General features: G+C 47.7%; 8 protein-coding genes across 22 annotated transcripts in view; 5 read left to right on the top strand and 3 right to left on the bottom strand.

Moving 5' to 3' along the window:
* The window catches only part of Sik3 (SIK family kinase 3), a 223,569-nt gene extending 206,810 nt beyond the window's left edge, over positions 1–16,759 (bottom strand). Inside the window, 1 exon segment of the mRNA XM_052759044.1 lies at positions 16,472–16,759. Coding sequence (XP_052615004.1) covers positions 16,472–16,744 — 273 coding nt within the window. The 5' untranslated portion in view covers positions 16,745–16,759.
* A 32,548-nt stretch (positions 16,760–49,307) lies between these two features.
* Pafah1b2 (platelet activating factor acetylhydrolase 1b catalytic subunit 2) lies at positions 49,308–76,442 on the top strand. 2 transcript variants are annotated; one of them, XM_052759128.1, is made up of 6 exons: positions 49,308–49,427; positions 60,832–60,919; positions 64,620–64,709; positions 66,167–66,283; positions 67,736–67,858; positions 72,707–76,442. In XM_052759128.1, the coding sequence occupies exons 1-6, from the start codon at positions 49,396–49,398 to the stop codon at positions 72,983–72,985; spliced, it is 729 nt and encodes a 242-aa protein (XP_052615088.1). In that variant the 5' UTR covers positions 49,308–49,395; the 3' UTR covers positions 72,986–76,442. The 2 variants fall into 2 exon arrangements, with proteins under 2 accessions (XP_052615088.1, XP_052615097.1); XM_052759137.1 differs by lacking the exon at positions 49,308–49,427 and adding an exon at positions 49,721–50,070.
* Positions 76,443–86,763: 10,321 nt separating this feature from the next.
* Sidt2 (SID1 transmembrane family member 2) lies at positions 86,764–104,198 on the top strand. Of its 5 annotated transcripts, XM_052759057.1 has the most exons (28): positions 86,766–87,198; positions 88,625–88,746; positions 88,983–89,147; positions 89,236–89,281; positions 89,824–89,925; positions 90,019–90,102; positions 91,825–91,924; positions 92,100–92,165; positions 93,671–93,764; positions 94,072–94,124; positions 94,440–94,451; positions 94,974–95,045; positions 95,212–95,283; positions 95,464–95,526; positions 96,280–96,398; positions 96,731–96,804; positions 96,894–96,960; positions 97,492–97,565; positions 97,714–97,837; positions 98,607–98,724; positions 99,311–99,447; positions 99,675–99,783; positions 99,981–100,057; positions 100,228–100,274; positions 100,688–100,793; positions 101,207–101,317; positions 102,594–102,707; positions 102,798–104,198. In XM_052759057.1, exons 1-28 carry the CDS (start codon positions 87,016–87,018, stop codon positions 102,858–102,860), a joined length of 2,574 nt encoding a protein of 857 aa, XP_052615017.1. In that variant the 5' UTR covers positions 86,766–87,015; the 3' UTR covers positions 102,861–104,198. The 5 variants fall into 5 exon arrangements, 4 of the variants coding, with proteins under 4 accessions (XP_052615017.1, XP_052615027.1, XP_052615035.1 ...); XM_052759067.1 differs by lacking the exon at positions 94,440–94,451; XM_052759075.1 differs by lacking the exon at positions 95,464–95,526 and having other exon boundaries at positions 86,767–87,198.
* Positions 104,199–106,286: 2,088 nt separating this feature from the next.
* Positions 106,287–111,974, top strand: Tagln (transgelin). Its single transcript, XM_052759033.1, has 5 exons — positions 106,287–106,492; positions 110,125–110,316; positions 110,422–110,599; positions 110,975–111,077; positions 111,413–111,974. The coding sequence occupies exons 2-5, from the start codon at positions 110,137–110,139 to the stop codon at positions 111,555–111,557; spliced, it is 606 nt and encodes a 201-aa protein (XP_052614993.1). The 5' UTR covers positions 106,287–106,492; positions 110,125–110,136; the 3' UTR covers positions 111,558–111,974.
* Positions 111,975–112,275: 301 nt separating this feature from the next.
* Positions 112,276–138,214, bottom strand: Pcsk7 (proprotein convertase subtilisin/kexin type 7). Of its 2 annotated transcripts, none has more exons than XM_052758945.1 (17): positions 137,801–138,214; positions 136,072–136,193; positions 135,029–135,508; positions 134,266–134,400; positions 133,524–133,689; positions 131,632–131,722; positions 130,251–130,305; positions 129,471–129,609; positions 128,595–128,695; positions 126,011–126,178; positions 125,485–125,592; positions 124,956–125,058; positions 115,800–115,956; positions 115,014–115,108; positions 114,132–114,225; positions 113,755–113,872; positions 112,276–113,467 (listed from the first exon to the last, which is right to left on the bottom strand). In XM_052758945.1, exons 3-17 carry the CDS (start codon positions 135,494–135,496, stop codon positions 113,102–113,104), a joined length of 2,364 nt encoding a protein of 787 aa, XP_052614905.1. In that variant the 5' UTR covers positions 135,497–135,508; positions 136,072–136,193; positions 137,801–138,214; the 3' UTR covers positions 112,276–113,101. The 2 variants fall into 2 exon arrangements, with proteins under 2 accessions (XP_052614905.1, XP_052614913.1); XM_052758953.1 differs by having other exon boundaries at positions 126,071–126,178.
* A 149-nt stretch (positions 138,215–138,363) lies between these two features.
* On the top strand, positions 138,364–174,158 carry Rnf214 (ring finger protein 214). 6 transcript variants are annotated; one of them, XM_052758991.1, is made up of 15 exons: positions 138,364–138,471; positions 139,961–140,074; positions 145,036–145,081; positions 146,335–146,394; positions 151,771–151,911; positions 156,962–157,101; positions 165,696–165,792; positions 166,015–166,103; positions 168,370–168,460; positions 168,657–168,755; positions 169,800–170,176; positions 170,284–170,416; positions 170,858–170,962; positions 171,246–171,341; positions 172,269–174,158. In XM_052758991.1, exons 2-15 carry the CDS (start codon positions 139,968–139,970, stop codon positions 172,332–172,334), a joined length of 1,647 nt encoding a protein of 548 aa, XP_052614951.1. In that variant the 5' UTR covers positions 138,364–138,471; positions 139,961–139,967; the 3' UTR covers positions 172,335–174,158. The 6 variants fall into 6 exon arrangements, with proteins under 6 accessions (XP_052614951.1, XP_052614925.1, XP_052614959.1 ...); XM_052758965.1 differs by having other exon boundaries at positions 145,036–145,546; XM_052758975.1 differs by lacking the exon at positions 138,364–138,471 and adding an exon at positions 138,693–139,114 and having other exon boundaries at positions 145,036–145,546.
* Positions 174,159–174,716: 558 nt separating this feature from the next.
* Bace1 (beta-secretase 1) lies at positions 174,717–201,457 on the bottom strand. The gene is made up of 9 exons (XM_052759021.1): positions 200,723–201,457; positions 184,349–184,437; positions 182,190–182,406; positions 180,874–181,011; positions 179,997–180,131; positions 178,729–178,830; positions 178,136–178,285; positions 177,728–177,899; positions 174,717–177,124 (listed from the first exon to the last, which is right to left on the bottom strand). Exons 1-9 carry the CDS (start codon positions 200,981–200,983, stop codon positions 176,883–176,885), a joined length of 1,506 nt encoding a protein of 501 aa, XP_052614981.1. The 5' UTR covers positions 200,984–201,457; the 3' UTR covers positions 174,717–176,882.
* Positions 201,458–213,058: 11,601 nt separating this feature from the next.
* Cep164 (centrosomal protein 164) lies at positions 213,059–281,814 on the top strand. 4 transcript variants are annotated; one of them, XM_052758911.1, is made up of 33 exons: positions 213,059–213,200; positions 219,998–220,112; positions 226,416–226,527; positions 234,526–234,730; positions 236,869–238,533; positions 241,853–242,008; positions 242,363–242,497; positions 244,034–244,111; positions 252,768–253,118; positions 254,447–254,527; positions 256,389–256,472; positions 260,178–260,263; positions 261,842–261,985; positions 262,859–263,005; positions 266,171–266,356; positions 268,953–269,096; positions 269,179–269,407; positions 270,140–270,217; positions 270,428–270,559; positions 270,819–270,941; positions 272,065–272,208; positions 272,633–272,716; positions 272,831–272,899; positions 273,212–273,387; positions 273,630–273,753; positions 274,026–274,093; positions 274,489–274,696; positions 275,734–275,841; positions 276,489–276,600; positions 276,995–277,354; positions 278,222–278,288; positions 279,118–279,240; positions 279,414–281,814. In XM_052758911.1, the coding sequence occupies exons 2-33, from the start codon at positions 220,031–220,033 to the stop codon at positions 279,508–279,510; spliced, it is 5,958 nt and encodes a 1,985-aa protein (XP_052614871.1). In that variant the 5' UTR covers positions 213,059–213,200; positions 219,998–220,030; the 3' UTR covers positions 279,511–281,814. The 4 variants fall into 4 exon arrangements, with proteins under 4 accessions (XP_052614871.1, XP_052614875.1, XP_052614884.1 ...); XM_052758924.1 differs by lacking the exon at positions 236,869–238,533 and having other exon boundaries at positions 213,062–213,200; XM_052758915.1 differs by lacking the exons at positions 254,447–254,527; positions 256,389–256,472.
* Positions 281,815–282,095: the final 281 nt, after the last annotated feature.

Genomic DNA, 282,095 nt, shown 5'->3' with positions numbered 1-282,095 from the left:
ACAAGCTTCCAACAAGTTATTTTCTTCCTCAGCATTGTAATATTCTTTAAAGAGATCCGAAAATACCATCGCAACATTTAATTGCCTCCCAGAATTACTACATCCACAGAAGCTATTTAGGTACAACATGTAAAAGCCCTAATTCTGCAGCTGACTGGGACACAAAGATCACGGCCAGATACAACTACCCCATTGGGCTAGCATAACTGCCGCTATTGAGTCAGAAGTGGAAAGCAAGCCAAGAACACACAATCACTAAAAACATTATTTCACAGGGTTAAAAAAAATGCGCCACTGAAAAGCTCCTGTATCATCAGAACATTGCTTATGCAACATGGGAACATTTTGACAGAAGGAAGGGGACAACCGGAGGCAGGAAGAGAGACAGAAGTAAGGGATCCTGCAGGTGCCCAAGCAATCCCGAGAAACACAAGCTCTGCTCCTGCCTTCCACAATCAAAACAATTCTGTTTCTCATGGCATCCGAGGAAGACTGCCTGCCAGACACAGAAAACAAGTCACTACATGAAAATGTCAACTTGTTCCATGGAACACCACACTGGCAGTGAGCGGATGTAAACCTTTTCATCTAGAGACTTGGGCTGTTTCCTTCCCAGTTTTTTAACATCGTGGCCCATTATCAAATTCAGTTCAATTCATGCACAGCCTAACATACGTGGACAAAAATACCACCTAAAAGTATATAGGAGAGTAAAAGAGTCTATAAAATATTTTGTCCTCAAACTCTTAGCAGCTTTAGCTTATTTATACTTTTAAATTAATTCAAGTACAAGCATATTATGTATGAAAATGTTATAATGAAACCCATTATTTTGCATGCTGAGTTGACTTTTTAAGTTCAATAATTATTTCATAGAAGACACAATCATCTTTTTCTTTTCTTTTCTTTTTTGTTTTTTTTGAGACAGGGTTTCTCTGTGTAGTTTTCGTACCTGTCCTGGATCTCACTCTGTAGAACAGGCTGGCCTCGAACTCACAGAGATCGGCCTGGCTCTGCCCCCCAAGTGCTGGGATTAAAGGTGTGCACCACCACCACCTGGCTACAATCATCTTATATTTATTGCAATTTGGGGTAATGAAGGTGCTCACTAGTTAAAGAAAAAAAAATTAACTAACTCAGATGCTCGCATGACAAATTAAATGATTCTTCCCTTTCTGTACAACAACTGAGGCCTACAACATGCACTGTCCCCAACCATCAGCTACAACCTTCTACATCTGTCACTTCTGCTGACATTGATGCCTGCGGGCTTAACAGTAATTATTTTTCCCCGTGCTGGGCTGGAACCCATGGCCTCACACATGACAGACACACACTCTATCACTGAGTCACACACCTGCCCCCTGGTTTTCTGTTGTCATTACCTATTCATACTAATTGTTCTTGGTATTACAGTGATGTGATTTCATTAAATATCAGGTAATCTGGTGAAAGCTAGGGAGAAAAGACGGGCGTGCTTCTGTGAAAACTAAGCAATCAACTTGAAAAAATTTAATAAAGTCAAATTAGATATGGATGAGACATGGGCAAGAGACTGGAGAGAAACCATAAAAATCAAGGACTTAACTCATACCACTTTAACAATGCCCTAAGTTCCTAGGTGGTGGTAGTGCATGCCTTTAATACTGGCACTCAGGAGGCAGAGGCAGGCGAATCTCTGTGAGTTCGAGGCCAGCCTGGTCTATAGAGTTCTCTGTGTACACAGAAACCCTGTCTTGAAAAACTAAAAAATAAAATTTATTAAAAAAAAAAAACCCACAATGCCATAGTTTTGCTTCAAAAACAAAGCAAAGTTGGAAATCATAATGAATTATAGGTGTGCTTAATGGAAAGATGAAGGAATGCCAACCAGGGCAAAAAAAGAAAAATCCCTTGGCCCTACAGCCGAATATTAGTCAACGTGCTTTTTAAGCCTACTGCAAGGAAAACAGGAGGCAAGGAAAGCTACAGTGATTTAAACAAAAAAAGTACGTGGGCTGGAGAGATGTCTCGGTGGTTAAGAATGCTTCCTGCTCCATTAGAGGACCAGAGTTTAGATCCCAGCACCTAGACTGGCTCCCTCTACAGACCTCCCAAGAGGTCTGACTCCCTCTCCTTACCTCTATGGGCACCTGAACACATATACAAATAAAATAAGTATGTTTAAGCACTTTTTTTTTTTAAACTTAGGTGACACCAGTGGCTGAGAGTGTATGTAGCTCAGTGGGAGAGCACTTCCTTGAACTTGCAAGGCTCTGGATTTGGTACCCAACACTACACATACATGGAGTAGGGCCAGGGGGGGGTCACATCATTGACAATATATGGATGGATTCTGTTCATACCTAATTCAAAACAAGTGAGTAATAAAAACTAACAGTAATACATAAGCCAAAGCTGGATACAGTGGCCCATCCCTACAGGCTAAGGCAGGAGAGTTGGGATTTGAGGTCAGCTTAGCTACATAATGAGAACATGTCTCAAAAGTAAATAAATAACAAAGAAGAACAAAAAGGTTCAGGTGATCAACAAATAGCCTGCCCTGTGAATGTCTCTTTCTCCTTCAACAGTTTCTTCGGTGCCATTTAAGTCCCTCTGTGAGTGGCAGAGGCAGAAGGATGATTCACACACAGGCGGCGAGGGAAAGGTTAGGTATACATGGCTGGCTCAGAGAAGGGCAGCTTAGAAGCTGAAGAGGCAGCTGATCACCCCTCGCCTGAACTGTAGCACATCTGAGGCACTGGGTCCGCAGGTGCAGGAGACCCTCATGCCAACAGGGGCAGAGGGGCCAGGGGAGGCAGCCAGCCAGAGCTGCCGGTGGGCAGAGGCCCTTCTCACCACTGCTGGAGAGCAATGTGGCAATATAAGTATCCGGTGTCTCACAAACATGTGTGCCCTCTGGCCCAGTAATTTCACTTTTAACAATCTACCTAAAGCAAAAGATCTAAAATACTCCGAAGAGCCAGATGCCAAAGCAGTTGCCACAGATTTATGAAATGAAAACACTTAAATTGTGAAAAAGGCTTGGGAAAAGAAAGAAAGGAAGGAAGGAAGGAAGGAAGGAAGGAAGGAAGGAAGGAAGGAAGGAAGGAAGGAAGGAAGGAAGGAAGGAAGAAAGGAAGGAAGGAAGAAAACAATGCCACAGAAACCATAGTCACATCACCAAAACTCTATGAAAACTGATGCTTCCGACTAGCTCAGGCTGACAGTACCAGGTGGCACAGAGGCAGAAGCATGGGAGTACAAATAGGACCCTAACCAGTTTTCAATACACAGGCTGCCAAGAGTACTTTACAGTATCAATAACTACCGCCTCTGGGCGGCAGGATTATGGATGACATTTTCCCGTCTGCTTCTTCATAATTTCCTGAATTTTCCCAAAGTTGTTCCATGAGCACAATGTTATTTTTATGAACAGGAAAAAAAAGGGAAAGGTGGTAGGAGAGAAGTGGTAAAAATAGACAGTGTGGTTGAGGTAAAGGAATTTATCGTGCCTAATCTGGCTTCTCTTCCTTCCTCCATTAGATTCAACTACACATATTCCAATGCTCCTTTAACTTAACCCCTGTCTACCCTAATAAGAATACAATCTAACTTCTTGTACCAATAGCTACTACTTTTTCCCATATAGATAACACAAGGAATACCAGTTGAATTAATCCATGGAAGGTTAGGCCCAATTAAAATAACTCCTGAAGACCGCTGGCCAGTGATGGAAAATTGAGGGTTTCTTTCTTCCTTTTTTTTTTTTTTTTTTTAAATTGGATCACATAGTTATAAAGCAAAGAACAAGAAGTCTGAAGTTCTTTCAGGAAGGGCCTACGGCCTGACAGTGTGGGATCTTCAAAGGAAGAGAAGCGTCTCAAAGCAGAAAGGGAAAGCTGGATGCACTGGCGGACCATACTGACCATATCTAGGGTGTAAACTAAGGGAAGTAAGCCCCATGAGGCTTGGATTTGAAAGAGCTTTCCACTGAAAACAAGGGGTTCGGGCTAGAGAGATGGCTCAGTGGTTAAGAGTACTGTCTGTTCTTCCAGAGGACCCAAGTTCAATTCCCAGCACCCACATGGCAGCTCACAACTGTCTGTAACCCTAGTTCTAGGGAACTCAACACCCTCATATAGACATACATACAAGCAAAACACCAATGCACATAAAAATAAATTAAAAAAGAAAAAGAAAAGAAGGAGTTCGTAGGACTGGAGATGCTGCTCAGTGGTAGTGTTTTTGCCAAGCATTCTCAAAGCCTTGGGTTTGATCCTGAGCATCACAAATAGCATCATTTAATAGAAGGAATTTTGCCTGGAGTGGTGACATATGCCTATAGTGCCAGTCTTCAGGAAGCTGGATGGAGGGGGGTCATAGGAGCCTCTAAGTTCAAGAACACTTTGGGGAACATAGCGATACACCATCTTCAAAAATAGTCCAAGCTGGGCGGTGGTGGCGCACGCCTTTAATCCCAGCACTCGGGAGGCAGAGCCAGGCGGATCTCTGTGAGTTCGAGGCCAGCCTGGGCTACCAAGTGAGTTCCAGGAAAGGTGCAAAGCTACACAGAGAAACCCTGTCTCGAAAAACCAAAAAAAAAAAAATAAATAAAAAATAGTCCAAGAGTTACTAAGACTCCATCCGGGCCAGACACATGGCTGAAAAGTAAGGGTACTTGCCACCAGGCCTGCCAACCTGCATCCCATCCCCGGATCACACGGTAGAAGGGGATTTCAACATGAACACACACGCACACACATGCACACACCATAAATGTAATCTATAACTTTAAAAAATTAAAATAGCTGGGGGGGGGGAGGCACATGCCTGTAATCACAGCACTCGGGAGGCAGAGGCAGAAGGATCTCTGTGAGTTCAAGGGCAGCCTGGTCTACAAAGAGTTTCAGGATAGCCAGGGCTGTTACACAGAGAAACCTTGTCTTGGAAAAACAAAACAAGAAAAGTAAAAACAAAAACAAAAACCCCAAGTCTTATTTTTCCATATATTTTTAAGATTCATTTTTTATTATTTTTATTTATGTGTATGGGGTGGGGAACATATGTGCACATGAGTGCAGGTGCCCACAGAGACCGGAGACATCAGATCCCCCTGGAGCTAGAGTTAAAGAGTTACAGATGGCTGTAAGATGTCGGATATGGGTGTTGAGAACTGAAATCTGGTCCTCTGTAAGGGCAGTATAAGCTCTTCACCATGGAGCCATCGCTGAAGTCCTTCCAAATATTTAATCACTCAATGAATACCTAAACTATACTGAGCACTTGTTGTGGAATAAACTTTTTGTACACTGTGAAGACACGTCACTCTGATTGGTTTAATAAAGAGCACAACAGCCAATGGCGAGACAGGATTTTGAGGCACAGAGGATGCTGGGAAGAGGAAAGGTGGAGTCGCCAGTGAGACAGAGAGGAGGCAGCATGGGCAGTACAGAGTAAAGGTAACTGAGCCACGGAAAAGAACGTAGACTAAAAGATATGGGTTAATTTAAGTTATAAGCGCTCGTTAGAAACAAGCCTAAGTTTATTGGCCAAGCTTTCATGTCACTATTGGGAAGCCAACAGTCACGAAGAAAAAGTTCAACTATAAGCACTAAGTATATAATCATATTAAACCATTAAACTGTACCACCCTATCAAACAATAGAAGTTAGACATTTGCCTTTTTTAATTTTGCAAACAATGATTTTCAGAATATTGAGTATGTTGAAGCACTACCAGGAAATAAACAGCAGCCAGCACTCACTGATCCCAGAGACCCTTATAAATGTTCATGAAACACGCCGGGCTTGATCCTAGCACTCAGGAGGCAGAGGCAGGAGGAGCTCTGTGAGGTCAAGGCCAGCCTGGGCTACAGAGTGAGTTACAAGAAAGGCTCCAAAGCTACATAGAGAAGTCCTGTCTCAAAAAACAAAAACAAACAAACAAAAAAAGTTTATGAAACACAATTAAGAAATCGCAGAGGGCCAACAAGAAAGCTCATCAGGTACTGGTACCTGATGACCCAAGTTCCAGCCCCAGAACCCACAAGTTGTCCTCTAACTTACACACACAAATAGTAAATAAAATACAATCCTTTTTTTTAGGGTGGGGTTTGAGACAGAATTTCTCTGTGTAACAGCCCTGCCTGTCCTGAAACTCAATTTGTGCGCAACCACCACCCAGCATACAATCTTTTTTTAAAGAAAGCAACTGGAGATGTGAGCAGAAAACTCACCTCACTAGATGTGCTTAGATCATTCAGTTCTACGAGTGCAGGTGCACACATATGTGTATGGGGGGAGGAATAGGCATGTGTGTATAGGTGAGTGTACCCATGCATGCATGTAGGGAGGTCAGAAGTCAACACTAGGTGTCTTCTACCACTCTCCACTTCATTTTTAATTTTTGCAATATTTTATTTTTATTATTTGTATTTATACATGTGTCTGTGTGAACATACACAAGTGTGTTGGTACCTGTGAAAGCCAGAACATTATCAACTCCCTGGGAGCCGGAGTTACAGATGGTTGGGAGCCACCTGACACGGGTGCTGGGGTCCAAACTCAGGTCCTCTGAAAGAGCAGGATGCACTCTTGACCACTGAGCCATTTCTCCAGCCCCCACCTTATGTTCTGAGACAGAGTTTCTCACAGAACTTGGAGCTCAGCAATTGGGCTAGGCTGGCTGGTTATTGAGCCGTCTCTGCTCCAGGAATTAGAGAGCTAAACTCAGATCCTCACACTCGCACGGCAAGGACTTTACCCACTGAGCCACCTCAACAATCCCCTACTTCTACTTTTCCAAAGTTTACTAGACTGGTCATGGTGTCGAACTTTAGACCCCACACTCAGAAAGCAGAGGCAGGTGGATCTCTATGATCTACATAGTACGTTCCAGGACAGCCAGGGCTATATAGACAGATCTTGGGGTGAGGGTGGGGTTTACTAGATGGATGGGTGAGTAGGTGGATGAATAGAATGAATAAATGAACCACTGTATCAATGGCCAATGACTACCCTCTTGAGATTTGCAAAAAAGTGAGTGGTGGGTGACCCACCTGTAATTCCTGCACTAGGGTGCCTGAGGACTGTCAAAAATTGAAGGCCAGCCTAAGCTACCTAGCAGACCCCGTCTCAAACAAACAAACAGAAAAGGGGCAGGTGATATAGGCCAGTGTAGAATAATTCTCTAGCATGTGTGAAGCCTTGGGTTTGGTCCCCAGCACCCATAAACCGGATATAGTAGTCATACCTATAATCCCAGTACTCGGGAGGTAGAGGCAAGAAGATCACTACAAGTTCAGGGCAGCCTGGCCTACACAGTGAATGTGTATGCAGGGCTATTATCTGATGGGTGAGGACAGGGTAGAAATTCAAGCCAAATTCAGAGGAACGCTAGATAAATGTTTCTGTTAGCCCTCACCTGATCATCAGGGTATGTGTCTGACTGACCAGTTCTTTAATGACTTGGGGCTATATAGTCAGAACCTGTCTCAAAGGAAGGGAGGGGGAGGAAGGAGGGGAAAGAGAAAGGCAAGGAGAAGCATGGGAACCTACACATTCACATTTGTGGAGAGCTGTGAGAAAGGACACAAGGCTTGCAAGCAGGTGCTAGAGCTGAAACTGGGCAGAACTTCTCAATCAAAACCTAACTTGAACTTGAACTAACTAGCCAAAATTCCCCATCTAAGTAAGCCCTGCCCACACAGACAAATCTAAAGAGGCAACAGGGTCTCTCCTCCCTCCTATTGATTCTCTGGGAAATGTGGTAAAGTACTCACAATCTAATTCCTACTTCCCCCGCCTCTTTAGACATGGTCTCATGGAGTCTGGACTAGCCTGTACTCCACTAGGGGAGGCTGACCTCAAACTGCTAATCTCCCCACCTCCAACTCCAAAGCGCTAGGATTACAGGTGTGTAGCACCACACCCAGCTGATCCCTACCTCTTTGAAAAGCTTAATTTTGAGAGGCGGAGTCCTTGTCTACCATGGGTCACACACTTGCTAAACTGTAATATGTTACTAAAATAACTTCACAATGGCTCATCCAACAGTTCTGTGCTAGCTGATAGGATTCTACTCTGAACAGATCTAAACACAGGCCTTTCCAGCTCATTCATCACAGACTGCTGAGGCTTCACAGTGACGTTGCCTTGGCTATTTATTTAGCAATGATTTATTATGCAAGGACAAAAGCCCAGGAGACTATATATAATTTTCAGCCTCTGGATGCTATCATAAGTCATCCACAGGACACTCCAACTCTGCCAGTACACCAGTAAGGGAGTCACTCTGCATTAGGAGAGGCCAGGGAACCAGCTGATGGGTGAGGAACAGTCACACAGAGATAGGTACAGCTCAGGCAGAAATCAGAACCAAATTAAAAACTTAGATAAATAGTTCTCTTTCCCTGGCCTCTATCACCAGGATACATATGTATCTAGTTGTAAGATGGTGCATGGTAACTGGTAGCGGGCTGGCCAGTGAAGAAAGATCACCTGGGAGAGCCTCCTTCACAGGAGGATCAAGCCAGTCTGAGAGTATAGCTAGCTGTGTTCCTAGGAGTGCCCTCCATACAGTGACACAAGAAAACTATGTTTGTGGTCATCCCTTTTGGACTTCCTTTGCATCTGTCATGAAGACGGGGCACTGAGCTGGGCAGTTGTGGCACACCCCTTTAGTCAGCACTTGGGAGGCAGAAGCAGGCTGATCTCTGAGTTTGAGGCCAGCCTGGTCTACAGAGCAAGTTCCAGGATAGCCAGGGCTATATAGAGTAACCCTGTCTTGGGAAATAAATAAATAAATAAACAAACAAACAAACAAAAAAGAGGGGGCACTGAGGACTGAGTGAGACTTAAAGGCAACTGGTGGAGGACTGCAGGGCTGAAGCAAGGATGCAAAGCCTAGTGACAAGACTGGTGTGGACAGTGTCGTATAGTTCATCTTCCGACACGGAAATGTTTCATGCTCTCTCACTTTGGAGGCTTGTTTTAATAAAGCAAACATCTTCAACTTTGGTTGGTAGGTATGTGTTGTTGCTTTGCTAATCAAAAGAGCAAAGGTTCAGAGTGTGAAGGCACTGTCTTCTATGAGTTGAGAAGTCTGGGACATGCAGATTCTAATTCCAGCATCCTTCTTTTGTTTGTTTGGTTGGTTGTTTGGTTGGTTGGTTGGTTTGGTTTGGGGTTTTTTGTTTGTTTGTTTGTTTTTATAATTAATTTAATTTTACATATCAGCCATAGATTGCCCTGTCCTCCCTCCTCCCGCCCCCCTCCAGCATCCTTCTAACTGGCTATAGCACTCTCGGAAAATGGGAAAGGGAAAAAGTTATGGAAGACAACCATGAATCTAATGAATAGTGTTCTAAATGATCTTAATGCTCCATTGAAACCTGAGACTCAGGGCCAGAGAGTCTGAGGACCTGAGTTCAATTCCTGGAGCTCAAAAAGGTGGAGAGAACCAACTCCTGCAAGTTGTCCTCTGTCCTCTACACAAGCATGATGTGTATGTATGACCCACCCCCAATACATACTGAGTAGATTTTTTTTTAACTGAGACTGTAAATTCTGTTATGTCTTTCTGAACTCTGGAAATGAATTTGAATAGAACATCTAGAAGACCTTTCTGTGCCCATTAAATTCAACAAGGCTTTGTTGGTTGGTTATGTTTAGTGTACAAAATGTATGGCATTCTCTAACAGAGGGAAAGAATCTATGCTGTTAAATTGGACTACCTCTCCTGCCTCAAAAACTAAATACGCATGGATGGCTTTTTTTTTCTCTTAGCCATAAAGTAATCAGCATGAGATTTTGAAAATATACCAGCCAGAGATGATCTGTGCTCAGTTATGCTGCAGTCTGATGTTATCTCCTGGTCATGACCAATTTCATAATGCAGAGGAGACCTGTAGAATCTGCCTGTCTCCCCGTCTGAACTCGTCCCTACTGCTGTCTACTAAAGCCCTAGACACATGGCCTTGGGTCTGATCTTTGGGTGGTCCTTTCTGGTTCCAAGGTCTTCGCATTTGCCATTGCTTTTGTTTAGAATGCTGTCTTCTTCATCTTTCTTTCTTTTTTCTTTTTTTCAGAGCTGAGGACTGAACCCAGGGCCTTGGGCTTGCCACTGAGCTAAACCCCAACCCCTTCTCCGTCTTTCAAAGCTGGATCTTCCCCATCATCAGCTAAAGTTCCATCTGCTTCCTATAGCCTTTCTGAAGCTGCAGCCTTCTCCATAGTCTCCAGCCCATTCATTTTCTCCTCGGTATTGAGGGGTTTTGTTTGCTGTTTTGCAGGTCTCTTATCTATCTCCATCTATTTGAAAGCAAATTCTAGCTAAATGTGGTTGACCATGCCTTTAATCCCAGCACTGGGGGCAAACTGATCTCTGAGTTCAAGGCTAACCTAGTCTACATACCAAGACCTTGTTTCAAAATAAAGAAATGAAAGTAAGTTCCGGTTACAGGTGGGGTTTTGTCTGTTTGTTTGTTGTGTGTGTGTCTCTTTTTCAGTAGTGTATTCCAAAGCTAGAATCCATCGAACAACCTGCATGAATGAGTGAATGGGTATGGGGAAGATTCCACTCTTAGCAGAAATGTCTTAGGTACCTTTTATAATTTCAGAGCCTCTTGTGAATGAAGACCATTTCTTCTTGTTTTCAAAGCATTGGCTTTGTCCTCTTTTATGCCATGCACCAAAACACACCAGCCAGGCTGATGCTTGGAAAACGAACCAGCAAGCACTTCTGGCCCAGAGACAACTGGTCTGGGCGCCTCTGGCTTGAGCCAGATCTATGACTTTCTAGGGAGTTGGCACCAAAGTCAGAATGTTAAAATAAACATCTTTGATGCTGAAAGTGGAATATTGGTGCTCTGACTCTGCAAAGGCCAGTTCTAATTGGCCTTAGCACCTCACAAAAGGCTCAAGCAAAGGAGTAACCCCAACACAAGGAGACCAAAATGAACTTAGTCACCCTTCAGCAGTCACCTCTAGATTGTGTAGGGATGGGACTGTCATCCCTAATGAATGGCACCCAAAAGCTGGTTTCAATCTCTTCTCTTTCTTATATTTACTAGTGACTCTGTTCCCACTTTCTAAAGGGCACACGCATGAGCTCATCTGCTTCATTAAACTCTTCTTTAAAGGCAAAAGTCAGGCTCTGAGTCCTTGTGAAGAGTCTGCAGTAAAACACACCCTTCACAAACGCATGTGCTGACAGTCTTAGGAATGAGGACTTAGGGCAAAATGTTTTCTCTTTGACACATTTCAATTGTAAAGTCCTAAACTGAGGATACATCCTCAATGGTAGGATACTTGCCTAGTATACATGATGTCCTGGGCTGGAGGCATGCAAATAAGCTATCCCTTCTACGTAGTACACTGAGTAATGCCAAGTGCAAATCCTTTTGTTTTGGGTGGTAGATAAGAGTTTGGAGGGTGGGGTTCTGATTTTGTTTGTTTCTCTGTTTGCGACAAGGTCTATGAAACTCAAACTGGCCTTGAATTTGATTCAAACCCATGATCCTCTCTCTGCCTTAGCCTCCCAAGAGCTGGGATTATAAGCATGTGTCACTATACACAGCTACAAATGTGTAGGAACATTTTTCATATTTTCCATAGAATTTAAGTGAACCTCCGAAGAAAAGATTACATGGGGGGGAGGACCTAAAACAACAACAAAAACCTGTTCCATCATCAGTATAACAAAAATTAGTTACAAAAAACAATGAAAATTTAGGCCAGGTGAGGGGCTCCATATAATCCCAGCATGCCAGAGAAGACAGGAAGACAGTGAATTGGAGACCAAAGGGGACTACATAGGACCCTGCCTCAAAAAAATAAAAATAATAATATGGGGTTGGAGAGACAGCTCAGTGGTTAAGAGCACAGGATGCTTTTCCAGGGAACCAGGGTTTGATTCCCAACACCTATAAGGCTGCTGCCTCACAACAGTTCCAGGGGAACTGATGTCTTCTTCTAGCCTCCAGGGGCATCAGCCGCGGGTGGTGCAGAGGCAACCATGCCAACAAAGCACCCATACACATTAATTAGTGAATTTGAAAATAATGTGAAAAGTAGAAAGGAAAAGGCCATGTGTGGTAGCACACACCTATAATCCAACACATGAGAAACTGAAGCAGGAAAGATACCAAATTTAAGGCCCCTGTGGGCAGCTACACACTGAGTTCCTGGCCAGCCTGAGCTACAGAGAGAATCTGGGGGAAACAAAACGAAACAAAAGGATTGAGGACATACTCAGTGGTGCAAATACTGGGGTAACAATTGTGTTCAATCCCCAGTACTCAGTAAATGAACATTTTGAGACAGCCCAAAGCAAAGGCCAATGTTTTTTTATAAGTCTCTTGTTTAAAAAAAAATTAAAAATAAGTAAAATAAAATGAATTGTAATGAAAATCTATCCTGAATGACTTTCATTGCCCAATGAGGTGGTTCATGCCTAAAATCCCAGCACCCGGGGGTCTGAGGCAAGAGGGTCACCAAGAGTTGCAGACCAGCTTGGACTACAGAGTATTACACCGAGGAACTTTAAGGCACTTGAAATAGTAGCAAACTGGTATTTTCTTGCACGAAAGCATAACACACAGCTTGTGTCTGCCCATCCAGAACCAATGGCACTTTCGGTCAAGAGCTCTTCCCAGGGTGTAAAATGCACAAAAGGGGGACTAGCCAGTCTTACTCATCTTACTGACTCTAGCACCGGATGAGAATGATGACGACACTTCTTACCTATTTCTTAAGTGCCAAACACTGCAGGGGCAGCATTACACATAGCAGTTAATCTTCGCAACACTCCAAACTGGTGAGGTGAGTGCTACTGTCATCCCATTGTATGAGGAAATCCAAGCACAAAGAGGTTTAGCCAGTCAGGATCCCAGCACTGCCCCACTACTAAACAGCAGAGGGCTCAAACCAGGCAGAGCTGAAGCCCTTACCAAGAACCAGTGGCCGGCGACTGAACACGCTGAAATAACAATTTACAAATATTTTGGCCAAAAGCGATCCTAGTCATGTGTAGCTTTTAAATACACACAGAATGTAGCTAGCTAGTCTTTGTTCCAGCCATCCAACTAGCTTGAAGGTACCATTAGGCACAGGAAACAGACTATAAGTAATGGGAGAAAGGGGGAAAGTCTATTTAAAACAAACAAACAAAAAAATCCTAATACTTTAGAGTGTTCTACCAAAAGAACAGAGAACCTTGGGCTATGTGTCTCAAAAAAAAGGGGGGGGGGGCGGGGAAAGAAAGAACGAAAAAGAAAAAATCAAAGCAGGTAGGACAAAGACAGACAAGGTGAGCTGCTGACCAAAGCCTGTCGCTCCGCTCGAGAGCTCTTCTGCAGTGACGCTCCCGCACTCGCTCGCTCGCTTGCTCGCTGGCTCGAAGCACTGCAGTGTTGCCGGCCGGCGGGCGTCAAGTCTCAGCCCCTGGAAGCCATGCTGCGAAAGGACCCAGCAAGCACACAGGAAGAGAGCTCCTGTTCTCTCCACTATTCTGCTCGCCCCTGGGTCCTGCTCTGGGAAGTTGGAGTTAACAGAGGGTCTGGAGAGGAGCCAGCTTCACTTACTGTTGGACAGAGTGCAGTAGCTTAGTCCATAAATGAAGTTTACTTTAGCTTCTTAGTCCTTGGAATGGGTCACTGTAGGAAGAGGGGGGGTCATAAATAGTTCTCTGATACACAGAAAATGCCTATGGCCTAACCTCTTCCTACCAACCCAGGTATTGTCGGAATTATCTGGGTCTGATTTTTGTACACCATTAGAAGAAACACTCAGACTATTCAGTGACATAAAGGAGGAAAGGAAACAGAAAGAAAAAAAAACATACACCTTTAAAAGAGCAGGGGGAATGACCGACTGTAGAAGGAGACGAGGAGGAAAACCATTGTTTGCCTCCATTTGACCTGACTGCAGAAGATTTACACCGCGGGACACACGGAGAAAAGTCCATCTCCCTGAATAACAGACGCAGCAGCTCCCGCAACTTCTAGTACCTAGGCACCTTCCCTGCCATTATATAACCAAACCGAGGCCTTAATAGGCCATCCTACTGCATGTCAGCAGCTGCTGGGCACATCTCAGCTGTCAGTGTTGAAGGACCCCTTCCAAAATGAATTCAGATAAGCAGGGAGCAGGCCAAAATATGCCCGTGGTTCACCCTGAGCACGTGACAGCTCCTTGTGAACTGAGCTTCACTCATGTCGTCGGAGTCATTTAAGTAGCAAAAAGATAGGGAGGGCGCTTGGGACTGGAGCTAGGAAACTGCACACTGCTACAGAAGCACCAACAAGTGCTGGTGTGGTCTCTTCCACACATGCAACTCATTGTCCCAGCCTTTTCAGCCTCACTCAAGTCTGAATATTTCCATACATAGGAATTGCATAACTGCACGCCACAAACGATCAAAGATAAAAACCAATATAAACAGTGACACCCATCTATAAACAAGCCAATGCTGTAAAGGCTGCAGTCCTAAAGGATAGCAAGGTCTCAGAGAAAAACTACACAGACACACACACACACACACACACACACACACACACACACACACACACACACACACACAAGCAGCCAGACCAACCATAATTAGGCACTGGCTTTGCTGACTACTGAAGACAGAAATGTCCCTTTTATATATAAAGCCAAGAATCAACTGTTTGCAATTACATTTACAAGACACTCAACCCAGCCTGTCATAGATTTTTTTAAAATCAATATTTTGGTATATCTAAGAGCTGGAAGATTCAAAATTGTTTAAATCATAGAAAACAGAGCCAGACAACCAATTATGTTTGCAGAGTCCATTTCCCAGAGGTCAGAGCAAAATAATCACAGAAGCAGAGGGGGAAGGAGGGGAACAAGGACCAGGCCTGTTGTTTGTAAACACAAGTTTGGCTTGGTCAACAGTAAACAGGGCTCCACACCCTGCAGGGGGTAAGGAGATGCAGCCTTGGAAACTACAGCTGCGGGTCTGAGGGTTTGCAACAGGAGAGACACACTTGAGTCTGTCACTTGGCTCTGAAGACTTGAGGCCCTCTGGTAAAAACTGACAAAAAAGGCTTGAAGGGGTCCCACCAGAGGAAGTGAAACTGACCAATCACTCCTCCACAGCCACCCACCCAGCCACCCTAGGAAGAAGGGCCCCTTGTAGTCTTTGACAGAGAGAGACGGGAGGGAAGGAACTTCAGGTTGCAAACAAGCAGGAGACAAGGCCCAGATAGGGAGTGACTGCCATAAAGGCCAAAACAAGGTAGGCAAAGATAACCAGAGGCTAGGGTGAGGAGGTGCTAGGGTGAGGAGGTGAGGGGAACTGGTGTGTCTTGGGTAGGAAGCTGCAGAAGCTGTAAAGGTTTTTCATTAGCCAGGCTGAAGAAAAACTCAAGCTACTGTTCTAAATATAATGAATGACTACATTAAAAGTATCCATTCAAGTGAGGTATTGAGCAAAAGAATAATTGGGAATTCAAACGGGCTTTGTGGATTCCATCAAAACTAAAAGATTCGATACTCTCAATGAAGAAGGCTATGTAAAAATGCTACCTCCATTTCCTTAAAAAATATATCTTACGTATATACATACACGGCTTCCTAATTGACCTTGGCCAATTTCACTACTACGGCTCCTCAAATCCCTTGGGAACCAAAGGGCCCAAATGAGTGTAATTCTTTAGTGTGAATCCCACGGTTCCTTTCCCTACTGAAAAGCCCACCCTGGGCTCTACAAAGCCCACAATTCCAGACCCTCTGACAACTAAAAATAACCAGCAAACCATCTATCCTAAACTGTTTAACCCTTGGTTAGCTAGTGCCACCAGAAGCCCGGCGACCCTTGGGACATCTGTTCTTGGGTCCCTTCCATTTTTCCCCTTATTTCCCCCCGTTTTCTTCGCTGCCTCCTCCAGTAATTAAGTGTGCTCCTCAGGCTTCCAACTGACACCATCTATCAGTCTTAAAAAAAAAAAAAAATCAAACGTGAATTCCTATCTCTGCCATAGGTGCCAGGTCCTTCTTATCCTGCACCCACCGCACACCCTCAGTCCGTGCCCCAGCCGTCCCGCAGTCCCTGGGAAGCCCGAGGTGGCCAGTTTGAGAGTCTTCCCCCATCCTACGGTCCACATTTCATATGCCCCTGCCCTCATTCTCAGATGGTTTCCTAATTGCTGGTTCCGGAGTCTTCCTGGCGTGCAGTCCGCGGGCCCCCTGAGAGTTCCAACGCCTCTTTTCAGTCACCCCCACCTAGCACCCGGCGCACAGCCCTGAGGACCCCTTAGGTGCCCAGCTGCTCAGTGCCCCCGGCCCCCTCCGCTGTGAGGTCCCTGCCTTCTCCTGCCGCCACCGCTGCTGACCCTGACCCGAGCCCCCGGGATTCGCGTACTCCCTTGGTCCGGCCGCCCTGCAACGCCCCCCCCCCCCCCCCGCCAGCCCGCCCGCCCGGGTAGCGCAGCCCGCAGCCGCGCGGTCCCCGGAGCCACTACCTTGGCCTTGGTGACGAGGTGCGTGGCCCGCTTGACCACAGCGAAGTTGCCCTTGCCGATGGTGCGGTCGATCTCGTAGTAGCCGATGCGAGCTGGCATCGGCCCGCGGGAGGCCGGGGCTTCGGGACTCGGCTGGCCGGCGGCCGGGGGCACAGCGGCGGGGGCTGCAGGGGGCCCCGCGGCGGGCGGAGGCAGCAGGCGGCCGGCCGGCCCGGCTCCCCCTGCTCCGGCCACGGCAACCCCGCCAGCTCCGCTCGCCGCCGCCGCCGCCATCTTGTTGTGCAGTGAAACCTCCGGGGCCGCGGGGAGCCGGCCGGGGGGGAGGGGGCGCGGGGGGGCCGAAAGAGGGGGGTTGCCGACAGACGTCACTCCGGGAGGCGGGGCTCCCGCGCCGCCGGGCGCCCGGCGCCATGGCAACCGCGCGTCACGTGCGGACGCGCGTCACTGCCCGGAGCCATGGCAACCGTGACCTCACCGGGCGAACTCGACCTTCCCGCGTGGGTCCCTGTTCCTGAGGCGCCGGCTCCCGAGTGCCCCCCTCTGGGGAGCAGGCAGTGAAAACGTCTAGGGTCTGCAGCAACTTCTAAGCTTCCGCCGCGCCTAGTGAGGTAGGGATACGCGATGAGACACCCCAGAACCAGACCCCCCCCCCCCCGCCCAGCGGCCCCTGGTTCGCTGATGGGATCCCTGCTCTGACCCGTGTCCCAGTTCAGCCACCACCAAACCTCCCTTAAAAGGATTTCCTCATCACCAAAAATACCAGCCTTGTCCCACTTTAGCCCTGGAGGCCACGGAGGCAGGAATAGCTACAGTATTTAAGTAACTGTAACCAAGTTGGTAGCAAGGCAAGGGAATTGTTCAGCAAAACTCTTACAAAACCCAGCTCACCTTGGACAATCAATCTAATAGTCTTCGAACACGGAAGAATGGGGAAGTTAGAGTTTGCATATTCAAGTGCGATAAACCTAGCCCAAACGCGCATTCCAGTCATTAGGTGGGTGAGGGCCAGAAAAGGTACGTCATTTTCTTTCCTGCACCTCCCTCCCCACCCCCCACCACCTCCCACCCCGTCCCGGAACAGTTCTATAGCCAGTGTTTGTCAGAATTTCTGACTCCTTTTCTGTCGTTGGGTTAGTACTGGTGAAGTGCTGATGCGCGTTGCCTCAAGAGCCATGTCGTGTTTAAAGATGAGCAATCTGTTAAGCAAAATAAGTAAATAATATAAATTCCATCCCTACTAATGAGTTTCCAAGGACATTAAAGGTGATCAAATTAATAACCCCAGCAATAAAACTCATATCCCTCTTTCTTCCCTCCAGTTATCTGACATTCCACATCCTGGGCTGTTCCCAAGCCTCCCGCTCCTCCGTCCTTATTAAGTAGATTGATGTAGCTGCCCCTGGTGGGGATAGGAAATTGGGCTGTAAAGGAAAGATAGCCTTTGGCCTGTTAGGAAAGGAAAAGAGAAGGCTGTGAACATTCCTGTTAAAGCGTATCCCGAACATCCAGTGCTGATCTACCCACGCCTACCCACACTCCCTCCATGGCACAGAAGTGTTACCAGGTCACTGCCTGTGCAGTATTAAAAACTGGCATCCAGGTCACCCGGTATGTGAGAAGGGAAATTCGGACTTACTCTCTCCGACCAGAGGACATTTCCTAATGCTCTGATTCCCCCATCTGACATGAGTAATGGCTGGGACTAGGATGGGACAGAGGGGTCATCCCACAATTGCCTTGGATCAGTTCCCTGGTGGCTGTTTCAAATTGCCAACACAATTAACACTAATTGGCTCCTTTACCAGCAAATAAGGACAGGGATTTAGTAGACCTTGCTTCTTAGCCCCTGAAACCTATTCATCAAGTGAGATCACGCAATCCCAGATGAATGGTGGGGTGTGGCCAGCCACCCTTGCCACTTCATGGCCCTTACCTGCCTCTAGTGAAGCAAATAACTGGAGCTGGCGCTAGAATGAGTTTACCATCTCCTTGGGGGTGGGGGCAGCTCTGCTGGTGAAGCAAAGATAAACAGTCTTTCTCTCTTGAAGCCTTAGAATTAGTACTGAAACCATTCTTGTCCATGGCTATGCACTGGATGTGTAGACCAGGCTGGCCTCAAACTCATAGAAATCACCTGCCTCTTCCTCCCGAGTGCTGGAATTAAAGGCCTTTGGCCACCGTGCCCAGCTGAGCACGGTCTCAGTCTGAAGCAAACTTCAGACTCCCTGTGTAACCAAGGACAGTCTTGAATGTGTGATCCTCCTGCTTCCACCTCCCAAGTGTTGGGATTACAGCTGTGTAGCTATTTGACTGTTCTGTGTGGTGCTGGGGATCGAACTCAGGGCTTTGTGCATGCTTTACCATGCAGTCTTACGAACTGAGCTGCATCCCCAGCCTATTCATATTCTAATTCTTTTACTCTTCCCACCCTCCCACCCCTGCCACCCCATCTCACCTCCACTCCCCCCACCCCTGCCCCCACCAAGAAAGCACTGAGGAGGACCTAGAAAAATGGGGCATTGCTTTAGTTTCCAAAGAGACCTACCTTGCTGGTTCCCTAGCAGGGAGGGTAGGATAGCCAGACACTGTGTCATGGATGTTTCCTTGCCTTTATGGAATGGGGCCAGAAAGTGGGTGAGAAGAAAACAGAAATACTGAAGTCGTCAGCAAATTCACAAAAGGTGACCAAAGAAAAAGAAAAATTGTTCAGATGAAGACTATTGAGTAGCAAAGACTGAGTTAACATTGGGAAGTAAATCACATTAACACCAACAATTGGGAGACTAGGGGTATTGTGTGGTAGAATACATGCTTGGCATGCTCCGAGACCTGCGTTCAGCCCCTAGCACCACAAAAGAGTAATATTAATAGCAACAATTTGCCAGGCACTATATTGCACAGTATACACATCTGAAATCACTTAAGACTCCCAAGTGGGGTGGTGGCAGTACGTGCCTTTGATCCCGTCACTCAGGAGACAGAAGCAGGTGGATCTCTGAGTTCTAGGCTAGCCTGAGTGAGTTCCAGGACAGCCAGGACTACACAGAGAAACCCTGCCTCAAGAAAGAAAGAAAAAAAAAAAGACAACAACCTCTAGAGAGACATTATATTATTATCTGAATTCTGCAGATAAGGAAAATGAGAAATGGAGGGATTGGAGGAATCAGTGAATTGTGAAAGATCACAGAGCAAGTAAGAAAGTGATAGAAGTGGAAGTCTGGAGCCTCTTTCCCCAGTTGTTACAATCCTTAGGAAGGAAGAAGCCAGAAGGAAAAGTGTCTTTCTTAAGTCAGGGGACTGACCTAGCATTCAACCTAGTAGTTTCCATTTGGAATGCACCCCAAAAGCTCATATGCTAAAGGCTTGGTCCCCAGCTTGACATTATTGGGAAGTTGTAGAAACTTTATTAAGTGATGGGACCTGGCAAGAGGACTTTAGATGACTGCGGAGCGTGTCTTTAGAAGGAATTGTGGGATTAGGAAATTGGCCTCCCTCTCTCTGTTTTGCTTCCTAGCCTGAAGTGAACAGTGTTGCTCTGCCGTGTGCTCCCATGAGCCGTGATGCAGGCCCCGTAGAAACAGGGCCAAAGGAAACCTTTTCTCTCCAGAAGTTGAGTGTTCTGTGTATTTGTTATAGTAATTGAACATTGATAAAAACAGCAGCTGAGAAGGGAAGGTTGAGGGTTCTTAGAAGCAAGACAGGGCCATCTGAAGTATCTGAGCAGCGGACAACACAGCTCAATGAAGGGCCTGTGATAGTTTTGCTTATAAAACACCTCCCAGGAGACTTGCTCTTCATTAGGAAAGAACATCACTGCCCTCATGAATTGTCCCAGTAAGGGTATCCCTGCTCTTTGCGGAGGACTGACTTGGGTTGCTGACATCTCAGAGACATGGATGGCATTTAGTAGTAGGGCAAAGAGATGGCCACAATCGGTCACTATATCCAACTACTTATTCTCTGAAAACTCAAAGGTGCATTCAAGGACCAAAATGAACCTTGCTCCAGTGTGATATCATTCTGTCTGGTTGCCAAAACCTGAAAAGCCCAAACCAAGGCATTCTTGATGGAGATGATAGAACAGAAACGTGAGATGGCTCATCGGCTCACCAGGTGAAGAGTTCATGGCATGATAACCTCGTGACCTGAGGTTAGCGACCCATATACATGAGCCAGATGAGGTGTCTTGAGCCTGCAATCCAGCCCTCCTATAGTGAACTAATAGAGGCAGGAGAACCATCTGGAAGCTCAAGAGACAGTGAACTTGGAGGACAGACTATGACAGGAGCAAGCCTCAGCAGGGTGAAAGGCAGGGTGAAACTGCCTCCTCTAAGTTGTCCTCTGACCTCTACCCTGTGCCGTGGTATGTTTATATATACATATGCTGCTGAGCATGCAGGAATGCACATGCGCAAGTATATACACATACATAATAATGATAATAAAATCATAAAAGGGGGACCATGGCGATGGCTCGGGGTAAAGGTGCTTACTGCCAAGCTTGGTGATCTCCATCTGATCCCTGGGATCCTTATGGTGGAAGGAGAGAGCCAATTCTTCCTACAAGTTGTAGTGACCTCCACATGTACCATGGCATGCACAGGGGAGACACACACACACACACACACACACACACACACACACACACACACACACACACACACACAAATAAATTAACAAATGTAATTGAAAAAATTGGGGGCTGGGAATATAACTCTGTAGTCGAGTGCTTGTCTAGCATATATGAGACCCTAAGTTCAAGTCATAGCATCTTGAAAAGAAAAGAAAAGACATTCATGTTTCTGTAAGTGGTACAAAATCTTAGGACCTGTGCCAGGTGTAGTCCATAATCTGAGCACCTGGGGAGCTGAGACAGGAAGGTTGCCACATGTTCAGGGCCAGCCTATATTAAATAGTAAGACCCTGAAGAAATGAAAAAAATACAATTTTAAAAATTTTATGCATATGAGTATCTTGCCTGCAAGTATGTGTATATATCCCACGTGCCTGCACTAGCAAAGGGCATTGGGTCCCCCGGAACCAGGGTTACAGATGGTCATGCGTCACCACCATGTGAGCACTAGGAGCCAAACTCAGACCCTCTGCAAGAGCTGAGCCAACTGTTGGCTTGTTTGTTGTTGACAAGGTCTCACAATGTAGCCCAGATTGGCCTGGAATTCAGTATAAACCAGACTGGCCCCACACTCACAGTTTGACTGCTTCTGCCTCTGAGCACTGGGCTTAAAGGCTAATCACCGCACTTAGCATGCTTGGCCATTGTGAAAGGTCCACTTAGCCTCTATGCAAGGCATTTTACCAGAAACTGGAAAGAAAACTGTATCCTCGCCATATTACCTCATGGATTTTCACAGCTCCTAGACCTTAGGGAGGGTCCAGTCGCTGAACATCTCTGGAAGTAGCTGACATAAGGACAGGTAGTTGACATGTATACTTTATTCAGAAAATCCATATATCAAACACATTTTGTTGTATGTTTAGGAACTTACTACCCTGGCTAAAAAAAAAGTTTTATAGCATAAATATTTGAGAGTTGATTGAATGAGGAAACCTCAGCATAAGGTACATACATGTTTGTGGGAAAAAGTGGTCCTAGGTGATTTTTTTTTCTCTACCAAATACTCCATAATATTCTGTGTAACCAAACTTGGGAGCTAGAGAGTGTACCTCGGTGAAGATACTGCTTTTTCATGTGTAAGGACCTAAATCTGTAGACCCACAGCACTACAAGAACAACCACTAACAAGGAATCCCCCAAAGGTTGCTTTATTTATTTATTAGAGGAAGAGACTGAGCCTGGATACTGATACAGTCGCATGTGAACTTAGAAAACCAGTAGGGCACAGTGTCCCAGCCCTGTGAGCACACCAGTTCTGAGAGTTGAAGCAGGACTGCTTGAACCTTGGGTAGGACATGAAGAACAGGCAGACCTTGGTGGCGGCGGCGCACACCTTTAATCCCAGCACTCAGGAGGCAGAGGCAGGTGGATCACTGAGTTTGAGGCCAGCCTGGTCTACAGAGCAAGTTCTAGGACAACCAGGGCTACACAGAGAAACCCTGTCTCAAAAAAACAAACAAACAAACAACCTTTTTATCCTTTGTGTTTCTCCTCTTTTGCCCAAATGAAAAGTGTACTACTTAACAATACTTAATGTTTTTTATTTTGTTTTGGACTTTGTGTGTGTGTGTGTGTGTGTGTGTGTGTGTGTGTGTGTGTGTGTGTGTGTGTGTGTGTGTTTTCAAATAAGGTCTCACTATGTAGCCCTGGCTGACCTGGAACTGGCTTTGTAGACCAGGCTGACCTTTAACTTACAAAGATCCTTCTACCTCTGCTTCCAGAGTGCTAGGGTTAAAAGCATGCACTTTTAACCCAGAGCTTGTTTTTGGCTTTTTAAGATAGGGTAGGGTGTCTTGGTATATACCTGAGGCTAGCCTCAAAATTACTATCCTCCTGATATCAGGAGTACAAGCTTGTACCACCAATCCTGGCAAGATTTTGACATTTTGGTTTCACTTTATTCATTTATTTGTTTGTTTGTTTGTTTATTGTGTGTGTACATTTATGCGTGGAGGCCAAGGGGCATTGTTAGGTATCTTCCTGAATCTCTCCCTCTGCTTTATTGTGTGAGACAGGGTTTCTTGCCGAACCTGGAGCTTGCTGATTGAGCTAGACTGGCTGACCCACAAGCTATGGGCATCCTCCTTGTCTCTACTGCCCCAGAATTAGGATTACACTATGCACTGCCAAATGGGCTCTATAGGATCTATAGGATCTATAAGCTCTATAGGATCACACTCAGGCCTGGTTGGTATCCTTGCATATCAAGTACTTTGCTGAACGAGCCATGTTCCCAGTCCTTTTGGAAGGTTTGGTTGGTTGGCTATGTAACCAAGATGACTTTAACCTTCTAATCCTCTTGCCTCTACCTTCCAAGTGCTGGGAATATAGGTGTGTGCCGCCATGCCCAGCTAGAATCTTTCCCGTATTTAGATCCTCTCCCTTAAATATAAAAGCATACCTAAGATTCTAGGAAATCAGAACATTTTACAGAAAATAAAGGCATACTTGGAAGTTTTCCTTTGTTTCTTTGGGTCTGCACCTAGTTCTCTTCACCTCTCTTCTAGCCAGAGCGTCTCCAGTGTGCAGTACCTGTCTTGGGAATTGCCTCTGGGTCCTAAGTGTTCCTGTTCAAACCTTCGCCTGTTTCCCCAACTAAGACTGACGCTCGGCTTCTTGCACTGAGCAGCTGTTACCCAGGTTTTCTACCAGCATTTCCAGCTGATGATCAAGCACATTTTCTGCTGCTGGGACCTGCTTCCATAGGAGCTGAACTATGTCTCTTTGCTTCATTTCAGGGCCCCAATAAAACTTGAAAACCAAAAGAACCCTCTCCCTTGTCTGCAGAGACACCTGCTGGTGGAAGCCTAAAGTACATGTCACCCTTTTCTGTTTTACTAGAACCCTCTAGTTCTTTTTGTTTAAACTTAGGCAATTGAAAACCACAAGCCCCCATCAGGAGCCAGAAAGTTGGAATCCAACTGAAGGTGGCTGCAGGAAGCAGAATTTCTTTATGGTCAAAAAGAAAGTGCAGTGGAGATTAGGGAGATGGATAATGGGTTGAGTGCTTAGCACACAAGCATAAGAACTTGAATTCAGGGAGCATAGGGTTCACCCCTTTAATCCCAGCACTCAGGAGGGGGAGGCAGCCAAATTGTGAGTTTGAGCCTGTGGAGGCCAGAAGAGGGCATCAGATTTCCTGGAGCTGGAAATTACAAGCAGTTGTTACAAGCAGTTGTGATATGGATGATGGGAACAGACTTGGCTCTCTGAAAGAGCAGTGTGCACTCTTCACCGAGGAAACGTCTCTCCAGCACTTCCTGTTTCTTTTAGCTCCTTATTCCTACTCACTCTGTAGCTTGGGCTGTCTGATCCTTCCTCTACCTCTCTAGTGCTGGGTTACAAGTGTGAGCCATCTCCCCCAACCCCCCCCCCCCACCCCTGCTTCTTTTTATTCCTTAGTAAGTTTCTATTATTGAGGGTGTTTTTGTTTTTTGTTTGGTTGGTTGGTTTTTGGTTTTTCGACATGGGGTTTCCCTATGTAACTTTGTGCCTTTCCTGGAACTCACTCTGCAGCCCAGGCTGGCCTCGAACTCAGAGAGATCTGCCTGGCTCTGCCTCCCGAGTGCTGAGATTAAAGGCGTGCACCACTACCACCTGACTATTTTTGAGTTTTGTTGTTGTTTTGTCTTATTAGGCCTGGAGCCCTGGGTTTTATAGGTGTTAGGCAATAGTTCTGCCACAGAGCTACATTTTCAGTCCAATTGAATTCAATTTTAAGTTAAACTAAAGGTGCAAGCTGGTGAGATTGCTTAGGATGAAGGCTTCAACCGCCAAGTCAGAGGACCTAAGGAATTTCCCCTGGGATCTGTGTGGTAGAAGGAGAGAACCTACTCTGAAAGTTGTCCCCTGACTTCCACATATGCAAACAGTAGATGCAAGAATGCATCAAAAAAGGAAAAAAACTGTATGGGACTTGGTGGCAAGTGCCTTTAATCCCAGCGCTCAGAGGCAGAGGCAAGTGGATCTCTGTGAGTTCAAGACCAGCCTGATCAACATAATGAGTTCCAGGTCAGTCAGAGCTACATAGTGAGATGCTGTCTCAAATAAACAAAACAAAGGCTGAAGAGATGGCTCAGTGGTTAAGAGCACTGGTTGTTCTCCAAGAGAACCAGGATTCAATTCCAGCACCCACGTGACAGCTCACAACTGCCTGTAAGTCCATTTTTAGGGCATCTGAGACAAGACACACATGCAGGCAGAACATCAATGCACATAAAAACAAGTAAACCATTAAAGAAAAAAGTACTCCTTAAAAAAAAAAAGAATACTGCAAGGCAGAGTGGTGGTAGTACACACCTTTAATCCCAGCACTCGGGAGATAGAGGCAGGTGGATCTCTGTGAGTTTGAGGCTAGCCTGGTCTATAGAGTGAGTTCCAGGACAGCCAAGTCTACACAAAGAAACCCTGTCTCGAAAAATCAAAAAAAAAAAATATTGTAAGGGTAGGTTATGCTGAGATTCATAATTGAGCCCCATGCTGAGGGTGCTCTAGAATCCTATAGGCCTCCCCTAGCTTGACATCCCTGAAAGGGTAGAGCCATATTGCAAAGCACTTAGATCATAGAAACCCCAGGTAGGTATCAAATACACAGTCCTCAGGTTTATTATTCCTATTATTATTACTAATTATTATTATCATTTTATTATTGGAGACAGGGTTTCTCTGTGTAGCCCTGGCTGTCCTGGAACTCACTCTGTAGCCCAGGCTGGCCTTCAACTCACAGAGATCCACCTGCCTCTGCCTCCTGAGTGCTGGGATTGAAGGTATGCACCACCACCACCACCCTATTGCCCTCAGATTTGAAACCAACCTTAAAAACTGAGATTTTCTCTACTGACTTCCAAACACCAAGTATTCGTGAACTCCTTGTCTGGTGTCGTCCACAGTGTCCGCGCATCTCACTGTCCTTCCTCTGCAGCTAGGCCCCAGCCTTCTTCCTCGGCTTTCAGCTCCCATCTGCCTGCTGCCTTCCTCCTTCCCAGCCAGCTGCAGGCTCCCTAGCAAAGCGGGTTTTCATGTCTTACTCCTGAACTTGCACTGTTTGCCTCTCTTCAAGGTATAATCATTCACTGGTTTTCCTTTCTCATTAGCCTAAGCATTTTGTTACTTCAGAACCAGATTAACTAGGTTCAAATCCTGGCTCCACAATTCATTAGCTGTGTGAGCTTGAGAAAATTAGCTAACTTCCCTGGGCCTCAGGCTTAACTATAAAATAGAAACCTTAACAGCAATCTTTCCATAGGATTGTTGGGAAGATTAAATAAATTACCGTTACCGTTGCCAAAAGTCAAAATTATGAAATAAATACTTTATCTTTTGCATGTATGTGCCCGCATGTGGAGGCCATAGGCTGTCACTGGGCTTCCTCCTCAGCTGCTCTCTACCCTGCATTTTAACATATGGAGACAAGGACCCAGTTCATATAGCCATCTTGGGCAGGAGATTCGCAGGCTCAGCATCCCGAGCACTGGGATCAAAGGCAGGTACCATGTCCACCCCACATTTACAGGGGTCTGGTGATTCCAACTCTAGTTCTCACACTTGCCTGACAAGTACTTTACCAACTCAGCCACCTCCTCAGCCCCAACAAATATCTTTTAAAAATTAAAACATTGCCAGGCGGTGGTGGCGCACGCCTTTAATCCCAGCACTCGGGAGGCAGAGGCAGGCGGATCTCTGTGAGTTCGAGGCCAGCCTGGTCTACAGCGCGAGATCCAGGAAAGGCGCAAAGCTACACAGAGAAACCCTGTCTCGAAAAACCAAAAAAAAAAAAAAAAAGAAAAAAAAAAGAAATTAAAACATTGTTTTAAAATCTTAAACACTTGGGGCTGGAGAGATGGCTCAGCGGTTAAGAGCACTGACTGTTCTTCCAGAGGTCCTGAGTTCAATCCCAGCAACCACATGGTGGCTCACAACCATCTGTAATGAGATCTGGCGCCCTCTTCTGACCTGCAGGCAGACATGTAGACAGAATACTGTATACATAATAAATAAATAAATTTTAAAAAAATTCTTAAACACTTTTATTTTATTTATTTATTTTGGTTTTCCAAGACAGGGTTTTTCTGTGTGATTTTGGTGCCTGTCCTAAATCTTGCCCTGTAGACCAGGCTGACCTCGAACTCACAGCGATCCATCCGCCTGGCTCTGCCTCCCGAGTGCTGGGATCAAAGGCGTGTGCCACCATCACCCTGCAACACTTATTTTCAGTGTGTGTGTGTGTGTGTGTGTGTGTGTGTGTGTGTGTGTGTGTGTATGCTTGTCTGGCTCTCTGGCTGTCAGTCAGTCTGTAGGTCAGAGGACAACTTTGTGTTCTCTCCTTCCACCTTTTGGTGGGTTACAGGGATCTAACTCAGGTTGTTAGACTTGCCTGGCAAGCTCCTTTACCCACTGGTCCTTGATGACTTTCCCTTTTCATTTTCTAAGAGGATGCCACCTCATAAAACGGAACAAGTGTTCCTTCCCATAAGCCTAGCAGAGGAGGTTAGTTACATAGAGAAGAGGCCAAAGAAAGCAAAAATAAAACAGGCAGATTCATCGTATATTTGCCTTGTAAAGCGTAACAAGGAGACTGAACAGTAGAAATATAGCTGATGGCTGACATCAGGTTACCTTTTTCAAAAGAATTAAGGCAAATAGAAGTTTGATATCAAGCTTACAACTGGCCTGTTAGGGAAATTTCATGCCTAACCTTCTGATTTCTCAGAAGGTCAGATAGCAACTTAGTTTCAACTTGATAAACTGGAACATTAGTATGAATGGCCCATTTTTATTTGTATAAAATTGATACATAATATCTGGGGTACTACATGATAATTGATCTATGTATGCAACATCTCTCTGGGCCTACTGTAGGAGCTTTGCCCAAAACAGTGGCTTCATATAGTTTTCTTTTTTGAAAGGAGGTCTCACATGTAACCCTGGCTGACCTGGAATTGGCTATGTAGATTAAGCTGGCCTCAAACTCACTTTCTGAGTGCTGGGATTAAAGCATGTGCCATCACACTCAGCTTTCACTTTTCTTTTCTTTCTTTCTTTTTTACGTTTTGAGACAGAGTTTCATATAGCCCAGGTAACTTTACACTTGAGCTCTCATGCCTCAGTCACCTGTACTAGGATTATACCAGGCTTCATAATATTATTATTAATAATAATAATAACAATTTTATGCCAAAAATGATACCATCAAGAAAGTGAAAAGAGAGCCTGGAAGTGGTGGCACACGCCTTTAATCGCAGCACTTGGGAGGCAGAGGCAGACAGATCTCTGATTTCTAGGCCAGCCTGGTCTATAGAGCAAGTTGCAGGACATGCGGGACTACACAGAGAAACCCTGTCTCCAAAAACAAAAACAAAATAACAAAGATATTATTTTATTATATGTGTTCAGTTGAAACCTCCAGCTGCCCAGGCATGGTCGGGGAAGCCTCATTCCTTTCTCTCTCTCCAAACCTCACCTACTCAGAGAGACTCCAAGCAAAGGGGAGGCACCAACAAACCCAGTTCTGCATTGTTGGAGGCTATGGCAGCTCCTCTCCTGAAGTTGCCAGCTGCCCAAGTCCCCACCTAAGCACTCAGTTTTTGACCATACTTGAGCACAAACCCAACTTGTGGCAGATACATCATCACCCCTTGCCTACAATCTATAAAACTTACCTGCCTTAGCTCGGGCATGCAACTTCTCTGGCCTTGATCTCTGAGACCAGTGAACCCGCCCAAGAGTTGCTTTGCCCTCAATATACCTGTTGTTATACTTTTTCAATTCAGCTTGATCTGGCTTACTGCTTTAGCCAAGAAACCTTTTTTATGGGGACAGGGGCAAAAAAAAAATATTAATATGTATGGGTATTTTGCCTGCATGCATGACTGTATACCGTGTGTGTGTGTCTAGTGCCTACAGAGGCCAGAAGAGTGCATCAGATCCTGGAACTGTAGTTACAGATGGCTGTAAGCCTCCATATTGGTGCTGGGAATTGAACCTGGGTCCTCTGGAAGATCAGTCAGTGCTCAAAACCCTGAGATCCACCTGCCTCTGCCTCTCAAGTGCTGGGACTAAACTTTTATGCCACCATTGCCTGTCACAGTTTTTTAATGAATAAATTTTGGGGGAAAAAAAAAGAAAAAGAAATACCCTATCTCAATTTTAAAAGGGGAGTGGGGTATCTGGGCCTGAGTTCAGTTCCCAGTACCTACCTATATCAGGCATCTCCAGCCATCAAACTCCAGTGGGCCCAATGCCCTTTTCAGGCCTCTTTTAATATGAAAAAGAGCATCTGAAAATGAGGGAACACGTTTTAGGCTGGGTGGAGAGTACCTGTAATCTCAGCACTGAGAGGTGAAGGCAGGAGCATTGGAAACTCACAGTCATCTTCAGCTGCACGTAGACTCTACAGCCAGTCTGGGCTGCAGGAAGCCCTGACTGTGAACAGACAAACAAAAAGTACAAATCAAAAGTGTTGTGAAATAAGGCTTCTCGTTAAGATGAAAAAATGCAGATAATAAATAACAAGTGTGGACAAAGATAGGGAGATTTTCAGACCCTCATGCACTTCATTTGGGAATGTAAAATGGTGCAGCCACTTTGGAACAACACTTTGGTGTTAGATATGGAGGGACCGCAAGGTGGCTCAGCAGGTAAGGGTGTTTGTCTTGTCCCTGTGTGTACCAACCGACTTCATTTCCCAGGATCCACATTGTGAGGAGAGAACTGACTTCCACATGTTGTCCTGTGACCTCCACGTGCAGAATGTCCCCCAGACCCCCACACATCCACACTGCCCCTTAACTCTTCCTAAGTCTACCCTCACCTCTCTGCCATGCCCAACTCCATGTCATTATCTCCTTCTTCTTTTACATTTATTTATTTTTGATTTTTTTTGAGACAGTGTTTCTCCCTGTAGACCAGGCTGGCCTCAAACTCAGAGGTTCGCCTGCCTCTGCCTCCCCAGTGCTGGGATTAAAGGTGCGCACCTCCACCACCTGACTTTTTTCTTTTAATAACTCATTGAGCCAGGTGGTGGTGGTGGTGTGAGTCTTTAATCCCAGCACTGGGGAGGCAGAGGCAGGCGGATCTCTGTGAGTTCAAAGCCAGCCTGGTCTACAAAGAGAGTTCCAAGACAGCCAGGACTGTTACACAGAGAAACCCTGTCTCGATAAACAAACAAACAAACCTTATTGAGTCCAATTTGGACTTTCCATATACTCCTGAGTGTGGGACTATTCACTGAAGCATGGTTGACCTGCCAGGGACTTCACCCTTAAAGGAAACTGACTCCCCCTCCTCCAGAACCCACCAAATCTCAATAGCTTCTCTGTTGGGGTGGAGGCTCATGAACACTGCCTTGATTTCTTGATTTCATGCAGGCAGCCACAATTGCTATGAGTTCGTGAGTACAGCAGTCCTGCCGTGTCCAGAAGACACTGTTTTCCTGAGGTTCTCTTTAACTTCTGACTCTTCACATTTTTTATTCCTTCTACCATGATGGTTCCTGAGCTCCGTGTGTGTGTGTGTGTGTGTGTGTGTGTGTGTGTGTAGCTTATAAAATAATAGAATTCGCCGGGCAGTGGTGGCACACGCCTTTAATCCCAGCACTCGGGAGGCAGAGCCAGGCGGATCTCTGTGAGTTCGAGGCCAGCCTGGGCTACCAAGTGAGTCCCAGGAAAGGCGCAAAGCTACACAGAGAAACCCTGTCTCGAAAAAAACAAAAATAAATAAATAAATAAAAATAATAATAATAATAATAGAATTCTGTATTAAACATCTCAGGGTTAGTTGTTCCTCCTCTGCCCCACCCTCCCATCTTTCTCCTCTTTTTCCATTATTTTTTTCCTTCTGTTTTGTCGAGCTGGGGTTTCTCTGTGTAGCCTTGGCCATCCTGGAACTCACTCTGTAAACCAGACTGGCCTTGAACTCACAGAGATTCTCCCTGCCTCTACCTCTTGATTGCTGGGATTAAAGGCATGGGCCACCACTGCCCGCTTCTTTTTCCATTATTATTCAGCAATTTTCCTGAACAAGAGTTCTCACAGGTACAACCCAGTGCTCCATCTGCAGTGGCTCAATGGGCCACACACTGCCACTGTTCCTGGTGAAGGGCTCTAGCAGCCCTGAGCAGGGCAAACATGGCACCAACCGGTTTTTGCCTTTTACCCTTCTCCCAAATTCCCTCTACTTTGCTAAACTGTTTGATTACATTCCTAAAGCTAGCCACCAAGGTCCATTCCCTCATTTGTCCACTTCTCTGCCTGAGGCTGACTACTGAGGTCCAGCTATCAAAGAACTGAAGTCCAGCAACCAACATCTCCCTTTTGGCTACTCTGATGCACATGCCCAATCATAATCAACCCATCTTAACACAAGGTTTCCCTTTTCCCCTTTACAAACTGCATTTGCCTATGGGCCACATCTGTCTCCTCTCTATCCAGAGGCAAGTCCTTTTGTCCCTCCAGGGCAAATACCCCTTCCCCCACTCCCTTGTTCCCTTCCCTTTCTCCCTCATCCTCTGTTTCCTGTCTTTGTCCCTTATCCCTGCCCTTTGTCCCTCTGGGGCAAATACATCTCCTTTGTGCTGAGAGCTTGGACTTGAGATGTCTTGTGCTAACACAGTCCTTTCACCTGGGAAATGAGCACTCCCACCCTGGAGTCTGGGAAGAGCCCCTCATGGTTTAAAAGCAGCTCAGCTACTTCACTAGCCATGGCCGCGTCTTCTCTTTCTTGTCTATCCCTTACTGATAGACCTCAGGGGCTGCCACCTATCTTCCTGATTTGGAGGCAGTCTCAAGGAACTATTTTCCAAGGCCGTGTTTTCCTAGTGTCTGGTTAACATGGAGGGAAGAGTGGAATGTCTTTGCTCTTAAGGCTGGTGTCTCACAGCTACACATGCCAGCTGTTTAGAGGCACCTGTCAGACCTCTTCCTGAGTGGGTTGGAAGTATGAATTGGGGGAAAGAACTAGAATGAGCTAGTGTGGCTTACCTCGTTAGCCCTGGAGGAAGGAGACAGCCTAGAAAAATAGTGGAATAAAGCTAAGGGGGTTTCCACAAAGACAGGGCACCATGGTATGCACAGTGCATCAAAAATAGTGGAAAAGGGGAATCTTAAAACAAAACAAAGTGGGCGTGGTGGAACACACACACCTTTAATCCCAGCACTTGGGAGACAGGCAGGCAGATCTCTGAGTTCAAGGCCAGCGTGGTCTACAGAGCGAGTTCCAGGACAACCAGGGCTACACAGAAGAAACTCTTTCTCAAAAAAGCTAAACAAAATAACAACAACAACAAAAACAAACAAACAAAAAACCAAGCAGCGTGTGGTGGCACACCATCTGTAGTCCCAGCACTTGAGAGGTAGAGGCAGGACTATCAGAAGTTCAAGACTGGGCTGGGAAGACGGCTCAGTCTGTAAGGTACATGAGAACCTGAGTTCAGATCGCTAGCACCGATGTAAAAGCAGAACCTGGTGGGAGCATCTGCCATCCCAGCCCAGAGCTGTGGAGGAGCACCTGCCGTCCCAGCGCTGTGGAGGCAAGACAGGAGGACCCCTGGAACTCATGGCTCAGAGGAGTAAAGGAGATTTTCTATCCTGCTACAGACTTCCATACCCAGAAGGCTCTTGATGGAGCAGAGGGAGAGCCCCAGAGCTCCCAAGAAAAGGAGCATTGTTGTAGTAGTGCCAGCCTGCAGAGGTACCAAATAACCAGCAGGGACCACAGCACAATAACCGAGTGTGCATTGTTCTCAGCAGAGTGCTGACAGCCCCCAGCAGGAACCACTCTGCCAGATAGCGCGCGGGAGGAAGCAGTGTGAACAGTGTCTCAGGGCAGCAGCAACTCCTGACTATCTGCTGTGGATGTTTGGGGAAGGAAGCACGCTGCACAGCCCATAGAACGGCTAGAACCATTGAGGGAGAAAAGAGTAAAGGTCCCTATTGTACAATGTCATTTCAAATCACAAAAAGGTTAGTCCGGTGGAATTGCTGACATCACAGAGAATGTAGTAACTCAATCTTTAAATTAACCACTTCTTGGCCTCTTTCTAAAAATTGATTAATTAATTAGGAGGCACCCACATGCCATGGTACCCATGTGTAGGTCAGAGGATGACTTCAGAAATCAACTCTTCCCTTCTACTATGTTTTTTTTTTTTTTTTTTTTTTTTTGGTTTTTCGAGACAGGGTTTCTCTGTGTAGCTTTGCGCCTTTCCTGGAACTCACTTGGTAGTCCAGGCTGGCCTCGAACTCACAGAGATCCGCCTGGCTCTGCCTCCCGAGTGCTGGGATTAAAGGCGTGCGCCACCACCGCCCGGCCCCTTCTACTATGTTTTAAGGCAGAGTTTTTCTTATCTCTGCTACCATGCTGTGTACTCCAGGCAGCTACCAGCTACTTCCCTGGTCTCCACCTCTCATTTCACTATAAGAATTTTTTTTTTTTTCAAGACAGGGTTTCTCTGTGTAGCCTTGGCTGTCCTGGAACTCACTCTGTAGACCAGGCTGGCCTTGAACTCACAGAGATCCTCCTGCCTCTGCCTCCCAAATGTTGGGATTAAAGGCGTGCTCCACCGCCGCCCAGTGGCATTTCACTGTAGGAGTGCTGGAACTACAGATGCGTGCCACTGCACCCCGCTGTTCCTTGGGTCCCGGTGCACTGAACTCCCGTCATTAGGCTTGCACAGAAAGCGTTTGTACCTGCTGAGCCAGCTTGCTGGGCTCTGATGGCTTATCTTATTATGTCAACTTGAGCACACTGGGAATTCCCAGACAGCCAGTGAAACATTGTTTCAAAATGTGTGCCTAAAAGGGTGTTTCCAGATGAGAGCTGCTTTATTTCCTTCCACCGGTAAACCCTGGAGGTCGAAATCAGGTCGTCAGGCTTGGTAGCAGACACCTTTACTCACTGATCAGCTATCTTGCTGATCCAGGTGTTTCCGAATGGATTAGCATTTAAGTCAACTGACCGAGAAAGATTTGCCTTGTCATGTTGTGTGGACTTCTTGTGATCAGTTAAGAGAGCGGAAAGGCAGAGGAAGGTGTATTTGCCCCGTCTGCTTGAGCGGTGCTATCCTTTCCACCTGCCCTCAGACACTGGCGTTCCTGGTTCCCAGACTTCCATGCGTGACCTGGAACTACACCTCCTGCTCCCCCAGGCGTCTAGTTTGCAGATAATACCTGGTGCATGACCTCCATAAGCTCATGAGCCAATCATTCATAAATCTGTGTGCATATTTCCCACCTGGTTCTGCCTCCCCCCACCATGTATATGTAGATATGTGAGTGCTACCATGTAGTGTGTGGGCATGTGTGTGTAAATACACACATGCTCGGAGGCCAGAGAGGACATTGGGTGTCCTCCTCTCTCATTCTCCACCTTATTACCTTGAAACAGGTTCTCTCATTGAGCCTAGAATTAGGTTGGTGGCCAGCAAGCCCCAACAATCCTCCTGTCTCAGCCTCACACAGTACTGGAGTTATAGGCATTGTGTAGCCCCACTCAGCTTTTCAGTGCTGAGATCCCTGCTCAGGTCCTCATGCTTCCTCTTATTCATTAAGCCACATCTCTCCAAGCTTCATCCCCCTTGAAACAGGGCTTCATGTAACCCAGCCTTGTAGGGGCCGTTGTCTGTATCCTGAAGTACCGCCCCTAGCAGGCAGCAGGTAACTGCTAGGTACCTGCCCCCGCCAGGGTGTGTGGTCGAGACGGGGACCCCTAAATGCTAGGATTACAGGCCTGCACCACCGTGTCCAGCTTGGTTCTTTTCCCTGGAGAACCCCGATTCATACAGTCACCATGCCTGTCTACAGTTGGAGGGTGCTTTCTTTTTCTTTTCTTTTTTTTTTTTTTTTTGTCTTTCAAGACAGGGTTTCCCTGTCTAACAGCTTAGCTGTCCTGGAACTCAACTTGTAGACCAGGCTAGCCTCGAACTCACAGAGATCTGCCTGCCTTTGCTTCCCAAGTGCTGGGATTAAAAGCGTGCACCACCACTGCCTGGTGGAGGGTGCTTCTTATATCATTGGTTTTTGTTGTTTTAGAGACAGGGTTTCTCTGTGTAGCCCTGGAACTCACTCTGTAGACCAGGCTGGCCTCAAACTCAGAGATCCACCTGCCTCTGCCTCCCAAGTGCTGGAATTAAAGGCATTTGTCACCACTGCCTGGCACATCATGGGTCTTAGACTAGTAAACACCAACTGTTAATTCCTTAAGGAACTTTGGTACTACAGTGCCAACTTGTGAGCAGGGCATTGAGTTCCCTTGTCAGGGAGTTCTGACAGTCACTACTTGCAGAAGAGTTCCTACTTCTGTTTAAAATAAATAAATGAGTGAATGAATAAGCTTTCTTTGTGCTTTGCCTTGTTCTAGGGGTTCAATGGAAACAGATTACTCAACTCACTCCCTGGTTAATGGGTTGTTCAGAGTCCCATATTCCACCCAAGAGAAGTCAGAAAAAGGTCAATGAGACAGCTTATCAGGAAAAGGTGCTTGCCGCCAAGCCTGAGGACCTGAGTTCAATCCCTTCTACTCATATAGCGGCAGGAGGGAACTGACTCCTAAAAGTTGTCCTCTCGCCGGGCGGTGGTGGCGCACGCCTTTAATCCCAGCACTCGGGAGGCAGAGGCAGGCGGATCTCTGTGAGTTCGAGGCCAGCCTGGGCTACCAAGTGAGTTCCAGGAAAAGGCGCAAAGCTACACAGAGAAACCCTGTCTCGAAAAACCAAAAAAAAAAAAAAAAAAAAAAAAAAAAAAAAAAAAAAGTTGTCCTCTGACCTCCACATACATGCACATTCATACACATACACATACACACACTCACACATAAAAACACGTAAATAAATGCCATTTTAAAGACTTTTTTAAAGGAAAGTCAGAAACAGGTGGTGGCTGGAGAGGGAAAAGGTCCAGTTTCTCCATGACCTTTTCCCACAGAGATCCTGCAAAGGTGGTTACCAGGGTCTCTCGGGGAACCTGCAGCAGTAAGTCTCAAGTGGTCTGGTGGTTGCCCTAAGCAACACTCTGTCTTCTGTGAAAGCAAGAGACAGCTACTCTCTTTGTATCTTGGATGTATTGGGGATGGAGGGAAAGGGTAGGGAGAAGACTGACCCGTCCGTCCTAGGTTTGAAATCATTTTAAAGATGACTAGATGAACTGGAAGGCAAGTGTCCTTATAGTTTTCCTTAGGTGGAGGATTGGACTCTTATGGGAGAGACATCACTAGGAAGCTAGCTACAAAGCAAATAAATCAATACAATTAATAAAGATGAAAGTTTCCCGGAGGCATGCATGGCGGTTCAAGGCTGTGATCCCATCCTCAAGAGGAAAGATGCTTGCCATGAGTTCAGGATCAGCTCGGCCTACAGTAGTGAGTTTCAGGCCAGTCTGGGCTAGAGAGCAAGACATTGTCAAAAACACACAAAGAAAAATCCAAAACCAAAGCTTTCCAGATTTGTAAGTTTGCTGTTTGAATGTCAACAAAGAGAACCAGTCACGGAGCTCAGGGGTTCTTAGTCTCCGGTGTCTGTAACAAGCGCCTGGGGGATTTACCCCAGCAATTTTCTTTTACTTCTCCCATACTAAGATTGAACATGCTAGCAGGCCAGGGCTTTGCCACTGAGCTACAACCCAGGCCTTCTAATTTTAAGACAGGGTCCTGAGTTAGGTCGGCCTGGGCAACTTGAACTTGCATCCCTTGTGCATCGGCCTCCAAAGTAGCTGGGATCAGAGGGGCGTGTCACACCTAGTTTAGTAATTCTAACCCTATAACTGAATAAAAGCCAACAAACAAACCCCCCAAAACTGAGTATAGACAAAACAAAAAAGCCAGCCTTACTCCCCATTCTTCCTTCATCTGTCAAGATGCAGCAAGCAACTTATTTAGCTCCAGCTTTGGAGCCTCCACCTGACTTGCTAAAATGATTGCGTCAAAACTAGGAATTTCACCGGGCAGTGGTGGCACTTGCCTTTAATCCCAGCACTCGGGAGGCAGAGGCAAGCGGACCTTTGTGATTTCGAGGCCAGCCTGGGCTACAGAGCAAACTCCAGGAAAGGCGCAAAGCTACATAGAGAAACCCTGTCCATCAACACTCACCTGGTCTGAAATTAGGACAATGGTTCTCAACCCAGGGGTCATGACCCCCCTGAAGGTTGCATATTGGATATGTACATTACAGGAGCAAAATTACAGTTATGAAATAGCAATGAAAAAAATTTTATGGCTGGGCTCACCACATGAGGAACTCTATTAAAGGTTCCCAGCATTAGGAAGGTTGAGAACCACTAGGTTAGGAGGATGTTTTGAATTAGCAAGAAGGGCCAGGCAGCTGCTGGCAGGGTTATACTAGCATGCTCTTCCTGTTGCTGTGGACTAGCTACATGCTGGGCTAGAGACCCTAGACATGGTAAAGTGGAGAAAATCAGAGCCTCAACTTGTCTTCAGGGACCCATCCCCAGAACCCACATGAAAGCAGAGGGGGAGGTGGAGAATCCAGACCCTGCAGTATTGTCTTCTGATTCCCACCAGTGTACCAAGGCATGGGTATACAGAGAGAGAGAGAGACAGAGACAGAGACAGAGACAGACAGAGACAGAGAGACAGAGACAGAGAGTAATGACAAATACAGATTTTAAAAATACTCCATTGTCTGAGCCCCATCTTTAACCCTATCATCAAGACTCGAACACTTTCTTCTTTGGCTTCCTTAAAAGCACAGGAAATCATACACAAGCTCCTAGAGGATTTGTTTTAGGTGGTTGGTTGGGTGGGTGGGTGGTTGGTTGTAGGGATAACGCCCTACAAGGCATGGGTCTACAGAGAGAGAGAGAGACAGAGACAGAGACAGAGACAGACAGAGACAGAGAGACAGAGACAGAGAGTAATGACAAATACAGATTTAAAAAATACTCCATTGTCTGAGCCCCATCTTTAACCCTATCATCAAGACTCGAACACTTTCTTCTTTGGCTTCCTTAAAAGCACAGGAAATCATACACAAGCTCCTAGAGGATTTGTTTTAGGTGGTTGGTTGATTGGATAGTTGGTTGGTTGGGTAGTTGGTTGGTTGGTTAGCTGGGTGGGTGGGTGGTTGGTTGGTTGGATGGTTGGTTGGTTGGTTGGTTGGGTGGGTGGGTGGGTGGTTGATTGGTTGGTTGGTTAGACAGCCTTTTGTTATGGAACTCAGACTCACTTTGTCACCTATCCTGTCACAGGGATTATGGGCATATGTCACTTCACCTGGCTGTTGTTCCATTTCTTTTAATAGACTGTTTATTATTTATTTTAAGCCTCCTTAGGCTTATAGAAAAACAACATAAAATACAACATTCCTATGTATCCCTGGCCCTCACTTCACCACCATAATTTCATTATTAAAATCTTCCTACTATTAATGCTGTACATTTATTACAATTGTTGAGACAATACTGACATTTCATGTTTATGATAACTGTCACATTTTTGTGTCCCACTATTTTTCCCAGGCTGGCCTCTATTCCTAGAATCAAGCAATGCTCCTGTCTCAGCCTCCTAAGTAGCTGAGCCCACAGGCATCTAATTGAACCCATTTTTTCTTTTATTTATTTATTTTTCTATTATCAGCTTGATACAGTATAAATTCTTTTTTTTTAAAGATTTATTTATTTATTATGTATACAGCATGTCTGCCTGCAGGCCAGAAGAGGGCACCAGATCTCATTACAGATGGTTGTGAGCCACCATGTGGTTGCTGCAAATTGAACTCAGGACCTCTGGAAGAGCATTCGGTGCTCTTAACCTCTGAGCCATCTCTCCAGCCCCCACAGTATAAATTCTTATCCTAATAGTGAAATGTTTCATTGAGGCTTGCCCAGTAATTGAGTAAGCCCAAAACTTATTATAAGCCACAGTCATCCTAGGATCCCCCCTGCTATGTAGCCTCCCTAGTTCTGTGGGTTGCAGTCTGATTGTTCTTTGCTTTATATCTAGAATCCACTTATGAGTGAGTGCATACCATGTTTGTCCTTCTGGGTTTGGGTTACTTCACTCAGGATGATATTTTCTAGTTCCATCCATTTACCTGCAAATTTCATGCTGTCATTGTTTTTCTCTGCTGAGTAGTACTCCATTGTGTATATGTACCACATTTTCTTAATCCATTCTTCAGTTGATGGGCATCTAGGTTGTTTCCAGGTTCTGGCTATTACAAATAGTGCTGCTATGAACATAGTTGAGCATGTATCTTTGTGGTATGATTGAGCATTCCTTGGGTATATGCCCAAGAGTGGTATGGCTGGGTCTTGAGGTAGATCAATTCCCAATTTTCTGAGAAACCGCCATACTGATTTCCACAGTGGTTGTACAAGCTTGCATTCCCACCAACAGTGGAGGAGTGTTCCCTTTGCTCCACATCCTCTCCAACATTGACTGTCATTAGTGTTTTTTATCATAGCCATTCTGACAGGTGTAAGATGGTATCTCAGAGTCATTTTGATTTGCATTTCTCTGATGATTAAGGATGTTGAGCATTTCTTTAAATGTTTTCAGCCATTTGTGATTCTTCTTTTGTGAATTCTCTGTTTAGCTCTTTAGCCCATTTTTTAATTGGATTGTTCAGTATTTTTGATGTCTAGTTTCTTGAGTTCTTTATATATTTTGGAGATCAGTCCTCTGTCAGATGTGGGGTTGGTGAAGGTCTTTTCCCATTCTGTAGGCTGTCTTTTTGTCTTATTGACCATGTCTTTTGCCCTACAAAAGCTTCTCAGTTTCAAGAGGTCCCATTTATTAATTGTTGTGCTCAGTGTCTGTGCTGCTGGTGTTATATTTAGGAAGTGATCTCCTGTGCCAATGCGTTGAACCCATCTTGATACTTAACTAGTAGTAGTTTTATAAGGTTTTTTTTTTTTAGTTTTGTTTGTTTGGTTTGCAAAAAATTCACACAGCACTTTATTTAAAATTTTATCTAGGGGCTGGAGAGATGGCTCAGAGGTTAAGAACATTGGCTGTTCTTCCAGAGGTCCTGAGTTCAATTCCCAGCACCCATATGGTGGCTCACAACCATCTGTAATGAGATCTGGCTCCCTCTTCTGGCCTGCAGGGATACATGCAAACAGAACACTGTATACATGATAAACAAATAAATCTTAAAAAAAAAATTTTTATCTAAAAATGTAAAAAGGGTTAAAAATGTGTTATTTAGCCGGGTGGTGGTGGCACACACCTTTCATCTCAGCACTCGGGAGGCAGATTTTTTTCTCAGAAAATTGGGAATTGATCTACCTTGTGAGTTCAAGGCCATCCTGGTCTACAGAGCGAGATCCAGGAAAGGCGCAAAACTACACAGAGAAACTCTGTTTCGAGGGAAAAAAAAATGTGTTATTCTCAGCTTCGGATGCTCCCCCCACCCCACCCCCAGTACTGAGGACTGAACCCAGGGATTCATGAACTTTTAATCCAGGCAGGTGGAGAGAGAAGGTCAGAAGAGAAGGACTGAGTTCTTCCCCCACTGTAGAAAGGGAAGCCTCAGGTAGGATGTAAGACCACACCACCAGCACCCAAAAAGAAAGCCCCACCATGCCCGCATCCATCCACAGTCCAAGTCCTCTTCCCAAACTCTCATCTTTAGGAAGAAAAATATTTGCAGGTCTTGAACGTTGTCCAGGAACTTTCAGTACATGTGTCTCTATGGCAGGCAGCCATCCAGGAGAGCTAAGCCTGCCCCCAGGCTTTTTGACAAGCAGATGGGACACAGCTTCCTACTCTTCACTCTTCTCTTCCTCATTCTCCTTTTCTTTAGAAAGATCGTGCTTAGAATAACAACCTGATGCTGGCCAGTGATGTGCACAGGACCAGAACTGGGCTTCAGGTGGCTGGAGCCAGAGTTCATCCAGCCTGAGCATGGATTGGCAAGACAACTTGAGGCCATGGGAACTGCTATTTTCTGGTTGTCATGATTCTGGGCTATAACTTATTTTTGCTTTGTTTTTGAGACAGGGTTTCTCTGTGTAGCTCTAGCTGTTCTGGAACTCGCTGTGTAGACCAGGCTGGCCTCAAGCTCAAGGGATCTGCCTGCCTCTGCCTCCCAAGTGCTGGGATTAAAGGTGTGCGCCACTACTGCCTGGTTTGTTGGGAATATCCTATAGGTCTTGAAAATTTATAATGTCATGGCCAGGAAGAGGTGGCGCACGCCTTTAATCCCAGCACTTGGGAGGCAAAGGCAGGCAGATCTCTGTGAGCTCAAGGCCAGCCTGGGCTACAGAGTGAGTTTCAGGAAAGGCACAAAGCAACACAGAGAAACCCTGTCTTGAAAAACCAAGAAAGAAAGAAAGAAAGAAAGAAAGAAAGAAAGAAAGAAAGAAAGAAAGAAAGAGAGAGAGAGAGAGAGAGAGAGAGAGAGAGAGAGAGAGAAAGAAAGAAAGAAAGAAAGAAAGAAAGAAAGAAAGAAAGAAAGAAAGAAAGAAGAAAGAAAGAAAATGTATAATGTCAACGTTGTTTTTCTGTTATTACAGTATCATATGAGATAATTTCCATGTCCTAAAAATTCCCTGTACTTAGCCAGGTGTAGTAGTGCATACCTGTAGCCTGGAACTTGGGAAGCAGAGGCAAGAGGATCAAAGATCTAGGTTGTCTTTGACTACATAGTTAGTTCAAGACCAGCCTGGGCTATAGGACACTCTGTCTCAAAAAAAAGAAAGTAAAAAAGAAAACAGAAAAAAGAAAAAGAAAAAAGAAAGAAATCATCATGCTCCATTCATTCATCTTGTTAAAAGATGCCTCACAATTCTGATTTCCTTTGTGTTTGTGTGTACATGTCCGTATGAGTGTGTATGTGTGTGCCTGTGGAGGCCTCAATTGCTTTTTTTTTTTTTTTTTTTAAGATTTATTTATTATGTCTACAGTGTTCTGTCTGCACATATCCCTGCAAGCCAGAAGAGGGCACCAGATTTCATTACAGATGGTTGTGAGCCACCATGTGGTTGCTGGGAATTGAACTCAGGACCTTTGGAAGCACAAGCAGTGCTCTTAACCTCTGAGCCCTCTCTCCAGCCCCTCAATTGCTCTTTTTGAGACAGGATTGTTCATTGCTGGAGCTCACCTATTTGGCCCCTGAGGTCCTCCTGCTTCTGTTTCCCCAGTACTGGGACTACAGGCCTGTGCTTCTGGGCCAAGCTCCGGCTCTCCCGCTCTGATGGTAAGCATTTCACCAACTTAGTCGTCTCCCCAACCTGATACTTGGCTCTTGACAGCTGTGCTGGCTGTCCTGGAACCCGATTTGTAGACCAGGCTGACCTAGAACTCACAGATCTGCCTTTCTCTGCCTCCCGAGCGTTGTGATTAAATGTGTATGCCACCACACTCTGGCTTAAGTAGAAGTTTATTTAGCAAATCAATATATATTTATTTGTATAATTCAGCTATTATTTGGCTTAAAGGGGCTTATTGGGAAATGTTATTTTTACTTTTTTTTTTTTTTTTTTTTTTTTTTTTTTTGGTTTTTCAAGACAAGGTTTCTCTGTGTAGCTTTGTGCCTTTCTGGAACTTACTCTGTAGACCAGGCTGGCCTCGAACTCACAGAGATCTGCCTGGCTCTGCCTCCCGAGTGCTGGGATTAAAGGCACATTTTTACTATTTTCTACAGAGAAAATATTTTCCAGTTTCAAATAATTCTAGACTTTTGAATTATAACCTGCTGTTATGTTCAAGCTACCTATGTATTATTTCTCCTGTAGTTGTACATAAAATGGTTTTACATTCAAAAAAAGGACAAATACTATAGAATTGTATTACATAAAATATATAGAATATACAAATTCATAGAAACAGAAAGATTAGACATTATCTCCAACTGGAGAAGAAAAGAATATAGAACAATGATTTCCTAAGTACAGAGTTTCTGTTTTGTGTGATGGAAAAGCCCCACAAACAGACAGTAGTATCAGGACATAATATCATGAATGTAATAAATCAATACAATTAATGTAATTAATGAATATCATAAATATAGTTATTGAATAAATACTGCAAATGTAATCAATTAATACCACAAATGTAATTAATATCATGAGTGTAATTAATGAATATTATGAGTGTAGTTAATATCTTGAATGTAATTCATGCCACTGAATTGTGAACTTAAAAATGGTTACAATTGCAAATATTATGTTCATTTAAAAAAATAAGATAGAATGTAATCACCATACATTATATGTGTGTATGAAACTGAAGACAGTGATGTTCTAAAATACAAAGGGTGATGGTGTCATGGGCCTATGAGGATGCTGGACTAAAGTCTATCAAATTGTGCAAACAGGCAAATTGTATACTATGTGAATTATTTGTCAATAAAGATTTTATAAAATATAAACAACAACAAAAACAAATCAATACATACATCCCAGAGAGAGGTGGAAACGGATTGTACCAAGGCAGGAGAATAGCAGCACAGTGGCTTCCATGTTTGGGATTTTAAAGGAGTTTTTATGAATATTTATGAAGTGGGTATCTTATCCATGGCTGGTGTAAGATGAACCTTTTCCCTCCCAAAACAGGGTAGATGGGATCTGTCTTGTATAGTATTTCTTCCCTTGATCCTCTAGAAAAACTCACTAGAGGAGAATGCAGACCTTTGTTAGTACATGTCTGTGGTTATGGCAGAGTGCCCCGGTCAGTGCCTTAGTTTCTGATAGAGTGATAACAACCTATCTGCAGCTTCAAGGACACTTAGCCACAAAGGGGTGGGCCTTCTGGCCAGCAGCCTCCAAGATGCAGCAGTAGTTTTCCCAATTACCTCAGATCTGTCTCCTTTTTGAGATGCTCTAAGGTCCTGGAGTGAGCTCATGGTTGTCAATCAGTTAAGAAGATTGAGGCTTTCTTGAGGAAGCTGGGACCAGAGATTCACAGTATATAGGCTAGCTGTCCAAACAGCAGGCAGGACTAGGCTGTCTGAAGGACGGCCTCCCAGTCCCACCACTCCTGTCTCTCTTCTATCCAAAGTCTCCCCTGTCCTCCCCAATCTAAACACTAGTTTTATTTTTCCCTGTTAATAGCTTTACTCTTGCAGTATAGTTAGAATCATACAGCACACAACTTTTTTAGACTGGCTTCTTTCCACTGATAGCCATTAAGTTTTCTCTCTCTGCCTTTGTCAGATTTTCTTTTAGAACAGTCTCATTGTGTGGCCCTGGCTGGGCTGTTACTATGTAGATCAGGCTGGCCTGGAATTTAAATAGATCTGCCTGCCTCTGCCTTCCAAGTGCTGGGGTTAAAGCTGAGTGGCACCATGTCCAGTCCACCACCATGTCCAGTCCACCACCATGTCCAGTCCACCACCATGTCTTTTTGTGCTTAATATAGCACATTTCCCTTTAGCACTCAATATTCTACTGTATAGATGTACCACAGTTTGTCCATTCTCCTATGGAATAACATTTTGGGGGTCTAAAGAGATGGCTTGGCAGGTAAGAGCTTATGCTAAGCAAACATGAGGACTGACCTGAGGGTTTTTTGTTGTTGTTATTGTTTTGGTTTGTTTTTTGTTTTGGTTTTCGTTTTTCGAGACAGGGTTTCTCTGTGTAGTCTCAGCTGTCGTGGAACTTGCTTTGTATGCCAGGCTGGCCTTGAACTCACAGAGATCTACCTGCTCTGCCTTCCGAGTGCTGGGATTAAAGGTGTGCGCTGCCACTGCTCCGTTGAGACCTGAATTTTATCCCAGCACACCTATAGAAAGCCAGAAGGGAGCACATGTGCCTGCAAACCCAGTGCTATGGTAGAGCAGAGACAAGAGGATCTCTGGCACCTGCTGGACTAGCTCCAGAGTCAGTAAGAGACCCTGTCTCAAAAGGAGTAAGGTGGAGAGCAATAGATCAGGACACCAGCATCCTCTTCTGGCCTCCATACCTGTCTGCATATCTGCTCACATATGCATATGTATATACTACACACACACACACACACACACACAGACATACACACTCACACCACACCTATCCACACCATCACCCACACCCACACACCCACGCCCACACCCAATGAATACATTTTCAAAAAAGAACATCTTGATTACTTCCTAGTTTTGGCAGTTATGAATAAAGCTGTTATAAACATCCATGTGCATGTTTTTGTGTGTACATAAATTTAAAACTCATTTGCATAATTACAGAGGCAAGTGACTGTGTTTCACACAGTGACACTTCATTTTGTTTCTTGAAAAGTGACTAAATTGGTTTGCATTTTCACCAGTGAAGAATGGGAGTTCCGGCTGTTCCACGTCCTTCCCAGTCTTTCCAGTTTGGGGTTTTGACCAAATAATTGTGCAGTGATATCTCATTGTTGTGTCTATTCGTTCATTGATTTATTTATTTTAGTACTGAGAATTGAATCTAGGACCTAGTACATGCTGGGCAAGTGCTCCATCACTGAGTTATATCCCCATGATTTTCCTTCCTTCCTTCCTCCCTCTTGTTAGTCTTTCTTTCTTTGGATACAGGGTCTCATAGAGTCCAGGCTCCTATCAAACTTGCTATATTCGAAGATGACCTTGAAGTCCTGCTCTTCCTGCCCATCTCCCGAGTGTGGGGATTATAGGCATGTGTCATCATGCCTACTTATATGGTGTTAGGGTTTGAACTCAGGGCTTTACCCGTGCTAGGCAAGCACTCTACCAGCCGAGCCACATTCCAGCCCTTGACCTTTTGATGTTCCTGCCTCTGCCTCCAGAGTAGCTGGGTTTGCCTGTTTATGCATTTATTTATTTTACATGAGTGCTGGAAATTGAACTCAGGTCATCTGGAAAAGCAATACATGCTCTTAACTGCTGAGCCATCTTTCCAGCCCCTGTGAATGGCTATTCTTGCTTGGAACTACCATTCACAGATCTCAGTTCTATCCGCACACACTGGAACTTCTATTTCCATAGATAGGAAACTTCACTTGGGCCAGCCCTGGATTCAGCCTGATTTTTTTTTTTAAAGATTTATTTATTTATTATGTATACAGTGTTCTGTCTGCATATACACCTGCAGGCCAGAAGAGGGCACCAGATCTCATTATAGATGGTTGTGAGCCACCTTGTGGTTGCTGGGAATTGAACTCAGGACCTCTTAACCTCTGAGCCATCTCTCCAGCCCTGGATTCAGCCAGAATTTGAAACCCAGCCCTTCATATTTATGTGCCTCCTGATTTCCCTTCATGATCATGTGCCACCTGCTGCTCTCCCTGTATCAGAGGTTCTTCACTGTCCCCTACATAACCATACAGTAATACCACCCATAGAGGTGAAAGAATTTCATATCACCTAGACAGAGGCCAAAGGATTCCTGCAGGTTCAAGGCCAAATTGTTCTACATACAGGTTGTGAGCCAGCTTTGGTTATGTAGTAAGACCCTGTGTCAAGAAGCAAACACCAGATGACCAAAAGAATATTTATTTATTTATTTATTTATTATATAGGGAGCAGGACATGGCACAAAGTAAATAATAATTGTCACCTTTTATTGTTACAAGATAGACATTTTATGGTTTTTTTGTTTTTTTTTGTTTTTTTTTTTTTTTTAGGGGAAGCAGTATCCCTGTAACTAATGCTGGCCAGGAAATCACTTTACAGTCCAGGCTGGCCTTGAACTGAGATTAGCATTCCTGCTTTGGCCTCCCCAGTGTTGGAATGACAGGTATGAGACACCACAGAGGCTTTCTCAAATAGATTCTTAGCGCTAGACTTGTTTGAAGGGTAGGTACATTAGAAAATATATTTTAAAACAAATAATCTTGCTATATTATCCAGATTTGTCTTAAACTAATGGGCTAAAGTGACCCTTTGGGGGCTGGAGAGGTGGCTCAGTGGTTAAGAGCATTGGTTGGTCTTCCAGAGGACCCATGTTCTGTTCCCAGTCAGAGTTCATATAGCAGGCGGTGCACAACTGTGCTTCCATCTTCTGGCCTCTACAGGCCGTGCATGCACATTGTGTACAGACAACAGGCAGAACACCCACACACATAAAAAAATAAAGGTTAAAAAAAAAAAATCAGTCAGGCAGTGGTGGCACACACCTTTAGTCCCAACACTCAGGAGGCAGAGGCAGGCGGATCTCTGTGAGTTTCAGGACAGCCGGGACTGTTACACAGAGAAAACTTGTCTTGGAAAAAAAACTAAATAAATAAAAATAATAATAAAAATCAATAAATAAGGTGACCTTTATGCCTTGGTCTCCCCAGTGGCTGTGACTACAGGCATATAACCACCAGACCACCAGACCTAGGCTTCATTGAAATTATATTCAAGATTGCTGGGCACCAGAGGCAAAGCACAAAGCCCAGATGCCTACTACCTGAGGATTCTGGCCTGTCATTGGACTCGTTACTCCTCAAGCACACTGCTGCACTCATTACACATCTGGAATGATGACTTAAAATTCTACTTTAGCCTAGCAAGAACAAGGCCCTGGGTTCGGTCCTCAGCTCTGAAAAAGAAAAAAAAAAAAAAAAGAAAAAAGAAAAAAAATTCTACTCTATTGGAAAAGTATATGCTATGAGCTTTTTTTTTATTATATTGGGATTTTCTTTGCAAAATATTTATTTTATTATTATTATTGTTATTATTATTTTGGTTTTTTTGAGACAGGGACTCTCTGTGTAATAGCTCTGTCCATCCTGGAACACTTTCTGTAGACCAGGCTGGCCTCAAACTCGAGATCTGCCTTCCTCTGCCTTCCTAGTGCTGTAATCAAAGGCATGAGCCACCACTGCCTGGCATTTAAAAATTTTTAAATCATGTGTGTCTATGTATGTGAATGCAGTTGCCCATGGAGGCCAGAAGAGGGTACTGGATCCCCTGGAGTTGGAGTTACAGGGAGTTGTAAACGGTGGAATATGGGTGCTGGGAACCCAACTTAGGTCCTCTGCAAGAGTAGTAGATACTCTTAACCACTGAGCCATCTTTCTAGCCCCAGGATTTTCAAATATAGGATGTCTCCCTACCAAAATAAAAAAAAAAAAATAATAATAATAATAATGAGCTTAAAGGGCTTGAAGAACATTTTCTTAGGGCTGGGAATATAGCTCAGTTGGTAGTTTTTGTGTAAGATACATAAAGCCGTGGACTTGATTCTAAGCACTGTGTGAGATCAAGCAGAGTGGCACTGAAGAAGTGAGTGAGCAAGGAGGTCGTAAGTTCATAGCTACATAGTGAATCGGAGGCTATTCTGGGCTACACTCTCCGACTAAAAAAGAGCAAACAAGCAACCTAGCTTTTTCATGAATGCAAGATCACATCAAAATGTGTGTGTGGGGGGGGAGTTCAGGATCTTAGGGTTTCTCATGAATGCAAGATCATGTCCAAATGTGTGTGTGTGTGGGGGAGTTCAGGATCTTAGGGTTTCTCATGAATGCAAGATCACGTCCAAATGTGTGTGTGTGTGGGGGGGGGAGGATTCAGGATCTTAGGGTTTCTCTTGTGATAAAACACTGGGACTAAAAGGAAAAGAAAGGGTTTACTTCCCCTTCGAATTCCCAGATAACAGCCTGTCATGGAGGGAAGTCGGGGCAGGCACTGGAGGCAGGAACTGAAGATACATAGAATGCTGCTTACTGACTTGCTCTGCCTGCTCTCTTACAATTCTGGACCACCTGCTCAGGAGTGGCACCACCCACAGTGAGCTGAGCCTCTCCCCATCAATTTAATCAAGAAAATATCCCCCCACACAGACTGCCTACATGCCAATCTGATGGAGGCATTTTTTTTTTTTAATTGAAGTTCTTCCCAAATGATGCTGGCTTGTGTCAAGTTGACAGAAACAACCAGGACGTAGGGCTTTATCACTGGAGACTAATTCAAGCTGTTTCTCTTATCAATGTATTTCTAGATTGTTTAAGCAATCATTTGAGTTCCCAGACACTAATTCTTTTGAACAAAACACTTTAAACAGCACTTACTGAGCTCTTGCTAGTGTACCATATGTGACTGGAATATCTACAGGAGAGTTATGAGGTAAATTAACAGTGGCAAAAATCATTCGGTATCATGAAAAAAACACGAGTAGCACAAAACACTGGTGATTTGAAAATTTAGTATCTTGATAGTTTAGGCTCACGGGTTTCAACAACATTCTCAGAGGTTTTTCCTAGCACAATCTGAAACTATCGATCAATTTCTGTCTTGGAATGCTCTGCTTTTCACCATCATAGGTTTGAAAGACTCCTACCCATCATTAAAGAGCCAGCCCTGGCACTGCTCCAAGTTTCCCTGCTAAAGATGACACAATCTCCTGCCCCTCCTCTTGGCGCTGACCGGTCCCGCACTCATCCAGCGGTTAGCCTCTCATCTCAATATTGACTCTGTATGCACTCCTCTAAACTGGATGGATCCTTAAGGTAAAGACTTGGGGGCTCTGTCATCCTGAGGGATATCACCTTAGAGGCGGTGACCCACAATTTCAAATTTCATCACAGAAATAGAAATTCTGTTCGTAAATGTAAGGGACTGCTTCTTTTCCCTTCGGGCCTTTTTCTCCCCATTTTCTGCAATCTGGTCTGTCCCGTGGGTGGAGGAAACCAGATTGGATGGCTGAGAAGGGAATGGCGTCAGCGTGAGGTAATGCTACCCAGTCCCTAAGGCCATCTCGGGATGATTTCCATCATCCTATCACGACAGGAAGCCAGTTACAGGAACGACAGAGCCTCCAGTCGCGCTCAAGTCGCGGGGAGGAAAAGAGAACCAAGTCGGTAAATTGGCACGGACGGTCGGTCGGGCACCTGCGCGCGAAGCGGAGAGCGCCGACTGAGAGGGAAAGCGAGCCGCGTCAGCTCGGCCGTGGTCCCCGTAGTACGGGGCGGGACTTCCGGAAGCCATTTGCCTGAGTGGCAGGGGGACCGGAAGTGGAGGCGCTGCTGCTTGGTGCTGGGGCCCGAGGAGGGGACGCGCGCCGGAACGGGGCCGCCGGGACCAAGGGAGCGACAGACGCGCAACCCGCCGACGCCGCAGCCGCTGGGGGGCCCGTACGGACCCTCTGCCTCTGTGAGTGCATCGTGGGGACCGCGGAGCTGGGGCTTCGGCGTCGCGGGTGGGACGCGCGAGCGAGATGGTATTGTGAGGCCCGGCGCCCCTCCCCCAGCCGCCCCTCCCCGTCCGCGCCCCGCGCCGTCGGCCCGCAGGCCCTCGGGGGCCCGGCGCGGTCTCTCCTGCCCTCCGGCGCCCGGGTCCCGCCCTGGCTGGCGGGTGAGCGGCCCGCGGGTCCCCTGGGCCGGCCTCCTGCCTCCTGCCTCCTGCCTCCTGCCTCCTGCCTCCTGCCTCAGCTGTTGCCTTTTCCCTCCATCTCCGGGGTGGGACCTCTAGGCCCAAGCCTGTGACTCGGTTGTGTGCTTTTTTTTTTTTTTTTTTTTTTTAACGGATCACGCTCTTTTCCCTTTTCGTCGGAAACTGTCTCCCCCATTAGAAACTTCTCTGTTGCCTCGCTAAAACATCCCAAAGACCCGTGTCAGGACTCTGAAAGGATTGTTAGAAGGCTATCCTTAAGAGTCACCCCCATTCCCTTCGAAGAGCCGAGAGGCCGGTGATGTGCCTGATGGCCTACCAGCTAAGCAAATCTGGTCAGTGGAGAGGTTTCTTGGTGGTGTCCCCACCCCACCCCCGGGGTCCGTGTCCATTTAGCGGGTCAGAGCCGCTGGGCTACAGGTTTGAGGGACTCGAGGCAGAGTGACTCATTATTCTGCTTTCCATAGCTCCCAGGCCGATGTTGCCTTTCACCGTTTGTATACGGACTTGAGGAGAACCCAAAGCTTTAAAGCTTTGGCGTCTTTGACGAGCGTGGCTATGGACAAAGGAAAGAGCACCTGGACGCTAGGAGCCGGTCCTAGAGCGGCATTTTCTACAGCTTTAAGTTGAGTGGAGAGAGTGGGCCAGGGAAAAAAAGATGTGGAGAAAGAGGAAAGAGAAAATGCAGGCTTAGCTTTGCCTTGGATGGGTCTTTAGGCTCCTTCCCTGGGCACATTGTTCAGACTTAAAGGTTGCCTCCTTGTGGGATAGTAGGGGAGGGAATCATTGTGCATTAATTTGTTGGCATGGGCACTTGATGATAAATTATGGATGTGCTGGATCCTGGGGGCCCGCCCACCAGAGACTGAGGAAGGGTATTCTGATGAGGCTTGCCTTCCTCTTCAGAATAACCCTGCCAACTCTCTGAAGCAAATGAAATCCTCAGGCCTTAATGGAAGCACTCTAAATCTTTTCATTCTCATTTCAAAGGTCTCTGTTAGCGTCACGGTTCCCACACACCAGATCCAGTTGAGCTTGAGAATTGGTCATTGTTTTGTTGGGACTGGCCTCCACACCTTGCATGCCTGGTGCTGTGTTGTTGTGGTCTAAGTTAAGTTCAGAAGACAGAAAGTTTAGGATTAGGATTGCTTCCTCTTCCCAGAGAATTTTGAAGGACCACTAAAGTTCCTCTGCAAATTAGTTTTTCATGGAAATTTACAAAACTGCCCACCTTCTACTTCCCTCATGCTGGTTTTTCCATAAGCCTGCTGTTTGTTGGGTAAAGAGACTTAGGAATCAGTAAGGTGAGATAGGAGGTGTTGGTTTTTGGTTTTTGTGCTACTAGGAATTGAACACTGCCACTGGGAAATGGAGTTACAGACAGAGCTGCCCTGTGGTTGCTGGGAATCAAACCTGGGACCCCTGGAAGAGCAGTAAGTGCTCTTAACTACTGAGCCATCTCTCTAGTCCCTTCCCCCTCTCTCTTTTGTTTGTTTTTTGAAACAGGGTTTCTCGGTGTAACTCTGCCTGTCCTGGATCTCGCTCTGTAGCCCAGGCTGGCCTCCAGCTCCCAGAGATCCGCCTGCCTCCGCCTCCCGAGCACTGGGTGTGCACCACTCTTCTGAGGGCGGCTGTGATGGGCAATTACCTTCTACCTGGCTCAGGAATCCCTGCAATTGAGATTTTTTTCAGCTTCCATAAGTTGCTCTTTGGATGACTCCTGATTCATTCTTCATTCATTTTAAAATTTTCTGTATTTTTTAAATCTTTATTTCATGTGTATGAATATGTTGCCTGTGTGTATGTATGTACTGCATCATATGTATGCAGTGCCAACAGAGGCCAGAAGAAGGTGCCAGATCCCTTGAAACTAGAGTCACAGATGGTTGTGAATCACCATGTGGGTGCTGAGAGTTGAACCCTAGTCCTCTGCAAGAGCAGGCGATGCTCTTAACCACTGAGTCATCTCCTGTCCCCCCAGCTTTTTCATGTTTAAAAATTGTGTGTATGTGTGTGTAGGTCAGAGAACAGCTTGAAGTCAGGTCTCTTCTTGCACCACGGGGGTCCTGGAGTCAAACTCGTTGTTGGCCTTGAATCTGGCACTCAGCCCATTTATTCTTGAACAAAGTATGTTGTTTTATACAAATATAGGTTGCATGATAAATTTTACTTCACCAAGCTGTTTATTTTTTTCTTTTATCACTCAAAACCCTGAACAAAGCACTTCCATCTGAACCCCAAATCTTACATTCTGTTTGAGGGTCTCCTTGTGCAGCCCCAGCAGTACCTGTGTCTGCCTTCCAGATCATAGGTGTGCAATATGATATACCCAGTCATAAGTTCCGTTTGTTTTTTTTCCCCAAGGCAAAATGAAGGGGCATGGGAGAAGAAAGTGAGGAACAAAATTTGCTTGCCTAAACTTAAAAGGCTATTAAAACTGGGAGAGGATTGAAAACCATTCCAAACTAGATAATCCCTTAAACATGAATACAAAGGCAAAGCACCTGAGTGCAATTACTTTGTGCTTCCAAAGACACTTGGATCCTGTATTCTTTTGCCAAATCAAACATCTTACAATACAAAGTAACTTCCCACTATTTCACAGAAGTCTGCAGTTTGGTAACATTTTTTAAAACCCAGAAATGGAAAACTGAGCCATAAACTCCTGCCATCTCCTCTTCATAGGTCAGACCAGATAAAACAATCAAGAGGTCTAGCCAAGCCAGGCATGGTGGCAAATGCTTTTAATTTCAGCAGAAGCAGGTGGATCTCTGAGTTTGAGGCCAGCCTGGTCTACAGAGCAGTCCCAGGACAGCCAGGGTCAAACAGAGAAAACCTGTCTCAAAAACCCAAAGTTTAGGCATTTGGAAGTCAGATAGTGTAAACTGTTGTGTTTGTTAAAACAAAAAAAGTACAGAATGAGGCTGGCAAGATGGCGTGTACACACACACACACACACACACACACACACACCCCACACACCAATTAAATGTGATTTTTTTTTTCTTTTTAAATTTGAAAAGGAGTGATGGGCCTTAGTTTGTTCAACAGGAATAGATAAGGGCTGGAACTAAAGCTCAGTAGCAGAGTGCTCACCCAATGTGAGGTTCTGGGTTCAATCCCCAGTGCCGCAAAATAGAACAAGCCCACCATCCCACAGACAGCAGTAATAAGCTGAACAACATTCCTAATCCAGAAATCTGGAGTGCTCCAAGTCTGGGTTTTATTTTTATTTTATTTTTTGAGAAAATCCCTGGTAGCACAAGTGGTAAATCCCATATCTGACTTCATGTGATGGATCACAGTGAAACATTAGGCACACTAGCGGTATTGTATGAAGTTATCTTCACGCTGTCTGTAAGGTGTACCTGAAATATAAGTGAACTTGGAACCTGATGTTTAGATATGGATCCCATTCTCAAGGTATCTCATGTATATGCAAATATGTCCCCACCCCCCAAATGCAATTCTGAATATCTCAGAGATCTACAACTCTACAACCTGTATATGATTTCTGTTTCAAGTCCTACCTTTCCTACTTAACAGTTTTGCAATAGAACAGATTCCTTAAATATTTCTTTCTGACCTTTTAATTTTTTTTTGAGACATGGTCTCTCCAGGTAGCCCTGGCTATCCTGGAACTTGCTATGTAGACCAAGGTGTGATCCTTGAACTCACAGACCCACCTGCCTCTATTTCTCAAGTGCTGGGATTAAAGACTATATACTCATAGCACAGGGTTGTGTAGCTAGTAAGTTCTTTTTTTTTTTTTTTTTTTTTTTTTTTCTCGAGACAGGGTTTCTCTGTGTAGCTTTGCTCCTATCCTGGAATTTACTCTATAGCCGGGGCAGGCCTCAAACTCACAGAGATCCTCTTGGCTCTGCCTCCCGAGTGCTGGGACCAAAGGCGTGCGCCGCTGCCGCTGCCGCCACCACCGCCGCCCCCACCGCCGCCCCCACCTAACTGCTAGTAAGTTCTTAATAAGTGTTAATTTTAAATTGTTTTAGATAGTAGTTTACCTATTGAGTGAGTTCAGAAAACCTATTTCTAAATTAAACTGTAGACTCAAGAAGGTGTTAAAGTTTATACGGGCTTGTGGTGTCGAGAGTAGGTTGTGACCTGATCCATTAGATGAGTCTTTGGAACTTTAAAAAAAAAAAAAAAACCAGAATTTATTTCTTAAGCCAAAAAAAAGGAGAAAAAAAATAGCTTGCTATAGTGATGCACACCTACAGTCTCCACACTTGGGAAGATTAGGCAGTGAGACAGGATAGTGAGTTTGAGGCTAACCTGGATTACATGGCAAGACCTTGTCTCAAAACCCATAAAACTTGATTAATTAATGTACATGTCAACAGTAATTCACATATTTAATTCATACACAGATGTGTGTTTGGCTGCTTCTTAAAATATCCTGATGTGTTCCAGTGTATTTGAACTTTACCAGTCTTTATTAATGTGTTTTAATTAGTTTTTTCCTGTTGCATATCTTTATATCTCCATTAAGAGAAGTGTACTTTGTGGGACAGAACATCTCAGTTTGTTCTCATATTTCATTAGGTCTCTTTGAAAAGCATAGTTAGTGAATGAAAAATATATGTTGTTACATGTATTTCTGTTTTGAGATGGGAGTCTGTGTAGCCCAGGCTGCTCTCAAACTTGCATCATGCTTCTTGCCCCCTGCCTTCTTGAGTGCTTGGGATTATAGGTATGAGCCACCACACCCCTAGGATGGTGCTTCTTATTTATATTTTATGTGTGCATTTGTGTTTATGTGTGATGTGAATGTACTGTTTGTCTGTGGCAACGTAGGCGTGTACATGCCACAGTTCCTGTGGAGGTCTGAGGACAACCTTTCAAAGCTAATCATAGCCTTTTTACTTTGAGGCAGCATCTCTTTCGTGCTGCATAAACCCTGGAGATTTTCCTGTTTCTACCTCCATCTCCCCATAAAGATATGCTGGGATTACCAACACTTTCGTTGATCTCAGATTGTTAGGCTTTCATGGCAGGTACTTTTACCCACTGACCCATCCCCAGCCCAAACTGATACCTTTTTTTCTTTTTTTAAAGACATTAATCCTTTTGACAATTTTATACGTATATAATACATTCTAGTTATACTCATTCCCCTAGAAGTCTACTTTTTAATTATCTCCTCCCCCTACACACACACACACACACACACACACACACACACACACACACACACACACAGAGTTTCTCTGTGTAGTCCAGGCTCTCCTGGAGCTAGCTCTTATAGACCAGGCTGGCTTCAGACACAGAGATCTGCCTGCTTCTGCCTCAAGTGCTGAGATTAAAGGCATTTGGGGTTAACTAAAAATTTTTTTAACTAAAATTTTTATTATGCATCATAGCAACTTTACCTGAATAACTGAACTTTATTTTAATATGTGATTGTTTTCAATTGTCTTCTTACTGTTGATAACTTATAAATTATTATTTTAATCAAAATTATAATAATAATCTATTATTTCATCAAAAGAGTTGGCAAAGAGCATCATTACCAATCACATATATACAGTAGTCCAGTTCTGTGTGTTTCTGAATGGGTGTTTAAAGACAATTCTGAACTATGATTTAGTCTTAGATAAAGAATTAAAAAGTGGGGTTGGGCTGGTGGTGGTGGTGGTGGTGGTGGTGGTGGTGGTGGTGGTGGTGGTGGTGGTGCACGCCTTTGATCCTAGCACTCAGGAGGCAGAGCCAGGCGGATCTCTGTAAGTTCGAGACCATCCTGGGCTACAGAACGAGATCCAGGAAAGGTACAAAGCGATACAGAGAAACCCTGTCTTGAAAAACAAAAAAAGAAAAAAACAAACAAAGTGGGGCTGGAGGGACAGCTCAGCAGTTAAGAGGACTGCCTGCTCTTCCAGAGGTCACACACATGGTGGCTTACAACCATTTATAGTGGGATCTGATGCCCTCTTCTGACATAAAGACGATAGAGTACTCATATGCATAAAATAAATAAACTTTAAAAAATAATTAAAAAGTAAGCCGGGCGGTGGTGGCGCACGCCTTTAATCCCAGCACTCGGGAGGCAGAGCCAGGCGGATCTCTGTGAGTTCGAGGCCAGCCTGGGCTACCAAGTGAGTTCCAGGACAGGCGCAAAGCTACACAGAGAAACCCTGTCTCGAAAAAAAAAAAAAAAAAACAACAACAACAAAAAAAAAGCCGGGCGGTGGTGGTGCACGCCTTTAATCCCAGCACTCGGGAGGCAGAGCCAGGCGGATCTCTGTGAGTTCGAGGCCAGCCTGGTCTCCAAAGCGAGTTCCAGGACAGGCGCAAAGCTACACAGAGAAACCCTGTCTCGAAAAAAAAAACAAAAAACAAACAAACAAAAAAAAAAAACAAAAAAAATAAATAAATAATTAAAAAGTAATATTCACTAGCTGGTGGCACACACCTTTCTTTAATCCCAGCACTGGAGAGGCAGAGGAAGGTGGATCTCTGAGTTTGAGGCCAGCCTACTCTACGTAGTTCCAGGACAGCAAGAGCTATATAGTAAGACACTATCTCCAAAAATACAAAAAAAAAAAAAAAAAAAAAACCAAACCTAACATTAGTTCTAACTTGCTGATGTATCTGCCATGCTGGATTTTGTTTGTTTGTTTGTTTGATTTATTTATTTATTATGTATACAGTGTTCTGTTTGCATGTATCCCTACAGGCCAGAAGATGGAGTCAGATCTCATTACAGATGGTTGTGAGCCACCATGTGGTCGCTGGGAATTGAACTCAGAACCTCTGGAAGAACAGCCACTGCTCTTAACCTCTGAGCCATCTCTCCAGGCCTGTTTTTTGTTTTTTTGATTCAGGGTTTCTCTGTGTAACTTTGGTGCCTATCCTGGATCTCGCTCTGTAGACTAAGCTGGCCTCAAACTCACAGAGATCCGCCTAGCTCTGCCTCCCGAGTGCTGGGATCAAAGGCGTGTGTGACCACCGCCCAGCCATGCTGGTTTTTAAGAGCATCTGAACTTATAGATCAACTATAAAATGTAAGATTTATTAAATACCCTTTATTTGATAAACATAACATAAACCCCACTAAAGCTGGACGGTGGTGACTCAGTGCCTTTAATCCCAGCACTTGGGAGGCAGAAGAAGATGGATCTCTGTGAGTTAAAGGACAGCCTGGTCTACAAAGTGAGTTCCAGGACAAGCCAGGGTTACACAGAGAAACCCTGTCTAGGAAAAAAAAAAAATACCTGCCACACAGAACAACAACAAAAAACAACTGGCAGTGGTACACCTCTTTAATCCCAGCACTTGGACGGCAGAAGCAGGCAGATCTCTGTGAGTTCAAGGCCAGCCTGGTCTCCAAAGGGAGATCCAGGACAGCCAAGGCTGTTACACAGAGAAAAACAAAACAAAACCCCAATACTAAAATGCCTTTCAGTAGTAAAAGGCAACATCCTTTGACATAGGGAATTCAATAAATTGACATAAAAATAGCATAGACAGTTGCATCCTTGTGTGTAACCATTGCCTTTAACAGGCCAGTGAAGACAAATTGAAACACAGGTAAAACTTCCACTTGGTTCTGAGACAGTTTCCCCAGTGACTGCTAATCTTTGGTGGGGGTTTTTTGTGTGTTTGTTTTTTTGAGACAGGATCTCACTTGGTAGCCTGGAACTCACTATATAGTCCAGGTGGCCTCAGACTCGAAGAGATTCCTTCCCTCTACCTCCCAAATGCTGGAAGCTACTATGTTAGGCTTAACCTTTGTTTTTGAGAAAGGATCTCTTGTATCCCAGGCTAACCTTGAATTCATATGTAGCTACAGTTGACCTTAAATTTCTGGTCTTCCTGCGACTTCCTGAGTGCTAGATTTATGGGCATGCACCTGTTTGATAAGATTTAGTATGATGCTAGGAATTGAACTCAGGGCTTTAGGCATGGGTAGGCAAGCATACTACTTAACCAGGTGTTCCTCAGTTAATATTCACCACTGACACCCCCTTTTGAGACAGGGTCTCAGTATGTAACCCTGGCTAGCCTGGAGCTTAAGTATAGACCAAGCTGTCCTCAAACTCACAGAGTACACCGCCTCTGTCTCCTGAATTCTGGGATTAAAGGAATGAGTCACTACACCTTGAGTGTTGTTACTTGGTTATTGTTCATGATTTCTAGGAGACAATATATGGTCTCTTGCCAACCTGCAGTTCCAAATTAGGCTAAACTAGCCATTATACTGGCCATGAGCCCCAGTACCTGCCTGTCTCCACCTCCCCAGAGCTAGGATTATTAGCATACACTGTCACACCTGGATTTCTTTTTTTAACAAGAATGCTGGGGGTTGAATGTGAGCACCCATATCCTCCCTGGTTTTGTCTTATTAGTACTTTAATTACTGTATAGTAACTGTGATGCTTTAGTAGCTAGTGGATTCTAATTACTGCTGTAGTCTTGTTTAGTTAAAATATTTTATGTGTATGGGTATTTTGCCTGCATATATATCTGTGTATCATGTTCATTCTTGGTACCCAAGAAGGCCAGAAATGAGTGTTGGATACCCAGGAACTAGAGTTACAGAAAGCTGCTGTGTAGGTGCTGGGAATTGAAACAGGGTCTTCAGCCAGTGCTCTTAACCTCTGAGTCATCTCTCTAGCCTATGTAATTTTAAATTATTTTATTTGCCTATTTATTTATTTATTGAGACAAGATCTCTCTACATCTCTACATAGCAGTGGCTGCCTGGAACTTGCTATGTAGACTTGGTTAGCCTTGAACCCGCCTTGATCTGCCTGCCTCTACCTCTAGAGTGCTGAGATTAAAGGCTTGTGCCACAATACCTGACTCTAATTTTCTTAAGCATTCATATATATGATATATGTGTGAATGCCAGTGCCACTGTGTGTGTGTAAGCACACGTGCACGCGTACGCGAAAGCAAGAGTGTGTGTTAGTAGGCAGGCAGGCAGATTGGAACACGGTTTTACAAAGTTGGTTCTCCCTTTCCACCACGTGAATTCTAGAGATTCCAGGTTACCAGGCTTTTGCTCTCTGAGCCATTTGACTGGCTCCTGTAGTCAATCTTTTTGTCTGCTTCTGTTTGTTTACCATGTGGGTGCCTGTGGAGGCTAGCAGAGATTGTCATAACCCTTGGAGTTACACATAGTTATGAGCCACTCCACATGGGTGTTAGAATCCAAATTGAAGTCCTCTGCAAGAACAGCAATTGTTCTTTACCACTGAGCCAACTCTCAGTCTCCCATAGTCATTCTTTAGTGTGTAATTCTAGCAGCCTAAAAGGCCATAATGTAGATTTCATTGTTCTATAAGTGTCTAATTTTTAAGCAATATGGTGCTTGCTACAACCTGTTATCATGAAAACTAACATAGGATGGGTGTGTCAGGTAAAGTGTATATTTGGAACAGAGTTTGTACCTTTTTGTCAGGGTGGGGTTTGAGACAAGGTTTCTCCATGTAGCTCTGGCTGGCTGTCCTGGAACTCACTCTATAGACTAGGTTGGCCTTGAACTCACAGAGATCTGTTTACCTCTGCCTCCAGAGTGCTAGGATTAAAGGCATGGGCCACCACTGCCCTTCCAGTTTGTTCATTTAATCTTAGTTACAGAGGAGTGATGGGGTTAATGTTTTAGATGTGGTGCTCCCTTCATAAGTGATATGAAATTATCTTAAGTCAGTGATAATATTTTGTAGACTTAAGCAGTCATGTCCTCGAACTCATCTCTGCTGAAAATCAACCCTAATTTAGTTCCTAAGCTAAACCCGTAATAAAATAAATATTATTTTAACCTGAGAGTAGGGGCTGGAAAGATGGCTCAGTGCTAAGAACACTGGCTGCTTTTCCAGAGGACCCAATTAAATAGCCATCACCCACATGGCACTTAACAATCTTCTGTAACTCCAATTTCAGGGGATCTGAACCCCCTCTTCCGGCTTTAGTGGGTACTACACACATGTGATGCACAAACATACATACATCTATACATAAACAAAAATAAATCTTTTTGGTTTTTCGAGACAGGGTTTCTCTGTGTAGCTTTGCACCTTTCCTGGAACTCACTTGGTAGTCCAGGCTGGCCTCGAACTCACAGAGATCTGCCTGGCTCTGCCTCCCGAGTGCTGGGATTAAAGGCGTGCGCCACCACCGCCCAGCTAAATCTTTTTAAAAATAAAGCAGGATGGTGGTGCAACATGTCTTTAATCCTATCACTTGGGAGGCAGAGGCAGGCAGATCTCTGCGATTTTGAGGCCAGCCTGGTCTATTCTACAGAGTGAGTTCCAGGACATCCAGGGCTACCCAAAGAAACCTTGTCTTGAAAAACCAAAATAAATAAGTAGTAACTGGGCTAGTAGTGCACACCTTTAATTCCAGTATTCAGGAGGCAGAGGCAGCCAGATCACTGTGAGTTCAAGGCCAGTCTGGTCTACATAGTTCTAGGACAGCCTAGAGACCCTGTCTCAAAAAACCTGACAGTATTTAGTATTTAATGTTCTTGTTAATAAATAAAACATGACAGACATTTCTCTTCAGGTGTAGAATGAGCCAAGGAGATTCCAACCCAGCAGCTATTCCACATGCAGCGGAAGATATTCAAGGAGATGACAGGTGGATGTCTCAGGTAAAGGGTGGTGCATATGCATTACTTGCGTGGATAGATCACTTTGTTTTGTGTGTATGCAAGTATATGTGTGTGCGTGCACAAGCTAGCATGTGTTTGCACGCATGTGATGGCCAGAGATCTGGTGTTTTCCTCAATTGATTGTTCTCTACCTTACTTTTGAAACAGTGTCTCTCACTGAACCTGGAGCTCACTAATTTGGCATGACTGGCTGGTCAGCATACTTCAGGGATCCTCCCGTCCCTTCCCTTGTTTCCCCACTGCTAGGGGGCCAGGGTTTAGTTGGTTGGTTGGTTGGTTGGTTTTAGATTTCTTTTTTTTTTTTGGTTTTTTGAGACAAGGTTTCTCTGTGTAGCTTTGCACCTTTCCTGGAACTCACTTTGTAGACCAGGCTAGCCTCGAACTCAAAGAGATCCACCTGCCTCTGCCTCCCAAGTGCTGGGATTAAAGATGTGTACCACCACTGCCCGGCTAGATTTCATTTTTTTCCTTTATATGTACATATCTGGGTGTGGGTGCCCGAACGTGCCAGGACTACCAAGAGTTTTTTTGTTTTGTTTTCAAGACAAGGTTTTTCTGTTTAGCACTGGCTGTCCTGGAACTTGCTCTTTAAACCAGGATGGCTTTCAACTCAGAGAGATCCTCCTTCTTCTGCCTCCTGAATGCTGGGGTGAAAGATGTGTGCCACAGGGTTGGAGAAATGGCTCAGTGGTTAAGAGTACTGGCTGCTCTTCCAGAGGACCCAAGTTCCAATTCCCAGCACCCACATGACAGCTCAACTCATAACTGCCTTTATCTTCAGTTTCTGGGGATCTGACACTTTCACACAGACATATATATAGGCAAAACACGAATGCACATGAAATAAATTATTTTTGAAAAAGATGTGTGCCACCACCACCATTTCTTTCTTTTTTCTTTTTTAATTTTGTTTTTGAGACAGGTCTTTTAATAATCCTGCTTCCGCCTCCCACATGCTGAGATTACAGTCATAAAATGCTCACTAGGTAAATACTCTACCAACTGAGATCCCCATCCCTGATTCTAGGGTTTAGGGAAAAGGAATAATCTGTAGACCTGTCCCTGAAACTAGATTAGAAACTGTTGCCTAGCCAGATGGTGGTGAGTTCAAGACCAGCCTTCTCTATGTAGTGAGTTCCAGGACAACCAGAGCTACATAGTGTAAGACCCTGTCTCAAACAACATCAGAAGTTTCTTTTTTTCTTCTTCTTCTTCTTCTTTTTTTTTAATGGTTTTTCAAGACAGAGTTTCACTGTGTAGCCCTGGCTGTCCTGGAACTCCATTTGTAGACCAGGCTAGCCTCGAACTCACAGAAATCCACCTGCCTCTGTCTCCCGAGTGCTGGGACTAAAGATGTGCCCCAACACAGCCCGGCAAAAAAAGTTTCTTAACCAGATATGCTAGGTAGCACATGCCTAGCATCTAAACTCAGGAGTTAAAGCCCAACCTGGGCTACATATTTAGACCCTGACTTTAAACAAACAAAACAAAAGCCAATGAGCAGGGCTGGGTGTGTGGTTCAGTGACAGACTTAGCTGGGACTTAGCTGGGCCCTGTGGTGCACACCTCTAGTTCTGGTTATTTAGTAGACTGAGGCAGAAAGATCACTTGAGACCCAGAGTTTGAAGTCAGCTTAGGCAACTTAATTGAAAGGAGGGGAAGGGAGAGTGAGTCAGGCATGCTACTACTGGGTTACTACTGCTTTTAAACTTGGATTAGACTGAAAAGGATTGAGTGCTGATCTACTGACAGTTTAACATTTGGATGTTATAGCTGTGTTCAAAATGTATATTCTATCTAAAAGCTAGGCATCTACTTCAAGAGGAAGCTGAGAAGAAAAAAAAAGACTTGGGTTTTAATTAGATCTTGGTTCAAAAATAAATGTAATACTTTTAAAAAAGAGTCTGTAAAGCCTGAACATGGATTGGATGTTAGATGTTAATGGGCTGTTTTTTATTTTCTTAGTATGGTTTCATAAAAGAACATTCTAGGGGCTGGAGAGATGGCTCAGCAGTTAAGAACACTAGCTGCTCTTCCAAAGGTCCTGAGTTCAATTCCCAGCAACCACATGGTGGCTCACAACCATCTGTAACGAGATCTGGTGCCCTCTTCCGGCCTGCAGGCATACATGCAGACAGAACACTGTATACACAATAAATAAAATTTTTAAAAAAAAAGTAACATTCTAACTTGTGTTTGCTGAAGTACTTGAGTCATGGGTAGTAGAGAGATGGTTCAGCAGTTAAGAACATTTGCTACATAATTATGAAGAGCAGAGTTCAGATCCAGCACCCACATTGGGTGGTTCACGGAACACTTGAATCTCCAGCTTCAATGGATAGGATGCCTTCTTGTGGCTTTCTCAGTCACCCTCATACACTCACATGCATATGCAGGCCTACGTAAAGTAAAAGTTTAAAAGAAAAAAATTAAAAGAATGGTTTAGTTCACACCTATTTTCCCAGCACACTTGGGAGGTAGAGGCAGAAGGATACATGAGTTCAAGGCTAGCCTAGGGTGTTTGAGACAGTTTAAAAAAAAACAAAAAACAAAAAACGAAAAAAAAAGCTAGAGGTGGCACACACATTAACTACCAACACTCAGGTAGAGGCAGGTGGATCTCTTGAGTTTGAGACCATTTTGGTCTGTATATCAAGTTATAGGCCAGCCAGGACTGTATAGTGAGATTTCGTCTCAAAAACACAACAAAACTCAAATAGTTTTTTTGTTTGTTTGTTTTTGTTTTTGTTTTTGTTTTTCGAGGCAGGGTTTCTCTGTGTAGCTTTGCACCTTTCCTGGAACTCACTTGGTAGTCCAGGCTGGCCTCGAACTCACAGAGATCCTCCTGGCTCTGCCTCCCGAGTGCTGGGATTAAAGGCGTGCGCCACCACCGCCCGGCAAAACTCAAATAGTTTAACAATTCGTAGCTGTACAAAGAGATAAAGCAAATCTAGAAACTGTTGTAATAGGTTTGCGTTGGTGTGGTTGCACAGGTCTATAAGGCAGCACAGAGACACAGGGAGGAGGAGGAGGATTGCTGCACAGTTTGAGGTTAGCCTGGTCTATGTAACAAGTTTCCGGTGAGACCCTGTCCTGAAAGGTTTCTCTTTGTTTTAAATTTTGTGTGTGTGTGTGTGTGTGATCGTGTCTGTCTGTCTGTGTGTGTCTCTGGGTCAGAGGGCAACTTACAAGAGTTGGTTCTCTCCTGCCATTTGAGTTCCAGGGTTCAAACAGGTTTGCCTGTAAGGGCCTTTACCTACTACTGAGTCATCTTGATGGCCCCAAAAATGCCTTTTTATTTTTTTTCCTAATTTAAGGGAAAGGTAGAGGTTTTTTGTTTGTTTAATTATATGAAGCATTTTGATATTCTGGATTTGGTAGAATTGTGATTTTCTTGAATCTAAACCAATAAATAGAATGATCAGTCTGGTAAGGGTAGAAATTAATTTCCAATTAACTATAGAAAAAAAGAATAAGCTTTAGGATAGACTAAAAAGGATGAATAGCTTGGTTGGTTTGCTTGCTTGCTTACCTATTTTATAGTATTGGGGGTGGATCTCTGGGTCTTGCTCATAAAGAATGTTTTACAGTACCTGGTTAGACAACAATTTGTTTTGGCCAACAAATTGCGAAAGGAAAGAAATACCAATTTCTTATTTTTCTTTCTTCTACAAACCAGCATAATAGGTTTGTTCTGGACTGTAAAGACAAAGAGCCGGACGTGCTGTTTGTGGGAGATTCCATGGTACAGTTGATGCAGCAGTATGAGGTAAATCAGAGGGTATTCTTGGCTCCTAATGTATGTCCACTGATAACTTACAAACTTTCTTTCTAAACTGACCTCATAGGCTTAGGATTCAGCGATGCTCTAGCGCCGTCTACAAGGGAAGGCAGATGTACCTAGTGGGATTCTTGGTATAGTGTTATTTGTAACTAAACTCCCTTTTTGCTCTTGACTTCCAAGAAGCTTGACGTTTGCTGTATTTGCCTGGTGGTGATGTCTGATTCTTACTTCTGTTTGCTTTGTCCTGCTCATAATTCTCACTTATTTGTGTTCTACCACTTTCTGATGTTTTTTGTGTGTGTGTGTTGGGGGTGGGGGGCAGGGAGTAGAGATCAAGTTTCTCTGTATAGCCCTGGCTGTCCTGGAACTCACTCTGTAGACCAGGTTAGCTTCAAACTTCAAGATCTGCTTGTCTATGCCTCCTGAGTGCTAAGATTAAAGGAGTGTACTACCACTGCCCTGCAACTTACTGTATAATTTTGTAATGGGCTTTTCCGAATCTTTTTAGGCTTGGGCATTCTTCCAAAGGAAACTTAAAAGAAAATATAGCTTTGTTTCTTTTTGGTTCCAATACTCTTAAGTTTCTTCAACTTGTATTTCTTCTTCTTTTTTTTTTTTTTTTTTTTGAGACAAGGTTTCTTTATAGAACAGTTATATAACAGTCTTGCCTGTCCTGGAACTCTCTGTAGTCCAGGCTGGCCTCAAACTCATAGAAATCGGAGTGCTGGGATTAAAGGCGTGTGCCACTACCTCCTGGCTTCACTTCATTTTTTTTTTTTTTTTGGTTTTTCGAGACAGGGTTTCTCTGTAGTTTTGCGCCTTTCCTGGAACTCACTTTGTAGACCAGGCTGGCCTCGAACTCACAGAGATCCGCCTGCCTCTGCCTCCCGAGTGCTGGGATTAAAGGCGTGCGCCACCACCGCCCGGCTTTCACTTCATTTTTTAAAAAATAGTTGAATTCATGAAAAAGTGTTTATTGAGTTGACAGCTTGATTTAGGGTGTTGCTTTCTCAATGGGCATACAATGTGCTGTGCAGGTTCTTGAGCTGAGACTCAGTGCTTCATTAAGAACTGAGTCACTGCACGCTAGCATCTCAAAGCCCTTTAAGTGAGTGGCATATTGTTTTCAGTGCTAACATTTGAATAAGGAACATGGAAGGTTAGCATGTCGAAGATTAGTGGCGGTGGTAGTACACACCTTGAATCCCAGCACTAGGGAGGCAGAGACAGACAGATCTCTGAGTTTGAGGCTAACCTGGTCTAGAGTGAGTCCTAGGACAGCCAGGGCTGCACAGAGAAACCCTGTCCCAAAAAGTAACAACAAAAGTGTGGAAGGTTTATTAGTTTTAGATGTATTAAATCACGTTGCAATTGAAGAACTTTTATTTCCAGTGATTTTTTTTTTTTTTTTAGTTTAACTATATCAAGTTTTTTGTCTTTAGATATGGAGAGAGCTGTTTTCCCCACTTCATGCACTTAATTTTGGAATTGGGGGAGATACAACACGACATGTTTTATGGAGACTAAAGAATGGAGAACTGGAGAACATTAAACCTAAGGTGAGGAAACATACTTTTCAAAGAGTATGATTAATCTTGAGTCTTTCAAATATGGTTGTTTGAAGTTGTGAAAAATTTTTTCTTGAAAGGCCTGTTTTATGCATGCTCTTTGCTTCATGCTTGTTTATGGGAAACATCATTGCTTAGGAAACATACTGAGGCACTGACTTAAAAAGGACTCAGTCTGTTGTTTGGCTGAGTTGTATTGTGATTGTTATAACTCTTCAATTGTAGGAATCAAATTGATGCTCAGTAGAATGTGGAATGTGTGGGCCTGGGCAATACGGTGGGAAGCAGAGCCATGACTCACTTCAGGAAATTCTTAGCATATAAACAGATATATAGCCAAGTTCTCTGAGTGCTTCTGAAAATGTTTAGGACAAATGTGAACAAATGAATCTGTAATGCCTTGTCACATTATAAACATCTGCACTTGGTGCACTGCATATAATTTTTTCAACCCCTAAAGAGAAAGAAAAGAGGAAACAAAGGAGGAAACCAACTAATGAAAGTTGGTTTCACTGGGCATAGTGGTGCATGCCTTTTAAATACAAGTGGAGAAACCATGTTTAAAACACAGCCTCCATGCCAGTGACTTCTTTCTTGAGTGCACCTGTGTATTTATAGACTTTGCACTCCTGGGTGCTCCTGCTACTGCATAGTGTATTTCTAACCAGGGAAAATCTTACTGTGTGTGAAGCAGTTCCTTAAATCCCACTTTAGTACATCTGTCTGCCAGGAATGTTTCATTTTTATTCAGTTGAGTTCATTGTTCTTTTCTGTGTAGCTAATGAATTGTGAGAGTAATTCTTTCTTGTTTCTTCCTGGTATAATTTTGGCACTTAAATATTAAATTCTCGTTAATTTATCTTAAAACATAATATTAGGCATAAGTCACTGTTTGGGGGGGAGGAATTTGATTACATTTATTTCATGTGTATGCATTATGTGCTGCAGTGCATGTGTAAAAGTCGGAGGGCACCTTGTAGAAATGGATTTTCTATATCTACCACATGGGCTTGGAACTTGAACTCAGATTGAAGGTTTGGCAACCATGAAGCCATTTCACTTTCAGTTTCAGCTTCCCAAACTGAAGTGACCCAACATCATCTGAGAAGCTCATTCTTCTTTTGATTTTTTTAAAGTTTTTATTACAGTTTTTATTTATTTTGCTTGTGTCTTCACGTGCACACATGTGAGTGAGCATACTGTGGCACCGTGGAGGTCAGAGGACATTTGTGGGAGTCAGTTCCTTCTTTGCAACTTGTGGGTCCAAGGGATCGAACTTAGGTCATTAGGCTTCTTGGCAAATCCCTTTACCTGTTGAGCCTTCTCACCTGTTCCCGATTCTCTTGATTTTTTTTTTTTAAGTAAGCTTTTCATTTAAATGTTTTATGTTCTTTTATTTCTTGGTCTTTATCGTCTCCCTTCTTTTTTCTTCCCTCATTATAGGTCATTGTTGTCTGGGTAGGAACAAACAACCATGAAAACACAGCAGAAGAAGTAGCAGGTGGAATTGAGGCTATTGTACAACTTATAAATACAAGGCAGCCACAGGCCAAAGTCATTGTGCTGGTAAGTAGTCTTTCTGGGTGGAGATTTTTATATCTTTAGATCCACTGAGAATCTTTTCAAACATGGTATCTCATCAATACAGAGTCTGTAAGTGGGAGCAGTTTCTGATGGTTGTTGTAAGGACAGGATGGTTAGGAGGAAAGGTCATGGAGGGAGGTATTTGCTATTACTAGTAGTTCGGGTTTTATCTTGTAGGTGCTGAAAAGTCAGATCTTTTTTGACTGGTGTGTGTCTGAAGCCAACCTATAAGAATTAGTTTTCACCTGGCAGTGGTGGCACACGCCGTTAATCCCAGCACTCGGGAAGCAGAGCCAGGCGGATCTTTGTGAGTTCGAGGCCAGCCTGGACTACAGAGTGAGTTCCAGGAGAGGCACAAAGCTACACAAAGAAACCCTGTCTCGAAAAACCAAAAAAAAAAAGAATTAGTTTTCACCGAGTGGGTGATGGTGGCAAACACCTTTAATCCCAGCACTCGGAAGTCAGGAGCAAACAGATCTCTGTGAGTTTGAGGCCAGCCTGGTCTATAGAGCGAGTTCTAGGACATCCAGGCCACATAGAGAAATCCTATCTTAAAAAAAACACCACCAACAACAAAAGAAATAGTTCTCTTCTACTACTATGTAGGTGCCAGGGATCAAACTCAGGTCATTAGGTTTTGTGACAGCTTTTACCTGGTGAGTTACCTTGCCAGCTCCGGATCTTAGTTTTTATTTCATGGCATTTAATTGTTGGTATAGCTGTTGCACTCTATGCCTTATTCCATACTGGTATGTTGTGACTGAGCTCTGAAAAAGCTTCATGGGGATGTTAATGTATGAACAGTTCAGGGTGAATTCTCCATAAATATTCTTTGTTTTAAAGTAGATATTAAGGAGCTGAGGACATATAACTCAATGGTAGAGCAATTGCATAGTATGTGTGTGACCCTGGATTTGATCCCTAGCATCAAATTTATATATAAAAAATAAACCAAATTTGATAAAGGTATTGATTATGGTCTTATCAATAATACTGAAACATTAGATGTAACCTAAATGATGAATCTGATAGGGGAGTGATCCCAGAGTTTTTTAATACATTAGCACAGATCATATTACAACTGTGAGTGGGTGTGAAAAAGACCATGATGTTTTGAAGTGGAAAAACCTATGGTTACTTAAACATACACACACATATTTGGATACACACACACACACACACACACACACACACACACACACACACTACTATTTGGAAAGTCTAAAAGAAACAGAATTAGAACAGTTTTTAGAAGTTTAAAGGGATTAAATTATCTCTGTGTATGCATACATGTATGTGTCTACATGTGTGAATGCCATGAAGCACATGTTGCAAAACAACTTCAGATGTTGGTCTTTGCCTTCTACCTAGTTTGAAACAACATCTCTTGTTCCACAATGTATATTCCAGGGTAGCTGGCCCACAAACTTCCAGGAATCCTCCTGTCCCTACCTCCTGCCTCAGAACAGCAGTTCAGGGATTGGGATAACTGCTGTGCCTTGCTTTCCTTGGATTCTGGGGAACTTAGGTTCTTGTGCATGGGCAGCAAGAACTTTACCCATTGAGCCATCTTTGTGGCTAGGAGTTTAATGTCTTATTTTAGCAATGATTTCAAATCAAAGGGGAAAAAATGAACCAGAATACCTTGGTACTTTGATTAAGGAAAATGTTATGCAAATACATAAACTTTTTCTCACTTTTTTTTTTATAATTATTTTGTGTGTGTCGTACAAATTTGTGCCATGGTATGTATATGAAGGTCAAAAGACAACTTAAGAGAGTTGATTTTTCTTATACCACCTGGTTTCTGAGGATTGAGGTTAGATCCACAGGTTTATTGGCAATGACTTTTCTCATCGAGCCATCTCAGTAGCTATTTTTTCCTCATTCTTGTTTGTAAATCCTAGTAGATATGTTGCCCCGATCGTGAGAAATAGTCATGCTGCTGTTTTTTATGACTTGAGAGTTAGAACAAGTGTTTATTGGTCCCTGGTCATCTTTCCTGGTTATTCCTTCTATCTCAACCAGACTTTGTTAGCATTGTTAACATGTGAAATATTAGGTACAGAGTCTTCAACTTTTTTTAGACAGAGTATTCTGTAGCCAAGGCTGGCATCAGACTGAATGTGTAGCTGAAGATATTTAACTTCTACTCTTTAGCCCCCAACTGTGAGGATTACAGGCATGTGCCAGCCATCTCTCCTAGTCCCTGAGTTTGCACTTAACAGTAATAAGCTCAGCCTTAGGACTGACTTCATCATTTGAAGTGTTTTAGCATAGCGAGTATAGAGGGAGATGAACCAGTGTAACAATCTGAGAATTCTCTGTGGCTTTGGGGGAGCTATAAAATCATAAGTAAATTGGCAACCAAAGCCCCAACACATTACTGAAAGAACTAGAGTAAATATGTACAAGTGTATGCTTTGAATATATGTTTATTTTTTGTAAAATAAAACTCACTGTAAGGCTGAGCAGTAGTGGTGCACAACTTTAATCCCAGCACTAGGGAGGCAAAGGCAGCTGGATCTTTGAGTTTGAGGCCAGCCTGGTCTACAGAGCTGGACAGTTCAGGACAGCCAGGGATACCCAGAGAAACCCTGTTCCGAAAAAAGCCAAAACCAACCAAACAAACCAATAAAAAACTCACAGTAAGGGCTGGCACTGTAATTCATGGTGGAGCTCTTGCTTTACATTCATGAGGCCCTTGGATTAATCCCCAGTACTACCAGTAATAACAAGTAAGTAAAGTAAAGGACACACAATAAATCTGTTCTTGAAATACAACATCTTACATACTCTGTAGGAGAAATTGGGAACAAAATATTTACCTGAATAGCAGTTACGTTTCCTTGTGTGCCATTACTAGGCATTGGCCAGCTACAAGGATGGCAGTGTCTGGCAGTATTTCTGTAATGGAACCAGCTGATTATTTGTTGAACACGACTGCTAGTTTGCATTGATAAAATCTTGCTCTTGCTGGGCGGTGGTGGCACACGCCTTTAATCTCAGCACTTGGGAGGCAGAGGCAGGTGGATTTCTGTGAGTTCAAGGCCAGCCTGGACTACAAAGTGAGTTCCAGGAAAGACGCAAAAGCTACACAGAGAAACCCTGTCTTGAAAAACCAAAAAGAAAAAAAAAAAATCTTGCTGTTGACATGTAATATTTCTCTTTACCATAGTAGGAAGACAGCATTGATTTATCTGAAAATTGTATTAGATCATTGATATACAAGTTAAAATTAATTTAGGATATATTTATCTTACTAGGTATGTAATTTATGTGTTTCATTAAGACAGCTTTGATTCCAGTTCTCTTTCTTTTTCTTTTTTTTTTTTTTTAGATTTATTTATTATGTATAGTGTTCTGCCTGCATGTGTCCCTGCAGGCCAGAAGAGGGTACCAAGTCTCATTACAGATGGTTGTGAGCCACCATGTGGTTGCTGGGAATTGAACTCAGGACCTCTGGAAGAGCAGGCGGTGCTCTTAACCACTGAGCCATCTCTCCAGCCCCCCAATTCTCTTTCTTATAATATGTTATAGTGTAGCTTTCTTTGGCATTGATAGGTTTGTCTAAGCTACATTCTCCTGACAAGGTATATGGAGAAAGAATTGAAGGGAGGACATACTGGCTTTGGGAGAACCAGTGGGAGATGTTTTAGTAATTGGGATGAATAGCATTAAGTTCCTAAGCAAAAGTAATGTATATTATTGTGGTGAAGAAAAAGAAGATGGAGACTGCGGATGTGACTCGGTTGATACAGTGCTTGCTGGGCATGCAGTGAAGCCCTGGGTTCCATTCCTGGTACCACATAAACCAGATGTACTGGTATATACCTGTAATCCTTAGCCATGTGGTAGTTTCAGGCCAGCCTGGGATTCATGAGATCCTGTCTCAGAAAACAAAGATTGATTAGAAAAATATATAGAATGTAAGCATTTAATGATTCCATGATAAATAAGGAATATGAGGTGAGAGACTTGGGATGTTGGAATGACAGTTGATACAATGGACAAGGAGCACAGTTTAAAGAGAAGGTGATATACTGCTGTTGGACATGCTATGGGGACTTCAGGAACATTTCGTCTGTAGGTGGAAGTTCAGTGGAATTCTGAAGCTCTAAAAAAGATCTTGGCTAAGGTGTTCAGAGTGGCAGGCTGGAGAGATGGCTTAGTGGTTAAGAGCACTTGCTGTTCTTCAGAGGACCTTGGTTTAACTCCCAGTACCCACATGATGACTCATAACCATCTGTAACTTCAGTTCCAGGGCATCTGATACGCTTTTCTGTCCTCTTTGGGTACCAGGTACAGATATGGTACATAGACATATATGGAGGCGAAACACTCATACACATAAAATAATTTTAAAATGTTCAGAACGAAGAATAGTGGGGTCCTAAAGATATCAGCAGTCAGCAACAGGATGAGGAAGACACTCAAGAACAAACAGGTCAGCTTTAGATAAAACTACCATAGTCAGGGCTAGAGAGATGGCTTCCATGAATGACTAAGAACACTGACTGCTCTTCCAGAGGACCTAGGTTCAATACCCAGCACACACATGGCAGCTCACACCTGTCTGTAATTCCAGTTCCAGGGCTTCTGACATCTTCACACAGACATACATACAGGCAAAACACCAATGAACATAAAATAAAAATAAATTATATTTAAAAAGATAAAAAAAACAAAAAACCAAACTCCCATAGTCTGGTATTTTAGAAGCCAGAGTGTGCCAGATGGAACAGATATTCCAGGAATACTGGAAGTCATAAGTAAGTAAAGAAAAACAAATAGCTCTCTCTGTTAATGCTCTTCTGTGCTCTGCCCCAGGGTCTGTTACCTCGAGGTGAGAAGCCCAACCCTTTAAGACAAAAGAATGCCAAGGTGAACCAGCTTCTCAAGGTTTCCCTGCCGAAGCTTGCCAATGTGCAGCTCCTGGATACAGATGGGGGCTTCGTGCACTCGGACGGTGCCATCTCCTGCCACGACATGTTCGATTTTCTTCATCTCACGGGAGGGGGCTATGCAAAGATCTGCAAACCCCTCCATGAACTGATCATGCAGTTGCTGGAGGAGACACCGGAGGAGAAGCAAACCACCATTGCTTGACTGGCCATCAGTGTTAGCAGCATCCCAGCTTCCTCAGATCAGTTACACCACTGGCACTACAGAATCCTTTCTTAAGGCACTTTGCATTGTACAATGTTCCTGGATGCTTGTATCTAATGTTTGAAGGGGAGGAGGAGGGATTGAAACTGGTCCTGTATATAAAAGTTGGTTTGGCACAGGAGAAAACTTAGTCCAGGAAAATTCATTTGAAACCAGAGGGGACTTTTTAGTTGTATATGACACCTTTGTCGAATCATCACTGTTTCTCCTAGGACAACATGAAGCACGAGTACAACATGAAGATTCTTTTCTTGGCCTTTTTTCTATGGATTATGTCTTCTGTGATAATTATCACATCTACTTGGCTTTAAACTTATTTTTGGTCCAGTTGTAAGGTTCATGAGTTAGTGTGTTGTGTTGTTTTGTTTGATTCATGTATCCTCAGTATTTTTATATAACATATAGCATCAGATTAAACATGCTTGTCACTCAAATACGGAAGATGCTATAGTTACAAGTGAGTCTGTTCCTCTCAATCTAGCAGTGAAAACAAGTTCTGGGGACTGTGGGGTATTATTTGTATGCTGCTGAATATCATGTCTATAATAGACCCATGCATGCAGCCTTTCCTCTGCTTCCTTTTCATCTCTTTGCAGATGGGTTATTTCCATTGCAAGCTTTTAACTCATTTTTGATCTAGGAGTTGCATTGCTGTCAGGATGATCTTACTGATGTATAACTCATTCTGTGTGGTGTTCTGTGATGTAGGGTCTGTGTGGTGTTACTCACCCAGAGTTCTGGTTGTCACCCCCTCCTCCCCAACCTGTTATGGTTTGCTTTGTTTTGAGCATTTGTGGTAGGGGTCAGAATTGTTTCCCATTCCATAATGCCTGATGTTATTTTAAGTTTTATATTATCTTAAGGTGTATATGTTTGTTTTCATTTTATATATATATAAAGATATATATATATATATATATATATATATATATATTTTACAGTACTGGAATCAAACCCAGGGCCTAGCACAAACTAAGCAAGTGCTCTGCCACTGAAGTAATCCCTAGTCTTGTTTGTTTTTTTTAATTGGTTTAATTCTTAATTCTATCAGTTAAAAAAATTTGGCTGTTTAAATGGGAAACAAGCTGCTCTTCATAATAGATGTGCTGTCTTTTTTGGTTTTTTTTTGAAGGCAGAGTTTCTCTGTATAGTCCTGGCTGTCCTGGAACTCTCTGTTTACCAGGCTGTCCTCAAACTCAGAGATCAGCCTGCCTCTGCTTCCCCAATGCTAGGATCAAAGGCATGCCCCACCATGTCCCACTTTGGATGTGCTAGCTTTATTCCACCATTTTAGTAAAGATGAACTAGGTTCATTTTTTAATTTTTGAGACAAGGTCTCACTGTGTAGTTCTGGGTAGCCTGGAACTTGCTATGTAGACCAGACTGACCTTGAACTCCTGAGATCTGCCTGCCCCTGCCTCCTGAGGACTGAGATTAAAGGCATACACCACCATGCAGGTGGCTCATTTAACTTTCAAGGTTCCTTATGTAATGTGTGTTCATCGAGATTTCAAGAGAGCTCTTTACAGTCCTACTGGTTTGCTCTCGAGCTACACAAACTGCCACTTGAGAGAACAGTAGATTTTTGGTTGTCCAGTATGCCTATGGACCCTGTACAAACTGGATCTACAAACATTTTAAACTGGACCAGACTGGGGATTGAAGTAACCCATTAAATGTGCTCTGCCATGATTCTACTTAATGGTTACATTCAGTAGCTACAATCTAGGCTTTATGTTCTGCTTTCAACGCAGATATCAGGGCTGGTTTGTGCTGAGACCTGCACCTGACTGAGAAGGATTAGAAGTTGGGATGGCGTTTTTTCCTGGTGAGCCTCTTTGTAGGAGTTTATTTTAATGCATAGTCTTGTGAATATATCATGTCTTCATTAGCAACAGGAAAATACACATGGTGTTTACTAAAATTGTTTACTACATTCAAATTCCCTTTTATTTTTTTAGTAGCCCAAGCTCTTGAGTTTTTCAAGACATTGTTTTCTGAACTGAGGTATAATTTTAGGAAGGAGATCTAATTAAGCCAGAATTTTGTGTGTAAAAAGAACATTTTCTATCCTGATGTTTCTGTGTTCCTCGGGGAGAGTAGGAGTATGGTCCAAATGAATCCATTAGGTCACTCCTGCAGCATGCGCTTGTAGTTTCTTTCTTGACCAAGGATGAACTAGTCCTATGAGCTGGCCTTCAGCTCCTGCATATGTGTATAAACCTCAGATGTTACTACATTTTATATCTACCAGAGCTATTCAAGCAATAGTATTTGAACCACTAGCCTTTTAAATAAAACTCTGCCCTATTGCTAACGTGCAGCTACCGAGTCCACTGTCATTTCTTGCCAGGTTTATTTGTGCTGTTTTAGGGCAACAGTGTTTATTGCTTTTTCTTTGGTTTACATCCCAGATTGCTTAGTCTTTGTAATTTTTTTTTTTTTTAAAGATGTGAACTGAATGCAGTGTCCACATGAAATGTCCTAGTTTGTCATTGTGATTAAGGGACCAGGTAGCTACCAAGGTAGCACAGATAATACTTTGTTCTCTCTTTTTGGTAGGTGGGCTGGTGGTTTTCTTAGGCAGAGTCTACATGTACCCTGGCTGCCCTAGAATGTATGGTGATCCTCCTGTCTCTCTGTCTCTCCAGCCCTGGATTACAGGCCTCTTCCATCATTCCTGGCTTGTTCTCTTCCTTTCCCAACATTTTTCTTCCCTTTGAGACAGCCTGGCTTTCAACTTACCACGTAGCTGTGGATGCCCTTGAACTCAGTCTTTCTGCAAGCTCTACCGTCCAGGTGCTAGGGGTCGTGTCTCTAATGTGGTGGGTTGGAGATGCCCTGCCACAGGCATCATCTATTGCAAGTGGCTTGGCTGCCCTTGTGTTGTAGATTACGTTGGCAGTGCTCTGGCCACAATGTCAGGGCTGGTAGGATTGTTGAGGACCTTTGTCTAATCCTGAGTCTTCTGTCAAAATTCTTCACCCAGCAAAGTAAGTTTTGAGTAGCTCATGCCCTATCCTTGAGAATTGTAACTCTCATTGTTAAAAAAGTCCCAAATTTCTGTTTGCGTTTTTCAACCTAACCACTTACAGTTGTATGCTAATGCCTGAAACCTGTTTGTGCTGAGGTGTGTGACCAGTGCCAGTTTTAAATTTATTACAGTGGTGAGGAAAGTAGACACAGAAGGGAGCATGGCAGCTCCTGACCCTTGAGTGGTGTGGGTGGGAGCAGAGTTGGGGCTTGCCTGTAATCTTCCTCTCCAGGACCACTGCAGCAGGCTGACTGAACCTCCCCAGGGAAGCTTGTGACTGTGTTTTGGTAAAGGCTTCTTGACTAGAATCCATTCTGTTCAGTGCTTATTTCATATAAAAGTCAACATTTCACTGCGAACTTACTGATGTCTTCCTGTCTCTTTTATCGTAGTTTAGATTCCAATGGAAAAAGCAGGGATGGGTTTTCCTACCTTATAAACAAAGTGGATTCTTGGCTCATCTTATGTCCCATGAATCTGAATGTACCAAATTGACTCCACCTTCCACAGGGTAGGACAGTAGGATGGGTGAGTAATCACACGTGACCCTGAGTAGATAAGTGAGAGGGTGTTGCAGATTGGTCACAATCTCCTTAGGTAGCCTTGCCTAGGAACTCAGAAATCTGCCTGCCACACCTCTCATGTGCTCAGATTAAAGGTGTGCCCTGCCATGCCTGGCCTTACAGATAACTAATAAACCATAAACTGACCTTTGACCCTGTTTTGTAAATTCAGTGTTTAGAATTTATTCACAGAATGTCCCAGGTGGCATTGTTTCTCCATTCTTCATACCAACAGTCACCATGATTTGAATGCTTGGACTAGTGTCTCCTGTTACCTGCAGTTTACACTCAGATGGCCTGCTCTTCTGGATTCCTGTAACTTCTAGGGAGAAATGCTTCAGGATATCTTCCATCCCAGGTGTTTTGTGTGGATGTAGCCCCATATAGCTATTGATTAAGAGGCCAGGGTTACACAGAGAAACCTTGTCTTGGAAAACAAAAAGAAGAGGCTTAGAAATTGAGTGTCACACCCGAGCTAAGGTAGCCTAGCTTAAATAGTTAAGCCCAGCCGGGCGGTGGTGGCCCACACCTTTAATCCCAGCACTGGGAGGCAGAGCCAGGCGGATCTCTGTTAGTTCGAGGCCAGCCTGGGCTACCAAGTGAGTCCCAGGAAAGGCGCAAAGCTACACAGAGAAACCCTGTCTCGAAAAACCAAAAAAAAAGTTGAGCCCAGCTTTGAGGCAGCCTTCCCTCCTTGCCCTGGTGTTGCCCGTTGCTCTAGGTTCTGATGAGATGAAGTCATCGTGGATCTAGTTGCCCTCAGGTGGATGTCCTAGGATTGCTGTGTCTTCTCTCCTGGGTGAGGCAGCAGCTGCTTTAGTCTACATGCTGCTGGTGTCTCCCCTTCAGTTCTACATTTTGTGTGGTCACAACATTCAATAGACTTACTTAAAGTGCACTGTCTGGCCGTCTGACTTCCCACCTTCAACCAGCACTGAAATGAAATCATTGTGGAACAACAATTTGTACTGATGTACCTATGGGGTTGCAGAGGCAACAGCACTCAGTGTTAGCTTGTCAGTAAAGTCAAATTTACAGGATACTTGTCAGTAAAGTCAAATTTAGAGGATACTTAGATGAATGAATTTAAAATGTAAAGAGAATGTGGAGTCAAAATGCAACTCCCTGCATAGTTAATCCTTCCAATATCCAGAAAGATTTGTTTGTCCTGTAGCTCAGGCTGGCCTGGAACTCATTGTGTAGCTGAGGATGATCTTGAACTCTTCATCCTGCTTCTGTTTTCTAAGTGCTGAGGTTACAGTGTTCACCAGAACGATAGCTTCAGTGTAGACAGTTGGCCTGCTTCCAGTGCCATGAAGGAGGAGACCAAATTGCAGTTGAAAACCTCAGACAAAGTCTTACTCAGACCTCCAGAAAACATGACTGCTTCCCTTGACGTCCATCTTATAGATAAGGCTAGAATAGTTTTTCAGATAGATAGATGAGTGAGTGTCATCGGTCCCAGTATGACACATCATGATGCCAATACAGGACATGAACCTTGAACATAGCCTCATTTACCGCCCATGCCTCCCAAGCTGAAATTGTGTTCCAAGCATTCTGTGAAGCTATGAGACCAGTACAAGGTAACCTATCCTAATGACACAGCACACCAGCAGTAGTTACACTGGAGCATATGGCTAAACATTTCTATGGCATACTCACTATCACACTGCCACAGTGATGCTGCTGCATTGAAAGGCAGGCTACAGATGATAAAAGGCAGAAATGTGAAATCGGTGCTTTTCTTCCAATGCAGCTAATACAACAAAGTTCTTCTCCACCCAAGCTCTTAGAGATCTTGTCTTTGTCAAAGACTACCTTAGATTGTTTTTAAATAAGGTCTCCCTATGTTGTGCAGGCTGGCCTTGAACTGGTTGTCCTCTGCCTCAGCCTGCCAAGTAGGTAGAATTACAGACCTGGATTGCTGGGCCCAGCGTGCTCACATTTGTACGTAGCTGTTCTAAATCAAGGATCTTCAGAGTTTCTCTGATGCCAGTGTGATCTCATGTAGGCCTCTTGCCTTTACTTAGTTTCTGGCTCATTTAAACTTAATTCATTTATAAGCACATTTTGTTTGTTTGTTTGTTTGTTGTTTTTAGACAGGTTCTCCCTATCTAGCCCTGACTAGGTTCAGACTGACCACTTTGCCTCAGCCTCCTAGGTGCTAAGATTACAGACATGCACCACTGCTTGGCTTCCACGAACAAATTTTACACACTGAGCAAGCTTTGTCAGCACACTAGTGAAGAAGTCAAATACAACAGCATGCCTTGGACAGCTACTGGCTTACAAGGTCAAGTTCAAGACTCTCCCGTTCTTGTTTAATCCTTTGAGCTTTCATGCTGGTACCATGACTTAAGTGTACGACTGCTCCACGGTGACACTGCTGTCTGGAATATGTTCCTGTTCTCCTTGCTGGCTAGTTCCTCAAGTTTCACCCAACAGGGACACCTGGAGAGTTTGCTGTTTTGTCCTGTTTCTAGCTCCAGTGAGGGCTTAAGTCTATGGTCACGTGATATCCTCTGTAAACTTTAAAAAGGGTGGCTGTTTTTGTTGTTCTTTGTTTTTCAAGTTACATATATTTTGAAGTGTGTGCAAATTGCCACAGTGACCTGGGGAGGTTGGAGGGCAGCCTGTGGGAGTTGGTTCTCTCCTTAACCATGTGGGTTTTGGTTATGAGACTTAGGTCTTAAGTCTGGGCAAGTTGTCTTTATCTGCTGAGCCATCTCCCAAGCCTACATAAATACAGAAGGTGCTTTAAGCTTCTCTCTGTTCCCAGCACAGCTTAGTGACAAGTACAGGCCAGGCACTGAATGAATGAATGAATGAATGGGAAGTCTTTCTTTGTCATCTGGCTAGAAACTCAGAACTCAGACAGGAGCACAGATCTTTACTTCTGTGCCCACTTCTTTTAGTGACACCGTACAACTTCTGTGAAACAATAGAGATTATTTTTGCTAGTGATAAATGAAGGTGAAATAGAAATAAAATTTACTTGGGTAAGGGCATTTGCTGCCAAGCCTGACCTCCTGATTCCATTCCCAGGACCCACATGGGAAGAAGAGACCTGACTTCTGCAGGTTATCCTTTGGCACGCTGTCTCACACATGAGCTCCCCCTCTTCAACACACCAACAAGCATGGTTTTTAAAAGCAGGTGTCTCATAACTATCTGTAACTCCAGTTCTAGAGCACCAAAACATCAATGCACATAAAATTAAAAAAAAAAAAAAGAATTAAAAGCAGACGCTGGGCATGGTGGCACAAGCCTATAATTTCAACACTTAAAAACCTGTAGCAGGCAGGCTTGGTGGTGAATCCCAGCACTTGGGAGGCAGAGGTAGGTGAATTTCGGTGAGTTTGAAGCCAGTGTGGTCTACATATCAAGCTCCAGGACAGCCAGGGCTACATAAAGAGACTCTTCCTCGACCAAGCGGTGGTGGTGCACACCTTTAATCCCAGTACTCGGGAGGCACAGGTAGGTGCATCTCTGTGACTTTGAAGCCAGCCTGGTCTACAGAGCGAGTTCCAGGACAGCTGGGGCTGTTACACAGAGAAACCTTGTCTTGAAAAAAGAAAAAAAAAAAAGAGAGAAAGAGAGGCCCTTCCTCAAAAACAAACAAAATCTGCAGCAGGATTGCCAGTGAGTTCTGTGCCAGCCTGGGCTGCAGAATAGACCTTGCCTCACTAAAAGAAAAAGGGGGAGGCACTCATGGTGCTGCAAATTTATAATCCCCAGCATTCAGGGAAGTAGAGGCAGGAGTTCAAGACCAATTTAGGCTACTTGAGACCATATTTAAAACAACACCACAAACCACACAAAAGTAGAAAGATGTGCCGGGTGCTGGTGGCGCACGCCTTCAATCCCAGCACTCAGGAGGCAGAGGCAGGAGGATCTCTGAATTTGAGACCAGCCTGGGCTACAGAGCGAGTTCCAGGAAAGGCTCCAAAGCTACACAGAGAAACCTTGTCTCAAAAACAAAACAAAACAAACAAACAAAAAAAGCAGAAAGATGCAACACATGCATAATACCAAAAAAATTCTGAAACTTTTAAATTGTGTGATTAGAATGGAATGGAATATTTTAAGTGATGAAGCTGGGTGTGGTGGTGCATAGCTTTAATCCCAGCACTTGGAAGTCAGAGGCAGGCGGAACTCTGCATTTGAGGCCAACCTGGTGTATATAAGGAGTACCTCTCTATTAGAGTCTCTATATTAGAGTCCAGGCCAGCCAAACTTCGTAGTGACACCCTGTCTTTAAAAAAAAGATTTAGAAGAGGCTAGACTGGTTTGGAGTTATTAGGAATTAGGAAGTCATCTTGGAAGACTTCAGACCAGTAAAAGATGTGAGAGGTGTGTAAAGCGACGGGCTCTTGGGTCATTCAGAACAGTGGGGCTAGGGCTGCAGAGTTCCCTGTGATCTGTAGATGTATAGGAGTTGGGCACAACTCCTTAGCAGCACCCCGACTTACTGGCTTCAGGCTCAGGCTTTTCTGTAGGTGGAAGAGAGCCACTGGTCTCTTGTCAGTGATCCTTGGAGGCACAGATTTGAATTGATCTATTATTTATCTGATTGTGTCCTGCAACCTGATGCCCAGTCAGCCTTTCCTGGAAAGCTCTTAGGGTTCTGTCATATAGCCAGAGGGAACCAGATACAGGGCCGGGTGACTCAGTGTGAGTGGTGAAAGCTGTAGGGAATGGAAAGTGATAGCTCTTGCTCTGGCAGAAAGCCCTGCCCATTTGCTTAAAGCTATTTGATCTCATTTCCCGTGCCAATTTTTAAAATTCCTCCCCTCACCCACACACCCACCCAGTACAGCAGATTGAATCCAGGCTCCTCACTTACCGGGCAAGTGCTCTACCACCAAGCTACATACATCTTAAGCCCTTTTTATGTTTTGACACAGGGCTTGCTAACTTATTTAAGCAGGCCTTGAACCTGTGGATCTCCTGACTCAGCCTCTTGACTAGCTGGGATTACAGATCTGTGTCATCAAGCCAAGCTGCTCTTCCTGGTCTTTAGGCAATAGTTTAAAATACTCATGCAGAGCTGGATGTGGTGGTGCACACCTTTAGTCCCAGCACTTGGGAAGCAGAGGCAGGCAGATCCCTGAGTTTAAGGCCAGCCTGGTCTACAGAGTGAGTTCCAGGACAGCCAGGGCCACACAGAAAAACCCTGTCTTGAAAAAAAGGGGGAGAAGGGGAAAAAAAAAAGATGTGCACACAGGCATTCAATACCACCTGCAGTATTCAGAACAATGGGGATGAGACTTGGCTCTTGAACATTTGGAGTTTATTTGCCCAAGGCATACAGTGCAAGGTTTTAACTAGAACTTTCTGACATCAAAGTCTTCCTTTGGGCTTTGAGGCAGTGCCTATATAGCTCACACTTGTCTTAAATTCATACCCTTCCAGCCTGACTTTAGAACGCTAGAATTAGAGGACAGTGTCCTAACACCCGGCAGCCTCGTTTCTTTTAGTGACTCAAAAGATAAAACCTAGAGCCCCACATGTGCTGGGCAGGTTCTTGACTTGCAATTCCTTGCTTTTCTAGGGGCTCGGAAGATAAGAAAGTGCTTGTCCTTCTAGGAGGAGAACATGAGTTTGTTCTCCAGAATCTATGTAAAAGCATGGTGGTAAGCACTCATAATCTTATGACTGGAGGGGCCTGGGTAGGAAGATTACCGGGGCACACTGGCCAGTCAGCCTAGCCTGCTTGGTGAATTTCAAACCAGCAAGTGACCCTTTCTCAAGTGAATGGTATAAGGAACCTGAAGAATGATATCCAAGGTTGACCACTAGTTTTTTTATATGCACACACTTGTGCACACACATATATCCTTTTCCTGAGAAGCTATGTGAGAAGTTTGAGACTTCTCAGAATGGCAGAATAAGTCTTGTTTAACTGAGTCCTGGCCTGATGTAAAGCCATTTCCATAGCCCTTGAAGGAAAGAGAACCAGACACAAGGGTGGTCCTGGGAAGGAAGAGAACTTGAGTGACAGAAGACAGTGCTCAAACACAGCCCCTCTCATAGTCACACGAGAACAGGGAACTTCAAGTGTGCTTCCTTCACAGGTCTGATTGGATTTGGTTGATCCATCTGCCAGGGCCATGCCAGGTTGGAAACCTTGCCAGCTGCCTGGTGAATGGTCCCTTTTCTTTGGCCCATTGAGCTTCAGAGCTCAGGAAAGATGGCCCACAGGAAGATAGATGTTTTCTGGGTCTGGGGATCTAACTGTCCCTTTAGGACCAAGATTAGCCTGAGCTTTTGTTAGTTTGGTTTTGGTTTTAGAGACTGGGTCCCTTGTTGCTGAGGCTAGCCTTGAACTCCCTGCTTTTACCTTTCAAAGCTGTGATTAGAGGTATGTGTCACCATGCCTGGCTGGGCTGAGCTTTTCATATAATGCCAGGGACTGTAGTAGCTGGCCTTGCACAGAAGGCCAGAGCTCTTTCCTGAGACCTCCACAGTTTCCCTGTGCACCCACAAGCCTGGCTTTGAGACCCAGCCCTGCCTTCAACAAGCCAGGTCTTCTCCCCTCTCCTACAGGTTTCAGAAAGGACCTATTCATAACAGGTCCCTCCCTAGAGGGAAGGGCAGGAGCAGAGGAAAGTTCTGGGCTTGCTGCCCTTGTCCAGAGTGTGGGTAACCAGAGTCTTGCCCATTCAGAGGTTAAGCCCTTGAGACCTTGACCAAGGGAAGGATCCCTTCTGAAAGAGCCAAGTGTGGTCTCAGAACTTTGAAAGGTTGAGGCAGGAGGACTACTATGTGTTTGACGACAGTCTAGCCTGCACAATGGGTGCTGAGCCAGCTCAGGTTACATAGAGAGACCCTGTCTCAACATGGCTCCCAACTCCAGCCCCCACAACCCTCACCTGAGGGAGGGGGGAGGTTACTAGAAGAAATAACCAAACAGGAATGTGGATAGGTCACAGTTGTGCACCCCAGAGGCATTCTCCAACTTTGTTGCAAAAGCTCTTGAGTGCGTTAATATGCCGACTTCTGGTCTCAGCCCCAGCTGTGCGTTTATTATTAGTGATTTTTAACAGGGTCTTACTGTGTAAACCAGGATACCCTTGAATTCATGGTCCTACTGCTTCTGCCTCATAGTGGCTGAGAGTATCGTCATGGACCGCCATGCCTGGCACTCATCCAAGGGTCACGTTTAGAATGCTGCTTCCTTGCCATCCACCCACAGCCCCAGTTAGTACAGTTAAAGCACTAACCAGTCTGTGGCAGAGACTGATCTTGAAGCTTATGTTCCTCTCAGCCCCCAGGGAAGGTCCTGTCCTATAGTAGACCATTTAAATGCCATCAGGCTGGAGGGAGCCCTGAGGTCAGTGTCACAGTGTTTCTTGGAGTTTCTGAGTATTTACCGGTAAGACAGCAGGGTCAAGATGACAGAGGAAGTGAAACCCAACTGGGACATGGAAATCCCATCTGATTCTCCGAGTGTGATGGCCAGTTGCTTGAAGAGCTTGCCGTGAAGTAGCGTGCTAGTCTGAGGGTCCACAGACCTAGGCCTGTTGAGATATGCTGGCACAAAACCTCAGCACAGCGGCTAGGGGCTCAGCCGAGGGGCAGAACACAGGATTAGCATCCATGAATCAATCCCTGGATTTAATGCCTACCCTTTCTCCCTCCCCCACCAAAGGATGAGCATAGTGAGCTACTAATGAACTTTCTGGACTTTACTTAACCATGTGTACAATGGCAAACTGTCCTGTTGTTGATTCAAGGCCTTGCTATATTACCCAGGCTAACCTGTACTTGGAACTGCCATGCCTCAGCTTCCCAAGAGCTTCCCCTGCTGTGGTCTACTTCTTCAAGCATGCTGTGCTTGAACAGGCCAGCTATAATTCTGCTTATTTACCCATGAATTTAGAAGACTACTTGGGACATAGTATGTGCTTATTAAATATTTGTGGGAATGAATAACTATTTGTAGCTGGTCATGGGAAGAATGCTCCTGTAGGAAGACAGTACCAGACGTCGTCCAGACCGGTATAACCTTGCCAGTGGATAGTGCTCTGAGGCAGTAGCATTGGCCTGCATGCTTTCAGCCAGGACGTCTGACAACTTCAGGGTTAGCCGTATTTCTTTTTCTTTAAACATGTAATTTGTCTAAAGATACAATACAGCCAGGCGGTGGTGGCGCACGCCTTTAATCTCAGCACTGGGGAGGCAGAGGCAGGTGGATCTCTGTGAGTTTTAGGGCAGCCTGGTCTACAAAGCAAGTTCCAGGACTACACAGAGAAACCTTGTCTGGAAAAACAAACACCACCACCACCAATACAATACATATCATTGTAGGAAGTTAGTTATTTACTTATGACACTGGGGGCTGAACCCATTGCCTTTTGTGTTTCTTTTTAAGTATCTTTATTGTGTGCATGTGTTTGTGTCGGGTACATATGCTATGGCACGCATGTGGAGATCTGATGACAACTTACAGAGTCAGGTTTCTCCCTTCTCCTTCACCGAATGAGTCCCAGGGATGGAGCTTGGGTCACCAAGCATCGTGGCAGGCACCTGCACTCTCTGAACTACCTCATCCACCCCTTTTCACATTAAAAAATGTTGTAAATTTCGTTTATTGTTGTTTGTGTGCTTGTGTGTGGTGTGTGTGAGCACATGTGCCAGATGTGTGGAGGTCAAGGGACAAATTTTTATGTGGGTTCCTGGTGTAGAACTCAGGCCAGGCTTTTACATGGCAAGTGCTTTTACCCACTAAGCCATCTCAGCTCAGGTTTTTTGTTTTTTTTTTGGTTTTTTTTCGAGACAGGGTTTCTCTGTGTAGCTTTGCACCTTTCCTGGAACTCGCTTTGGAGACCAGGCTGGCCTCGAACTCACAGAGATCCGCCTGGCTCTGCCTCCCGAGTGCTGGGATTAAAGGCGTGCGCCACCACCGCCCGGCCTCAGCTCAGTTTTTATGTATGTTTTTCTGTTTATGTCTGAAATTTGGAATATACACCACTTACATAGTATCATTCCTAAATTCCTACTTTTATGTCCCTTAAGTGTTATTAAGAATCCATTTTTAATGGCTTCATAATGGTGCATCTAACTACTCCCTCACTGTGAACAGTTTCTTTTGAGCTTTCTCAAGATTACGGGGATGCAAATTGCTGCCTGCATATCTTATTTATTCCCAGGACACAGTCCCAGGAGTGGAATGACTGGATTAAAGTGTATAAAGCTCTTTTAAACCTCTAGAAACAGAGCCAAAATATTTCCTCGAAAAGTTTTTGCCAATTGACACTAAAGGTCAGAATCTTTCCTTGGGCTTTGTCAAAACAAACAAACCGGCCTGGCAGTGGTGGTGCACACTTTTAATCCCAGCACTCAGGAGACAGAGGCAGGTGGATCTCTGTGAGTTTGAGACCAGCCTGGTCTACAGAGTGAGTTCCATCCAGGACAGCCAGGACTACACAGAGAAACCCTGTCTCCAAAAACCAAAAAAGCAAACAAAAACAGCCTCTGCAGAGAAGCTGGCAGGTTGGAAGACATCCTAGTCCTGGCCACGGTGTGGCCCCTACAGTGGGAGGGGAGCGGCAACTCAGCCTCCATTCAGTGGGCAGGTGGTTCTTCGGTTTTTATGAACCAGTGAGGGGGGAAAAATGAAGCTGGGGTTAATGCCTTGGGGGGGATTCCCTGCTTGAGCAAAGAGAACAGCTGTCAACAAAACCCAGCACTTCCCTGGGCGCTGTGAATCTCGCCTGTAATGCCAATACTAGGCGATAGAGGCGGGAAGAGGATCAGAAGTTCAAGGCCCTCAAGTTTACACAATAGGTTCCAGGCCGGCCTAGGCTATGTGAGACCCTGACTCAAAAAAAACAAAAATCGCGGGCCACAAAAACAAGAATCCAACACCCAGTGATCCTTCAATAAAAAATCCCTCCAGACCCTGGCAGGTCGGCGAAGGAGGCGGCGACGGCAGCGTGGGAAGCAGTTAGGGGCGGCCTGGCCCTTTAAACCCGCGTCGGTTTCTCCTGACGTCAGCGGGCGGGCGCAGCCCTGCTGTTTACCGCGGCGCGGCGCCTGGTGGCCCAGAGTTCTGCGCCGCGTCCGCCGCCCTTAAAGGGCCCGCGTCCGGGAAGCCTCCGGGCCAGGGCCGCCGCCGCCGCCGCTCTCCGGGCGCGAGCGGACGCCGGGTCTCCGGCCGGGCCGGGCCGGGCCGGGCTTGCGGGTCGCGGTGCCGCCCACGCGAGCTGGGGTCCGCGTGAGGCCCAGGAGCGGCTCCAGGGAGGGGACGAGTCCTATCTCAGGCCGGGGTTAAAGTTCTGGTCCCGGTGAGATGCTGGAAGCTGCTGCGGCAGCCGCAACGCGCCCGGTCGCCGTCCTGTCGCCAGTCCCCGTCGCCCCGGGCCATGTTCGCCCGGCGTCTGCCCTTGTGCGTGCTCCTGGTGGTCGCCGTCGAGAGCCACCTGGGGGCTCTGGGGCCCAAGAACGTCTCGCAGAAAGACGCGGAGTTTGAGCGCACCTACGCGGACGACGTCAACAGCGAGCTGCTCAACATCTACACCTTCAACCACACCGTGACCCGCAACCGGGTGAGCGCGGGGGCCCCACTGCCGCAGGGCGACCGACAAGGTGGACGCCCAGTCCGGCCTCGATGCCACCCCTGCCCTCTCCGCCAGCCTCCGAACCGCCCTCCCCTTGCCCAGGCCTCGTCTCCACCAGCTTTCCCTGCAGCTCCAGTTGGGCAGCTTCCCTACCACCAGCTGTGATCCGGGCAGGTCTACCCTGGCTCTCCCCCTGGAAGCTGTGTGAGGTCGGGGTGAGGGAGAAACTGGCTTCTACCGGGCTTGCTCAGACAGCTCCAAATGGGGCCAACTTAGAACCAAGCTCTGTTCCAGCAAGTTGCTGCCACACTTCATAGGGAGGTGAAGGAGGCAGACCTCCTTGCCTCCGAAAGCCAGCTGGCCTTGTAAGTTGACGATGACCGAGATAAGGGCCTCCGCAAGCCAGCCAAGTGGCGAGAGAAAAGGGAGTTTGTTTCAAGCTCAGAACTGTGTCTGACTTACTCATTTCTCCCCAGTAGTGAAAGTCGAAGGCGGGCGTAGCTGGGCCCAGGCAGAGTGCAGCCTGGAGAATACTTGCTGCCTGGCTCTCTTGCTCTCTCTCCAAGGCCAGATCTGGACTGACTGGGAAGCTGTGGAGTTGAGAATGAGGCATCTGGGGTTTTCTCGGGGATGGAGAGGGGTTTGGTTTCTGGCAGGCCAGGATCTAACATCAGGATCCATTTTCCTGCCGTTTGATCTGTCTTCTCTCCATCCAGTATCCAGAGTCATCATCCTAGAAGGGGCTCCTACCTTTTGGGGGAGGAAATGCTGCCCTTAGATTTGGTTTCGGCAGCCTAGGAACTAATAACATTCTTGTGATTTGTCACTGTCCTGTGTGGCTTCACCCACAGCAAGGGGTGCATTAACCCAGAGGGGGAGAGTTGACGGTCCAGTGTAAAGTCACTGCCCAGCTTGGCCCTTGGTCAGACATAGAGATGTAACTGGGATTTCAACACTCTCCCCACCGTTCCTGTTCACCCCTCCCTGCAGGGCTCCGGCCTCCAGATTAGTTGTGGAACCGGAGCTTCTTGCTGGTTTCCTAGTTCCCGAGGAGGAAGATTGAGGACACTTCTTGCTCTCCTCTGTCAGTGTGTGTATATGAGTGTACATGTCCATGTCTGTGCACGTGGGCTATCCTGGAACCGCCTAAGACCTCTTCTGCAGATGTCTGGGACCTGCTGTTCCACAAACCTGCTTCTTCCAAGAGCAAGCGAGCTTCCGCAAGCCTCATATCCCTCAGTACCAGCCCCTCCTAGAGACAGGGCTTATTCGCACACAAGGAGAAGCATGGATGGTATCCTGGCTGCCCAGGATGGATAACCCAGGGCAGAGCAGGGCACGCAGTGTGTAGAGTCATGTGTTCGAGGGACAGTGGGGCCGAGTTTGAGTGAGGGCACTTCCTTGTCATCTGCAGACTGAGGGCGTGCGAGTGTCTGTGAATGTCCTGAACAAGCAGAAAGGGGCGCCTTTGCTGTTCGTTGTCCGCCAGAAAGAGGCCGTTGTGTCCTTCCAGGTGCCCCTGATCCTGCGAGGGCTGTGAGTAGGACCTGGGGATGAAGGGAGGGGTGGCCTAGCCAGGCCTTGCAGGGAGCCTCCCCCTGGAGACCCTTTTGTTCCCCCTGTCCCACCCCCCAGCCCAGTGTCGGGAGGGCCAACTCTGTCAGCCCAGGGCTTGGGAGGTATGGGGACCTGATAGAAAGAATTGCAGCCTCATTTCTCAGTCGTGCCAGACTGGCTGGGACTAGTCACACCCTCTCTGTCTTGGACCATAGGTATCAGCGTAAATACCTCTACCAAAAAGTTGAACGAACTCTGTGTCAGCCCCCCACCAAGAATGAGTCTGAGGTCCAGTTTTTCTATGTGGATGTGTCCACCCTGTCACCAGTCAACACCTCTTACCAGCTCCGGGTCAACCGTGTGGACAATTTTGTACTCAGGTATTCAGGGTGGAATGAGGGGACCGTAAAGCCCTAGCCTTCTTCCCAAGAGTTGGGGGTGACTGTGGGGTTCTTCTCTGCCCTATAGGACTGGTGAGCCATTTACCTTCAATACCACTGCAGCCCAGCCCCAGGTAAAATCCCTTGTCAAAAATGGGGGTCTCTTAGCCTGGCGTGGTGGTACATGCCTTTAATCCCAGCGTTTGGAAGGCAGAGGCAGGTGGATCTCTTGAGTTCAAAGCCAGCTTGGTCTACAGAGTGAGTTCTGAGCCAGCCAGGGCTACACGGAAACCCTGTCTCAAGATACCAACAACAAAAAGAAAATTGGGGGAGTCTTGAACATGAGAGCAGGAGCAGTCATGGGGAGTGCTAGGACCACCATGTTAATCCAGTCTCTGTGGAGGGACTCTTGGAGCCAGGCAGGGGCAGTGCGGTGATAGGGTCTGGATGCTGTCTTTCCTGCTCTGCCTCTCAGGCACTGTCCTGTGTGTCCAGCTGAGGTTGCAGGAGATTGGCGCTCAGGGTCATGCAGGAGTGGGCTACTCATGGTCAAGGCTCTTCTCCCCGGGTAGCCACGAAGATTCTGGTACCTCCTTGTAGGAGACTGATCCCTTCTTAGAGGGGCAGAGAGCACCCTCCTGAGATGGCACTCTCCCTGCCCTTCCTGTGTTCTCAGTACTTCAAATACGAGTTTCCTGATGGTGTGGACTCTGTAATTGTCAAGGTGACTTCTAAGAAGGCCTTCCCTTGTTCAGTCATCTCCATACAGGACGTCCTGGTAAGTTGTCTTCCATGTTCTCTTCACCAGAAAGTAGTTGGGACATTGGAGAAAAGGGACAGGGCCCATCTGCCTGTTTCTTCCTTCCTCTAGTGTCCTGTCTACGATCTGGACAACAACGTGGCTTTCATCGGCATGTACCAGACCATGACTAAGAAGGCAGCCATAACCGTGCAGGTAGGAAACTTTTGCACAGGACCCGAGAGCCGGTGCCCTTCCCACACCCTACACTTGTCTTTCTGCCCATTCCTGCCTTACACGAGGGCTGCTTCAACTTCTTCCACTGCGACCTTTGTGCTTGAGGAACTTTCCTCCACGGAACCATCTCACTGGCTCTTTTTTTTTTTTTTTTTTTTTTTTTTTGGTTTTTCGAGACAGGGTTTCTCTGTGTAGCTTTGCGCCTGTCCTGGAACTCACTTGGTAGCCCAGGCTGGCCTCGAACTCACAGAGATCCGCCTGGCTCTGCCTCCCGAGTGCTGGGATTAAAGGCGTGCACCACCACCGCCCGGCTAGCCATCTCACTGGCTCTTAATTTTGTTTTTTGTTTTAATCAGCAAGGGATTTTATTCAGAAGTAATGTGAAAGTACAGACCAGATCTTCTTCAAGAGAGCAGCAGAGGTTTACTTAGAAGCGGCGTTCTTATTTTATTATTGTCAGTGTTGAGGGTGCCACTTCGCATAAGTGTATAGTACAAAGTGGCGGAAGCATATTTAGGGCCATTTTAGAAGCTGCCGAGTTCTCGCTTTAGCAACACATATACTAAAATTGGAATGGGGGCTGGAGAGAGGGCTCAGCAGTTAAGAGCACTGGCTGTTCTTCCAAGAGAACCCAGATTTAATTCCCAGCACCCACATGGCAGCTCATGACTGTCTGTAAATCTAGTTCCAGGGGATCTGATACCCTCACGCCAATGCACATAAAATAAAATAAATAAGAAATAAATAAAATTGGAATGGTACAGTGGTTAGCATGGCCCCTGTGAAAAGATAATGTGCAAGTTCAAGAAGCATTCCATAATTTTAAAAAAGAAATTGTTGAAAATCTTATCCTAATCCCAAGTCAAAACTCATTGAGTCCTTTAGCAACAGAAAACAGTTTTTTAAACCAAGCATCCTACCTAATCCAATCCAGTCCCAAGTTCTGATTATCCTCACATGCTTGAGAAACGATGGGAGGAAAATACTTAGACATCTTCTTTTCTGTTTCTAAACCATGATGTTTCTACGAGAGCAGAAAACTTGGGGTATGCGGTAAACACACTGCAGTTCAGAGCATACAATAGTCTAGCGTCCAAGCTGGCTTTCAGACAGTGTTCCTTGGCTTCCTGTGGTGTGATGGCATGCATGGTACAAAGTGCACATGTGTGTTCAGAACCAAGGCTGAGGTGACGTCACCCGATATAGGGGTGAGTGCTTTTAGAAGCACCTTGGATGTAGTGTGCATTTGATTTTGAATAATTTTTCATTGTCACACATTCAGCAACCTTTGCTGGATTCTTCACCACCCCCATATTCCACTCCTGTGATTTTGGGTTCTCATAGATGTGAGTGGGGCCATCTCTACTGGCTGGTGCCCCAGACAGCCTGTGTGGGCCACGTGCTCATTCATGTGTTCACCTGGCTGGAGTGTGGGTACAGGTTTGGGCTCCAACCCTAACTCCACAAAGATAATGGCAGCACCTCTCCTGTGGGTTTATCCGGTGGTAGAGCATCTGCCTGCCATTTGACAGGCCATGTAATTAGACTCTCAGCATCACAGAAACGTGAGGGAAGGGGATCTTTGCAAGGATTAAGTAAAATTATGAGAAGAGCCTATAGCATCTGGTCCAAAGTTCATAAAAGAAAAAAGTGGTGGCGATGATGATGCTCATCACTGTCTTTGTCCTTCTCCTCCTCCAGCGTAAAGACTTCCCCAGCAACAGCTTTTATGTGGTAGTGGTGGTAAAGACCGAGGACCAGGCCTGTGGGGGCTCCTTGCCCTTCTACCCTTTTGTGGAAGGTATGTTCTGTGCACTGGCTAGGGACAGCTCAGGCAGACAGACGAGCCTCCGTGGCTGCTGGTGGATCCGATGGGATGTGAGTTTGGGGCCCTAGACTCTCTGAGACCAGGTTCCACCAACCCTAGCTAAGTTCCAAGCAACCATTTCTTTTCCACTTTGACATTTTGCTTCCAGATGAGCCAGTGGATCAAGGGCATCGTCAGAAAACCCTATCAGTACTGGTTTCTCAAGCTGTCACATGTAAGTGTGGGTACCTGAGAAAGATGGACAAACCCCCTGCTTCTCCCTTTCAGACACAGGAAAGCAAGTGTTCTTTGAGTGGTAAGGGTGGCGAGGACACTCCTACCCAGCAGGCACTGGGACAGAAAGGAGTGTTCTGAGCAGGCTTCCAGCCAGAGAGATTCAGAAGGTGGATCCCAGTGCAATATGGGACAGGGTCCTTGACCAAACTGAAGAGCAAGTTCTCATGTGCTCCCTGCTATTTAGCAGTGGGATCTCTGTCCCTGTCTCTGTGATAGAAATAATGAAATCTGTCCTGTTAGATAAACTCAGTTGTGAAGTTTAACCCAGAATGAAGAGTATTGGGCTCCTAGTCAGTGCTCAGCAATGTCTACTGAGTTGTTTTTTTTGTTTGTTTGTTTGTTTTTTGTTTTTTGTTTTGTTTTGTTTTTTGAGACAGGGTTTCTCTGTGTTGTTTTGGTGCCTGTCCTGGATCTCGCTCTGTAACCCAGGCTGGCCTCGAACTCACAGAGATATCTGCCTGGCTCTGCCTCCCAAGTGCTGAGATTAAAGGCGTCCGCCACCGCCACCCGGCGTCTTCTGAGTTTTTAAATAGGGTCCTTTCTAAATTGGAGAATATAAGATCAAAATAAGGAACTTGGCACAGTGGCATACCCCTCTTTAACCTAGCAGTTGGGAGGTAGAGACAGGAAGATCAGTAGCTCATCCTTGGTTATGTCATGAGTTCAAAGCCAGTTTGAACATGAGACCTTTTCTCAAAAAAACAAAACAAAACTGGGGCTGGAGAAATGCTCAGCTGTTAAGAGCATGGCTGCTTTTTCGGAGGACCCAAGTGCTAATCCACAGCATGCACATGGCAACTCCCAACTATCTGTAACTCTAGTTCCAGGGGATCTGATACACTCTCTTGACCTCCACAGACACCCATGTGATGGTGCGCATACATACATGCAAGCAGGGTACTCACACACAAAAAATAGAAATAAATGCATCTTAAACGAGCAGTTATAAACCCAATATACACACTAAGTGAATTAATTAATAAAGAGCAAAATCAAGGATTGTGCTAGAAGGAGAGCCACCTCTCCTGTGGCTTATTTACTCTATTTATTGAGCCTTCCTGTATGCCAGAACTACAGTTCTTAGGAAGCCCTTAGGTGGGGCCAGGAGGGCTCTGTAGGCTACTGAGAGTTGGGATGAGCAAAGGACAGGTCACTGTGGAAATGTACAACAGAAAAGACCACCCAGAGGGCACCGTCTCTGAGCTGTAGTTTGAAGGTTAGGTCAACATGGAGTTTTCTAGAAGTAGGAGAGAAAGTTCTAGGAAACAACATGAGCAGATGGGCTCAGGCCAGAGTTTGGTGTATTGAGCAATGGCCAGGTCTTCATACTGGCCGGGCCTTGCCTTCAGGGGAGGAGGAGCCAGATCCCAGCAGTCCCTGGGCATCCAGAGGCAGCATGGGAAGGCCTGCTGTGTTCTCACCTTTCTGTTTCCCTCCCCATAGCTGAGGCCTACGTTGGTGGGATGCTCTTTTGCCTGGGCATATTTCTCTCCTTCTACCTGCTGACTGTGCTCCTGGCCTGTTGGGAGAACTGGAGGTGAGGTGGGACTGCTGGGCTGTTCCTTCCTCTGCAAGGGGCATGGGATCCCAACTGGGATGATCTTGTAGTTGTCTTCAGGGGCAGGCAGGACAGGTACTTGTTGGGACCTGTGGTCCATGGGCCATTTCTTTGTAAACAGACTCATCTATCATCACTCCTTCCCAAGCTGGGGACACCCCATTATTCCCTGATGTGGGGGAAACCCAGGATTGAGGAGTTATATGGATAGAGAGGATAGAAGGAAGATTAGCCTAGCCTAGGGTAGGTCCTCATCCTTTCTCAATTGTCCTCTCCATTCCTGCAGGCAAAGGAAGAAGACTTTGCTGGTGGCCATAGACCAAGTCTGCCCAGAAAGTGGTATCTCCAGGGAACGGGGGTGGGCGGATCTGTGGTGGGAAGATGGGGGCAGGGATGGGGAAGGGAAGGGTCAGAGGAGGGCGGGTTGGTAGCTTCTTTACGTTCAGCCTAGGAGTAACATTTCACAAGCGGGGGTCGTGGCTCACCCCTCCATAGAGATCCTGGAAAGTTCCCTGTGGTCTGTACTGGTGGCTAGCTACCCTGCCAGCCTGCCTCAGGCAGTGCAGCTCAGTCTCAGTTATTAACTTTCCATTCTCTCTCTTTCTTCCACCCCTTCTCTCTCTGCCTCCCCTCCTGCTTGGACTTCTCTCTCAGCTTCTCTCCTTGGTAAGCTCCAGGTGTTGTGGGCAGAGGAGCTGCTGTCCATGGGGAGGAAGGTGAAGCCTAGGGCTGTCTAGGGGAGGGACTTGGACACCAGACGTCATTTTCTTCCTTGGTGGCTTAGATGTGTTGTTTCCTTGACCATCCTTCATCTATTTTTTTTTTTTCTTTCTTTTCTTTAAATTAAAAATTTTTTTAGACAAGATCTCATTCGTAGCCCATGGTAGCCCTACTGGCTGACTATGTAGTCCAGGCTGGCCTCAGGCATGTAGCGCTCCCCCTCTCTTAGCTAGGCGAGTGCTAGGATTACAGGCATGAGCTCCCATGCCCAGCTTGTCCCCACTCTTAGGACACAGGGTGGCATGTTTGCTTGGAGTGACGTGGTTGTGGGTGAGGTGGGTTGGGATCTGTGTTCTCTTGCTGCTGTCCTGGCTCCTCTGTGGCTGTCTTGGTTCTCTCTTCTCTTTTCCCGGGCTGTAGGCTTCCCTTTGCCCACAGGCCTCAGAGGACCTTGACTTCTCATTGCAGGTCACCCTCGGGTCTTGGCCGATTCGTTTCCTGGCAGTGCCCCTTACGAGGGTTACAACTATGGCTCCTTTGGTAGGTGTCAAAGTCAGTACTGTATTTGCGCATGCCCAGCCGCAGCTGCTTCTGCTGCCACCTCCTGTTGGCCACGCCTTGCAGCTCCTCGGGGCGCTCTAGGAACAGATCTAGAGTCTCGTTCTGGGTCACTTTCAGCTGCCTCACCACTAATTCCTGCTTGCAGACAATGGTTCCGGATCCACTGACGGGCTGGTTGAAAGCACAGGTTCAGGAGACCTCTCTTACAGTTACCAGGGTGAGTGGGCCAAGCAGTGGGGTGTGTGCTACAGGGCTGCTGTTGACTAGGTGAAACTTCCTGGTGGGCGGTTGCCTCTCTGCCAGACGCTGGAACCAGGGAAGGGCTGCTCTTCTGCCCCCTCTTCCTCTCCTTCCTACTTGGCCTCCGTTCCCCTGTAACTTTCCCTTTCCTTTGAAGGGCACGACCAGTTCAAGCGGCGCCTTCCCTCTGGCCAGATGCGGCAGCTGTGCATTGCCATGGGTAGATGTGGGGAGGGGGTAGGGCTGCCCTGCCAATCATTTCCTGCCAGGATGGTCAGTTAACAGAGCTGGCCATCGCTGGGGCCAGAAAGATGCTTAGTGCATGGCTTCCCTATCACGTGCCACCAGTGCCAGCCCACATGTCTTCTGAGATAGACAGGCACTGGCCACCAGTCAGAGGTCCTCGTTTGCTGTCTTCTTAGCAGGGTCCTCCCTCCCTGGCTTGCTGGCCAAGGGATCCTGGGTCTGGGTGTCACCTTCTGGCCTTTAGGGCTTTGGCCAGGTGAGGTAACAGGAGGAGATGAAGACAGAGGATGGGTGCTCTTTCTCAAGCACTTGCCTATATACCAAGACTTTAACCCACGGGTGGCCATGGCGTGTCTTCTCAGAACCCAACAGGACTGGGCACCTTCTAATCTGCATGACTGGCCAAGTTCAATCCTGTTACTTATGTCTGGGGTCCACGCAGTGTCCTAGCTGGGAAAGCCCTAGCTCAGGGACCAGAGCCAAGAGTGGAGCAGGACTGGAGTCACTCCTGTTCGGTGGCCCCTGGCAGAACTGCCCACTGGTTCCCACTGAGTGAGGAGTACCTCTCCTCCCAGCACCTGAGCCACCTGCCCTGCCGCTCTGAGCCCTGGCCCACAATTAGCCTTTTCTGCATTGTTGAATAATTCTGACAGTTGCTTCTGGTGGGTGGGGGCAGACCCACTGTTCGGTCCTGCTGGCCCAAGCCCTTTTCCTTTGCCGTTCCTAGACCGCTCCTTTGACCCAGTGGGTACTCGGCCACGATTGGACTCCATGAGCTCTGTGGAAGAGGATGACTATGATACATTGGCCGACATTGATTCAGACAAAAATGTCATTCGCACCAAGGTCTGGCACACACGGCCTGGGCCTGGTCAAGGGGTTCTGAGAAAGGGACTGTGTGGAGGCCTCATCCAGCATATCTCTGTGGCATGTTAGGGAAGCAGAAGGAAAGAGCTGAGCTGGGGCAGGCAGGGTTGATTCTAGGAGAAATCAGCCTGACCTCCAGTCCCCTCCAGACTAATTGGGCAAGCCCTCTTGGCCTAATTAGCCACAGAAGTGGGAAGTCCCAGAACCCTGCCCACTGAATTCTGACTTGTCTGAGGGAATCCTACCCTAACCTGGGTGCCGGGGTTCCCCCGGGTACTGGGTAAGTGAGGCTCACCCCTGCTTCTCCTCAGCAATATCTCTGCGTGGCTGATCTGGCACGAAAGGACAAACGTGTTTTGCGGAAAAAGTACCAGATTTACTTCTGGTGAGTGGGCTACACAGGCAGGGACTCCTGTTACTACAGGGCAGCTCCTTGGGTCCTGCCCACCTTACCACGGCCCTCCCGCCCCTCAGGAACATAGCCACCATTGCGGTCTTCTACGCCCTTCCTGTGGTGCAGCTGGTGATCACCTACCAGACGGTGAGAGGGCAAGGGTTGGAGCATCTGTGTGTGACTCTGCCTCACCCTGCAGAGCCACTGCTCACAGAGACTGCAGTGAACAGAGGTCATAGGTCAAGCAACAGCTTTCAGATCCCAACTTTGAGGCACTAGACTTCTGAGCATCAGTTTCTCCATCTGCAGATTGGGGACAGAATGAAGCTGGGGTGGGGTCTGCAAAATAGAGGTCACAGGACTTTGTGTGACTTCCCTTCCCTCCCCTTACTGTGAGGCAAGAACTTGAGGAGTTGTCAGTCATATATATAAAGAGGATAATGGTAGGCATTTTGCCATTTGAAGCATGCACCACACACACACACACACACACACACACACACACACACACACACACACACACACACACTTTGTCAAGGAGCACCAGCCTGGGTACTGTGTATACACGTCAGCCATGCTGGTACTGTTCATGTTTTGCCGGTTGGACCCAGAGGGGTGTGGCGTGGGCTCCTTGCTGAGTCAGGCATGTTAATAGCTTTGCACCCCTCACACACACAGGTGGTGAATGTCACAGGGAACCAGGACATCTGCTACTACAACTTCCTCTGTGCCCACCCTCTGGGCAACCTCAGGTGGGGATTGTGCTGGCCCAAGGGTGGGTGGGGAGGGTAAGCAGCAGTGAGCAGGGGAGGGTGGGGCTTTGTGAAGCCTGCTGGGCAGAAGAAAGGGAAGGATCTGAGGGCCTGAGTGTAAGCTAAGTACCTGTCTTGTCCCTTCTAGCGCTTTCAACAACATCCTCAGCAACCTGGGGTACATCCTGCTGGGGCTGCTCTTCCTGCTCATCATTCTGCAGCGAGAGATCAATCACAACCGGGCCCTGATGCGAAATGACCTCTATGCTCTGGTGAGCCAGACACTGCCCACCAAGGCCTCCACCTGGCAAACTGACCTTGCCTAGTCCAACTCAGCTCTGTTTAGCCTGACCCCGCCATGCCCTGTTCTGCTCTACCTTACCCAAGTTGCCCTGCACTGTCCAGCCCAGATCTGCCTTGCCCTGCCCTGTTCAGGTCCTCCCTGCCCAGATCCTCCCTGCCCTGTCCAGGTCCTCTGTGCCCTGCCCAGGTCCTTCCTGCCTAGGTCCTCCTTGCCCTACCCAGGTCCTCCCTGTCCTGCCCAGGTCCTCCCTGCCCTGCCCAGGTCCTCCCTGCCCTGCCCAGGTCCTCCCTGCCCTGCCCAGGTCCTCCCTGCCCTACCCAGGTCCTCCCTGCCTTGTCCAGGTCCTCCCTGCCCAGGTCCTCTCTGCCCTGCCCAGGTCTTCCCTATCCTGCCCAGGTCCTCCCTGCCCTGCCCAGGGTTCTCCCTGCCTTGCCCAAGTCCTCCCTGCCCTGCCCAGGTCCCCCCTGCCCTGCCCTGTCCTACCCTCCCCTGCCCTGCCCACATTTTCCCTACCCTCCCTGCCTTCTGCTCTACACTACCCACCCCTGCCCTGCCCTGCCCACCCTTTCCCTGCTCAGCTGTTTTATCCTGCCCTCTCTGCTCTGCCTTGCACAACCCACCCTGCTGCACACTCACCACATAGCCCAGTCCTTTTCCTCCCCCTCCCCTCGGGTCTCCACTCGGGACCCTTCTCTTCCCACCTCACTTACCTCCCTTCCCTCGCTTTCTCCCCACAGGAGTGTGGAATCCCCAAACACTTCGGTCTGTTCTATGCCATGGGCACAGCACTGATGATGGAGGGACTGCTTAGTGCCTGTTACCATGTCTGCCCCAACTACACCAACTTCCAGTTTGGTGAGTGCTGCCTCCTTGTCTGGCTGGGCCTCTACCGTCCCAGGTCACCAGCTGGTAGGAAGCTCGGAGGCTGGCTTCTGAGTGCAGCTTCCCATATTAGAAGATGCACAGCTAAGCCAGGCAGTGGTGGCCCACGCCTTTAATCCCAGATCTCTATTATCCGAGAGTTCCAGGACAGTCGGTCAGGGCCATACAGAGAAACCCTGTCTTGAAAAAGCCAAAAGTAGATAGATAGATAGATAGATAGACAGACAGACAGACAGACAGATAGATAGATAGATATAGAGAGATAGAAGATACATACATACATACATACATAGAAAACGAAAGGAAGGAAGAAAGAGAGAGAGAGAGAGAGAGAGAGAGAGAGAGAGAGAGAGAGAGAGAGAGAGAAGACGGTCATCCTTAACCTCAGGGAGCAGCAGACTCTGGCTAGCAAGTGGTATGATTCAGGGGCAGGTAAGGGGCTGAAGTGCTGACCCTCCAACTTGCTCATGGCATTCCAAAGCACTCTTTTGCGGTCCGGGCTGGAGTTGTGTGTGGCGTCCCTGTGGGTGTCTCTAGCTCACGCCCTGTTCCTGCGCAGACACCTCCTTCATGTACATGATCGCTGGCCTCTGCATGCTGAAGCTGTATCAGAAGCGGCACCCCGACATCAACGCCAGTGCCTACAGCGCATACGCCTGCCTGGCCATCGTCATCTTCTTCTCCGTTCTGGGCGTGGTGAGGGCCTGGGCTACTCTGCATGCCCCACAAGAAAGGCACATGCGTACACTCACCCTGTCCTCCGCTGCAGGAGAGGTCCTGCTGCTTCCCTCAGGGGCTGTCCGTGGTCCCTCTATAATTGCAGCCTAACCAAACAGCCTGCCCTAGTAAGGATGCAGGCATAGGATAGCCTGGGAGCAGCTACCCTCAGCGCCCCTCACCCCACATTGGGGGCTCCCCCACAGGTTTTTGGCAAAGGGAACACGGCCTTCTGGATCGTCTTCTCAGTCATCCATATCATTTCCACGCTGCTCCTCAGCACACAGCTCTATTACATGGGCCGCTGGAAGCTGGGTGAGGGCATGCCCCGGGCGTATGAGGGTGTGGGGGACCTTGGGTACCTGGACTCACAAGGGACCTTTGATTTCTCCTTGGCTGGAGGAGTCACTGGTGGGAACTGAGAGTCCTCCTTGTGCTCTCTGGGCTGTGCTCTCTGAAGTCCCTGGCTCCTCTCAACCATGGCATTTCAGTACCAGGCCTTCTCATTGCAGACTCGGGGATCTTCCGCCGCATCCTCCACGTGATCTACACAGACTGCATCCGCCAGTGCAGTGGCCCCCTTTATACGGTACCTGCCCAGCTCCCCATCCCCTTCCTCCTCGGATTCCCCTCCTCCCCGTGGGATCGAGGTGTGTCCGAGAACCCAGGGTAGCGTGGGGTAGGCTGACTTGAGCCTTCTGCCGCTTCTCTCCCTGTCTCTCTCCCCCTCTCAGTCCCTGTGTCTCTGCTTCCCTCCAGGACCGCATGGTACTTCTGGTCATGGGCAACATTATCAACTGGTCTCTGTGAGTGTGGCCATTGGCTGTGGAGACAGCTGGGGACATAGTCAGCCACTAGCTGACTTAGGGGGCTAGAGACAATTTTGAAGCATTGGCCATAAAGAATGGGGGCTAAAGAGAGAGGTGTTAGCCGGGCGGTGGTGGCGCACGCCTTTAATCCCAGCACTCGGGAGGCAGAGCCAGGCGGATCTCTGTGAGTTCGAGGCCAGCCTGGGCTACCAAGTGAGTTCCAGGAGAGGCGCAAAGCTACACAGAGAAACCCTGTCTCGAAAAACCAAAAAAAAAAAAAAGAGAGAGGTGTTAATCACTGGGCTTCTGGAACCTTCTGTGAGTCTCTGAACACAGTCCAACATAATGATGAGGCATGGTGGGGTGTGGGCAGAGGTGAGGCCCTCCCCCAGACCCACTCCCTCTTCCAGGGCTGCATATGGACTCATCATGCGCCCCAATGACTTCGCCTCCTACCTGCTGGCGATTGGCATCTGCAACCTGCTGCTTTATTTCGCCTTTTACATCATTATGAAGGTGAACGGGAAGGGCTGAGCTGCCTGAGTTATGGGGACAGTGGGACACTGAGAGGAAGAGAGCCTCGCTGTCCATGTATCCATGACAGTGAACTTTGGGGGGTGGCTTGAGTCTCTTGTATGTACCCCTGGGAGTCACCTGCTGAGCAAGTGCTCTGCCACCAAGCCATACCCCAGCCTGAGTTCACTGAACCTCTGAGGACTGGTGCCTCCTAGTGGCCTTCCATGTTGTACAGGGTGAGGGAGTGCCCAGCCAGTGCCTTTGTTGGCTCAGGGATCTGGGTACATGGACACCTAGCTCAGGGTGGGTATCAGGTAAAGACAAAGGCTGCCAGCATGAGACTTCGTTGGGTTCTGTGGTTGAGCCCTGAACATGCGGGAGGGGCCTGGCTGACAGCCGCATGCTTTCCTTAGCTCCGAAGTGGAGAGAGGATAAAGCTCATCCCCCTCCTTTGCATCATCTGCACCTCGGTGGTCTGGGGCTTTGCGCTCTTCTTCTTCTTCCAGGGACTCAGCACGTGGCAGGTGAGTAGGCACCTGCAGGCTCTCCAGGCTCGTAGCAAGCCAAGCCATGGCAAGTTCTCCCCTGGGGCCAGGCCTTCCTAGTGACTTCTCATTAAAGCCTCCTGATCCACATGCCAGCCGAGAAATGTGGGCCTGTTACTTCAAAGGCAGCTGAGTCTCAAAGAGGCCGAGTGACATCCCCCAGGGCATAGAGCTAGTGTGTGGCAGCTGTGGTTTAAAGCCACCTGGTGTGCATCAAGCTATAAATCTGTGACAGAACTGAACATGTCTCCTGGGCATTGTGGTGCACACCTTTAATTCCAGCACTCAGGAGACAGAGGCAGGTGGATCTCTGTGAGTTTGAGGCCAGCCCGGTCTACAGAGGGAGTTCCAGGACATCCATGGCCACATAGAGAAACCCGGTCTTGAAAAACAGAACAAAACAAGAACATAACATGGCCTCTGCCTGTACAGTGTTGAATTCACAGTCTAGTTCAAAACAGACACTGCCAGCTCATGTCTGGTTTTTGGTTTGTTTTAAGGCCAAGGATCAAAACTGTGCCCTTGCACATGCTCAGTACATGCTCTGCCACTAAGCTACACGCCCCCCCCCCCCCCCCATAGCTAGATCATGTTTGAAATGAAAGACAAAGCAAGTCAAGGTAGTGGAGTGTGCAGGAGAGAGGAGGGTGAGGCTTCTGAGTTAGGGCCTGGGAGAGCTTCCTGGAGGAGGCAGACTTTGTTCTTGGCCATGGTCTCATAGATAGAGCTATGTAACTCACGCACTGTCACCTGAGCAGTCACACAGGTTGGAATGACCAAGGCAACTTTGATGTGCAAGAACACACTGATTTCAGAGCTTGGCCTAGGCTGTTCCAGACATAGGGTCAGAAAATGTTTAGGTGGGTAGAGCAGAGAGGGTCTGGAGTGTCAGCCATGGCCACTGTTGTCTGGGAACAGAGCATGGTCTGGTATAGTACTTGGGGCAAAACCACTCTGAGGTCACTTGAGAGTGAGGCCAAGCCCTGGCAGGCAGTGAGTTGGGGCTTCTGGGCCCACCTGGCTTTCTGAGTGGAAGCTGTGGTAATCCCAGCCGCCTGCCATGTCTGACGGGAGTGGTGGGGTGAAGCAGAGAGAAGAATTGGTGTATTTGGGAAAAGCCATTGTTAGCCATGGAGGGTAAGGGTAAGTGCTTCCTGTCAGGGACGAGGGGGTGCCATGGAGTGGGTTGGAGTGGGTTTGGACCTGGCCTTGCCGAAGCAGAGTTAGTAGGCTGCTGGCCCTGTCCCTCTGCCAGAAAACGCCCGCAGAGTCCAGAGAGCACAACCGTGACTGCACCCTCCTTGACTTCTTTGACGACCACGACATCTGGCACTTCCTGTCCTCCATTGCCATGTTTGGGTCCTTCCTGGTATGTGGGATGTGCCTGGCCTGAGGGCAGAGGGGGCGGTAGAGCAGACGGCCCCTCCGTCCCTGTGCCTGACCCTCTGTCCACCCTTAGGTTTTGCTGACATTGGATGACGACTTAGACACAGTGCAGCGGGACAAGATCTATGTCTTCTAGCAGGCGTCCTCAGACCCAGGCTTCACCTCGTGGGGCCCCGAGCGCCTCCGCATCACCTGCCAGGTGCCACCATAGCACCAAGGGTGTGAGTCCCAGCTGTGCTGCCCAGCACTGGATGGCGTGGCAGGACTCGGAGATTCCAGCCCAGGCCTGACTCAGGACAGTTGCCGGTGGCATCGAGCCTTGCAGCCGCCTCTGCTGAGGAAGAGGCCTGCCCCCATTCCCCAGACACTGGCCAAATTGCTGCTTTCTCTCTCAGTGTTGGGTCCTCCCCAGGACCCTTATCCGTCCATCTGTCCTGTCTGTCCACTGGCTCCTCCGTTTGTCCCTGTGGCGAAGGAAGGTGGGAGGACAATGCCCTAGCCCATTTCAGGCCTTGCCTTCTCCCCAGCGCCCCCTCCTCTCAGCCTAGGACCCACAGACCGCCCTTCCTCCCATGCTCTGCTCCAGGACTCTAGTCTGGTGCCTGATTCTCTGTCCAGCACCAGGACCCTAGTTCTCTGGGTCTGCAGCTGGCTGCTATCACTGCCCACTCTGGCCTGCCAGGAGGGATGCAGGTAGGAGACATTGGGGGCTGGCCAGCTGGTGCCAGGTTTATGGTGCTAAGGCCTGCAAGGGCCTAGGTACGACCCTCCTCCCTCGGACCTGTGCTTGGAGCTGGCTCTTGAGCAGTGAGTCAGTTCAGTTTGAGTCTGATCTTTGGGGCTGAATTCAGAGGTCATGTCCTGATCCCACCAGCCAGCAGAATGATGCCAGCACCAGGGTTGGTGGGAAGTGGCAACTCACTGTCCCCTTCTGCACCCACAGTCCTGCCAAGCCCCGGCTGGGGGCCCCTCAGTGCCATTGACACTGCCCAAGAATGTACAGAGGCCATGGAGGAATGGTGCCAAGCACACAGCCCTTTTGCCTCTTTCAGGGGAGCAGGAGCCCCAGTGCCTGTTTTAGAAGGGGGGGGGCATGCCAGCTCCCTGTATGTCCCTGGCCCTGCCTCACTACAGGACTCAGGGCTGGCTTCTGAGTTTCCGTCCAGTATTTAGCCGAGTTCTGTGTTAGTCACATGGGCCCAAGAGCCTTGGTGTTTACATGGAGTCACCCAGCTCTGGGCCCTGGCCACTCTGGTCCTTGGCTCTGTTTCACTCCACTGAGTTCATTCCAGATGCCAAGGGGGTTGGGGTCCGGGAATGTATTTCATTCTCTCCACCATGTTTTTATAGCTCTTGGGCTGGGAGAAGAGGCAGGTCTGGGTCTTTGTTTCAGAGCTCTGTTCTGTGTCTCCATGCTATGGTTGCAATTCTGTTTCTATGAATGAGTGCATTCAATAAAGACAACCAGACCTGGGATCTGGGCTTTTCCTCGTTTGTTGGCTGGTACAGGAGCCTTCCTGTCTCGTTTCTGTGCATGGCTGCACTGGAAACTGCGGTTCCTGGATTCCACCAGGGTTTTTCCTTAGCCTCGGGCCACCTGTTAATTTTGTAAACATTTGACCCTACCCTGCACTTAGCACTGTCCAACAGGAGCAAGGTACTGAAAAGGTCTGTGTCTTCACCCTGTGATAGCCTTCACCTGGCCCACAACACCTGCCTCTGCCCACTAGGTGGAGGGCAGCATCCCTCCCAGCCAGCTGGGCAGATGGATGGATATCCAGGCTGAGCCCATAAATGTGCCTGAGGTGGGCAAGGAGCTTGCAGGCCAAGGTTTTAAAGACTGTTCGGACCGGGTGGTGGTGATGCCTGCCTTTAATCCCAGCACTTGGGGGCAGAGGTAGGTGGATCTCTGAGTTTGATGCCAGCCTGGTGAACAGAGCAAGTTCTAGGGCAGCCACGGCTCCCCAGAGAAACCCTGTGTTGAAACAAAAAGGCTGTTCAGGAATGGCCATCTGGATGGCAAACAGAATCCAAGAGGAGGGAGTTCTTATTTAGACTTCAGCAAAAGAGGATGGGATTTGGGATCTGGTGAATTCAGGACTAACTAGTGTCCAGGAGACCCCTGGATGGCAAGTGTGGTCTTTTCTGCGGGAGCTTCCTGTTTATGATCTTCAGACGCCACTGGGGGGTGCTGTAGCTCTGTGTACTGTGCTCCTAGCTCAAGTCAGCCAGGTTGGCTGTAGGAGGCGGAGCTTCCAAGGCCGAGCCTCCCCTCCCTGCTGCTAGTTTTGGGGGAGGCTAGCTCACTCAGCCTGAGGATCCTTCCCCCTCCCCTTTCTCCCTCTCCATCCCTTTCCTGAAATTCCCAGAATTAGGGGCGGGACGCAGAGACTCCACTAGAGTCTTCTTACCTTTTAAAAAATTACATTTAGGGGCTGGAGAGATGGCTCAGTGGTTAAGAGCACTGACTGACCTTCCAGAGAACCCGGGTTCAATTCCCAGCACCCACATGGCAGCTAACAACTGTATAACTCCCAAGATCTGACACCCTGCACATAAAATAATAAAAAATTACATTTATTTATGGAGTCTGTGTGTCTGTGTGTGGCATAGCACACGGGAGGTCAGAGAGGAGCTGGTTCTCTGTTTCCACCATGTGGGTTCTGGGGATTGAACTCAGATCATCAGGGTTGACAGCAAATGTCTTTAACCCGTCCCGTCGTCCCCACCCCGACCCCGGTCTTCCCATCCTTTCCCTGTCCCTTCTCAAGACTGCTGGAGCTAGGTACAAGCAAGATGTGCTAGAGGATCCTTTCTGGGATGATAGAATCTCCCAAGACAGGCTCTCTTGAGGGGAGGGAGGGGATGAGCCTGCCCTAGTCCTCCGACCCTGGTGTCTCCACAGCCTTAAACACCCCACCATTTCACTGCTCTGGATGGGGCCAGGGCTGACTTGCTGCTGAGCTCTCAAATCCCACCCCCTAGTGAAGCCGCTTACTCCAGCTGGGAGCTCTCCCCACCCTGAGCTGGGTAGTACAGCTGAGAGAGGGTGTGACATCCTCTCCAGCTCCCACACCAGTGGGCAGGAGTACCCAGGTTCTGTCACTCAGTGGCCTTGGGAAGGCCATCTGAACCTCAGTTTTCTCAACTGTCAAATGGGGTGGTAGCTCCAACCTCGACTGTGAAAGGAAGGCATTTGCATAGTGCAGCCAATCCGCAGTCAAAACTAGTTTCCACACTAACTGGAGTTTAAAGCCCTGGAAGGGGGTGGTTTGTTTGTCCCCTGCAAATCTGGGGGATCCCTAGCCCCCTGGGGCATCCCTCTTCAGGGCCAGACTCTTTAGAGTACCTCTGCCTTTCACTCTGGTTGGACAGAGAGCTGAGAAGAGCAGACCCAAGTCAGGGTAGCAAGGAAGGCTTTCAGGGTCCTGCCCATAAAAGGCTTTTCCCGCCACTTTCAGCCCCGCCCCGCCCCGGCTGCGCAGCATCTCCAAAGCACGCAGGGAATGTCTCTGGCTGCCCCCGACAGACTGCTCCAACTTGGTCTCTTTCCCCAAATATGGAGCCTGTGTGGAGTGAGTGGGGCAGCCGGGGGTGGGGAGCCCAGTGGGCTTCCTTGGGCAGGGAGGGGCGCTAGCGGGCCGGCTGAGGGGTGACATCACTGCCTCGGCACCCTTTAAACCCCTCACCCAGCCGGCGCCCCAGCCCGTCTGCCCCAGCCCAGGCGCTGACACTACTCTCCTTCAAGCCCAAGAACGACCAAGCCTTGTAAGTGCAAGTGAGGAGGAGCAGCAGGGGATGCGTGTCATCAGACAGGACTGGGGTCTCAGCTGGGGCTCCCCTAATCTCCTCTAGCTTGCTGGGTGGAATTGGGTCCCCAGAGTCCTTTATCTGTTTTAAACTAGTCAAAAAGTCTAGCTAAAATGCCAGGGTGACTTGGGGTGGGGTGGGGGGAATCAATGGGGAAAATTAGTGGGGTGAAAGGGTGGCTCCCGTTTCAGCAGCTGGGCCAGCTCCATCTCAGGATGTCCCAGAAGGTGAGTTTGCTTGCTTTGGAGAGCAGCGGCCCACTGCTGGTCCCCAGGGCTTGTGCAGCCTAGAGGAGCCAGGAGATAGCTCCTGAGACAGTGGAGGACTGAAGAAGATTTTTGGTTATTTGTTAGTAGTGCTGGGAATCAATCCAGGGTACCATGCATGCCAGGCATGTACTCTACCACTGAGCGACACCCCTAACCCCACAGAAGTTAAATACTTCAGAAGAGGCAGAGATAGAGCCTGCTTTCCAATGTGCAGCTCTATCCACTGCAGGCAGAGGGTGACAGGTGGAGGAGCCTTGGAGCTCTGTCTGGGCAGGTCTGGGACCCCTGGTCTTTCCAAAGGGGCTTGGTGGTCCTGCTTGGGGCTATTTAAAGGGTGGCAGTGAGATGCTGGCACACCTATGCAATTGGACTGCTCTCCTGGGTCCCTGGTGTTTAGGTGTGCCCTCTCAGGGATGCAGAAATACTTACTCCTACTGCTGTTTTGTGGTGATGAGGGTTGGAGTACTGCAGCCAGATATACCCCTGGTTCTGCTTATTCTTCTGGGCACCTGCTAGTTGCAGGCCCCTTTCCACTGCCTACTCTCCCCTCGCACCTGCCAGAGAAAAAGAGGGCCTGGCAGGAGCCATAGCCACAGGCATCTAAGGTGAGCCCCATGCAGGCAGGTGTTCTGTACTGTAGCCTCTGTCGAGAAATACCCTGATGGGCTGCCAACCCCCATCTTGTCCCCAGTGCCTCCAAGAGGAGAACTGGAAGGTTTTGTTTTTCTTCTTAGTGTTTTTTAGTTATATAAGCGATGGGTTTCATTATGGCATTTGTTCCCATATATATCATTTATTTTATTCTTATTTGCTTTCCTGTCTTCACCTGACCTCATCTCCTCAAAGGGACTTCTTGGGACTTTCTACTTCAGAGTCTCCACCAGGAGAGACAGGGAAGAAGGGCGGTGAGGGGTGGGATTGAGTGGGGACACATGTAATCCTGAGCCCTGACCCAAACTTACAGATGTCAGGGTTGCAGTGTGTGCATTGTGGCCAGGGCTTGTTCTTGGACCTGTCTGTTCAGAACTTCCTGGAGACTGACAAGTGCATGTAGGGACACTCTTCTCCCATGCTTTCCTCTAGTGCCCAGCCTGTGTAGGTGGCGGGGGTGAGGCCCAGCCTGTGTAGGAGGCGGGTGAGGATACAGACTGGGTAGGGAATGGATGGAAACTGTCAGGCGCGTGTACCTGGCTGGGATGGGGCAATGGGAGAGAGACCGGCTGAGTGGAGGCCTGGAGGAAGGAGGACTGCAATCACCGGGCTCCCTTTGCTTTGTGACCTTTGTGGTTCTTTGTCCCAGCAGTTCCTGGAGAGGAGCGGGACACACAGTGGGGGGTGCAAGGGACAGCTGTTTACCACTTCCCAACAGAAACCAGGCCTTAAAGTCCTCCAACCCCAGCAGAAAGACCGTGCTCAGAAGGCCATGTCTTCTGGGAGGACCCCCTCCCCACTCCGTCTCAGGGAAGTGAGGGGCCTCTGTGGCTGGCACTTAGATGAGGTCTTCTGGTTTTCTTTTTCTCTCAAACATGGTGATGGACTCAGGGGATGCCTCGGAGAAGGTAACCAGGGAGCAGATCAGTTTGCTGTGTAAACTCACTGGTTAAAGCACCCCTCACCTACCCACACCATCTCAAAGAGCTCTCTCTGTTAAGCTCCAGGCAGTGTGTGATGTAGTTCGCAGACTGTACCTTCCCAGCTCTCTGAGTAGACTGTTAGCCCCACTTCACAACCGGGGAGCTCATAACTTAGAAGGGGAAAAGTTTGACGGCTGGCCTGGGCCCGAAGCTCTGTAATAACATTGCTCCCCACCACCTTCCAGGGCGGGGATGGGGAAAGGGTCTCAACTTGCATGGGAAGGAGGTGGGAGGTCGGCCAATTACTCTATGTTCATACAATTTTCCTCCCAACCTATGTCCTCTCTGAAGCCAGGGGTTGGCTTGGAAAGCTTTTTAGACACTGTAACAGATGGCATCTCACTTAGGGTGTCCCCTGTTGACAGGGTCTGGCTCCAGCCATGACTACTATATCTGCCCAGGGACCAGCCTGCCTGCTCTGATCCTGCAGCTTTCCTCTTTCTCCATGCCTGGTCCTCTGAGTGCTGCCAGGCACTGGCCTCTGGGGCAGCAGCTGACATGAAGGGCAGGCTTCCCATGCTCTGGCTGGCAGATTCTTGGCCCTGGGATAGCCTGGGAGTATTCTGACTGCACAGTTCTAACTACTGCAACAGCCAGAGCGGGCCGACATGGGCACACCAATGCTCTTTCATGTGAATCTCCCTGAGAATGCAGCTGCTTTGTGAGAACCCTTGGACTTTGGAGGCCTTACCAGGTGGTTTTGGCAGATGCAGTATAGGGATGAACTTTGCTCTTCCAGCTTCTGAGTCAGAGGGTAAAGACTTGGTAGCAACTGATAACTAAACAAAGATACCTGCTGGCTTAATTTGGGGAGGTGGGGGGCGGCGGGGGGGACGACAATGTGCCTTCTGGAAGGCTTCTCTAGTGCGTTTCTGGCTTAGCTAGGCAGACCAGGTAATGTGGGGGCTTTAAGTTCAGCTACTCCAAAGGCTAAGGTAGGAGTATCCTAAATTCAAGATCAGCCTGTTGGCCTGAGACATTGCCTCAAAACTATGAAACAAGCCTAGCATTGGTGGTGCATGCCTGCCTTTAATCCCAGCACTCGGGAGGCAGAGGCAGGTGGACTTCTGTGAGTTTGAGCCCAGCCTGGTCTACAGAGTTCCAGGACAGCTGGGGCTACACAGTGAAACCCTGTCTTGAGAAAAAACAAGAACAAAACCATAAAACAAAGAGAAGGCTGAGGACAGAGCTTAGCAGTACAGACTTCCCTCTCAAATATGAAGTCCTGGTTTCCATCCTGTACTGAAAAAAGAAAGAAAGCGATGAGGAAAGTGGGGGGAAGGAGAGGGAAGGCTGGCTCTAGGCCAGGGTTGTCAAAATAGTCCATAGGCCAATGCAGCCTGCTGTTTGTTTTTATTGACAAAACTTTATTGGCACACACTGGTTATGTATCATCTAGGCTGTTTTCACACAATCGTAGAGGCCATATGGCCTGCAAATTCTAAAATATTTTCCCTCTGGTCTTTTACATAAACAGTTGACAGACCCTTGCTCTAGCTGACCAAATAGCTAAGATCTTGTTTCTTGAGGTTCAGGTTCAGAGAGGCTTTTGCAGTAAGTGGACGAACCTGGTCTAGCTAAGTAGTGTGATGGTGCCTAGGGTGGCTGGGAACCCCTCACTGAGCTCAAGTGAAGCAAAGCTATTCCCTGACCCTCTGTTCTCTCTTCTCCACACTGTCTGCTTCAGCTCTGCCCCACCATGGCCAACAAGGGCCCATCCTATGGCATGAGCCGTGAAGTGCAGTCCAAAATCGAGAAGAAGTATGACGAGGAGTTGGAGGAGCGACTGGTGGAGTGGATTGTAATGCAGGTTGGCCCTGATGTGGGCCGCCCAGATCGTGGGCGTCTGGGCTTCCAAGTGTGGCTAAAGAATGGCATGGTGAGTGGCACCCTGTGATGGGGGTCTGGGGATGTGTGTGCCACCCTGCAAGCTGTGGGGCAGACCCCCTGAGCCGAGTGTCCAGCTGTGTTCTGTGCCCGGCAGATCTTGAGCAAGCTGGTGAACAGCCTGTATCCTGACGGATCCAAGCCAGTGAAGGTGCCTGAGAATCCACCTTCCATGGTCTTCAAACAGATGGAGCAGGTAGCTCAATTCTTGAAGGCAGCTGAGGACTATGGAGTCACCAAGACTGACATGTTCCAGACTGTTGACCTCTTTGAAGGTACAGAGGAAAAGGGCTGGAGCCAGTGGGCCACTGGAGAGCAAGATTCTCAGGCAGGGAGAGGGAATATTAAAAGATGCCACAACCAGCTCTGTTGGTGTGCGCATAGCTGGAACAGTATGTGCCGAGAGCACGTAACAGGCAGACCAGCTCAGTGGTCCAGCATTTTCTAGTATGTACCATGGCCTGTGCTGGATCCTAGAACCATACACATATAGAAAATATACCACGCCACACTCAAAAGGGTTTAGTGTAGGGTCTCCTGAAACCTCTTTGGATCTGGGGATACTTGCTCTTGGTTTGACCATTTTTGAGTCAGGGGCAGACCTTGCCTATATGGTCCTGAAGTTGGTTTCCTGGCCACTCTTCTCATAGGCAAAGACATGGCAGCAGTGCAGAGGACTCTAATGGCATTGGGCAGCTTGGCTGTGACCAAGAACGACGGACACTACCGTGGAGATCCCAACTGGTTTATGAAGTATGTGGCCACTGGGTCCCTGTTCCCAAGCTTGGGTCTCTTTGTGAGGTGGGGTGGCTTGGGCTGGTCAGCCACGGTAAAGATCAGGTGTAGCAGAGCCAGGAAGGCCCCAAGTAAGGCCTTGGACTGGGGGAAACGGGGCCTCACTTCTGGACTCATGCCTTTTACCAGCATGTGCTCCAGCAGGCTCCCTAACTCCTGGGATCAGCCAAACTCAGGAAAGAAAGAGAAGACCAATAGGAAGGGAATGGGCTCAACAAGGAAGCAACAGGGATCAGAAAACAGTTGGAGAACTCGACGTCCTTGGAAGTCTGATCCTGTTCCTCTTCTTTTAGGAAAGCCCAGGAGCACAAGAGGGAGTTCACAGAGAGTCAACTGCAGGAGGGGAAGCACGTTATTGGCCTCCAGATGGGCAGCAACAGGGGGGCCTCACAGGCTGGCATGACAGGCTATGGACGACCCCGGCAGATCATCAGTTAGAAGAGGAAGGCCAGCTCTGAGTCTGCCTTTCCCAGATACCTGGCTGCAGTGTCCTGCTTAGCCTGCCTCACCCACGCCTATGTAGGTTCTTAGTCCGGACAGCTCCGAGGCTGTCGCTGGGCAAAGATGACTGCACATGGGCAGCCCCACCTATCCCCAGCCTCAGCCCAGCTTCTAACCCCAGAGCCACCACCCCTGGCCCTGTTCCCAGCTGCACCCCCACCTCTACTGTCTCTCCCATCCTGGAGTAGGCAGGGAGAAGTGGGCTGGGGTAGCCTGGGGGTCAGCCAGCCCACTGTCCTTGGTAGCAAATGCCCTTTGAAGGAGACCCAGCCCAGCCTCTCCATCATTTCCTGGAATATTTTTTGGGTTGAAATTCAAAAAGGAAAAATATATATATACATCCATCTTTTCTCAGGCCTGGCTGGCAGTCTGATTCGTTTAGTTACCCCTCTTACTATTCCAGAAGCCCTGAGCAGGGGGCGGGGGGCACCCGGGGCTCATGGGTTCCTGGCCACTGTCTTCTGGATGACTTTTCAGGCCCCACAGACCCAGAGTTTCGGAGGAAGTGGGCTGTGGGGAACAGGAGTGATCTGCCACCTGCAATAGCTTTGGGAGGCAGAAGGGAGGAAAAGTGGGAAGTGGTGGAATTGTTTGGATTTTTATACTTCTGGTTTTTATTTTGGAAAAGCTGTGCAGAAAAAAATTCAACAAAATGTTGCTGTGAAAAGTAAAAATCAAATCTTAAGCATTAAAAAATTCAGATTAACAATCAGCTCAGAAGATGGGAAGGGGAGAAGGCCAAGAATGGAGGAAAAGTCAGGCAGACAGCTGGCCTTGGAAATGAAGGCTATTTCCCTGAGCACTTTGCAGAGGAAGACAGGGTGGTCACAGGCAGTGGCTCCCAAGCTGTCTTTGACATTAGTGTCTCAGCTCTCTGTAGTCCTACCAGACAACTTCCCCAATGAGGCAGCAGGGGTGCTGGGAATCACATGCCTCCCAGTCTCCCAGGAGCTTCACCTTCAGCAGGAAGGGAGAGTGGTGGTGGAGGATGGGGCAGGTTTGAGGTTGGCTTTGGACCAGATGCAGAGCAAAGGGTAATGGAGGCAGCTGCTTTTGAGCTAGGCATGCCCAGGCTTTTGCCAGCCTTTCCTCTGGGCCCTCTGTACAATGACACTTCTGTTGAGAGCGTTCTTGGGTACACAGGCATCTGCATAACTCATGAATGGGTGGAGGTCTTGGTGGCCTAGATCACTGACCAGCCTCAGAGGGGTGAGACCAAGGGCTGCCTGGTGTAGGTGCCAATCCCTTGTCCAAGGCTTATCAGCAAAGCTCAGCTAGAGGAACCTATGATCACCAGTCTTCTACCACTGCTCTTAAGATGGCCCTCATCCTCCTGAGGGTACCAAGAATGCTTCAGAGGCCTTGGCTTCCAGATGTCACTAAAATCAGGACCATTTTCTCTCCTGAGCATCCATGATTGGAAGCCTCATCACCAATTTGAGAAAGAGCCTGTTGCACATGGAGGACTCTGGGCCCTGGGGTCAGCAGATCTGTCCATCCTTCACCTGTAGCAGGTCTGGGGGTTGGTGCTGAGGACGGTCCAGGAGACTCTTACCACTCTGGGACAGATTCCAGTCTCCTTCACTGAGTAGCTCTGGGGCCAGGAAGCTAGAGGTGGTGGTACAGCCCCCATTCTCTGACTCCACTCCACCCTGGTCCTTGCTGTTGCATAGAGGCATTGATTCTAGCTCTGTCCCCACCTCCCTGGAGTTCTGGCTCCGCTGGGGCCAGGAGCAATGTCCGCTCCTACAACCTTGGGTGGAAGCCATGTTCCTCTGGCTCAAGTATACTTCTAGCATGTAATAAATGGTCCAGAAGACAGTGAAGCAGCCCACCAGCACCAGGGTCTAGGGAAAAGACAAACACAGACAGTGTTAGTGACAGTCTCTAGCCCAGAAGCGTGAGCCTGGGGAGTCTTTCCCTTCTGGGGACCACCTTCCCAACCCAACCATTGCCATAGCCTTCCTCACATACAAGGAGGGAGCTAATAGGCTAGAAGTGATGCTAGGGACCCATGTCCTCCATATGTCTCATTCCCCAGTTCACCTGGATTAATACCAAGGACCAAATCTCCCAGGGACCAAATCTCCCAGGACAGTCCTGTCAGCTACAGCTGGAGTTCTGGTCTCTGTACCTTGAGTGTGTTAGGGGTAATGGTGTAACCATCCTCCTCAGGAATTTTCAGCCCAGGCGGGCAAGGCAGAGTGAAGTCATCATGCAGGTATTTCCCACTCATAGCACTTTCTAACAGACTATAGGAAAGAAAAGACAAGAACACACTACTAACATGGCACCTATACTATCTGCCCTCTATCTTGCAGCTGAAGAGGGAGGGAAGCCCTAAAGCAGAGAGGGCAGAAGTACCCCGGGTTCCTAGTCCATGACCGCTGGCATTGGCCTAAGCGTGAAGCACAGCTGGGGTTCAGAAGGTTGGGCTCCCTCAGTGGCACCTCCTGCCCACCCCACAAGAGCTGTCTCCCTCTCTCTCCTGATGGATGTAGCCAAACCTACCTTTGTCTGTCCTTGATGTCTACTGGACTCCACATGGAGCCATACAGGGTCAGCTGCCAGTGCTGGAGGATGCCCATCTGGAGCGGCTCATCTCCTAGGGCAGTAAGTGGATAGCCTTGAGCTGTGGACTGTTGGCCAAGTAGAACAGCAGAGCCTGGCCCACCCAGCCACCCAAGGAGACTCAGACCACACAGTCTGCTATAGTTTGTGTCCCACAGACCCCAAGGGTCCTGCGGAAGTACCTCATAGGGCATTTTAGGGACAGAACAGAAAGGTTGAAGGCATACGGGAAGCAGTGTTTTGCCTTTGCCTCCCATACTCTGGGGTTTCATTTGGGATTTTCCTTCAAAGGAAAAAATGTCCTTCTATCAAATTCAAGGTTTAAAAGCTGCCAATCAAGGGAATACCCAACCTGACTGGAAGCTGGAAAGGCAGGTTCCATTGCCAGTCTCCATGCGATACTGCAGATAGTCAGTAGTCTTGCTATTGTGACCTTCACTGCTACCATGATCCTATATAAGTCACTTCAAGCCTAAGGACCTCAGCTTTTCTAAAAAGCAAAATGGTGAAAATTTGTCCTGCCCTTACCTGCCTATCAGGGCTGGCCGAAGGACGGTTATATGTGAAAGGGCTTGAAATGTGGTTTCAACAAGGAATATTTGTTGCTATCCTGAGGAAAAATGGATCAGTCACTTCTCCAAGGAATATAGAGGCAGTATAAATGAGCATTTAGGGACAATGCCTACTTTCAGGATAGGACATACTTCTTGGCATGTACCACCTTTACCAACAGCAACCCTACCTATTACCCACGGAACACTTCCTGTGGGGAGAGTGAGACTCGAGGGGACCAGGTAGGTAGTATAAGACAGGAAGGCTCACCTACATCCCTGATAGTCAGTCTGTAGATGCCTCGTGCTCTTTCCCCCCAGCACCGCACAGTGGAGAAGGTCCAGTCATTGAAGCCATTAGGATCCCTGGGAAAGAGCAAAGCAGAACACATGGATGGCCTGGCATGGACAGTGACCCTTATCCCAGGAACACGGAAGGAACTATAAGCATTTGGGAGGGTGCCATCCCACTCTTGGGATCTCGGGGTGTGAGGAACTTGTGTCCTTGTGTGTAGTAAAGGACAACATGGAGAAAGCACGGGCCTGGAAACCCCACAGATCTGTTTCTTTCTTTCTCTTTTAGACAGGGCTTGCTATAAAGCCCTAGCTGCTCTTGAACTCTTTCCTTTTCCACCTTTGCAACTTGGGTGCTGGGGTTATGGTGTGTGCTGTTCCTTTTCCGCCTTGCTAGCTAGCCATTGGGCCCAGCATGCTGAACAAATGTGTACAAGGAAGCCATACCTTCAGCTGTTGGCTTTTGAAACTGGGTCTTTCTAGACAGACCAGGCTCATGTCAAACTCATCATCCTCCTGTCTTATCAGCCTCCCCAGTGCTAGAACTATAGCTACCATCCTACTACACTTTGCTTTCCAAAGGATTAGGGGAATGCATGCAGAATATAATGCCAAGTATGTTATAAACACTTGAATAAAACATGGTGCATGGTTTCCAGCTGCTAAGGACAAGTGGTGCAGTTTCTTAGGACAGTGTCAGCATTTTCTCGAGAAAGCCCTTATTATGAAGAGAGGTCAGGAGGCTATGGGCAGGTGTACATACGAGTCCATGCTGCGGGGTGCGCCGATCAAAGACATCATGCCACTGGGACAAAAGAGTTTCAGTTCTAAGCTGCCACGTCGTGGGTGAGTGATGGAGACTGTCACTGCCACATGTTCCAGGGTCTTCAGCCCCGACATCTCCAGGTCCATCCTGCTGACTGTAGGAAGTCAGGCTTGGCAGCTGGGAAACCAGCCCATAAACACTTACGCCCTCATTTCATCCCAACATATACAAAGGTACACATGTACTGAATTCACATACAAACATCTTTGGCACAATGTAGACTACCAAATGGAATGCAATGCTGCAGTCAAGTTCCCATCTAGCTTAGGGTCTAGCTAGGGAGACAATGAGGCCAAGATGATGTAAGAACCCCATCATTCATTCATCCAAAACCCATTCACTATGCACCTCCCACATTTCAGGTACAGTACGAGATGTAAGAAATACAAAGAGAAGTGTGTATAGTTCCTACCTTTATCTGCAAATAGAAAATGATATATGATATACATAATTGATATGGGGCATATTAGATAGCAGTGAGATATGCTGAATAAAGAAATCAACAAATCAACTCAGACTAGCAGAGGACATTCTAGAAGGGGAAATGGCACTAAAAAGATAGAGGTAAACAAACAATTCTCATATATGGAAGACAATACAATATTAATTAATTTATAAGCTACAAGACTGGATATACTTCAAAGAAGTTATGCAGAATGAAAAAGCTAATCTCAAAAGGACTTTACAATTACACTTGTATGACTTTCTCTAAGTAACACACCTGTAGAGTTAGAGAACAATGTTGTTCTCAGCTGTCAGGGATGGGAAAGGGGTAGCACAAAGGAGTCCTGTGATAGCACACTTCAGATCCTGACTGTGGTAGTGGTTACAAAAGTACACACATGATCGATCACAGAGCTACACAGACAGACAGACACACACACACAGATGCTGAATGCATGCAAAACTGGTAAAACTGATCATGTGCCAATATCAGGATTGTGCCAATATCAGGTTCTTGGCCTTGATACTGTCTTATAATTATATGACATTAACACTGGGAAAAGGTACATGAGATTTACTTGCTCATTATTTTGCAACTTTCTATAATTATTTCAACTAACAAACTGGGAGACTCAACTGGGGACTAGGAAATTAGACTGCAGTGAGATATAATCCTTCCTAAAGTATCCCTTCTCGCATTAATTTTTCCCAACACATAAGACAAAGAGTGACACCTTAATTTTACAGATAAGGAAGACAAAGAAGTATGGGAAACAGAAGCTAAGATGAGAAGGGCTTTACTTTTTTTTTTTTTTTTTTTCAGTTTCCGGGCTTTACTTTTTTTTTTTTTTTTTCAGTTTCCGCCTGTCCTGGAACTTGCTCTGTAGACCAGACTGGCCTCGAACTCAGAGATCCGCCTGCCTCAGCCTACTGAGTGCTGGGATTAAAGGCATGAGCCACCATGCCCAGTGGAGTGTCATTTCTTGTTCATCACTAAGAAACTGATGTCTACAGGAACCATCTTCCCAAGGTCATAACTTACTTTTCTCCACCCCATGTCGCCCAGCTACATCTAAGACCATGCCCCAGGCTGGTTAACTTCAGCATGGTTTAGTAACTGCCATTATGGGTTGCTTATTACAGAAGCAATATAAATTAGTCAACAGTATGTTAGAAAAGGAGATGAACAAAAGTAAAAATGAAAGGCCCCCATACTCCTGTAAGGCACTGGTTACTACCTACCTTGCCTCTCTGGGTACGTAGGCACAAGTGTGTTTTCATAAATTTCATCTGTCCTACTGTGTCTGAAAATGGCCCTTCCATTCCTATTTCCTGGCTCTCTAATATCTTACAGCTCTTCTCACCAACACTCTGTTTACATCTCTAGTCCCCTTTGCTTTCTTGTCCTTTTCATACAATCTTTGGCAAGAGTCAAACACCAGCCCAGTTATTCATCTCCTTGGCTGCATCTCTGTGCTTATATCTTTCCTACTACAACAAAAACCAAACATGCATAAGCCCTTTTTCCACTCTTCACTTCCCTCTGCCTACTAGTCAAAAGCATGGGCTCAGGGGCTGGAGAGATGGCTCAGTGGTTAAGAGCGCTGGTTACTCTTCAAGAAGACCTGGATTTAATTCTCAGCACTCACAGGGCTGCTAACAACTGTTTAGAACTCCAATTCCAGGGGATTCAATGTGCTCTTCTGGCCTCTGAGAGCACCAGGCACACATGTGGTACACAGATACAGAAACAGGCAAAACACACATGAAATTAAAAAAACAAACAAACCCCCAGCTATAGCAGCAGGACTCGAGTCAGTCACTGGGCTCAAATCCCAGCTGTTACTTCCTAGCATAGAAAACTGAGTTAGCTCTTTATCTATATACTCATGCTAGTAAGAGGACCTGGCCCTAGGGTTGCTAGTACATCTCAAGTGTACAGAACAGCACTTAGCAAATATCAAGGCTACATAAGTATTACATATTATTACTCCTTTACTGTCAGACTTGAGAAAGCTGTCTATATTCTCTATTGTTTCTTCACTCCTTCCTAATCATCCTTTGCATTTTTCTATCAAAAAGCACAGCATGTATTTCCCGAATTTTCCTTTTGTGGTACTGAGATTTGGACCAAGGTCTGTTGTATGCTAAGTGCTCTACCAAAGCTTTATCCTAAACCCTTTTTATTGTTTGACTTTTATTTTAGTATTTTTTAAAAGATTTAGCCTGGTGGTAGGCTGGGCATAGTGGCGCACACCTTTACTCCCAGCACTTGGGAGGCCAAGGCAGGTGGATCTCTGAGTCTGAGGCCAGCCTGGTCTATAGAGAGTGTTCCAGGACAGCCAGGATTACAGAGAAACTCTGCTCAAAACGAACAAAGGAACAAACAAAAACAAAAACAAAACAAAAAATCCCAGAGATAGATACATTAAAAAAATAAAAATAAAAAGACATTTATTTATGTGTATGAGTATTTGCCTAGAGGTATGTGTACCACAAGCATGCCTGGTGCCCATGGAGGCCAAAAGAGGGCATCAGATCCCCTAACTTGCAGTTACAGACTGTTGTGAGCTGCCATGTGTGTTCTGGGAACCAAATCTAAGTTTTCTACAAGAGCAGACAGTGCTCTTAACTCCTGAGCCATTTCTTCAAGCCCTTTTTATTAAGTTTAAATTACGTTCGTATATCCGTATGTTGGTATGTGAATTTAAGTGCCCATGGAGGCCAGAATATCCCCTGGTTGCTGGAGTTACAGGCAGCTGTTAAGATGCCCAACATGGGTTCTGGGAACCAAACTCAGATCCTCTGCAAAAGTAGTACTCTTTCTTAACCATAGAGCCATCTCTCCAACCACCACTGCTGCTATGTAACCCAGGCAAGAACTTGCATTCTTCCTGCCTCAGCCTTCTGGGATTATACCTCCATGGCCAGCTGCACACAGTTTTACATGTCATTTGGTTCTAGAGCATTTGCCATGACAAAGAACTACTCGTGGAAATACTTTATTTGTTTTTGATTTTTCAAGGCAGGGGTTCTCTGTGTATCCCTGGCTGTCCTGGAACTCACTCTGCAGACCAGGCTGGCCTCGAACTCGGAGATCCTACTGCCCCAGCTTCCCAAAGAACAATTCCTTATACATTTTCACAATGAATGAATATTTTAAATTATCAACACATGGCCAATAGACCTATTTCATGGATTTCTTCCTGGGATTCTCCAGCATGGATCATCCACTTCACCAGTAAGGATTTCTGTATTTCTAAGATGAGGTCTGGAAAGTATTTCAGTTCTTCCTCATCGCCCTTATACCAGACATTGGGGGCCACCCATTTCAAAGACCCTCAGCCTTTAAGACATAGTATAGGTGCAAGCCAGGTGGTGGTGGGGCATACCTTTAATCCTAGCACATGGGAGGCAGAGGCAGGCACATGTCTGAGTTCAAAGCTAGCCTGGTCTACAGAGCAAGTTCCAGGATGGCCAGGGCTACACCAAACCCTGTCTTGCAAATAGATAAACAAATGAAAAGTATGGGTGCTAAACCATGGCCCATGCAGCACCACCTGCCACTCCAGTTCTAGGTCTTCCTTTTCCCCGTAGCCTGTGCTCCAGCCATCCTGACCTATCTGCAGCTACCTGCAGACACCCTGACATACACTGCTCCTGGTGCCCTGGTGTCTCTATTCTCACCCTTCCTTCTGGCTAGCATATATGGCAAAACTCAGGTCAGGGACCAGTTTCCTTGAGCCTGTCTCCCTAGTAGTAGATGAGTGTCTTGGCTGTGCTCTCAAAGCCCCTACATTATCTCTGTCACAGAGCACATGACCTGATACTATCTCTATGCTTGCAGACCACACTTTGTTTCCTACCAGGTCACATGCTTTTCGAGGGAAGTCATTTCTTAGGTCTGAATTTGTAGAACTTAATATTGTGCCAGGTATGAAGCAGGTCCCAGGGATTTGAGAAAATCAATCAAGGTACGCCACTGAAGAAAACAAAGAATTACTCTGCATGGGAAAAGCAGGGCAAGACCCAGGTAGCAGTGATGTATAGAGGGACGAAAAACCTCTAGAACTACTAGTCCAGGGACCTAGGAAGCAGTAATAGCACAGATGTAAGTAGAAGACTCTTGGGCAGTAGGCTAGCTTTTAATAGGTGATAAGGAGTCGAGATGGTATCTGTTAATGCAATGTATTGGTAGAACGGCAGCAGCACACTGTGACTTGGGAATCAACAGATGAACATATTCATCTGTACAGGTGGAGGACAGTCCTGAAATGGTGGTGGGGTGGGTATGGAAGTATACAATGTTATGGAATATCACAGAGCAGAATCTAAAAAGGAGCTCAACCCAAAATGGGAGTACACGGTGGTACGCTACACCCAGTTTTTTGCTCCTCTCATCCCCCACCTTGATCCTTACTTCTGACTTTGGTTTGTTTGGTTTTTGAGACAGGGTCTCTCTATGTAGTCCTGGCTGTCCTGGAACTCACAATGTAGATTAGGCTGGACTCTTTGCTTCCTAAATGCTGGGATTAAAGGCATACAGTACCACCAAGCCTGGCTTACACACAACTTTTAATTCTGTGGACAGGGACCTGGGTGGCAATGCATGTGAGTAAACTGTTTTTTCTAATAGAATTAAATAAGTTAATGCCTAAAATGGACAACTACTTTACTACTTTGAATATCAGCTGGTTGTGCTGTTTTGTTTTGTTTTCCTGGTGTGTGTGTGTGTGTGTGTGTGTGTGTGTGTGTGTGTGTGTGTGTACTTGATCCAAGAAAGAGTCATCTGGGAAGAGGGAACCTCAATTAAGAAAATTTCCCCACCAGACTGGCCCGTGGAGCATTTTCTTGATTGATGATTGATGTGGGCGGGTCCAGTCCATGGAGGAGGACAGTACCATTCTTGGGCAGGTGGTCCTGAGCTGTGTAAGAAACCAGGCTGATTGTAAAACATCAGTAGCGAACTTCTGCCCTCCGGGGTTCTCCCATTGTGCTGTAAGCCTGTATTTAAGACCTCTTTCCTCCTTCAATAAACAGCATTTGGCATTAAAAAAGAAAAAAAAAGAAACCAGGCTGAACAGGCCATGTAGAGCAAGTCCTAAGCAGCATTCCTCCATGGCCTCAACTTCAGTTCCTTCCAGGTTTCTTAATGATGTACTGTGTAATCTACAAGCCTAAATAAACCCTTTCTTTCCCACATCGCTTTTGGTCATGGTGGGCTTTTTGTTTTGTTTTGTTTTGTTTTTTTCGAGACAGGGTTTCTCCATGTAGTTTTGGTGCCTTTCCTGGATCTCGCTCTGTATGCATGCCTTTAATCCCAGCACTCGGGAGGCAGAGCCAGGTCACGGTGTTTTAACAGCACTAGAAACCCTAAGAAAATGGTCATCCTCATATATCACATATTATTACTATTGTCTTCAGCAAGTTTTTTCCCCCCGTTTTAACCTTTCATCCTCTATCCAGAAGACACCAAGCTCTGCTTTTTTCCATAATCTAGTGGAAGCTATGACATCTCTATCCTTCCTATTTATTTCCCGAGGGAGCAGAATATTTAATGGAGGAATTGTGTGTAGGAGGGAGGTGAAGTCAAACAACACAGCAGCTCTGATGAGGGAGGACACAGGGTGGGTGGGTGGGACAAAGAGTTATGGAGTACATCTCAGAAGACACTCATGGTTCTAGAGTTTCAAGTACACAAAGAAAATAGGAACTTTGGACAGGGAGGCCAGAGAGGACAATGGAGCATAGTGGGTCATGGGCAGAGGAAGACAGGGCTAACCTATCTCTAGGGTCAGAACAAGAAGGTTCAAAAGGATGAACTCCAAACTTGTCTCTAGAACTCCAAAAAGGGAGTGTGCTGGGAATACAGCTCAGAAGGAGAGTACTTCCCTCACATGAACAAGATCCTGGGTTTAATTACTATTAGGAGATCGCGGGTGAGGGAGGAAGGAAGGGAAGGAGTCCACACAAACTGAGAGTCTTGGAAGGGTGGAGAACAGTACTTAGCATGTGGGCAGAAATCAGCTGGTATTGTCAGACTGCACACGAGGACAAAGGGCAGGTGAAAGTGGGTATCTCGGGAATCTTAGACAGACTCAGTGGAGAAGAAACTTCGGGCAAGGCTCACTCTCCTCCCAGCCCTGACAGGGATTTCAGAACCAGTGTGAGCTCCTTCCTCCTCACTGACTATCAGTGGAAAGAAATGCCAGCCTGTTTTGTTCTTGAGTTGCTCTGCTCAACATGATAGTCTAGGCATATGAGGTTGCTTAAATTAAAAATTCTCTGTAACTAAATGCAATTAAAGTTCAGTTCCTTGCCTGGCATGGTGGGTGGTACACGCCTTTAATCCCAGCATTTGGGAGGCAGATATAAGTAGATCTCTATGAGTTCAAGGCCAGCCTGGTCTGCAGAGTTCCAGGACAGCCAGGGCTGTTACACAGGGAAACCCTGACTGGGGGAAAAAAAAAAAATTAAAAAAGAAAAAGAAAAAAAAGTTCAGTTCCTTGGTCACAGGAGCCACATTTGAAATGTTTGACAGACTCAACAGCCACATATATCTGGACATCTTCATTATGGTTAAAAGTCCTGATTAACAATGCTCTGAACCCTTTAAGGTCATTTCACTTTTTCTGCTACTGTCTGGATGCTCAGCTCCTTTTGTCTGCCTCCTTTTCTCTTTTTTAAAAACAGGTCTCCCTCTGTAGCCTGGCTGACCTGGAACTCGCTGTATAAACCAAGTAGAACTTGTGTGCTAGGATTACAGACAGTTGTCATCATGCTCAACTTCCCTCTGCCTCTTAAAAAGTTTGCTTCCAGTCTCAGACCTAGAGTTAGGTCTGATCTTGCTTGAAGACTATGGCTTGGCTCTAGGGAATAGGGTCTGTGCTATCTGTGGCTGTAAGGGTTATAAGGCATCAGGATCAATTATGGCTCTCAGGGATGATGTGTTTGGACCATCTCGGATTGGAGGGGAAGGGGTGTCTAGACTATCAACTAACTAGGCTGAGTTGCTCAGTTCTGTACCACGTGAATTTCACTCCTTCCACTACCAAGCCAGCCTTCAGGCTCACACCTCCTGTTCTGTTTTGTTCTATCTGTTGAGACCTGAATGTATTCAGGACAAGAATTTCCCTGGCTTCAGAAGTGGGCAGGATTATTACCACCTGGTGAAGGACTCCACTAGACAGACTCCTGGATCTTTACCTCCCTCTGCATCCCACCCTCCTCCTATCAGAACATCTACCCCTTCTACAGTTCTAGTGACCAACAAGCAATTGCCAGCTGCCTTATAGCCTATGGAAGATGTCAGATTTAAGGGGAAACATTTCTTGGATAATGGGAAGCAAAGGATAACCAAGCTGGAGAGGTCTCTGCCCCTCCAAGTCCACTTGCTCATCTGACAGAAGTGACAGGGAACAGCCCTGGATGGAGTAAGAGTTAAAGGCCCACAATCCCCAAGACAGTGTGTGAGAGCCAGGGGCTTCCCAGAACTACATTCCTGGGGATGTTTTTGCCCTTCCTAAGACAGTGTGATTTTTACAGGAAAACGTGTTCCCTAGGCCCTAGGTCTCCTTCCATGCAAGAGAAACTAGCGTGAGTGGGATATGCTTAGGGAGAAAAGTATTCAACCTCTCTATCGAAGCCTCCATGGAGAAAGGCTGCCCTATCCTCCCAAAGTCCCTCCTTTGGTCATTCCTTCTCCTAGACACCATGCCTCTGGTTTGAACACCTTCAAGGGGCACAGAAAAATAAGGACAGAATTCTGACATCAGTAAGAAGTACAACATTCCTCAATATTCACAAAAAGTAGCAAAATAACTCTGCTTGTCAAAATTTCTTCAGGGAAAAAGATTGTCCCTTGAGGCTAAGGGTAGGAACAACTGGGGAATGTGCACAGAGAGGCTGGGGTATAGCTTAGTGACAGAGTATGTGCTTAGCATGTATGAGGCACTGAGTTCTATCACAAGCACCAAAACAACAAAAACAGTGCAGGAAGAGGGTCACTGAGCAAAAGGTCCGGCTCTAGCTTCCCGTTTCTCTCAGAAGGGTTTCCGCCTCTATGTTCAACATACAACCTCATCCCCTGACTTAGAAGATGTCCTTCACTCCTTCACAGACCTTATAATGGGAAGCCATGGAGGTAAGAGCAGAGGATAGTAGGCAACCCAAGCCCAGGGGACCTATAGTTATGCCTCTATCCCACCGCTAAGAGATAGTATCTGGCTTTCTCTGGAGGAGCTCCAGAACCAAAGTCTCCAATTCTTCTCCTTCATGCTGAGGCCACCCGGCTGGATAGGGCTATTTGGCAAGATCTTAGCCTGAAAGTCAAAGAAGTTCTCTCAGCTCCTGCTGAGGCTCCCAGAGCCTCACTCCCACTCTACTCACTGCCTTCCTAGCCCATTGCTTACAGCTCCTTCTTACTATTAGGAACTCAGGAGAAAGGTCTTGTTAAGCAGCCAGGGGGCCAGCCAACTCAGAAGCAGCAACATGCCCTAAAATGGTCAAAGAAAACTCCACAGGTTTGGCTGCGGCTCAGCTCCTGAAGGAAGGGGGAGAACTGGGCAGGGAGGATGAGTTTAGCATAGCTTCCCCATCCCCCGCCTCCAGCCCTGGGCCTAAGATTAACCCCTTGTGCTGAAGGCTTACCATTCCATAGCACCTCCAGGGAGTGGGGGGACCGAGGGACAGCCTTATTTTCTGTCAGCACAGGGCTGACATAGGAGGCTAAGTAAGGGACAGACGTCCAGATCTGTTCAAGGAGAGTAAGGGACAGCGTTAACAAACGGAGCTTGTTGTAATTACACGCACGCACGCACGCACGCACGCACGCACGCACACCTCAGTAAGGTCTTTAAGGTCTAACTCTCTGGCTTTCCTGTCATCCCACTGTTTTACCCGAGGTTCCTTCTGTGCCCCAAACGCTCCTGAGAACATCAAGTTAAGGAATCAGAAGAAATGGCCATGTCCAGAATGGAAGGAGAGAACCAGAACCACTGACAGCCCAGACTCCATTCAAGCTCTCCTACTCTACTAACAGCTTGGGAACTTCTGCTTTCCACTGATAAGATGGCTATCAGCCAGGATGAGGGCTAAAGCGACCCGGCAATGTGGAGGCATCAGGTAGCCTTCCCTCAGTCTCTATGCAGGGTGTCCTGCTGGCTAACACCTCCTTCACCTTGGCTGCATTGACGAGTCTCCAAGCGTTGAGCAGGCCGAAACCATGCTGGTGGCTGTGGCTGAAGCCAGCCTCATTGGTGAGCCAGTCTGCATGACGATCCTCATACTGAAAGAACAGAGGTCCTGGTGAATCTCTAGCCTTGCCTGACTCCCTTCTCTCCACTCACCGACCAACTGAGCCAGTCCAGACCTTCCCACTGACGTGACTAGAAATGGAGTCCCTCAAAAAAGCTGAGACAAAAGGTCAAAGGCCCATGATCTCACGACCTGAGTGGCTTGCTTCCTGAGAGGGAGCAAGAGAACCAGCTCCCAACTGAGACTGCCCTGTCAGAGCTCATCTTAGGTAAATGGCCTGAGCAGAAGAGGAAGGAGTGAGCTCTGCTCTGTGATACTGATGGAGTCCTCACACCCGTGCTCTACATATCCACCCAATGTTGGAGACATTTGGAGTCTGGAGTCTCCGGATAGTCCAACCCTGGAATGGGGTGGGGCTGGGCACTTGTTAGCTAGTTGCCAACTCTAACCTGGGTGGCTGTGAAGACAATGATGTGCTGGATGTCCCGCCATGTGAGGCAGGGCCGCACCTGCAGCATGAGGGCTATCATGCCAGCTGCCAGAGGAGCTGCAGCTGAGGTCCCTGTGTGGCCTTCCGTGCAGCCAGTGCCCTTCTGAAGGTCCCAGTCAGTGGTCACCTGCAAAGTGCAGTAAGGAGTGGGGAGGGTTAGACACTGGAGGAGGGGAAAGGACAGTCCTCCAAACAGGTGGCCCCGCCCTTTTGAGAGCTGTAACTTTCCCCACGTACAGAGGGCCAGGCATAGGAGACCCTTAATCCTCTGGCTTTTGGGATCTTTAGATGATGAGAACTGGAGTGACTCTAGGGCAACAACCGTAGGAAAAGGAGATGGGGCATGAGAGAAGACGTGGGTACACAAAAGTTTCCTGATTCTTGCTCCTCAAATTCTTTTTTTATTTTTATCACTTCATTCCAAAATTCTCTATCCAACTATCCATAACCCAGCTAGCCAGAGAAAAAAGTGGCCAGAGCTGCTACTGGGCCCTAGCTGGAGCTGGGGCAGACAGTGGTGAGGGCATGTTCCCCAAGAAGGTTACTGCAGCCTTGCTTGAAGCCTGCTGCAGTTTCACTGTCTACATGGCTTCTCGGCCATGCACTGCTAGCCAACTGGTCAACCACAGGACAAGCTGCTTTCCTGCTCTGGTTGGTGTCTTGGTTGGGTTTCCGTGAGTCCCTCTTTCCTACTCATGTTTCTCAGATAAGACATGGAAGTAGGGAAAAAACAGTATCTGTTTGGTCTCAAGTTCTTTTCATGTCCCACCAATAAAAGCACATCAAATGTTTAGCTGAGCAAGACCTGCTTAAACCTGCTCCCCCTCCCCCCTAAAGCCAGTACAGGCTAGAACTTTTTTCTTTCAGTCTTCTTTTCTGGGTCAGATACCAGGATGCCAACTTCCACCAAGAGCTGCCTTTTTCCATCGTATTCCCAGCCTCTTTGCAGCTGTTACAGCAGCTGCCAAGAGATGTAATTTTCACCCAGACACTGTGCACTCTCAAAGGAAAGGGAAGAACATGCCAAATTGTAGTCTCAACGAGAAAGGAAGTCTGGTTGGTGCCAGGGAGCAGATTGATTTTTTCCTGTTAAGGAAACAGCCTCACAGTGATAGTCTAGAGTACAGATGTGAAGTCTGTGAACTTGCCCGTAATGGCAAGAACATCACACAGCACTAGGAAAATCTAGGGAAGCTCCCTGGGCAACAAGCCAGATGGTGGGAAGTCTATTCCCCTGGCCCTTCCCCTCAGAGGCAGAGCTCCATCCAGCTGCCTGGTCACACAAACAGGAGGTTGTCAAAGCAAGGGCATTCCAAAGATGGGAACTTGGCTGAATACACTTACTTTTCAAATCTGGACAAATTATAGTTCAGATGGAAGGTGGGGGTGAGGGTGAGAAACTGAGCTGAGTTGGGAGGGCAAAGCTAGGCTATGCTGAAAAACAATGAAGATTCTGCTACAGCGCCTTCTTAGGTCCCTTGCAGGGGGCAGGACTGGGTGGGTCCCAGAGCTCTGCCAGGTGCTAAAGAGCAGAACAAGTTCCTGTTCTTCCTAACACAGGCTAGTAGCACCCCAGGCTGCCTGTAAGCTTCTTACTTTTCACTTTAGTCTGCTCCCTTCTCTGTTCTCCCTGGAGTGGGGGTCAACTGGCCCATAGCCTTGGAACATTGTGTTGACCAGAAGTCATTTCCTGGCATAACCCTGTGTGAAGATGAAGCTGCTTAATTCCCAATGGCCCCCGAGACCTCCCAACTGGCCACTGGCAAAAGCTGACAGCATCTGGCTCCTGCCCAACTCTGGCCTGGAGTCTTCTATTCTTACTTGACACTGTTAGTGGCAACAGCGACATACAGGGTGCTCTAGGACTGTGATCCAAAGGCCTGATTTATGTAGCTGGGTTGGAGCCCAGCAGAGGTCCCTGAGTCCTTCAAGGGTTATGTGAGCTAGAGAAGCTCCATTCCCCTGTTGCATTCTCAGGCTTTGGCTTTAATCAGAGCTGTAGGGAAGGCTGGGATCACGCTAACACAGGCCAGTTCCAACTTCCTATCCTGTGCATCCTTAAGATAAGTACTGCCTTTATTCTTAAGTTGGACATGGCAGTCAGTATTTATAAAAGGACTGAACAGCACTGTGGTGATGACCTCAGCCCACAAAAAGTAGTAAAAGCCCGAATTCTACCACAAGGATCCCACTACTAAGTTAAAAAGTTTAAGATCAAAACCACTAATGCAGGAAGATCAGGAATTCAAGGTCATCCTCAGCTACATAGTGAATTCAAGGCCAACCTAGGTTATATGAGACCCTATTTCAAAGAACAGGATGGAAAAAAATGTTTTACCAGGTGTACTGTGTCATACCTGTAATCTCAACACGTGGGAGGCCATGGCAGGAAAATGGCTTGTAAATTCAAGACCAATTTGAACCATATTATGAGTTTGGAGCCAGCCTCAGCTACAGAGTGAGCTCGTGTTTTGAACCTCCCCTCCCCCCACCTCATAGATGCCGCAGGGAAACCTTGTAAGAAGGGCCCCCAAAGCGCTCACAATGCTCCGAAGCATCTTGTCTCCACCACTGAAGGTAACTGCCAGCATGGAGGCACATTCCTCTGCATAAAAAGGCATCCGTCCCTCTTCGTCCACAGCACCTGGCACAAAAAAGTAAGATAGGCGCTCACCTAAGGAGTGGATCCTGTGGCTAGCACCTGCTTCTAGAGTTGCCTTCATCGTGAAGGGATGGGGTTGTCCTGAGTTGAAAGAACAACAGTAGTTATCTGCATGTGGACAGGTAGCCTCAAATGGCAGAGGGAATTCTTACGCTATACCACTCTTCCCATAGGCTTCAGGCAAAATCAATGGCCTTCCATCTCTGTACTTAGTCACTTGTTTTCAATATTTACTCAGATCTACTGTGAGTCACACATATTAGGCATTAGAGCCATGTGGAAAAAGCCACATCCTGGAAGGGGTAGGAAGGAGGTAGTATGCAGTGGTAGAGAGGGGTGGGGACACTCCCTTATGACCTAGAGACTCACTGCTAGGCTGATGCCAAGGAGCCTACTGTTAGGTAGGAAGTCAAGTAAGCAAATAATAATTAACATGGAATGACAAACTCTATGACTGGGAGCGCAGGCCAAGAGTCCTTCACTCAGGTGAAAGGGCAGGCAGAGCCAGCTTCAAGCCAGTGGCCATGGAAAGAGACCAGAGGGGAGGTCAAACCCATCACAATGGTAGTGGAGACAGGTGGGTGATTTCTGGGGAATGGTTGAACATGTCCCAGAGAAGCTCTGAAAGCCTGCAGGAGCTGGGCTAGTTCTACCTGATCTCCAAGAAAAGATCATGGTTACACATTTAGATAAAGAGTGAAGCGAGATGCAAAAACCACCCACTGGCCCCATTCCCACGACGTCTCTAGACCACTACCTATTGTGACAGTGTAGATGGAGTTGGCATAGCCATCGTAGTTGCAGTTGTCATTGTGCTGGCCCCCGTTACCACTGGCAACCACAAAGATACTCCCAAAGCCCTGGCGACCAGCCATCACTCCATGTTGTAAGGCGGCCTGAAGAACAAAAATGTCAGGCTATTAGTCAAAGAACTGTACCTATTGGACCAATCACTCTTCTCCTCCCACTTCTGGGAAAAGAAAAATGGAAAGGGCACTGGGCAAGGGAGAAGGAGATTTAGATGCAGACATAAGGTGGGAGAAAGCTAGAAGTTAAATAGTGTTTGACAGATATTCAGATAGATTCTGCTTATCAGATGACAGAGCAGGGTGAGGAACAGAAACCCAGAATGAGATCCAAGAGAAACAAGCTGGAAACATTCCTTTCTCTGAGAACCAGTGTTCTACTGGCCCCATCCTGAGCAAGGCACACACTCTTTCTTTTTTTTTTGGTTTTTCGAGACAGGGTTTCTCTGTGTAGCTTTGCACCTTTCCTGGGACTCACTTGGTAGCCCAGGCTGGCCTCGAATTCACAGAGATCTGCCTGGCTCTGCCTCCCAAGTGCTGGGATTAAAGGCGTGCGCCACCACCGCCCGGCTCACATACTCTTTCTTGAAAGGATGGATGGCATGGCTATGCTAAATGGTGTAATGTGGGCACTAAAATGAGTGTGGGCTGGGAAGAGGTTTGACTGGTGCTTCTTCTAGAACTGAATGAAGAAGATTTCAAGTTTCCCAGACTTCATGCATCTCAGTTACCTTTCCAAGCTGGTGAGGACCATCCACTGTCTTCCCGTCATCATCTGGGCCCCAGCTGTTGAAACAGGCAAAGGGGAGAGTGGAACTAAGTTGGGGCTACCCAACTGGGGTCTCCCTTTTTACCAAGCCACTCCTCTGCCTGCAGCTTTCACTCTTCTCTCAAGGAACCGCATGATTAAAAGACACATGGGGTCAAAGGTCCATTTTCCTCCAAAGGGAAAATGAAAGTGTATGCTAAGGTTCTTCTTTTATTTGGAATGTCCCCAACTTAGGAATGACTTTATCCTGTTTACCCTTCCTCAGGTCCCAGGAATCAGGATACACAATGGAATAGGGACAGTGTCACTGCTGGGATCTACAGATCTACTACTAGGCTAGATGAGAGACATTCATATTGCATACATTTTAAAATATTTTTATTAATTAAATTTTATTTTATGTGTGAGTGTTTTGCCTGAATGTACAAGAACAACATGTATAGAGTGCCCGAGGAGGCCAGGTGTCAGATACCTTCAAGCTGGAGTGACAGAGGGTTGTGTGCCACCATGTGGATGTTGGGAACCAAAACCAGGTCCTCAGCAAGAGCATCAAGTGCTCTTAGTCACCAAGCCATCTCTCCAGCTCCAAGTCCGTCCCCCGTCCCGTCCCCCCGCCCCCGTCTTCCCCACATTGGTTGTTGTTGAGACAGGGTCTGTCTATATAGTCCTGGCTGTCCTAGAACTCACGTAGAACAGACTGGCTCAAATTCAGAGATCCACCTGCCTCTGCTTCCTGAGTGCTGGAATTAAAGGTGTGTGCTACTATGCCTGGCAAGTTCTTGGTTCTTAAGTTGAGTAGGCCTATGAGATGCTTTAGCAGTAAAGGCTTGCTGTGCAAGCCTAGTGGCTAAGCTGGATCCCTGGAGCCATATAAACGCAGGAGAAAACTGTCTACACAAAGTAGTCCTCTGACCATGGCACATACAACACCTCCCCACTAATAATAAACTAAACTTAAAAAGAATTTAAGAAAGGTACTAGTTAGGGCTCTATCAATACAAATGGGGGCCACCCACCCTAAATTCCTCTTATCCAGCCACTCGACCCACAGTCCTAAGCTTCCAGTGCAGTTTTGAAGGGTGGCACTGAGATTCAGTCTACTCTCTTCCAAGAGCCTTGTGAGTGTAGACAATACAGGCATGCTGGGCACTCTGTGTAGCAAGCTGACTACTAGAGTGACAGGGGTTGAAGACTGAGCACCCAGGGGCTGGGGAATCTAGGTAAATGAGGAAAACAGCCTTATCAGCTGAGTAGGCCGGAGGCAGCCTGTTTTGCTATGCTTTTGTTGAAGACCTGTCCCAGACCCTCCAGGCTCTCACCCTCTCACCTGCAGCTCTCCTTACCTGCAGCTGTAGATGTCATTGATCTGATAGTGCTTGTTGAATGCCACAGCCTCCATACTGTCTGTGAGTGGTCCATCCAGCACCCGGATACCTAGGCATTGAAGGTACACCAGCTCCTCACTGATGCTTGTCCCACAGGAAACTACAAACAGTGCACATTCCCCAGGGGGGCCAGGTGGCAGGGAGGTACGTGTGGAAGACTTACTTTTTCCTATATACTCTTTTGTACTTTTGTGTGTGCATATGTTTCATGACTATACAACACATGGGGGTGTGAACGCATTAGTGTGCATATGTACGTATATGTGTGTGTGTGGAGGTAAAAGGTTTATCTAGGTATCATTCTCAGAACCCTTGCTGTTTTTGACACAGGGTCTCTCACTGGGACCCAGGGCTTGCCAATTAAGTTAGGCTGGCTGGCCAGTGAGTCCTGGGAATTCATCTGTCTTTGTCTTCCCAGTGCTGGAATTACAAAAGCACCCAATCGTTTCCAGCTTTTTACACAGGTGCCAGGGATCGAACTCAGGTCCTCATGCTTGCATGACAAGCACTTTATAGAGCTACACACCCACCCCTCTTTTGTAGTTTGGATTCTTACATGATATACATATATTACTAGTTCAAAAAAAATTTTTTTTTAAAGACAGGATATCAGAAAGCACAGGTTTGCCTTAAACTTACTACATAGCAGAGGATGAACCCCTAAACCTCCCGCCTTGACTTCCCAAATTCTGGGATTTTGAACAGGTAGGTATATACCGCCATGCCTAGCTTTCAAAAGTGTCTTTTACTATCATGTTTGAACTCAGATCTAATGATCCTGAGAGGTGGGAAGCACTACGCTAGAATGTAGGTAATCCAAGATTTCCCCTTAGCTTGGCATTTCATATAAAACACCTATTGTGCTCGACACAATACAGAAATTCAGTGAATAGCACTCATTATCTTTGCTACCCCCAGGGATGCTCAAGTTCTCCCTCTAAAATGGAGTGGGCCACAGTGTGGTGACAAGTTAAGGACAAATGGGAATACAGAAGGGGCTTGGACCCTGAAGGTTTCTAGCCTCTTCTGTAGTCTCATTTGCAGAGTGCTGTGGCCCCCTGCTGGGGAACATGAGAGTTACAGGCAGTCTTCTGAGGCTGTAGGCTCCCAGGCTTTAGTCAGGATTCAGGGGCAGTGCTCATCCTTTCCCCTTGATTCACAAGACTGAGAGATGAAAGAACACAGAACTACCTCAGCTGGAGACTAGGTTCTCTTGAGAGAATGGAGAGCAGGGGACTGGAGAGGTGGGACTGAGAGAGCCGCCTCCATAGATGAGTCATGGAAGGCGGCAAACTGATGAGAAGGCATTTCATAGACTAGGAAAACACTAGCAGAGCATGGTTAAGTTGAAGGAGTTGTTACAGTGATGTGGGTCACTGGTGAGTTCAGCCATGATCAAAAACGGGAAGGAGACTTGAGCAGGTGCAGCTTGGGACCTCCAGCCCACAACACGAGCATTTCCACATTTACCTGTTTTATACTGTAAAATAAATACTCTTGCTAAAAAGCCCATTTGAAATACCACAGCCAGTCGGCAGTAGTGGCGCACGCCTTTAATCCCAGCACTTGGGAGGCAGAGGCAGGTGGATCTTTTTGAGTTCGAGGCCAGCCTGGTCTACAAAGACAGTTCCAGGACAGCCAGGGTTACACAGAGAAACCATGTCTGGGCGGGGGAGGGGAATACCACAGCCATGAAAAATCAATGAATTAATTAACTTGTTATGCTCTTATGCCTTATTCTAGGTTACAGACATTGAGGATGAGAAAAAGAAATTTCAGAATGGAGAAGAGGGTAGAGAATGAGCATTGTGTCCCAGGAGCTTCCCAAAGACAGGGGAAGCATGAGTTACCTGCTATTCGGCTCCCATAGGCCACACCCACTGCACAGAAGCTGTTGTTGGGCACAGCTGCAATTTCTCCTGCACACCGGGTCCCATGGTGGTTACCATTCTCCGCATCAGGGTGGGGCATAGGATCTGGGTCATTAGAGTTGAGGTCATAGCTACCCTCTGGGCTCTGAAACATTGAGGGGTCAACAAGTGGTCACTTACTGGTTAGAATGGGTCAGTTACTATCAGGAACTGTCAGGGAGAACAAGGAACTGGGAGTTTCCACCTCTAAGTCAGAGTTAGCAAGTCCATCACCTTGAGCAAACAAGGGTTGTAAGATATGAGTCAAGGACACTGGGGGAAAAAGTGAGAAGGGCCAAGGCTTGCCAGTATAGGACTGTGCCCACTGCTGGGGGAAACCCGTGATAAAAGAGATTTCAGATTCTCTGAAGACACACCTTAGCCAGAAGTTTTCAGAACCTCTGAAGAGAAAGTAGGTGCCTATAAGGCCACTCCCTGCTCCCCAGGGAAGGAGCAGCAACAGGAAGCAGGAAGCATTGCCTGGAATTGCTCTTCTATACTAAGGTCACCTCTGGCCTTAACTGCCAGTGTGGAAAGCAGACTGAGAAAGGAGAGTGGACAGCACTATCCCCCTCCCAGGCTGTTTGGCTTGGCTCACCCCTTCTAGGGAAGGGGACAAAAGGGAGGCAACACCAAAGAGAAGGAGCAACGTGGCAGCAAGGGGTCATTCCAGGCCACTCACATAGTTGGGTGCAATGTCCTGGACGGTGTGCTCCACTCCATCGTCCACCACCACCACTGTCACCCCTCGCCCAGTTACATTTCGCTCCCACACACCTGTCACATTGATGTCTCGGCCTGGGCTCCGTCGATTGTTCTGTAGGAGACAGAGAGACCCAGGGACACACAGCTCGGCCCAGAGGGACAAGTTAAAGCTAGCCCTTCCTTTGGCTTCTACCAAAGAGCCAAACAGAGGCTATAGATCAAGAGGTTAGTGGGGAACAGAGCCCAGAATGGACAGTAGAGTCCTGCCCCTCCATTCCTTGGTCTCCAAGAAGGTTTGCCACCATTTGTGGGTGACTCGGGGTGAAATGGCTGCTAGGGCTAAGTGGTAATTAGTACACAATAAGGTTAGCAGCTAGCCTATACATAACAGGGTCTACCATGTGTAAAACACCTTTTCTAAGTGCTTCACATCTACTCATTTTAACGGTAACTCTCTGAGGTACACTTTATAGGGGTGCACAGAGAGGTGAAGCAGCTCGGCCAAAGGCACACGCTGGAAAGTAGAGGCTAAAATAGAACCCCAGATCCAGGTCCACAGAGAGTGCATACACCCTCAGCGCTGCACTTGCTCTGCACAGCGGACAGGGAGGGTATGGACTAAGAGCAAACTTGACTCCCAGCCCACAGACACGTCCCAGCCCTCAGTCAAAGCAGAGGGCAGCAGGAGAAAGCGTCAGTCAAAGCACACTAGAACAGACCATCTATCTGACTGCACTTACCAGGTGCCACTGCTGCGGATACTTGGGATCATTGAAGTGGATGCTGCGCTTGGCCCGCCTCAGCAGCCTCTGCTCTGAATGCCAGCGCACAGCTGCGTGCCTGGCTAACACAGCCTCTGCCTGCTGTCGCATGGCCTCCACCTCCATGGCTTGCCTGTGCCCAGCGGGCTGGACAAAGAGGTAGTGCCCCTGAAGCTCTCCAATGCGCCCAGCATTCACCAGGCCTGCTGCCCGGGCCACGGCATCTGCCTGCTGCGTCAGACTCTCTTCCTTCCTCTCTCCTTCTAGGTTGTCCAGATGTACGGCCCAGCTTAGCCCCCCTGCACCCAAGGTGTCAAGCCCACCTGCCTCTGACAGGCCCATGACCCAGGGAACCATAAAGAAGAGCCCGGCTAATTCCAGCCAGAGGCAGATGGGCAGGCCCAGGGGGGCATCCAAGTGTGGGACTTTCTGCCTCCCTTTCGGCATCAGAACAGCAGGCTGCAGACAAAGGGAAAGGACATCAGCAAAGAAAGAGGCAGAAACTGCAGGAATCTCAGGAGTGACTGTGGTCTGTCAGTGTGTTCCCCTTGGAAAGCCCAACCCTCTTCCTTCAAGTGATTAGTCGTTTGATATTCATATTCTCTCCCTCTCCCACCAACTACATTTGCCTCTAATCAAAATGCTAACCCCAAGCTGGAGTACGAGCCAGGGGATGACCTCCCACGGCACAACGGACCATCCCTGCTAGCCTGGCATCATCCAGGTGCTCATGGGCTTCAGGCTGTTCACTCAGGGCATTCAAAGTACACATCACTCCCGTGACCAACAGCATCAAGAGCTCACCTCCCTCTTTTCTGACAGGATCTCACCATGTAGCTCTGGCTGTCCTGAAATTCACCATGTAGACCAGGCTGGCCTCAAACTCACAGAGAGCTGCCTGCCTCTGCCTGGGACTACAGGTGTGTGCCACCACACCCAGCTCCACCTCCTTCTTATTTAGAGACCACATAAGTCTTTTCCCCAGCTGACTTTTGACTCCCACCATGGGGCCCCATTCCTACCTGGGCTCTCTGCGAAGTTTAGGTCTTGGTCTGGGTAACCACGTCACATTCATTTTGTGAAACTGGAGGAAAGGTGTCACCTTCACTGTGAGCAGTGTTGACTGGGAACACAAGCTGCAGACCTGTGGGCCCCAAGAACGGGGGAGAAAAGGTGTCCCACCAAAGCCAGCAAAGGACGAGCTATAGTGAAGGCCAGGACTGACCGGTGACCGAATGTTAAGTATCCTTTCCAGGGGTGTGAGTCACGGACTGGAAGGGATCCGTCACAACAAGGCCACATCAGTACAAAGCCCCGCTATCCCCCTTCTTGACCTGGCATGTCGTTCTCTTCTCAGTCGCTTCTCTAAAAGCTTAGCAGGACTTAAACGCTAGCATCCTGTTACCGGGAAACTGGCAGTCGGGGCCCCAGCAGCCCAGGTGGGGAAGGAGGGAGAAAGCGGAGGATAAAACTCAACAGGCGGAAATGCACGTGTGGAAATGACTGGCAAGAAGGGCTGGAGAGCTGTCCCTGTCTCACCAGGGTGGCTTTTCAGTGAGCGCACATGCTCCACCCTGACTTCAACCACTCAGAGGAGTGAGCAACTGTGGGTTTAAGGAACAAAGCCCGTGTGGGCGCCTGAGCTCCCTGAGGAGGCCCTGCTGCCTACTGAGCCCACCCTGGAGCGGTCTCAGTACCCAGACACACACGAGATGGGGCCAACTTAAAACATTCTAGAAAAGGTATTCTGTCCTACCAAAGACTCCTTGGAAAGGGAGAGAAATTATGTCGCCAAGCATCCCTATTCCCAAATTTTCCATTAATGGAGCTTATTCCTCTCCCTTGATTTTCTGTTTTTGTTTTTGGTTTTTTTTGGTTTTTTTTTTTGTTTGTTTTTTGTTTTTTTTTTCGAGACAGGGTTTCTCTGTGTAGCTTTGCGCCTTTCCTGGAACTCACTTGGTAGCCCAGGCTGGCCTCGAACTCACAGAGATCCGCCTGGCTCTTTTTTTTTTAAACAGGGTTTCTTTATATAAATGGCTGAGAACTCATGATCCTCTTGCCTCTATCTCTTTACTGCTGTGATTACATGTGTGGGACACCATGCCCTTAAGTTCTCGGGCATACTCCCTCTTACATTCCTCCCTGCCCCTGAGTTGCTTCGATTCTCCTAGGCTATCCAGGTGTCTTCCCTAGTCTGCATGTAAGAAAATCCAGAATCTGGTTAGGTAGCAGTCATTCACCCAGGCAGGCTCCTGCAGTCTGTGTAGGTTCCACTACAGATTTCTGGAAGAGAACCCGAGCTTTCCTGTCGCCCTGGGGCACAGCAGCACTTACTCTCGAGGTTTCCGGGCAAGAAATCTTAAGTACTTTCCGAGAGCAGGCCCCCATCCCCTCAACTGCTAGACCCATCAAAACAGCATTTAGTTCTCAAGGGAGAAGGGCCTCTCCCCTGTTCAAGATTCTGCTCTTCAGCCGCTATCCTTCAAGCTCAAAGGAACCAGGTCAAGCCCAGAACCTCAGTCTCACTGGCGGCCCCTCCCAGCGGCCGCGGGTCCCGTGCAATGCGCCCCCTCTCATTAAGACCGATGCTACCCGGAACCTAAGACCCGGAGGCCCGGTCCCGCTGGGGTCGCCCACGCCAGGTCCCAAGGTGCCCTCAGCGCAGCTCCTCCTCGGCATGTGCCGACCGCTCCAGCCCAGGACCACGCGGATTTCCGAGGTCCAGCCCGCTACACCTACTCCCCAACTCACCCACAGCAGCCTCCTCCTCCTCCTCCTCCGCCGCCGCCGCCGCCTCCCTGCGGAAACTCGCGGCTTCCCGGGAGCCGGAGGAGCCACTGACAGCAACATCACTTCCGCCTGGCGCCGCAGCCAATCAGCGCCTGGGCCTGCGACCTGTCGCCCCGCCGCGCGCCGAGCACCGGGCGCTCGGCCGACGCCCCGCCGACGGCTTCCGCCACGGGCTCGTGCGGGCTGGGCGGGCTTCGGCGCCCGGTGTCCTCCAGCCCCAGAGGGCCCTCGTCCTTCATGGCGTCCTCTGAAAGGACCATGTCGGTTCCGACCTCTAAACACCCCTCGTGGCTCTTCTCCCTCGGACTGCCATGGCCTTGACTCTCCCCCGTCACCTCCTCAGAGCGGCGTCCGCCTCCACCGGGTCGCCGGCTCGCTGGCCCGCGTCCCCTCGGGCTCCGCGGGGTCTCCGGGTTCTCCCGCCGCGGCCCCGTGGCCCGGGCGCTGCCCGGGGCTGCCGCCAGAGGGCGCCGTCGGCGGCGGCGCGCCCTCCGCGGGGCCGCTCCTCTCGCCGCCCCGGCCTCGCCCCCTGCGCTCGCGCCGCCGGAAGTGGGAGGTGCCGCGCGCGCGGGCCGGCGCTCGCCCCCTCCCCCAGGCTCGGCCGCCCCCTCCCCCCCTCTCCGCCCGCTCAGGTGCGTCCCTTCCCTCCCCCCCCCCCCCCCCGCCTTGGCTCCCCGGGGGCGCGGCGCGGGAGGTGTGTGCGGGGCGGCGCGCGGGCCGGGGCGGCGGGCCGAGGGGGCGCGGCGGGGGGCGGGGAGGGGGCGGCGGGGACGGGGGCGGGAGCCGGGCCTGGGAGTGGGACGGGGGCTGGCGGCCGGGGAGGACCGAGGGCCAGGGGTGGAGGTGCGGCTGGCCGGTGCTTAGCGGCCAGCGTAGCGGCCGTCTCCTGGGAAGAGTGGCGGCGACCACCCGGCGCGGCTTCCCCCCATTGTCCCCTTCTGCGTCGCCGCCTGGCTGGTGACCGCCACCGGCTTGCAGGGTTCCTTCCCCTGGGTATCCTGGACTCTGCAGCCAGATGTGCGACCCCCACCCCTCTCGCTTGGGGCTTTAGCCGCTGAGTTTCACGGATGACCCTTGCCTTAAGGTTTTCCTTTACCGGACACCGGTGACCCAGACCTTGTTCCCTGTTGGAGGCAATGATCCCGACCCTGTTGGAGGCAGAATGTTTGCATCCGAGACAGCAATGGCGTTTCAGGGCCCATTTTCACCCAGGAGCTTTTTATTATGAGAGGAAACTGAGGCACTGGGCTGTGACTGTTGATTCAGCCTGACTCGGTATCTGCTCTTATGCACTCTTCTGGGTTCAGAGGTATTCCTGTGGTACTGTCAAAATAAAAACAGGAATGTGAACTAATCCTGCCTTCACCACCTAGTTTTTCTTCTCACAGTAGAAGGCCGAGTTTATTCTGCAGCAAAAAGGGCGCTCTTAAATATAAAAATAAAAAAGCGTCTTCCCGGGTTCCCTTACTTGAGTTACCATGGTTTTCAGCATCTCCTTTTCCTCTGGAGTAACCAAGTAGCAACCTGTTTTGCCACAATGGTAACTTGCTAATCTGTCCTTGGCAGATATCAGACTCTTCCCATCTATAGGGAAGGGATACTGATGGGGTAAAAGACAACCCCATGGAGATGGTCCAGTATGGTAGGACTTGTTCTTGGAAACAACTCCCAAAAAAATCCTTCTCTTAAATTAATAGAGAATGCTCTGATTGCAACAGCCAAAAAGTGATTTGTAAACATATTATTGATTCTGGGCCAAAAAGGTCATGTTTTATAAATGGTAATAGACAAGGAGGACCATTTGGAAAATTCGTATCATATTTTCATCTATTTTAAATGACAGTATTTCTGTCAAGAGAGAAAGTAAAAGCTTTGTATTGACTCCTAGATATTTATGTACATATGACAGCTCCTGAGGGTTGGTACTGGCTGGGACATATGGCATGAAGTGGCTTTTTAAATTTTTTTTTTTTAGTGCCCTCCTGCAGAATACTCTTTCTTGGGTGTTTTTTTCAGAGCCTTGGTTCTTGGTGTTTGGAGGAACTGATACAGCGGGCATTTTGCAGAAGAAAGTCCTCAACTTTGTAACTTGTACCCTGTCCTTTGTTTCTGAACGTCCAGAGTGCAGATGGCGGCCCCTGAGGTAGCTGGCCTTGGGGCCAGTGCCCCCAGTCCTTCGGAATCCTCTACTTTATGTGCTTCCAAGTCAGATGAAGCTCTCCCAGATGGCCTAAGGTAACGTGCAATTCTTGGGGCTTATTTGGGTAAGGGGCTTGGAGATAGCCTTCTGAACAGCTAGTCTTTCCTGCTTGGTGCTCTCTCTAATAACACTAATGCAGATTAAGTTGTTTTCCCCTCCCCCACATTAATTTTTTGTAAAGTAGGGACTGCTTGGTCTTTGTATGGTATAGCAACTGGCACTTGGGCAGGCGTGCTGGGTTAGAACAGGTATCAACACATCGTAAATGCATCTATTTCTTTGACTTGTCCTATACAGACTGTATGTTCCTTTAATCATTCTTGTGTATCATGCTTTTTTTCTTTGTTCTTTTTTTAGACAAGGTCTCACTTTGTAGCCCTGGCTGGCCTGGAATTCACTATGTAGACCAGTTTCACCTCAAACTCAGAGCAAATCCACCTGCCTCTGCTTCCTTAGTACTGGGATTAAAGGGATGCACCACTTTGTGTGGCCATATTCATGTTTTAAAAAATTATCATTTATCCTGTATTATGCATGATGGGGATGAGGGAGGTGTGTGTACATTTGGAGGTCAGAGGACAGCTTTGTGGAGTTGGTTCTTTCTTATTATTCTGTGGGTTCCAGGGAGCAAACTCAGGATACCAGGCTTTTGTGGACAGCACCTTTACCTGCTGAGCCATTCTGTCAGCCCTCATACTCACTTATAAGATACTTAGTTATATAGAAGATATATACAGATATATATGTGCAAAATTTAAACATTAAACACAGATTATATGTGTTCTCTATCCATCTTGATACCTTTGTTAATATATCTTACTACTTTAATGCTGAATGTATATATTATGCCTCTTATTAAAATGTATTATTCTTTTTCCCCCCACCCAAATTTGTTTTTTATTATATTAAGGTTTTTTTGGGGGGACGTGGGAGGATCTCACGATGTAGCTCTGGCTGACCTGGAGCTGGCTGTGTAGGCCAGGCTGACCTTGAACTCAGAGTTCATCTGATTCTGTCTCCCAGGTGTTTAAATTTAGTGTTTATGTGTGACAGACATGCCATAGTTTTCCTGTGAAGATCAGGAAAATCTGCCAGGATTGGTGCTCTTCTTTCACTTGGGTCCAGGGGAATCCAAGTCAGGTTAGGCTTGGTAGGATGATGTCTTCACACACTGAGCCATTTCACTGACCTCAAAACTCTTTGTTGTTTGTTTTTTGAGGCAGGGTCTCCTATAGCTCAGGCTGACCTCCAACTCACTGTGTAGCCAAGTCTAATCTTCTTGTCTTTACCTCCCAATTGTGTGGCCAGCACACTCAGCTCTCCTCCAGAGTCTTGCAAGCGTGAGTTGTGATTACCTAACCTTGTCTCCTGAGAATGCCTAATACACTGTTGTGTGCAATATTGAACTAAATTGACTAGAGAAGCTGGGGCCTAATGCAATAGGTGACACTCTATGTACATTAACACATTCAACCCTCATACAAGACCCAGAAGGCAGGTGTTAATATTCCTATAACAGGTGAGGAGACTGAGACCCAGAGAGGTTAGTGACTTGCCAAAGGTACAAAACTCTGCTAGAGTCAGAATTTGAACTCATGAACTCCGACTTAAGAGTACTCAATAAATATCTGTTCTTGAAAAGAGATATTTGAACCAATAGGATGGCACATACCTGTAGTAAGAGATGCTTGTTAATGAATGAGTAATAGGGGAATGTTATATTAGCCCACAATAAACTTGGATCTTTCTGCTTGTATTAATTTTCTAAATAAAAGCAGCCATGTCTTTCTTACTACTAGTAGTAATAGCAGCCAAAGGTTATTGAGTGATCTCTGTTAGGTGGACAATGCTATTTCTATTTTAGAAATGAGGTAACTTGTGTAGAGGCAAACAGCTAGGAAACTGTAGAGTTTGGATTTCAATCCAGGTGCTGTATCTGCCCAGGTTTAGAATTAAGTTCCCTGCCCCTGTTCCACAGTTGGCTCTCAAGAATCACTGAGTGTTTGCTGGGGCAGGGAAAGGCATTTTCTTCAGTTGCCTTGCCCCTCCTGCAAAGAACCCTTCATCCATACCCATGTATTAACCCTAGTTAAACTTATTGGTCCACTAAGAAAACTGATAAAAATTAGCCAGGCTGTGGTGGTGCATGCTTTTAATCGAAGCACTCAGGAGGCAGAGACAGGTGAATCTCTTGAGTTCGAGGCCAGCCTGGTCTACCAAGCGAGTTCCGGGACAGCCAGGGATGCACAGAGAAACCCCATCTTAAAAAACAAAACACAAAACGAAAATTTAAAAAAAATTATTGAGTGTGTTTGTGAAGATTTCTGTGTCAGTCAGTTGTTTGGAGGGAAGAGTTCTTTACCTGAAGTCCATGTCAATGCTAGCTTGGGATGTTTAAAGGGTGAGCTGACAGTTACACACAGTACAGAGGAGGAGGGAAAACAGCAGAGACATTGGACATAGACTTTTTTTAATTTTGGTTTTTTGTTTTTTTGTTTTTGTTTTTTTTTTTTGAGATAGGGTTTCTCTATGTAGTCCTGGCTGTCTTGGAACTCACTCTGTAGACCAGGCTGGCCTTGAACTCAGAGATACACCTGCCTCTGCCTCCTGAACACTGGGATTAAAGGCGTGTATCATGCTCAGCTAATTTATTTATTTTTATTTTATGTGCATTGGTGTTTTGCTATGGGTGGATCTCTTGGAACTAGAGTTACAGATAGTTATGCACTGACATGTGGGTGCTGGGAATTGAACCTGGGTCCTCTGGAAGAGCAGCCAGTGCTCTTAACTGCTGAGCCATCCCTCAGCCCCTAACGTGATGTAGACTTCACTTCTGAGTGAAAGACTGGCTGTGAATGTTAGATGGCACTGTGAGTAGGTTTTACGGATCTCTGAAAAAAGTCCTGTATTGACCAGGTGTGATGGTGCACACCTTTAATCTCAGCACTCAAGAGGCAGAGGCAGGTGAATCACTAAGAGTTCAAGACCATGCCGGGCGGTGGTGGCGCACGCCTTTAATCCCAGCACTCGGGAGGCAGAGCCAGGCGGATCTCTGTGAGTTCGAGGCCAGCCTGGACTACCAAGTGAGTTCCAGGAAAGGCGCAAAGCTACACAGAGAAACCCTGTCTCGAAAAACCAAAAAAAAAAAAAAAAAAAAAAGAGTTCAAGACCAGTCTGGTCTATTTAAATATGAGTTCCAGGCCAGGCAGGCCTACATAGTAAGACTTTGTCTCATAAACAAAAACAAAACAAAAAACCAAAGAAACAAAACCAAGTAGTATATTGGCTCTGGCTGTCCCTTAGTGAAGATTGTGTGCCTAGCATGTGCATCTGTGTTCACTCTCTAGACCCAGGGATGAAGGGGAAATAGTACATTAAATGTCTATGACAAATGACAAAAACTACCATCCCTGATGTTAAATATATTTGTTTGCTATATGTAATGAAATTTCCATTGACTCAATTGTGGATTCAAAATGGTATCTTCAAAGCTGAGTATGGTGACTCATACCTAGAATTCCAGCACCTGGAGGCTGGTGCAGGATGGTTGCCATGGTTCTGAGGCTGGCCTAGACTACGTGTGAGTACCATGCCCGGGCCAGCCAGGACTACATTCCAAAATGCTGTCTCAAAGAAACAAAACAAGGTGAAATTGTACTCTCAACTACTTGAGGTGATATTCCACTCTGGCAAACTGTTGAGTCAAATAGTGTTTTTTTGTTTTGTTTGTTGTTTGTTTTCAAGACAGGGTTTTTCTGTGTAGCCCTGGCTGTACTGGAACTCGCTCTGTAGACCAGGCTGCCTTTGAACTCACAGATCTGCCTCCTGAGTGATGAGATTAAAGGCATGTGCCACCACTGCCTGGCTAAATAGTGGTTTTGTTCAAAGATCTACGTGATATGTTTTGAAGGACAATTATTATTTTTAATTTAAATTTTTAGGGGTGTGTGTGTGTGTGTGTGTGTGTGTGTGTGTGTGTGTGTGTGTGTGTTTTTTAGGCGTTTTCTTCTTCCACTGTGTGTTACAGAGACTGAATTCAGATCATCAGGACTTGCACAGCAAACACCTACCCACTGAGCTGTCTTATTGGACCAGAAAATTATTTTTTGGAACATGAAGTTGGAATTAAAAACAATGTTTTGCCACTGTGATGGTGCACACTTCTAATCCCAGCACTTGAGGCAGGCAGATATCTTTAAGTTCAAGACCAGTCAGTGAGACCCTGTTTCAAATCAATCAATCAGTCAATCAGTTAATCAATATATTTATTAAAATATTATTCATGGGGCTGAAGAGATGGCTCAGAGGTTAAGAGCACTGGCTGCTCTTCCAGAGGTCCTGAGTTCAATTCCCAGCAACCCCATGGTGGCTCACAACCACCTGTAATGAGATCTGGTGCCCTCTTCTAGCGTGCAGGCATACACGGAGACAGAATGTTGTAGACATAATAAATAAATAAATCTTTAAAAAAATATTATTCACAACCAAGTAAGTACATGTAACTACTATAACTAGCATTGTACTTTTTTTTTTTCCCTATTCACAAAAGTTATTGGCACTCAGAATTTATTTTTAGATCTTCAGGGTCACTTGTGTTTAGGTACTTACTATAGACCATCCCTAGAACTTTCTCAAGTTCTCACCCGCCAGGCTGGACTACCTGTATATGGGGTAGAAATTGTTGGATAGAAACTAGTTTGTTCTGATGATGGAGAGGGTTTATAAAGTCTAGTTTTGTTTATAGGGTCTAGTAGTAGCTATGTTGGGGATGTGGCTCAATGGTTGAGCATTGTCCAGTATGTGTAAGGCTCTGGGTTTGGTCCCAAGCACTGAAAAACAAATTACCATATTTAATCTTTCAAACATTGGGTAAAGAGAGAAATTTCCTTTTTTGTGGTGCTAGGAACAGAATCCAGGGTCTAAGGCATGCTAGTCAGGTGACATACCACTGAGCTACAACCTTATCCCAGAAAAAAAATTTTTTTTTTTTTGATAGCCCCAAAGACTCTGCCCAGAAACAGAAGAACTCGTCTCCACCGAGTGTAAGTAGCCAAATGATAACCAAGGAGAGTAACAGAAATGCCCATTTGGAACACCCAGAGCAGAATCCTGGTTCATCAGCAAGTGATACTTCAGCAGCGCACCAGGAGGTTTTAGGAGAAAACTTGGTAGCCACAGCCCTTTGTCTTTCTGGCAGTGGGTCTCAGTCTGATTTGAAGGACTTGACCAGCCCGGCAGGAGAGGAGGGGGACACGAACCTCCGGGAGAGCATCCATCCAGTCACTCGGTCTCTTAAGGCAGGGTGCCACTCAAAACAGCTTGCCTCCAGGAATTGCTCTGAAGAGAAAGCCCCACCAGCCTCCATCCTAAAGGAAGGTAGCAGGGACGCAGGCTTGGATTTCCGACCTGTAGTGCCTCCTGCAAATGGGGTTGAAGGAGTCAGAGTGGATCAGGATGATGATCAGGATAGCTCTTCCCTGAAGCTTTCTCAGAACATTGCTGTACAGGTCAAGTATCAAGTTTTACTACTAAAATGGAATTGGGGGAGGTGAGGGTAGGAGCCATTTTCTTTTGTGGTGGAGACATGCACTGTGCCCTTTTTTGCTAGCAGTCATCATTCTGTTTGCACATAGTGATATGCAGTGGCTTTATTCTGCTGTTCCGGGAACAAGAAGGCCAGTGTCTAATTGTATACCATGTAGAAACTCTTATGACCTCGGTATAATCTCTTTGGATGAAAACTTGATTGATGTAGGTCCTTAGCATTCATACTTTCTTTTTTTGCCCCAAGACAGGGTTTCTCTGTGTAACCCTGGCTGTCCTAGAATTCTCTGTAGACCAGGCTAGCCTCAAACTCACAGAGATCTGCTTGCCTCTGCCTCCCGAGTGCTGGGATTAAAGGTGTGTGGCACCACTGCCTGGCTAGCAATCATACTCTGTCCTTACATTAGGACCGCTTGCTAATTGTCCAGTCTACATCAGGAAGTCCAGTGATTCCTGCCTTCTGGTGCTGGTGTGCTTTGTTGTGGGAAGAAATGTGGGCACAACAGATTGCAGGAGGCAGTTATTCTCTTAGATTTGTGCCTTTCTCTTAGGCAGATGTTAGACTACCTTGTGGGGTAAATGAAGATTGCATGAGATGGTGGTGTCTGTTTGCCAGAACTATGTTGCTGCTTTGCCCTTTGTTGCTGGTTTCTAGGTGAAGGTCTAGAATAACTCTGCTTGTTATTAGTGTTCAAGTGTTAAAGTGACTTAAAGTCTTGAATATAATTTTTTTTTTTTTTTTTTTTTGTAGACTGACTTTAAGACAGCAGATTCAGAGGTAAACACAGATCAAGATATTGAAAAGAATCTGGTAAGTGCCTACTTAAAATGTCATTGTCACATAAAGCCATTGGAAGGCAGGATGTAGAGCTCTATCACCTTGGTTGGGAAAATGCCCATCTTATACAGCCCCTGACAGTGGGAGTGGGCGGCTCACCCAACCTGTTACATTTTAGTGGTATCCCGTATGCCAGGCCTGCTCTGGGGGAGGACAGGACCTCTGCAGATCTTGCAACATTTCTTGTTTGGGTTTAGTGACGGGACTCATTTTCTATTTACTACTCTCTCATTGTGGTTTTTTTTTTTTTTTTTTTTTTAATATTTATTTTTCATGTAGTGTTCTACCTGCATGTGTCTTTGCTGGCCAGAAGATGGCACTAGACTCATTACAGGTGGTTGTGAGCCACCATGTGGTTGCTAGGAATTGAACTCAGGACCTCTGGAAGAGCAGTTAGTGCTCTTAACCGCTGAGCCATCTCTCCAGCCCCTCAGTGTGGTTTAAAATGTCCTTTATTTTTATTTTTTGAGATAGGGTGTCATTGTTGTAGCCTCCTGAATACTGGAATTAGAAGTTTGCACTATTATGCCCATCACTTTCTGTGTTTTGACAAAGGGTCTTGTTCTGTAGCCAGGCCAGCCTTGAACTCATAGTGCTTCTTCATGGGATTGCTGGAATTATTGGAGTGAGCTACCACATGTGACTCTTCTGTTTTGTTTGAAACAGGGTCTCATATAGCCTAGGGCTGACCTTGAATTCACAATATGGGGGGGGGGGGGTGTCTGTGTGTGTGTATATGACCTTTAGCTCCTAATGTTCCTGTCTTCATTTTATCAAAGAGCTGTGAAGTTTTGTTTTGTTTTGCTTTTTTTGTTTTGTTTTTTTTCAAGACAGTTTTTCTGTGTAGCCCTGGCTGTCCTGGAACTCTCAGGCTGGCCTCGAACTCACAGAGTTCTGCCTACCTCTGCCTCCCAAGTGCTGGGATTAAAGGGGCGCACCAGTACCACCCATCGTGCTGTGAAGTTTTTAATGCAAGGCATTTTCTTTTGTTTTTGAATTAGGATCTCACAATGTAGTTTTAATTAGCCTAGAACTCATTTAGGCCAGGCTGGCCTTGAACTCAGAGATTGGCCTGCCTTTTCCTCCTGAGGGCTGGGGTTAAAATGTATGCCACCACAGCTGGTTTAGTACCCATTTTTAACTCTCAAGCTTAAACCTTTCCAGATGAAGCATCCCCATGTTTTTAACAGTATTCTTTTCTTTCTATGGTAATTTTCCTCTTATCCTGGTTACTTTGACCCTGACACACTCCATTTTTATGATTTTTCAATTAATTTTTATTTATTCAATAATTTTTGAGATAGGGTGTCTTAAGTAGGGTTTCTATTGCTACTACAAAACACCATTGACCAAAAAGCAAGTTTTGGGGAGGAAAGGGTTATTTGGCTTACACTTCCACATTGCTGTTCATCATTGAAGGAAGTTAGGACAGGAACTCAAACAGGGCAGGCTTCTGGAGGCAGGAGCTGATGCAGAGGCCATGAAGGAGTGTTGCTTACTAGCTTGCTTCCCATGCTTTTTTTTTTTTTCAAGATTTTATTTATTTTATGTATGCATGTATGCCTTTATTCCAGGAGAGGGCATCAGATTTTACTATAGATGGTGTGAGCCGCCATGTGGTTGCTGGGAATTGAACTCAGGACCTCTGGAAGAGCAGCCTGTGCTCTTATCCGCTGAGCCATCTCTCCAGCCCATTGGCCTGCTTTCTTAAAGAACCCAGGACCACCAGTCCATGGATGGCACCACCCACAATGGGCTGGACCCTCCTCCTTTGATCACTAATTGAGAAATGCCTTACAGCTGCATCTCACGGAGGCGCTTCCTCAGCTGAGGCTCCTTCCTCTCTGATGACTAGCTTGTGTCAAGTTGACACAAAACCAGCCAGTACATAGGTCTCACTCTGGCTAGCCTGGAACTTCATATATAGATTGGGCTGGCCTTAAACTTGAAGAGATCCCCTTGCTTCTGCCTCTCAAGGGCTGGCATTAAAAGGCATACACCATCAAGCGTGGCCCCGTTGTTTCTTTAAAAGCTGATCCTTACTGGGTATGGTGGTTCATGAGTATAATCTCAGCACTTGAGAAGTCGAGGCAAGAAGATCAGCCTCAGCTGTGTAGTGAGTTTGAGGCCAGCCTTGACACATGAGAAACTGCTTCAAAAAGCTGGCTCTGCAAACTGAATAAAATAGTTTGGGTATGCTAAATTAGTTCACAGTATACTGGGTTTGAGTCGTTCAGTCTTACATTCTAGACTCTTAAATTATTTAGTAATCTTGTTACAGTGTTAAGCTTCTGTCACTATCAGTTCTTTTTCATATATATTGCTTACTTATATATTTTCCATTTTGTCCCTTGATAGTGGTTTGTTTTGTTGTTTTTTTAGATGAGGTCTCACTGTGTAGCTCAGGCTGGCCTTGAAGCTATAATCCTCCCACTCAGCCTTCCAAGTGCTGAGGTTACAGGTGGGTGCCACCAGACTGGTGTGAGGAGTTTTATTTATTTTTATTTTGGAAGAAGGGTCTCATTTTACCTAGTCTGGCCTTGAACTGACTCCTTAGTGGAGGCTGCCTCAAACTGTCTTCCTGCCTCTTCCTTCTGAGTGCCAGGGATATCCATGCGCCACCACCATGCCTGGTTTTCTGCAGTAATGGGGGTTTAGCCCCAGGCTTTGTGCATGCCAGTCAAGCATTAGGGATGTAGGAATTACATCCCTAACCCACATTTGTTTTCTTAAGACAGGATCTTGCTTTGGCAGTTAATTGTTGTTTGTTAAGTTTTGTTAAAAAAAAAAAAAAAGAGGTGTGATTACTGAGCAAGGGTGGCAACAAACTTTAGACAGACACTTGAGAAGTTGAAGTAGAAGGATCAGGTGTTTAAGGCCAACCTTGGATGCATTTTGAGTTCAGCCTGGTTGCAAAGACCATATCTCAAGAAAAAAGAAAACAAAACAAAACAAAAGCCCCAAATAATAGAACTTTAGGTAGGAGATATTTATCTGTTAAAATAGTCCCCTTGGGCTAATGAGATGGCTTAGTGGGTCAAAGTGCTTGCCATTCAAGCCTGATGACCAGAGTTCGATCCCCAGAGCTCATGTAAGAATGGAAGCAGGCCAGACTGGAAAGACAGCTTAGCAATTAAAGCACCTGCTGCTCTTCGAAAGCACCTGAGTGTGGTTCCCAGCACCCGCATCAGACGGTTCATAGTTGTCTGTAACTCACTTCCAAGGGATCCAACCTGTAGCCTCCTTGGGCATTTGCACTAAACATGCATATGAACACACACACACACACACACACACACACACACACACACGCACGCACGCACGCACGCACGCACGTGCACGCGCACACACACATGCAACTAAAAATAAAAATTATTGCTCTTGTAGAGGACCTGAGTTTGGTTCCCAGGACCCATATGATGGCTCACAATCATTAATTCTAGTTCTAGGAGATCTAATGTCTTCTTCTGATCTCTTTAAGTACCAGGCACACACACAGTGCACATATATACATGCAGGTAAAACATTGATACACATAAAATAAATCTTAAAAAAAATCTTTTAAGCCGGGCGGTGGTGGCGCACGCCTTTAATCCCAGCACTCGGGAGGCAGAGGCAGGTGGATCTCTGTGAGTTCGAGGCCAGCCTGGACTACAGAGCAAGATCCAGGAAAAGGCGCAAAGTTACACAGAGAAACCCTGTCTCAAAAAACCAAAAAAAAAAAAAAAAAAAAATCTTTTAAAAGCTGGAAAGAGAACTAGCTCCACTAAGTTGTACTCTGGCTTCCACATACATGCTATAACACATGTGTACTATACACACACATATATCCTACACCTACACACACACAATGATAATAAATAAAATGAAAAAAAAATTATTTTCCAAAAAGACCTTTTGAACTATCCCTGGTGTTTTGTGACTAAAGTTGCATCCTTTATTTGTTCATTTTTTTTTTTTTTTTTGGAACTTTCTATGTAAATCAGGCTCTTTAATTTTATTTTTAATTGTGTGTGTGTGTCTTTGTGTGCAGTATTCTTGGAGACTAGAAGATAGTGTCAGATCCCCTAGAGCTGGAGTTACAGACAGATGTGAGCTGTCTGATATGGGTGCTGGGAACTGTACTCAGGTCTTCTGGAAGAGCAGTTCATTCTCTCAATCACTGAGTCATTGCTACAGCTCCTGCCCACCTACTTTGTATTATTTATTTTATTTTTTATTGACTAAAACAAGCTGTAGTTCAGGTTGGCCTCAAACTCTCAGCAGACTTGTCGTAGACTGTTATGTGCTGAGATGATAGGCAGAAGCCACCGCATCTGACCAGAGTGTGACTTCTAATCCCAGCTGTTGTAGGAGCTTGCTGAGTTGCTGCTCTGAGTACCTGGTTTCTCAGATCTCCTAGTGGGTCTGTCAGCTTCAGTGCTGATGGCTCCACGGCTTCCTATTCCTGGATTCATTTTAAGTGGGTATATGGCTTTGTACTTTCACTTTCTTTCTTTCTTTTTTTTTTTTTTCAGAGCTGAGGACCGAACCCAGGGCCTTGCACTTGCTAGGCAAGCACTCTACCACTGAGCTAAATCCCCAGCTCTGTACTTTCACTTTCTTACCTTCTCTCTCCTATAGCAAAGTTTGGCAAACATTTTTTTTTTTTTTTTGTAAAGGGTCATACAGGACATATTTTATGTTCTGTAGGCTCCATGGACTTTGTTACAACCATTCCATTCTGCTGTTAGAGTGGCAAGCAACCTGTAAGGCAGTGGGCATGTACATTCCAATTAAACTGTTATTGATGAAAGCAGACAGTGGATTTGACCCACATGCCATGAGTGGCTAGCCCTGCTTTAGCACCGTGTTGAATAGTGGTACATCTGCAGTGATGCAAATGTTCTCAATCTGTACTATCTGGTATGGTAGCCACTAGTTGCAGGCAGCTTTGGAGTCCGTGAACTGTGCCTAGGCTCCTGAGGTCCTGGGTGTTTCTGTTTTATCATATTTGATTAACTGGGTTACTTAGCCACATACAGCCAATACACAGTTATTAGCTATTGTATTGGACAGTGTGATCAGTTGCATCTCAGATACAGATGGGGAACAACAGTTCAGTTGATAGATAGAGTACTTGCCCATGAAGTAGGAAGCCCTGCATTCAGTCCCTAGTACAGCATCAACTAGGTGTGGTGATGCATACCTGCAGCTGCAACACATAGGAGATGCAGGCAGGTGGAAGGGTCAGAAGTTCATCTTTCAGCAACATAACAAAAATGGAGGCTAGCCTGAGCTATAAGACCCTTTCTCAAACAAAAACCAAACAAAAAACCTGGTGAGTGAAACCTCTGTTGTTCTTAATAGGACAAAATGATGACAGAGAGAACCCTGTTGAAGGAGCGTTACCAAGAAGTTCTGGACAAGCAGAGGCAGGTGGAGAATCAGCTTCAAGTGCAATTAAAGCAGCTTCAGCAAAGGAGAGAAGAAGAAATGAAGAATCACCAGGTAGTCTGCAGATACTGACATTTGGGGTGTACCTCAGTGGTAGAGAGCTTGCCTAGCATGCTCAGCAACCTGGGTGCAATTTCCAGAATCACAGGAGGAAAAGAAGGGGAGGAAAAGGGATTGCAGTTCAGACAATTATCGTGGGTCTTCTCTCATGCAGACCCTAGATTTAAAATTGCGTATTTATGGCCATGAGTGATGGCATGTGCTTTTAATCCCAGCACTCTGAAGGCAGACACAGGTAGAGATCTGTGAGTTTGAGGTCACCCTGGTCTATATAGCAAGCTCTAGTCTAGCTCTGCTTATGTGGTGAGACAATATTTCAAAAAAAAATCCACCACCTCAAAAAAAATGTATGTATATATGTGTTTATCACACACACACACACACACACACACACACACACACACACACAGAGCTAATGAGTAAAGTAACAGTCTCTGTTCAAACTCTAAATATGTTTTGGAGTCAACAGAAAGAAAATCAATATTTCTTGGGTTTGGTTGGTTTTTGAAATGACGATCTCTGTGTAGGCCAGGTTCGCTTTTTGTGCTGGGCAATGGTGGTACACAAATTTAATCCCAGCACTCGGGAGGCAGAGGCAGATGGATCTCTGTTCATTCAAGGCCAGCCTGGTTTACATAGTAAGTTCCAGGACAGTCAAGGCTACATAGAGAAACCCTGTCTCGAGGAAGAAAAAAAAAAGATCTTTTTGCCTCTCCACATATTGGGATTACAGTTATAGACCACCATAGCAGGCCTATCAAATTTTAATAAAACTAGGGCTGGAGGAATGGCTTAGCAGTTAAGAGTGCTTGCTGTTCTTGAGAGCACCTGTGTTTGGTTCCCAGCCCCCATGTCAGGTAGCTCACAACTGCCTGTAACTCTAACTGCCTGTAATTCTACCTTCAGGGGACACAGCACCCTTTTCTGGACTCTGTGGACATTCGTACTCACATGTGCACAGACACACATATACACATAATTTTGTTTGTTTGTTTTATTTTTTTTTTGAGACAGGCTTTCTCTATGTAGCCCTGACTGTGTGGAACTCATCCTGTAGACCAGGCTGGCCTCAAACTCAGAGATCTGCCTGACTCTGCCTCCCAAGTGCTGGGATTAAAGGCATGCACCACCACCTCCTGGCCATAATTTTTTTTAATCTCCCCAAAACATTCAAGTATAAAAAGAAGGCATCTTCTCCAGACCCTTCTATTTTAGTACAGAGAGAAAAACGTTATTTATTTAATATATTTTGTTGACATTATTGACTAGTAAACACTTCACTTAAATCTATCTCATGCAAAAATGTAGTTTCATTTAGGTTAAATCTACATCTGAAAACTGGAAAAACAAATTAGTAAGTGAAAACCTCAAGCACAATAAAAAGATCTAGTTAAGTAGTCAAAACAGCATCGTCAAGGCTGCGGTTGTAGTGAGCTGATTGAGGGCCATGGGCTGTGGTGCTCCTTTTGGAAACTTAGGAAGATGTCTTAGGGTTTTCATTGCTGTGAAGTGACACCCTGACCACAGTGACAGTTTCAGAGGTTCAGCCCATTGTCATCATGGTGGGGAGCATGGTGGTGTACAGCAGACATGGTGCTGGAGCATCTGAGAGTCCTACATCTTTTTGTGTGTGTGTGTGTGTGTGTGTGTGTGTGTGTGTGTGTGTGTGTGTGTGTGGTTTTCTGAGACAGAGTTTCTCTGTGTAGCTTTGCACCACCTTTCCTGGAACTCACTCTGTAGCCCAGGCTGGCCTCGAACTCACAAAGATCCATCTGCCTCTGAGTCCTACATCTTACAGGCGACAGGAAGTTGACTAAGTGTCACACCTAAAAGCCTGCCCTACAGTGACACACTTCCTCTAACAAAACCACAGCTACTTTATCAAGGCCACACCTCCTAATAGTACTACTTCATTTTCATTCAAACCACTACAGAAGACCTATCAGTTAAAACTGTAAATACACAATAAATAAGTTGACCAAGCAGTCTTATTGGGAGTTCATTCTACAGATGCAAACTTTTGTGTATGAATGTATGGACATAGAGAATGTTTTACTTGGTATTGCTTAAAAACTTAAGTGACATATTCCTGTAATCTAGCTCTTCAATGCAGAGGCAGAAGGATCAAGAGTTCAAGGTCATTTTCTGCTACATAATGAGTTTGAGGCCAGCCTGGACTACAGGCTATCTCAGCCACCTTCTGCCCATCCCCCACTCCCCTCCCACCCCCCCCCCCCCCCAACCCCCCCCCCCCCCCCCCCCCCCCCCCGCTCCCCATTAGATTAGGTTGGAAAAGTAGTTTCAAAAAAGTTTTCGGTCAACCTGATAAACTTTTAATAGAGTGGTTAAAGAGCCTGGAATGTCCATATGATTTAGTTATGTCTGTAGATATTGACGTAGTGTAGTTATCCCAAGTGGAAAAAGCAAGATGCAAAATGAATATAAAATGGCCTCACTAGAAATGGAAAAATGGGCCAAGAATATAGTTTAGGAGCAGTATGTTTGCTTTGTGTGAGGCCCTTAGCTGGCTTTCCAGGACCACCCAAGCATCAATGAGCAAAATGTGAGAACAACACAAAGCGCTCAATACATTGATTACTGTTATGGACAGTGTTGTGTGAAACAGAATAATTGTCATAGGTGACGACCTTTGTATTGTTTGGCTTCTTATAAATGTATGGAAACATATATGTATTTGTTCCTGTTGTTGCATAGTAAGACAGCAAAGGTCTTAGTTTTTGCTGTGATGAAACACCATGACCAAAAAGCAAGTTGGAGGGGAAAGGGTTTATTTGGCTTATACTTCTGCATCACTGTTCATCATCAAAGGAAGTCAGGACAGAAACTCAAACAGGGCAGGAACTTAGAGGAAGGAGCTGCTACAGAGACCATAGAGGGGAGCTGCTTACTGGCTTACTCCACATCAGTCTGCTTTCTTATAGAACCCAGGACCACCAGCCCAGGGATAGTACCACCCATAAATGGGCTGGGCCCTTCCCCATCAATCACTATTTGTGATTGCCTGCAACCCAGTCTTATGGAGGCGTTTTCTTAATTGAAGTTCCCTCCTCTCGGATGACTTTACCTTGTGTCAAGCTGACATTATACTATCCAGCACAGCAGACAAACAGAAAATTCCACTTACAGTAGAACAGAACTATAATAAATCAAGAGCATATTTGTTGGATGTAGCAAACTCCCACCTGAAACAAGAATGCCTGTCTCAGCACTTAATAGATGTTTGTTCAGTCTTTGTTTGAGCTTTGCTACACAGTGCATTCCTTTAAGAAATAAATTGGGCCAGGCGGTGGTGGCGCATGCCTTTAATCCCAGCACTCGGGAGGCAGAGGCAGGTGGATCTCTGTGAGTTCGAGGCCAGCCTGGGCTACCAAGTGAGTTCCAGGAAAGGCGCAAAGCTACACAGAGAAACCCTGTCTCGAAAAACCAAAAAAAAAAAAAAAAAAAAAAGAAAGAAAGAAATTGGTGCTGGGCAGTGGTGCCGCACGCCTTTAATCCCAGCACTCGGGAGGCAGAGGCAGACGGGTCTCTATGAGTTCAAGGCCAGCCTGGTCTACAGAGCAAGTTCCAGGACAGGCTCCAAAGCTACACAGAGAAACCCTGTCTCAAAAAACCAAAAATAAAATAAATTGTGTGTCTTTGTGTGTACACAAGCAAGTGTACATGCAGATACATGTACATGTGTGTATAGGCCAGAGGTCAGCCTTGAGTTATCATTCCTTAGAGTCTGTCCACTTTGTGTTTTGAGACAGAATCTCTCATTTGAATCTAGAACTAGGCTGGCTTGTCCAGCAAGCTCCAGGATGCCCTTGTTTCTTCCTTTCTGGAGATGGGAAGCAAGGACATGCCACTACATCTCACTATATTCTGTGGGAACTCATCGTTGTGTTTATATGGCAAGTTCTTTACTGACTGAGGTCTCCCCAGTCACACATTCCATTTTTTTAAAATTGATTTTATTTTATGCATATGGGTGTTTTGCCTTTGTCTGTGCACCACTTGTATCGAGTGCCCTGGGAGGCCAGAAGAGAGCATCAGATCTCTTGGAATTGGAGTTACAGACAGCTGTGAGCCACCATGTGGGTGCTGAGTATTGAACCTGGGTCCTCTGGAAGAACAGCCAGAGCTCTTAACTGCTGAGCCATCTCTCCAGTCCCCACATTCCATTTTTCAGTGATTCTTAGAACTATCCTGTTGAGTTGAAGTCTATGTTCATATAACTTTCTTCTAGAGGCTTGGCTTTCACAAAACAGAAATTTATGGAATTGATTCGTTCAGTTCTGCTTGATTCCAGTAAGTCAGCATATGAATTTATAATCATTGAAGTAAACCATCAGGGTGAGAGTAGTGGATCAACAACATCTGCTGCTAGGAAGCTGAGAGAGGAGGACTGCAGCAAGTTTGAGGCCAGCCTGGGCTGCTACATAGGAAGGCAAGGCTAGTCAAGGATACAGGATAGAACCATGTTTCAAAAAACCAAAGACATGCCAGGTGGTGGTGGCGCACGCCTTTAATTCCAGCACTTGGGAGGCAGAGGCAGGTACATCTCTGTGAGTTCGAGGCCATCCTGGTCTACAGAGCAAGATCCAGGACAGGCTCCAAAGCTACACAGAGAAAGAAACCCTGTCTCGAAAAACAAAACAAAACAAAACAAAATTAAAAAAACCAAAAACACTGAGCAAGATGGTACATGTTTGTAATCCAAATAAGTGGAAGTGGATGCAAGGGGATCAGGAGTTCAAGGCCAGCCTTGTCTGTGTGTCAAGTATATGCCCAGTCTGGGTTATGTAAGACCCTATCTCAAAAATCAAACCAAACCAAAACAAAAAAACCTATCAGGGCTGGCTGGGTGTGTAGCTCAGTGATAGAGTGCTTGCCTGTCACCTACCAGGCACTTGTTTAGAACTCTAACACCACACACACAGAAAATAAACTTCCAGATTAAAACAAACAAATGGAAACCTAAACCCCCCCCAAAATAACATTTCCTTCTTTATTTGTATGATTGTCATTGTGTGGGATTTAGGAGATACTAAAGGCGATTCAGGATGTGACCATAAAGCGGGAAGAAACCAAGAAGAAGATAGAGAAGGAAAAGAAGGAGTTCTTGCAAAAGGAGCAGGACCTGAAAGCTGAGATTGAGAAGCTCTGTGAGAAGGGCAGAAGGTAATTGCTGCTGCTGAAAACGGATCCGGTGTGCATGTGTGTTTGTGCATCAGGGCCAGGCCATTGTTCTCATTTGAGAAAGAAACCCGTCTGAGTTCTCCAGTGACTTCATGTTCTCAGTACCCTACAGTACACCAAATAAAGAAGTTCAGAGACTCAGTACTGCTCTGAAACAATAATTAAGTGCTGAGGATATAGCAAAGTGGTCTCATCCTGGGCTCAGTCTTCTTCTCAAAAGAGAAGTCACACTGTTAACCAGCTGTGTTCCAAGTGTAATCATAATTTTTATTAATACTTTATAACCTGTGTGTCTTTGTGTCTGTCTGTCTGTGTGTTCTGGAATTACTACACAGAAGTATTGCATGCCCAATTTTAGGTATCTAGGGATCTGAACTCAGGTTGTTCTGCACACGTAGCAAATATTATGCTATGAGCATCTCCACAGCCCCATGATCAAGATTTCGATGTTATTCTAAAACTTATTTTGTTTGCTTTATGTCCTGAGGGTCATTTTTTTCTTCAGAAACTCAGGTTATGGGAATGTTTTAAGTGGTTGTGTTATTTAGCACCACAAGTGGCACACTATACGCCATTTATGAAAGAATTATCTGGTGATCATATCCTCTTCTTAATATTGTAACAAGAGCAGGATGGGCCTTAAATGTGGTTGAACACTCAATTTTCCAAGTTGCTTGAAATCACGTGCTTGAAAATTCACAATTATGAATTCTATGATAATGTTATGTAAATGTTGTTGCCATTCATTTTATTTATTGAGAAAAACTTGGCTGTTATAAATACGTAAGATGCTAAATCAAGCTCACTTACTGATTCATATTCCAAAGTGAGAGAACTTAACTGTGGCACCTCCATATTTAAAAGAATATTAAGGAGAGGGTCTGGAGGGTGGCCAGTTGTTTTGAGAATCTGGTGAATAGGAGGTAGGTCACAATGACCATTCTCAAACAGTTACGTAGAATCTATTCAGGGCCAAGCATTGTCTTTCGTGTTGCTAGTGATCATAACAGCTAGCACCCCACTATGGTAGCATTGACTCTGCCACAGTTTTCATAGCTGATTTGGGGAAGATGAGGTACAGACATGGACATGTAGCAGCTCACCACAGGGCATCTTAAAGAGTGGAAATGAGTCTATAATTCTGTCTAGGCCCTGTGACAAATTTCCTTTGGCTTTGGACTCTATAGTTTTTTCTTCCCTTTGATTGAACAGCTACAAGTAACTAATGATAACAGTATTACTGCTTGTGATCTTGAAGATTCAGGTTTCTTTCTTTGTTTGAGGTAGACCCTCCATATGTAATTCTGGCTAGCCTGGAACTTACCATCTTTCTGCCCTCCTAACCACTTGCTTGAATTATAGTCTTATTGATTTGCCTCAAATTCACTGTGTCCTGGACCCTTATGTATTAATAATTAACAAGGACTCCAACATTTTTATATCTGTTTTGTTGAAATTAAGGCAAAAATATATTTATGTGCTGATTTATTTTAAGATAACGTAAAACTTATATGTTAACATGAGTAACATGTTGAAAAATTGTTTTTCAGGTTTCTTAGTTAGGGTTTCTATTGCTGTGAAGAGACACCATGACCACAGAAACTCTTAAAAGGAAAACATTTAATTGGGCTGGCTCGCTTACAGTTTCAGAGGTTCAGTCCATTATCATGGTGGGGGAGCATGGCAGCATGCAGGCAGACATGGTGCTGGAGAGTTAGCTGAGAGTCCTACATCTTGCAGGCAGCAGGAAATGGACTGAGACACTGGGCGTTATCCTGAGCATAGGAAACCTCCAAGCCCGCCCCTGCAGTGTCACACTTCTCCATCAAGGCCACATCCACTCCAACAAAGCCACACCTAATAGTGCCATTCCCTATGAGATCATGGGGGCAATTACATTCAAATTACGACAAAAAGATTAAATCGGTTTATTTAGAAGAATAACATTGTTTAGATGCTTATAAATCTCTTTAGTGGAAAAAAAAAACATTTTTTCTGAATTTAACTGATAGCAAACGTTCTTGTTGAAGTCTGTAGGAGATTGCGAGTACATAGGTGAGCTAGAAGAGCAGGAGTTATTTTTAACAGCTTCTAAGTATAATTGTGGGTATTCTTTGATATGCTAAAGTATTTCATATGATCAGTTTGTTAAAAGTTAGTTTTGAAGTGGAACCTGAAACTACCTTGATAAACTTTTTGAACTGCTGTAATTGCTGTGATAAAATCTGTTAGGGTGTGTATGGGGTTGGGTGGGGTTGTAGTTAGGGTTAGGATTAGCGCCTCACACATGCTCTGATGTATGTGTGTGAATATAGCACTGGGCTATATTCCCAGCCTACTTTTGTTATTTTGAGATAGGGTCTACATTGACAGGGCTGGCTTTAAAGTTACTCTGTAAGCCAGGCAAATGTTGAACTTGAGATCCCAGCTTCAGCTTCCAGTGTAGCTGGTATTACAGCCTGTGCCATCTTCCTACAGACACTTGTCACGGGGAAAACGATGTTTTGTTTTGTTTTGCAGTCAGATTCTCATGTAGGCTTGGCTGTATAGACCAGACTGACCTCAAAATCACAGTGTCCTCTTACCTCTGCCTTCCAAGTGCTGGGATTAAAGGTATATGCAACTGTGCCTGGCCGGGAAATAAAAGTATATTTGTATTTTAGTTTCTCTGAAGAAAGTTGTTCTAGCATTCAAATGATAACTGGCACATATGAAGCCCTTACTATTTGCTAGAGACCGTCTTAGGCATTTTGAATACATTAACTCATTTAATTTGCACCATGGTGCTATGGAACGTGGATTCCTGTGTTCTCCCTACTTCATACTGTAGGGAAGAAGGCTCAGAAAGCCTCACTGGACAAGCAGTGCAGAGCAGTGAGGCTGGGGTGGACCAGGTGGCTCACCCAGCTCACCTTCCTCTTACATCTAACTGCATCACTTTGTCATCAACTTGCGTTGGTCACACAGAGAGGCTGCTGTGGCCTTATTTATGATTGTGAAATTGAAAAATCACAAGGAAGGGCAGGAGAATGCTCTGCCGTCAAGAGTACTGACTGCTCTTCCAGAGGACTAACACAGCACCTCTGTTACTCCAGTCCCAGCGGATCCACCACCCCAGTCTGGCCTCCAAAGACACTTCGTGCACATGTCTCACAGGCATACATATGGGCAAAACATCTGTACACACAGGTATGCACATACCCACAATAAAGATTTAAGTTCACATAGTCATCTAGATTTTAAAAAATAATAACAAGGAAGTTTTTTTTTCCTTTTTTGGTTTTTTTGAAACACGGTTTCTCTATGTAACCTAACTACCCTGGAACTTGCTTTGTAAACCAGGCTGGCTCCGACTCACAGAGATCTACCTGCCTCTGCCTCCCAAGTGCTGGGACTAGTGTGTGCCACCACCACCTGGCAACAAGGAAATACTTAAGTCAATAATAATAGACCTGCATAATGGATAGCCACTTTGTTTTAAGACAAAAAAAATTTAGATTTATTTATTTTTTTCTGTATATGAGTATTTTGCTTGCATGCATATCTGTGTACCACGTGCATGCCTGGTTCTCATGGAGGTCAGAAGAGGGCATCAGATCCTCCAGAACTGGAGTTACGGATGATTGTAAACCACTGTGTGGGTGCTGGAACCTGAACCCAGGTCCTCTGCAAGAGCATCCAGTGCTTTCAAACACTGAGCAATTTCTCCAGCCCTGGGCAGCCATTTCAAATCACAGGTTTTGTTTTGTCTTTAATTGTTGGGGTTTTTTTGTTTCTAATTTTTAAAAATCTTAGTGTGTATCTGTGTGTACATGTGTTCATGCCACTGCATGGTTGTGGAGGTCAGAGAACAACTTAGAGTCTCAGTCCTTGCTCTCTTCGCTTGAGACTGGGTCTCTTTGTTGTTTTGCCAGCTGGCCTATAAGCTTCCAGGGACTCCTTCCCATCTCCATATGAGAGTGTCGTAATAGGCCAGGCAGTGCTGGCACACGCCTTTGATCCTCTGTCTCAAAGGACCACCCCCCACAAAAAATTGCTCAGATTACAGACACACACTGCTGCTCTTGGAGGGTGTGGGTTCTCTTCCCAGCACCAACACGGCAGGCACCTAACTTGTTTATAACTGCAGTGCCAGAGAATCTGACGCCCTCTTCTGGCCTTCCTGGGTACTGCAAGAATGTGGTGTTCAGACATGCATGCTGACAAAACAATGATACACTACACATAAGAAATAAAATAAATAAATCCTGAGATAAATAAGTGCTGGGATTAAAGGGATGTGCCACCACCGCCCAGCTTCATGACTAATTCTCTACATGTGCTTTCTTAGTTATCTTTCTCATCAAAGCCATGATGAAAACACTGTTGTTTTTATAAATGGAAAAAATGATGTCTACAAAAATTAAATAACTTGTCTAGGATCATATAAATAATACAGTTGGGGTCTCTATATTAAGTTATTTTTATAATTTGTGTGGCTTCTATGATAAAGAACAAAGTTCATTTTTAAAAATATTTAAACATATCAAGACCTGTAATAAGCCAGGATTGTACAATATGATTGAATTTATTAATTTCAACCACTGATATCTAAAAACTACACATGAGAAATAATGGAAGTGTAGGATTGAAAGAAATTAAATTAAACAAATTTTTAAAATTCAGCTGAGCATTGTAGCTCACATGGCCACTTGGGAGGCTGGGGCAGAAGGATGACTGCAAGTTCTAGTCCAGTCTGGACTGCAGAGTGAGGCCTGGGCAAAATCAAAAGCCATAAAACACTTAATGATTGTATTTTGCCAAAAGTAGGGAACTGGTGTGTGTGGTGTTTTTTGGTTTTGGGTTTTTTTTTTCATACTTATTTACTTCCTGTGTGTTTATGTGCATGGGAGTATGTGCACACCATAGCACAAAATTGGAAATTAAAGGACAATTTTCAGAAATTAATTAGTTCTTTCCATTTACCATGCTAGTTCCAAGGATTGAACTCAGGGCATCAGACTTGGTGGCAAATGCCCTTATTTGGTGAGCTATCTTACAGCCTTGATTTTGGTGTGTGTGTGTGTGTGTGTGTGTGTGTGTGTGTGTGTGTGTGTGTGTGTGTGTGTGTGTGTTGGTTGGTTGGTTTTTGTAGACAAGGTTTCTCTGTGTAGCCCTCCCTGGCTGTTCTGGAACTCACTCTGTAGACTAGGCTGGCTTCAAACTCACAAGGATCCAACTGCCTCTACTTTCCAAGTGCTGGGATTAAAGGCATGTGCCACTACTGCCCAGCTTGTATGTGTCATTTATATGATGGATTATTTGAAAATCTGATAGTTATGTTATAGTGTAGGTAGTATATAATGAAGCTGAGTACTTTTTATCACTGTTCAGAAACTTCCCCATTTGTTTAATTTTAATTTTATTCTATATGTATGGGTATCTTTCCTATAAATCACTTGTATATCTGATGCCTGGGAAGCCAGAAGAGGGTGGCAAATTCCCTAGAATCAGAATTAGATGGTTGTGAGCCAACATGTGGGTGCTGGAAACCAAACTCAGCTCCTTTGGAAAGGCAGCCAGTGTTATTAACTGTTGAGTCATCTCTCCAGCCTCATTAATAAAAATTTTATTACACATATTTGGGTGTACTGTATAGGCTGTCCTGCCAGCCAACTCCCAAAAAACCACACAGAGATTTATTATTAATTATAAATACTTAGTAGATTTTTATTAAATTGTAAATACTTGGCTGATAGCATAGGCTTATTACTAACTAGCTTTAACAACTTAAATTAACCCATATTTCTTATTTACATTTTACCATGTGACTTAGTACCTTTTTTAACATGGCATGTTTATCTTGCTTCTCCTGGCAACTCTGCCCTCTTCATCCTTGAGCTCTCTTGTCTGAAAGTCCCACCTAACCTTTTCCTGCCTAGCTATTGGCCATTTAGCTCTTTATTAAACCAATGAGAGCAACATATCTTCACAGTGTGCAAAAAGACTATTCTATAACAATACTGGCTTGTTTTATGTCAGGTTGACACAAGCTAGAGTCATTTGGGAAAAATGACTCTTAATTGAGAAAATGCCTTTATAAGATTGGCTTGTAGGCAGGTCTTTAGTGCATTTTCTCAGTTAGTGATTGATGTGGGAGGACCCAGCCCATTGGTGGTGGAGCCATCCCTGGGAGATGGTCCTGAATGCTATAAGAAAGCGGGCTGAGCAAGCCATGAGGAACAAACCAGTAAGCAGCACTCCTCCATGGCTTCTGCATCAGCTCTTGCCCCAACTTCTTTCAGTGATGGACCATGATGTGGAAGTGGAAGCTTATGGTCATGATGTTTTCGGGTTTTTTTGTTTGTTTGTTTTGTTTTTTTTCCAAGATAGGTTTTCTCTGTGTAGTCCCAGCTATCCTGGAACTCGCTCTGTAGACCAGGCTGGCTTCGAACTCACAGAGATGCCTCTGCCTCCTGAGTGCTGAGGTTAAAGGTGTATGCCACCACCGCTCAGCACATTCCACATATTCTTTTTGTTGGTTTGTTTTTGTGTTTTTAGAGACAGTGTTTCTCTGTGTAGTCCTGGTTGTCCTGGATCTTGCTCTGTAGACCAGACTGGCCTCAAACTCACAGAGATCCGCTTGCTTCTGCCTCCCAAGTGCTGGGATTAAAGGCATGCACCACCGTGCCCTGCTGCATTCCACATATTCTTATGGTAAGAAGCTTTGGAGGCTTTTTGAAACTTGAAGCTTATGTGTTGGTCAGGAAAGTATAACCACCTATAAGCCTTTAAAGAACTGCTAGAGAATTCTTCCTGTGACAGAAGTTAGTTTGGAGACCACATGGCTCACCTACTCAGGTCTGTTAGATGGACAGAACTTGTCAGTAGAAAGCAAATGCAGATTTATGTCAGTAATGAATGAGTGTGTATGTAGCAGACATACCCAGAATCTCAAATAGAGGGCGGGGATGTGTGGAGAATTGGATTATAAACAAGACTGTGAAGGGAAAGAGCCTTAGACACTTCTGGTAGGAGAAATGCTTCTGGGGCTGGAGAGAGAGCTCCGCAGCTGCTCTTCCAGAGGACTTCGGTTCATGGCAGGCCACAACTGTCTGTTATTCCACTTCCAGAGCCTCTGAGGGCACCAGGCACAGATATGGTACCCAGTCATACATTCAGACAAAACACCCATACACATAAGATACATTTAAAAAGAGAGTTGCTACCTTTTGCTGGGCGTGGTGACTCACACTTTAAGCAGTGGGGAGGCTGAAACAGGAGGATTGCTCTAAGTTTAAGTCCAATTTGGGCAGCATAGAGACCCTGTTTGAAAAAAAAGAACTGAAAAAGACTACAGATGGCAGGTCTTTGGTCCCAACACTCAGGATGCAGAAGCAGGCAGATCTCTGTGAGTTCCAGGCCAGCCTGGTCTACAGAGCAAGTTCCAGGACAGCCAGGGCTACAGAGAGAAACCCTGTCTCAAAAAAGAAAACAAAACAAAAAAAGCATCAAAGATAACTTAAAACATTTTCATTCCATTCTTTTCATGAATCTGAGTAATTTGTGCTTTCAGCATACAGTCAAATGTAATATGAGAAAATTCTCCTCTTGTCTCTGTTCCACAGTAGCCTCTTCAGTCTTGAGTGTGAGGGTCAATTGTCCCAGTGCAATACAGAAAGACCCATCTCCTAGGAGATACTTCAGTGCAAGGCAAACCAGAACAGTTGGTCACCTTAATCCTGAACATATTACACCCTATGGATGGGAGTTAGGGACACGAAGCATTTTAAAATGGAGGAAATGGATAAAAATGGGAAGTGCTAAGTATGATGGAAATACATTTTCTTTTTTTGAGACAGAATCTCATCCTATAGCCCAAGCTGGCCTAGAATATAGTGTGTAGCCTAGACTGTCCTTAAATTTGTGGTGATCCTCTTGTCTTAAACTCTCAAGTATTACCAATATTCTGAGCCACCTGCCATACACAGTTACATTTTGCTTCTGAAGAATTTTACTATAGTTAAGGAAATGCAGAGATCAGTAAGCCAGTGATAAATGCTTGATTGATTGTGCACTGAAGTTGAGTATTACCTGGCCCAGCATTTGGTCCTGTGTTTTCCACTACCCTCATTGAAAGACATACTGAGAAATAAAAGGAACACCATAAAGGTTTTGAATGCCCTAAATACATGGAACATTGTGCCTCATGAGGGGTTTTGTTTCTTTGAGACAGGGTCTCACCTTGTAGTCTATGCTGGTCTGGAACTCAAAGCAATCCATTTGCCTTAGCCTTCCAAGAACTAGGATTGTAGACATGAGCTACTATGCCCAGCTAGGTTTGGGTTCTAAGAGATATTCCTTTCCTGCACTAGGTAACTTTATTTGAGCAAGTGGACAAGGGAACGTTTCCCTTATTGGACCTGTTTGTAGTTTAGACTATTCTATACATCATTTGTCTGTCTCCAAAGTGAATCCTGGGAGTGAGGCTTCATGTAGCAGCCCCGACAGAACAGTCGGGTTTTCCTTTTGCCTTGGTGTTGCTCAGCAAACTTACATTTGCTTCCTTAATCTTGTTCTTGCTTCTTACTGTACAGAGAAGTGTGGGAAATGGAACTGGATAGACTCAAGAACCAGGATGGTGAAATCAATCGGAACATTATGGAAGAGACGGAGCGGGCTTGGAAGGCTGAGGTAAGAAGAGACAATGTCTTCAAAGACTTGGTCTAGTGCTCCTAGGTACTATATAGTTTTGATGAAGTACTTAAAGACTGGAGGCATTTGTTTTAACTATGGGTAGTTTGTGTTTGTAAAGTGCTCTCTTTCTCTCTCTCTCCCTCCCCCCCCCCACCCCGCTGTATGTGTGTGCACAAACACGCATGTGTATATACATGAATGTGTGCATGGGGTCCTTAGATCCTGTCACTAGAGAGCCGGAAGGAGTTGCTGGTGCTGAAACTGGAAGAAGCAGAAAAAGAAGCCGAGCTGCATCTGACTTACCTCAAGTAGGTGCCTCCTCTAAGGCCCAGGCTAGCAGGCCTGGCTCGCAGCTGTGTGTGCCTAGAGTCTGCCTAGGACTCTAAGACTGTCGCTGTGTGTACATCTATACCTGTTCAAGATTTCTCTTCCATGTTCTGCACTTCCTCACTCTTTCCTCCTTTTATAGCTTGGCACTTTCTATTATCATACTTTTGTTTGAGTAAATACCATCTGCTAAACTATCCGAGCATAATGTAGGTCTTTGGAGTTTTGTTTCCTCCATGACCGTTTCTCCTCTGTCTGCCACAGGATTTGGAGGATTCCTGTAGCATTTCCAGACAGCCAAGAACCCTCTTTGTGGTTGAACCTTTCTTAAATATTTGCTTACAATATTTGGTATGGTGGCACTTTCCTATAATCCCAGTACTTAGGTGTCCGAGGCAGAAGGATCAAAAGTTCCAGGTCAGGATGGGCTACATGGGAGGCCCTGTCAGACAGAAAAGTGATATCATTTATGTGAAGCAGATGACTTAGACTATTGGGTTCCTCTAGCACTTGTTCCTACCTCTTCTTTTAAGGACCATTACCCAACAGCTGTGTCTCAGGGTGTAACTGGAGTTTAGGGCAAAAGCCCAGGCTCTCGCAGCCTTAGCAGGCTGTGCTCAGTCACTTATCATAGTATACCAGTTAAAGAGATCAGTAATGGTGAAAGGCAGAAAACATGTAATCAGTGTTGCCACATTGGAAAGAACAGATAAAGAGACCCAGAGATAACAAAGCTAGCTACCTTTGGAGTTCCAACATGAGCTTTGGATTGATCTGTTTATATAGGTTTTTAAAAGACTATTTTTATTGATATTGATGTGTGTATGTTTGAATGTTTGTATGTGTACAGGTACCCACAGACAGGTCCAAGGGTGTCAGATCCCCCACAGTTGGAGCTCTAAGCAGTAGTGTGATGCTCAATGTCGGTGCTAGAAACGAACCTTCGTTCCTCTGCGAAAGAAGCAAGCACTATTAACTGCTGAGCCATCATCACTCCAGTCTAGTCTAGGGTTTTAAGATGGGATTTTGTGTAGTCCAGGCTGGCCTGGAACACTCGATCCTTCTGCCTCTGCCTTCAGACTGTTTGGTTTATAGGCATACAGCACTACATGGCACAGAACTTCAGATTTAAATAGAGGAACTGGGACAAGGGGCAGGAGGGGTAAATAATTAACCAGTTTGGCTCAAGATGTGGTCTTATTGATATTTGTCTCAGTTCTTGTTCTGCGAGGTGATATGAAGAAGTCCTTTAGCTGTCACCACTTGAGGGCATCCATGTGGTTCCCACAAGATCACCACTGCTACTCTAGGGTGCAGGCTCACCCTTATGGGTGATTGTCCTCATCTGGAGAACAGTTGTTCCTTGGAAGAAAACTGCGATTTTAGGACAGTTGTCTTTGTGACATTATCATCAAAAGGGGAGGGTATAGATTAGATAAGCAATAATAAGTAACATAAATGAGATAAGTAACATGCCTAGGTAGAGTCAAGCGTACTCTGTTCCAAAGCGGAGAACACATATGAAATGGAGGCAGGAATGCTGGGCTGCCATCTTACTTTCAGTTACTTTGAGGGACCAAGCACGGAACCAATGCTTTTTAGCCCAAACCGTTTCTAAGTATGTATTTTACGTGAATTAAGAATTGATTGTTGGGGCTGGAGAGATGGCTCAGAGGTTAAGAGCACTGACTGCTCTTCCAGAGGTCCTGAGTTCAATTCCCAGCAACCACATGGTGGCTCACAACCACCCACAATTAGATCTGGTGCCCTCTTCTGGCCTGCAAAGACACATGCAGGCAGAACACTGTATACATAATAAATAAAATAAATCTTAAAAAAAAAAAAAAAAAAAAAAAAAAAAAAAAAGAATTGATTGTTGGGGCTGGAGAGATGGCTCAGAGGTTAAGAGCACTGACTGCTCTCTCTTCCAGAGGTCCTGAGTTCAATTCCCAGCAACCACATTGTGGCTCACAACCATCTCTAATGAGATCTGGTGCCCTCTTCTGGCCTGTAGTCATATATGCTGTATACATAATAAATAAATCTTTAAAAAAAAAAAAAAGAATTGATTGTTGCCCAGGAGGTAGTAGAGGTAAACGGATCTCTGTGAGTTCCAGGCCAGCCTGGTCTACAGAATGAGTTCCAGGTCAGCCAGGGTTACACAGAGAAACCCTGTCTTGGGGGGAAAAAAAAGAATTGATTGTTGTTTTGTTTTTTGAATTCTGTGAATTCTTCATTTCTTGAAAGGTCAACTCCTCCAACCCTGGAGACAGTTCGTTCCAAACAGGAGTGGGAGACAAGACTGAATGGAGTTCGGATCATGAAAAAGAATGTTCGGGTAAGTGTAGCTAAGGGTGATGGTTTGGTCAGCCCCAGTTTGTGCTCCAGCCCTCCTAATGCAGGTGGGGGTGCTGCCTTGTTCATTGCTGTACAGAGCGAGCGAGCGAGTGAGCGAGCGAGCGAACTTGTGTGCCTTCTCCAGAGCTTTGCTCAGCCTAGAGTAAAGGACCATCTTCTCCTTCCTGTTGTTCCAGGACCAGTTTAATAGTCACATCCAGCTAGTGAGGAATGGAGCTAAGCTGAGCAGCCTTCCTCAGATCCCTACCCCAACTCTGCCTCCACCCCCCTCAGAGGTAAGAGTGCTGACTTGAGTCCGCCTTTCTGTGTTGTAGGCAAAGTCAGGGTTGTCTACTTGTTCTTCTTATGAGGACATTGGGGCAGCCCCGTTTAGTGCAGGGTGTGAGAGCTGCTCACTGATGTCTGCCCCAGTTTTCTCTCCTAAAATATTTTTGTTTTTGTTTGTTTATCTTTGCTTTTCGAGACAGGGTTTCTCTGTGTAGCCCTGGCTGTCCTGGAACTTTCTCTGTAGACCAGGCTGGCCTTGAACTCACAGATATATCTGCCTGCCTCTACTTCCTGAGTGCTGGGATTAAAGGCTCCTAAACATTTTTTTATGTGTATGTTTATATGATGTATGTGTGAATGCATGCTTGTATATGTGTGCATATGTGCAATGCAGGTATGTTTGTATGTGTATGGGTGTATGTGTATGTGTTCCTATGCATTTAGGCCAGAGATCAACTTTAGGTCGCTATCTTTTAAGATTCTTTTTTTGTTTTTCGACACAGGGTTTCTCTGTGTAGCTTTGCGCCTTTCTTGGAGCTCACTTGGTAGCCCAGGCTGGCCTTCACCTCACAGAGATCTGCCTCCCTAGTGCTGGGATTAAAGGCGTGCACCACCAACGCCTGGAGATTCTTTTTTTTCTTAAGACAGGGTCTTACTATGCATTTCTGGCTGGCTTGGAACTCACTATGTAGACCAGGCTGTCCTCAAATTCACAGAAAACCACCTGCCTCTTCCTCTTTAGTGCTAGAATTAAAGACATGTATTACTACACCCAGCCGGATTTCTTGAAACAGGGTCTCTCACTGAACCTATAGCTCAAGGATTGGCTAAACTTTCTGGCCACTGTAGGGATCTGCTTGACTCTGCCCCCACAGCATTGGGTTACAGATAGATGCCCTCTATAGGCCTTTACATGGCTACTGGGATGTTAACTCAGGTCTTTATGCTTGCAAGGCAGGTACTTTACCAACTGAACCATCTCCTTATCCCTTGCTCCAGTTCCTAATCTTTTCTCCCCATCTCTTTTGTCCTCCACCTCTTCCCCTTTGCAGGCAGATTTCATGCTTCAAGTATTTCAGCCCAGTCCCTCTCTGACCCCTCGGATGCCCTTCTCTATTGGGCAGGTCACAATGCCTATGGTCATGCCCAGTGCAGATCCTCGCTCTTTGTCTTTTCCAATCTTGAACCCTGCCCTTTCCCAGTCCAGTCAACCATCCCCACCTCTTCCTGGCTCACATGGGAGAAATAGCCCTGGCTTGGGTTCCCTGGTCAGCCCTCATGGTCCACACATGCCTCCTGCTGCCTCCATCCCGCCTCCCCCAGGCTTGGGCGGGATTAAGGCTTCTACTGAAACTCCCCGGCCCCAACCAGTAGACAAACTGGAGAAGATCCTGGAAAAGCTGCTGACTCGGTTCCCACAGTGCAATAAGTAAGTGCTCTTAAGGATCAGTTCAGGTATCTGCCAGAGAAATATTTGTGGTTGGAAATAGGGAGCTTAGGGGGATGTTCCCCATAAAGATGGATGTTCTTTCTCAGGGCCCAGATGACCAACATTCTTCAGCAAATCAAGACAGCACGTACCACCATGGCGGGCCTGACCATGGAGGAGTTAATCCAGCTGGTAGCTGCACGGCTGGCAGAGCATGAACGGGTGGCATCGAGCACTCAGGTAAGAGGAGCTACAGGGAGAGAACTTAGACCTACTGAGAGGTTGAGGAAGAAGCCAACTTCAGAAAAACTGGCAGTGAGGAGCATCAGAGCAAGCGGTATCTGGTCTGCTCTTTTCATCGTTTAAAGTGAATGATTTCTTCTTGTGTTGTTCTTTTTTTAATTATTAGTGTGTGTGTGTGTGTGTGTGTGTGTGTGTGTGTGTGTGTGTGTGTGTGTGTGTGATGTATTTTCACGGGTACATGTGTGGAAGTTCAAGGACAACTTGTGGGAGTCCATTTTCTTCTATCATGTGAGTTCCAGGAATTGAACTCAGGTCATTAGGCTTGCGTGCAAGAACCTTTACCCACTGAGCCATCCTGCTGGCCCTAGTTTCTTTTTTTGATACATGCTCTGTTGCTCAGACTCTCTTCCCTCACTCTGAAATTATTTCTACCCACAGCCACTTGGTCGGATCCGGGCTTTGTACCCTGCTCCTCTGGCCCAAATCAGTACCCCAATGTTCTTGCCTTCTGCCCAAGTTTCATACCCTGGAAGGTCTTCACATGTAAGACTCTTTTCTTTTAACACTGGGATGTGGAGAAGCGCAGGGTGAGGAGGGAGTGGGCTTCAGGTAAGAATGCTAGAGGAAACCATTCTCTCCACAGCAGAGTTGTGTGCAGCCCTACTGGGAACATGCTGCACACACTTTAGGCAAGAATCTAGGTTTGGACTCATATTTCTTTTGCTGAAGAATAGTTTTGCTCCATGGAACTATCGGATAGTCATGGGCATAGCAGGCAAGGTAATCCGGAGGTTGGCCGGCTGTGACCAGCTTTCTTGTCCCACAGGCGCCACCCACCTGTAAGCTGTGTCTGATGTGTCAGAAACTTGTCCAGCCCAGTGAGCTGCACCCGATGGCTTGCACCCACGCGCTACACAAGGAGGTAGATACTGCTGATCGTTCTTGTGCTCTGCTCGCTCTCACAGCTGAGGTCATTTCTCTGGAGTATTTTACTAGGTTAATTCCCATCATTAATGTTTAGTTATGAAGTTTTTAGTTATTTGTGGACTCACCATCAGTAGAGTTCAGAATCTGCAGCTCCGATGTCATAGCTTTTAATCCCATTCTCTGTAGGTGACTAAATGCAGTTCATAGTTAAACACTGATAATCTATTTTCTTGGTTATGCTTTGCTTTAGCTGAGAGGAGTGATGGGGCCTGAATATGAGATTAGTAACTCCATTAACAGAAGTTTGAAGGCCTGTCTGTTATCTTCACTGACAGACTCACAAGTGACTCCTGCTAACAGCAGGGTGATTCTTCTTAACCAGTTTGTTTTGTTCATTTTGTTTTTCCAAGAAGTAAAAACTATACTAACATCTAAATTCTTTTAACTCCTTGGTAGGTAAGGATGACTAAACTTTTTTTAACCTTGAACTTCTGATCCTCTTGCCCTCACCTCCTATGTGCTAAGATTACAGGTGTGTGTCACCATACCTGGTTTATGTGGTGTTGTGGCTCAAACCTAGGACTTTCTGTATGCTAGGCAGGCACTCAGCCCAGCACCTACATTCTAGATAAGAAAAAGCCCTGAAGGCACACATTCATACATGGAGTAAATATTTTTTTAATGGTGGAAAAAAAGACACCTGTGGTTATCCCCTGGCCTCCATGCATGTATGCACCTACACCAGCATATTTTCATACTAACATAACATGCAGAGAGATCCCACTGAAATAGTCCGCTACTCCATCCAGCCCTTGTGAGAACTTTTGAGATTTAGATCTCATGATCTTTATGGCACTCTCTGCTAATTTTACTTTGGTTTCTCAGCCAAGTCTGAGGTATATGTGTGTCTCTTTCTTTCCAGTGTATCAAATTCTGGGCCCAGACCAACACAAATGACACTTGTCCCTTTTGCCCAACTCTTAAATGATGGACCCGACTGGGGAGGAAGAAGAGGAGAAACCGATGTGAACAGGAAACGCGGGTTCAAGATTTCTAAAACTCTATATTTATACAGTGACATATACTCATGCCGTGTACATTTTTATTATATAGGGAATGTGTGTATAGAAAGTCTGTATTCAAACGTTCGTAATGAAAGTATGTATATAATGCAGATATACCCTGTTCCCCTCATCTTGCAGTTCTTTTTGGGGTTGCAGACTGTAGGGAATAGGACATTTAATTTGGCCTTGAAATCACGATCCCTGCATAGGATTGTTGTCTAACCCATTTTAGAAAGCTGCTGTTGCTCTAAGGCCATCCTGTTTTGTTTTGGCTCAGCCTCTAGTCCATTTCTGTAAGGCTCATGTATGCAGAATTGAAGCCTGGTGCTCACCTGCTGTCCAACCAGATGCCTTGCTTTAGAGGGGCCTCCAGAAGCTTTGGTGTTGTTTTAGCCACTCCAATGATAAAATGTTACTGATTGAGGGGGAAAAAATGTAACTCTGATAGTTTGATTTTTTTCATTGAACATTTTACTGTGTTAATGCTCATTATTTATACATTGATATCAGGTATACAGGATATTCTGTTTTATGTCAGTAAAATCCACAGTCCAAGAACATAATCAGGTTCCATTTCTCCCACCATCTTCTGTCTGCTCTATTTCCTGGAGAGAAAAGCACAATTCATAGATTTTTCCCTGGGCCTAGCAACCGTCCCTTGTTGTCACTGGCTTGGCCTCCACTGAGCAATGACAGACCAGCCTTGCAGAGTGCTCACCCTTCCCATTCTTCTGGTCTCCTAATCTAGCTATCCTCTCCTTCAAAGGTTAAGGCAGTTGGTTCACAACCAAGTTGTTTGGTGACCTTGGGTGAGCTCCAGACAGGCACTGGGGTGAGATGTCTGTGCAAAATTATTTGCAGAATAATCATGGGATGTTGGATTTTCATTTGTGAAGCAAGGAAGCTGTGGGGGACACATTCCCTGTCTAGGATAAAATGGAGACAGTGAGATGAAGGGGGTGGGACTTGACAGTCACAGCCATGTTCTGTAGATTCCCATCTGGAGTGAGATGGTTTTCCACCTCTGCTTATGGAGTACTTCTGTTTTTTATGTCTGGGACATCTGTGGCTCAGAGAACCTGGAGTCTTTTCCAGTCTTTATCTTTACTCCTATAGTAAATGGCTTTAATTACCTTCTTTTTAGAATTAAACAAGTGTTAACCAAGGAAAAAGAAATTGGATCTGGGGGAAGGGCAACATTATGTTACCAACAATTGATGTTTTCCCATTCTGAAACTGGGAAATGCTTGTTGAATCTAGCAATTTGTATTAGGATAGCAAAGACTTTCTCCTTTCTGAGCTAACTAAATTCTTTTGTTTTTTTCTTCCTTGCCTATGAGCTTATGGATGAATTCTTTTCTTTTGCCTTATTTGTCCAGGTTGATTGACAAGCATATTTAGGGAACTGGACTTCCCAGGATTACCTTGGCATCTTAAAAAGGGGAATGGAGTGGCCTGAGTACTCAACTTTTTAGAGGTCAGGTGACCTACTTTCTTTGGTTAATTAAGTACTTCTGTCTTCTTGTCTCCAGTTTGGTACTGTCTTGAACAGAAAAGATGACAAAATGGAAGACGACTTCCTTTGTTCTTTTCATGTGGGGGATTCATTTTCTGTCTTAGAATCTTAAGATTGTTCTCTCCCTTCAACTGTGCAGCAGCCTGGCACTGGCTGTGTAGAACCTTTCAGTGTCCCCTGAAAACTGTAAATTGGAAGTGAGTATAAAGAATATTGTGTCTAGCCAAACATAGTGACACAAGCCTGTAATCATGGTATTTGGGAGGTGGATGAAGGAGGGTCGGGAGTTCAAGACTAGCCTGGGCTACATGAGACCCTGTCTCAACACCTCCCACAAAAAAAGCCCCACACAGACACACATACATACACACATATATATGGTTTCTATCGAGGAGTGGTGATACACACCTGTAATCCCAGCACTCAGGAGGCAGAGGCAGGAAGGTTGCTACAAGTTCAAAGCCAGCCTGGGCTACATAATGAGATACTGTCTCAAAAAAAAATTGTTTTTTTAAATTACTCTTCTTTTCCAAAAAACATCTTTGAAGCTAAAATAGTAGAGAGAAAAAAAGCAAGGATAAATAGCAAGCCCCAGGAAGGCTCCATTTTGAAGAGTGGGTCCCTGCAGCTGGAACCTCGCCAGTGTGGCTCTATTCCTTGCAGAGAAACAGTCAGAAAACCTCTCAAATTTTGCATCCCTGTTCCCCATCACCTCTGCCCACTGGGCCTCAATGGTACAATCCATGCAGACCAGTGGCAAAAGCCCACATGCAGTGTGGAGACAGGCCAGTAATTTTTCAGCAGACTTTAAAAATAGAGCTGTATAACACATATTTTTACAAGCAAGAAGCTGTTGTCAAGATTTGTTTTTCTGTTTTACACATCATAGTTCATATATTTATGATACAAAGGAATTAACCATCAAAAGAAAAATAAATGCAAATTTCCCCTTTAAAAAAAAATAGAACACCAGTTACTAGGGTAAATAACAACTAGGTTGAGTGTCTTTTCCCCCCTGGAAAAAGATGGGAAAAAGCCAGTTTTCCCCAACATAGGTTGAAATTATAAAGCAGAATGTGGCATTTTCATTTCGTGGTAGTGATTCTGGAAGCTTATTTACACCGTAGGTTCTGAGCTGGAAGTGGACCGGCTCCACTCTTCCTGGCAGTCTTTGTGGTTGTAGGGTGTTCCCACTCAGCCAGAGCAGCACCAGTGCAAGGGGAGTGGAGAGAACCCAGCTGAAAAACTGTGACGCAGTACGCTTATTTTATTGGTTTATGGCTTGTGGGCAGCTGGCTAGGGCCAGCAACTCCAGAGGCCCTGCATGTGTCCCTCTCCCTCATCTGCTAATTCCATGCTTGGCAAGTCCCCTACCTGAAAGCAGTGTGTAGAGCATATAGGGATAGGATCAGCAGGTATCCCAGGACAATTCTGCTCTTCCCACTAACACTGGTTTCATGTCTGTTGTGTTAGAACTGACAGGGGAGAAATGAGTGTGGCCCCCACTACCTAGCCCAAGAACCAGCCTGGGTACCCTTGTACTGTTGGGAGGGGCAGCAGAGAGCAGGAAGAAGACTGCTCTATCAGGAAAAGGCAGAGAAGGAGGTAAGGAAGACCTGAGGCTGCCAACCTTTCTCCAGGCAGCCTAGATACTGAAGGCAATGACACAGGACCAGAAAGCCCTCTGTTTCTTACAGCCGTGGTTTAATACTAGCCAATGTGTGATGATGCCTCAGCCAAATAAATAAAGGGGCCACTGGAGAGGATACGAAAGTAATGAACTCAGTACTCCATAAAGATCCTACCACTTTGTACCACTGGGCAAGAAAAATGAAATAAAAATGAAATCCAGGCAGAGGCGAAGGCATCAGCCCTCTACCTTCTGAATGAATTGTCAGGATTCTGCCTTTGTGGAGCAGATAGGAGAACTCTCCTGCCTGTTCCTTTTAGCACCTCGGTTGGAGTGAACCTATGCTGGCAAGGCAGTCCCCAGCGCTGCAGTATTCTAACTGTTGTCCCATAGGGCACCTGGGACCTTGGGGTTGGGACATTTCAGTACCACCTAGCATATAGAAGAAGCAGGTAGAGACAGGTGGAATTAACAAGGTAGGAATTCATCTGTCCAGTGGGACTTTCTCATGAGCACTGTTCCTTGAAGAGAGCTTTAAACAGAGCTCTTTGGCTAATACGCCCTTTTCCCCATCTCATTTCAGTTAAGGCTGCAACCACAGACACATTGGGGAAAGACATCTCTCTTAGTCCAGATGGGCTTCTGTCTTGGAGATGAGTTTAAACTCGGGACTAAAAAGTGATTATATTTCTGCCTTTCCTAGCTTTGCTCCCGACTCCTTCCTCTGTTTCTGTCCTGTCTCTCCTCATCTTGACTGCCCCCAGGAGCACAAACATCGCATCATACTGGTTTTTGTTTAACTCAAGAAGCAGTCTTTGCATCAGTGTAGACTTGATCCTGCAGTCCCTATCACTAGAGCAACTGACAAACTGCGTGTTCTTCTGCTGACTTGGGCCAGCAGGGAAATGAGATTGGCCCTTTCTCTGCCAGGGTACCACAGGGACACATGCCGGGTAGCCTGGGTGTGACACCAGTACTTCTGGAAGGACAGAAAGAATACTTTGGGTTGGAGAATCTAAAAGATGCTAGGCAGAGGGTCAGGGCTGAAGCTTCAAGCAGCAGAATTTCCAACTCAAGTTTGAGGTGACTAAGGGTATTCCTGCCACCAGAATGCTGCTTTCTTTCCTCTTCTGTTCCCTACAGGTACAAGCCCTGTAACCCACCTTGCCAGCTTTCCCTTTTCTTTCAAAGCAGAAGCATTTGGCAGGTTGGTTAGGGTCCTGAGGTGCTCTGGCCACAGGTACCATCTGTGTCTCCAACTTGTGTGACCAAAGGGAACCACCCAGATGTGGTCCAGGGGAATCTGTCATCTGCCCACAGGCCTCCTTATTTCAGCAGGGAGATGTCGTCAGCAAAGTCATCGTGCTGATGGCGCAGACAGCGTAGACAGCGCCACTGACATACCATGAGGCAGAGTGGCAACATGAAGAGGGCGCAGATGGCAGCCATGACGTAGGCTATGGTCATAAGTGTCGACTCGTCGGTCTGTGGAATGTTGTAGCCACAGTCTTCCATGTCTGCCGTAACAAAAGGACCTTCCACTGCCGCCGTCCTGAACTCATCATGCACTGGAGAAAGAGTGGAGACTCTTACTGTCATAGAGCAGTTTGGGATACATAATTAATACAGCTTCCTGACAAGGACCCTGGGGATCCACCCAAGTGAGGCTGTGCAGAGCCCTTCCCAGAAAGAGTGAGCAGTGGAGAGGGAAGCCAGCACTGGGGGAGGTCCGTTTCCCATTCCAGGACCCTGGAAACTGCAAGGCTTTCTCATTTTTTTATCCAATAGAAGTGATACCAAAAAGTTAACAGTTCTGAGTTGAGCAAAATCCAGCCCCTTACACATGTAGCAGACTTACCTGTAACCATGAAAATCTAACCACAAAGCCCCACCACCTTTCTGTGGTAGCATTCAGCCTCACCGTGGGCAGCCAGCTGTCCTTGCAGTGAGGGTTTCCAGGTGCTGCAAAGCTCTGACTGCAGGGGTTTCCAACAGTGCTTTCCCCTCAGGCAGAGTGCACCAGAGCAAGCCTCAGGCCTAGCTTTCACACAATTGACTAGCCAGAGGCAAATATTACCACCTCCCAAACAGAAAGGGACCTGGGCATCCTAGCTGCTGACAGGGAGAACATGACCAGACTGACCCCACACACTCCTCACTGGTGCTCTCACCATGGCAAGCGCTGACAGCAAAGCCAATTCGCTTTCGGGCCCGATCAAAGACCACATAGAAACCTTCCATGATGACAGCTCCCATAACAGTGCCCGTGGATGACTGTGAGATGGCGAACTTGTAACAGTCGTCTTGGGACGTGGCCACATCTTCCACCGGCCGCAGGTATTGCTAGGGATAAATAGTCACAGGGTGAGAGCATGCTTTCTTATTTCACCCTCCTGCCTTTCTCTGCTTTCTAGCCGTCTGCACTTGTCTCTTCCTCAAGCCCTGAGGTGTTGAATGTTCCAAGACCCCTTTACCACTAGACCTTCATTTTGTCTTTCAAGTTGTAGGAAGCCACGTCTGTTTAGTATCCACACTTTGTCTTCTTCTTGGCACCCCACCGCTTCAGCTTGGGGACATACCTGAGGAAGAATGGTGATGCGGAAGGACTGATTGGTGACCTCACCCATGAGGTAAAGTGAGATGACTGGGAAAATGTTCCAAGGGGTAGTGCCTGCTTGCCAGCACACCAGCTGCTCCCCTAGCCAAAAGCCATCCGGGAACTTCTCCGTCTGTTGACAAGAGAGGAATGTGAGGAATCCCGTCTCGCCATCTCTCCTCGTGTTCATAATTGCAGTACCAGTGCCACTATTTGCTTTTCTAGGGAAATTTCCACAGTGGCAAAGCAAAACTAGACTAAGAATCGGAAGAAGAAAGTGGAGCACTGGGCTCATAAATCTGTGCTAGGGCTACTGAGCTTGGCAGCTCACACCACCTGTGGTCCCAGAATTTGGAAGGCTGAGGCATGAAGATGTCAAGTTCAAGGCCAACCTGCATTACACTCATGACCCTGTCTCCAAAACAAAAAAGAAGAAAGGTACCAGCTGAGCCAACAGACCAACCACAGTTTCTGAGTGCCCTGAGTGGAAAGGTCTATGTATAGACATCTTTGGTGCTTGCTGAGGTGTGTGGCTGCCTCTGGCTTCTGACACCGTTTTGTCCTTACTCCACTGACCGAGGAGGCTGCCTTGATGGACTTGACTGCGGCTTCAAACACTTTCTTAGGCAGACGAAGGTTGGTGGTGCCACTGTCCACGATGCTCTTGTCATAGTTGTACTGGGAAGGAGAGTAAAGGGTCAGAAGAGTTGGGAGGGGTTGACTCTGACATCTAGGCATCCTGCTAGGGTTGGCATCTGAGCTTTGCATACCTCCTTGGGCAAGTTACTTAACCTCTGTGAACCTGTTTCCTTGTCTCTCAACTGAAGATAATAACAGTACCTACCTCAAAGGTTAGCAAAAGGATTAACTAAATCAACATGCTAAAAGTACTAAGTAGTTCTAGCAGATCCCAGGCACTTGGTGAGTATTAACTTCATTACCTTGTGCGGGTAGGTGTTCTCCAAATCTAAACAGAATGCCTTGTGTGGTGTTTGTAACTTCTTCCAGTACTTTTGTGTAGTTATTCTCATTTAACATACATAATAATGTAGACAAGGTTGGCTCAGTGTGCATGAAGCCCTAGGCTTGAGCCCTAGTACTGCATGGTGGTGTAGGCCTCTAGAGCACTTGAGAGTCAGACACAGGAGGACCAGGAGTTCAACATCATCTTTAGCTACATAGCAAGTCTGAGGCCAGCATGTGCTACATGAAACCCTACCTGAAAAAGCCAAAAAAGTGGGCCATTGAGATAGCTCAGCAGGTAAGGGTGCCTGCTACCAAATATGATGACCTGAGTTCAACCCCAGGGAGATCCATATGGTGTGGAGAACCTCCACACAGAACCTGTAGCACATGCACCCCCTACCCCGCTAAAAATGTAAAAGGAAAAAAAAAGAATCTAGGGAAAGAGACCCCAAATGTCAGCATTTGTTGTATGCGAAACATAGGGACTAACACTTGTACATTGGCTTTGACCTTCACAGTCTCTGAGAAAGAGGATATTGACACAAGGATCCTGGAGGCACTTAGTAACAGCAGGGCTGGAGTCAGATCCATCCCACCATGCTACCTCACAGACCTGCCCCAGACCATGAAAGGCAGTGACTAGGGTCCTGACAGGAACCAGTTCCATACTGTCATTACTATACTGTAAGCTACATGGTCCGGGCTCTGTGACTGCTCTGCCAGGTCCTGCCCTTCACCTCAGGGACTGCTGTGTGATCACTAAGCTTCTGACTTGGTCCAGTCCTGACAGGTCCTATGCCTCCATCCTCTCCTTCCAACCTCTCACACTGTGGGCTAACCCCTTTACTCTCAAATTGAATCCTCTTCCATTTTCTTACCTCCTTGCAGTCCATTTTCAGATCTTGACCATTGATTTCCACACGTACAATGATCACTTCATAATACCACTCCCGCCTGATGGGTGTGTACCAGAGACTGCCCGTGTATAGCGAGTGGTCGATACCACCAATGATCTAAGAGAAAAAGAGGCAGACACCTATGTCCTAGCAAAGGAGGAGAGCAGGACACCCAAAACCAAGTGGTAAGATCAGCCATTTCTTGGGGTGTCAAGATTCTCTCCATACCACCCTTTCTATCTTCCTTTCTAATCCCAGTAAGCCCCATGCATGGAAATTTTTAGTTTTTAAGTCTGTTCAGGAGAAGAGATACATCAGGATTATTTGTATCAAAATCCCATAGCCCTTGACAGAAAGTTATTTAAACCTAAGCTAGCACAATAAATACGGAATGAATTGATTATATGCTGCTTTCATAAGTTTTATTTTCTTTGCTTGTTGGAGAATCACTCATTACTGTCCTGATTAATAAATGGGCTTGAACTGAGTCTGGTGGCACACACCTTTAATCCCAGCCCTTGGAAAACGGAAGGAGGGGGTGCTGCAAATCTTAGGCCAGCCTGGTCTCCACAGGGAGCTCTGGGTCAGCTGAGATAGACAGTATCTCTTAACAAGCTTAAATTCCTTACATATACTGTCTTCAGATTTCAGACAATAGTCTTAACAGGTCTCATTTTTTTATTTCCTTTGAAATGTATCTAATTGTTTCTAATCCTTTCCATGAGTGATTCCGCTCCTTTCAAGAAAAGCAGGGAAGAGACTGGAAAGAGGAAAGGGGGAAGTAGAATTGGGGGTGTAAGGGGTTTCTTGATCCTGGCCCCAGGGAGAGGACACATGGCCCCTCTGAGGACCTACTCACCATGCTCCCTCCCACCGAGGCCAGCGCCTCAGTCTGGTTGAGGGGGAAGCCAGCGCCACAGAGCTGCAGGGAAAAGACATTGGGAATGTGCGTCTGCTTCACCAGCGAGTCGAAGAAGGGTTCCAGGGAGTCATCGGGCTGTGGCAGAGAGACACAGGAGTAAATCCTCGTGCAAGGGCACTAACAGACAGGTCAGCTTCCTGCCTGGATTCAGGAGTAAAGTCAAAACTTGGGGATATTCCTCAGGAAAGATCAACCTGAGGTACTGAGATCTGGCTGAGCAAGGGTAAGAGACATTGCATTGCAAATAGACAAGTGCTAGCCATAGGAATTTCTGTCCATTCCCACATGGTTAGCCTGTTTCATATTTGGGGAAGGCCTCCTGTACCTATCATAGCTGCTCCCATGACAGTCCCCGCTCCTGCCTTGTTTACAGCCCTTCAGACAAACTTTCTCTCCTTTATGACATGCATGTGTGCGTGTGTGCGTGCATCTGTGTCTGTGTCTGTGTGTGCACACATACAGAAACCAAGGACAACCTTAGATATTGTTGCTCAGAATCTGTGTACCTTTTAGAAGTATGTATTTGGGTGTGCACTGGCATGTGCAGCCCAGCATGGGTGTGAAGATCAGAGGACAGTGGGCAGGCATCAGTTGGTTCCTCCTGCCACATGGTTCTCAGGCTTGTTGGCAAGGGTACTTACCCACCAAGCCACCTCACACCCCCCCCCCCCGACTTGTTTTGTTTTAACATTGATTTGTTTTGGTGGGTATAGGTATTTTGCCTGCCTGTATGCCTCAGCACCATGCATGTGCTTGTTGCTTGCAGAGGCCAGAAGAAGGCATTGGATCCCCTGGAGCTGGAGTTACAGGTGATTGTGAGCTGCCATGTGGGTGTTAGGAATCAAACCTGAGCCCCTTGGAAGAGCAGCAAGTGCTCTTAGCTGCTGATCTTTCTCTCCAGCTGCATCTTCTCTTGGTTTCTAAGGCAGGGTCTCTCACTGGCTGGGAACTTGTCTAGTAAGCTAGATTTAATGGCCAACAAGCCCCAGGATTTACTTGACTCTGCCTTCCCAGAGTTGGGGTTACAAGCATGCATTATTACAAAAACACAGGTTTTTTGAAAATGTAGGTTGTGGGGATTAAGCTCAGGTTCTCATGACTGCTGGGTAAGCACTATACTCACTAAGCCATCTCTCCAGTCCCATGTTTACCCTTTCAGTTCATCCTTCCCCCTTCCTCTTGACTCCTTCCTTGTGTGACATGCAGTAAGCAATGTGCAGGCAACAGTGTATAGGTCCAGGTGTGGTTCTCACCCTGGCAATCTCGGCATAGGCCAGCCCTAGGATGCCCTCCCAGTTGGAACCATTGATGAAGAACTTGTCCGATTCAGTGATGGCGGCGATGTTGGCACGCACAGTGACGTTGGGGCCATGAGGGATGCTCACCAGGTCAGTGCCCAGCTCCCCCTCCCACTTGCCCTGGGTGTAGGGCACATACACACCCTTTCGGAGGTCTCGGTATGTGCTGGACCTGTAAAAAGGCAGAGATCTGTGTCTGCAAAGCTACAACAATGGGCATGTGTCATCAAGTATATTTCCAAACGTCCCCTTACCCCACAGCATTCTAGAATCTGCTCAGCAGAACAGCCCTAGACATACCACCTAGAACAGACTGTCAGGCAAGTCTGCAGCTGGATGAGGCAGTCAATAGCTGGGGCTTGCTCTCCTGTCTCCATAGTTCATACTGTTGGACCTGAAGCTCAGGCCGAGGAAGAACAAGATGGGCTTTGTGCATTGTGCCTGTGGCTGCTGCAAAAACAGCTATGGGACAGGACATCTCCTCCCCACCCTAGTTCCAGCATGCTCCCAGAGAAAAGGAGCCATTGACTCTCTTGCTGCCTTGGGGCCCAGTGGTACCATCTGCATGATGGAGAAAGAACCAGGCAGCGTGACTGTAGAAGCCATGTAACAATGTCTAGAAAAGATTTGAACAAGCATCCCAGCAGAGCAGGCAAGTGTTGGACACCACAGGAGGAATCATACTTATTGCTGCAGGATGCCCTCACCTGTGTTTTAATCATGTTACTAACCAGGGCTGGGCAGTGATGGGACTGCAGGAAGACCTGGAATGAGATGTCCTTCTACTAAGCTTACCCAAGTGTGTTCTTAGGGAAAAAGGAAACAGAAGAGCAGTTTGTACTTTCCTACCAGTCCAAGGTTAGTATGTAAGAGTGTAGAGGCCATACCTTTCTCATGTCTTCACACAGACATGTCTCAAGCACTAGATATCTCCTCACCATATCCTCATTCTGCTTTGATGGTAAGAAGCCTTCCGCATCACTCTTCACTGTCTCTCTTACCCTTGACCATTCTAGCCTACCTCCCACCACCAAGGGGAACCCAGCTGGTGGCACTTAGGATGGTATCAGAAGAGGCGATTCAGTGGGGGCCATGAAAGATTCTTTCCTTTGTGTTTTTTTGGCTTCTTAAAACTCAAAGAGTAAGGTTTTTGTTTATGTAGTGTATGCGCATGAGTGTGCACAGATGAACAAAGGGGTGTCTTCTGTTGCTCTCCATTGTAGTTTTTGAGACAGGGTCTCTCTGAGCCTAAAGTTGGCTGTTTCAGCGAGGCTGGCCAGAAAGTCCCCAGATCTGCCCATGTCGGCCTGCCCAAGCCTGGGGCACGGCCATGCACGGCCATGCCTGGCTTTTATGTGGGTGCTAGGAACTTGAATGCAGTCTTCTTGCTTTTACAGCATGTTCTCTTAGTCACTGAGCCACCTCCCTAGCTCCCACCCACCCCCTTTTTTTTTTTTTTACTTTTTTGAGAGTTGCTATATAGTCCACATTGGTCTCAGCAGTCCTCCAGATGCTGGGATTACTGGTATGTACTGTCATGCCCAGCTCCTGTACATATTTAAATCATGCCTAACTACCCCAGAGTGGTCCCTGGGTGAGAACATGGTGAAAGACACTAGCCACTGTAACTTGTTCAGCCTTCTAAACTGTAAGCTTAGCCCTCGTTCGTTTGTTTGTTTGTTTGTTTGTTTGTTTAAGACAGGGTTTCTCTGGGGAGCCCTGGCTGTCCTGGAACTCACTCTGTGGACCAGGCTGGTCTCGAACTCACAGAGATCCGCCTGGCTTTGCCTCCCGAGTGCTGGGATTAAAGGTGTGTGCCACCCTGCCTTGCCAGCTTAGCCCTTTTGCCTGTCCATACAAAGAATGAGACAGTTCCTGTTCTACTCTGGGAGCCTGGGGCCTGCTCCCTCCTTTCCCTTCCATGGGAAGCTGTCCCGTGTCAGTATGGGAGCACTTCCTGGATGTCCCTCAACCCACCTTTTTCCATGCTATGCCTTTTCTCCTAGCCCCAGCTGCCTCCTTTTGCTTCCCCCTCCCTAGTAGGAAGAAAGGCTCTTGTTCTTATACCCTCTCACTCCTCAGAACCCCCTCCCCCACCCCTCCCCAGCACTTACAGCTGCCTCTGGTAGTAGCGGTGCAGGAAAGGGTGTGGGGCAGCCCCCACCGCGAAGTTACTACTGCCTGTGTCCACCAGGATGTTGAGCTGTCAGAGGAAGGGGAGAGAAAAGACATTTCAGACAGATGGCTCTGGACACGCTGGCCTGTGGTCCCACTGGAACTTTGCATAGAAGACTAGCCAGGCTGACACCACTGGAACCAAGGCCACACAGACAGAATTTAGGGATCCTACTGAGCCTCAGAGACTCGCCCTGCTACTGTCTGTGTAATGCTAGTGTTCCCTGTGTCATCTGAACTACACTGTTTCTCTCTGCTATCACGTGGCCTCTGCTGTAGTTCATACACTCTATCCCTTTGCCTGGCTTCCCAGGAGGAAGCCTGGGTTATTCTCTCTGGTTCTGAGAGGAGCTATTCTAGGAACTGGCACTGGCAAGGAAAGATTGGGGGTGGGTTGGTGGCACACTGGTACCCTCATGTGTGGGCTCCCATGCCCCATAATGTGGCTTCCCTTCTGTCTCGGTTACTTAAGCATATATGTGCCATTGTTAGAGAGAATGGGGATCTAGGAGTCCCAGGGCTAAGGGAGGACGGACAGGTGTGTCTGTGTTCCTTGCTGAGCAGCTCTTTCTCCTAGCATCTTGTCTATCCTGTCCCCTGCTTCTGTCCTTGTAACTAAGTCCTCTTAGTGAACTGAATGATATTCTTTTTTCTTGTTAAAGAGGCTTGAACCATTCTCCTTAAAGTGTAAAAACCAAAGAGAACATTAAAACGCATGAAACACCCAAATAAACTGTATCTTCATTTGTTTTTAGTTACTCATGCTCATCACTGGGGCTTAACTAAATAATGAAATAAAAAATTCCGGACAGCCTCTTCTGTTTGGTCACCTTGGTCAGGATTGTTTAGGGGTTTTTTGTTTTTTGATTTGGTTTTTTTTTTTTTTTTTTAAATTGTTTTTCCAACTTGGAGATAGCTTCTAGCTCAAACTGGTTGAACCCACTGACCCCTTCGCCTGGACTTGTAAAAATGTCCAGTAGGCGACTCTTTGATGTCACAGAGCCCAAACCCTGCCTGCAAGTCCTGCCAGTGTGTGCATCCAATGAAGAGTCATGGAGTTGATAGGAGAGCAAACCACCCATTACTTCACCTTTCCTCATCTCTAGTCACTTTTCACCACGACTTGTCTTAGCTTTCCATCCTGGTGACACGATGCTTTAAAAGCAACTTCAGTGGAAAGCGGTAAAAACTTACTTTGGCTTCCTGGTTTCTTTTTCTTTTTTTTTTCTTTCTTTTTTTTTTTAAGATTTATTTATTTATTGCTGGGCGGTGGTGGCGCACGCCTTTAATCCCAGCACTTGGGAGGCAGAGGCAGGCGGATCTCTGAGAGTTCGAGGCCAGCCTGGTCTCCAAAGTGAGTTCCAGGAAAGGTGCAAAAGCTACACAGAGAAACCCTGTCTCGAAAAACCAAAAAAAAAAAAAAAAAAAAAAAAAAGATTTATTTATTGTGCATACAGTATTCTACCTGCATGTATCCCTGCAGGCCAGAAGAGGGCACCAGATCTCATTATAGGTGGTTGTGAGCCACCATGTGGTTGCTGGGAATTGAACTCAGGACCTCTGGAAGAACAGTCAGTGCTCTTAACCTCTGAGCCATCTCTCCAGCCCCCTGGTTTGTTTGTTTGTTTGTTTTTTAGGCAGGTCTCCTATTACCCAGGTTGGCTTTTGAACTCACTGTGTAGCTGAGAATGACTTTGACCTCATTCTTCTGCCTCTACCTCTGGAGTGCTGGAGTACAAGCACATGCCACTGTGCTCAGCCCAGGGTTTCAGATGCCTCAGCCTGTGGGCACTAGGCCACATTGTTTTGGGTTGTGCCAACATAGTACGTCATGTGACAGAGGAAACCTGTTCATCTCATAGCAGCCAAGAAGCAAAGGCAGAGGAAGGAGCCGGAGTTGTACATCTCCTCCTAGAGTGTATCCCCAGTCGTCTTACTTCCTCCTGCTAGCACCAAGCTGAAAACACATGGGACTTTGGAGGACCATTTAGATCTAAGCTGTAGCAGCCCTGATTCTTTACCATACAAACACCCCTCAACCTTATCCTAGCTGAGGCAAATTTTAGTCTGAGGGTTCCCCATCTTCCCATTTCGGCACCTCACAGATAAATTGTTTTTATAAAGCTAGTTACTGCCGTGATCGGCATAGAGTCTAGAGCGTATAGCAGGCCTGCTATGGTAAGGCTCTGATGGCCTGACCCATCCCTCAGCCACACCAGACCGTTGTTTGTACATCTGCTATATCCTCGGAGCAGAGAAAAGGCAGGGAGGACCCTGTCCTCAGAAGAACCCAGCAGTCTGTAAATGGGATCCCTGACTTCCCAAACCCAGCACCTCCCCTTCTCCCCTAACCTCAGGACCTTCACTTCCTCTCTCAGCGAAGTCACCATGCTCTGACACGGTCACCTGGAGCAGGTCACCATGCTCCTCGGAGCTGCTTCCGTCCTGTCTGCCAGGATCTTTCCCAGCTCCTCCACGATCAGCAAGCAGTGCCTGTGTGGGGCTGTGCCGGCGGCTTCCAATGCCTGCGGCTTCCAATGCCGGCGGCCTGGGTTTCCTGACTTCCCCAAAGACTCCTCTGGACTGGTGGCCAACCTTCAGACCCTGCCTCAGCCCTCCTCCCCAGTTCCCACTCCTGGTTGGGTCCCCCTTTCCCTCCCTGCTCCCTCCTTCCCACCTCTACTCCTGTGCCCCTCCCTGGTCTCTGGGCAGCCGCCAGTGAACAGCGGCTGTGCTTTCAAAGAAGAAAAATCAATATAGCTGGGAGGCTCCACACGTCAGGTTTCAACCAGCTCGCTTAATGGTTAAAAGGCTTCACCCCCCTTCTGAGGACCCCTTTCCCTACCTTTAGGGCTTAGCTCCTAGCTCCAGAAATGAGTCTCCTCCCGACACAGCCCCCGTGGCCTCTGCATGGGATGGACTCCTTGAAATGCGTGCACAGGCCAGCTCTATCAGATTGGCAACGTCGTTACACTAAAATGGAGCTTTATCCAGGGCCCTGTTGTCGAGGCCTTTTCCTGTCTCTTCAGGCCGCTCCCTTCTCTACCAGAAGGTACCAATCCTCTCATTGTCTTCCCGTCCCAGCCTCACTCTTTCATCTGAGGAAGGTCTCTCAGACAAACAGCTAAGGCCGAGAAAGAACAGCCTTCCTCACTCCGGGCCCCACACTTGCCCTATCCAGTTCTTCAAGCTCCTATTGCTCTTGCTTCTCCCTCTCCACAACAACAAGATGGGAGACCGGAAGAAACCACTGAGACTCCCTCCGCACCCATGTCAGGCTGCTCCTCCCAGACATGTGGGCCTGCTGCTGCTGAGAAGTGATTTCTGGGCCTGTCTTTCACCATCTCTCACTGAGCCCCTTGGGCAGCCTCTCCCTTTCAGCTTGGTGTAGACCTGAGGCAGAGGGATGGAGGCACCTGCTACTCTCATTGCCAAACAAGACGGGGGTGGGGGTGGGGTAGAATAGCTGTGGAGGCCTCACCTCCTATCTCCCAGGCCCAGGGCCCACCCAGGCTTTCTCAGCCCATTACTCTAGCCCTCCTGGGCCCGAGGCCACTCCTGCCCTCGGGCCTCCAGTTTTCATCTGGGCTGGGGAGACAATCCCCTCCTTGCTCTTTGGCTGGGCACCTACTCTAGACGTGATCCCCTTCCCCTCAGGCAAATTCCTGTCTGAATTCTTCCCACTGGCCTTTACAAAGGCTGAGTCTCTTCATTAAAAACAACACAAACCTTCCTGAATCTCACACCCGCCTCCAGCTACCCTCTCTTCACAACCTAAGCTCTCAGCCAAGCTGTCTTCATTCTCTTCACCTCCCACTCTTCCTCAACCCATTCTAAAACTGGGTTTGCCTCCATCCCGCCACTATCAAACAGCCCTTACTACAGTTACCAAGGATTTCACGGGAACAAATACAAGAGAGATCTTTCACATTACTTCCCATGTCACCTTACAGCTCCTCTCTTGTCTCCCTCACAGACCCTCTCCCTCACAGGCTCCTCTCCCTCACAGGCTCCTCTCCTCACAGACCCTCTCTCTCACAGATCTTCTCCCTCACAGACCCTCTCCCTCACAGGCTCCTCTCCCTCACAGACCCTCTCCCTCACAGACCCTCTCTCTCACAGATCTTCTCCCTCACAGACCCTCTCCCTCACAGGCTCCTCTCCCTCACAGACCCTCTCCCTCACAGACCCTCTCCCTCACAGGCTCCTCTCCCTCACAGACCCTCTCTCTCACAGATCTTCTCCCTCACAGGTTCCTCTCCCTCACAGGCTCCTCTCCCTCACAGACCCTCTCCCTCACAGACCCTCTCCCTCACAGACCCTCTCCCTCACAGGCTCCTCTCCCTCACAGACCCTCTCCCTCACAGGCTCACACCCCAGCCTGGCTTTGACTTCTTTTTTTTCCCCCCAGTACTCTTTCCCATAAGCACCTCCAAGCAGGGATGACCAAAGCTGACCTCAACCTGGTCCTCTTCAGTGTTCCCTGTATTAGTAAGTGGTGGCACCATCCAATCTGTTCTGTAAGGCAACAACCTGAGACTCTTCAAACGCCTTCTTCCTATCCGTTCCTAGTGTTCCCAGCCACCATCCTTCAAAGAGTTTGTCTGTTTCTTCCCATCTCCTCTGCCACCCCTCGGTCCAGCTAGCATCGTCTCACCCTGGGGACTTCTCAACTTCAACTTATATATCATATACAACGTCATATATATGTATATGTATAAATACATAGTAGGTGTGCACATATGTGTCCCACGTGTGTACAGGAGAATGAGGAAGTCAGAACAGGGCGTCACATTTCCTGGAACTGGAGTTACAGATGGTCGTGAACCACCATGTGAGGGCTTGGAACTGAACCCTCTCCGCAAGCGCAGCATGTACTCTTAAACCACTGAACCGTCGCTCCAGCCCCCAGTCTCAACTATCTTGACATGTCTGCTGCTGACCTCACCATTCTGTATCCTGTTCGGTGGCCTGAGCAGCCTTCCCAAGGTAACGGTGACCGAGTTGCCCTCAGCAGCCTTCCCAAGGTAACGGTGGCCGAGTTGCCCTCTAAAGACAGCAGGTTCCGCTCACTATTAAAGTGAAAATGTTTAGCTTGCACACTTCGTTCAGGGCTTTTCTGACCCACCCCGCCTGCATTCTCTCAGCCTCAGGCAAGCCTCCAAGCTCCACCACACCTCACTGACAACATAGGGAGTGGCGCAGGATGCAGCTCCACCTGGATCCTCCTCCTTTGTGTCTTTCTTCCTCATCTGTAAGCCTCAGCAGAAATGGGACTGCTTGGGGAGGAAGATTGGGAATCCTAACCTTAACTCTATGCCTCCTTCCCACCTGCCTCTCTGGCTCTCACTTGCCCTGTGTCTAAGAACTTTAAATCCTCTGTGGAGTCCTAGTTTGGTATCCTGCTGCCTGGCCCTAACAATAGGTCTGTCTGTCTTTTTTTTCTTTTTCTTTCTTTCTTTCTTTTCTTTCCTTCACTCGCTCGCTCTCTCTTCTCTCTCTCTCTCTCTCTCTCTCTCTCTCTCTCTCTCTCTCTCTCCCTCCCTCCCTCCCTCCCTCCCTCCCTTCCTTTCTTTCTTTCTGGGGGGTTTTTGAGACAGGATTTCTTTGTGTTGCCTTGTCTGTCCTAGAACTCACTTTGTAGACCAGGCTGGCCTCCAACTCCCAGAGATCCACTTGCTTCTGCCCCGCAATGCTGGGACTAAAGGCATGCGCCACCACTGCCAGGCAATAGGTGTTTCTTGAAAAACTGGTTTCTTGGACAGTGGGGGAGAAAGTCCCTCAGAGGCTCCCACCCGAAGCTGCTTGGTTTTATGATCTGCCTTCCCGTCTTTACCCATCCCCTTGGCCTGACAGGAGAGGCTGGGATCAGGCCACCTGTGTGGTAGCCTTCTCCTTCCTTGTCCCCCAGCCTGGGGAGACCTGGGAGTCCCATGCCCAGGAGATTTAGCTTGGGGTCAGAACTAGGTCAGTGCCAATCACTTAACAAACAAATGTGTTCCTGGGGGCCTCTGAGAGAAGGCAGCTTCTAGGGAAGAGCTAACAAGCCCCACGGGGAGAGGCACACCTGCCCAGGTTCACGCTGCTGTGCTCAGCAATAGATCCTGGCTGCTGCAGTGATTGTGAGGCTGGCACATTTAAGGTGGGCTCTGGGTCCTCCAGTCCACAGGGTTAACCCCCACAAACAGGGATAGCTCAGAAGCTTTTGGATGAAAGTAGCCTTCCAGAGCCTCTGTCTCCTGGCCTAGAGAGATGGATTGCTTTTTACTTTTAAATAATACTAGATTATTAAGAATCATCAATGGGGGCTGGAGAGATGGCTCAGCGGTTAAGAGCACTGGCTGTTCTTCCAGAGGTCCTGAGTTCAATTCCCAGCACCCACATGGTGGCTTACAACCATCTGTAATGAGATCTGGTGCCCTCTTCTGGCCTGCAGGGATATGTGCAGACAGAACACTGTATACATAATAAATAAATAAATCTAAAAAAAAAAAAAAAAGAAAAGAATCATCAATGGGCTGGGTGGTGGTGGTGCACGCCTTTAATCCCAGCACTCAGGAGGCAGAGCCAGGCAGATCTCTGTGAGTTCGAGGCCAGCCTGGTTTACAGAGCGAGATCTAGGACAGGCACCAAAGCTACACAGAGAAACCCTGTCTCGAAGAAACAACAACAAAAAGAATTGTCAGTGTAGGCTAGTGGTTAGCTCAGGGCTAGAACACTTGCCTCCCACGCACAAGAGCCCAGGTTCTGTTCTCAGTATGGCAAAAGAATGAAACAAACCTGCCCCCCACCATAAGCTTTCCTGGCAGTCTATCCCAGGCTCTGCGGCTTTTGCAAGCCTCTAGGGCAGAGGTTCTACCTCCAAGTCTCCTTGCCAAGGAAGGTATCTGTTTTCGTCTGTGTGCACCTCCAAGCTGAGAGTTAGCAAGAACAAACCTTTGGTGTAAAGCTGACATGGGGGGAGGCTTTCTTCCATTTTGAAGAGAAGGACACAGACCCAGGGAGTGTGAGCCGTGTGGCCATCTTACAAACAAGCCACAAAACCAGTACCAGCCTCCACTGGCTCTAACTAATCCTTAAGTGTAGCCTTTCATCTTCTTGACTTTCTGGCCCCTCCCATCTGGAGAGGAAGTATGTGGTAGATGGTTACACTGATGATTCTGTACAAGCCTTTGGGTGAGTCCTTCCACAGTGACTCTGGGCTTGACAAAGGCGAGCGGGGCCGAATGAGGCTCTTGCACACAGTCTGAGTATCCCAGCCAGTGAGTCTGTGTGGCAGCCCAAGTCTTGCCTCCTTAAGGACATCATGGAGCCACAAATGCAGCAGGTTGGGGCAATTCAGCTTCTAGCTGTATATAGCCACATGAATGAGTTCAAACAGGAGGACCTCAAGCCAACCCACAGAATCCTGAAAAATGGCTTGCATTTTGAGTCACAGTAATTGGGCGGTCTGTTGCCCGCTGTTAGGCAACTTATCTGAATGAAATCCTGGGGTCCTTGACATTGAGGGCTACTGACTAACCCCGAGTCACTCCCAAGGAGCATCTCTTGCCACTCACCGCTTCCTCACTGCGGTTCTTGTGACATTTCTCAAGAGTGCAATGAGCTCACCTGGGCTCCTTTCCTTAGCTTGGCATGTTCTCCTGCGGCATGCCCGACACCTGTACAACTTTCAAGTCCTGGTCAAATATCCTGTCTCTCAAGGGTCTGCCAAGATGAAGCTCCTCTTCCTGCAGGTCCTCAGTACCACCTGGCTTCTCTGGCTGTCACTCCCACTTAATCATTGATGCACTGCTTGCCTATCCCAAGATGCTCCCAGGAGTGGAGCGCCTACAGTTGTTACCTAACTGTTCGCTGGCCCCAGCAGGTGCTCATGCCACTTTCTTTTATTTTTTGAGACAGGGTCTTTCTCTGTAGAAAAGGCAAGCCTGGAACTTCTATGTAGTCCAGAATGGCCTCAGACTCCTGGCAATCCTCCTGCTTCTGCCCACAAGTGCTAGAATTACAGGCATGCACCACCCTACCTGGCTGACTTCTTGCACTGGTAGTGGTTCTCATTTCCTGCAGTTGGTTCCCTGTAACCCTACAGATGACAGATATTATTCTCAAACTCAGATCACTGAGTGGCCATGACCACCGAAGCCCACCATGCCCATGCACATAGCCTGAATCTCCTCTGGGGCTCTGTGTTTCTTAGAGCAGCCATAGTTGCTCTGGGCCTGCTCGGTTTCTGCCCTTGCTAAATGAGATTCATCAACTCTCTTGAGTAGACACATGTCCAAACTCAGGAGAAGGGACAAAGAAGGACACGAGGAGCCTGGGGTCAGCAGCTAAAAATGCCTTATGGCCAACAGCTCACTTCTGCCCCAGACTGCTCTGCCATGGTGTCCTTCTCAGCTCCCTTCTACTTTAACAGAGCAGCTGGCCTGAGACACACAGACTTCTTCTAGTTACACCCTCTCTTCTCTTTGCTCTCCAGGCAGCAGCTGGAACCTGGGAACAAGCATAGCTTACCCCAGCTCAGGCCAGCTTTTGTATTGTTCTGTTTTCGAGACAGGGTTTCTCTGTGTAGCCCTGGTCGTCCTGGAACTCACTCTGTAGACCAGGCTGGCCTCAAACTCACTGAGATCTGACTGCCTCTGACTCCAAGTGCTGGGATTAAAGGCGTGTGTTACTACTGCCTGGCTCAGGCCAGCTTTTTAAGTGACCCTAAAGGGGTTGGGTCACCCCAAACTAAACCTATCTAGTGCGCCCTTCCCTCTTTGGCCCTGGTGTTCTTTTGATAGCTGTCAGTGCTTCTTATTTAGGTGGGGTGACAGTCAAAAACTATCATATCTAGTCAACATGATGACTTTGGCTTTAGTTTTTTTTGGGGGGGGGGCGGGGTTCGAGACAGGATTTCTCTGTGTAGCCCTGGCCATCCCAGAACTCACTTTGTAGACCAGGCTGATCTCGAACTCACAGAGATCTGCCTACCTCTGCCTCCCGAGTGCTAGGATTAAAGACGTGCGCCCCCACCACCTAGCTCTACATGATGGCTTTTAAACTTTACTCTGGTGCTTGGGATGGAATCTAAGGCCTCTACCACAGCCACATCCCTGACCCTGGTTCCTGAAGCCTCTTTTGTATCTTCATTCGCTGTAGAAATCACCTGGAAAACCCTTCCTCATAGCAGCTATTAGCTACCTGATTCTCCTGCATAGTGAGTTCTTCCTCTGGCATAGGCTCAATTTCCTGTTGGTCCTTGAGTCTTGCTCCCCCACTGGGGAAAGCTAGGACTCACCTCCTCTGTTCCCTGGCAAAATCTCTACAGGCCCTGGAAAGGGATTAGTGGTGGGGGTCACTGACCCTGAGGGGACACCCTAGCAAAAGACAGCCATCCTGGCCACAGTGCTGTTACAGTGGGCAGTGGAGAGGGCACCCACAGGGTGACAGAAGTCCTGGAGGTCTGAGAGAACAGCCTAGGAGCCCCTACTCACTGGGCCAAAATGCTCTTGAGACTAACGATTCAGCATCCTTCTTCAGAACACCCACCTCACCCTCCTAAGAACCAGCAGGACATGGTGGACCATCAGTAAATGCCTTTCACCCTCTGGGGCTCTCCTGCTGGGAGAACTTCACTCTGGAACCAGGAAAATGGCCTGGTTTTTGCCCAGTCATGCCAGAGAGAGGGCTTACAGCAGAGAGAGACTCAAGTCATGGGGGGCTTCCCTGGGAGAGCTCTTCCTGAATTTCAACTAGTTTTCTACTTTGCTTTTTACTAGAAATGTCTAAAAATGTTCAGGCAGAGGACATCTTTCTCAACACTTCCCTCTCCCAAATGAATCTATCTTTCTTTAGCTGGGAGGGCAGAGGAGTGTCTGTAACCCAGCCCAGGAAGGCCTCCATTTCTGATGTTTCCTCCCTTCCCTGTCTATACCTAGCATTCCCACCCCCCATCCTCTTTTCTCACCATTCTCTCAAAGACCAAGGTAATTTGCTGACACTGTGGGGTGACTCCCAAGTCTACCTGTTGAGTTCTAGCTCCCACCAGGTTCTAGATGCCCATGGCCAGTTGTTGCCAGGTTCACCCATAAGAACGATTCACCAGAATCCCCAAGTCAACCAACACGCTCAAGGCTATAAAACAGAAATTAGCCCAGTGCTAGTACTTGGAACTAAAGATAGGGACTTGAACTCCAGCTGTGTTCCTCCTAGCTGGGTAACTTCACGAAACCCCCTTAACCTCTTTTAGCCCCAATTTCCTTATAACCAAAATGAGCATGCTAATACCTAGGCCTCATCATTAAACTAGAAAAGTAACTATGGAAACCAGGCCGAGTGACCCCTACCTGTAGTCAATCCCAGGAGGTTTAGTTAAGAGGATTGTTACAAATTCCAGGTCAGCCTGGGCAGTATAGTGAGTTCTAGTATAGCCTGGGGTACAAGTGTAAGACTGTCTCACCGGGCTCCCCTGGCCCCCAAAGGGAAAGAAAATAAACATGTATGGAACTAGGTAAACCATATTGGGTTTTCACAGCGTGCCTCTTTGCTGTTCACATAGCTGAGAGGTTAGGGAAAAGGGGCCAAGGCCTTCCCTTGCTGTTCCCCTCACCCCTTAACTCGCAGGGACAGAACAGGGCTGGTTCAACTGCACTGTGACTGCTAACTTCCTGAGACCTTCCCTCCTCTCTCCCCTCACTGACACCTCCCTCGCCAGGCCCTTGTCTCCAAACAGATGCTCGTCTCACACACTACCCCATCCAAGCCCTCCTCCACGCTAAAGTTGTTTTCCTGGAACCAAAATTAGACACCACCATCCTCTCTCATAGGCCTATGAGGTCTGCCTGATGCTTCCAGAACAAGGTCCCAATTCCACACAGCCCCACAGCATGCTTACCACTCCCAGCTTCTCAGCACAGCTCGGGCACCTCTTCCCATAGAGCAGAGCAGCAAGCCTATACCGGTAAGAAGTAGCTACTTTGCTCTGTGCAGTTCCTGGACTCACTGCTCTTGGATGCCACTGGTGTTTATATATTTGTGTTTCACACCAAACTGTAAGCTCTCCAAAGGCTGGGACTATGGTGTTCTGTTTCTCTTCGGCACACAACAGGTGCTCAGTAAATATTTATCAGATAGAGTTGACTGCCACCAAGTTTCCTTCCTAACAAATTATCCTTCATTTTAGGTGAAAATGAGGCAGAGTAGGAAACTGGAGAAATTAATGAGGCATGGTTCATGTCTGGGATCTCAGCCCCAGGGAGGCAGAGCCAGGAGTGCATACACATATATTTGGAGGCCAGGGATCAGCCAGACATTTTCTTTTAAACAGGTCTCTCGTTGATTCGGAACTTGCTTAGTAGCCTAAGCTGGCTGGCTGGCCAGTGAGTCCCAGGGCTCTGCCTGTCTGTGTCGCCCCAGTGCTGGGATTACAAGCACACACCACCATGCGTAGCTTTTCTTAATGTGGGTCCTGGGGATTCAACTCAGGTTCTCAAGCACTTTAGTGACTGACTTATCTCCATAACCCCCACTCTCCTTTTTAAAAAGTTTGTGTCTGTCTCAGTAGTACTGTCCTTATAGCTTTATAGCTACGTTAAAGCCTTTTCCTTCTATGTAGCTGAGGCTAGCTTATTTTTCATTTCTGATCCTCCTGCCTCCACCTCCCAAGTCCTGGGCGCGCTAGTGTGCCCTACCCCCATATATGTTTTAAATCTTTTCTTAATAATAGACCTGAGTTGTGGACTGGGGATGCAACTCATTTGGCAGAGGGCTTATCCAGCATGCATGAAGCCCTGGGTTTGATTCCCAGCAGCTTCTAAACCAGGTATGTTGGTATACACTTAACAATCCTACTAGAGAGGTGGAAGCAAGAGGATCAGAACTCAAGATTATCCTTAGCTGCACAATGAGCTTGAAGCCAGCCTAGGCTACATCAGTTGATAGTGGAGTTGAACCCAGGACCTCACACATGCTAGCAGGTGCTGTGCTAAACTATATTCCTAGCACACTCTCACCTTTCCTTAAGAGAGGATCTTGTCAGTTTATCCAAACTGCCTTGAACTCACTTTGTAGCCCAGGTAAGGCCTGCTGCCTCAGCCTGGAGGAGCTGGGATTACAGATCTGCATCACCAGGTTCAGTTCACAGCTCTATTGAAACATCTTGTAGTTTGTGTATTGATTCACTCCACAGATGTCTGAGCTGGAGATTATCATACGTATTAGCATATGAGCTTTGGGGCTGGTGAGATGGCCCAGTGGGTAGGGCCACTTGCAGCCAACCCTGACAGGCTAGCTGAGTTCGGTCTGGAACCCACATAGTAGCGCTGGGCCCTGAAAAGTCCTCTGACCTCCACATGCAGGTCGTGGTATGTGCACACATATACACTAAATAATAATAAATAAGTACACGTAAAAGAGAAAGAACATGAACTTTAAGTTGTGTGGTGCTGGGGTATGAACGCAGGGTCCCCTGTATGCCAGGCTCGTGTGCTGCCACTGAGCTACATCCCTAGACCCAAGAGCTTGAAGCTTGAAGGAAACAAAAATAGTTACAGCACACTACCCAGCTGTGAGGGAGACATCCCAGAAAGGGAGGCTCTCAATAGACTATTCAAGACAACAGTCCTGTAGGATAAACAAGGAATGAAGCAGGGTCTCAGCTTCCTGATGCACCACCTGACCAATGGCTTAACTCTCAGAGCCTATTTCTTCTCCTGAAAGCTGTGAGTAATGTGGAGCTTTTATATATATTGCAGAAAGAAAGAACAAATAAACAAAAAACCAGAGTAAGCCGGGCTTGGTGGCACACTCCCTTAATTCCAGCATTAGGGAGGCAGAGGCAGGTGGATCTTTGTGAGTTCAGCATTTTGGGGGCCAGAGTGTTCTACATAGTAAATTCAGGTCAGCCAAGGCTACATAGTGAGGCTCTGTCCTACAAACAAGCAAACAAAGATAACAAAATAGGAAGCTGGGTGTGATAGCGGACACTTCTTGTCCCACCACTCTGAAGGCTAAGGCAGAAGGCTCATGAATTGTGTCTAGCCAGGGCTACACAGCAGGGTGGGAGAGAGCAGCAAAGCAAACAAATGAAGATGTGCAGACTTAATAAAGATAAAACGAAACAACCCCCCCCCAAGACATGTGTGTTCCAAACCATGCCCTCCTGCCCTATCCTATCCCACCAATAGTCTGTTTCTTTCAACATGCCATGTCAGAATCACAGTCACCCCTGATGCCTTCTTCTTTACCCTTCTCGTGAGGTCGGTCACAAGCCCTGCTCATCTACTTCGTGACATTCCTTGCATCCTGGTCTCCCCCACCCTCCCTCTTATTGAAGCTTCGAGGTGGCTTCTCCACAGTACCTTACACCTTAACTGTTGGGAGTTTCCTGCCTCCTGTAGTTCTACAGTCTATTCTTCCTAAAATTCAGACATCTATCTGCTTGCTTTATATCATTTTCCACTACACAGGATTTCAGTTTTCCCCTCAGAGCTGAAGTCCAAACCATATAGCTTGACATTTAAGGCTCTTTGACATTTTTGGCTCAGTTTTATTTACCCAAATTGATCTGGTCTCAGCATAAACCTGTAATACCAACTGGCTTGGCTTTCTCTTGTCTCCCGAACAAACATGTATAAGTTCAAACACACAACTCACTCTCATTCCTTTCTGGTCTCTCAGTCTGTGGACTAGAGTGGGGAGCAGGCAAGAAGCAATTACAGTGTGGTGGAGAATGCCAGGTGCTGACTGGGAATGACCTCGTTCCTTTCCATCCTCCAGGACCACACTCAGTGCACACCTACTCCATGAAGTACCTTGAGTCAACTCTACCTTCAGCGCCATTCTTTGTACTTCTGTATATCAGTCCCTCTCAAGCTTAAGACACTCAGAAATTTTGCCTCTAAGGGTCTGGGGTGGGGTCATGAGATTTTACATGTTTAACAGATTCTAAAGACAAGACTCTCCAGACCCCCCCCCTTTTTTTTTTTTTTGAGGCACGGTTTCTCTGTGTAGCTTTGGAGCCTTTCCTGGAACTCATTCTGTAACCCAGGCTGGCCTTGAACTCCCAGAGATCCGCCTGCCTCTGCCTCCCAAGTGCTGGGATTAAAGGCGTGCACCACCACCGCCCGGCCAGACCATCCCTTTTATCAAGGCGATGAATGACCTTGAAGGAGTACTTGTATTAAGTGTCTTCCATCTCTCTGTATAGGAAGCACCCCCACCCCCGGCCACCCAATTCCCTTGTTCACAGAACTCTGCCATCCCGCTCTCACTTCATGCCTCTGATAGCCCCATCAGGTAGGAAGAGTGCTCATCTTCCCCACAGGCTGCCCAGGAGAGGAACAAAACCGAGCAGAGCAGAGGCTGACTGGACTCGGGTCTGGGGCAGAGCCACATGCAACCAGAGTGCCTCAGCTCAGGGTTCCCAGGGCTGGTGTGCAACCTCCAGCCCTCCCTACTCTAGCTTCTGGTCAGGAGCAAGGAGGTATTGACTAGCCCTAATCAATTACTCTCTGCCAAGGGCTGGACTGGAGCACCTACGCTGCATCTCAGGGGACCAGGGAAGTACAACTGGTCTCACAGTTCAAATGTATTCAACATGTTGGCCCAGATTTTGTTCCTCACTGCACAGGACAGGAGAGGCAGAGGTGGCCGGGCCAGTTAAGGAGAAAGAGGTTAATGTTTATTGGAGGTCAGTTAACCTAGTGCTTTCTTCTAGGCGTCTCCCACTACGTGGCTTCATTTCATCCTTACAATTATCTTGCAAAGGAGATCTCATTTCCCACATTTTAAAGAGAAGGCAATAGCCAATGAGAGGTTATATAAGTTGCCTAAGGCCACACAGCTAGGAAAAGAGAAAACTGTGGGGGTGGTATAGGCAGAGCCCAGAAGCCTGGCCTGCCTGACCCTTAAGTCCTTGCTGGTTGCCTCATAGATCTGTGCAGTTGCACAGCACCATCACTATAGTCCCAGGTCCCCACATGTCCCCTTCCCTGACAAGCTGCCTTCTGTTGGCTCAGACTGAATTCTAGCTCTGGCTTAGCTTCTATACTCATGTTCCATATTACTTCTGGGAAGTTATGGCACACAGTAAAAGGGAGGGGCTAGTGGGGGAGACCAGGACCACAGACCCTCCAAAGCAATCCTGGGTGTCACAGACCCAATAAAGCTGGCTCCTGACAGGTAGCAAGAAAGCAGGGGGTTGTGGCTCTCCCATATCCGACTGTCTGAGTTAAAGGAAGTGTGATTGTCTCCCCACTGACCCCAGGACACTCCCACCTTTCCACACCCTCCATGGACAAGCTTTGTGGACACAGACTGGAGCCACTGAGGGTAGCTCACGGAGATATACAGGATCAGATTCAAGGTGACACACAGAAAGAAGCATATGCAGAATCACATTGCCACCACTACCCAGACTCGCCCACAGAGGCGGTGGCAGATGCACTCAGAGGTCAGCCAGGAACCCCACATGGAAGGTAGCTGACTCAAGCCCACACTCCCAGTCAGCACAGGCAGAGGACACAACCTCCACTAGCCACCTTGGAGGCACCTCGGCAATTGTTGGGGAGAAATGGGGACAATGGAGAGGGCTTTCTCCATGGTTGTTTCCCCCTCCACCTCAGAACCCTTCTCTTACAAGGGAATTCTGGCTTCTTTTCTGGCTTATTATCTCCTCAGACTCAGTTCAGCTCCCTTCTGGCCATGTTCTGAGGCATGGGTGGGGGATGGGCTAGAGTGCAGAGTGGGAGCGGGGGCTAGAAGAGGAGGAAGGGGCTGGGGGGAACCCAGAGTCCATTGGGACTTGGAGGCTACAGGGATGTCAGCACAGCTCTCACTTTGCTGACTTATGACAGCCGGGACTGGGAGTCAGGAGCTGATTTATCCAACTGGTGCCAGGATTCTTGGGTTCTCAGAATATAAAGGTGGGGGGCCTTAGATTCCCCCAGAATACTAGAGAAGGGGAGAGTTGGGTGTTGCAATATGAGAGACTCCAGTTTGGCCAGAGCCAGAGGGAGCGGACACCTGTTACAGTGTCCCTGTGCCTGGCCCTTCCCCAGGGTCAGGTGCCACCAGTGTCGGGCTTTTCTTCAAGAGAAGGATGAGGCAGTGACAGGAGGGCGGGCAGTCAGCCCTGGGACTGGGACGCCGGTGAGAGGAGGCGGGAAAGGGAAAGACTGCTTCTTACCTGACCCTGGAGGAATAGCTTGGGAAGGGGCCTGTCCTCCAGCACCCACGGAGCAAGCCATCTTAGCCGGGCAGCCTGCTTCATCCCTACCGTCACCCTTCTATCATGCAGGGAGGAGGGCTACCAGGCCTGATCACCTTACCGTCTGTGGGGGGCTACCCACGGTCATCTCCACATAGTAGCCTTGGCCGGACTTGCCCCTCAGGTTGTCCACCATCTCCACAAAGCTGCCTCTCCGGCCAGGCTCCTCGGATTCCTCGTCGGTCTCCCGGGGCACCCTCAGGCCCAGGGGTGGCCCTGCCAGGCCGCTGCGAAGGGGCAGCCGGATGCCGAGATGGGTGCCCTGGGCAGGTAGCATTCCCGAGCCCACCCATAGCAGGATCCAGCGCAACGCCGGGGCCATGGTGAGCCCGGGCCTTGTGGCTCCGGTTGGCGACTGTCCTTGTTGACTGCCCCTAAGTCTGCGTAGTGGTGGCTTCTCTCAGGAAAGCGGCCTTGGAGGCATCAGGACTGCAGAGCCTGCAGGCCCCTCACTCAGATCCCGGTCCAGGCGGCGGAGAGTGGGCAGGAGAAATCCGCAGCGCACCAGAGGAGAGAACGGTGGCGATCCGGGACCCAGCTACATCTGGACGGCGGCAGCAGCCAGCCTCAGCGGGGAGCTCGGGCCCCTCGCGGGGCTGGGAGGGGCGGGCATGGCGATCTGAGCCCGCAGCTTTCGGGGTCTTCCAGGCGGGGTCCGCAGCGAGAGGACGGACAGGGGTTCCCGGCTCTTGCGGCCGCGTCGGCTGCTCAGGCCACCATAATCCAGCTCCCGGTTCCCAGCACCCAGGCAGGCTAGGGAGGCGGAAAGACTTGTGGCGGTGGCTGTCAAAGCCAAAGGGTTTTTGCTTTTCCCTGGGATCGCTGGGAAGTGTAGTCTTCCCATGGCAGGCAGCCCAGCTTCCGGGGCTGAGAGGGGTCTGGGATGCCCTCTGCCGAGATGGAGTTCACTCTGCAGGGTCCTGGTGGGAGCGCGTTCCCATAGCGCTGGCAGGGCAAGAAGGAACCAATATTACACTTCTCATCTGCTAGTCCTTCCTTTATTGTTTTATTTATTCATTCATTGCTTATTTTATTTTATTTTGATACAGGGTCTTGTAAACACACCGTGCAGTAAAGGCTACCCTGGACTTTGATGCAATCCTCCTGCCTCAGCCTCCTGGATCAGCATTGATTGAGTACCCTCCATACGCCAGGCACTTCGCCTGGCACAGGGGCAGAAAAAAAACCGCACAGATCTCAATAGAGATTCCACCAGGGAGAACTGTGATTTTTTTTCACAGTGTGCTGTTAAGAATTTGGGGGCGCCGGGCGGTGGTGGCGCACGCCTTTAATCCCAGCACTCGGGAGGCAGAGCCAGGCGGATCTCTGTGAGTTCGAGGCCAGCCTGGGCTACCAAGTGAGTTCCAGGAAAAGGCGCAAAGCTACACAGAGAAACCCTGTCTCGAAAAAACCAAAAAAAAAAAAAAAAAAAAAGAATTTGGGGGCACATACCTTTAATCTTAGCAGTGGCCGGAGAATCTGTGAATTCGAGAGCAGTTTGGTCTACATAGGTAGTTCCAAGACATCCAAGATTACATAGAGAAACCTGCCTCAAAAAACAGACAAGCAGAGGCAATGATGGCATTGGGAGGCAGAGGCAAGAGGATCTTACCAAGAGTTGGAGGCCAGCCTGGTCTACAGAATGAGTTCTAGGACAGCCAGGGCTGTTACACAGAGAAATCCTGTCTTGAAAAACAAACAAACAAAATCCAAAAAAAAAAAAACAAAAAAAAAACCCAACAACAACAACAACAACAAAACAAGACAAAAAAAAAAAAAAGAAAAACAAAAACAAAAAAATTGGAATATATATAGGGAATATAGAAGAGGTGGCCTTTAATCTAAACCTTAAAATTGGAAGTATTTTCAGGAGCAGAGACTTGGAGGAGCAAGATTAAAAGGATAGAGCACGCCCCAGCTCACCAGGTTCCAACAGGGTGATCTGCAGCCTGTTTTGTCCAGACCTGCCACAGTTTGGAGGTAGCTGTCTCTTCTATGTCTCCCGGCTGTGCCTTTGATGGTTTCTTGCCATGAATCCTCATGACCCACCCATCAGTCAAACTAAGGATCAATTGCTTCAGAAAGCTTTCAAGTATTAGCATACCAAGACATACCAACATATTCATTGATAAGAGCTTAAGATGAAAAGCTGTGGAACTCTGACCGCTTGAAGGAGGAAAACAGTATGATTACGCCATCCATCATATTATTTATAGGAAGTGGAAAGGGTTCGCTTTCAAATCCAGGACTAATGGCTGGGGTGCCTATTTAACATATCAAAGCAGACCTGGCTACCAGGTTCCCCTGCATCCCTGAGCCCCTACCTGTTACAGGGCTCTACTGGCTGCCATACACCAGGTGGGGTGGCTGTCCTGAACTATCCAGCCCAGAGGATACAATCCAACCGTTTTGGTTACCCGCTCTCTTTTTATCTTTGGGCCTCCTGGCTGCTGCACCTGGCTCCTGCACCTGGTCCCATTCTTTCCCATCTCTGTTCCCCTCCCCCTCTCCTTATATGGCCTAGGGTCATGTCCACTCTGGACTCTCTCCCAAATGTCCCTGCCTCTGGCTATGCTCTCCCATATATCCATAATAAATTTTCTCCTCAGTCACACCGAGGGGCAGTCATGTTCCTTTCCTTTCTTTTTCTTACTTTTTTTCATTCAGAAAGCCCTTGATAAAATTTAGTAATCATTCTGATAAAAAGTAAACAGCCAGGGCTACACAGTGAATTCTGTCTTGAGAGGTTTGCTTTTTATTTATTTTGCTTTTTTTGAGACAGGGTTTCTCTATGTAACAGTCCTGGCTGTTTTGGAACTCACTTTGTAGACCAGGCTGGCCTTGAACTCATGGAGAGCCGCCTGTCTCTGCCTCCTCCTAAGTGCTGGGATTAAAGGCATGTGCCACCATTGCCTGGTTGAAAAAAAGAAGCTTCTTAAACTCACTAAAGAGGTGTAAGTGTGTAAATTTGAAAGACATTATAAGATAGTTCTGTTAGTAATATAAGATAGGACAGAAAGTAAATCAGGTACATTTTGGACTTACCAAAATAGGATAGATAATGGAATTATTTTCTCTGAATTTGTCAAATACAAAAGGACTAGACATTGTTTAGTTATTTATTGCATGTATATGTGGTACAATAGTTATTGTACTTTTGTATATAGTTTATATATATTATATATATAAAAATATATTAGTTATAATTTTTTTCCTTTTATTAAAATAGAAAAGGGAAAAGAAAGAATTTGTAATGTATCAAGCTGATAATAGAAAAAAAATAAACAAGTAAAAATGAAAAAAAAAAAGCTTCTTAAATAAGGTACCTGAGGGATAGGGCGGGGCTCAGTAGCAGAGCATATAATTATAGCAGGTGGAAGGTACTGTGGATGATTGATTGATAAATAAAACACTGATTGGCCAGTAGCCAGGCAGGAAGTATAGGCGGGACTAGCAGAGAGGAGAATTGTGGGAAGTAGAAGGCTGAGGTATAGAGACACTGCCAGCCGCTGCCATGAGAAGATGTTAAGATACCGGTAAGCCACGAGCCATGTGGCAACTTATAGATTAATAGAAATGGCTTAATTTAAGATATAAGAACTAGATAACAAGAAGCCTGCTGTGACCATACAGTTTGTAAGCAATATAAGTCTCGATGTGTTTACTTGGTTGGGTCTGAGCAACTGGGGGACTGGCGGGTGAGAGAGATTTGTCCTGACTGTGAACCAGGCAGGACCAGGAAAACTCTAGCTACAGTAAGGTCCTAAGTTTAACTCCCAGCATCCCCCAAACAGATAACTGGTAAATATTATCAATGAAGTTGATCAGGGAAAAGGAGGGTCTTAGTCTCACTCACTCTCACTCGCCTTCCAAGATCTCATTTTGAAGTCCAGCCTGGCCTAGAGCTCACACTGTAGCCCTGGCATTTGGAGGCAGAGGCAAGAGGATCTCTGAGTTGGAGGACAGCCTGGTCTACAGAGTGAGTTCTAGGACAGCCAGGGCTGTTACACAGAGAAACCCTGTCTTTAAAAACAAACAACAAAATCCAGAAACAAAACAAAACAAGACAAAAAATTTAAATATATATAGAGAATATAGAAGAGGTGGCTTTTAATCTAAACCTTAAAATTGGAAGTATTTCCAGGAGCAAAGACTTGGAGGAGCAAGATTAAAGGGATGAGAACACGCCCCGGCAGCCCTCCCACTTCTGCCTCCCAAGTACTGGGGTTAAGGTATGAGCCATCATGCCAAGCATTAACAGCTTCTTACCCTACAGAGTCTACATCAGCCCCACCAACTCAGTAAGGTGAGAAAATTTGATTCAGCCTTGGGACCAGGAGTTCCTGGCCAGCCTTGGTGATGTATATAAAGAATAGGGATATAGTGGGAGGCTGAGGCAGGAAGATCTGGAGTTCAAGATCAGCATGGGCTACAGAATGAATTCAAGGCTAGTCTGACTTTGCAAGACTCTATCTCAAGAAGAAGAAGAGGAGGAGGAGGAGGAGGAGGAGGAGGAGGAGGAGGAGGAGGAGGAAGAAGAGAAGTCCCAGGGCTGGGGCTCAATGACAAAACACTTGCCCAGCATGCATAAAGGCTGTGCTTTGAGCCGCAGCACTGGAAACAACAAGACCAACGAATAGATTAATGTACATGTGGGAATGGGGTGTGCATAAAGATAGCATTGATATCAGAGAGGAAGAGATGCATTAGTCAATAACTGCCATTGGGACAATCAGCAATCCACTTGGAAGAAGAGGACGCCAAAACCAAATCTCTTCCAAAAATCAGCTTCATATATACTAAAAGGTTTAACAAAAAAAAAAAAAAAATAGAACTAGAGGAAAAGTAGAATATTTTCTCACTCTTATGTTAAAGAAAACCTCCTAGTGGGGGGGGCTGGAGAGATGGCTCAGAGGTTAAGAGCACTGGCTGCTCTTCAGTGGTCCTGAGTTCATTTCCCAGCAACCACATCATGGCTCACAAATACCTATAATGAGATCTGGCGCCCTCTTCTGGCATGCAGGCAATGTAGGCAGAACATTGTATACATAATAAATAAATAAGCCTTAAAAAAGAAAAAGCCTCCTTAATAATAAAACTTATGGGGGGAAAAAACTGGTCAGATTTCCCCTGCAACATGTCTGCACACTCAGAAGCAGATTTCCCCTTAATTCTCCCTATCTCCCACTTATTGTCTGGGAGACAATCTCCTTACTGAACCAGGGTAACAGTGACATGAGCCTTGTAACAGAGAGAAGGTGGATAGGGTGACACACACCTGTAATCTCAGCACTTGGGAGGTTCCCCACTGTTCTATGTTATGCCCAGATTGGGACCCCAAAGATTCCACCACAGACCTTAGGTACAGAATGCAATAGCATGGTTTATTTCTGTTTACAAGCCACGGGCAGGGAAGCTCGATCCAAAGCACTCACTCGTAGTAACTGTGAGGCCAGGAGGAACTTGCTTTTTCTTTGTGTGGCTAGCTTTTTAAAGGCAAAATCCACAAGCCCTTCAGGGGGGTTGGGGGAGTTTTGCACGGGTGCAACTCCAATTGGTTTATTTTTATCTCTGTTCTCTTTTAATTGGGTGAGGGTATGTAACCTTTGAATTTACTGGTTGGTGGTTACAATTTATTACTTTGGGGGCAGTCCAGCACAAGTCCCAGGCTTTGTCCTTGAGCCACCATGGGGGCTGGCTGGCCAAGCACATACTGCACATAACTCTAAGTTGGTGAGGGGCCCCAGAGAGTAAACATCTGGCTGAACTTTGAGCAATCAGAGTACGTGCAGAAAGGGAGCTACTGCAAGGACTATGTCTTTTGTTCTTGGCCCTCCCAGAAACTGCTTGCTCAAGTCTCAGGAAACTGAAATTGAGGCCTGATCTCTGAGAGAAGACTGAGCAGCCTGTTATGGCGTCTGCTTGGTCCTTTCAATCTAGACCAGCCTGGTCTAGCTTGGTCTATGCACAAAGCAAGTCACAGACCAGCCAAAGCTGTATAGTGAGATCCTGTGTCAGAAGAACCAAAGGAAAAACCTTAATTAAGTAATTTCTGTAAAGCAGTTAGAATGGGGCGTGGCATACTGTAAACACTCAGTGTCACCACAGCTAGAGACCTTTACAAAGATAAAACACAAGCCACACACTCAGAATCATTTGCTGCACTATGTGGAGACAAAGGGTTAACGGCTACACTACACAAGGAACCCCCACAAATCGATGAAATTGTCCAAACAAGGTGACAGAGAAATGAATAAGGAATTTGGAGAAGTAGTTCACAGAAGAAATTCAAATGGCCAATAACCATATAATACAAACTTCACTAAGAGTGAGAAAATGTAAATTGAAACCCATCACCAGTTAGTATAATAGCATACACTTTGGAGGTAGAGGTAGGAAGACAAGGAGTTCAGGGCCAACCTGGGCTATACAAGACCCCGTTCCAGAGATGGCTCACTAGTTAAAAGCACTCACTGCTCTTGCAGAGAGGGCTGTTTTTTCAGAGGACAGGAGTTCAATTACTAGCTTCCACATCAGGCAGCTCACAGCCCTCTGTAATTCTAGCTCCAGGCCTATCCAACACTTCTGGCCTCTATAGGCACCTTCATTGGCTTGTACAAACCCACAAACAGACCACACACATGCACACAATTAAAAAATAAAATTTTAAAGAAAAAACTGGTGGTGGTGACACACACCTTTAATCCCAGTACTTAGGAGTTCAAGGCCAGCCTGGTCTACAGAGTGAGTTCCAGAACAGCCAGGGCTACACAGAGAAACCTTCTCTTAGGGTGGTGGTGGTGTATATTGCCCTAGGTGTAGTGGCACATACCTTTAACCCCAAAATATGGAGGCAGGTAGACATCTCTAAGTTTGAGGTCAGTCTTGTCTGTAGAGAGTTCTAGGCCAGCCAGGGACATATGGTGAGACTCTGCCTAAAATAAACAAATAAAATAAGAACGCACGTTGTTCTTGGAAAGGACCCAGTTCCAAATTCAGTTCCAGCATCCACATCAAGCAACTGCCCATAACTCCAGCTCTAGAGCATATGACACTTCCAACCTCTGAGTGCACCTGCAATCACAGGCAAAAAATTTTAAAAAGTTCTTTAATTTTCTTTTCTTTCTTTTTTTTTTTTTTTTTCAAGACAGGGTTTCTTTGTAGTAGCCCTGGCTGTCCTGGAACTTACTTTGTAGATCAGGCTGGCCTCCAACTCAGAGACCTGCCTGCCTCTATCTTGCCCCCCCTACCCCAGTGCTGGGATTAAAGGAATGTGTCACCAAGCCCAGGTAAAACATTTTTCTTAAGTTGCAAAGATGACCTGCTAGTACAGATCTGTAATTCTAGCTACTCACTTCAATGAGTGAAGCTATAAACATACCACTGGTTTGTCAGCTGATGTTTCAATTTTGCAATCTCCACTTACCTTCCCCCCCCCCCCCCCCCCCCCCCCCCCCCCCGCTTTTTTTAAACACAGTTCTTTATTGATTCTTCGGGAATTTGCACATCATGCATCCCAATCCTGCTGACCTCCCAGGCCCTCCATATCCCTACATCATGCCAGTCTGCCCAAAATTAATTAAAAACAAAAGCACCAACCTACCAAACAAACAAACAAAATCTGCCTCCCTCTTCCATCTTTTCAACATCTCTTCATCTTAGTGGCATTGGGAACTATGGTATATCACACCATGTATCCTTTTGTCCAATCAGTCCCGTCTGAAAAATGTTCATTGTGTTGTTTCTTGATCAAAAAAAAAAAAAAAAGAATTAATCACAGCTATTTGTGGATACCTTTGTGAAAAAGAACATGCATGAATATCAAAGAAAGGTAAGGTCAGGACTATCCAAAGAGGAGGCCTCAGGCAGAAGAGGCTTAGGCCCCAGGGGAAGCAATAATGGAGAGGACCTAAATTGCCCAAGTCCAAAGATTATCTCGGTGGTGCTCCTGGATGGTGTCAACATCTCCAAGGAGGCCTCTGAGCACCATTTCCAAAATCTCTGTTCTGTATGAAGGGGAAGTACAAAACTCTCAATGCCAGGGATGTGCTGTTGGCCACAGAAGTGAGTTCCAGTGGTTCATTACACCACTAAAGCTCTAGAAGCATACACAAGCAAAACACACTAGAAAGCTCCAGAACAAAAGAAGGACAGAGACAGGAGAACAGATTCAGAAGAGCAGGACAAGAACAGGGAGGAAGACACTGAGGATGAAGAAAGACTGGTGGAGGAATAACAGGATGAAGAAGAGGAAGAAGACAACTGAATCTTGAGAATGGACAGGCTGGCACTGTAAAACTGACCACCCTGAGACAAGTTTATGTGAAGCTTTTCCCTGCAAGGCTTAAGCTTGAGTGTCTGAGATCAAAATAAAAACTAACCAGAATGATTAAAAAAAAAATGTTCATTGCAATGAGTCATTGGTCTGGTTCAAGGCCTCTGGCATATTATCATCACTGGACCCTCACCGAAACTCCTCTTGGATATCCTGCTGTTGCTCCAAGTAGTGGAGATCTTGCGTTATTGTTCCACAGGACCAGTTCCTTCAAGTACTCCAGCAGGTCATAGATGGGGTAGATGTTAGGGTGGGCCAACCCAAAGCCCAGGATGCAGGTCTGGGTGGTAGGTGAGCTGGGGGCCACTGGGACTGCCCCCTCAGGCAAGGGGCAGAACCAGCTCCCCTAGGCCCATGCCATCCGGGCCAGCTTTCCCATGCCTGTGGTGAGGGGTGGGACCATCTCTCTTGAGTGTGGGGGCCAGCTCTCCCGCTATAGTGTCCAGCAAGCCACAGGGCCAAATAGCCCAGGGCCAGTGAGGGGCGGAGCCGGCTCAACATGGACCTTAGATTTCAATGCTGCATGGCTCCTATTACCCCCTGTGGTAACATGGACCATGGCCATCAACACAGATCCCAACAGCAGCAGAAATACAGACCCAGACCTGCCCTGAGCAGCAACCCAAGCCAGGACGACACCATGGCCCTGTGTAGCAACTCAGGCCACTCAGATTGGCTTGGTTTGATGGTGGCACAGCTTTCAGACACCAATATGGCCATCGGTTGCAGCCCAGACCCTGGGCATTCCTGTGACCTTTGGTGGTACCATGGGCCATGGACATCAGTACAGACCGTGGCTGCAGCAGGACCATAGGCCAGACATGGCCCTCAGCATTAGCCCTGACCTGGACGACACCATGGCTCCAGGTGGCAGGGTAGTCCATTCAGATTGGCGTGGCCCTGGTGGCAGGTTCCTGCTTACCTTCTTAATTTGTTTGCCGAAGGGCATTTGTTTGAATGCTTTGTGTTTCTGAGTACTGATTGTGGCAAAAACTGAATGGAACACCAATTGTTCATTGGCATGATGACAATTCCATAGCATCCCTTATTTTTTGAGGACTATTTTCTAGCTCTTTTCATGAGCTAGAAAAAAAAAAATTTGTTGTTGTTGTTTGTTTTTTTGGTTTTTGGAGACAGGGTTTCTCTGTGTAACAGCCTGGCTGTCCTGGCACTCACTTTGTAGATCAGATTGGTCTTGAACTCACAGAGATCTGTCTGCCTCTACTTCCAGAGTGCTGGGATTAAAAGCATGTGCCACCCACTGCCTGGCAGAAAAATGTTTTAAGGAACACTAGTTAAGAGGGCTTTTGGTGGGCTGGAGAGATGGCTCAGAGGTTAAGAACACTGGCTGCTCTTCCAGAGATCCTGAGTTCAATTCCCAGCAACCACATGGTGGCTCACAACCATCTATAATGAGATCTAGCGCCCTCTTCTGGCCTGCAGTGCAGACATGCCTGCAGGCAGAACACTGCATACATAATAAAAAAAAAAAAAATCTTAAAAAAAAAAAAAAAGAGGGCTTTTGGTGTACCTCAGGCTGGCCTGGAATGTAACTTTTCTTTTGTTTTATTTTTAAATCGTGTGTGTGTGTGTGTGTGTGTGTGTGTGTGTGTGTGTGTGTGTGTGTGTGTGTGTACACAAGTGTCTACCTGTCCCAGAGGCATGGGATCTCTTGGAGCTGGAGTTATGGGTGGTTGAGAGCCACCTGATGAGAGGGCCAGGCAGATATCACGACAGCCTGCCCTAATAACTCAGTTAAGGACTAGGCCTCGGTCCCTGCTTTATGGAACCGAGCAGGCAGTTTCTGAGGAAGAGTCACACACAAAGGGCAAGTAATCACTGGTGCCCCCTGACAACAGGGACAAGGGGGATAGGATGCACCAATCCTGGGCCACTGAGCCAGCCCCCACAGTCGTGAGTGCTAGGCCAGCCAGCCTCCACAGCAGCTCAAGGACAAAGCCAGGGACTTACACAGGCCTGCCCCCAAATGGAAGTCTATAGCTCTGATCAGCCCCTAACCAGCCTTGGCCAATTAGAGCATACTAATGTGATTGCCACTTGCTTAAGCCAATTGTAGATAAAATAACCTAACTGCTCTAGGACCTCCCCTTGGCTGTACTTAAAAGGAACCCACACATCCCTCCCCAGGGTCTTCACCATCTTGCCTTTATGTGGGATGGCAGGTCCTAGCATGCTGGAATAATAAACGCTCTTGTTGATTGCATATGGATGATGGTCTTTTATGGGACTTCTCCAGGACCCTAAACACCTGACATGAATGTTGGGAACTGAACTTGGGTCCATTAGAAGAGCAACAAAGGCTCTTAACCACTAAACCATCTCTCCAACCCAACTTTTCTGTCTGTCTTTCTTTCTCTCTCTCTCTCTCTCTCTCTCTCTCTCTCTCTCTCTCTCTCTCTCTCTCTCTCTCCCTTCCTCCCTTCCTTCCTTCCATCCGAGTGCTCTATCTGCATGTGCGCCTGCACACCAGAAGAGGGCATCAGATCTCACTACAGATGGTTGTGAGCCACCATGGGGTTGTCTGGAATTGAACTCAAGACCTCTGGAAGAACAGCCAGTGCTCCTAACCTTTGAGCCATCTCTCCAGCCCCTCTTTCTTTATTTTTTGAGACATCATCTCACTATGTAGCCCAGGAACTGGATATGTAGACCAGGCTGGCCTGGAACTCATAGAGATCCTCCTTCCTGAGTGCTGGGATTAAGCATGTGCCACCATGCTGGGCTTCTTCTTCTTCTTCTTCTTTAAAAAATAAATACATTTTATTATTTCATGTGTTCGAGTGTTTTGCCTGCAGGTATGTCTGTGCACCTCGAGTGTGCCTGGTGCCAGTGGAGGCCAGAAGAGGGTGTTTGATCGTCTAGAACTGGAGTTACAGCCGGGTGTGAGCTGCCATGTGAGTGGAATCAAGCGCTGGTCCTCTGGAAGAGCAGCGTTGGTAACCGCTGAGCTGTCTCTCCAGCCCTACACCCCGAGTTTTTGAGTATCGGAAGCTATGGGCAGTGTTTATTACGTCTGTGGGTGGTGGTCTGGCGAGCCTTGGCATCCCTTCCAAGTCTGGTCTGTTGGCCCCTCAGGGACGTTTTTTAAAGATTGTGATGAGGAGGAGGACCAGTGATTTTTTTTTTTCCATCCGTGGTGAGAATACTGGAAGCCGTAGGTCAGAAGGCGGCAGAAACAGGAGAAATACATCCTGTTGTCCGGTTTGAGATTCACAGTAACAACACTCTTAAGTTTCTCCTTGTAAAATTAGACTCTAGTGGCATGGGACTGCAAGTCGGACGGCTCAGCACTTGAGAGCGCTTGCTGTTCTTGCAGAGGACCAAGATTTAGTTCCTAGCACCCACAAGGTGGCGCACAACTGGGCCCTCTTCTGGCCTCCACGAGCACCGGGCATGCATCAGGTGTACAGACAAATGTAGACAAAACACCCACACTTTTTTTTTTTTTTTTTTTTTTTTTTTGAGACAGGATTTCACTGTGTAGCCGCAGCTGACTTGGAACTCACTATGCAGACCAGGCTGTCCTAAAACTCACAGAGATCTGCCTGCCTCTGTATCACGAGTTCTAGGCCTAAACGCTTGTGCCACCAGGCCTGACCCACCCACACATATTAGAAGGAAAAAGTAGCCAGTTCTCTTAACAACCAAGCCATCGCTCCAGTTCCTTCATAATTCTTTTATTAAAGGCCCAGTCAGTGGGTTGACTATTGGTAATCGCTGTTGTTCACCTGATTTTACTCACACTTTATAGAATGATAGTCTTTAAGTGATGGATAATTCACATTGCTATTAATATTATGAATGCTCCCTTCCTACCGTGGAAGAAATTCTATCTACATTCAGGTCTCTGTTTCAACCTCTTGGTGATGGTGGTGGAGATCCACGATCTTAAACTACAACTTCCATGAAGCCACGGGCAAAGCCTGCGTGATCTGACGGGACCTTCAACCAATCCAATGCCACGGCTCTTAGCCAGCGACCTATTGGCTCCTGGTAGAGGCGGGACTCTCAGTTGCTAGGCTGGTGCCTTTCCGGAAGTGGTTGCTGGTCGCTGCAGGGGCAACATCCCGGCGTCCCTGGAAGCGGGGAGCCGGACACCCCGGCGTCCCTGGAAGTGGGGGGCCGGGGTGGTGCTGGGGAGGCGGCACAGAGCCATCGTCCCAGAACTCCGGGTTGGGGACAGGTGAGACCTCCTCGGTAGCCCGGTTTGGTGGGCGTGGCGGGTAAGGAGTTTGCAGGGAGCTGAGGCACTGCGAGGAGTTGCTGCGCGGGAACTGAGGTGGGAGAGGAGAGCCCTCGGCGTGAGCGGCCTAGCTTTCTAACCTCTCCTGAATCAACCCTCCCCCCACCTCCCGCCCCCGCCACTCCACCCCGCTCCTCCTCTCGTAGCCCACTCCTGGGCTGTCCCAAGCTCAAACAAGCTCTTGGCATCTTTTGGCCAGCTGGGCAAGAGGGGAGGTTTTGGGTTTTCTTTGCACTGATTCGGGAATCTCCTCCCGGAACCGCTGCCCTCTTCTTTGGCCTCTCTCGCGCATCTGCCAGATCAGCCCTCTGCAGGCCCCTGCTTGCTTCTTATCGGACTTCAGCTCTGGGGATTGCGCCCAGAGCTTCAGTTACCGGCTGCTCAGCGAAGTACTTGCTGCCTGGCCTGATACCTCCGTCTCGAGCTTAGAACTGCTTATGGATCGTCTCCAGCTTTCTCTGGACTCCAGATCAATCTCTTGCGTGTTTCTTGTCTCAGTGGAGAACTTCCCCCGTCGTTTAGCTCAGTCTACGCTGGGAATTCGTTCTAGTGCCTGCAGACGCATGTTTTGGCGTGGCTCGGATTCTAGGCAGTCCGCTGTGGGGTTGCTTCGTGGCTAAGGCCTAAAATCACAACGTACTGGCTGAAATCGTCTCTGCTTTCTCTCTTCTCTCCCTTCACCTAGACCGCAAGACCTGTCGTTCTGCTTTCTCCTACCCGCTAGATTGGTCCCTTTTCATTCAGGTAGCCACTGACTTGCTTCGTAATCTCTCGGTTGTGCTTTGAGAATAACTGCCTCTGTTCTTCTCCCTCTCTGATTAGTTCCTTGGCAGCTGCCAGTCACCTTTCTCACCTGTAAATCTCATCACTTTGGCTCCTTGCTGAAATCCCTCTGACAGCCCCTTAGGAAGTCCTGCATACAGCTTCAGCCCTCTCAAGCCCGTATTAGCCGCTCCTTGCCTTCCATCCTAGCAGTCTCTTTATTTGAAAAGTGGGGATAGTAACCCTTATCTAGCTGAGAGGGTGAGATGATGGACATAAAGCCCTCAGTACAACATTGAAATATGCAGTGAGTCTAAGCTTTTGTTGTCATAATTACTCCTGACCCTTCCAAGCACGTGTGCTGCCCCCCCCCCCCATTTGTTGTTTTGTGGTACCAGGGATTGAACTCAGGGCTTCACATATTCTAGGCAAGCACTCTATAGCCCTAGTCTCCCCCGCTTCCCACCAAGCCACGCATGCTGGTGCCTCTTCTATTGTTAGAACTTGTTTCCTTCCCTGTCAGTAATTAACCTGTTCATCCTCCAGGTCTCAGCATAGACTCAGACTCAGGCTCATATCTTACTCCATGTGAAATGTTTTCTGTGTGTGTGTGTGTGTGTGTGTGTGTGTGTGTGTGTGTGTGTGTGTGTGTGTGTAAGAGAGAGTGTGAGCGAGAGGACAACTTGAAGTGCTTTCTCCTTCCACCATGTGGGTCTTGGGGATTGAACACAGGTTGTTAGGCTTGGTGACAAGTATCCAGTGAATCATCTTGCTGGCCTCCTCCCCCATCTTTTTTCTTTTTCTTTTCTTTTCTTCTCTTCTCTTCTCTCTCTGTCTCTCCCCTCCCTCCCTCCTTTCCTTTCCTTCTTTCTTTTTCTTTTTGAGATAGGGCCTTAAATAGCTTTGGCCGCCCTTGATTGAACTCTCATAATTGAGGATGACCTTGAACTTGGGATTCTGTTGGCACCTCCTTGTGCTGAGATGATGGGTGTGCTTACATCTCCATGCAAGTTCAGGGCTGAGGCTCTTATCTGAGGCTGTCTGGCTAAGTGGTAGTTGCTGGGGGAGTGATGACTGAATTGGTTTGCATCGCATGTCTAAGGGAAACTTGATAAGCGCTCTACAGATGACTTTTCCATCTCATGAGTGACCTCTGAGAGCTAACAGTGAAGTATGAGTTCTGTCTGCACACTTCTCCTGCCTTGTTTCCCTGTGCCCTCTTGCTCAGCCTCTCCTTGCTACATTTCTCTGAAGCCAGGAAAGGTCTAATATAGCCCAAACATATTCCTGGCAGAAGATTTGCCTGAAATTTGGAAAAAAAATCCATGAATTCAGATTTTTTTTTTTCAGTTTCTTTTTGGCCTGTAGGTAATTAACTATAGATAATTTTGTTAATAGTCAGGTGTCCTGGTTTGCCATCTGTTGCTGTGAAAAACACCATGACCAAAGCACCTTGGGGAGAAGAAGGTTTATTTTGTCTTACAGCATCATGAAGGGACGTCAGGGGAGGAACTCAAGGAGGAACCATGCTTGCTGTACGGGATCACTCTGCATGGCTCACTCAGCTTCTGTTCTTTTTTCTTGTTTTTTTTTTTTCCTCTTCTCGTTCTTTCTTTTCTTTTCTTTCTTTCTTTCTTTCTTTCTTTTTTTTTTTTTTTTTTTTTTGAGATAGGGCCTCTCTGCGTAGCCCTGGCTGTTCTGAAACGCACTATGTAGACCAGGCTTTACCTGCCTATGCCTCCCTGTTGCTGATACTAGAGGCCTGCGCCACCACACCCAGCTTCTGCTCCTTTTCTTATACAACCCAGGACCATGTGTCCAGGGCTGGCACAGAACACAGTGGGCTGGGCCCCCCCACATCAGTCACCAATCAAGATCATCCCTACAGACAGGCCCCCAGGCCAGTCCGATGGAGGCAGTTCCTCAACTGAGGTTCCTTCTTCCCAGATGGCTCTAGTTTGTGTCAAGTTGACAGACTAAACAACTCTTTTGCTCTGAGGACATCAGTTGTTTCTGGCTGTTGATTTCTGCAGATGGGATGTAGGGGTAAGCCACACCCCTCAGATGCAGAGTTTCTCAGGTTGTGTGAGAAGGTCACTACAGCGCTTGTGTGGCTCTGTGTCTGATCAGCGGTTGTTCACCTGGTGTTTGGGTCACTGCTGAGTCCTCTCAGTCTGCGGCTCCTTCCTTTTCTCTTCCCTTCTTCTTTCTAATTAAGAGGATTAACGACTCTGGTGACCCCATCTGTGCCCTGCTTTCTGCCCATCTCTGTTCTCATTTTCAGCCTGAGTGGTGGTCTGGTCCTGCCCGCCTCTGACTCAGTGTAGAGGCATAGTGTCTGGAGGGTGGTCAGGCTTCTGAGGGATTTTCTGTCAGCTTAAGTATTGCAGGGAAACACCCGCCCCCCCAAATGTTTTCCTTGCTTAGAGGGGGGGGGTGTGGTGGGAACAAACAGGGCAGAGGCTGGTTTTCTTGGGGGTCTAGTGGACTGAAGGAGGGATCAGTGTCATGATCACAGAAGGCCACAGTCACAGGTCCTGATGGGTTCTGTGTTGTTTGTCAGGGGTCCATCTCTAAGGATCTTGGATAGATTCAGTTACCAGGTTCAGCCATTACTGAACATTCCATCCCAGGCCTGGCCAGTCTTGACCTTTGTGATGGGCAGTGGGGAGAAGAGGAACAATGTCTTTTTGCTGGAAGAGGGGCATTGCATGCTCGTTGTCCCAGGTGGAATAGTCAAGTTTCTGAAGATGTGGGCAGGAGAGCAGGACCTGCTGTGCTGGTCACACCTGGGGTGGCTGACGCAGGTGGGGAGGGCTGGGACAGGCTGTTTGTTTCTGCTTCAATAGTTTTCAGCATGGGAGCTTTTGTGGGGAAGGTTACTAGAACTCTGGGGTCCAGAGAGAGAGGTGAGACTAGGGGCCGGCGGAGAGGACCAGTCCCAGCATTGTATGAGGATCTCCAGCACTGCAAACAAGCAAATCTAGTAACAGACAGAGGCTGGAGAGATGGCTCAGTGGTTAAGACACTGACTACGAATGAGGCAGTTCCACCGAGTTTATCTGATAATCAAAGGGGTTTATTTGGGTTAACTCACAACAAGCACAAGGGAGTTGGTTGCAGGATCCAGGAAGGGTGAGGCACGGTCCAACACGGTTCTCTGGAGAACTCTGCCTTGATCCTTGTGTCCCGCTCATCCAGAAAGGACATTTGTACTGTCAGCAGTCGAGGCAAGGGCAGTTCTTTGCCCAGTAGGCCATTTTATGCCAAGAAGAAGACAAACTTCCAAACAGCAATGTCTTAGAAGCCCAACATTCTCTCGGGATCACATCGGTGCTGCCGGGAGCAATCATGTCTCATGTCAATAGAATTTTAAGTTATTTAAATGCTGTATTTTCTACGTCTATAAAGTGTTTGAAGATTACCTGTCCATCTCACCTATATATCCATAAATCTGGACAACCTAACTACCATAATTATAGAGATGGCAAGCATAGGTGACTATAAATCTATAAGTCTTATCTACCTAAATAACCTAAGGACTAAGGCTTTACGTAAACAAGGTAAACAGTCTGTAAGCAAATGTACAGTAAAAATACAATGACCTCAAAATTGTGACAATGCACAAAATAGCTTAAGCAGAGGTAGGAATGTATAGTGCAATATGCAATATGACAATAATCCTAAATATGTATGAATATACAAAATATCCTAAACAGAGGTAGAACACACATACAGTATGACAAATATAATTTTACATTTGTATCAATATATAAACATTTCAAATAAGAGTAGAAATATATGTAAGTACAACAAATATAGTTCTGTATTTGTATCAGTATACAAATGATCTTAAATAGGAATATAAAAATAGTTTACGCCGGGCGGTGGTGGCGCACGCCTTTAATCCCAGCACTCGGGAGGCAGAGCCAGGCGGATCTCTGTGAGTTCGAGGCCAACCTGGGCTACCAAGTGAGTTCCAGGAAAGGCGCAAAGCTACACAGAGAAACCTTGTCTCGAAAAAAACAAAAAACAAAAAACAAAAAAAAAAAAAAAATAGTTTACATTTGTATCAATATACAAGAATCCATAACAATGCAATTTATCTAAGGCTGATATTTTACTAAATTAATTTACTAGTAAATACAATAATCTTACCTGCTGCCTACTAGGGGCGGTGCTTCAGGGGTAAAGCCCAGACAACCACCCCTACAGACTACTCTGCCAGAGGTCCTGAATTCAATTCCCAGCAACCACGTGGTGGCTCACAGCCATCTGTAGTGAGATCTGGTGCCCTCTTCTGGCATGTAGGCAGAACACTGTATACATAATAAATAAATCTTTTAAAAAAAAAAAAAACATACAGTACACATAGAGAACAACACTCGTTTGTCAGCTAAGAACTTGGCCCCACTGCATTCCTAGACTGGAAACTGGCGTCAAAGTAGATTCCTGTCATAGTCAGCTTGGACTGATAGGTGGTGGCTTATACCACAGGGATCCATTTTCTCATGGTTCTGGAAGTCACAGATCAAGATCCTCCCTAATTCCTGCCTTGCACGTGGCTACCTACCATCCTGCTTTGTCTTCATTTGATGGAGTGAAAACAGTTCTCTTCCTTTGCTTTGAAGGACACTAATCCTGTTAAGTCAGGACCCCACCCTAATGACCTCACTTAATGTTGATTATGTCTTAAAGACCCTGCTTCTTTTTCTTTTTTTTCTTGTTTTTCCAAGACAGGGTTTCTCTGTTGTTTTGGTGCCTGTCCTGAATCTCGCTCTGTAGATCAGGCTGGCCTCGAACTTACAGAGATCTGCGTGGCTCTGCCTCCTAAGTGCTGGGATTAAAGGTGTGTGCCACCACCACCCGGTGACCCTGCTTCTTATAAAGTCAGATCATAAGTGCTTTGGAAGGACACAGCCCAGTCCATCAGGACTCCTCTCCTCCCTTCCTCCTCTGTGCTCCCATTAAGCCTAATAGCCATGTCTTTGACCCTTTTCACTTCTGCTGCTTCCGTCCTCCTTTATGCCCTCGCTAACTATCACTATGAGGGAAGTCTTCTCAACCGCCTTTCTGGACACCAGTTTCTTATTTCTCCAACTCAGCCACGCCAGTCTTACCAGAGTTCCTGTCCTAAATAAAAGGCCACCCTGTGTCATTTTTCTCTTCCCAAAGCCCTCAGTGACATCCCCTTACTGCAAAGCATGAGGCTTCCATGTCTAGCTCCTGCCAAGCATGCTGTGAGTCTGTGCTCTAGGACATCTGCAGGCGTCACCCTTTTTGCTCCCTGTCTAGGGTGCTTTCCTCATCCTTCAGTGGGAACTGTCCTCTTGTCTTAGTGCTCTCAGAGCGGGTGCTAAAGTCGCATTGGCTCCTGGCCCTGAATTGCTTGCCCTGGGGCACCATTGACTCTAATGGCCTCTCTGTGCCCTGGGCTGTGCTGACACCCGAGGGCCTGTATTTTTGGTGTCACTGGGGTTTTCTGGCTCAGGTTACTACAGTTTGGGGTATTCTCCTGTTTGGGAGGGATACAAAGTTAAACTCTTTAAGGGCTTGTTTATTTTTGTTTTATGTACATGAATGTTTGACTGCATTTATGGACACGCAGAGGCCAGAAGATGGTGTCAGATCCCCTGGCACAGGAGTTACAGAAGGTTGTGAGCCACCACGTGGGTGCTGGGAATTGAACCCAGGTCTTTTGGAAGAGTAATCAGTACTTTTTACCACGGAGGTATCTCTCCTGTCCTCAAGTTAAACACATTAGAAAGCCAGTCTCTTGTGGTGCATTGTGTGTTCTCTAACCTTGGGCAGGGACAAGCCAGGGAAATCACCCAGGCACAGAGTCTGTTCAGCTCTGAACTGCAGGCAGGATCCTCAGTCATGCTGGTTTGCAGCATCTGGTGTGACCCAGATGCTCTATGACCCAACTCTCCTTTTCCCTCCCAGACCAGCTCACTGATTTTCTCTTTGGATAGGGTCTCTGGGATTGAGATACGCCAGGCTGAATCATGGCTAGACGACCCATCCTCTTAGGTGACCAACTGGTTCTGGAGGAAGATTCTGATGAGACCTACATCCCCAGTGAGCAAGGTAAGAGGCTTGTGGTGGACTGTAACCGTCCTTTGAGGGCAGACATTATATTTGATTTTTAAAACATTCACTTACATGTATGGGTGTTTTGCCTACCATATATATATATATATATATACTACCGTATGCAGTGCCTGCAGAGGCCAGAAGAGGGCATCAGAGCCCCTGCAACTGGAGTTACAGATGGCTGTGAGCCACCATGTGGGTGCTGGGAATTGAACCTGGGTCCTCTGGAAGAGCAGCCAGTGCTCTAACCACTAAGCCCAACCCCCTGATTTGCTTTTGTTTTTCCAGTACAATGTTGGTTCATGCACAGGGCTGCTCAGTATATTTGGGTTAGATCAGAGGTTGGCAAACGATAGCCTTTGGGCCCAAGTTGGCACCTTGCCTGCTTTTTGTCAATAAAATTTTATTGGAAGACAGCCGTGCTTATTTCTACATCCTCTGTGATTGTCTTCATGCTATAATGGTGGTGTCAAATAATTGTGACAGATTTATAACCTACAAAGCTTGCAGTGTTTACTCTCTGGCCCTTTATAGGAAACGTTTCCTGACCTTGGAGATCAGATTGGTTTTAAATGAGATAGTAGCATAGGGGATATTGTGAAGTATGACGTGTGAACCCAACTTCTTTAGAACAAGCTAAGGCTGGCATGTTGGCATTGAAAGGCCGCCAGGAGCGGAGCCGCGGGCAGCGCAGGCCGGGCCGCATCTCCGTCCCCGCGCCAGCCGCCCGCGCCCGCCATGCGCGCCCCGCAGCGGCCCGCGCGCCCGGGCCCCGCGTCGTAGCGCGGCGGGCAGAGACCGCAGGCTCCCAGCCCGGGCCCGCCGTGTCCTCGAGCCCGATTGGCGCCGCTGCCCGGCCGGCGAGGGTGGTGCGGGCCGCGACCCGGGCGCCAGGGGCCCTGCGGGATGGAGCAGGCCGAGAGCCGGGACCCTGCGGGATGGAGCAGGCCGAGAGCCGGGGACCCTGCGTGGTGGAGCAGGCCAAGGGCCGGGGACCCTCCGGGCGGTGCAAACTGGGACCCGGGTACCCCCGGGGTGGCGCAGCTTGGGGACTCGGGGACCCTGTGGGGGTGGCGCGGCCTGAGGACTGGGGAGCCCTGCAGGGAGGTGCAGGCCAGGACCCCGGGACTCTTCTGGGGTGGTGCTGAGGGGCCCCAGCATGCTTGCTTGGCCTGACGCCATTTTTGAGCAAGGCCTGAAAAGTACGGGGAAAGTTCATAGGCACAGGAACAAACAGGGTATCTGCGGTCGGCCACCTGGCCCCAGAACAGGGTACTAAAGGTCAGAAAAACAACTTGTACCCTGGATAAGAGCCAAGTCAGCAGGCGTGTCGAGCTCGGGGGAAAAACCACGAGCTGTCCTGAGTTTGAACCTGGCCTCATACGAATCGTCCAATCAGAACCCTGTAAACTATGCTTCCTGCTTCTGTACCCGCCCTTCCGCTGCCCAACCCTATAAAAACCCTCCACTCCAGCCCGTCGGCGCCAGTCTCTTCAGCCTCTGGAGGGACTGTATCGCCCCGGGTACCCGTGTTCTTGAATAAAGCCTCTTGCTGTTTGCATCTGACTTGTGGTCTCGGTGTGATCTCTGGGCGAGGGTCTCTCCAGAGGGAAGACTCCAAACGGGGGTCTTTCAGCATTCCCTGTAATCCCAGCATTTAAGGGACTGAGGCAGGAGGATTGCTACAAGTTAAAGGCCAGGACTACAGAATGAGTTTGAGGCTAGCCTGAGCTACATAGTCTTAAAAACAACAAAAATAACAAGGTTGTGGCTCAGTTGGTGGAGTGCTTGCCTAGCGTGCATGAAGCCCTGGGGTCAGTTCTAGTGTCTCATAAATCGAGGCGTGGAGGTACAGCTCTCAGGAAAGTAAGTGCGTGCGTGCGTGCGTGCGTGCGTGCGTGCGTGCGTGCGTGTGTGTGTGCGCGCGCGCGTGCGTGCGTGCGCGCGTGCGTGCGTGCAGGACAACAAGGGAGGAACTGCAGTTCACTGTCATGTCACTAGTTTAAGGTCCTTTCTTAAAACAAAAACAACAAAAAGAAAAAAGCATTATTTATTTAGTTACTTTGTTCTAGCCTTGTTTTTAAAACATTGTATTTATTTCCCTTTCAAACCCCACAGCAAGCTGAGTATAGTCGTGCATGCGTTTACCTTTAATCCCAGCACTTGGGAGATAGGGGCAGGATCTCTGAGTTCCGGGCCAGCCTGGTCTACAAAGTGAGTTCCAGGCCAGACAGGGCTACACAGCGAGACCCTCTTTCAAGCAATAATAACGGAAACCGAAAAGCAACCCCACAGTAACTCTGTGAGTCAGGTCCTGTCCTTGTCCCCACCTGTGAGAGAGGTTCCTGTAGCTCTGCACTGTGCTGAGTGGAGCTGGGCCACTGCAGCCCCTGAAGAGCTTTGCTGTTCATGGATTGAAATTTGCTTTGACACCCTGAAGAGCTGCGGACCTAGACACAAGTTATCCCTCCAGCCCAGGTGGTTCATGGGCCCGGTAGACAGGGGTAAGAACATGTGCCCCCTGCGAGTCTTGGATCCCATTTATCTTGTGATTTGCTTCTAGCCTAGTGTGTTTGCTGATTGCCAAGTAGAAGTTGTAAAACTGAATATAGTCTTTATTTTTTAAGCATTTGCGTTCTGGAGGGTGACATGGCGTGCTCATCATAGTAAATATATGGTGGTCAGAGGACAGTTTGTGAGAGCGATTCTCTCCTTCCACCACGTGGGTTACAGGAGTTAGACTCAGGTCTTCAGGATTGGTGGCAAGCACCTTTACCTGCTGAACTGTCTTGCTGCACCCCCTCCACTTCCTTTTTTGGAGATCCAATTTATAGCGGTCCTCCTAATTTAGACTCCCAAGTGCTGGGATTACAGATACGCATCACCATCCAGCAAGAGATCGAACCCAGACACGAAGGATGCACTCTACCATAGAGCTGTATTCTCAGCCCCAGACTTTAAATTCAAAAAACAATTCTTTGTAGATTTGTTTATTTTTATGTGTATGTTTTATCTACATATATGTCTCTATACCATGTGTATGTGTGTGTGTGTGTGTGTGTGTGTTTGGTGCCCACAGAGGCCAGAAGAGGGTGCTGGATCCCCTCAAACTGGAGTTACAGACAGTCGTGATCCACCATGTGGGTGCTGGGAATTGAACCTGGGTGTTCTGGAAGAGTTCAATCCAGGAGCCTACATGGTGGGAGGAAAGAACTGACTCCTTCAAGTTGTCCTCTGACCTCCACACGCATGCTGTATGTAGCATACACACATATGTTAAATGAATGTAAAAACTACTGAGCCATCTCCCCGGCTAAGAATATGTAATTTTTATGTTGTCTATCAGTCTGATGGTGAATGGCCCTGAGCTATGTACGTATCAAGGTTAGAAAAGCCTTCTCCACCGGAAGGAGAACTGTTTCTACCGTGTTCTCAAGTGCAGTTTAGTTCCTACGCCGTTAAGGGGACAGCTCATCTCCCTGCTGGCCTGGCTGCTGCTGTGCGCATTTGGGTCTGCCTCCCCTTCCGTTGGACCGTCTGGCCACATGTCATGTCGGTGTCACTGCATTATTGAGGCTCTGTCGGATTCTAATACCGAGTAGGGCTAAAACACTCTGGCTGCAGTGTTTCCAGTTTTCTTGGCCATTTTGTTCGTGTTATCGCCCCGTGACTCGAATTATCTTGTTAGTTCTGGGTAGGGCAGTGTATGGGAGGGCTGTTGGCACTTGGGGTGTGGTGATGAATACTGGATTGATTCAGAGGGGACTGTCATCTTTGTGAAGTGTAAATGTCATATTCCTGTCCACGTGTCTTTTTTGTGCTATTCTTGAATGACTTCAAATATTCTTTGTTTTTACATTTATTTATCGTATGTGTGTATGCTACATACAGCATTCGTGTGGAGGTCAGAGGACAACTTGAAGGAGTCAGTTCTTTCCTCCCACCATGTAGGCTCCCGGATTGAACTCTGGGCGTTAGGCTTGGCTGCAGATGTCTTACCTGCCGAGCTGTCTTGCTGCCTGACTTCACGTTTTCTTTTTTCTTTTTCTTTTTCTTTTCTTTTTTCTTTTTTTTTTTTTGAGGCAGAGTCTCAATCTGTAGCTTAAGCTGTGTATATATGACTATATGCATCTTTTCCTTCCTTCCTTCCTTCCTTCCTTCCTTCCTTCCTTCCTTCCTTCCTTCCTTCCTCTTAAGCCTGGCTGGCCTCACCCTCACTATGTAGCCCAGGTTGGTCTTGAACTCCTAATCCTGTGCTTCCATCTCCTAAGTGCTGGGATTACAGATGTAGACCATCACACAATGCTTCATTGTTTCTGGAACTCAAGATGTGTATCCCTCACCTCTTCCAAATTGCAAAATACTCCAAAATCTGCCTTTTGGATGAGACATTTCTGATGAGGGATGCCTAGCCTGTAAAGTCTATGAAAATGCACTAGAACTGGAAAGGAATTGAAATCTGTAGCATGTCTGGTCCTGAGCATTTTGGGGAAATTTCTGTCTTGTTCTGCACCCCTGGCTGTCCTGGAACCTGCTATGTAGATCAGGCTGGCCTAGAACTCACAGAGATCCTCCTGCCTCTGTGTCCTGAGTGCTGGGATTTATTTTTCTTATTTTTTGGACAGGGTCTTGCTATGTAGGTCAGGCTGGCCTGAGACGGGCAGTGATCCTGTTGCCTATCCCTCTGAAGCATCAGGGTACAGGCATGTGCTGTATTGCCTGGTTTTTGTAAAGGTTTTTCTAGGGATTTTTTTTTTTTTTTTAATTAAACACTCTTCTGCCAAGGTCTCATGTCTGGTACTCTAGCGTGAGCCACACTACCTTCTCTGCCTCTGTGGCTTCCTGCTCAGCGCTCTGTTTTCGTTTCTGCCTTGTCTGGTCTGTGTCCCACCTAGGAGCAGTGATCTCACAGGGAGAGATGGATTGTGTCTAGGATGGAGTCAGTGCCCTTCCACGTGTTCAGTATCCTTGGTGAGGTTTCAGGGCCCTGTGACATGGCTCTCCCACCTTGCCGGTTAAGTTTTGCCATCGTGTTGGTTTCTGGCAGTCCCCAGATGGCTTAAACGGTATTTTGTCGCAGGTCTGTTGTGCTGGCTCCATTGTGCAGAACTAAAAAAGGTGAAGTTAATCAATAAGCCAGTTAAATGCCAGCTGGCCCTTTAGAAAAAGTGTTATTTCCTGGTCCCCAGGTACGTCACCCTCTATTTCTCCATGGAGATGACTTGTATTGGCGATATCTGTCGGGCCTGGCCTCGACTCAAGCCTGGGTATTTATTTCATTATTCCAGTGGCCGCTAGTGACATGTTCCAATGGACACATCACCTATCCTTTTCCCAAAGATGAGATTGCTCTTAGCATAGTGCATAGTCTCTTCTGTCCTCCAGATCTCAGCAAAGGGCTCTCCTAACTGATTCTGAGAGTAGGGCAGAAGCAGAGTCTAAAATATATATTACAACTGACTAAGGGGCAATCGCCTTTTAGAAGAGGGGTTCACTAGAGGGGCCAGAGGCCACCTGAGTATCATCTCCTTTCAGCAGGGTACCTTCCTGTCCCTCAGAGAACCAGGCACTGCCTTCTGTCTGCTGCATTAGCACATGGTACATGCCACCGTCACAACACACACACTGTCTGTTTAACATTCTCTGTGTTTGCAAGGTCCTTAAAGAGCTCAGTCTTCCGTAGTTGGTGGAACTCACTTGGGGCTTGAGGGCCAAGTGCATTGTAACCCAGCTCTTGTAAATCTTCTGAGAGCTTATCTTCTGATAAGGCTGCCCTCATCCTGGATGGTTCCGGCTGTGGCCTGGCTCCTTCCTGAGGCCTCCCCACTGTGCCCTCTTGGCTTCCTCACTCTCTCCCTTTGTGAGCTGTGGCTTCAGATTATATTTGGGCATTGTATTATATTTTGTGTGGGAGTTTGGAGGTGGCATGACTCGATACAGATGCCATTAATAAATTGTGATGTAAGGAAACTGCTCTGTCTGTGTGTTTGTGTGTTAAAGGTTTTTGAGATGGTCTCAAGTAGCCCAGCTGGCCTTGAACTCTCCGTGGAGCTGAAGATGACCTTGAACTCTTGGTCCTCCTGCCTCTACTTCCCAAGTACTGGATTATGGGTGTGTACTGCCACATCCAGCTTTAGTTCTATATATTTATTACTTATATTTAGAGAAGCCATATTTTATCATTGATGAATAAAGAAAAATCCAGAAAAGAATTGACTCAATTTTGCTTCTTTCCATCCCTCCCCCTCTCTCTTACCCTCCCACCCTCCACTTTTGCCTTCCTCCTCTTTTTTGCAGAAATCCTTGACTTTGCCAGAGTGATTGGTATCGACCCCATCAAGGAACCAGAACTGATGTGGCTGGCAAGGGAGGGTATTGAGGCTCCATTGCCCAAGGGCTGGAAACCATGGTAAGTAATTACAGTGGTTCACTAACTTGGCCTGTCCGAGACAGAGGGACCTGAAATTTAGTGTGGTGTGTGTGTATCAGATGTGTACTGCCATGCCTGATAACTGTTTTATCTGCATATATGTATATGCACCATGTGCAGAAACCCGAAGAAGACATCAGATTCCTTGGAATTGTAGTTAGAAATGGTTGTGAGCCACCATGAATGCTGGGAATTAAACCCTGGTCCTCAGCAGCCAGAGCTCTTAACTGCTGAGCCATCTCTCTAGGCCTCCTCCTCCTTTTTTTATTTTTGTTTCTGTTTTTTAGATTTATTTTTAATTGTGCTGACTAGTTTTATATCAACTTGACATAAGCTAGAGTCATCTGAGAGAAGGGGACTTCAGTGGAGAAAATGCCTCCATAAGATAGGGCTGCAGGCAAGCCTGTAGGGCATTTTCTTAATTAGTGATTGGTGGGGGAGGGCCAACCCATTGTGGGTAATGACACTTGGGACTGGTGGTCCTGGGTTCTATTTTCTTTTCTTTCCCTCCCTTCCTTCCTTCCTTCCTTCCTCCCTTCCTTCCTTCCTTCCTTCCTTCCTTTTTTCTTTTTCTTTTTTTTTTTTTTTTTTTGGTTTTTGAAGGCAGGGTTTCTCTGTGTAGCCTTGGCTGTTCTGGAACTCGATCTATAGACCAGGCTGGCCTTGAACTTAGAGATTTACCTGCTTCTGCCTCCTGAGTGCTGGGATTAAAGGCGTGCGCCACCACCGCCCGGCGGGTTCTATTCTCTTATAGCAGGCTGAGCAAACCCTAAGAAGCAAGTCAGTAGGCAGCACTCCTCTATGGCCTCTGCGTCAGCTCCTGCTTCCAGGTTCCTGCTCTGTTTGAGTTCCTGCCTTGGTTTCCCTCAATAGACTGTGACTTGGGATATGTAAGGCAGATAAACCCTTTCCTCCCCAAGTTGCTTTTGGTCTTGGTGTCTCATCGCAGCAATAATAACCCTAAGACATTTACTATGTGTTTATGTGTGGGCGTATGCATGTTAGTGCAGTTGCCCATAGGGACCAAGCCAGAAGAGGGCATTGGATCTTCTGGAGCTAGAGTTATAGAAGGTTGTGAGCGGCCTGATGTGGGTACTGGGAACCGAAATCAGGTCCTCTCAAAAGCAGTACACGATTTTAACCACTGAGCTGTCTCTCCAGCTCCCTGGCCCTTGGTTTGCATGGCAGGCAGTTTACCTGAGCCGTTTCCTCAAGCCCTGGAGATTAGTTTTCATGATCAGGGGCAAGGCTGCCATTTCTCTGCAGGTTACCTCTTGTTTCAGGACTGAGTAAGCTGACGTGAAGTTCCCTCTGGACCACAGAGCTGCCATCCTGGCTCGGTCCTCTCACACCGGTGTCTGTGTTGGTCGTACTGAGGAGGTGTCTTTGTTGGTCCTTACACACTGATAGAATGTTAAACGTGACAGCTGTGGGGTTTGGGGAGACGGCTCTGTCTGTAAAGTACTTGCTTTGCAGCATGAGGTTCTGAGTTGGGTTCCCAGAACTCAGGTGCAAAAAGCCAAGTCATAAGGAAGTGTGGACAGGCATATTCCTGGGGCTTGCTAGCTAGCTCGTCTAGCCTACTTGGTGAGCTCCGGGCCTGTGAGAGACTCTGTCTCAAAAACAAGGTGGATGGTTCTTAAGCAGCAATGCCTGCGTTTGTCTTCTGTCCACCACATGCATGTGTATACATGTGTGTACATGTGCATGAATCTGGTACTTACCCAGAAAAAGTGATGGCTTATCTCCTCAATATGTCTAAAATGGATGCCGAGACCAAAGGGTTTTATAGCAAAGCCACATAGGTTTGGCAAAAGATTTCTGTCTCCCTTAGCCATCTTAGAATTTGTGTAGCATATTCTTTTTTCTTTAAATCATTACTGTGTAAACCATGTATGTATGTGTAAATGTGTGTGTATGTGTACAACTTGGTAGAGTTGGTACTTGCCTTCCACCTTTACATGGGTTTCAGGGATTGCACTCAGGTTGCCAGGTGTCTTAGTTAGGGTTTCTATGGCTGTGAGGAGACACCATGACCAGGACAACTCTTATAAAGGAAAACATGTAATTGGAGATGGCTCACTTACAGTTTCAGAAGTTTAGTCCATTACTGTCATGGTGGGAAGCATGGTGGCATGCAGGCAGACATGTGCTGGAGAAGGAGCTGAGAGTTCTACATCTGGATCCGCAGATGTAGATGTAGGGAGAGAATGCCACACTGGGTGTGGCTTGAGCATCTGAGACCTCAAATCCTGCCCCCGTGACACACCTCCTCCAACAGCAGCACACCTACTCTGGCAAGGCCATACCTCCTAACAGCACCACTCCCCGTGAGCCTAGGGGGTCGTTTCCTTTCAAACCGCGGCACCAGGCTTAGGTATCTACTCTTCTTGCTTGGCTTCACGTTCATGGATTCATTTTAAATTCCCTTAAAGCTGTCTGGATTGTGAAAGAACTCATTCAGGTTATCTCTGAGAAGCAGAGGTTTATAGTGAGAAAACCGCCCCAGGAGGGGAAGCTGAAAGGCCAGGGCTGGTGTTGCCAGCTCCCTCCTCCTGAGGACAGCGTCATCTCCACTCACAGCGACGCTGTTCAGTGCTGCGTGTCTGCTCTGCCCTCTCTTCACTTCTCTCTCTTCCTGGGTGCAGAGCCCCATCCAAGCTGTCCTCCCAAAGCTGCCACTCTTAGTTTACATGTCACCCAGGGTAGTGTTTCCATTTTTTTCTAAACTAGTCCTGAGGCATCCTAGGTATCCTCTCCCAGCTGGCTAGGAAGGTGCATGTGGTGGGCTAGGTAATCAGCCCTTTCTTACCCAAGTAGTTTAACAGGTTGACTGCACTTGAAAATGACTGCACTTACCCACCTTACTCTCCTCAGCCGAAGGCACAGACTCTTCTCAGCTCCCTTCGCTCGATAGGCTCCTTGTTCTGTTGATCTTTTAGCTGCCTCTCCTTGGACCATCTCCAGGTTCACATCTTTCTTCTAGGAAATCTGTTAGCGCTTCCGACAGTGTTCCCGGTGCTGAGAACTCAAGCTTGTGTTTGGAAGCTTTGTTGTCCCAGTGCCTTTTCTGACGGAGGGTGGGGAACTGTCTGGGTTAGGGCAGTTTTGTGCAAGGCCTCGGACCAGCTGCCTTCATGTACCTGCGAGTGTGCCTGACACTCTCTTGTCCTACAGCAAGAATGTGAATTATTTTTCATTTTCTAAAATAACATAAGTCGTTAAAAATTATTTGTACATGTCATCTTTTACCCTATTCTCTTTCCCAAGCCTAATTACTGTCAATTGTGAAATTTCTTCTAGAACTTTCAGCACACACACACTCCACTTGTGGTTTTATTGTTTTAATCATAACTATTACATTCTGTGCACTGTTGTTCTGGGTCAGTGTAATATGTAGATCTATCTCATTTTTTTTTCCTTTTGAGGCAGTCTTGTTATGTTGTCTAGCATGGCCTTTTTTGTGATCCTTCTGCCTCAGTCCTCCAAGTGCTTGGATTGCAGATATGTACCACCATGTCTCATTTTTTTTTTTTTTTTGTTATTTTTTTCTTCTGAGATTAACTCTCATGGGTCTCAGGTTGGCCTTCACCTTCTGTTGTGGCCGAGGATGAGATCCTCTTGCATGTGCTGGGATTATAGGTGTGCAGCACTGTACCTGGTGTGTTTTTAAGACAAGGTTTTACTATGTAGCCTCGGCTGGCTGTGAACTTGACATCTCCCTTCCTCGGCCTCCTGAATGCTGGGATTATAGGCGTGTGCCACCACGCTTGGTTTACCTGCCTGTAATAGTTTAATTTCTGTTGCTGTGATAAAATACCTTAACCAAAAGCAACTTAGGGGAGGGCGGTTTCACGTTAGCTCACAGTCCATCATGTTGAAAAGTTCAGGGGCAGGAGCTGGAGACCGCTGGTCACGTCACATCCATGGTCAGGCACAGAGAGAAACGGGCGTGCCCGTGGGGCCTGCTAGCCAGCTGTCTTCTCGGCCTTCATTTGTTTGAGACAGGGTCTCCACGTGTAACCCTGGCTGGTCTAGAACTCGCTGTGTTCACCAGACTGGCCTTGAACGCAGCCTCTGTCTCTGGAGTGCTGGGATTAAAAGCATGCCTTACCATGCTCTGCTCCTCTCTACTCTTATACTACCCAAAGCCCCAAATTGGGGAATGATGCTCCCCACAATGGGCTGGGTCAGTTAACGAGACAGTCCCCCATAGACATGCCCATAGTCCAACCAGATATAGAGAATTCCTCAATTGAGACTCTATTTCTGGGTGATTCTAGGATGCGACAAGTTGATGTTTACTAGTTAATCACACACCACTCACCTTTTTATCTTTATCAGTTGTATACTTTCCCATATTAGACATAACACGTGTGTGTGTGTGTGTGTGTGTGTGTGTGTGTGTGTGTGTGTGTGTGTGTGTGTGGAACACAGAGCCTTGTGATGCTACCAAAGCACTCTATAACTGAACTATGCCCTCACTTCAGGTGTACCACATTCTAAAAAAAAAAAAAATTATTTGACTCTTATAGTGAAGATCATTTTTCAGATGTTAGTTTTTGAGGCTAACCATGCATAAGAGGGTCTGTTTCTGGGGCTAGAGAGATGTTGAGGTGGTTAAGAATACTGGCTGCTCTTTCTGAGGACCCAGGTTTAATTCTCAACACCCACATGGTGACTCACAACAGTCTTGAACTCTAGTTACATGTTCCCTCTGGTCTCCAAGGGCACCGGTCACAAATGGGATACACAGACGTATATGCAGACAAAACACCCATATAGACATTGAAAAAAAAAATCAGTTTCTGTATTCCCTCCTGTCTGCCATTGATGTACTCATATGCTTTGTTTTCTTCTCTCCTGAGCACATGGCTTTATAATAAGTCTTGAAATCTTTCAGGATAGGTATTCCAACCTTGTTCCCATCTTCTTTTTAGTATTATTATCAATTATTTTAATGTTTGTGGGCATTTTGCATGCATGTCTGTCTGTGTATCACATGCATACTTGGTTCCTGAGAAGCCAGAAGAGGGAGTTGGTTCCTTGTAACCAGAGTTACAGGTGGATGTGAGTCACCATGTAGATGCTGGGAATTGAACCTGGGTCCTCTGAAAGAGCACCTGTGCTCTTAATGCTGCCTCTCCAGCCCCTTGTTCCCATTTTCAAAGTCTCATTCTAAGTTCTTTGCATTTCCATGTGAATTTAAACATTAGCTTGTCACTTTACTGTTTGGATTGGGACTGCACATAAATCAATTTGGGGAGAATAGGCATCATAAATGATATTGAATCTTCCAGCCCATGAACACAGTCTGTTTCTGTTTTTTTTAGGTTGCCTTTAATAGCTCTAAGAAATGTTTAATAGCTTTTGTGTACATGTGTTGCCTCTCTTTATCAAATTTATCCCTAAGTAGTTCATATTTGATGCTTCTGTAAGTGCTGTATTTTTAGTTTCCAATTGTTTGTTGCTTTTATAGAGAAGTAAAATTGGTTTCTGTATATTGATCTTGCATTGTACAACCTTGCTAAAATCAATTATGTCAGGCCTAGTAGCTTTATTTAATAATTTTTTTAAGATTCCATAGGATTTTCTACAGAAGTGATTGTGTCTCCTAGGAATAAAGGTATTTTTACCTCCTCCTTTCTAATCCGGTTGCCTTTTCTTTCTATTTTGTACCTTAGTGACCAGAGCCTTCAGCATCGTTAAGTAGAGGCGATGATGGAGGACGTCTTTGCTTTGTTCCTGATCTTAGGGTGAAAGCTTGTGGTCTTTCGTCATTAGGTAGCTGCTGGCTGTGGGTTTCCTGTACATGACCTTTGTCAGCAGAGTTTGTGCTGTTGCTGGGACTTTGAAGAAAAGATGGATGGGTTGTACCTAGTGCTTTTCTACATCTGTTGATAAGATTAGGTGTTTTTCCTTTTAGTCTTTTCTTATAGTCAAATTTATTGATTGATTTTCAAACATTTTTTATCAATTTTTAATTGCATCCATCCATCCATCCATCCATCCATCCATCCATCCATCCATCCATCTATGTGTGTGTGGCGGTGTGGGCATACCACAGCCCTTGTAAGTATGGATGTCAGAGGACAGCTTGTGGGAGTTGGTCCTTTCCCTCCACCATGTGGGATCCTGGAAGGGAGCTCCTCAGGTCCTCTGGCTTGGCCACTGGCGCCTTCACCAGCTGAGCCATTTCTCTGACCCCAGTTTTCAAACGTTAAACCAAATTTCTTATTCCCGGGGTAGCTCCACTTGGTCATGATGTATGATCCTTTTTACATTTTCTGGGATTTGATCTTCTGAAATTGCATTAAGTGTTATTGCATCTGTGTCCACGGGGGAAACTGGTCCATAGCATCATTTTCTCCTAACGTCTTTCTCTTGTTTTGTGCCATAGTACTGTTGTCCTCATAGAATGAGAATTTCTCCCTCTTCAGGTTTATGAACAAGTTTGTGTAGGATTGCTGCTATTTCGGCTTTAAATATTTGATAGAATTTACCACTGCAGTCCTCTGGGCCTAGAATTTTCTTTGTGGGAAAAGTTTTAACTTCAAATCCAGTTCTAAAAAGAGAAAGCTGTGTGTGGATAAAAGCAAAGGCAGGAGGATTGCTGCTGTAAGTTCGAGGCCAGCCCAGGCTGGTCTACATAGTAGTTCCAGTCGGCCTGGGACTCTGTAATGAGGCCCTTTTTCACCCATGCAGGCCAGTTCTTTGCTTCGCTTTGTCCTTTGAGACAGTCTCCCCAGGTGGCCCAGGACTGACTTAGTAAACTGAAAGAGATGATAACCTTGAACTTTAGGTCCTCCAAGTTCCATATCCTGAGTGCTGAGACTAGAGGGGTGGGCCACCTCCACTGTCTCAGGGAAGAAAGAACCGATTCAAATTCTGTGTGTGGAATACTGTGTATAGAAACATGATTAAAAAATTATTTACATGCATATGTGTGTTCCTGCTTGTCTGTATGTACCGCATGAATGCAGGTGCCTGAGAAGATCAGAAGAGGGTGTCAGGAGTCTGGAATTGGAGTTACAAGCAGTTGTGAGCTGCCATGTGGGTGCTGGGAATTGAACCCTGGTCTTCTGCAAGGGTGGCAAGTGCTTTTAACCACTGAGCCACTTCTCCAGCCCCAGTTTAAAGACTTTACATTATGTTGATGGTTAAGTGGTGTAGGGGTTTGAACCCCAGGCTTCCTGCATTCTAGGCAAGCATTCTACCAACTGAGCTATATCCCCAGCCCTGGTCAATTCTTTGTGAATGAGTTTTGGTAGTTTGTTTGTTTGTTTATTTATTTATTCACATAGAGGTCAGAATGGGGTGTGAAAAATCAAACCTGGTCCTCTGGAAGAGCAGCCAGTGCTCTTGCTGACCGTCTATCCAACCTCATTTAAATAATAAAATCGGCCGGGCGGTGGTGGCCCACACCTTTAATCCTAGCCCTCGGGAGGCAGAGCCAGGTGGATCTCTGTGAGTTCAAGGCCAGCCTGGTCTACAGAGCGAGATCCAGGACAGGCACTAAAACTACACAGAGAAACCCTGCCTTAAAAAACCAAAAAATAAATAAAAAAAATTAAAAAAATCAATCAGTTTATTTTAGGTATCTCTTTCTTAAGTAATCTTTCAGAAGTTTGTTGCTTGTTTAAAAAATAAAATAAATTGAAGAAAGAAAGGAAAAAAGAAGAAAGTTAGTTGGTATTGCAGCATTGAATGTCCATATTTTATTTTCCATGTCTAACTTATTTCTCATATTTAAAAATACCGACTATCTCCCATGTTGTGTTCTGGGTAATTGCCTAGGTTTATTTTTCAATTCCTTATTTGTTTATCTCTCAGTGTCCAACTTGATGTTGAGCACACTTTAAGAAATAATGATCTATTGCTATAAGTTCTTTTATATATTTCAATATCCTTTTTTAAAGAATTATGTTTTTGCCAGACCTTAGAAGGGACTAATTTCTGAACTCTGCTCACTCCTAGCCAGAACATCACAGGTGACCTTTACTATTTCAACTTTGACACTGGGCAGTCCATTTGGGACCATCCATGTGATGAGCACTATCGGAAGTTGGTGATCCAGGAGCGAGAGAAGTGGTTGGCTCCCGGGGCCGTTAAGAAGAAAGACAAGAAAAAGAAAAAGGAAAAGAAAAACAAGAAAGACAAAGAGACCTCCAAAAGTCCTCTGGTGAGTCAGCCCGAGGCCAGCTCCTACACAGGGCTGCAGTCCAAGGGGTCTGGGGGCCCTCCCGGGAGTTAAAACAATAGTGAGTTCTTGACAAGATACTGTCTAATTTTACCTGGTGAATTTTTTTCTTTCAGCTTCTAGCAGTTGTTACTTCTCTAAGTGATTTTTTCTCTCTCCTTGGGGAGCACATGTTCCACGACAGGGTTAGCGACAATGTGAGCTCATTGGGGCAAGGACTTGTGTTTTGCATTTGTCGAAGAAGTCGTGCTATTGGCCACTCTGAGTGTGCCGCAAGGGAGATAGGATCGGTCGATGAGCTGGCATCAGGCTGCCCCGGTGTGGGCTCATTATTGTCTTCAAATTGTCAGAACACCAGTGCCTTCAAGTTTTAAAAGAAAAGTTGGGCTTGGTGGTCCATGGCTGTAGTCCTAGTACTTGGAAGGCCGAGGCTGGAGGGTCACGAGTTTGAGGTCAGCCTATAATTGATACATACATGCCATTGGCTTTATTGACGTTATCAGTGGTCTTTGTGGCCAGCGTCCTTGGCTAGTGGAGGGCGGCAGCCCTTAAACCTCATCATACTTACTGTGGTCTCCAGTAGCTTTTGGGCTGAGTTCAGAAGGCTGTGCCCATCGTTTATTTCTCACTCAGCATGCCTGCATGTAGGAGGTGGAGGTGATCACCCTTACTTCAGGCTTCAGGAGGAGCTGAGAGCGAGCCTTACTAAAGTGAGTCCCTGTGCTTCCGGACAGACTTTGTCCTCCTCATGCAGGCGTGGGGCTGGCAGCCTGAGGAAGCAACTCGGTTCAGCCCTGTGAGGAGCACTGCGGGGACCACTTTGGGAGCACTGTGAAGACAACTCTCAGTGGTCCAGTTGTTTTGTCCTTCTGAGACCCACCTGGTGGCTCCCCCTCTCCCCGCGTTGAGGATTCCTGGGGCTACATGCTAGGCAGGTGTTCTAGCGGTGAGGCACATCCCCGGCCTGTTGTCTCTTTCCTAAAGTGTCAGCTCTGGCCTTGAACAGTTGTTAAGCCGTTTGGTCCTTTATCATGTTCAGGTTCTGTTGCCGCTCTGCATCCCCTTGCCCCCCCCAGCTTTCTGCACGGTTCTGAGGAACAGGGTGAGAAGCCCGTTCCTCCAGAACAGTGAAGACAAGTGCTTTCCAAACAGAATCTTAGAACTTTCTGATATCATCGTGTAGTTGAAAAACAGAGGTGGATGCTAGACCTTTCATTCGCCAGGATAATCCGAAATGATGTCTTGGCACCTGGCAGGCTCCAGCCTGACTCGAGGTGGGCTTGGGTGACAGCCTTGGCTCTGGATGTATGTTTGAGTCCCAGGAGCTCCTTGTTAGAAAGGACCCCTCTGTGGTTCCGGGAAAGGACAGCTGGGCAGCCCTGGGTCCTCAGGCCAGGCACCTCAAGCTTGAGTTTGTCTAGTGGTCAGGCCTGAGGCTCATGGGCTCCTAGACTCAGGTGGTCTGGGCCCTCTGGACATGTGTGCTCCTGCTGGTTGGTGTGTTCGCAGAGGGTGGTTGGTTATCTTAAGGCTTTCTGAGACTGGAGGTCTTTTAAGCAGTGCCAATCTGTGCTGGTGGTAGAGGGCACTCAACTGAATTTCCCAGGCTTCCTCTCTTCCTCAGAGGACGTTTCTGGGAGTCCTTGATGAGGCTTTTATAAAACTAACCGATCGTGAACCTGAGGGCTAGAGGAAGCTTGGGGATCAATCACATGGCTGTGGCCTCCAGGCTTTGACTAGTGGTAAGGTGCTGCCTTCAGACGGCTGCTCTGTAGAGAGCAGCTTCCAAACAAACAGGCCTCCTCGGGTTGACAGGGGCTGTGCTCCTCTTCCATGTCACTCCAGTATAGCCTTCTCACTGTGGTAGCATCCCAGGGCTCTGTGGAACAAGGTTTATAGGCTGTTAATATGGTTGTCGTTTTTTCCTCTCTATAGTCGGGAGCTAGAACCTAGAAAGGGCATATGTTTAGCCTAAGGGAGTTTGGGCCTTCTCTCTGTCTTGTTTCTGCTTTATCTTAAGGAGGGTGGTTTTCTGATATGGGTCTTGGGCTGAGGTAGCAAGAATCCATGAGAAGGTCAGTTAGTCCTTATTTTCTCTGCATATTTATATACCCATCTAGGAAACACAGCCTGAACAGGGACTTCTGCCTTCTTCCTCCTTTCTCCGTGGCCTGTCCCCTCTCCCAGCAACTGGGCTTGCTGATCTGGACCTAGACCAAGAGGTGCAGGCTAGAAGTGAGGCCACTTTTAAGAAAGGGAGGAGCCTGTGTATACAGGGTGACACCCTGTGGCCTCTCATGGGTGCCCTTCCTGGCAAGCTGCAGCCACTTTCCAAAGGCCAAGCTCCTCGGACCCACCAGATCTTTGCTGATGTGGAAAAAATCTTAGGCAGGCCTCCGGTCCAATGCAAGACAGACTTAGGAGACCCGCAGAGTCTGGAGTCCACTCAGAAAGCAACAGAGAAATTCTACCTGGGATTTTCAGACCCTGAAATAGAAAAGCTGGAATTGAGGACCAGACAGCAGAAACCTGGCACCGGGGGTGCTCAGATCACCGAGCCACTCCAGAATGGGCAGGATGTGTTAGAGTGCAGGAGCCAGACTCCTGTCCATTCTAAGCTTTCCGAAGCCTCCGAAGGCCTGCAGCTGAAAGGGGAGCAGCATAGTCACAGCATAGCCATGAGCTGTACTGGCCCTGGAGGGGACAAAGGTCAGAGCCCCATTCCCTTGCCGTCCTCTGAGGAGGAGCCCTCCCGGTCCCTGTGTCCATCTGACCATGTGCTGCCTGCCAGGAAAAGCAAGCTGTTTTTACTAGAGAGTAGCCCAGCAGAGGACTTGAACTGGCAGGGAGTTCCTGGGGAAGGTGGGGACCTGGGCAGGGGGAGGTGGAGGAGAGAGCCCCCGGGACTATGGAGAGGACAGGTCTCCAGGCTTGTCAACAAGGATACCACAGAGAACTTCAAGGAAATGGAGCCTGCTGCTCCCAAGCTTCCAGAGGTCTCAGCTGAAGATTCACCACAGGGCTTCTCTCTGATGCCACTTGATACCCTGGCATTAGAACCAATTCTGAAGCCCCCTTCAGGGGATCCTGCCAGTAAAGAGAGGCACCATCTACCTGAGTCTCCAGAGTTTCCTAATGAAGATAGGAAGCCTAGTGTGCCCGGGGCTGACTCGGATAGCAGTAGTGAAGAGGGTAGCAGCCTGGCCTCGCCCCTTGGCTCACAGGTCCTAGGTGAGGTAAACAACTTCCCCTGGGACCTTCAGAGTCCCCAGGGGTGTGTTCCTATCACGGGTCAGTCAGGCCCAGGGCCTAGAGATGTGCATTTCTGCCCTTTCCTGGTGCCTCAGTTGTCCCACACACAGAGCTCTGCTGAGGAGCAGTCAGAGATTGAAGACTACTCTGAGGACCAGAGATTCTACCAGCACATCCTGCAGATGGACAAGATCTCCAGGCGGCGGAAGGGCCTGGGGCTGCCTGAGAACATGCAGGAGATGCCGTGCAAAGACCTCGCCGGCATGGTCTGCTGCCTGGCCGCAGAGTCTTCCAGGATGTCTAGTGAGGGTGAACACAAGGCCATCAGAGCTCAGGAGAGGGACTCGGGGTTACTGGCTTGGGGGCCGGAGCTGCTGGAGCACTCTCCAGAAGTGGTTTCTGCCCCTGCCGAGCAGGAGGTTTCTCAGCAAGCACAATGCCAGCTAAGCAGTGGCCTCAGGCAGGGGCTAGTCCAGCCCAGTTCCGACACCGGGCTTGCTGCAGAGCCAAGCAAGATGCAGCTTCTCAACCAGGTAGGCTTCTTAGAAAGTGTGGCCACAGGTCCAGGGCCCCTGGGCTCAGCAGGGAGGGAACAGGTAGACCAGCAGTTGCTCCAAAGCCCACACACCGGTCTGCTTTCTAATGCTAACCCTCCTTCAGTGACTGAGGATCCCCTAACTACCCAAGTGGCCACCTGATGAGATGCCCTGGATTTCAAGTTTGTCCTACTCCGTCACCTGCAGGCTAGAGCTGAGGGCATCCATGGTAGCCATGCTCGTGGGTGGTTCACACGCTTTGAAGGGATTTCTTCTGAGGGTGGGGAGGGCGGCATGGATGGTGCTGGCCCTTAGACAGAATCCAGGCGTTTTCTGGAATTTGGGAAGTCTTTCCTACCAGCTGATTCTCGAGAAGAGTCCTTCAGAGTAGGTCCTCTTCCCCAGAGCTTTGCACGCTCCCTTCTTGGAGGCACACAGCACTGGAGTGCTCAACTCCAGCCCTCTCAGGAAGGACCGAGCCCATAGCCTGCCGCTGCCACGCAGCCAGCTGCTTCTGCTCCTTGCCTCCCAGAGACTCACATGACTGACCTAGGCCAGGTTGTGTGGACCCTGTTTGTGACTCCACTTCCCTGCCGGGGTTTTCTAAAGGGTGGGGCTTGCCCTGTCAAGCTTTCACTTTGTCCCTTTCGGAGTCACCCCGTTCTCCATTCAGAAGTCAAGTTGCATGGGACCACGGGGCTCAGTCGGAATTCCCTAGGTGTTTCGCTGTGGCCCAGCTGCGGCTCTACCCAGTTGTTCCCTCTGGTCCCTAATTGCCGACATGCACTGGTTCTCCGTTAGTCCTAATAACTAGTGTAGTACTATAAATATCGGATAAGCCACAGATTATCCTGAAAGTTTTAATTAGCCCAATGGCATCAAGTTTATCTGCTCTGAAGGACAATGGCACGCACAGCCCCATGCTCAGAGTTAATGGCCGTCTATAGAAGATGATCAGCTAGGAGTCAGGGGTGTATAATTTCCCTGCTAACCACCGATTCAGTAAAGGCCCAAGAGAACAAAGGCCTCTCAGCACGCCTGTCTCCCTCCCTCAAGCCCCCAGCACGTTAGCAAATTAGCCATGTTAGGAGTCTGTAATTTTCTATAAATACGGTGTGGGAAGGATTTTGCTTGCTGATATGCTTGGGCTGGTGGAAGGGCTGAGCAGGGGGGGCAGGCTCAGCCCCCTGCACTTCTCCTACCATAGTCTTAAGACCATAAGGAGTACGCTCCCTGAGATAATCCCGGACTCGGTCTCCTCTCTGCCCCACTGAGCCTGTGACTCTGGACAGGATTCTTGGCCACACCCACCTCCGTTTACTCAAGTGGGGTCTCTGCATAGTGGTGGAGCCCACCTTGGGTGATTTGTGAGAATGAGCAGGGCCCAACTGAGCACCACTGACCAATGGGTGTTCGTAGCTTTTCTCCCTGACAAAGGTGCTCCACAGCAGGTCACGTGATTGGCCATCTGCAGAGGTAAGGAGTGTCTTACCTCACTTCTCAGCCAAGGTTCAGGTGTCCTGAAGGCAGAGCTAGGCCCTGCTGGGACTTGCCCAGGGACCTCTTCCCTGGGCCAGACTGGCCGAGAAGGTGGTGACTCTGACCTTTGGATCCACCTTTCTTTTTTCACTCCTTGGGGGTTAGTGTGGAGTAGAATATGTTCTCTGTTTTTTTTTTGTGTGTTTGTTTCTTCAAGACAGGGTTTCACTGTGTAGCCCTGGCTGTCCTGGATCTCGCTCTGTACACCAGGCTGGCCTCGAACTCACAGAGATCTGCCTGCCTCTGCACTCGAGCGCTGGGACTAAAGGTGTGCGCCACCACTGCCTGCCTGTTCTTTTTGAAGAGTGTTGTAATGTGTCCCCGGTATGCTGTGCTGGTCTTTTTTTTTAAGTTTTTTTTTTTTAACTTTATTTTTATTCCATGTGCGTTGGTGTTTTGCCTGCATGTATGTTTGTGTGAGGGCGTTGGATCCCCTGGAACTGGCATTAGGAAGAGTTCTGAGCTGCCATGTGGGTGCTGAGAATTGAACCCGGGTCCTCTGGAAGAACAGTCAGTGCTCTTAACCACTGAGCCATCTCTCCAGCAGGGGTGGTGGTGGTATCTCTCTTTTTTTTTTTTTTAATTTTTGGGATCTCTTTTTTAAGATTTTTTTTTTTTTTTTTGGTTTTTCGAGACAAGGTTTCTCTGTGTAGTTTTGCGCCTTTCCTGGATCTCGCTCTGTAGACCAGGCTGGCCTCGAACTCAGAGATCCGCCTGGCTCTGCCTCCCGAGTGCTGGGATTAAAGGCGTGCGCCACCACCGCCCGGCATTTTTTTTTTTTTTTTTTGGTAAGATTTTATTTTTAACTGTGTGTGTGTGTGTGTGTCTGTGTGTGTCTGTGTGAGTGCAAGTGCTTGTGGAGGCCAGAAGAGGGCGTCAGAGATCGTCTAGAACTGTAGTTGCCTGCAGGTGTGTGTGAGCTGCCTGAAGTAGGTTATGGGAACTGAATGAACTTAGACCCTCTGGAGAGCAGCAGACTCTCTTAACCAGTGAGCCATCTCTCCGGCCCCTTTGCTGGCCTCTCGATTCTGTTAGGCCAGATGATAGATTCCATAATATTGCTACATCCCTGGGCCCCTTACAGAGGCCCCTGTGTCCATCATCTCCTTTGAGCTTCTTAGCAGACCCTGTAGGGCCAAGCATGGATCCCCTTGGTCTTGCAGATGAAGGAACTGGGGATGGGAGAGGCTATGAATAACCTGAGGGTTCACACATTCGGATGGACGCAGCCTGGATTTTGACTCCAGTCCTTCACTTGGTTCTCCTGAGAACTGGGGAAAGTCAGAGAACGACAAGGCACATGTTCATGTACAGCAGCCTCCTGTGTGCACAGCTCTCCAAGGAGGCCTGCACTCTCTTCTGGTGTCTACTTCTGTCTTTGTCAGGAACACGTTGAGACTGCCTTTTCTTGACTCATCAGTTTTAAGTGTCAACTGTAGAGACTTCTAGTAGCTGGGGTTTATCTCTGTCCCCCTACCCCCGCCCCCATCCTGTTCACTTATTATGTGGCTCCTGAAAGGGGAGCAGAGGCCCCAGTCTTAGTATCTGCCAGATGTGAGCTAGCACACAAGTTATCAGAATCAGGAAACTGGTCTGTGAGTCTCACCCAGTTGGCACATGGTATTTCTGGATGTTGTGTTTCATTAGCAGCCTCCAAGCGGAGGCGGTTTAAATTTGAACGGGCAGGATTTAGATGCTTTATTTTTATATCTGCCTCCAACGCCCTGAGAGCCACGTGGTTTCTGGGGTTTGTAACAAGATGTGTTCTGTTGCCCAGGTCCTGGGTTCCCCCTTAGCCCCAGTCCAGGCCCCTCTTTGGAGCCTGGCTCCCTTACGAGGCCCTGGGGATGCCCAACCCTCTGCTCTTCGTGGATCTCAGAGTGTGAACCTGGGGAGCTTGGCAGATTCTGGGCAGCATGGGGAACCCACGCTGGTGAGTCCTTTCTCCACTGCGCATGTGCTTTGTTACTGTGGGACCTTCTGGGTATCATCCTGGGAACTGTGGCCTGTCACTGAGACACAAGCTGTGTCTTCAGAGTTCACCAGTTAGTGTGAGAATAGTCACTCTGGCATGGGGGTGGACTGGGCTGCAGGCCACCTGTGCTGGTCTCCCCATCCACGTGGCTGGGACGCTGGAGTTGGGAAGGGAGTAGTAGGCAGTGTGAATTAGACTCATGGACATGGTAGGACTTGATTGGGGACCCATCTAGGTAGGAATTGAGGGAGCATGCCAGCGTCATTCTCAAGGCCTTTCCGGTAAGTCCCTTGTTCTCTTTGTGTTTTGGAGCCTCTACAGGGTCTCAAGACTGCTGCTCGTGCAAAGGGTTTCTTGGGTTCTGCTCACGAGGGCAAGCATGCTCTCAGCCTCTTGACTCTAGGGGAGGAGACCAACGAGGAGGACAAGGAGGAGAGTGACAACCAGGTAATGGGGAAGTCCCTTTCTGGCCTGGAAACCAGGTAATGTGGAGGTCCCTTTCTGGTCTGGAAGCCCTCTGGGTCTATAGACATATTCTGTATATTTCAGTTGCAGTAAAGCTCTCACACACAGGTAAGATTTTTAACCTATTTTAATGGTACAGTAATTCAGGGATTATTAGGTTTTATCATAATGTTAATGTTATCATCACAACTGTCCATTTTCAGAACTTGTTTATAATCCCATATTCTAGCCCCCATACAATAAATCATTCCTTTTTCTTCCAGCCCCTGGTAACCTCTAAATATATTTTTTTTTTTGTGGGGGTGCTTATGGATTTGCCGGTTCTAGATGTTTCAGAGGAGTAAAATCGCGTAGTGTTTGTCTTTGATGTCTGGCACCTTTTCCCTCAGCATGCTGCAGTCAGTATGTAAACACGCATTTTAAGCCTGTTGTGTGTATGCACCATGTTCTGTTTATGCACTCATCTGTTGGTAGATACATGGATTAGTTCTATCTTTGGCTAACCTCCCAGCCATTTAAAAATAAATAAGTGTTTTTCCACCCATAACTTCCTTTCTTGACCAGTCTGTATGCCTCTCACATTTGAGCTGGAGAACACAACATGCTTGTTTGGCCTTGTGCTCACTTGACAAAAGGCTGCTTAGAGAGGCCTCAGTGGAGGGCCTGCCCTGGAGTCCTCCAAAGCCTTGCCAGGGCACTCCCATTCTCCTCTGCATGTTGGGCTGGCCAATTCCTTTAGACTTATCACCTTTCTTTTTCTTTCTTTCTTTCTTTCTTTCTTTCTTTCTTTCTTTCTTTCTTTCTTTCTTTCTTTCTTTCTTTCTTTCTTTCTTCTTCCTTCCTTCCTTCCTTCCTTCCTTCCTTCCTTCCTTCCTTTCTTTCTTTCTTTCTTTCTTTCTTTCTTTTCTTTCTTTCTTCAACTTGACACAAGCTGGAGTTATCTGAGAAGAGGGAACCCTGATTGAGAAAAATACTTCCATAAGATTGGCCTGTACTCAAGCCTGTGAAGCATATTCTCAATTAGTGATTCATGGATGCCCAGCACGTTGTGGGTGGTGCTATCTCTGAACAGGTAGTCCTGGGCTGTACAAATGCAGGCTGAGCAACCAGTTGGTGGTGGTGCACGCCTTTAATCCAAGCACTTGGGAGGTGGAGGCAGGTGGATCTCTGAATTCGAGGCCAGCCTGGTAGAGTGAGTTCCAGGATAGCCAGGGCTACACAGAGAACCTTGTCTGGAAAAGCCATCAATCAATCAGTCAGTCAATCAATCAATCAATCAATCAATCAATTAGACTGAGCAGGCCAGGAGGAGCAAGCTAGTAAGTAGCACTCCTCCATGGCTTCTGCATTAGTTCTTGTGTCTTGTCCCTTCCCTTAGCTCCTTCGGTAACTGACTATGACCTGAGAGTTGTAAGCTGAAGTAAACCCTTCCCGCCCCAAGCTGCTTTTGGTCCTGAACTCCATCACAGCAACAGAAACCCTGACTAAGATGCTGTTCATCATTGTTCTTGCTTGCAGAGTGTCCGAAGCTCCAGTGAGCTTCTCAAGAACCTGCACCTGGACCTCAGCGCCCTGGGAGGTAACTTTGAGTATGAGGTAAGAGCCCAAGAACCCTGCTGGTAAATGCCTCGCTCGGGCCGTACCTTTTTTCCTTCTGAAGCTTTGCCGCTGTCTCGCGGAGCATATGTGGAAAAGGAACTGGTCCATTTGGGTCTGTTCAGGATTTTTGGGGTTCAGGGAATCCATTCTCTCAGCTATCAAATGACCAGTCTAATTTTTAGACAGGGGATTGTCTAGGTAAATGAAGAGCTTGAGCAAAGATTTAAGGGTAGACAAAAGCATATGGGTGGGTATAGCTTCTGGAACATGCTTCCAAGGGCCCACCTGTCTCTGAAGTCTGACCTTTGCTGCCTCCAGCATGTTTTTTATGGGGAGCACACAGGCAGTACAAGTTACCATGTCATTATACTCATACTTTTTGTGCATGTTTTGGAACCTGGACTTAGAAATCATAGGGACATCTCCTACTGTATGTTCTCTGTCTAGTGTCTGATTTATTATTATTGTTTATTTATTTATTTATTTATTTATTTTTTTTTTTTTTTTGGTTTTTCGAGACAGGGTTTCTCTGTGTAGCTTTGCGCCTGTCCTGGAACTCACTTGGTAGCCCAGGCTGGCCTCGAACTCACAGAGATCCACCTGGCTCTGCCTCCCGAGTGCTGGGATTAAAGGCGTGCGCCACCACCGCCCGGCTCTATTGTTTATTTATTATGTATACAATGTTCTGTCTGCATGTATGCCTGCAGGCCAGAAGAGGGCACCAGATCTCATTACAGACAGTTGTGAGCCACCATGTGGTTGCTAGGAATTGAACTCAGGACCTCTGGAAGAGCAGTCAGTGCTCTTAACTTTCTAAGCCATCTCTCCAGTTCCTGATTTATTAATTTTTAAGCAAGTAACAGTTCTCTAAATTTTCCTAAAATATTTGTTATAAGCACTGAATCATGAAGTTGCAAATTAGATTCATAAAGACATTTGAATATCGACCACAAGGAGTAGGCCTCATACAGGTCTTATATATTATGTTTTAAGGCAAAATCACTTTTATATCATTAGAATGACCACAAAGCTGGCCAGAAAAGCAAAGGGGCTCCCCTCACAAATTTTAGTTGGTTTCTTTATTATCCGTATTCTTTGTGTGTATGTGATTGTGTGTGTTGCACATGTATACTTGCTGTATCATATGTTCAAGTGCACATGGCAGCCAGAGGAGGACATTGGATGTTCTGCTCTACCACTCACTGCTTAATTATCCCCTCAACATAGAGTTTCTCACTGAGCCTGGCACTAGGCTGGCAGCCAGCATGTCCCAGGGAATCTCCTGTGGCCACACCTGACTTTTTACATGGGGGCTCACGCTTAGACAGCAAGCATTCTTACCCTCTGAGACATCTCCTCAGCCTCCCTTATTATTATTATTATTATTATTATTATTATTATTATTATTATTATTATTATTTTCGAGACAGGGTTTCTCTGTGTAGTTTTGGTGCCTGTCCTGGATCTCACTCTGTAGACCAGGCTGGCCTCGAACTCACAGAGATCCGCCGGGCTCTGCTTCCCGAGTGCTGGGATCAAAGGCATGTACCACCATCGCCCGGCCTGTTTTTTAAAATTGCATTTCAGCGTATTTATTTGCACTGTGTGTGTCACAACGTACATGTGGAGGTTGGAGGACAACTTTCAGGAGTCAGTTTCCTCCTTCCATGAGGTTCCTGGGGATCGAACTCGGGTTGTCAAGCTTGGCAGCAAGTGCCTTTACCCACTAAACTGTCTTCCTGGCCCAGTCTCTTTTATCTCTGACTCATATTTCTTGGTACTCACCACTCCTTGGAGGTGAGGGTACTGTCTCAGTCCACACGCCGGCTGCAAGCTCTGGATTGGTACTTGCGACCTCACTGTGGGTGCATCTTTTAAGGGGGACCCAACCGTACGTATCTTTGGGGCAGGACCTATCTCATAGGGAAGCTTTGCTTATTCTCCCTGAATCTGTTCAGGCCTTTGGTTCTGCACAGTCAGCTATGTTTTGATTGTGACTTTAACACTTCTGCCAAATGTAGCACTTCTCCCGACTGTCCCATCTGTATCTCCAATCTGACACACGTCTGCTTGGAGGCTGCTCCTTCCGAGTGGAGCTGCTCTGCCTGAGTGAAGAACTCTGTTTGGTTCTCTACGGGAGGACTTGGTTTCCTTCTCAGCCACCGTTAACCAGCGCTGACCGACTGGTGGACTCCAAGAAGGTCCTCAGTTTGCACCTGGGTGGATGTCTGTGACTAGGAGAAGGGGTGTCATGAAGGCTTGCATGTTTGAGGAAAGAGAATAACTGCTTTCCAGGGGACCAGGCACAGGGAGGGTGTAGATGCTGCATAATTTATGTCTATATACCCAGCACCTAGCCCTCTCGCTGAGACACAGGAAGTGCTTGGGTGTGTTTGGTTTAGCAGCTGAGAGAATGGAGTGGAGGGTATCTAGACAGGCTGGGTGGTGTTTCTTCCTTCCCTTGGCTTCCTCGCTTTCTGGGTACAGTAGATTCCTTGCAGTCAGCTGGTGGGTTGAAATTCCCCTGTAGCTTGATCCTGACTACTTCTTAATGGATTGCAGATGTCAACCAAGATAGGTGTTTCTCCTCTGACATGTTACGGATTTCTAGAGTTTTCCCTTTGCTGGTGAGGGGAGTGGGAGCTTTTAAAACATTTTAATAGCTTGCTTGGCACCACAGGGAGGTGGGGAAGTGTCTGGAGTAGGTGATGCTTAGACACCTCGCACACCTGTCTCCACTTCTCTGCCACATGGGTGTTGGAGTCGTGTGTTCTAACCTCAGGTAGGTATTAGGGTTTTTCTTGGGGGAGATGTTAGTGGTGGAGATCAGTGTAGGCGTCTAGGCAGGCAAAGCTGCCTCCACTTGGGCACTGATCTTTGAAATGACTTTTGTCCTGGTGTATACCCCCCGCCACCCCCCACACACACATCTGGGTTTTGCAGTTCGCTCTGGTTGCGGCTGCAGCCTTTCTTCCTGGGTTTACCCTGCCCTGTGTTCCCAGTCACTTTGCTCTTACTTCCATAAGAGGGCAGCAGGATGGCAGGAATGCAGTTCCATCAGCATTGACTCCCTCCTCAGCTTTCCAACCTAAACCCACTGCTAGTCTATCACAGAGGCAAAGGGAAAGGTTCAGGAACCCACACCAAGAAGGCTTCTGAGGGAGAGGGGGAGGCAGAGGGTGGCTGGCGAGCAGGCAGTATGTGGTCATGTGGTGCTGATGAAAAGCCATCAGCTCTCAAAAGGAGAGGGAGGGAGCCTCGGCTTAGAAATCACAGGATGATGTCAGTGTGATTGGAAAGTGCTAACTACACCCGGGGAGCTGTGCAAAGAATTGAGACCAACTGAATGGGCACCAGACCTGGAAAATAACCCTGGCTGATGGTTGGCTTAGCAGGAGTCTCCCCAGAACAGTGTGAATGCATGGGCATGCTGTTGAGGCAATCTCCGCCCAGCCCCCATGACTCCCCGCTCCTGTCCTGTGTGGATCATGGGAGCCCAAGTGCCTTTGTGCTCTGGACAGGTAAGGGGGTGGGAATGCAACCTGGGGAGCCTCATGACTTTTGAAAAGTGTTAAATATTCAAGAACTGGTTCTGGCAGTCACTCCTCTTCACCCCCTCCTTGTGCAGATGGCAAAATCTTGAAATATGCCTTGAGATGCAAAAGGACTTGAGACTGTGGCAGGAGGAGGTTGGGGAGTTTGAGCATGGAGAGGCCCAGAGCAGAGCCGTGTACCCACAGAGCCTGGAGCAGGAGACTGTACAGAGATGGCTGGGGCGTGCTCACTGGCTGGGGGCTTCAGAACCTAGGCCTGGGGACAGCCAAGGAGCACGGGCTGGGTGAGCAGGGACAGTGTGGAGTCAGATGAGATGCTTAGATTTCCTGCATCCTTTTGTAGATGATAGATAGCCAGTGTTTAATTTCCCCTGCCTTCTCCACCCAATTCTGGCTGTCATATGGATGTAGTCAGTAGATGTGGATGTAGACCAAAGCCATTTATTTTATTTTATTTTTAAGGCCGTTTGTTTGGTTTTTTTTTTTTGGTTTTTCGAGACAGGGTTTCTCTGTGTAGCTTTGCGCCTTTCCTGGAACTCGCTTTGGAGACCAGGCTGGCCTCGAACTCACAGAGATCCGCCTGGCTCTGCCTCCCGAGTGCTGGGATTAAAGGCGTGCGCCACCACCGCCCGGCTAAGGCCGTTTGTTTTAATGGCTGCCTCATTTTATCAATTTTATGTTTAGGTAGACAGATTGAAATCACGCAGTCACATGGAAATCTTCCTTTTTGGGGAGACGGGGGCTGCTGCAAGTGGAAGCTGGGACCTTAGACTTTAGACACACACTCTCCCAGGGAGTATGCCCCGCACTGAAATTCATCTTCTGAAGGGTTTAAATTTGAGAGTTGCCTAGATGAAGCTCAAGATTCTTGCAGTTGGGTTGTGTTCTCTCCAGTATAATTATGGGAATCTTGGGGCTAGAGAGATGGCTCACTGGTTATGAGCACTTGCTGTTCTTCCCAAGGACCACGAGGCTGGTTCCCATCACCTACATCAAACAGGTGGCTCACAACTGTTTGTAATTCCAGCGGGTCTTATGCCCTCTTCTGGTCTCCATGGGTAAACGATCCCCACCCTGCTTCTGCCTCTGGAAAACTGGGATTAAAGGTGTGCCACCACCATACCTGGCCGCCACCACCATACCTGGCCACCACCACCATACCTGGCCGCCACCACCATACCTGACTGCCACCCTCTGAGTTTTATGGCCTACTTGCTTTTTCATCATTTTGAATAGTTAAGAGTTAACATTTCATTTCATAAGCACTGCACCGAAATAGTCTAATCCACATATGACTTTGGCAAATAAATATTACATCTTCATTTGGGAGAGGAAGAAGAGAAACCTCCACTCCTACCATTGGCTCACACATACTTTTTTTTTTTTTTTGTAGGCCTGGCTGTCTAGCTAGAACTCGCTCTGTAGACCAGGCTGGCCTGGAACCCACAGATATCCACCTGCCTCTGCCTCCTGAGTGTGCTGGGATTACCACCACTGCATGGCAACACATGGGTTCTTAAAAAACAAAGACAAAACAAAACAACCTCAGTTGAGACTTTATTGAGCATCCATATATGCCAGAAACTGGGTTCTGAGCACAATAGGGAGTTCATCGAGTAAGGAAAATAAGCAAAGAAACCCACAGCTATTATAGCTGTTGTGGCAGAAAGACCCAGGGTCCAGAGACCAAAGGCCAAGGAAGGCTTCCTGGGAGAGGGGATGCTGTGAGGACCAGTGGTAGTTTGTCAGAGGGGGAGCGTGTTTGTATCAGGAGTATGTGGCTTAGTGGTTGAGCACAGGCTTAGCATGTGCCGGGTCTGACATCCTTAAAAACTGAAGAGAATGTGTATAGCAGAGTAGAAAAATAGCCCAGTGTTCAAGCCCAGGCAGGAGGGGTGTAAGATATGGTGGGGATGAACTGTGAGAAGCAGGAAGGGCTCTCTGGTGTCTGACACTTTGTCTCCTAATCCAAAGTTTGTTGCTAGGTAACCCTCCTAGGACTAGGTTTCAGCCCCAGATTGAAGGAGGAGGGCAGGAGAGCCTTCCTTAATTCTAAGATGAGCCTGACTAGCATGGACTGGCCCCATTTGCTGAATGACTCATGTGGTGAACAGATGCCCCCCTGTAAACTTCACCCTCCTCCTTGGAGCCACAGAGCCTGGTAGACCAGCTGTGGAGCTCCCGCTGAGTGTTGGTGGCGTGGCCCCAGCCTGAATGAAGCTACCTTCCTGAAGAGAAGGGGCTGAGGCACCCCTTTAGACGGCAGGCAACGTTACTCTGTATGAGTTTTGGGAGTGGTGGGGTGGTGCTGGCTACTGTCTGCTTCTCCCCCCTCCTTCTGCCTTCCCCCAGGGGCAGGCTTGGGACCAGCGGTCACACTGCCTCCAGTGCTCCTTAGGTTTGGGCAGTCAGAACTCACCATTGGCCCACAAGGGACAGTTCCCTTTTCTCAGTGTTAGCTAGCGCCCCACAGGCAGGGTGGGTATGGTCATCTCCTATTCCCGAAGGCAGTGGGTGTGCGGCACACTGAGGGTGCTCGGAGGATCAATATGGGGTTTCATTACCGTAGAACATTAGTGATCATTTCTGGGGCACCGACAGTCTAGACAGGCATAGTTCTAAGTTCCTCACCTCACTCAACGAGTGTTAACTTATTTAACCCTCCAAGTGGCTTTGTAAGGTGGGCACTCCGTGAATCTATGTATTTAAGAGGAAGGAGCGGAGGCACAGTAATTTGCTTGAGATTGCGTCTCCTGCCTCCCTGTACCATTCCTCAGGAGCCTGGGTTAGCCTGTCAGCCAGCTGCTGGATCCACAGTGGCTCTGCCTTTGGCTTCAGCAGACACTGCGCTAGAACAGCAGCAGATGCCGTGTTGAGGTCTTCTCCTTCAGCTGCTGACTCGACTTGGGATGCTCAGCTTTCCGCGACCATAGTGAAATATCGAACTGAACTTTAAGCCATATTAAGAAAAGGATTATATCTGCTGGCAGTTTCGAAAGTGAGGCCGTGACTGATTAGCCCCCTTGTTTTAGGTCTGGGTGAGGTAGCGCATCATGGCAGGACCATGTGGGCACAGCAGAGATGGTCACACCATAAGCCAAGGAGCAAAGAGGTGAAGGGTGTGCCCCTAGTAACCCAAAGACCTCCTAAAAGTTCCACCCCTTCTCAGTAGTACTGCTCGGGGGCAAGCCTCCACCACACGGGCCTCTTGAGGGGCACTCCAGATCCAGACTGTAGCATTTAATACACTCCTTGTTTTAATCTTCAGGATAGCGAATCTGGAAGTCCTAAAAATCCCTGATCAGGAGTTGTTCAGCCCGACAGCCTAAGTGCCAGCACAGATGTTTTTCTGGAAGGAGGCTCTGAGTCTGAGCCCAGGAGAGATCACTGGCTGTGTTTCTGAGGGAGGGCTTTCTGTTTCTATTTTGGTCAGCTCTATGAAGAGTTTACCAGAAGCAGCCTTGGATTTTTTTTTTTTTTTTTTTTTTGGTTTTTCGAGACAAGGTTTCTCTGTAGTTTTGCGCCTTTCCTGGAACTCACTTCGTAGACCAGGCTGGCCTCGAACTCACAGAGATCCGCCTGGCTCTGCCTCCCGAGTGCTGGGATTAAAGGCGTGCGCCACCACCGCCCGGCCAGCCTTGGATTTTTACTAGTGAGTTTGTATGTGGAAAACAGGGTGTGGTCACTGTGTTAAGTGTACAGCTCAGCTCTCCTTTCAGGGGACCCAGCCAAAGCAGGGTTTAGAAAATTAACAGCTGCCAGCTACTGCAGCTACTGGCTCTTTTGTCTTTGCTGGTTCCTGCTAAGATTCCACTTCCTTCTAGTGTGACAGGTCCCACCTGGGGTTTGGGGACAGGGCCCCTCCTGCCTGATGTGGACCGTCTCCGACAGCAGCCTGCTTGAGCCCTCTGCTTGGCTCCGATTGCTCAGAACTGTCCTGTGCTCCTCTTTCTCTCTCTGTCACAGGTGATGGACCTGTGTCTTTCCTGAAGGCCCACCCTCCTTTGTCGCCTCTGCCCCATCTCTCACCCAGCTAATCCCTCTAGACATCGCTTCTCAGAGACCCCAGGTTGAGAGTCCTGGATAGAAGATGTGTCTGCGGGGTTGCTGGTGATGAGCTTGTGTAGGGAGACTTGGGGAGGAAGGGTACCCTTCTTATGTTTTTCCCTTTCTGTCTTTGAAAAATGAAAAGTCTAAGTTCCAGTCTTTGCTATTCTCTTCTAAGTAAATATTGGCTCCTGAGGTCTGAGGGCTTGGCTGATGGGTCTGGGGGATGTGGCAGATGATGGCAGAGTTGCAGCAATTTCTAAGCCCTGTTCGATGTGTCTGTATCATCATAGAAATTGCCATTCAGTTTATCTGGATGGGGGCCAAGGGGCAGCAATCTGTGTTTTGCAAAGCTATTTGGGCAACTGAAGAGATGGCTCGCAGTGGTTAAGAGCACATACTCTTTTGCAGAAGACCTGAATTTGGTTCCCGTGTACCTATATTGGGTAGTTTACAACTTCCCATAATTCTAGTTCCAGTAGGGTCCAATGCTTCTGGATCTCTTCAGATACCTGCACTCACATGCACATGCCCACACATACACACAAAAACAAAACATTTAAAAAAAGCTGTTTGGGAGGGCTAGGGAGATGCTCAGTGGGTAGAGTGCTCACTGTGCAAGCATGCAGACGAGTTCTGCTCCCTAGCATTCACTTAAAACTCCAGGTGTGACAGCATACATCTGGAACCCCAATGGTGGTAGCAAAGAGACAGGTGGATTCCTGCAGCATGCTGGCCAGTTAGTCTGGCCAAATTGGTGAGCTCCAGATTCAGTGAGAGGCCATGTCTGAGAGCAACTGAAGAAGACAGCTGATGTTGACCTCTGACTTCCATATGCAAGGGCACACACATGCACATGCACACACATGCAGTGCACACACAGACACACCCACAGACACACACACACACACACACACACACACACACACACAGCTATGCAGGATAACGGTCAGAGCTCACAAAGGCCAGCTGAGAGTCAAGGAATGGCCGCTCCATCTTGTGTCAGTCTCTAAACTTCTTGGCTCCTTTCTGACATTGTCTTTGCTCCCCAGGAGTCTCCAAGAAGCAGCCAGCCAGTGGACAAGAAGGATGTTTCTCTTGACTCGGATGCCGATCGGCCCCCCACCCCTGGCAAGCTGTTCAGCCAGGGTGCTGACCGGAGTCTGGACAGCTCTGATGGCAGCAGGTCCCGGGGAAGAGGGGCAAGTCCCTGGAACCTACAGAAAGAAAACGAGAACAGCAATCTCAAGGCTCCTGGGTTGGACCCTGGGGATGATCACCCTGCCAAGGCCTCTAAAAAGGAGCAGGCAGAGGAAGCCATGGAGGCAGGAGAGGAGGGTTCCAGGAGGGAAACAGCCAAGGAAGTGTCCGCCCTGGAGGAGAGCATATCAGACGCCAGTGAGGTAAGTCCCTTGGTCCCAAGGCAGTCGTCCGCTGGAACCTGCTGCCTCTGTCTCCAGCTCCTTAGCTTCCTGTCTCCATGTCTGTATTACCGAGTCAGGAGCTGCATTCAGCTGTCCACATCAGCCAGAGCCCTTAATTGTGACAGATATACCCAGACCCAGTGGGAGGTAAAATCCTGAATGAAACGGCAGACCTGCTGGCGCCGGGAATTCAGAGCAGAAGTGTGCTTTTCCATTGGCACCTCCTGGGATGGCCATGCTCTTCATTTCTCCCCGTGACTTCTCGCCGCCTGTCCGTTGTCTTGGTTTGCTCAGTCGGAGTTCCTATAAAGAAGGGCAGGGGTGTGTGTGTGTGTGTGTGTGTGTGTGTGTGTTGGAGTGGGGAGTGAGGTGAAGGCTACCAGAGCTGAGTGTTCTGCATCTGCATAGGTAGGTCAGATTACAGAATGACCCTTCTCATCCATTTCTATGACAATTGTAACAATCCCAGACATGCAAGTGGTTGCATTCCTCAAAAACCCATGTGATCAGAAGTAGGTCTCTGTGTGTGTGTGTGTGTGTGTGTGTGTGTGTGTGTGTGTGTGTGTGTGTGTATGTATATGTAGAGAGGGAGAGAGAGAGGGAGAGGCAGAGAGAGAGAGAGAGAGAGAGCGAACACTCGTACGAGAGCGCCCCTTTGGCATTATAGCTTTTCCTACCCTTAGTCTTTTTCCATATAGTGAGGGAATTCATTTAAAGAGCTTCTATCTAAGCCCTGGAAAAGACACTTCCAGAGCTGGTAAGATGGTTTAGTCCATAAAGTGCTTGCTGAACAACATGAAGATCTAACTTTGACCCCCAGAATCCATCTTAAAAGCCGGGTGTACTGATGAGCATTTTATAACCCCAGCACTGGGGAGGGGAGATGGATGGATCCCTGGAGCTCACTGGCCAGCCGGCTTAGCCAGATCAGAGGGGCTTCAGGCCAGTGAAAGTTTCTGTGCCCAAAACAAAGTGGACCCTGCATGCACATGAGTATGCACACACATTAAGATATGCTTTATTTTTTCAGATAGCATCAACGTCTATACTGCTGACTTCCTGTCTCTACTATTCTTAGCTCTCCTTTCCTGTTTAAATCCTGCTGATCTGATTTGGGGTGTGGTTGTCCACTATCAGCATAAGTACATAGCCCCTTTCTTGTGTAGGTGTTTATAACTGTTGGTTTTCAAAACGGGTAGATTTTTGGCTTGGGCTCAGTTCTGTGTTGGCCCTATGGCTTATTGGGAATTCCATGGATAGCAGTCCAGAACATTCGGGGGGTGTTTCTCTGTCATGTGTCCCTGCAGGAGTCAGAGGTCCTTGAACACTTGAAGGACCCACAGCTCTCCGAGTCCGAAGCTTCTGCCCCCAAGTCTTTCCTTGGCCTGGTGAGTTGCAGTGAGCCGCAGCAGGGCAGTATGAAAGAGCTTGGTGTTTCTTTTTCCCTAGAGAAGTAGTTTACCAATGGTCACACAGCTGGGAAGTGGGACAGTTAGCCCTCAAGATTAGGTCTTGTTAGTTCCAGTTTCTCAACTCAGTAACCAGGGGTAGCACTGCCCACTACAGTTTGCTGTGGGAATGAAGTAAGGCAGAGCATAGACTGTGAAGGGCTAGTATCAGCACTTTTACTTTGTGTGACTTGTCTATGAGGCCACCTGGGCTGCCTGGGGCCTGGCAGGACAGTTGTATCCAGGAGGCTCCAGGTGTTCCTGGGTCACTGAGCCATGCTTGAGGACTTTGCTAGGTGTTGGCCAGGATTTAATTTGAAAGTTAAGGCTTTTGTCTTGCACTGCCAAGCCATCCATGATTTCTGTGTCCTGGACCTTCATCCAGCCTGCTGGATCGCAAGTCCACTTGCCAAGTCTGAGTCTTAAAGGGAAGATTCGACTACTTTTGGCCCGTTGTTACCTCTGCATGTCCCCCTCCATCTGCTCAGAGGAGGCGGTTATAAGGGAAGGGACTAGTGGAAGAGGGTCAGGGATGAACAGGGAAGATCGGAGGGGTGCAGGGGAGTTAGACAGCTGAGTGCTTTGGCCCCACACTGAGCCAGGGGCTTCGGAAGCAGATGGCCGCTGCATTAGATGTTTAGAAATCAAACTGAAGGGAAAATAATCAAAATCCAAGAAAAGCCCCACAAACTAGAAAGGCTAGAAAGGTAAGCAAAAAACAAAACAAAACAAACAAATAAAACCTCAAAACAAACAAAAACCCACAAGTGCAAAACTCATTATTGGCCAAAACAAACTAAATCAAACCCTTCCAAACCCCCAAACAAAACAACAAGACATCTACTTAACCAACTAAACACTTGACATGATGGATAACTGTTTGACTGAACTCTAAGAAACAAGTGGTCTGGTCCTTCCAAAGCTGCCACCATGTGCTGCTGTGCCCATCAGCAGTCTTTACTCTGGGTGTGGAGGGAGGAAGCTGGAGACAGCAGGATCAGACCTTTTCTGGGCATCCCGCCATCCATCAGGGATGGCAGAACTGTCCCCATTAGAATACTGTTGGACAGCAATCCTTCACAGCCCGGCAGGATCGTAGGCTCAGAAGGGGCGTGGTGTGGTCCTGCTGGCAGCCAAAGGGCAGTGAGGAATTGGGCTTGGGGTGGGCACCTGCTGCGCGTCCCCAAGAGGGCTCTGGACAAATCACTGCTAATGAATCACACTGTCTTGAGGGAGAGTGCCACCTCTATGGGAGAAGGCTGGAAGGAGCCCATCGAGTCTCACTTCCAAGCCGCCCGTGGGTTTGGGTTTGCCGGTATTCTCCTGCCCTGCTTGGGTATGGGATGGGTGAGGAGGGAGCTAGCTGGGAAGAGCCATGCTGGGCGGCATGTGTCATAGGAAGAGTCAGGCCCGGCCGGGGCTCATCTGACCTGCAGCCCCCTTGTTACCAGCTTTTTGTCCTGGGCCAAATTTCACATCCTCCGTGGCCTGCAGCTTGTCCATGAGGGCATAAGCATTTCAGTCTTAAAGGGTTATTTTTGTCTGTAGTTTTATTATGAAAAATACCAAATATATAGAAAAATCGGAAGAATTTTACAGTAAACCTACCCACTCTCCACTCAGTGTCTACAGGGAACTTTTGGCTCTGCTTCTTCTCACCATCTCGTCTGCTCTGAGCGCTTCATTAGATGTCACAGTGTTGAGCTCGGTGCCTAGGACACAGTGCACACCTTTCTGAAAGGTGGGCAAGCACTGACCATGGCAAGGGCAGAGCTGATTTTCTCATCTCCACCATCTCCAGGACTTTGGATTCCACAGCCGGATCTCAGAGCACCTGCTGGATGGTGACATGCTTTCTCTGGCCATGGGTGGAGCCTGCTGGGAGGTGAGTCTGGGTGGGCTAGCCTGGGCCCTCACCTTCTCTGGCAGCTACTTTTAAGGGTGACCTATAGACGATGCCTGCCCATTAATGTGGACTTCTGGACATTCTCTCTGTCCAGACAGTTGCCTCCACGGGGCTTCTGGCCATGACTGCTTTGTTGCTGCTGTGCACTGAAACATTCCTGCCCTGCTGCATGTCCATTTATTCATACAGCAACTGAGGGTTGACCCCCTGCCCACCCATCCCTTCCGGCTGTGCCACCCAGCAGCTGGGTCTACGACTCGCCTTACCAGTCTGCACATGTTGCCCCCTGTGCCTGCTCTGCCAGCCTTGCTCCTTCCCCTTTGGCCCCTGTGTTCTCTTCTTGAGGCTCTGAGACCCAGTTCTGGCGCCTGCTTGGAGGAGATGACTTGCCCCCTCTCTGCTCCCAGGATTACTTTGCTTTTACAGTATTTTGTCTGTCTCCTCTGCTAGATGTAAGCTGGCCTCCACCCAGGAAGGTGCCTGAAACACAGATGCTGCCCTAAAAGGGCGTAAGTCAGGGCAGCTGTTTCTCTCCTTTTTGGGCTGCTAGAAGAGGGATTCTGGCACACAGTCTCCGCAGGTTTTTAGGGAGCACTGGCGTGAGTGGATGGGAATCTGCTGGGTGAAACAGCAGGATGTTTAATATGAACCCAGCCTGGTGTGTGGGGTGCATCCAGGGAGCCCCTGGTGGGGTGTGCGCTGGTGCATACAGAGTAGTGTTTTCAGACTGCATTTGAGCCCCTTAAGTTCCCCCTCTCTGGTCTGGCTGGTGCTTTCCTGGGTAGCTACCCAGTGACCAGGTCTCTGCTAGACTTTGGATCCCCGTTTGCGGTGCTGAGGATATGAAGGCACGGAGAAGGGCAGGTAGGGTTAGGTAGGAAGGGCCTGGAGCAGGTGTGCTGTGAGGTCCCTTTGGTAACAAGAGAGTGGGAAAGCCACTAGGTCCATAGGGCAGGGTGGGTTCGGTGGCTGTGGCTCCAAAGGCTGACTTTCTTGGGAACTGGGCCCACCCGAGCCCTAATGAGGCCAGTAGTCCCTTCTGGCTGCTACCCTTGGTGTAGAGCAGGTCAGGGGTCGGCTTGGATTTAGTTCTCAGCAGCTACCACCTGCTGGCAGGCAGCCCCACAGAGCAAGGTCTAGTTCACACTTCATCCATCATGGTGGAGTGTGGATGGTACTAGATGCTCGTGCCTCTGGCAGGGCCCAGCCTGCAGCTGTCTCCTGTCTTCGGGGTGTGGAAGGGTGGAGCTGTGGAAGGAGGGAGCAGCGGCCACTTCACAGCGTAGACAGAACATAGGTGCAGTCTTCTTTGTGGTCCTCTGGGGCTCTGGTCTCATTTCTTCTGTTCTGATCTCTCCTAAGGCTAGGAACAGGGAGTGCCTTAGAATTAAACTATCTTAAGTTTTGTTCATCTCGGAATTATTTTGAGGACTAGGGATGTAGCTCAGTGGTAGAGCGCTTGCCTAGCACATGTGAAACCCTGGATTCCATCCCTGACACTGGAAGAAAACAGTACAGCTCAGATGTAAGGGCCATACAATAAACTGCATATTTAAAGAGAAAAACTGGATACATTTTTGCCGTCTGTATTCCTGTGAAACTCTCATCACAGTCAAGATAATAACCCCCTTCCATTGGTGGACATGGAATATAGGGCTTTGTGTGAGCTAGGTGAGTTCTCCACCACTTAGCTGCCTCAGCATCCTGGGCCCTGCCCTTGAGAAGAACAACCATCTAAGTTCCTCAGGCCTGTCTCAGACCTGCAGCCCTCCTGCTTCCACCCTGGGACTAGATCTTGACAATAGAACTCGGGAGCTGAGGGAAGGCTGGGGTCCTGGGGTCCTGAGTGGTGGCGGATCAGAGGCCTGGCATGCGCCTGTTGGGCTCTTCTTTCTGGAGGGCGTCACCACACCCGTCCCTTACGGGGTCCCCTTTTCCTTTTCTGGGGCAGGAGTTCTGGGAGCAGGAGAAACTACTGAAGACCCACTGTCTGCTTTCCCCGAGTTATCCCTTCTCTCTCGGGAAGCTGCTTCAGCTTGCTGCAGAGGTACAGGACATGAAGCAAGCAGGGGACAGACAGAGTGATGGTCTGTGGTCAGCTCCAGTCAGCCTCTGTATCCTCACGGTCCCGGAGTCCTTTGTGGCTCTGGGCTCCTTTTGAGTTTTTATTGCAGTCACCCTGTTTTGTTACTTATGGTTTGTGAAGTGCAGCCGGTCTGTGTGATCTCTGTTTCTTTGAAAACATGAGACCAAGAGGCTGATCGCGGGTGGTTTGCAGGGAAGGTTCGTGGTGAGCTGAACACTAGAAGGAGAGCGAGATGGAGCTGGGAGGGTGTGCTTGCCTGTCATTGCGTGTAGGCTCTGCCCAGGCTGATGCAATGAGGAGTGGCAGCCCTGGCAGGGAGCCCTTCTGCTACAGGCGCTGAGAGGTACTCACAGGCGTCGTTGCTAGTTTTAATGTAATTTGGGGGAGCTGGGTTTTAGTACAGACCATGCCCTTCTTACCTACCCAAATGGCAGGGTCAGATCAAATGGTGGGGTTCAGGCTGCCAGAGGAGAAGTGTGTGTGTGTGTGTGTGTGTGTGTGTGTGTGTGTGTGTGTGTGAGGTGGGCAGAGGGCTGGGTCCCCACTGGGGAAGACAGTGATCTATCTGTCTCCTGCCCCACCTCTCCCGATGACCCCTGAGTCCCAGAGCAGACAGTGCTCCGGTAAGAAGGGCCAGTCCTAGAGGGGGGCCTGGTGCTGCTGTCACAGAGCTTTCCTTTCCCCTCTGTCTGAGGCTGAGGGAGAAGAAAGGAGAGGAGGGACTGGTGTTATGGTCTGCCTTCCTCGGTGGAAGTTATGTTTATGTGTAGGACATTTCACCCTCATGACTTTACCATGCCATAGTTCGGGGAGGAGGCACTTGAGGCAGGATGTTCTGGAACAAAGAGTGGATCCCAGGCTGACATCACCACTACATTTCTTCAGGAAGTATTTGAAATCATCAAAGATTGCCTTTTTTTTTAAACCAGCTTGCTAAATTTGCCTAGATACCCGAGATGTGAAATAAGATTTGGGGGTTTATTTTCAAATGAATGCTGTAATACCAGACCGTAGGGCAGTGGGGGTGGGGGGGGCGTGCTCATTGTCTACTGATGACGGTTCATGTCCTAGAATGGACCAGTGGAAGGAATGCCACTGTCCTCCCCAGAGTCAGACGGCACCTTCCAGTTTGGGGCATAGCCTCCCTTGTTCCACCCAGATCCTGGTGCTTCGGAAGTCTTTCTTTCTGGCGTGCTTGCCCATTTTATTTTGGCACCCCTGTACCGCCCAGGGTACAGGTGGCCCAGGCCTCAGTGAGTTTAGGGTGTCCCTGGAGATCATTGCCTTCTCTTTGCAGCTAGCAGTGCGGGCTCCAGGCAGCAGGCCAGGCTCTTAGGTCCCCCTGCCCACCATCTCTGGCTCCTGTCTATGTGTGCAGTGACCATATTATTTATCTCCAGTTCCATCTGTGGGCCAGCGGCTTAGCTAGAGCTTAGGAAGCTGCATCCTACAGCAGACAGACACGTTCTGTGTCTCAGTGGCTCCTGTCCTCTCAAGACATGCATAGTGCACCCGTCGAGCATTTGACTCAGCAGGATAAGAGACTCTTGCAGTGCATAACTCTCTAATGCGTTTCTTCCCTGGCTTCTTGCTTGCAGGCCCAGGAATTAGGCCAAGAAGAACAAGATGGCAGCCAGTCCAGTAGAGCCGAGCCACAGAGCAAGCATTCCCAAGTCTCTGAGAGGTACAGTGGGAGGCTGCCTCAGGGAACCGAGGCATTCTGTGTCTTCAGGGTGGTGTGGGCTTGGGTAGAATTCCTGGTCTTTATGGTTGACGTTGGCTAGTTTGCCTTTGCTGGAGGACAGATGGTGCCCTGGCTGGAGGGCAGTACAAGGTGTGTGTGTATGTGGTGTTGGGGTAGGGTCTACCGGGGTGGTATACTGTGACAGGAGTGTGAAGTGTCACATGGCAGGACTCTGTACATGACCCTTCGGTGAGTCCAAGGACTCTGTCCTCTTTATTGGTTTGGGCTGATTAAACTGGATTAAGCTGTGTGTATCTGGTCATGAGACAGGGCTGAAGTGGCCTGTTGGATGTCTGGAGAGCCACGTTCTTAGGTACTGAAGTTCAGCATTCTGAGCCAGGGTTCTTCCTGTGATGATGGCTGTGGAGAGAGAGAGAGAGAGAGAGAGAGAGAGAGAGGAGATCCTGTGATGGTAGAGATGGCTGTGCAGACTCTGTCTCTGTCTCTGTCTCTCTGTCTCTCTGTCTCTCTCTCTCTCTCTCTCTCTCTCTCACACACACACACACACACACACACACGCACACATGTTCCCCTGGCCTCATCCCATAAAAGCAGGAGGGCTACCACCCGGGCAAACGAAGGGTGGTAGTCTTCTCTCCCTGGGTCTGAGAATGCGGTCTGCCCTCTTCCCTCCTTGCTGTACTCAGTGATGCTCTTCCAGCATTGGCGACCGTCTGACCACCTGAGTCCGGCGTCCCCTTCCCCGTTTATTTTTATTTTTAGATTTATTTTATGTGTGTGATGTTTTGCCTGCATGTATGGCGTGCACCACCTGTGTGTCTGGTACCTGAGGAGGTCAGAAGAGGGTGTTGGATCCCCTGGAACTGGAGTTACAGATGGTTGTGAGCAGCCATGTGGGTGCTGGAGATGGAACCTGAGTCTTCTGAAAGAACAAGTGTTCTTTTTCACTGAGTCGTCTCTCCAACCTAGCCTTGCCCCATTACAATGTTCTTATTTGATTTTTAAGTGTGTATGTGTGTATCTCTGTGTGTGCATGCATGTGCACTCAGGAAGGTGAGTGCCCACAGAAGCCAGAGGTGCCGGATGCCCTGGAGCTGGAATTACAGGCAGGTTTGAGCCGTCTGACATGGGTGCTGGGAATCGAACTCGGGTCCTTGGAAGAGCAGTATGTGCTCTTAACCACTGTGCCATCTCTCCAGGCCTTCTTTTCCCCATTTTCCCTTAATTCTTTTATCCCTCCCTGGCCCCAGTGATGGTGGGTTCTGAGAATGGATATATGTGTGAAGGTGTTCAGCTGCTGGACCAGGCAGATGCAGCAGGGCACTGAGAACATGGCTGTAACCCTGCAGGAGGGGGCTGAGGAGGAGGCTGTCCTGCTGCATGTGTGACTGCTGTATCTGAAGCCTCTGTAAGTGTGGGGTGCAGCGACTCCTGTCCAGCGGAGGAGGTGCACACTGTACCCCCACACTGTATGTGCTCTTCTTGTTTTCCAAGGGAAGGCCTGTCTCTGCTCCTCTGGCTGCCCTGATCAGCTTATCATTCCCCATTTCTGTCCAGGGAGCAACTCCAGAGTGCCCTTCACAGCCAGGCCAGTGAGGAAGGGCCTCTGCAGACCCTGGAGGGGCAGCCTGAGTGGAAGGAAGCAGAGGAGCCTGGGAAGGACTCTGTAGTCAGCCCTAGCCCACTGGCCCCCCTCCAGAGGTAAGGATGAAGAAGAAGGGTCCCTGAGGGTGGTGGCCCCTCCATGTGTCATTGTAATCGGGAGGAACGGTGGGCCTGGAGATGGGGACGAGAGCTGCTGTAGACACTGCAGCCAGAACGTCAGGAGGAGAGCAGCAGAGGCTGGGCGGGGCTGATTGACTTCTTCATAGTTCTCAGTCTACAGCTGAAGTTAGGGTAGCCAGCCTGATGGGGGAGCCATGGGATGGCCTGAATAAGGGTGCGCCTCCTGCCAGGGCAGACCACTACATTCTTGCTGGGGGGACCCCTTTCAGCTCCTTTCTCATAGCCCACTTCTGGTCTCAAACTGAGCTGGAGCACTGTTTTGTCCCAAGCCCAGCCAGAGGGCAGTGTGGGGGGCGGGGGCGGGGTGTGTGTGGAGGATGGGGGGGCGCGCGGCGGCCCTGGACCTCCTCAAGCCAGATGGAAAGACCTTCCTGTCCCAGACTGGTCCAGAGCCCAGGGTGTATTTACCAGTGCCTTCATTCTCCTGGCAAGAAGATGGTGGTCTTAAGATTCATACAGTTGAGTGAGCCACAAGGGAAGCTGAGCTGTAGCAATTTCAGTCAACAGCATCCATTGAACACCTGCTGTGTGCAGTGTTTTTTGGGTGATGGGACTATCTCTCTTCCCATGTGGGTGAGAATGTCCGGTCTTCACTCCAAGTGACATAGAAGAGGCTGGGAGGGATGGGGATGGGGATGGGGATGGGGATGGGGATGGGGATGGGGATGGGGATGAGGATGGGGATGCCCTCCTTGTCTCCACCTCAGCTCTTTGACCCCGAAGAGGCTCTAAGTGGAACTCTTCCCTCCCTCCCAGCTCTAACACAATTGCTTCTTTATTGCTTACAAGGGAGCAGGTCCTGAGCCCACCTGCTTTCCCTGAGAGGGCTGAGGAAAAGCACTCCCAGGCCGAAGAGCTGGGCCTTGGGCAGCAAGAGGCTGAGGAGCCTGAGGAGAAGGTGGCAGTCAGCCCCGCCTCACCTGTCTCTCCAGAGGTGTAAGGGCCAGTTTTGTGTGTCTGTCCTGTCTTCCAGTGTATGGACTGCTTGAGTGCCCATGCCCTTTGAGTGGTGGCAAGGAATGGAGTGAGGGGTGAATGCATCCGTGGTGCCCTGTGTGCAGCTTTGAGAGCTCCACCATCACTGGTCCTTGCCAGGTCTGAGGGTGGCTGAGGGGAGCCTTGTGGCTCATGAACAGGAGCCAGGAGAAGTGTGTTCTCTCCTCCACCGAGGACTAGTTTTCTCTTAAAACAAATATGGCATGTTTAGAAAGGAGATGGGGGCTCAGGGTGGGGAGGGGGCTTGCTGGTGAGTCACAGAGTGAGCAGGCTTGCCCTCTAGAGCCCTGACCTTTGACTTCAGGCCTGAGGTAGCTGTGCCCGGCTCTGGGATTTATTCATTTCCCCCAGTGAATGAGGGCTACAAAGGACCCAGGGCTGTCGAACAGACAGTTTTTCTGCTGCTGACTCACTGAGAGCTGCCCAGGCCAATGAGCTCATTATCTCAGGTCTCCATCTCATCCTCTAACCCTGCTGGAGTCACATGGCCATACAGCAACCACAGCTTTTCAGACAGTGAGCTATCCTTCAGTGACAAATGTGGCTTTCTCAGCTCTTCTGGGAGACTGTGGCCCAGTGGGTCAGGGCGCTGTTCATGAGGACAGGAGCTGAGCTTGACTCGGAGGGAGGAAGCTAGGTAGAGGTCAGGGGGTGGTCCCAGGCCCTCTGTCGGGAGGCCAGAGGCTTGGCTCAGCTCCTCTTAAGACACCTTGGCTGCCCAGTGCCCTGACTTCATGTTTCTTCCTGTCTCAATGATGCTGTCCCTTCTGGGGTTTTCAGACCTTTGACTGGTCCTCGGGCTCAGTGTGTCCTATCCGCAGGAAGAGCCTGCTCTGCTTTCCTTGAGTCTTTTCTAGTAGGAACTGGTTGCTTTTCAGAGTGGTGTGGGAGTTCTGCATCTGGCAGCTGTGTCTGAAGAGTTAGGCAATAGACTTCATTGTCTGCATCTTTTGTTAGCATTTGCAGAATAGTAAATGGATCCAAGCCACTGGCTGGCTGTGCAGCTCAGTGGTAGAGCATTTATTTACCTAACATAAGCAAGGTCCTAGTTTAGTCCCCAGTACTACTACAGAGAGTCGGGGTATCTGGCTCTCTAGCTTAGCAGTAGTACCCCTACTTCAGAATGCTCCAGGGGACCACCTCTCCCTCCCTGCCTCCCCACCTTGATCACCCCTATGTATCTCTGAGCTACTTGAAGGCCAACCTGAATGATTAGGCTCCCTGGTGCCTCCCCTTTGCCTCCCATGACTGGAAACTGGGTCTCACGGAGACTGATACCTGAGCGGTTGGCCTAGAAACCAGACCCACCTCTTCTTCCCGAGCCCTCGCCTTCCCGTTAGCTCTTTCCGGCATCATTCAGTGCTTTAGACCTAAGCAAGGTGTTCGGGATAACCAAGTCTTTAAACTAGGGAGGCAGGAAGCAGGCATTTGCCTGTGTGTCAGGCGTGCAGGCAGGTTCACTGGTGTGTGTAGCCTGGGCACGTGTGGTCTGATGTCCCATCTTCCTGCAGCATCTGTCCCTAGGGCTACACACAGCTCCGCAGCCCACAAGGGAGGCAGACATTAAAAGGTACTGTTGCTGGGAAAAAAGATGCTTTCTGCCAGGGTTGGAAATGAGTTGGAGGGTTGATGAGGCAGAGAGCTGGGAGGGGAGGCCCTTGTGGAGGGCATATTCTCAGAGGAGGTAGCAGCCATGTTGCTATATCTGCCATCAGCTGGCTGTGTCAGGGGACTCAGGAAGCCAGGACGTGGAAGGAGTGGGGGGATGGAGTTCGGAGCAGAGAATTGAGAGCATGGCTTAGGGGTGTTTTCTCAGTTCTGATTTTAGGAATAGGGAAGGGCAAGTCTTGACGGTGTTTCAGAGATGTCACTAGCCTTTTCTGTCTTTCTCTCGCTAGTCACTGCGGGCTACAGTCGGATTCTTCACCCTGTTCTCCTCTGCCATTCTGAGCTGTCCCCTCCCGCTGCCTTCCATCTGCCACACTGCTGAGCTGGAGGGAGGGGGTTTTAGGGCTCTCAGTCGGGCTGGCTAGCTCCCTGTTTGACTCTGAAGTGGTTCTTGGATTCAGGTCCTGCCCACATGCTCCCGCTGGATTGCGTCATGGCCGTTCTGCAGTGCCTGAGCACGTGCTGAGGCCGGCTGGAATGTGATGCTCAGGGACCCGGGAGTGCACATGCCTCCTGGCTTTTAAGGAAGTAAAATCCTTTATCCTGATACTCTTCATGACTCTCTAGACATAGAGTCAACTGATGCCATTGTCTCCTCTTAACATTCCTCTGTGCAGTCAGCTTCGCTCAGAGTTTCTCCCCATTTCCAGACATTAGCGTAACCATGAGTGGACGAAAGTCTTTGACCACGTTTGGCTCAGGGAAGCACCTGGCTCCCTTGGTAGCAAGGCAGGGAACTTCCGTAGCGTCTTCTGAGATTCTTCTACATTGCCTTGGCCTCTGCTTGGTTTGGGAGGCAGAGAACAGACTCTGGGACCTGTTTCTGAAAAGAGCCTTACATAGCAGGCAGAACTATAGTGGAGGTACTGAGACAGGGCTGTGAGTCATGCCCAGAGAGAGCCCGTGAGGGAGAGACAGGGCTGTGAGTCATGCCCAGAGAGAGCCCGTGAGGGAGAGACAGGGCTGTGAGCCATGCCCAGAGAGAGCCCGTGAGGGAGAGACAGGGCTGTGAGCCATGCCCAGAGAGAGCCCGTGAGGGAGAGACAGGGCTGTGAGCCATGCCCGGGGAGAGCCCGTGAGGGAGAGACAGGGCTGTGAGCCATGCCCGGGGAGAGCCCATGAGGGAGAGACAGGGTTGTGAGCCATGCCCGGGGAGAGCCCGTGAGGGAGAGAACTTCGTTCTCTACTCTGCCAGTTCTCCAGCCACCTCTCAGGCCACAGCCTCTCAGGACTGTTATGGGCTGTCCCCCTTCTAAGATCCTGGACCTTACCCACTCCGTGAGGCCTGTCCCATAGGACAGACGCTCACTGTGTTTTAGCCAGCCCCTGTGTGACCTGTCTGGGGCTCCCTATCAGAGTTTCGGTGTGATGTTGTGTAGCTGTGGGACCTCGGTGGGCACTAACACTGTGGTGGTGAGCTGCCCCTCCCCGATACAGGCAAACCACAGAGCCTGCAGCTCCCCAGAAGCAGTTCTCCGAGGCTATACTGAAGGCCATGGAAGAGGCCGTGACCCAGGAGCTGGAGGAAGACCAGAGGCGGCTGCTGGAGTGGCAGAAAGAGAGGCTGTGGCCGGAGGAGGAGGAGGTGGTGCAGCTTCGCCAGCGGGAGGAGAAATCCCTCAGGTCTCCTTCCCCCCGGGGAGGGGGGTGGGGAGGGGGGCACCCTTTTCCTGTGCTGGCCCATCTGGCACACCACAGCCTCACCCAAGTGACTCCTAGAATCCTTTCCCAGAAACCTGTGCTGGATGGCATTAGTTATCCAGGGAAAGCATCTCTGGCCTGGCTCCTTGGGTGACAGGGAGACGGGGGAGGTGGCCCTTCAGCTGGCCTTTCTGCACTAGACTAAAAGCAGGGTTCTGCCCGGAAGGAGAGGGGGAATGGCTACCAAGAGGGTAGTAAGCAGAGTGCCACACCCTCGGCCAGGAAAGCTGCTTCAGAAGCGTGTGGAGGTCCTTTGTTGACAGTTTGACGCCAAGCTTGTCGTTTTAGACAGAACACTCAAGAGCTGTTGAAAGTTACTATTTTCAGACCAAAGATAGCAAATCCATGCTTAATTTTGAGGAAACAAAACAGATAACCATCATCCTCATCATCGTGGGAGGTCAGGTTCAACCTCTCATTAGCCCAACACAGGTTCTCTGCCCCAGCGTCCACCCTCTGTCACGCCTTCTTGGGCCAACTAAAGGCCAGGGCGCAGCCAAAGAAGGCTAACCCTAGAATACAGCATCTCTAGCACTGTGAGGCGGCTCCTAAGGGCCCTAAGCTTATTATGGAGACCAGGGTGCTGGAGGTATCTGCCCCAGGGCCTAGAACACACCAGTTGTTCCCTAAATGACATTTCTTGTTTAGATTTTGGGTTGAAATGTATAGTTTTAGCCAGCGATGACAAAGTGATTTCTCTGAGGGTAAGAGCCTTGTCTGGCTCTCCTAGAAGCCTTCAGGAGACTTCTGTTTCTCTTTCCACACAAACTTCCCTCCTCCTCGCTGCTGACTGAGAAGTCAGGCAGGCTCTGGCCCTTTTGTTAGGTGTAAAATGGAGAGCTTGGATTGCTCCAAATTCCCTGTCACCCCTACATTCATGTTAGCTGTGTAAATTTTGCCATGGAAAAAAAGACAGGGTTTTGGGGAGTCCAAAAGGAAGGATTTATACTCTGCTCAGATTTTTTTTTTCTCATTATGGAGGAAAGCAGTGATATCAGTAACTTGAAGTAGGAAAAGTACTAAATCTGTTTTGGCTTTGGAATTCACTACAGACCTTTTCAAAGAGGTTGTCTTCTGGTCTTCTGAGTCATGTTTTTCTTAGGGTTGAACTTCCTGGATGCACTATACACATCCACTAGTCTTGTAGGGTCTATGTGAGGAGTTACCCCTCAAAAAGATATCGTTTCTAAAAGCAGAGGTATATTTGCTTCAGGTGAAATGATGAATATCATCGGTCAAATAAAGTGCCTCTTGTAGACATTTAAGGCTCGCTCATAGTTTGGGACTAGGTGATAATTGCGCAAACTCAACACATTGATTGAGCACCATTTTATGTCTGTTACTATATTCTGTGCTTGATACAAAAGACTTAAAGACAGTATCATTAGCCAGCTGTGGTGGTGTAAGCCTGTAATCCCAAGCACTTGGGGGCTGAAGGAAGAAGGATCAGGAGTTAAGGCCACTTTTGTCTACATAGGAAATCTGAAGCCAGCCTAGGCTACAGGAGACCCTTGCCCCCTTCCTCCAAAGAAGGCAGGATTCTTTTTTTTTTTTTTTTTCCGGTTTTTCAAGACACGATTTCTCTGTGTAACCCTGGCTGTCCTAGAACTCACTCTGTAGACCAGGCTGGCCTCAAACTCACAGAGATCCACCAGCCTCTGCCTCCGGAGTGCTGGGATTAAAGGCGTGCACCACCACTGCCTGGCAAGAGGCAGGATTCTTGCTCTGAAGAAATTCCCTGTCTTGCAGGGAAAGCAGGCAGAGCGGATTAGTTATGAGGTACCGTGAGGCATGGCACAAGTCAGCTTGTGCTCGGAAAGGCCTGCATGCAGACTGTAAGGGGAAGGTGAACTGAGGAACTTGCATGCTGGTCAACGAATATGGTTTTGTCAGATCGAAAATTGGAATTCTAGCCGGGCGGTGGTGGCGCACGCCTTTAATCCCAGCACTCGGGAGGCAGAGGCAGGCGGATTTCTGTGAGTTCGAGGCCAGCCTGGTCTCCAAAGCGAGTACCAGGAAAGGCGCAAAGCTACACAGAGAAACCCTGTCTCGAAAAACCAAAAAAAAAAAAAAAAGAAAAATGGAATTCTTGGCTGAAGAAGCAGCATGAGCAACCAACCAGTCAAGGGGCGAAGAAGAGGGTAGTGAGACCTGGAGATGGTGACACGTTTGGTGTGCCTAGGATAGAGCCTGATGACCGAGGAGTGAGAGATGTGAGCCTAGACATTGGCCCCCGGGGTGGTCGTAACCTTCCTTGAGTGAATACCTTCTCCAGGGGATAACCAGTCAGGTGGAGCCCTGGACCGAGCAGCCTGCCGCTTGCTTCCCGTGGCAAGGGTAAATGGAGTTTAGGTCCATGAGGAACCAGCATGGGTGAGAGGTTGACTGATCTCTAATACTGAGGATGGCTTATAGGGCGGCCATAAGGCTCGTAGAGGCAGGCGGAGTAGCACGGGTCCTGAATACAAGAAAGACTTCTGTGGTCGCTCTCACTAGCCTACCTTTCCTTTTCCCTCAGCCTCCTGAAGGCACAGCTGCAGAAAGCTGCTGAGGAGGAAGAGGCGGAAGAGGAGACTCGGCTAAGAGAGGAAGAAAGGTGGAGGCTGGCCCGCCTCCGGGCCCAGGTGCAGTCCAGTCCCGAAGCATTTGAGAACCAAATTAGGTGAGTCTGCACTGGGAGCTGCCTGGCCTGAGGAGATGGCTTGAGTACACAGGCCTTTTCTCATTCCATTCTGTCTGCCCAGAGCCGAGCAAGAGGCCGCCCTGCAGAGGCTTCGAGAAGAATCAGAGACCCTCCAGAAGGCCGAAAGAGCCAGTTTGGAACAGAAAAGCAAGAGGGTGCTGGAGCAGCTGAGGGAGCAGCTGGAGGCTGAGGAGAGGAGTGCCCAGGCCGCCTTGAAGGCGGAGAAGGAGGCTGAGAAGGAGGTGGTTCTGCAGCAGCTGAGGGAGCAGCTGGAAGGGGAGAGGAGAGAGGTGAGCGAGCTAAATGAAGTCGCATGCAGGGCATGAGAGGGGCTAGCTCCAGCTTGGGGTGCAGTGGGGGAGCTGACTCCCTGGGCCCATCGTGTGGACCCACTCTACTCAGGGCAGGTGCTCGTCCTGGTCTCTGAAGCAGATGTACAGGGGCGTGTCCAGTGGATTTGGGGAGCTTTTGCTATTGAGCTGCGGCCAGAGCAGCGGACTTGACAAAAGGTGCTGTTCCCTGACTTCTGACCTGGAATAAGAGGCTAGCCCTTTGCACAGGCCTCCTTTCCCCCATTTCTCCTTCTAGCATCACGTCAGCCTCCAAATTAAAGACTACAGTAACAGGCCACGCAGAACTTTTCTTTTGGTGAGAGAGCTTTGGTTGTTAGACACCCAGTGATCTGGATCAGGTTCCCACAGAGTCTACTTTGACCTCTATCTGGCCTGGCCTGGCTCTTACTCCCATGGGTTTGTGTATGTACCTGTGGGCTTGCTCAGAGTCAGGATGGAAGGAGTGACCTGAGGTTTACTGAAAGGCTCCTCTCCAGTGGCCTTGTCCTACCCCTCTGCCAGCTGCAGACTTTAGGGGCTGAGTTATTTTAAAACAGAAGTGTCCCTGTGGTTCTCCTTGGCCCCTTGTTTCCAAAGAACAAGGTGCTCTTCTGAACCCTGGTTTCCCATGGTCAGGACCTGGCCAGCGCCCTCCCCTGCTTCTCTCACAGGCTCTTTGCTTCTCCTCAGGCATTGGCAGGCCTAGAGAAGGAGCACAGTGCTGAGCTGGAGCGGCTCTGTTCCTCACTGGAGGCCAAGCACCGGGAGGTGAGAAGAGTATGGCCTGGTCTGAGGGGGCAGAGCCTGGGCCCTCAGACCCCTTCATGCTGGGTTCAGCCCCACCCTTGGCCAACAGGGAGTGAGTTTCCTTCCCCCATAGGATGCTGGGATGGGTGCTAAATCTCTGGCAGTGAGTCCCTGCTTGGTGGCTCTGCTTCTGAGGGCCGCACTCCCTTGTGTGTGCTGCTGTCTCCTTAGGTGGTCTCCAGCCTCCAGAAGAAGATAGAGGCAGCTCAGCAGAAGGAGGAGGCCCAGTTACAGGAGAGCCTTGGGCGGGCCGAGCAGAGAGCTCACCAGAAGGTTCATCAGGTGATCGAGTACGAGCAAGAGGTGAGTGCTGCTCTGTGTCAGCTCCACGAAGGTCTCTGGGCCCTCTAGCCCGAGTGGCCTCCACTCCCTCAAAGCCAGGACCTTTGGTCCTTCCAGGCTCTTGTGTGCCCGTCGGGAGGGGTAGTGGTAATAGTTCAGATGTGTGCATGCTTTGGTGCTCTGTGTGTGTGCTGGGGACGCTTCATGTGTAAGACCTGCAGGTCCCCAGGCCTGTCTCCTCTCAGTCCTGCAAGCTGGGTTCCTGCTGTCCTCCTTCCAGCTCAGCAGCCTCCTCCGAGACAAGCGCCAGGAGGTGGAGAGGGAACATGAGAGGAAGATGGACAAGATGAAGGAGGAACACCGGCAAGTGATGGCTGAGGCCAGAGAGCGCTATGAAGCTGAGGTAGCACACAGAAAGATAGAAACACCAGCTGTTGTCCTTCGCTGCTGGCCGCCAGGCCTGGGGAGAGGCTGAGATCTGGAAAATCTCAGTTAGAGGAGATTTACTTCTCTGGCATCCTACAATAACAAGGCCATTGTTCTGCTTTTCTTCTGAAGCATGAGAAACCCTCATCCCCCAATGAGGGGCGCTTGTTCCCCCAGGGTGGCTGTACTTTGTTTAAATGATAATGATTACTGATGGATAGATACCAAGCTTTTACTAGGTGCCAGGCACTACTCTGAGCTCCTTAGCCATCCTCCTGCGTTCAGTCCTCGAGGCAGCCTTGGGAAATGTGCGCATCATCCCCTTCATTTTGGAGAATGAGGCCGCCTTGCCAAGCTGTGTGACTCCACAGCTTTCAGTTTTAGTCACCCCAAAACCATGTCCCCAGGGTGCCTGGAATTTCAGGACAACAAGGAAAAACCAAGAGCCAAACAGTAGCTGGATATTATCTGCCTGCATTAGTTACTTTCTTATGTTGTTGCTGTGTCAAACTACCTGACAAAGACAACTCGGGGGTGGGGGGTGGGGGTGGTGGGGGTGTTTCAAGTTACACTCTTATTATGGTGGGGAAGGGGCTTTCCTCTTATTATGGTGGGGAAGCCTTGTGCAGAAGCATGATGCAGTTGGCCCCATTGTGTCCACAGTCAGGAACCGGGGGGATGAGTACGGACACTCAGCTCCAGTTCTTGCTTTAGTCTGAGTCTCAGCCCATGGAACGGTGCCGCCCACATTTAGGGTGGGTCTTCCCACCTCAGCTAACCCAATCTAGAAAATCCCTCACAGACATGCGCAGAGCCTGTCTCCTAGGTGATCCCAGGCTCTGTCAACTGGACAGTAATAGTAACCATCTCGTTATCCTTCTTTGGCCTAGAGGTGGGAATGTTCCATGACTTGAGTGGACCCCAACTCAACTTGGCTTGCTCCCGTTGGGGGTGAACAGCAGCCTCGTGACAAAACCTGGGGAGCTGACAGTGATCTTCATCGATCTCACTGATCTACCACAGCGGGAGTTGGGGAGACTGATTTTGGAGGTGTTAGGAGCCACTGTAGGTTCCCACAGGCGGCCCCATGATCTTTTCAGGAAAGAAAGCAGCGGGCTGAGCTCCTGGGGCACCTGACAGGAGAGCTGGAACGCCTGCGAAGGGCCCATGAGCGAGAGTTAGAGAACATGAGGCAGGAGCAGGACCAGCAGCTTGAGGACCTGAGGCGTCGGCACCGGGATCAGGTGAGGGCCTGGGGTGGGGGCGGTGCTTACACACTTCCCATGCAGAGTAGGAAGTCTTGGGTGCTGATCCAAGAGTTGTGGGGCAGAGTCTGGCACCTTCAGGAAGGGGATCTCAACCCTGGCTATGTCTACGAGTCAGGGTATCTTTGCTCCTTTGTTTTCTGAGCCTGGGAGTAGGCCCAGTCCTGGAAAGGAGAGGTCAGACCATTTATGTCTTTGTTCTTGGGGGCTGCCCCGCTGGGACTCAGCAAGATGTGGCATGCTGTATGCTGGAAGGATGCCAGGACAGGGAAAGAGGAAGCCAGCCCGAGTCCAGCTTAGAGTTGGGTGTGGCCTGCTGGGTTCTGGACCTTTCTCCTATCCCTCAGCTAATGCCCTCCACCCTTTCTACACCATGTCTTTCTCTCTGCCATACTTCTGCCAGGAAAGGAAATTACAAGATTTAGAGGTGGAGCTTACAACCAGAACTAAAGATATCAAGGCCAGACTGGCTCAGCTGGATGTCCAGGTAAGGGAGGGCGATGGCTAGATCCACCTTGCCTTGGGGAGGGGGTTTGAGCACAAGGCAGGCTCCACCTCAGTCTTGGGGTCTGCAGTCAGCCTGGGGCTTGTCTCCCTTCAGGAGGAGAGTTTTCGCAGAGAGAAGCAGCTACTCCTGGACGCGCAGAGGCAGGCTGCTCTGGAGAAGGAGGTCTGTTTGCCACCCTGTCTCTCTTGTTGCCCCCCCCCCACCATCTGTTCACCTGTCCTGTCCAGGCCCTGGGGTCCTAAGACTGTGTTGGCCAGTATCATGTTACCCAGTGGAGCTGACTTTCGAGCCTCGGGGAGTGGAGCCCTGGTACACACCAGGAGCCTACAGACCCCAGATCCTAGACAGTGACTTCAGTGGCTCTCGCTTTCAACCCGTCTTGTTGTTTTCTGTCTCCCACACTTCTGACGCTGCCTGCACCTCACCCTCTCCCCACTGGGTCTGTGGGCGTTCTTATCTTTTCCTCTGCCCCAGGAAGCCACAGCCACCCATCAGCACCTGGAAGAAGCGAAGAAGGAGCAGGCCCACCTGGTGGAGTCGAAGCGGCAGCTACGAAGGGTCATCGATGACCTGCGTGTCCGGCGGGTGGAGCTGGAGTCCCAGGTGGATCTGCTGCAGACACAAAGTCAGAGGCTGCAGAAGCACGTGAGGTAGTGTGGGCACTCTGCTCCTGGCCAGTGGCCACCTCTTCCCCCTGCCCTCTGCCCTCTGCTGCTTTTGGGCCCGTCTCCTCATGGACCTCCACAGGGAGAGGGCCCAGCTTGGAACCCAGACAGAAGCAGCCAGCACGTTTCTGCTGCACTTCGTAGGGAATGGAGTACTGAGGCCCTGTGAGAGTGAGAGTGAGAGTCCCGGCCTCACAGCCCTCCTCCCGCTCTCTTCCTCACCACAGTGGCCTGGAGGCTGAAGTACAAAGGAAGCAGGACATGTTGAAAGAGCTGGCAGCTGAGAAGAATGCGTCCCCACATTTGGAGCCAGATCTCCACATTGACGACCTGAGGAAATCCCTTGGCACAGTGAGCCAGGGGCTGAGGCCTGGGAGTGAGGGTGGGGGTTATGGGTGGGAGGCGGAAAGGTGGGGCATTTGGAGAGGAACTGGGCTCTGCTTTATTTAGCATCTAGCCTCCTTATTCTCCTTCTCCACCCTCTCGGTCACTCAGATGGCACCTATCTATGGAGAGCACCTGGGGACTGGAAGACCTGTTTCTTGGGCTAGGACACTGGGAGGGACTTCAGGACCCCTTTGCTTCTCCACACTCAGCTGGCCTTTTCTATTATGTGTCTGCAGAATGAGACCCAAGAGGTGTCCTTGTCTCTCTCCCAGAGCAAGGAGGATATCGACCTGTCCATGGATAGGTGAGTTTCCCTATCCCATCGTGTGCCATGAATGAGTGCTTATGTCAGAGCTGAGGTGACAGTGACCATCAGTGGGGCTTGGGTCAAGGCATGACCCAGGGATGGAAGAGTCTTCTCTGCTAAGCTAATATCCTACCATTTGTGACCTTCAGCACAGCATGCCGGCACCTGCTGGCCTCTAGTTGAAGATCAGACCCCCTAGGAGTGTCTAGTTACCTGAGTACAGGCTCCTGGGACAGTCCGCAGAGTGTCACACACTCTAGGTATCTAACAGTGGTATCCCAGCCCCAGTCCAGTAGCTCCTGTGTATGCTCAGGTGGACATGTGCCGAAGAAGTGGCCCTGTGGCTTAGTGTAGCCTTCGGTTTTCCTTCCCCGCTCCCTGCTGCCCCACAGTGTCGGGCACTTCCTCTCTGCTGAGGGTGTAGCTGTACGGAGTGCAAAGGAGTTCCTGGTGCGCCAGACCCGCTCCATGCGGAGGCGGCAGACGGCACTGAAGGCCGCCCAGCAACATTGGCGCCATGAGCTGGCTAGTGCCCAGGAGATGGATGAAGACCTCCCAGGCACCACGGTCCTGGAAAACGTGCGCAAGAACTTGGATGAGGTTAGGAGCAAAGAGGAGGACCTACCAGCCTGTATTGGGGAGTCTGAGGGTGCTAACTTTTCCTCAGCTGAACATGCTGGGGACTCCGAGATGGGCCACCTGGGCCCTGGGGGCATTTGCCTCATCATGGCCATACACCATGTGTAAACACCTTCTTCAATAATAAACTGTTTTATCTTCACAGTAATCATCTTTAATGAGTGAGGTATACAGGTTGAGGGTCCCTAACCCCCAAATCCATCCAATCAGTAAAGTCCATGCTTTTTAGATATCCCTAAATCTGAAAACTACAAAATTTCAGATATTTCTGAGGCCAGGCAGGTTGGAAATGGGATATTCAACCTGTATCGCCATTGCCATGTTCCTAGGTGAAAGATACAACCACTGTCTAAAATATTTCAAATCTAGTGTTCTCCTCTGCCACTCGGATACACTGGAGACGGAAGACCTTTGGGTACCCTCAGCGTAAGGTCGAGTAGCTCCCCTGCTGGCTTCTCTGACAGTCTGATTTGCAGTAAAAAGACAGAGGTGCCATCATTACATGATGTTACAGATTTTTGTACCAGTCGAGGCCTCAATAGCACGGGTTCCCCTGGATCATGTCTGAACCTTTATAATCCTGATGGTGCCGGCATTGGTGAGCGACACGTGCCCTGAGGCTTGTGGGCAACAGATAGCAAGAGGCGTTGTAGACACAAGGTGGGCTCCCCAGGGTGTGTCCGTTCTATCCCCGGGCACTTTCACTGCCTCGATTTATTCCTTTTGTTGGTGCCAAGGGCGATGGTAATAGCTAGCAGAGTGGTGGTAGCCATTTGGTCCACAGCTGGAGGACTTAGCATCCCCAGGCATGGTTTTCCTCCCATAACACACTGTCCTGTTAGTCCTCAGGGTCTGAGGGAAAGTAGCCATTCTCTCAGATGAGCAGCTGGATGGAGAGTTAAGGGATGTGTTTACAACCCCCCAGCCATCACATACCAGAGCTGGAACTCTAGCGCCTGTGCTGAAACATTTTTCCTCCCCTTCCCTCCTGGCCATAGGAGCACAGGCACCTGGATGAGATGAAGTCAGCCATGCGGAAAGGCCATGACCTGCTGAAGAAGAAAGAAGAGAAGCTGACCCAACTGGAATCTTCTCTACGGGAAGAGGTATCACCCCGTGGCCACATAGCCCGGTGTGGCCCATCTCTCCCTCCCTCCTCTATTCCTGGGAGCCTTTATTTCTTCAGGCCTGGATTGGGGAGAACTGGACCTCTGGGGCTCAGGCTGTTGGCTGAGATAGCAGAGGCGATGGCTGTGTCGAAACGTCTGAGTGGTTGATGTCTGTGCTGATGGTTCAAGGCATCCTTGGAACATCTGCTGCTTGGTCACAGCATTCGATTCTGTGAATGTCACAGAATTGGGGACTAGCCCTGTTCTTCCTGCATGGTTCCAGGAGAGCTGTGACTAAGTGTGGCGTCAAGAGTGTCTCTTCCTTCCCCGAGACTGTGTGAAATCTCCTCCATGCTCCAGGTTTCAGTTTGGGAGCAGGGACACTCAGATGGGGGGACCGCAAGGAGGATGATGGGGATCCTCTGGTCCTGGGGGTCCATATGGACTGCTTCACAGGCAGTTGGGTTCTCCTAGCTCAACCTCTCTACTGAGGCAGACTTTGTGGTATGCCTCTCCTGGGGTGCCTATAGAACCTTGGACCCCAGAAGAACCTCCTCATCACGCTTCAGCCCTCACTTACCACAAGGCAGGTGGAGTGAAAACTCATGAGAGGAACAGTGCTAATGGCCACTTCTACCTGTCAGGTCTCTGAGGAGGACACTCTGAAAGGATCCTCTATCAAGAAGGTGACCTTTGATCTCAGTGACATGGAAGACTTGAGCAGTGAGAGTTCTGAGTCCTGCCCCCTGCCTCATAGTGAGTGGTGGCACACAAGGAAGCCGGGGAGGGAGAGGTGGAGTGAAGCCCAGTGTTATGGAGAGGGAGGAATGTGGGCGCCATATTCCGGTGCCCTCCCCCAAGCCCTGCATTGAGCCTGTGTCTGGATGAGGTACATCATCAGAGCTGGGTGGAGGGACGGAAGGGCCAGGGATCCTTGTGGTGGTCTCTTCTCTCCAGGCCTCCTGTAGCCACCCACTCTTGGCTGCTCTGGCCTGAGGTTGGGTCAAGGACCTTGTTTTTCCTTTTGTCTGTGTCCTTGGGCCCCTTGTCTGGGACCCAGAAGCCCTGCGTCCATCCTTTGTCCTGCAGTAGTAGGATACTCAAGTGCCTGCTAGATCCTGAATCCTTTGCCACCATCTGCCTCTTTCAGTCACCTCGACCCCAAGTTCCGCGGATCCCAACAAGATCCATTACCTGAGCAGTTCCCTTCAGCGGATCAGCAGTGAGCTGAATGGTGTGCTGAGTGTGCTGGGCAGCCTCAACTCCCAGCCACCACCACAGGTCCTCAGCAGCCAGCCCCCGCCTCCGCTCCTCACCACCTCCTCGCTTCGGTCCTCCAAGAACGCCCCTGCCCCTGCCTACACCCTCCTGACCAAGCCCTCGCCCTCATCGTCTGTCACATCCACGTCCACCCAGTGGGCCTGGGACCCAGGACAGGCCACCAAGCTCTCCTCCTCGTCGAAAACTGTGGATGATTTCCTGCTGGAGAAGTGGCGCAAGTATTTCCCTTGTAGGTATTCCCCACGCCCACATGCATCTGGTTTCTGGGTGGAGCCTTCCCGTCTCCTTTGCGCCTGTGCCCTCTCTCATAACCATCCTTCCTGTCTTTTTCCTTTGCTCACCCCTTACCTCCCTCCCCGTCTTTGGTCTGTTGGCTCTGTCAGTGGGGCCCTGGTGAAGGAAGACCTGGCTGTGGCCTTACATCCAGAGGCTCTGTGCTAGGATGTTTTACACTGAGCTTGCACTGTGTAGAGCTTTTATTATCAATTCGAGAGCTGGGCAGAATCTAAAAAAGTCATTGGTGTCATCCTAATGTCTGTCACTGATACAGTTCACCATCACACATACACACATACACACACACACACACACACACACACACACACACACACACACACCCCTCTTTAGTCTGTATTATAGTTCTCTGAGGTAGTAGTTATTTTCCCCATTTTATAGACGAGTAAGTTGAGACTCAGTGAGGTTTAGTAATAAGCTTCAGAGTGCTCTGTGAGTGGGTGAGTCACGTACCAGGTGTTGACTCTATACCTATGACCCCTTGGCCCTGGCTTCTGCTCTGGGGCCCATTCCTTGTTGAGGAACACAAGTCATAAAGGCAACCATTTGAGGAAAAAATGTACAAACGTTTTCTGTCTCAGCCCAAATTGAAAATGAGATTTTTAGGATCAAAGTAAACAGGACAGTTCTTGTCTGTCACCTGTCCCACCCTCAGCACAGAAACTTTCCCTGCCACTGTTGGTTCTGGGGACGTCCGTTCTGGGGCTGCAGGAGGTGTGGGTAGCGGACATGGAAGTGGCCCGCCGAGGCTGGGGCTGGCTCAGCTGACTGACTGCTGCCTCTGAACTCTTTGACGTTCCAGCTGGCATCCCGTTGCTCAGCGGCTGCCCTCCCCCACTGGAGAACAAGCTGGGCTATGTGTCTGTAAGGTGAGCCTCACAGTCAAGATCCTCACTGTCCCCCCTGGGCAGGTGGCACCGGGGACGGGTGGGAGTAGACCTCAGGGTCCTGTGGCCCCAGGAGCCCAGGCAGGTTCCCAGTCCAGAGTCACCTGCGTCCTGCCTTCATCTGAGCAAGTGAACAGTCACGTCCCTGCTGCTGAGGCTCAGTGGGTGTGGGGAGGAGTGTGGCTGACTGGCTCTACAGATGCTGTCCACAGGCCTGTGAGGAGAAACGAGCCTGAGGTGAGACCCTGCTCTTCCGACGGCCCCACTAGCCTTGGAATCTGGCCCGTCTTTGCCGTTGAGCTCTTTGTCTGGTTGCTATGGCCCCTTCTTCTCCAGTGCCTGCTGAGCAACATCTGGAGTGAGAGGGACACCCCATGGGGGAGACAGACAGGCGGTTATTTAGTCCTGTTATTAATTTCCTATCCATCTTATTCTCTGCCAGATAGTCTCTTCTCCCCACCCCCCGGCCCTAACTGTAACTCCCACAGCCATGTCTGCTCTCTGGGCCAGCACCTCAGCTGACAGAAGGAAGTTTCTTGCGGAGACTGGCTGAGGACAGACAGATGTGAAGGTCTTGATTCTGCATCAGATGCCCCGAAAGGGGGTGGAGGGCAGCCCCTGCCTTCCCTTTGGGGAGCAGATGCTTGCCTCACCAGAGGAGGACCTTTGAATTGCTGGAGGCCTTACAGGGATGCTGCTGGGCCAGTGAGAGGAGGAGGGAGGAGGTGCTTGGCTCAGTCACACACTCCATGCACTTCCGGCCTGCTCTCTCCTCCTCTCCTGCACACTCAGCTCTCCTTCTCTCCCCCAGTGAGCAGCTCCGCCTCCTGCAGCGTCCCCATTCTCGAGTCCCCAGCATGGACAGTGTCAGCGTCCAGGGCATGATTGAGTCTAACCGGAAGTGGCTGGAACATTTCAGGAATGACCCCAAGGTGTATCCTTTGAGCTGGTCTCCAAGCCCTTGCCCCTTGCTGTTGCAGCAGCTGACCGGCTGTGTCAGGCCACAGGCCTCTGATGTCTGAGGAACGTCCTGGTGGGCCTTAGTCCCTCCCTTAGCACTCGCCTGGGCATGCTCAGCCATCCAGTTTTCCTTCACTTTGTGGCCAGACAGCTCTTCCCCTCGGTGCCCAAACCGACAACCACCTCGAACTTACTGCAGCTGGGCCTAGATGAGAACAACAGACTGAATGTGTTTCACTATTGAGCCCCGTGGGGGGCCAGGGCAGCGACCTTCTCCTCTACACCAAGTGCCTGAGGAGCCCCAGCACTTTATTTCCCTCTGGTCAGGCATGTGTGCTCCACCCAGGACTTGGAGGAACCACCGGGTGGGTAGGTGGAAAGCCCAGCAGGACTGTAAGCAACGCTTCGCCCAGGACTGTCCTGAGCAGGAATATTTGGACGTCTGCAAGCTTCTCCGTCGAAGTGGCTGCCGAGGACTTCAGGGACGTGGCCACCTTCAATCAAAGCAACTGCCTTGGGAGGCCTAGGGAGTCTCCTCGGAGGCTGGGTTCCTGGCCTTTGGGGCCCTGCTGAGGGCTCTCATGGCGGTGGAGAGTGTGGTCCTTTGTTCAGGACAGTCTCCTAGCATGGCTATGCCCTGGAACTCGGCAGTGCTGGGCTCGTAGCTGTCTTTCTGATACCTCAGCCCTGTAAGGGCCGCATCACTTCCTCTCTTTTTGCCTTTTTTCTTTTTTAATGTCTGCTTTTGACTATCTCAGGTTTGGGCTCAGCTGCCTGAGTCCTGCTGGAGTTGTTAGAGGGCCCCCGATGTCCTGCTCTTCTCCCTCAGCCAGCACCGGGCTTTCCTCAGGGCGAGCAGCCTTCTCTTCCTTAGGATGCCCTCTGGAGCTCGCCCTTGCTCTCAGGTCTCACACACCCATCTCTCCAGGAAGCCAAAAAGAAAGCCATAGGAAAAGACAGGCAAGGCTTCTGCTCCGTCTTGATACTTCTCTTCCTACATTCCTCGTGTACCTGTGAGCCCTGTTTCCATCGGGCCTTCTACCTGGGCCACCCCCACCCCAGTCCAACTATCAACCCTTCCCAGAGCTCGGTGGAAGGGCTGACTAGTATCTGGTACTGGCAGGGACTGTCTCGGCCAGTTGGTGCTTCTGGCACAGCCTCTACAGCCGCACGTCCCCCAGCGGGCTCTGCGGGCCAAGTTCTCGGCATCTGTCTCATTGTTTCAACAAAATGCCCTCATTTTTCTTGTCTTGAGAAGCCGCGGGTTGCCTTTGCCCCTGCAGCCCACAGAATCCCACTCTCATGCTCATCGCTCATTTCTTTGCCATGGAGTAAGACACGAAGAACCAGTTGGCTTTTACCCTCTCGATATTTTTTAGTCATCAGCCGACCAGACACAGAAAAGTCCATTTTGTTATCTGTTCCACTCCGTGTGCCTTGAGAACAGCTCGTGTGGTAAAACCAACCCTGGTGACAATCCTGGGTGTTTTTGCATCTATTAAATCTCTGCAAGTCGGTTTTCTATAAGGCTGTCCTGTGAACGTGTTGGTCTCTTTGGAGGCCTTTGTGTCCTTCCTTCTGAGGGAAAGGGGGAGGGGACAGTGACTGGGTGTCTGATTTATTCATCCAACAGTGTGGAGTTTGGTACAGGCGTGGTCCGCTCCTTTTTATGGGTGATAGAAACAAGGCTTGGGCCCTTGGTAAGGTGTAGAGTCCTGCATGCCATCCCCCTCCCCCAGAGCACCCTCAGCCCTACAGCTGCCGCCAGTCCTCAAGGAGTACTCGCTCACATTCACTGTCTACCCCTTTCCTGTTTCCCACTTGCTAGGCTGGAGACCCCCCCGGGGCTCTTTCCCCCAAAGACTGGGAGTTTCTTCTCCTGTGTAAACAAAGCTGTGCCCTGCGCCCTAGCCTTAAGCTGGTGACATTAATTGGCCTTTCCCCCTATTCCCCTGGGTGAACAGTCTGTGTACATTCTTGGGTTTGTAGCAAGGGAGAGAACCAACCTACACGGCCTTCCTTCATGCAGCTGTATAGAAAACCAACTGAAAACCAGGGAACTTAGCCCAGTGGCCTAGCCGCCCCTAGGAAGGAAGGAGGAGATGGGGGACATCATGCTGACAGCTCTTGAATGCTTCCGTGTGCTGTGGTTTTCTGATGCTCTTGTTTCTAATCTTAACCTTAGGAAATTGAGAGTTTAGAGATGAGGAAGTTTTAAGTTCAGAGAGGTTAAGTAACTGTAGGTCAAAGTCACAGAGCTAATAACTAGGATTTGAACTAGATCCAACTGCTCCTGAAAGTCAAATTCTGTTGCCCACAACCGCCCCAGTGTCAACAGCTCCTGTTTCTTCCAGGCTTACAGCACAGTCCCTGGCAGCTTGGTCTGAACACCTGGAATCCTGCAACTGGTGGGTTCTAGCTGGGGTGGTAAAACCTTCCTGGGCTAGGGTTTAAAAAGGGAATTTGGGGGACTGGGAATGTAGTACCGTATTATTTACTTGTTTAGCATGCGTGTGGCCCTGGGATCAGTCCCCGCCCGGTATAGCCCCCCCCCCAAAAAAAAAAAGAAAAAATGGGGACTAGTATTTGGCCGGGCATGTTGACATGCCCATTTAATCCTAATACTCAGGAGGCAGATGTAGGCGGATCTCTGAGTTTGAGACCAGCCTGGTTTACAAAGTGAGGTTCAGGCCACCCAGAGCTACTTAGTGAGACCCTGCCTCTAAATATCTTTTTTTTTTTTTTTTTTTTTTGGTTTTTCGAGACAGGGTTTCTCTGTGTAGCTTTGCACCTTTCCTGGAACTCACTTGGTAGTCCAGGCTGGCCTCG

Source organism: Peromyscus californicus, unplaced genomic scaffold, assembly GCF_007827085.1.
Source record: "Peromyscus californicus insignis strain IS unplaced genomic scaffold, ASM782708v3 Scaffold_11__1_contigs__length_118956290, whole genome shotgun sequence".
In the NCBI taxonomy this organism is placed as follows: Eukaryota; Metazoa; Chordata; class Mammalia; order Rodentia; family Cricetidae; genus Peromyscus; species Peromyscus californicus.
The sequence above is the reverse complement of the archived record's forward strand: the minus strand, read 5'-3'. Positions and strand labels throughout refer to the sequence as shown.

What these genes read in the sequence shown, in the direction of transcription:
- Sidt2 (XM_052759057.1), top strand. Translation starts at nt 87,016, where the DNA reads ATGTTCGCCCGGCGTCTGCCCTTGTGCGTGCTCCTGGTGGTCGCCGTC. An exon ending in CCACTGCAGCCCAGCCCCAG is followed by an intron (nt 89,282 to 89,823) that starts GTAAAATCCCTT and finishes CTGTGTTCTCAG; the next exon opens with TACTTCAAATACGAGTTTCC. An exon ending in GGTTTCTCAAGCTGTCACAT is followed by an intron (nt 92,166 to 93,670) that starts GTAAGTGTGGGT and finishes CCCTCCCCATAG; the next exon opens with CTGAGGCCTACGTTGGTGGG.
- Cep164 (XM_052758911.1), top strand. Translation starts at nt 220,031, where the DNA reads ATGGCTAGACGACCCATCCTCTTAGGTGACCAACTGGTTCTGGAGGAA. An exon ending in TGATCGAGTACGAGCAAGAG is followed by an intron (nt 270,560 to 270,818) that starts GTGAGTGCTGCT and finishes TCCTCCTTCCAG; the next exon opens with CTCAGCAGCCTCCTCCGAGA. An exon ending in GTGGCGCAAGTATTTCCCTT is followed by an intron (nt 277,355 to 278,221) that starts GTAGGTATTCCC and finishes TTGACGTTCCAG; the next exon opens with CTGGCATCCCGTTGCTCAGC.
- Bace1 (XM_052759021.1), bottom strand. Translation starts at nt 200,983, where the DNA reads ATGGCCCCGGCGTTGCGCTGGATCCTGCTATGGGTGGGCTCGGGAATG. An exon ending in TGGGTAGCCCCCCACAGACG is followed by an intron (nt 184,438 to 200,722) that starts GTAAGGTGATCA and finishes TTCCTCTGACAG; the next exon opens with CTCAACATCCTGGTGGACAC. An exon ending in CGCTACTACCAGAGGCAGCT is followed by an intron (nt 182,407 to 184,348) that starts GTAAGTGCTGGG and finishes GCCTTTTTACAG; the next exon opens with GTCCAGCACATACCGAGACC.
- Pafah1b2 (XM_052759128.1), top strand. Translation starts at nt 49,396, where the DNA reads ATGCACTCCTCTAAACTGGATGGATCCTTAAG. An exon ending in AAACTGGATGGATCCTTAAG is followed by an intron (nt 49,428 to 60,831) that starts GTAAAGACTTGG and finishes ATTTCTCTTCAG; the next exon opens with GTGTAGAATGAGCCAAGGAG. An exon ending in AGTTGATGCAGCAGTATGAG is followed by an intron (nt 64,710 to 66,166) that starts GTAAATCAGAGG and finishes TTTTGTCTTTAG; the next exon opens with ATATGGAGAGAGCTGTTTTC.
- Tagln (XM_052759033.1), top strand. Translation starts at nt 110,137, where the DNA reads ATGGCCAACAAGGGCCCATCCTATGGCATGAGCCGTGAAGTGCAGTCC. An exon ending in TGTGGCTAAAGAATGGCATG is followed by an intron (nt 110,317 to 110,421) that starts GTGAGTGGCACC and finishes TGTGCCCGGCAG; the next exon opens with ATCTTGAGCAAGCTGGTGAA. An exon ending in GATCCCAACTGGTTTATGAA is followed by an intron (nt 111,078 to 111,412) that starts GTATGTGGCCAC and finishes CTCTTCTTTTAG; the next exon opens with GAAAGCCCAGGAGCACAAGA.
- Rnf214 (XM_052758965.1), top strand. Translation starts at nt 139,968, where the DNA reads ATGGCGGCCCCTGAGGTAGCTGGCCTTGGGGCCAGTGCCCCCAGTCCT. An exon ending in GCTCTCCCAGATGGCCTAAG is followed by an intron (nt 140,075 to 145,035) that starts GTAACGTGCAAT and finishes TTTTTTTGATAG; the next exon opens with CCCCAAAGACTCTGCCCAGA. An exon ending in ACCCTGGAAGGTCTTCACAT is followed by an intron (nt 170,963 to 171,245) that starts GTAAGACTCTTT and finishes CTTGTCCCACAG; the next exon opens with GCGCCACCCACCTGTAAGCT.
- Pcsk7 (XM_052758945.1), bottom strand. Translation starts at nt 135,496, where the DNA reads ATGCCGAAAGGGAGGCAGAAAGTCCCACACTTGGATGCCCCCCTGGGC. An exon ending in GTCCTCACCAGCTTGGAAAG is followed by an intron (nt 129,610 to 130,250) that starts GTAACTGAGATG and finishes TTTGTTCTTCAG; the next exon opens with GCCGCCTTACAACATGGAGT. An exon ending in GACTCGTCAATGCAGCCAAG is followed by an intron (nt 125,059 to 125,484) that starts GTGAAGGAGGTG and finishes CTCCTTGAACAG; the next exon opens with ATCTGGACGTCTGTCCCTTA.